The 288,358-nt window shown below is 35.5% G+C and overlaps 8 protein-coding genes and 1 long non-coding RNA gene across 19 annotated transcripts in view; 5 read left to right on the top strand and 4 right to left on the bottom strand.

Annotated features, from left to right (window-relative positions):
- Positions 1-1,847, top strand: part of LOC141487549 (uncharacterized) — a 4,093-nt gene extending 2,246 nt beyond the window's left edge. The window contains exons 1-4 of the mRNA XM_074186655.1: positions 1-311; positions 863-1,026; positions 1,424-1,510; positions 1,603-1,847. The exon at positions 1-311 is cut by the window's left edge and continues 2,246 nt beyond it. Of these exons, the coding sequence (XP_074042756.1) occupies positions 1-311; positions 863-1,026; positions 1,424-1,510; positions 1,603-1,817 (777 nt within the window). The 3' untranslated portion in view covers positions 1,818-1,847. The remainder of the gene's footprint in view (positions 312-862; positions 1,027-1,423; positions 1,511-1,602) is intronic.
- A 14,564-nt stretch (positions 1,848-16,411) lies between these two features.
- Positions 16,412-17,943, top strand: LOC141487548 (uncharacterized). The gene is made up of 3 exons (XM_074186654.1): positions 16,412-16,958; positions 17,018-17,239; positions 17,299-17,943. The coding sequence occupies exons 1-3, from the start codon at positions 16,788-16,790 to the stop codon at positions 17,524-17,526; spliced, it is 621 nt and encodes a 206-aa protein (XP_074042755.1). The 5' UTR covers positions 16,412-16,787; the 3' UTR covers positions 17,527-17,943.
- Positions 17,944-20,484: 2,541 nt separating this feature from the next.
- On the bottom strand, positions 20,485-20,800 carry LOC141487547 (uncharacterized). 2 transcript variants are annotated; one of them, XR_012468433.1, is made up of 2 exons: positions 20,662-20,800; positions 20,485-20,603 (listed from the first exon to the last, which is right to left on the bottom strand). It is a non-coding gene; the product is annotated as an uncharacterized lncRNA (long non-coding RNA). The 2 variants fall into 2 exon arrangements; XR_012468434.1 differs by having other exon boundaries at positions 20,658-20,791.
- A 43,329-nt stretch (positions 20,801-64,129) lies between these two features.
- LOC141487546 (ATP-dependent RNA helicase WM6-like) lies at positions 64,130-65,574 on the bottom strand. The gene has a single exon (XM_074186652.1). The coding sequence runs from the start codon at positions 65,489-65,491 to the stop codon at positions 64,214-64,216; it is 1,278 nt and encodes a 425-aa protein (XP_074042753.1). The 5' UTR covers positions 65,492-65,574; the 3' UTR covers positions 64,130-64,213.
- An 8,735-nt stretch (positions 65,575-74,309) lies between these two features.
- Positions 74,310-75,722, bottom strand: LOC111515798 (ATP-dependent RNA helicase WM6-like). The gene has a single exon (XM_023172000.2). It carries the CDS (start codon positions 75,674-75,676, stop codon positions 74,399-74,401), a length of 1,278 nt encoding a protein of 425 aa, XP_023027768.2. The 5' UTR covers positions 75,677-75,722; the 3' UTR covers positions 74,310-74,398.
- Positions 75,723-77,069: 1,347 nt separating this feature from the next.
- On the top strand, positions 77,070-153,575 carry LOC111515799 (glutamate receptor ionotropic, kainate 2). 5 transcript variants are annotated; one of them, XM_074186648.1, is made up of 15 exons: positions 77,071-77,210; positions 85,389-85,512; positions 85,570-85,731; positions 90,063-90,314; positions 99,110-99,285; positions 100,294-100,512; positions 106,028-106,180; positions 116,547-116,750; positions 125,299-125,502; positions 127,226-127,330; positions 130,985-131,245; positions 137,977-138,001; positions 138,059-138,174; positions 147,316-147,798; positions 153,279-153,575. In XM_074186648.1, the coding sequence occupies exons 2-15, from the start codon at positions 85,434-85,436 to the stop codon at positions 153,468-153,470; spliced, it is 2,631 nt and encodes an 876-aa protein (XP_074042749.1). In that variant the 5' UTR covers positions 77,071-77,210; positions 85,389-85,433; the 3' UTR covers positions 153,471-153,575. The 5 variants fall into 5 exon arrangements, 4 of the variants coding, with proteins under 4 accessions (XP_074042749.1, XP_074042748.1, XP_074042751.1 ...); XM_074186647.1 differs by having other exon boundaries at positions 77,072-77,210; positions 137,977-138,174; XR_012468432.1 differs by lacking the exons at positions 147,316-147,798; positions 153,279-153,575 and adding an exon at positions 134,792-134,925 and having other exon boundaries at positions 77,070-77,210; positions 137,977-138,104.
- LOC141487545 (uncharacterized) lies at positions 114,905-116,413 on the top strand. Its single transcript, XM_074186651.1, has 3 exons — positions 114,905-115,421; positions 115,481-115,702; positions 115,760-116,413. Exons 1-3 carry the CDS (start codon positions 115,251-115,253, stop codon positions 116,405-116,407), a joined length of 1,041 nt encoding a protein of 346 aa, XP_074042752.1. The 5' UTR covers positions 114,905-115,250; the 3' UTR covers positions 116,408-116,413.
- Positions 153,576-162,883: 9,308 nt separating the features above from the next.
- Positions 162,884-205,005, top strand: Hgsnat (Heparan-alpha-glucosaminide N-acetyltransferase). 2 transcript variants are annotated; one of them, XR_012468431.1, is made up of 10 exons: positions 162,884-163,042; positions 165,348-165,522; positions 172,493-172,751; positions 180,172-180,319; positions 180,582-180,786; positions 182,342-182,503; positions 186,785-186,894; positions 186,953-187,119; positions 194,618-194,817; positions 203,822-203,960. XR_012468431.1 is itself a non-coding variant. In XM_074186646.1 (10 exons), the coding sequence occupies exons 2-10, from the start codon at positions 165,370-165,372 to the stop codon at positions 204,138-204,140; spliced, it is 1,710 nt and encodes a 569-aa protein (XP_074042747.1). In that variant the 5' UTR covers positions 162,884-163,042; positions 165,348-165,369; the 3' UTR covers positions 204,141-205,005. The 2 variants fall into 2 exon arrangements, 1 of the variants encoding a protein (XP_074042747.1); XM_074186646.1 differs by having other exon boundaries at positions 194,631-194,817; positions 203,822-205,005.
- Positions 205,006-208,189: 3,184 nt separating this feature from the next.
- Positions 208,190-285,554, bottom strand: LOC111514735 (adenylate cyclase type 2). Of its 5 annotated transcripts, XM_074186641.1 has the most exons (19): positions 285,412-285,553; positions 284,179-284,343; positions 280,036-280,176; positions 271,797-272,150; positions 267,417-267,566; positions 264,539-264,657; positions 259,814-259,958; positions 258,601-258,740; positions 252,159-252,308; positions 251,349-251,475; positions 246,680-247,113; positions 242,333-242,494; positions 238,243-238,489; positions 230,752-230,853; positions 223,344-223,487; positions 220,486-220,705; positions 217,294-217,463; positions 211,458-211,677; positions 208,190-208,479 (listed from the first exon to the last, which is right to left on the bottom strand). In XM_074186641.1, the coding sequence occupies exons 2-19, from the start codon at positions 284,320-284,322 to the stop codon at positions 208,202-208,204; spliced, it is 3,447 nt and encodes a 1,148-aa protein (XP_074042742.1). In that variant the 5' UTR covers positions 284,323-284,343; positions 285,412-285,553; the 3' UTR covers positions 208,190-208,201. The 5 variants fall into 5 exon arrangements, with proteins under 5 accessions (XP_074042742.1, XP_074042743.1, XP_074042744.1 ...); XM_074186642.1 differs by lacking the exon at positions 223,344-223,487 and having other exon boundaries at positions 285,412-285,554; XM_074186643.1 differs by lacking the exon at positions 242,333-242,494 and having other exon boundaries at positions 285,412-285,554.
- Positions 285,555-288,358: the final 2,804 nt, after the last annotated feature.

The raw sequence follows: 288,358 nt of genomic DNA, 5'->3' as shown, positions 1-288,358 counted from the left end.
GTTGCAATTTTATTTCCACCGGACCTTCAAAAATTTATTGAACTTCTTCTAAGTTTCCGAAGTATTTGTGTACCGGAATACAATCCGTATTTATTTGGTAATCCTAACACAGAGCTGTGGTTAAGTGGGTATCATATTGTGAAAAAGATGGCGACGAAAGCTAATGTAACGGACACATCTCTGTTTACATCAACCCGTTTAAGGAAACAAATTGCCACAGTATTGCAAGCAATCAGTATTAAGGATGACGAAATGGAGCAGTTCGCTACTTTCATGGGACACACCAAAAAAACACACGAATCGTATTATAGGTGATTATAAATTTCATTTTTTATCGTTTTTATCAACGACTATGTATTTAAAAATTACGTATACTTGTGTTTCATCAAGTATAATGATGTAGCTTATTTAATCGTGAATAATGAATTACAATTCACAGGACACAAATAAATGACAATTTAAGTTTATTTGTATATAAATACAACAACTTACAACTGAAGAAAAAATTAATTTTTTTTATACCGTAGTGGATCGAATCTATACTTTCAAAATAGTATTTAGGGTTCAGAATCTTAATTTTATTGCGTTTACAGGTTACACCAATATCGAGTAGTATTATATTTTTGATTTAAAAAAATTAATGTGTAATAAAACCGTTTTCATTAGGCCAAAAATATTTATTTATGCCTTTAAAACCGCTCTTATTATCTATTTTTGACATTGTTCGTATTTCGCATACTTTCCCAAAGAGAAAGTTTTGTTTTAAAATCCTCTTTAAAAAAACAGAAACTAAAGGCCAGTCTACTTGACTACATTCTCGAATGTACATACTTCTAATACTTTAACTAGTACTGTCTCGTAGGCTTCCTCAAGACTTGTATCAGACCGCAAAAGTTTCCAAATTACTTATCGCCATTAATAGTGGACAAGTAGGAAAGTATAAAGGAAAGTCTCTCGACGAAATAACTTTGTCAGACAATGAATCATTGCTGGATGAGACTGAAACAGAAAAACCTTTATTGCATGGTAAGAAATTCATAATTATTTATTTTCTTTTGAAGTACTAAAATTATTTTTTTTAACAATGAAGTTTTTTAAAAATCATAAAAGTGAATTCCATTCACTTATTATTGATAATTTCGTTAGAACATCAATAGGTCAATTCATAACTGAAATATTAGTACCACAAGCGATAGTGCAATGAACATTTCAAATTTTAGTTTATTTTCAAAATTCGCCCTGTTAAAAAAAAATTTAGATGTTTCAATTATCAGTAATTACGTAAACTAGTATCTACGAAATATCGAGGAATTTAAAATATGATTTACTCACCATGTAAATTTAGCAGCAAATGAAGTTTATTGGATTAATAGAAAAAAATTAATATGCTGGCATGAAGATTTATATATTATATTGTTTTTAGATCGAAAACAAAATGATAGTGAAAATGAAATAGAAGAGATATGGAAACAGGAGCTCAGAGAACAAGCAATAAAAAATGCAGATTTAGGTAATTATTTATTTTTCCTTACCCAAAACTAAGAATGTTGGAGACCTAATTTACAGAACGTGGAATAAAAAATCAACTGTGTTATGTTTTAGATAAAAGGGAAAATAATATAAGAAAAGGCAAGCGAGGAAAGTGGAATTCAGAGCAAAAAAATGTATTGAAAAATGCTTTCAAAGAACACATAAAAAACAAAAAGGCTCCGAGAAAAGAAGAAGCCGAGTTGGTAATGAAAAAACATAAAGATTTATTCAAGGATAAGACATGGGCCACAGTAAAAGCTTTTGTTTATAACTGTTATAAAGGTTAAACGTTTTCTAATATACTTCAAACATTCTAGACTTTTTTTCAAATTAATAAGTGAAATATGTTTAGTTTATTGCTGTTAAAAAGTAATACAACTTTTTTAATTTTATTTCAATGTTTTATTAATTATAATTAGTCATTTTCAGCTTTAATTATAAATATAATAGAATGTATTGAAAGTATTAACCAAGTATAATATGTAGTATATACTCTTGTACCTTTTCTCATGTAACTGTTTGTATTTTCATTTTTTCATAATTTGAAATATATTTTAGTTATTATCTTGTATTATTTTCTGGTTTTTCAATTTGTTTGGTTTTCAGTCGTTAAACATTTTCTTTCTTTAAATCTGTAATACCTGTTGCAGGAAATGGGATAAAGAAATATCTAACATTATATAGGTACAATGTGTTTTATTATAACACAATTTATTTGTTTTATTTCATAAAAATAAATGATTATACTAAAAACCGCATTGAATTTTGTTTTCGGAATGATATTTCTTCAATACTGTAGTTGTTCTTACTTCTAACAATATATGATTTACGCCCGATGGTATACACATAAGAATAAACTTCACGCACGTTTTCAAGCCCAGCGGCGTTGTCAAATGTCGGGCTTCATAGCGATTTGTTTGAATATAATAATTCAAATGTATAAAAAGTATACACGAAAGCGCCCCCTACCGCATTATTTTGCAAACTTTTTGTATGAGTGTATGTATAAGTAGCACGTTGTGAAGCCTTCCCAAAAATTGGTCCACTTGGGTTGAGAAGTAAGGGGAATCCAATGGTTGTTATATACTCGGGCTTCGTTTCGAAACCCGCAGTCGGGCTCCAAAACGTAGTTGCGGGCTTCTACAAGTTCAAAATGTATCTTTTACGGGTCTGTATAAGAGCGTTTATATATATATGTATATATGTGTGTATGTGTGTGTATATATATGTATATATATGTACATATGTGTATATATGTATTTTAGCTAATGTAAGTGTAAATAAGGATATATCTAGGGTTGAATATGAATGTTGTATTTTTATTATTTCATTAGTTTTCTTTAAGTGATTTTAACTTTGATTGTAATTTTCATAGTCACACACAAACTGGAAACAGTTTATGTGACTTCTTAGTTTATTAACTTAACTTGTTTTTACTATGTCAATATTCTATATGAATTTTGTTGAAAATCAACAGAAGTTTGCCGCAAATGGGTACCCAAGAAATCATTAGTGCGTGTCTTAGAGTGGAAATATTAGTTTGTTGATTAGACATCAACAGGCGAGTTTTAAATTTAAAATTTCTGAAGGCGTCATTTTGGTTGGTAAATCGCGCTTCGTGAAGAGTGTTGCAGTTTGGAGGTAGAAACTGTTTTGGATTAATTCTGGGTTTCAGAGGTTTCTACCGTTCAGTCAAATAACGAGTTGAACAATTTCCAATATCAAGAGGCGTTGGAAAGCAAAGTAAAAGCTGTTTTCAGTGACCTCTATCCTTATCAAACAAAATTTATAACACGTCATCACCACTCAGAGGGTGACTTAGATTTTTGTAATAGTTTTCAAGTCAAGACTGGTGTTTTCCACAAACAGACTTGACGTATGTTCAAATTTGTGCTGAAAGGTTTTTTCCCGGCACACACACGGCAAAACAGCCAATTTACGGCGACAAAAACATTTTTCAATACAGAAACATAAATTGTGTGTATAAAACATTATTTGTGAGATATAATTTCATGTTGGTTGAGTTTTCATAGGAATAAAAGGCAAATATTGTTTAAAAAAAGTTTTTGATTCATATAGATATGTATGACAGGAAAACAAACTAGCTAGAACAGTAAACATTCAAATCTATCAAACTAGAAATTCAAAAATTAACTAACCTATATATAACAATAATAATGATGACAATTGAATGATGTAAACAATAATTTCAATCAGAATCCAATGAATCATCGTCACTCTCATCATCACGGTCACTCTCCGTGTGAATATTTGTTAAAAATTCTGGAATTGTGATCATTGATGACACATCTTCATCAAATACTTTTTTTGTCCTGGTAGACTTATGACGTTTGGCAGTTATTACTGGATCCGAATGCATGATATCTGTGTTTGTATCTATCGGTGACGTTTTCCTGGAATGGGAGAGTCGAATGTTTTTATATTCTTTTTGGGTTGCTTCCAAAACATCTTCTGAAAGTTGTCCCACAGGTAATGGCAAACAGGCTATTATGTCACTACTGCGAATAAGCAGCTTGTGAACAGAAGCACTCATCTTGTACCACCCGTAATTTTGCACGAAAAATTTTGCAGTCTCTAGACAGTAAGATTTGTAAGTGTCTAGTTTTATATAGTGGCAACTGGATATTGTGCTCAATATGTTGGCAAATCTCTTCAATAGATTCTCATCCAGACCTGTTATTTCTGCAACAATAGAGGAATTGTCAAAAAATTTTCTCGCAGTGTTCCCCTCATTTGAGTTTCCTCCACCCTGCTTTGGCTGATCTACAACTAGACCCATCTTTTCATAAAATAGATCAGTGATATGTTTTTTCTTTCCTTCACTGCGTTTTTTGCTGTATCTCCTCTAGCTCGCCACTGTTTTTATTCCGTCTTATAGGCTATGTGCAAAAGATATTCGTAGCAAAATTGAGATTCCAAACTCAAATGCAGAAATGTTGCATGGTCTAGCTATCACTTTCTCAAGGTCATTTATATCTCTTGGTGTGACTTGACATATATTACAAGCCTGTGTTGACGCTGTGTCCGTCAACAAATTACACCTTTTTCCCATCCATCATTGTGCATATGGGTATATGCTTAAACTGAATACTTTTTTCTGCGATCAGCAGGATATCCGTTGGTTTTAGATTTTGAATTTGCTGCATGATGGCTCCATACATTTGCTTTGTGGTTTCATTATTTTCTCTTACCAACTTGAAACATATATGGCGACAGTATTTTGTCGAAGATGGACTGAAGTTCTTTCAGAATTCAAACTTTTGTTCTCTACGCACAACTGACATTTCTAGTGGCACGATTGTACTAATGACAATATTGGAATCTGAGTACTTTGGATCATTTGTGAAATTTTGCTTGTAAATACTGTGACATCCACTCCCATCTAAGCCCCATTTATGATGGACATCAATCTGCGTTACTTCAGTAGGGAGGTGCAGTTGAAGAACTCCACTCTGGACTTCGAATAACTGGCGGATTGTCAAGTCCAAGAGATCTTGAAGAGATATCGCAGCCTCGCTTTCAGAAATTATAATACTATTTGGGTAACATTTTTTTTTCACTTCCGAAATGGTATTGTAAGCAGGATAAATATTGGCCCCTCTTGTTTTGGCACCTCTCTGAATATTAATGTAATGTTCTTTGGTAAGATTCGTATCAGGAATGAGTGCCAAAGCTTCTTCCGGGCTGTATTTTTGTAATGAAGGTATTTCTTTCACATGCTGCATTTTTCTCAAACTCCTTGGTGAAGCTTCGAGAGCAAGCTTTATAACGTTCGCAGTTTTTCTTCTTCCCGTCTTCACTAAGCTGGATTCGGCAGCATAAGAAAGTTGCTCAGGAGATACATTGTCAACAAAAGTTCGAACATTTCGTTGTTTTGTGCGCAGAGAACACTCCTCAAAACTTTTTTTTGGTCTGCCTTGGATTCTTTTCCTCCTAGGTGTAACTGCTTCGATATTCGAAAATTGAGGAACTTGGAATTCTTCGCTCAACCACCTTGCATGTTTGTCAAAGAATCGTTCTTGCATGTTGTGGCATTCTCCCCATTTAGACCTCAACTTCGTGATGAAAACTTTTATTTTAATTCTCAATGCTTTTTCTGTTGTTGATGGACAATCCTCAATATTGTATTTGTCGACAATGTAATCAAACAATCGTTTATTGCACTTAGGTATCGATGACTTGAACAAACTTTCGCTCCTCAGAATCAAGAACAGTTCTTTTCTGGTTATTTTCGGCAACGCCACAGCGCTATCGACTGTCTGACTACCTGTGAAAAATGACGAATTATGTGAAAATGTGGCAAAAAGGGGTGCTAAAAACTATTGCGAACTAAAGTTCAGACACGTGGGTTATGTTTGTTCACTTTTTCTAACCGGAACAATGTGGAACTTTTTTTTGAAAATCTAGTCAAACTAAGGCAAATTACAAAAAAAAAATGTGCATTCAACGGATATGTTCGAATATTTCACTAGGATATTTCTATAACTACATAATTATATTGAAATTACAATGTACTTACCACAAGGTAAAATATCCATATTGAAAATATTCCACTTAATGCACTATAACTTCACAAAAACACAACAAATCGACACTACGGTTGGGACAGAACTGATGAAAGAACTCGAAGTTTGGCTACCTGCCCCATGGATTAGGGCATTTCTAGAAAAAAACCTAATCTTGTATTGGATATAAGGGATATTTGAGACCGGTTTGGCATTAAAATTTTATTCAAAATAAAACTTAATTTTTTTGACTTTTGTCGTCGTAAATAGGCTGTTTTGCAGTGTGTGCGGCAGTTCTACCTTGCGGTTCGTTATAGATGACTCACTCTGTATATCATCCATATAGAAATTTCAAACGTAATGGATTCTGTGATTTTTCCCTTGATGATACGTTCACCTTTCGTTGATTTGATGATTGATTGTTTTCTAAAACTGACTTACCTATTCGAATGACTGGTGGAAGAGCAGACTGAGAAATGGCACAGCAAAGAACTAGGATCCCTATTTCAAGTATCATTTTGATGCTCCTGTATAGACACTCAGCATATCCCTTATTCACATCGTCATTCGTCAATCCACGCTTGATTAATTCAGAGTGATTCAACGCACCGGAAATTAAATAAATACACTGGAGTGTTGATTTAGCTCAGCACTTATTTACACAGTTATACTGGCACGATGTTGACATAAGTTGTCAGGTGTTCATCTGAAAATGAGAAAAAATCGTTAGCAAGCTTGCATTACAGTTGACGGAAAATAAGGTCGTTAATCATTTCATAAATACAAATTTTGTGATTGACTCGGCCGTTAGTGGATGAAGATCCATAGCAATTCCACAAACTATACCAGAAACAAATCGATCTTCACAAACTTCATTTCCAAAAATATCACAACATATTTTCGTAGTATAAACTCATTCTTTGCTTTTATATATCCTACGTAATCTTTAAATTTACATCACACATATGTAACAAAAAAAATTGCAAAGAAACTTTATTTTTTCACAAGAATCTCCACTCACTTGTCTACTGCTGCCAAAATCACTATATATAACACGATTATACAGCCACATTTTGATTATTGCAGTACATTGTTATATGGTTTGGATCAAAACAAAATTATGTCATTACAAAAACTACAAAATCGAGGCATGCTCTCAAAACTGTTTATAATATGCTACCATCATATTTCAGTGAATTTATTACATTTCGAAGTAGCACACATGATTATAAAACAAGACAAATCAATGATTTTCATTTGCCAAAATGCAATCCAACAAGTTCAATGAAAATATTATTTTATAAAGGCTCAAATCAATTTAATAAATTATCTCAAAACATAAGGAGCAACATATGTTTAAAGACAGATTAAATAATTATATAAAAATATAAATTTTATAGAAAGTCTTTTGACTTTCCCTCTAACACATGATAGGTTCACAAAAAAAATACGTACAGTACAGGAAATAGTAGCCACTAACAGTTTCTCGAGGGGTATTGTTTAAAAAAAAATCTGTTTAAAATCTGTTTTTCCCTTCACCAGCTGTCGCACCCCTACGAACGACAACCCTCAGAAGTCGAAACTTGTGCGAGCTGAAGATTAACAAGGTCTTACCTTTTAACGTGTGATTCCTAACACGTTGTAGATGAAATAATGAAGAAAAAGAAGTTTTGGTTGAGAATGAACGAAATCTTGACTTTCAGAAAGGACAAAAACCAAGATAAATACATCTCAGTTCCATACCACCAATATGCGAGGAACTTTGGAAAGATTTTCAAGGAACTAGGTATGAAGGTGGTTTTTAAAACAAGTCATACACTACAGAGCCTTTTGGGAAGTCTTGAAGACAAAGTCGGGAATTCGGAAAAGTCTGGAATTTACGAAATTGAATGCAAGGACTGCGATGCATAATATTTTGCGACAGACAAAAAGATCTATTAAAGTAAGATATAAGAAACACATAGCACACTTAAAATATGGAAGACCTGAAAAATCAACAGTCACCCATCATATTTTGCAACAAAACCATTCCATAGACTTCAGTTCATTAAGATTAGTTAGACAAGTTAACAACAACAGGCAACTAGATGCCTATGAGGGTGTAGAAATAAGTAAATACAATAATTAATAACGATGACGGACCTATATCAAAGAGCATACTATATAGCTTGTTAAAATAATATTGTTGGGTTTACTGATTACTACATAAGGACACATTGCAAAAATAAATTCAGATAAGCAATATTGTGAAATTGATTTCTATATAGCTGAAAATTGTTTTATATACAGCTATAACAGTTGAACATATATTGTAAAATGGTAGATGAGGAAAAATTGTAAAATCAATTTAGGTTGGTATACCTGTATGGGTGGTACGCCTGGATGGTTTACCTGTATGGGATACCTATATAGCATAAATAGGGTTAGCTTCGCGTTAGTTTCCAGTTTTAATCTTCTTCTCTGAAGATGGTCACTAGGTGATCGAAATACGTGTCGAGGTGTTAAAAATAACGATTTGTTGTTGGGAAAAAACTCCAATGATATTCACCTGTTCTGAATGCAATTTTAATATATTGTTCACTCAAAAAAGCAGCCACTTTTTATGATGTTTGTCCAAAACGTGTTAACACTCCATAATTTTGATTCTGATTCTCTAACTTATCAATAGGAATGTCACGAATCGCTTTTGCGTAGACTTTTTTGAAGTATTTGAAGTTTATTAATTCAGCTTTGAAGTCATTGTTACTACGATTTGCTCAATTATATTGGGTTCTTTATTGAAATCATCCTAGTCTTCGTAGACATATTATTTTTGATGTAATGTTGGTGTAACGTATGCTTTAGTTGATCATAATTAAGTTCCTGAGGTATACAGGGTGTAAAATCAGTACGTTAAAATATTCATCGGAACATCGAAGAAGGATTTGAGATATGTTTCTCTTCTATAGATACTCTCACGGGAAGTGTTCAAGTGATTTAGCACATTTGATTCCATCAAGAGCGGCACATACCAGAAATACGCGATGGACTGTTGCTGCTCATGGTTTCGAGATCATGCAAAAAAGTTAATTTCAGACACAAACTGCAAGGAAAAGCCCTTCTGATACAACTACTTCCATATAAACATTGAACTCTCTAGTCAGAGAATAGTGTCTTCTGTATAATTCAGTGTTCATGTAAAAGTATTTGTTTCGACAAAAATGTTCTTTCGTATAATTCTATGTTTATATGAAAGTAGCAGTTTCAGAAATGCTTTTTCTTCCAGTTTGTGTCTTAAAGTTACCTCTTTGCATGATCTACACATCCATGTCGGTGGTCGGCCATGGCGGTCGGTAGCCAGGCGGTTCGACGTGGGTGCTTTGTTTACTCACTCGAATTGACTGCCGTGTTGTTCGGTAGTTCAAGCCCTAGTCTGAACTATCGATTTTCACCTGCTACCCGTGTTAGGAATTACGAGTTAAAAGGTAAGACGTCGTTAATGCTTAGCTCGCACAAGTTTCGATTTCTAAGGGTTGTCGTTCGTAGGGGTGCGACAGTTGCTTAACGGAAAAATAGGTTTTGAACAGACAGATGTATAGAGTTATTCATTTCAAAATTGATTACTTCCTGTCTTTCTTTGGAAAATTCCCACATTTTTTTCAACAAGATGGAGTAGTAGAAAGCCAAACACTTTCTTTCCCAGAAATTAGTCTGTGAATATTCGTTTTTAAGGCACTTAGTTACGGACCTTCAAAGTTCAGGAAAGGGCAACTTTTCAGCCTTCTTTTTCACAAGATAAACTATTTAAAAACACAAGCATTGATTCATTATAGATCACCTTCACACCTTATTTCTCCTTAATTGACACTTTTCACTTCAACAATCAACATTTTTTCAATAAAAAATGTTAAAAAAATGTACGGAGTTGCTTTTTGGTTATATATCTGTATTTTACGTTTTCAAGGTTAATGACATAGTTGATACGACTGATGCAAGCATTCGTTTTTAAATTGAGTTTTTTATGAGATAAATGTTGATTGTTGAATTGAAAAGTGTGAATTATGGAGGAATAAGGTGTGAAAGTGACCTAGTGAATAAACGCTTGTGTTTTTAAATAGTTTATCTTGTGAAAAAGAAGTTTGAAAAGTTGCCTATTTCTGAACTTTGAAGAGCCGTAACTTTGTAAATAAGGGAGAGCGCCACTTTTTTCTTTCGGATTCGAAATCTACGCATCAAAATACTCAAGTAAACTCAAAAACTTTCTCAAAGTCGCTGGGTTCCCTCAAAACGAATACTTACCAATTAGTCACTCCTAAAAATATAACCCTTTCAATTTGAATTAGTAGTTGAATTAGTGAGAAACCGAAATATTTTTTTAATTAATGACGTTTCAAATGAACATTCAAAATAATTCATTTATGCAATGAAATATAATACAGAGCATCCTAGATTCTCATTTCATTTTCAGTAGTGAGAAATATAAGATAATTTTCGCATCCTTCAGCATGTGATAGCAACAGACACAATATCTCATTCAAAAAACTCCAGCAGTTTTTTTTAGAGAAATGTTGAGTTTTTGAAGGATGAAATATCGGATTATTCCCATATAACATTTTCGGAGATGAAAGGTTGTATGAAAATAACAGGCTGAGACTTGGGATAACGTCTTTGCAGGGATTGACTGTATTTTATCCCTTTCCCTCCATTATAGAAGATTGAGCATTTCTCCATTTCGAGCATAAGCTAGTGAATAATGTATTAACGTGATTCGCGGTTCACTGTGCATCTTACATTATGTAAACAGCTCCTGGAATATTTAACGAAGCTTACAACCAACTGTTTGCTATTTGGCCTCCCTTCAACAAACGCAAATTCAATTAGGACAAGGAGTGGTTTATTTCAAATGAACCATTTTTGGGATCAAAATTTTCCTTTTCTGACACGATAGTTCATTATGTTCTATCCATCCAAATGTTGATTGTTTCAAAACATGTTTCAACTATTCAACGAAAGTCATTTTTTGTGGAGGAAAAATCAGTTTTTCATCGACCTTTTTGGGTATTTGTTACCTTACACAATCTGAAAAATATAAAAATTATAATGAAGAACTTTATACAAGTTTAGGAGGGCAAACTTTTCAGTTTACCTCAATAAGTTATTGCGTAAAAATCAAAGTATTTTTCACAAAAAAAAATCTTTTATTTATCAGTAACTTGTCGTATTTAACAATATTGTCTATAAAAAAAATTGTTAAGAAATAATACAATACTCATTTTTCGCGTAAAAGATACTTCAATACTTCCATATTGAAAAAATAATTTATAAAAAAAAATTTGTAATGTCTAAATAGGAATGAATCCCAAAAACAAGATATATTAATATCATTAGCAAGCATGTTACAGTTTTATATCTGCCTTTGAATTTAATTTATTTATATTGAATTTTCTATTAATAAAACAACGATAAAAATAAAATAAAAGCAATAATAAAACTTAACTGGCGCTCCGGGGAGACTTCATTGATTCCAGTGGCGCATTTGCTTTTTCAGCTTCAGGAAAACCCGGAAAAACCTGCAGCACCACATCATCTGAAGAACTTGATCTAACAATGTCCTCTCTCTTATAAAACAAAATGTAGGGTGTCTCCAGAGGCTCCAATAAATTCAATGCATCGCCAGAACACTTCGTGACACGACTATCGTCAAACTTAAACCAGTCCGTTTCTTTTTTGACCAAGGCGTAATAATGACCAAATTCAACGCCAGAACCATAGTGAACAATGACTGCATGAATATTATAATAGTGGTCTGCTAGGTTGAAATGTTCATCTATTTCGAACCTTCTAAAGAGTTTCTTGCTTCCGTTAGAGGTTGAGACTTGTTTGAAAATCATCAGAGTTATTATTTGATTGACTGGTGCCTCAGCTATACTTGTTTCCTTATAACAGTCAGTTAGTTTGGCGCATGTTTGACAATACAGTCGATCATCACCTGTTAAAAATTCCATTTTCAGATGATTTAACAATAAGCTTTGCACGGACTGGTTATTAGTATTATTAGGAAAACCTAGATGAAGTTCCAGAAATTCACATAAGTTTTCGGTACTTATTGAACATTCACCACGAAGTAAACAAATGAGGATTTTTCCAGCAAAAGATTTACAAACACGAGACGAGATGGACTGTACGGAATCATTCAGTCCAGAGCGGTCATGAGTATTGATTTTGCTATTGTTTTGCTCACGAAGAGTATTCAACAAGAACCCCATGAATTCGGAACAAACCTCTTGTTGTCCTAACGAGTATCTAGTGGACTTCAAAGACTCCAGGAAATCGGTTGGAGGGAAAGATGATACTTTCTTACGAAACTGCAGCTGCATGAACAGGTGTTTGAGTTTGATGAATAAATAGGAAACATTCCCGTTCTCGTTCATCATTAAAACTTCGTTCTTGAAATTCTTCGTCATGAACAACACTTGTAAAATGCTATTCATGTAGCAAGTGTTTTCTAAATTATCCAATCCAATTTTCTTCTCTAGATTTTCAAGACAACTATCTACTGATTCGTAAGGAAAAATATATTTCACAGAATCTCCATAAGAACCATTTCTCAAGCTGCGATCGATCCTTCCAAGTGAAGAAGGGTTTCGTAGAGGAATCGATTCGGCTCTTGCTTCATGAAGCTCTTCCACTGAAAGGGAACCAGTTCTACGAGGACTGCAACTCATATTTGGGGAGCAAGAATGACCTGAGGCCACTGACCGCACTGAAAAAGAAGAAGGTGGATCAATCACTTGTGAATCAACCTTGATAGGAGACTGATGAATATCCACATATCTTGGCTTGTTTCGAAGAGGTTTCAGTTCCGTACTGAAATTAGGGCAATGCATGATCTCATCAAAATTATTTGAAGGAGGAATAGTTCCAAGTATTGAAGCAGCATTGCCACGTTGAATAGCAATACTAATTCTTTCTACCAAAAAAGAGGTAGAACGGTGATCTTTCGTTGCTTGGCCTATTCTCCTTCCAAGTTCATGAACGAATAACAGAGACTCCGGGCCATAAATACCAAAAGTTTCAACTGCTACGGGATGAAACAGATAGTTGTTTCCAAGATTTTGGTATTTTTTTCTTTTCAATTTCTCGCTAGACAATGCTGCAGTTCCAGCAGACTTGGAACTTTCGGCTAGATGGGAAGCCGCGACCGTGTCAACGCAAGTTGACATGTATGTATGTATCTATATAGATACATATATATACAGATACATATGAATACAATACTAATTTATCAACTAGAAACATCTGAACAGAGTAAACAGAAAAATAAAATAAAGGAAACATTTTGGAGAGTTGAGCAAAAAATCAAGTGAAAATTTGTGTGCAGCAAGCTAGGAGAGTAATTGAAAAAAAACATAAGTCAGACGTAGAGCAAGTAAAAACATAGTTCAGGTGTATTACAAAAAAACATAATTCAGCTGTATTACAGTAGTAGTAATAAGCTCAGATAGTAGAGTAACTTTCAAGTTAGGCTCGTGTAATTTGACGAGAGTGTTAAAGTTTCTTAACTTGGGTTTTGATTTTACCAATAGCTTCATAATGAATGTCGAGATTTTCACATAGTTTATTGTATGATTTGATAGTATAATTTTTTTTTTCCATTTTTGTCAGTCTCTTGTGATGATCTGACCAATTTCTGTTCTACCATTTTTTTGCAGTATTCTTTCTGTTGAAAATCCATCCTAGAGTATTTCATTGTTTTTTTCTTCTAGGCTTTCTATATTTTTACTGAATCAAATAGCATTTCAACAATTCAATTTTTCGTATTTTCAGTTATGGTATCATCTTAGTAGATTGTTTTTAGCACTCCCACTTGAAATTAGTAGAGATTGGAAAAACGTATTTATAACACGATTATACCAAATCATTAAAAAAAATGGAATTTCCAATTTTGAAGAAGATATGGTGTAATCACAATGATATAATAGTCGAATATTGATAAAAATGTCAACAAAAGGTTAGGAATTCAGAAAATTCAAATGATTCCACTATTTGAATAAAATACTTCGTTTTCACTGAACAATGCTATATGCGTTAACAAGTTTTCTTCGAAACACGTCTTGAGAGGTATTTAACTCGAGGGGTGTTTGTAAGTATGAAATGAAATTACACTCCTCTAATAATCTGGCCAATATCTGTTCTACTATTCTCTTGCTGTACCCTTCCTGTGAACATTTTTTTGTTTCTATGAAAATATTTTCGAAGCACATTTTCACGTAGAATTCGGTATTGTAAAAAACTTATTTTTTCAAATGAGATATCAATTGTAATTGATAGAAAACTTTTTCTTTAACGAAACACATTAGTCGGCAATTCAAAATGAGATCTTTCAACCTTCCCCAGAGGTAGAAGTCCATAGGTGTTAGATCCAGTGACATGTCCGGCCAACGGTTGGGTCCTTGGTTGATTATCCAATTACCACTAAAATTTGCAGCTAAAAAATTGGTGACAATTGCAGTGTTGCTAGGCGAAGCCTCTTATCGTTCGAAATATATTTTTCTGAGCTCATTGGCAGTTCATTAACAAGGGGTTCAACTTATCTACTCCACAATAGAATGAGGATTTATTTTGTTGTGCCCAAGTATAAGAATTGTAACGGTTGAAAATGCCGGCATACAACTTTCCAGGAACCACTGGCAAAAAGCCATGGCGCTCAAAATCTTCTGGTGTGAGTTGATGAACCCTTCTATTCCTGCATGGCTTGAATTTGTATTTTTCGAAATCTTCTAAACGTTAGTTTTTGGTAGGCCTGTTGATATTTTCAAATCTTGCGTTGACGTTTTGGGGTTATTTTCAACAGCTTCCTTTTTTGATTTATATAATTTTGGCCCTTTCTTTTCGAATTGACCATCATCGATTAGGTTGTATCGCAATCTTGCGAAAATGTTTCTAAAAAATTGTCTCCTCTCTGGATACCTCTCATGATACAAGTTGCAGGCTGCTTCTGCATTTTCCCCGGTCGCATAGAACAGACTATCATATCCCAATTTTCATAATTCTCATACTTCATTGCCATAGTGTTTGAAAATTGAATGAAAACCACTAATTGAGGAGAATTTTCACTGTATTTTGAAGATGACCCTAGCAAAACATCAAGTGACCTACATTTTTGGAAAGGTGATTTTGAAAAAAATGTCTTCCATCAACAAACATCAATATATGTCATTTGAAAAAATAAGTTTTTCACTAGGTTTTGATTGAGAAAAGAAATTCCTGACAGAAAAAGTTACAACAAATGTGCATTTTCGAAAAACATGCTGTTACTCAGAAATGATGATAGATATCGATATGCAGTGTTCACCATTAAGTTCTGCATAAAATTTGACCCTCTGAAACAGCTATCAGTTTTTATCTATCTAGTTCAAAAATACGAGTTTTCCTTTAAATGTGTCCAATTTGGCCAACTCTGTTCAAAAAATGATCAAAAGTAAGTTGTGTCATTAGTCTGTCATGTAACAACAAGTTATAAAACAACCACACTTCATTTCAGAACTCGTGGATAGAAGAAGATGTGCTTGCAATAAAATTACCCCATGAATATTTCAAAATGTAGTTGATGAGTTTGTTAACAAGTATTATTATTATCAAGGTGGGGATTTGTAACATTCATTGGAATTAACCTGACATTCATTCAATACATTCATTCACAAAATTATGATATTTTCATTGTTTATTTTCAGATTCTCAAAACGAATATGAAACTGTTAATTATTATTCTTCAAAAATAAAAGAGGTTTATTGAAATATCATTCAAACCAAGTTTCACAAGGTCCTGTTTCTTTTTTGGGAAAGAAAGTTTTTGGCTACTACTCCATCTTGATACAAAAAAAAAGATGAGGGAATCTTTCGAAGAAAGGAAGGAAGTAATCAATTTGAAAATAAGTAACTCTATACATGGATGTGTAGGTCATGCAAAGAAGTGAGTTTCAGACACAAACTGAAAGAAAGTCCTCCTGAAACAGCTACTTTCATATAAACATTGAATTACACGTTTCTATTTGAATGAATATAGTTTAAGAAACTGAAAAACACGCTTTCAAAGAACATCGAACTAAAACGTTAAATATATATTTTTTAATAAGCTTAAAACAAAAAATATAGTATTGTTTGGTTATTGTGGTTATTGTTTTAGGCTCATTTAATAAAAAAGACTTGCAGGAATTCATTGAGCCTATAACTTGCAGAAATTTCCATGGATAATCTAGAGGAGTCGATCTTTAAACATCCTTCGATTAAGTATTTCTTGTATTGGCATAGATATGTGGATGACGTTTTGGTATGTTTTATAGGTACTAAGAGGCAATTAGATACTTTTCATAGGTATATTTACAAAATTCATGAAAACATTATAGTTATTTATGTATCAAGGGAATTAGGAGGGCCTTAATTACCGATGGCAAAGTTTGCGTCCCGAGGGCCTCTGGCCCGAGGGACAGCAATTGCCTGAGGTTATTAAGGCTCAATAATTCCCGTGGTACATAGATAATTTTATTTCTGACCGATTTCAATAAAATTTTGTTCATTTTTGAAACGGAAAAATGTACCAATTCATTACCTTCCCGGTATATTTGAATCAGGTACCGTTGATTATAGTAGAGTTTTCTTGTTGCTAGGTTGTTGCTATGTTACTTGTTTATAAACAGAACTTTGTTATCAAGCTGTGTTTGCGGTGAAAACGTGTTTTCTACCCCAAATATAATGGAGGATATTTTGAAAAAAGCTGAACAAGCAAGAGAATCATTAATTCCATCGAAAAGTGAAGCCGTATACCAAAAAGAATACAAGATATATCTGGACTGGCTGACACGGAAAAATGTTATGCCAAAAGATGTCACTGAAACTGTATTTTTGGCATATTTTCAAGAACTGGTAAGGAATTTTCTATGTTTTTCGGTAGATTTGGTAGTAATTGTGTTTATTCGTTTCAGTCAGAAACGTATAGTCCGAATTCTTTATGGACTAAATGGTCAATGCTAAAATCGATGGTGACTATACATGAGAAACGAGATATCACCAAGTTCAATGAACTACAGGCTTTTTTGAAACGGAAGAGTAAGAGTTATAAGCCGAAAAAGTCTGCTGTTTTATCTCCTAAAGATGTTATCAGATTCCTAAAGGACGCTCCTAATGATATTAATTTATTGCATAAGGTAATTTTTTTCTTATTTTCCTTTTTGTGTGTATTTATTTCCTTTTTTTTTTGTTATAGGTTGTTTTGATTATGGGTTATTTTGGAGGATGCAGAAGTCAGGAACTTTTGAATATGAAGATATCGGATATAGAGGACCGGGATTCCGTTATGGTAGTGAACGTACCGGAAAGTAAAACTGGTGTATCGAAGAAATTTACAATTGTGGATGAAAAAGAGTTCTCCGCTTTGCCTTTATTAAGACTTTATATGTCTTTGCGTCCTAAAGGTATTGAATTGAGAAAATAAATGTACATCTCAGCCAATTGGAAAAAACATGTTTGGGAAAATCCCCAACAAAATCGCAATGTATTTAGGATTGCCAAACTCATCTTCCTATACGGGACATTGCCTTCGTCGCACTTCTGCTACTGCTCTAGCCAATGCAGGAGCAACTATGACTAACTTAAAAAGACACGGAGGTTGGAAAAGTTCCACGGTGGCGGAGGGGTATTTGGAGGATAGCATCGAATTGAGAAATAAAACGGCGCGTATGTTGTCTACTTTGTCATCAGAAGAGGCAGGTACCTCGACTGTAGTGAACAGAAGCTCCAGCCATACAAAAGAAGAAATTGTTTCCAGTGGCGGAAGTAATTTTCAGGGAACATTTCAAAATTGTACATTTATTATTTGTAATGACGTGAATAAATAAAATATGGTTCAGTTTTCATTTCTATTTATTTTTACTTGTGAAAGGTAGAGGGAATTATAAAATCTATAATGTCCCAAGGGAGTTATGACCCTCTTTATTGATAGCGTAACTATGACGATATAAGCTTATAATATCCCGGTCAGAAATAAAATTCATTATTGAAATTGAAGCAGACAACTTAATCAATTTCTTGGATCTAACAATTAGTAGAATGAACAGCAAACATGCTTTTTCAATCTATCACAAACCGTCCTATATGGATACATCAAGATTCTACACATCCTTATCAACACAAAGTAGCAGCTTATAATAGCATGATTCACAGATTAGTCAATATTTCTCTTTCAAAATATAATTTCAATAAAGAACTTACTATTATCAATCAAATTGCGGTTAACAATGGGTTTTTAAGCCGAATCAATAAACAAAATACTTGCCAAGAAAGTCTACACAAAAGCGATTCGAGAAGTTTTTCCTATTGATAAGGTAGATGATCGAAATCATAGAGCTTTAACGTATTTTGGACAATCAAAGAAAAAAATGGCTTAATTTTTAAAGAAACGAGATATTAAAATTCCATATAGAACAAGTAATTCTTTGGGAAAGTTAGTTGAAAATAATAAAGACAAAACATCCAAATTCTAGAAATCAGGAGTATGAAATCAAAGTGTGGAACGTGCCCCAAGGTATATATTGGTCAAACGGCCAGGATATTCAGGAATCGAATCCTGGAACATCATACGAGCTATGTAAATAAGAACACAAATTCAACATATTCAAATCATCTTCTAGAAGAAAATCATATCTCTGCTGAAGAGTTCGAAATTTTGCACAGAGAAAATAAAGGTTTGAAACTGAATCACTTGGAAATAATGGAAATTATTGAACTTAAAAAGTCAAACATTCTAATAAATGACCAACTAGATTTGAATAGATCACCGTTATTGAACTTGTTTTCTTAAAAACCGAGAAAGAATTATTATTGACGTATAGATGTGAGGTAATATTCTTCAGGTAATCATAATTGAACAGGTACCTTAGGTAGAGGTTCAGGTAATTTTTTTGAGGTAGTTTCAATTGTGGTTCCCTGTAGTATATGAATATCAATGTAAGAACAGCTCGAAGTATAAATCACTTGAAACATGTTGTGATATATCTTTCAAAATGGAGTTTGTAAAGATCAAATCGTGAGGTGTAGTTTTTGAAATTGAATCGTATGTTATAAAAGCATGTGTTTTAGTCTTTTAAAACTATTTTTATTTTATCTAAACTTTTTTGGGATCAATCAGCCGTATATTGTTTAGAAGAATGACCCTTGATATTTTCCGATTCCGGAGATTTAATCTGATTTGATATCAAGGAGGTTATGTACAGCGTCATCTGTCCACGAATAGATCAAGCAATGATGTCGATAATTCTGTCAAATACAGATCCCGAGCTTGAGAGTTACAAACAAACAAACATACATACATACAGGTGAAGCCTATAATAAAAAGAAGCGTGATGAAAAAAGACGATGATGGCACGTGAAGTCGGGAGCCTATTCCCGCCTCTTCTTAGAATGGCCGGGAAGTATGCAAAACTTCAGTGTTTGCATATCGCGTATAGATGTATTAGAAAGAACGTATATAAAAAGCAATCCCATCTCTGGTTTGTTTCATAAAATGCTCAACACGGCGAAATAATCGAATAAACAAGATATATGATCAAAACATTCGAGAAAGCAATATCATTTCAGTTGAATGTGGTTTCTTTATACTCGTTCCGATCCAACATGACAGCCTTTGAATCTGTGGCGAAATCGAAATTGTCACCTGTCAGATTAAACAGAGCATGCATTCGGTGAGAAATGAAGCACTTTAATTTTATCCAGTGGCGGAATTCCGCTTATACCGTCTGGAATATTCAGAGGCAATTTTAAGCGAAACATCTTTATCGGGAAAGGAAGTTTTTGGCTTTCTACTACTCCATCTTGATAAAAAAAAATGTGGGAATCTTCCAAAGAAAGGAAGGAAGTAATCAATTTGAAAATAAGTAATTCTATACATGGATGTGTAGATCATGCAAAGAAACAACGTTCAGACACAAACTGGAAAAAACCCCTCCTGAAACAGCTACTTTCATACAAACATTGAATTTTTTTCTTTTCTTTTTTTTTCTTTCGTGTAATTCAATGTTTATATGAAAGTAGCTGTTTCGAGAGGGCTTTTTCCAGTTTGTATCTGAAAGTTGCTTCTTTGCATGATCTACACATCCATGTATAGATTTACTTATTTTCAAATTGATTGCTTCCTTCCTTTCTGTGGAAAATTCCTACACTTCTTTGCATCAAGATGGAGTAGCAGAAAACCAAAAACTTTCTTTCGTAAAAATTAATCGCTCCTAAAAATATAACCCCTTCAAGTCATCTTGAAGTCGAAAGTCTGCCCAATTTTCAAAAGAAGAGATAAAAGTGAGATACAAAATTACAGATCAATCTCTATCATATGCAACTTTTGTTAAGTGTTTGAGATGCTTTTTGAGAAGACTGTTACGGGTTCAATTATACTGATACCTCCTAGTTTACTCATAACTTTAATAGCGCTCTCGTAAGCCAAAACATTATAGAATGTATTAAATCATTCAGGATGAATAACTTGAAGTCACTCAGTGATCTTGCACAGCAGAAAAATATCTGAAATGAAGTCATATTTTTGAAAATGTTCAATCAGCACAAGAAGTACTTTACCTACTTTGAATGCTTTCTCATTCAAGATACTAGTTTAGTTCATTGTGAATTTCCGAAAAGAATAAGAACATTATCTGTTTTATCACCATTCCTTAACTTTCCATTTTCATATAGGTTAGTTTGTTATTGTTTGGATAGAGGTTATCTAAACGATCCAACCCTGCTAAATATTCAAAATTTGACAGAAAGGATGTCATTCATCTTCAGTATTCTCAACTTTGATGAAATGTCACTAATATTCCTAGTTTGACCTCCAGAATCTATCTGTTTCCTTTTTCCTTTTTTATTGTGGACTTATCAAAGTGGAACATGTGGTTCTGATTTTCTCAAGTTATAGAGGATTTTCTGAGTCTGAAAAATAAAAAGTAGTTGTAAAACCATCAAGAAAATTGTCATAGGATTGATATTTCAACCATCCAATGTGGATTTTGGTTTTCAACTAACCTTAAACGTTTCCTGACGAAACTCTCTCCGAGACCACCCTCCATCGAAGGTAGGTATTCTGCTGGGACACATTCTGGGGATTATCCTCTAATAAGTGCATTTCATATGTATTAATGAATCCACAGGTTAGTAACTTTTCTGTCTTTTCAGGTCTCTTTTTGTTTAGTACCTAGTTTTACGTTTTCTCTGTACGAAGGATATTACCAGCTCCCACATCATTATGTCCTATAGCTATACACCAATTTAGCTAGCATGCATGTTTAGAACTTTGCTTTACACCTAACCGCTTGAAGACAGCTTCATCCCTGCTTAGTAGATAGAGCTTGCTTGATTTCCTCTGCTAGTTACAGTACAGAATTCCCCCAATCCTGATAAACTGGACGGACCTTGTATAGAAAGCCGTTGTTGGGGATTGCAAAAGAAAGGACAACCTCCAAAGGAATATACAAGTAGGATCTACTTCATTTATTAATTTTGCCTTGTACAACTTTTGCTTCTTTTTAACATATAAGGAACATTTCATATCACCAAGAATATTCCGTGAAAGAGCAAGTAGTGGTATTTTGTAGTTAGCACCTAGAACATAGTGAATATTAAATATTAATTATCAATTAACCTTATGCATTGAACTGACACCTTTATTATTTTAAATCAAAACTAGCTACTTACCAAGACGTCTGTGAACCAATAGTATATATACTAACGGGGAAAACATTCGTAAATAATATCATTCTTGTATTATTTGAAACATCTATTTATTGATATATATATATTATATTTATAATTGCAATTGCACATGCACCATATTGCAATTATTCAGACATTTGACAGTTTCTATTTCTCTCTCTTCTTTATTGGCCAACAGTTTCTATTTAAGAATATAAAAATCGATCAGCTGATCGACCGTGGATTTATAGAGTAGAAGAATACGTTCCGATATACCGACGGCCCTAACTTTCGGAAATTCTATCCAGGGTTACATTGTTACAGGAAAAGGGTATTTACACAAAGAGGGAAAATAATAAATATTGTTTTTTTTTTGTTATCTTTAGTGTCAAATAATTTATTTTACCCACCAACCCTCTACCGGCTGACTAATTTAGATTTTAGAGTTTTGTTTTTGAGTTATTTCTATTACGCCCCAATAATTTGATTTTCCATCTTAGTCGGCGTAATAGACAATCTACTGTCATGTTAGCAACATTATTAGCCCCAATTAACACGGTTTCATGAAAGGACGTTCAACCACCACAAATCTTGTAATCATCAATCAATGTTCGTTTGAAGGTGATTGACAATGTTTCATGATGAATTTCACTGGTTCGCACTTCCATTGTCTACTATATAAAATGATTTGAAATCCCTGAAACAACTAAAGAAAAGAAAAATTAAAAATGAATAGCTGAAAATAACAATTATATTAAGCAAAATAAACCTAAAATGAAATGATAGTGAAATAAATTACAAGTAAAAATATAACAATTGAATAAATAAAAATAAAAGAATGAAAAAAGAAAATAATAAAAAAGTGTAGAGATTCCAAGTCACGTTAGATCACGACGTTTCGATTGTTAGTATCTACACCCTCATCACCAGAAGACGATTGTAGATACTAACAATCGAAACGTCGTGAACTAACGTGACTTGGAATCTCTACACTTTTTTATTATTTTATTTTTTCAATCTATCATTTTTATTTATTCAATTGTTATATTTTTACTTGTAGTTTATTTCACTATTATTTCATTTCAGGTTTATTTTGCTTAATATAATTGTTATTTTCAGCTATTCATTTTTAATTTTCCTTTTTTAGTTGTTTCAGGGATTTCAAATCATTTTATATAGTAGACAATGGAAGTCCGAACCAGTGAAATGAATCGAACAATGTATTGCAGAAGGTACGTCCAACTCAATGGCCTCAAGTCTATCGAATATATAGCCACATCTGGTGTACCACAAGGATCAAATATAGGACCCCTACTATTCAATATGTTCATTAATGATATCGGAGCTGAGATTGATGTCATTTTCCTTTTATACGCAGATGATTTGAAAGTCTATTACAATATAATATGTTCTAATGATGGCAATCGTCTTGACCTGAATTTAAATCGCGTTGCTACATGGTGTCGAAAGAATAATCTATCTCTCAACACATCCAAATGTAATGTAATGTCTTACTCACTGAAAACCAACCTGAATTTACACAACTATCTCATAAACAATCAAGTTCTGAAGCGTCCTGACACACTCACTGATCTAAGTGTTACTTTTGATTCATCCCTCTCTTTCAATAAACATATTTACACTACTCTAACAGCAGCTCATCGCATGTATGGATTCTTAGTAAGAAATACAAAATACTTCGAAAAAGCTTCAACATTGATATTACTTTATTTCACTTTTGTTCGATCTAGGCTGGAATATGTATCTGTCGTGTGGAGTCCCTACTATCAGGTTCATATAAATCAACTAGAAGCCCTACAGGGGCGCTTCCTAAAATATATGTATTTTAAACTTGTAGGCACGTATCCTACTGTAGGAATACCCTATTTAGAATTGCTTGTAACCCACAATTTTTGTAGTCTCGAGGTAAGGCGTGAATATCATTCATTTCTGCTCTCAACTCTCCGCGTACAAATATAATGAAAAAATCTCCAATTTATACAATGTGCGATACCTCTAATTCTGTTAGTCATGTCCTAGATATATTCAACTGCCAGTTTATACAAATCAAAAGATATTTCTTAGCTAAATGACAGTTCTGTTTTTATTTTATTTTTATATAGATTCACAAATTATATTATGTAAGTACATATTTGTAAATGCCACTGTTACTCCCTATTCTGTAATTGGGTTCATCCTGTAGAATAGTGTATGGAATAAATGAATAAATAAAATAAATCTTTATTGGCTATAAGCTGGTAGACGTGACCTTTGTTAAATAGTAAAACTTCATAACATTGTGGCACATTCGAAATCATAAACCTGGAATTCTTGACATAATTTCATGAACATAGTTTTCCGAAACTGTGATTAATGAAATCAAATCAAAACAGCGGTAGGACCGTGAGATCATGGACATCTGACGAGAAGAGAACAAGTCATTATGACTCGACTCAGAATAGAACATACAAGACTCACCCATGAATACCTGAAATCCCGAGGAGAGGAACCACAGTGTCAAATTTGTGAAATGCCTCTCGCAGTAAAACACATCTTAACGGAATGTCCGATGCTCCGAATAGAAAGAGAGAATTACAATATACCTCAAGATTTGAAAGAAGCTCTAGGACGACATCAAGTGAAAAATATTATTTGCTTTCTAACTGCTCTCAACCTGATTATGAAATTGTTAATACAACCTAATGATTTGTAATAGATACACTCCTCCGTTAATAACCATCAGGTTGATGCGGATGATTTCAAATAAAAAAAAATTAAAAGGTTTCAACATCTTGAGCGATCATCAATATGGCTTTCGGAAACAAAGATCAACAGGCGACCTTCCATCGTATTATGTCACTCATGTTTGGAATAATGCAATCGAGAAACAAGGATAATCAATAGCTGTTGCCTTTGATATTTCTAAGGCCCTTGACCGTGTGTGGCATGAAGGTTTGTTGGCCAAACTTCGATGCTACGGCTGGTCGGATCATTTTTGTGTATGGCTCTTCAGCTTTCTTGAAGAACGTTCCTGCAAGTGTCCGTTGATGGATATCTCTCAAATACTTCCACCATCAACGCTAGTGGATCCATATCTTCTCTAACCCTCTTTTATTGTATATCAACCAATATATTGCTTTGCTGACGACAGCACACTTGTCTCGTCATTCCATTTGGATTCCAGGACATCGGCTAATAAAGCACATCTTCACCGGCAGCAGGTGGTTGCATATCTTAATGAGGATCTGGATGTGATTTCGAATCGGGGTGAGAGACATCCGAGGCATCAGTTTTCTCCAAGAAGATGAATGTCTCAGAACTAAACATATTAATGTCAGGACGCAAAATTCTGCTTTCTAATTCGTTAAGATTGTTTGGGGTTGAAATGGACATCAATATGTCTTGGCACGATCATGTCACGGGAATTGCAAAGACGGCCTCTTGAAAGCTTGGAACACTGTTCCAAGCCAGGAAACTGTATTCACATCAGCAACTTTTGATGCTTTATAACATGTAGAAATTATAGTAAATGTTCAATATGTCTACCTTCAGACATTTCGCATGCGTCTAGTCGTCGGCGCATTAAGCCACGTATTCGCTAAAATATTCCTGGAGTTTCTCTGATTACCCTGCACGCATCGATGATGCGATTTCCTGAGTCCTCTACATCGCGAACAGGAGTACGATAAACCAAATGCTGTAAATGGCCCCAAATAGAGAAATCGAAAGGATTGAGATTGGGATCGGGCGGGCCAGTTCTGTGGTCCTCCTCGACCTATCCACTTATTTGCATATGTTTCAGTTAAATGCTGACGTGCTACTTGAATAAAATGGGCGGGGCCCCATCATGCACAAAAAAAAATTCCTTCTGACGCCCAAAGGAACTTCCTTCAGCAGTACTGGGTGCACTTCTCTTGAAAATTGAACGTATGCCTCACCATTTAATCGAGGAGATAGAAAATGAGGCCCAATTAAATCATCCTCAATAACTCCGAGCCATACGTTAAGAGAAAACTGTTCTTGATGGTCAGTTTCGACAATAATGTGAGGGTTTTCATCAGCCCATATGTGGTGATTATGAAAATTAATAATCATGTCCCGAGAAAAACTACATTCGTCTGTGAATTCTATCGTCTTCAGAAAGTCACAATTTCTTCTAATCATTTCCAGCATCCAATTGCAAAATTCAAGACGGTTCGGAAAGTCTCGCGGTAACAGTGCCTGCACTCGTTGCAGATGGTAAGGGTATAAGAGTTGTTCCTTTAAAATTCGAAATACCGTCATATGATCAACATTTAGCTGGAAAGCAATCTTTCTAGTACTGGTAGTAGGTTGTTCTTCAATCAAATTAAGTACTGCTTCCTCAAGCTGTGGTGTTCGTACTTCTTGATGGCGACCACAATCCTGCGTTCTTTTGTCGAATGAAACATATTCTCGTAATCATTGATGAAGTCGGGCAAATATTCTATGTGAAGGATGCTGCCATTGAGGATACATTTCAGCATATCTTCTAGAAGCTTCTAATCCATTTCCCTACGACAAACCGTAAACGTAATGCATATCAGTCATTTCCTCATTTGTGTATGCCATTTTAATAACAAGGGAATTATTAAAGTGAAAAATTAAGAACAGAACAACAACACACAATTAGTTTGAATTCAATTTCGAAAATTCACAAACTGACAGCGTCATACCAATTTATTTGTCACTATCGCGACCTACTTAATAGATTAGTTTCATATTTTCGCATTTATGACGATGTATCTCTGTAGTTGTTCGTTAAATAATTCTTTGTTGCGAACTGGTTTATTTTGGGCAAAAAACCCAGGAGAAATTCTTTGTTTAGAATGAAACAGGCTATGGGAAATAAATTTTTAAATGGGAAACAAATAATAAGACAAAAAGTTACATTGGTAATAAATTTTAGGGGTTGCGTTTTCCACCCCTTACAACCATAAGGTAAACCAAATAAATTTCTGGCTAAGTGAATTTTTGGTAGTACAAAAGGTCAGGTTAATTTCATTATCGTTACTTTTTAGTGCTTGTGAAAAAAATTGTTATACAAATTTCATGTACCCCTTCAAGGGGCTGTATCTTAGCAAGGGATGCTCCAATGAAATTTCTTTATATTAAAGATCCTATCTTTTTTTCGATAAGGAATCACCTCCTTAAATGTTTCACACTTATTTAGTTACACCCTGTATGAATGTCCTAGTTAAATGGAGTCAACACTTAATGCATTTCAGAACAGGCAAATTCTAATTACATGTGTAAGTTTAGAACGCTATTGTTAGGAAACTGCTCATCAAAAAATGAAACGTCAGGATATCATTGGAAGCAAAATTGAACGCCAATTAAAATGATGTGGGGGGTTCAACTACGAGGGCTACAAATATTCCTTGAAAGAGTCCTTTTCGACTATAAAATTGATCTTTTATTACTTTTTCTCATATTATTTACTGAGAGATATTAAGGGTTGGAAGTTTTTAAATTGACACCCTGTATATGCATCTGATAATATCGATTTTGGAATGTAAATAGCAAACAGAGAAAATCTATATAACCGAAACCGCCCAGACGTACTTAATCTGAGTATTTTTTTTTGTAATTGATAGACTCGTCTCCAAAAGTTATTTCTGTATCTGAATGAAAAATCCAAAAATGGTGTAGTTGCAACTAATTGCAGAGCAATATATGCCGTGCACTATTTTCATTTGTTGGACGATCTTCAAGTAATCTTTTCCATTACAAGACTTACGGAGAAAGGAAATTTAGGGATACTGACGATTCGTGACCCTTTCCTAATTGAACGTTTGAGTAAAAGACAAGGGGTGGGACCTAGTGATGTAGAGAAGACGTTTATGTAGCTGGAAGCGTGTAATAGTTTTAATTGATAATGAATGGGCCTGCGGTGACGGTTACTCATTATGAAGAAGTTGTTCTGGTTAAAATAAACTACACTCTGGAATTAAACTGAAACAATAATGAGTGTACGTTATCTGAAATTGAAACGAAAATCATTCTTCTCATTAATTCAAAACGAAGATAGAATTCAGCCTACGTAAATATGTGATATCGTTTTACATAATTCATTTTTCTTTCCCGTGTTCTTTCACGTAGAAATCAGTTCAGTGGAATCCAGCGATGTTATTACATAAATAATGGATGTGCAAAATTCCATTTCTGTTGTTATTCAAATCGCTGAGAAAACCTGCTTCATTTATTCAGGAATTGAAAAATGATTATATACAACCAAGTAATGTTTGCATGATGGAAAACAATTGAAACGAATCAAAAAATGTAGTCACAGAAAAACGCAGCTATTTACTTTATTTACTTATGATTATTTTGATTGTTCTTTTCATTATGAAAATTCACATATTCTTTTTCATTCATTCAAAAATAACTCTGAAAAATAACTGAAACGTTAGTCGAGAAGATGCTTTTGTTTGACAACGTTTCGTGGTGTATTTTATCAGTTCGGACTTCCATTGTCTAATATAATATAAATTGATTTGAATTTTGTGAAAATTATTAAAAAGATTAACCGAAATTAACAATTTTATTTGAACAAAAAAACTGAAATTAAAAAGAAATATCATAAAACCAAACAACCAAAAAATAAAAATTTTAATATCATTAAAAGCTGAAAATTAAAAATTATTATTAACAAAAAATGAAAAATGAAAATTAAAGATTTCAAACCAAGTTATGTCACGACGTTTCGATTGTTAGTATCCACAATCGTCTTCGGGTGATAACTGGACTTATTCCTCCGAGATCTGCGCTTCATTGGTTCTTAGCGGGAGATAACCGTTTGACGGGAGTTTGTCGTTTTTCTTTTGATTAGAGGTTTCCATATATTACGTATCTCTACGCTAGCTTGACTCAATGCATTTTTGGAAAAAATAGTTGGATCTCGAAGGAATAAGTCCAGTTATCACCAAAGACGATTGTGGATACTAACAATCGAAACGTTGTGACATAACTTGGTTTGAAATCTTTTGATTTTTATTTTCAATTTTTTGTTGATAATAATTTTTAATTTTCAGCTTCAATAATATTTCAATTTTTATTTTTTGGTTGTTGTTTGGTTTTATGTTACTTCTTTGTAATTTCATTCTTTTTTTGTTCAAATAAAATTGTTATTTTCGGTTAAACTTTTCAATATTTTTTCAGAAATTTCAAATCAATTTATATTATATTAGACAATGGAAGTCCGAACTGATGAAATACGCCACGAAACATCGTCAACCACCTTCAAACAAACGTTGAATACCCAGTACGGACCCGGAACCAGCGACTTATTCCGAGGATATGAGAGGACTATGGTCAAGCTTACCAAAGAAGAAACTCACCTCAGCTTCTTGTGCAGAGCTGAAGACAACAACATCATACCCAAAGGTTTTTTGCTGAAATCGCCAATCCCAGGAGAGAGAGTCAATGGCATATTGGAACGCGCCAGCCGAGCACTGATAAAGTCTCAAATTGATTACCACCGTTGGAAGAGGTCAACTCTGATGCAGAATGCCACAGAACGGTTTGAAGAAATAAGAAGAGACCTTGGAAGAGGATCATGGACCAATCTTTGCCAAGATTGAAAGCACGTGCTTGAAGATCCGACAAGACATGGAGAATACCCACAACAGAAAGTGGGAAAAGTTGGTGAGGGAACAATGCCCAAATGCTGAACGAGAACAGGGCAACTATGAAGCCACCAACGTCGTCAACATGAGTTTCCGCCCGCTCATGGATGTAGAGGAATCTTTGTTGAGGAAAGGTCTAAACTTCACCATTGCACCAACATCTATGCCCATTTTGGAAATAATAACTGCAGTAGAATCCACCAGTACCCTTATGTATCAGATCGAGGCAGAAGAATTCAGATGGAAAATCAGAGAACAGCTAGATCGAGAACCAGTTCCAACTTCTAACGTCACCAATGAAGAACAGAGAGCCCTGAACGGGCTACGTAGAGACAACACCATCGAGATCTTACCTGCAGATAAGAGAAACGCTACTGTTGTGATGGATACTGATCTCTACGAATAGAAGATCGAAGAGGTGCTTCAGAAAGGAAAATATACGGAGATCGGAAGTTGTACCAGACTTTGAGAAAATATCAAGTCTATTTTTCGAAAAAAGAGCGATCATCGCTAACACCGCACCACAGTAAGCCATCTCACTTGTATGGACTACCCAAAATCCACAGAAAGGATGTTCTGCTCAGACCGATTATTAGCTCCACAGATTCAGCCACTCAGAATTTGTACAGATTTCTACTACCGATAATTAAACAATTGCAATGTGAAAATTTCAAGGCATTTTGTTGAACTACTAGGGGAAATCGAAGTCAAAGGGCAGAATCAACTGATCAGTTCTGACGTGGAAAGCCTATATACCAACGTTCCTGTCGAAGAAGCACTTCAAATCATACAGAAGAAGCTATTCGAAGATGAGGACCTGAAAGATAAAACAAACTTACCGATACAAGTAATAATGGAATTACTAGAATGCTGTGTACGAAACTGCTACTTCCAACTGAAGGACGAATTCATTACGCAAGATGAGGGACTGTCAATGGGATCGCCACTTCCACCGATTATAGCTAATATATATATATATATATATATATATATATATATATATATATATATATATATATATATATATATATATATATATATATATATATGGAGTGGTTTGAAGTTCTGGCCATTGAAGAAGCCAACAAGAAGCCCCGAGTCTGATTGAGATACGTAGACGACACCTTCATAATATGGAACCATGGGAATGCAGAACTAGACACTTACCTGGAGCACATTAACAACGTAAGTACTTCCATCACTTTCACAATGGAAAAGGAAGTCCACAACGAATTTCCTTTTTTAACGTATCGGTGAAGAGGACCGACACCAAATGGGAAACATCTGTATATCAAAAACCCACTCACGGACGACAGTATCTGAACCAGAAATTCAACCACCATCAATCGATTAAGAGATGAATCATCAAGACTCTACTAGACCGTTTTTTCGGGCCCTGTAATACAAAGAAAGGTCTCAAAAAGGAACTAGGCATCATCAAAAAACGACCTTCAACGGAATGGCTACTCCAGAGTGATGGTAGAACAGGGTTTAGCTAGAAGACAGCAAGAGCTCCACAAGGAAGAGAAGCCGCTACAACCAGTACTTGTACTTGCCTACATCAGAGGATTATCGGAAAGGATAAGAAGGATTGGGTCCAAGTATAATATCAGATATCGTCAGTCCAATGCCAAAGTCACGAATGTGCATAATTGATGTTTTGAGAAAAACGTATTTTGAATATTGACGACATTGCTAAAAATAGAGATTTCATTTTGTGGCACTCAACCACTATTGACAGGTTTACTTTTGCAAAACAAAAAATAATGTCAGTTGCAAATTTTAAATTTTTGTAATATTTTTCAAAAAAATGCACATTCGTTGTTTCGGCTTTGCAAAATTTACGACATATTATGTTTCGTTAAAACAAATAAAACCCATAATATTAGGAAAATCAACAATACTTTTATTAAAAACAACGTTTTGAACATCTAAACAAAAGAAACAAACATAAAATTCCTTTACAGAAAAAACTTAAATAAAACATAATCGTTCGTCGCGAACTGAACAAATACTAACATAAAATTTCTCTATAAAATAAATAAGTGAAACATCAACATTTCGTATTCGTCAGTATCGGAGTAAACAAAATAAAAAACAACAATAAAATCCTAAAAAAATATCGTTTAGTCTTCGTCAGTATCGGACTCCTCACCAATGTCTGGTTCCGGTAAATTGTCCCTTACGGTATTGTTAAATCCTTACACATTTTATCCAGGTCTTTCCATTTTGGCTCGCTGATGGGCAAGTCATTCTGATAGACCTTTTTTAAGTGGGCTTGTTTTTGACGGCCTCTTTTTTTTTGCAGTTCACTTCAATAAAAACATCGGTAAAGTCTATTTTGTAAAGAACTTTTATGCAATTATTCTCTGTAATATACTGAAGGCAGCAAATTTTTCTCCAGGGAATGTTATTGAAATTAAGGAAATTAATATTATTTGAAAATCCTTTGAAATCTAAAAATTCATCAAACGTCAAAAACTTTACAGTAAAAGGACATGGTGTGATACGTGCATCTCTTATAAGTTGCGCCCACCCCTCAGGGGTATAAACGGGTACATATCTTGCCTTCTTCTCTATTTTCGAGTGAATGGAGTCACACTCCATTTCAGTGTGCCCTGTTTCGAAAAACCGATGATCAATTACTTTCAATGATGTTCCGCCAGAAGTTGGATGCACATGGCTGCAAATATTGAATTTTTTACTGGCCTCCACAGCCGTCAGACATCATATGCACTGCTTCGATCTCAGAATGGCTCATAATATAATCATAAACACAGGATGAAATTTCGTTAGCCCCTCTTTTTCCCTTTATTTCGTCCCACAAGTAGCACATAACATTTTGGTTTCCTAAATTATAGATTGTGAAATTATACACCGCTAGTTTCCTTAAATAAAATATTTGTCCAGCGCATCCTTCGGGAGTTGTTAACACTGCCTGCAAATCAAAATTAAAAGCCAAGACCTTGGGATTCACTTTTGCTATTAACTTGTCCACATCGCGAGCTTGTCTAGCTTCATTTTTTCTATTGAGATGTTTTTGATACGTTTAGTCTTCTAGCCTTTTCTCTTCTTCTGACATACTTTTGTATGCCAAACATTTCTTACATTGGTCTTTTTTTGGCTTAAAAAAGCCTAAGTTGTATTCGGAAAATATCTGGCGATATTTCTCAAATGTAACAATTTTCACATTTTCAGTGCTGCACAACTCTTTGTACATCCTGTACATAATTGATACATTAAGAGATGGGTCAAGGTACTTCTTTTTACTAGATTGACGACAATAATGCGATTCTACCGCTTGAAAGGATAGAATCTGGTTTCGTATTAATGTTTCAACATTCTGTGGTAATTTGTTTGATGGTTGATGTTTCCCGCGTTTATCTGGTTCTAAAGCTCCATTGGAAGAGTGCTTGTTTACGGCACTTCGCATAAAGGCGTCTGTCACATTTAATGAGGCCATAAAAAATGCTCTACACACTGTAAGTTTATTTCCATCAACCGTAAGACTATACACACAGGTGTAGTTTTTCCTGGAATTTTCGATACCTCTTGTCGTCCGTTTCTTTGTTTTTTTTTTCAATGTGATTATACAGAAATTGACGTTGATCGTCAATGCAGCTCAAATTGCGAAAATCATTATAAACCCTTATTCGGTTTGGCTTGGTAACTGAAGCTGCACATTTATGTTTTGGTTTATTGAGACAAGGTACCGGCAAAAGAGGACGTGAAGGTTTCTCGATTCCCCTATGACCAATGTAAGACTCACCTCTTTTTAACCTTCCTTACATTTTTCTTCCATAATTTCTCGTTTTTCTTTTTTTAGTAGATACCTTTTCACGGTCAGGAAAATCCTCAACATCACTTTCCCATGAGCTCTCATTTTCTATATCTGACGAACCTGAAGGTTCATAGAGATCCGAAGAAGATCTAGAAACATACGAGTAATCTTCTTCCAGTGTTCCTGGTAAAGCTGGAGGCAGATCATCAGGTTGGACAACCAGGCGAGATGTTGACGGGTACTGATTTAATTCACTGCATTGTTGTTACGCATAGTATCATCTGTAAACAGAAAAAGAAAATACTAAGAAACATTAAAAGCTTGTTACAAAAAGTGAAGATTTTCGACTATAAATCCTATTATTTTCTTTTCATTTAACAATTAATATTTTCTCACCTTGAGCTTGTAATTTTTGGCAATTTCTCATTATTCTTGCTATTCGGGAACTCATTTTTACCTAGATCACTATAATCACGAATATCTTAAAGCACAATTGTTTACACTGCCAAAATAACGAATGTGGTACATTCGTGAATTTGGATCTAAATGGTAAAATATTTTGCAACGGCAAAAGCACAAATGTGGTACATTCGTGTTTTCGTTATGACAGCAAATCTTCAACTGACGCTTTCGTGGAATACGTCCCAACTAGAAGGGAGAGAGGGGATGAGCAAATACTTTCGCGCTTTTGGCATTGCTACTATGAATTAAATTCCGACATTTTGCTGCACATAGGTGAAAATGTGCGATATGAGAACAATATCCGTAGCATTCTCACAAAAACCAGGCCACCAAACGCGGACTGCGATTTCAAGAATTGCATTTACCGGATACCCTGCGAGTGCGGAGAATCATACATCGGTGAAACTAAGAGGCCATTAAAAGTTCGCATTGCTAAGCACAAGAAACACACACAGCGAGGAGAAACCAGCAAATCCGCAGAGCATGTTTGGGCTCATCAACATAATATCAAGTGGGCTCAAGCTGAAATCATCCACAAAGAGGAACACTGGTTCAGGAGAAAAATCAGAGAAGCCGCATATATGTTGTCCAACAATACATTCAGCCAAGCTAGCGTGGAGATACGTAACATGTGGAAACTTGTAACGACCAACTCCCGCCAAACGATCATCTCCCGCTAAAACCAATGAAGCGTAGAGAGGAAAGAGGGGATAGGTGGAAGCACTCGAATCACCTATAAATAGTAAGATCTCGGAGGAATAATAACAATCGAAACGTCGTGAAGTAACTTGGTTTGGAGTATTTCAATTTTTAATTTTCATTTCTTGTTAATAATTTTGATAGTTCATTTTTTTTTTGAATTTTTGGTTGTTGCTTATAATTCATTTCATTATAATTTCGTTTTTTTTTCTTAATATAATTGTGCTTATGGGAAAGAAAGTTTTTGGATTGCTACTACTCCATCTTGATACAAAAAAAAAAGGGATGAGGGAGTCTTTCAAAAAAGGAAGGAAGTAACTCTATATATAGCTGTGTAGATCATACAAAGAAGTAACTTTCAGACACAAACTGAAAGAAAGTCCTCTTGAAACAGCTACTTTCATATAAACATTGAATTATACGAAAGAAAAAATTCTTTCGAAACAAATACTTCTATATGAACACTGAATTATACAGAAAATACTTTTCTCTACTCAGTTTATATTTCAAACATTCGTTGTGGAATAGAAATCAAATATCATTCACATGAGTTCTACTTTAAATGATTGGTAACAAATTGCACTTACATAGAACACATACACCGATGTTTCGCATCAACACACTTGCCCTAAGGCTCTTCAGTACCATGTAGTACTCATGTAGTAGCTGAGTAGAGAAAAGTATCTTCTGTATAATTCAGTGTTCATATAGAAGTATTTGTTTCGAAAGAATTTTTTCTTTGGTATAATTCAATGTGTATGTGAAAGTAGCTGTTTCAGGAGGACTTTCTTTCAGTTTGTGTCTGAAAGTTACTTCTTTACATTATCTACACATCTATGTATAGAGTTATTTCCTCCCTTTCTTTGAAAGACTCCCTCATCCTTATTTTTTTGTATCAAGATGGAGTAGTAGAAAGCCAAAAACTTTTTTTTCCAAAAATTAATCACTCCTAAAAAAAATATAACCCCTTCAATTCAAATTGTGCTTATCTTTTTTATTTAATTTCACAGATACTTTCAGGTATTTCAAATCAATTTCTATCATATTACACAATGGAATTCCGAACTAATGGAATGCACCACGAAACATTGCAGGTACTGAAAGGATATCGACCATATCATTGTATATTTGAGGATTTGTATCTCAATCTGCATCAGTTCACTTGAAAATGGTTCAATGAACAGAAACCAGTCGTAACAAATGAAAATCTTGATAAAAATCAGACGAAAGTTGTTTTTCCCTATCTTTTATTCAAGTCGGTTCAACCCACAAAAAATCCTAACTCTGATAGGCTGTACAAAATCCTTTTACTCATGTCCAAACTCCGTCAAAAGTTTTTTACTGTTCTAGACCCACATGAAATTCTGAAAGTTGATGAATTCATGATAAGATTCAATACATGCCGAACAAATCTATCAAGTAGAGCTATGAAATGTGGGTCACGTCGGATCCGAGTGGATCCATGTGTGATACCGAAATATACCCTGGAAAAGTCGATGAGAATACAAAAAAGGAATGGGGGTTGTAACGAACCTCACACGAACTTTTATTGTAGAACACCACAAAGTGTATTTCGGAAATTATTCCAAATCTTTTGAATTTCAACGGTCGTTGCTTCCGGAGGGGGTGTATGCATGCGGAACGTTGAGGAAAGGCAGAAGAGATTTTCCAGAATTGAAACCTGACGAGGATATAAAATGAGGTGACATTGATTTTTGCGTTTCCAGAGATGGTCTGGCTTCACTGAAGTGGATGGAACCATGGGAGAGTATTGTCAGTAAGAAATTATCTATATGAATTTCACTAGTTCGGACTTCCATTGTCTACTATATAAAATGATTTGAAATCCCTGAAACAACTAAAAAATAAGAATTGAAAATGAATAACTGAAAATAACAATTATATTAAGCAAAAAAATCTGAAATGAAATAATAGTGAAATAGAATACAAGTGAAAATAGAACAATAGAAATGAATAAAAACGAAGAAATGAAAAAAGAAAATGAAAATAAAAAGTTGAGAGATTTCAAGCCACGTTAGTTCACGACGTTTCGATTGTTAGTATCTACAATCGTCTTCGGGTGATGACTGGACTGATTCCTTCGAGAGATGACTATTTATGGGTCGTTCGAGTACTTACACACATCCCCGCTTTCCATTTTTCGCTTCACCGGTTCAGTGGGAGATGACCATTTGGCGTGAGTTGGCCATTTTTCGCTTGATGATGGGTTTCCATATGTTGCGTATTTCTACGCTGGTTTGGCTGAATATGTTGATGGACAACATGTATGCGGCTTCCTTGAATTTTCTCCCAAACCAATTTTCCTCTCTCTGTAAGATCTCAGCTTGGGACCACTCGATGTTGTGTTGATGGGTCCAAACATGCTCTGCTATTCCTGATTTGCTGGTTTCCCCTCGCTGTGTGTGTTTCTTGTGCTCAGCAATGCGAACATTCAATGGCCTCTTAGTTTCACCAATATAGGATTTCCGCACTCACAGAGTATCCGGTAAATGCCATTCTTGGAATTGCAGTCCGCGTTTGGTGGCTTGGTTTTCGTGAGGCTGCTACGGATAGAGTTACTGGATCTGATGCAGGTTCCGATGTTGTACTTGGAACAAATTCTCCTTATCCTCTCCGATAATCCTCTGATGTAGGGAAGTGCAAGCACTGGTTGTGACGGCTTCTTTTACTTGCGAGGCTCCTGCTGTCTTTCAGCCAAAGTCTTTTCTACCATCGCTTTGGAGTCATTCCATTGAAGATCATTTTTGATGATGTCTAGTTCCTTTTCGAAACCTTCCTTCGTATTACAGAGCCCAAAAGCACGACCTGATAGAGTCTTGATGATTCCTCTTTTAGTCGATTGATGGTGGTTGGATTCGTGGTTCAGATACTGTCCCGGATGAGTGGGTTTTCGGTATACAGATGTTTCCCACTTAGTGTCGGTTCTCTTCACCAAAACGTCTGAGAATGGCAATTCGTTGTGGATTTCCTTCTCCATTTTGTTTAAAAATCTGTTTTTCCGTTAATCAGCTGCCGCCCCCATACGAACGACAACTCTCAGAAGTTGAGAAACTTGTGGGAGCTGAGGACTAACGGGGTCTTACCTTTTAACGTGTGATTCCATTGTGAAAGTGATGGAAGGTCTCACGCTGTTGATGTGTTTTAGAAAGGCGTCTAGTTCAGTATTCCCATGGTTCCATATTATGAAGGTGTCGTCAACATATCTCAACCAGACTCGGGGTTTCTTGTGTGCTTCTTCAATGGCCAGAGTTTCAAACCACTCCATATATATGTTGGGTATGACTGGTGAAAGTGGCGATCCCATTGGCAGTCCCTCATCTTGTGTAAAGAATTCGTCCTTCAGTTGGAAATAACAGTTTCGTACACAGCATCCTAGTAATTCCATGATGACTTCTATAGGTAGATTCGTTCTCTCTTTCAGGTTCCCGTCTTCGGATAGCTTTCTCTTCTTCTTCGACCTGAACGTTGGTGTAAAGGCTTTCCACGTCGAAACTAATTAGTTGATCTTCCTGTGTGACTTCAATTGACCCTAGTAGTTCAACAAAATGCCTTGAATTCTTCACAAAAGGCGATTTCTTAATATAATTGTTATCTTCAGCTATTCATTTTTAATTCTCCTTTTTCAGTTGTTTCAGGGATTTCAAATCATTTATATAGTAGACAATGGAAGTCTGAACTATTGAAATTCATCATGAAACATTGTCAATCACCTCCAAACAAATTTCCTTTATCATAAAACGGTATATACAGGGTGAGTTAACAAGATTTTTTCGGTCAATTACTATCAGAGGACACAATGTTTCGAACTGCTTAATTTTTTGAAATGCTCAATTTTTTTTGCAGTCATATCGATGAATACTATCTTTAAAAATTATTTTTTCGCATACTGGGTGATTCAGCTGAGCGTGACCAACCAAAGTTATACTTTTTCAAATAGAGTACCCAGTAAATAAATACGTCATTCAATTCCATATTTTTTATCTCTACAAGAAATTTTAGTTTTCGAATTTCCATTGCGGCATTGCCAATTTATTCCAGAAAAACCTATTTTGCAGACAATATTTTTGTTATTCACCACCCGCATGTCTACAGCAATTGAGTGGATTTTTTTTAGTTATAGTTTGTCAACATTTCACTACATTTTTTACCGGAGGTATACTATATTTCACAAATTATACCTTGTTTTAGTAATTATTGTAACCACAAAAAAATTCATTTTCTTACTAAAAAAATATTGTCTGCAAAATAAGTTTTTACGATATAAAAATAACGAAAAAAAGAAAATTGTCTTTCATGATCATATATATTCATTACAAAACTATTACAGAAATAATATCTTTCCACAAAATCAAATTTAGTTTTCTAGCTTTATTTGCAGCAAACAAATCAATCACCTCCTCGATGTCGATGTCAATTCTACGGTGGATTGACATTAACGCCAAACCGTTTAGTCGTTCCTGGCTTGTGGAGTTTTGAGGCGTTTCAGAGAAAATAAAGTTCTCACAGGGGTGTATGTGGAAACAGGTTGTGTCCCCAAGATCTTTGAAAGTTTGTACCCACATTGACGTAAGGTTTTTCCATTGTGTTTCGGGGAAGTTTTTTCCAATATTATTTTCCAAACACTTGGTTCGTCTTGCCAAGGATTTATAATGACCTTTGATACATTTCGATTCCGGTGAGGGAGCCTGAAAATCAGCTTCCAAGCCAAAGGCAGCAGGCGCGCAAAGAAGGCTTACAAATAAGGCAGCAGGCGCGCGTGTTACTGAAAAAATACTTTTTTCAAATGAAGAAATGCATGTAAAGTGAGTTCGAATTATATCAAGGAGATTACGTATAGGGCCATCTGCCCGCGAGTAGATCAAGCAATAATGTCGAAATATTATTCCGATGATCCTCTGATGTAGGATAAGAAGGATTGGGTGCAAGTATAACATCGGGACCTGCTCCAGATTTGGGAACAATATCCGTAGCAGCCTCACAAAACCCAGGCCACCAAACGCGGACTGCGATTCCAAGAATTGCATTTACCGGATACCTTGCGAGTCCGGAGAATCATACATTGGTGAAACTGAGAAGCCATCGAAAGTTAGCATTGCTGAGCACAAGAAACACACACAGCGAGGAGATACCAGTAAATCCGGAATAGCAGAGCATATTTGGACTCATCAACATAACAGCAACTGGGCTCAAGCTGAAATCCCCCACAAGAAGAAACACTGGTTCAGGAGAAAATTCAAAGAAGCCGCGTATATGTTGTCCAACAACGCATTTAGCCAAGCTAGCGTAGATATACGTAACACGAAATATTGTCAATCACTTTAAACAAACATACTCAATTTTGTTCTTATATTTTTGTATTTGTGTTTCTCGTTTATTTTTATAATATTTTAATCGTTAACAAATTACTTTCATGCTATTTTTTGACTTGCTACAAATATTTAATTATGTGACGTGGTGAAATAAATTATCTTATCTCATCTTGTTGATAACTTTTTGTGGCGGATAGTGTCGTCACACGCTGTTTCGGTCGTAAAGATTGTTCATATTGATTTTCTTCGACCTTGATATCTAGTAGTTTTCGAAAGTAAGGAACAAATTCAAAAGGAACATGACCAACTGGTTTGATACAATTAATCAGTTGTTTGGTGATTTTTTTTGACGATTCCTTATTCCTTTCGAAGTTGAAGTTGGATTGAAGTTTTCCCAACGAGTTTTTGTCGATTTTCAACATCATATTATAAATGAGAATATTTCAATTGACTACATTTATAACTAGCAAAATTAACGTAATATTCAGTGGACTTTCATTATAATGATTTGAATTCGCCCATTGTAACAATTATTTTAGTGGAAAATGAATGAAAGGCAACGTTAATTCAGAACATCCGTTGAAATTAATTATTATTCAGCTACCCAGGGTTTATAACATTTGTGTTTGTCATTTCCAATAGAGCAAAGCTAACCGCAATAATGTACTTAACAAATTTGGATCAATTGTTATAATGAGGTGAAAAGGGCTTTTATTGTTTTCTAAATTGACGCTGTAACACTCTTCTTGAAATGCACTCATGTATTCAAGTTGGACCAATGAAAACGAAACATGTCCGATTCATCATAGTTGAAGTTTCGAAAAAAAAACATTCCAACTCGTCAAATTTCATTTCGGAGCAGAGTCTTTTGCGCATATTCATCGGAGGGATAGTTTTGAACGGGTTATAGGTCAAATGAATCTCATTTGAAAATTCATCCACTTATGTTCCCAAAAATGTTTACTCTCGATATACGTAGAAATTCGAGTAAATAAAAAAGGTGTGGAATGAATCAGTCGAATATTCAAGAAGTAACAAAGGATCCAAATATCCTTGTTGAATGACTTTAGGGATTTCTGGTGACTAAACTCTGCTAGGAGTAGAGGAGTAGTTGTTTTCTGAAAGGTGTTCTTTGACCTACAGTGTATAGGTAAGGAAAGACTGACTTGAACGTATTTTTCTTCAAGATAATTTGATTCACAGCCAGTCTCTAAACATTCCTACTCAACTTTTCACTTTCATAAATTAAAGAATACTTTGTCTGGCTTGTTTTTGGAACAGGAAGATGTATTTTATTTTCAGTTACTTGCCGGGTTATGTAATTTGTAGTTTCCGGAGTTCCAATCATATTATGTTTTTTGTAAATTAGACAAATAGTTCCAAGTATGAAAATACAAGTAAGAGCAAGAATTGTTTCTCTCAAAAATAATGGTCTGCATGAGTCACGCACTCCCACCTTGCATAAGTATCTAACCGCTCGCTTTTGCAAAACAAACACTGAATGAAAAAGTTGTTGACTGCAAAATCCCCAGAAGACAACACCATATCTCAGGTGGGACTCAATCAGGGATAGACTACAGGCCCATGTTGAAAAAGGTACGGGTCATTTGAACCACCAGGTGACCTACCTAGAACGATATAAGAGCATAAAATAATGAGATTCAGCACTATGCCGTCACTTGTAAGCTGTCCAACTGAGTGCAGGTGAGAATTCGAAAGTACAGGTAGAGTGAGTACATTTTGGTCACATATTTTTGTACGGCATTCTTACCACAGATAGATCCATTAAAAATAATAAGAAAACGCGCAGTGCCGTAAAAAAATGGTGCGCCACAAAGTCGGAATTTTTTTCTATTTTCCGACAATTACTGGGGTAAATTTGGTCATTTGATTTTGTACGGCATCTGTAACATACTATTTCAATACTGCTTCTAATCCATTATTCCGCAACGCCGTACAAAAATCATGCGACAAGGGGAAAAAATCGAGGGTTGCAATCCCCTCTATTTCCGTAGTCCAGGGGGTGATGACAGGAGTGATGACAGTACTACCAACTGTCGAAAGCGCTCGCAGATAATTAATAGAAGATATAAAGCTTCAAATCCTTTTGTAGAATTTATTATTGAAATACTCCAAATAAAGGAAAATTAGTTGCATCAATCAAAAATATATATATATATATATATTATATATATATATATATATATATATATATATATATATATATATATATATATATATATATTTTTATATATTTTTAATATATATATATATATATATATATATATATATATATTTATATATATTTATTATATATATTTATATATATATATATATATATTTTTAATATATATATATATATATATTTATATATATATATATATACATATATATATATATATATATATATATATATATAAGAGATAACTTGAGTTCATTTTTATGTACATTATCAAACTTTCAATTTCGTTTCATGGTAACGAGATCCACATGTACAGAAACGAATTTGAATAGCCCTGTAAATCACAAACATATACTTCCCATTCAAAAAATTGGGGGTTGTACCTGTCATTCGAAAGGGGTTGAAGGCAGTGGTATCATTTTCACGCATTTGGCTTTTACACACTGTATGTGCGTTCATCTGAAATGTTGAGCACTGGACATTTCATTCTTTCAACTTCTTTTGAAAAAATCAACTTTTTCTCCATGGAAGCCTTTTCTATAAAAAATTATGGGTTCTGATAAAAGAAAATGTTCACTTTCCAAAACTTCATTAGTTTCTGAGAATGACAAATACAGATTCTCCGATGATTTGGATTCATCAATTTTTCAGATCGTGAAAGTTTCAAAAACACTGAGAATCATTGATCCTTTCACAAATATATATTTCAAAGAAAAACGTTCAAGTGGCTTTCCATCCGGTGAAAATAGTGACATTTTGATAATAAACAACTGTAACTACCTTCATTTCAACAGTTGAGCAATGAATCTGCAAATTTTCACCTATCCTGACTGATCAGTGCAAACCTCAGCAAAATTCACAGATTCTCACTCGAAGCAAAGGAGACCTCCACGAGAGCGAATGAAAACTTGGCAAGCCAACTTGGCACATTAACGAGACGGAAAAGTCACGGGATCACGTGGTGCGGAACGAAACACGCGAAGGAATTCGCAAAACCGGAGCAGCGCGTGATGGCCGTAGCGCCGTCCCGGAACCACTGGCTGCTGCCGACGTCTACGGTTCGGCGTCGCGATGCCGCCAACGCGCACTTTTCATTAGGACCCTTGATCAAGAAAGATGCTCTGCCTAGGGTAGCGGTTGGCAAACATTTTCGAGGATTTGACGGTTTATCAAATTTGGCACGGTCTTGTAATGCTTAATCTATACAACTTTGGTTGGGGAGTTTGTCACACATCATTAATTTTGGTCGGACATGAATTGTATTATGAAAAATATTTGAAAAACTTCGTTGAATATGAGATGGATCAATAACAGTGAATACATCGAATAACAGAAAATTTCGAACATATTTCAAATTAATATTTTCCTAATGCAGAAAGTGATAACTACGATGATAAGTTTGATCGCAACTGTTTATTTATGACATAATATTTGGACTGGTCCAACTGAAGAAACTACTATGTAGTGAAACGCGTATTAGAATCTTTATTATCGCTAATGACTCAAATTGAAAAGGATACATTTTCAGGAGATACTGATTTTTGAGAAATGAGGGGTTATAGCTTTTCACTTGTCCATCGTTGTTGAAAAAAATGTGAGAATCTCCCGAAGGAGGAAAGCTAATGATTTCAAAATGAACTCGGCGCAAAGATATGTGGATCATGCAGAAGATGCAACTTCTAATCATTGAAAAAAAAGCCCTTTCAACTACTTTTATACACACATTGCATTTTTTTAATGTCCCTCCCTTTTATTTTTTGATCGGGTCAACTCAAAAAATTGAAATTTGGGATTACGAAATTAATTCATGAATACCTGATTTTGAAGTCAAATTGACAGATGACACTTTCAAGATGGCGACTGGGTGGCATCTGGGAAAAACATTGAATGGAAAGAGGTGTCTTGTGACAAATCATTTTGAAGCTCCGGACAAATACTTCACAGCCCTAGAATATAATGTCAATATCTTCAACCATTACAAAATACCGGAACTTTTAATAATTGCCTGAATACATTGACATTTAACTACATGATATGAGGTAATAAGGCTTGAGGTCAGTTCAGAAGATGCTCGAAATGGATGCCTTGAACTTCTTGACATATGAAAAGCCTATCCGATATTTCACGCCAACCATTTTCAAACACAGTAACGTCAATATCTCTACAAACTGCGTAATCCAGAAGAAATTGATTACTTTTTTCTTAATGTTATTGGAAATTCTACAATTAACAGTGATATTTTATTATTTTATAGTAATAACAGATTCAATATCAATGCAAGTTTCTTGTTTATGAAAATATCCAATAAGGATATCTTTGAAGCTATCAATAAAATAAAATCAAATGCTTTTGGTATCGATAATATCAATATCAAAATGATTTCATTCATTATTCCACATTGCATAGATCAGTGGTCGCCAACCTCTTCAATGTGATGAGCTACTTTGTTAATTTTGGAATAAACAGCGAGCTACCCACACGGAAGCCACGTAACGCAACGTAAATGAAATAATCCACAGGTAATTTATCATTATATATATTTATTTTACTATTCAACTGGTAATACATAATACATAGGTACTAATAATAAACTAATAACAAAACAACTAATATTACTAGTACGTACTTGTTCATAGCTACATTCCTACCTATCAAACGAAGGTGTTTGAAAAATAAACACAAACTTTTATCCAGCCACAACGGCATGTCACGTATGATTTAAAAATAGTTAATAATAACAACAAAAAAGTAACGCACTATCATGAACATAAACATTGAAAAATAAAAAAGCACGTTCAATGAGAAGGCTGACACTCAGACTCATCGATAATTTTTTTAATGTTTGCAGTATAATTTGATGCAGCCATTCGAATACAATTATCCAAATGTTCATCTGTAAGTCGATTGCGATATTTGTTCCCAATAAACTTCATATTGGAAAAAGAAGATTCACACAAATAGGTTGAACTGAATAATGCTTTCACTTTCAAGGCAACACGGCATAGAACTGAATATTTGTCTTTACTTACAATAGGCCAGATACATTCAGTACTTGAGACTAACGATTTTGAAACTAAATCATTTTGAAACTCGGTGACTTCCATTTCTGTTGCAGCGATGTCTTCGCCAAAGTTCTGCATAACACAAGTTGCAAACAGCATCGCTGTTAATTAGGTTTTGTTCGCAAAACTCCAGCCTTTTGATAAATGCTTTTATATCAGAAATCATTTCCGCTAGTTCTTTGTCTCTCCCCTGAAGCTGCAAATTAAGTTCGTTTATTTTCTCTGTAATGTCCACGAGAAAACGAAAATCTCCAAGCCAGATAGAATTTTCTAGTTCCGGAGTCGGTTCATCGCGTTGTTCGTAAAATTGAACTATGCCAGATAGGACATCATTAAAACGTTTCAGCACCCGTCCTCTACTTAACCATCGGACTTCAGAGTGAAGGAGTATTGACAGTCAACTTCATCGGACAAGGTTCTGAATAATCTTCTTTGTAACGCTTGAGCTCTAATCTTGTTCACATTTTTTACCACCAGTTTCCTAACGTTGTTTAGTTTCAGGAAATTTCCACATAATGCTTGCTGATGGATAATGCAGTGGTAACAGAGAAATTGCGGAATTTTCTCAAAAGAAATAATATTTTTTAGATGAGAAAACAACTCATGTCCAGTAGTGTGTCCTTTCAGTGGAATGAACTTCAAAAGATCTTCTTTAATCGTAAAATCACTAAAAACCATCCTGACGAACACGGCCATCTGGGCAGTGTCAACGACATCTGTTGATTCATCCAGTTGAAGGGAAAAATAAACACAGTTATCTAAGTCAGTTCTTAACTGTAGAAAAATATCATTGCTCATTACTTCTACACGTCTCATCACTGTATTAGCAGAAAGTTGCATAGATTTTATAGCTGAAACTATCTCGTCTTTATTTCTAAAGTTGGCAAATAACGAATCAGCAGCTTCTAAAAACGCCTGTTTTATCATTTTCCCGTCTTCATAAGGTTTCTTTTTTTGTGCAATTATCTGAGACACACGGTACGATGCTTCAGTTGCAGCCTTATTTTTGTCGACTGTTCTTAGCAATATTGATTGTTGTTCAATTAACTGCTTCTTTAACTGTTTCAGTTTCTCCTTTCTGGCGTCAGAATGTAGTGGGAATGATTTTTCAAAATTAAAATGTACTGTTTTATGATGTCTCTCAATATTTTTTTTTAGCAACGGAGACCGAAGTATTACATAACAAACACACATTTTCATCTTTAACTTCTGTAAAAAAGTATTGTTCTTCCCATTCCGAATGAAAGTGGTATGTCTTTACCTTCTTACAACTGCTCGCCATAATATTATTTTTGTTGTTCTCTACTAACCCAACCGCTGGACGTTGGTTACGCGTTCAGTTTTAAACTAAGCGCAATGTCGCCGCGCCGTGCGTATTTATCCCGTTCAAAGCAATCCAGATCGTTCTCGAACACTAACGCGCTGGTCCGGCTGGTCGATTCTAGCCGATTCTAGCTTGATGGCGTCAGCGGCAAATCACTCACCGCAACGTTGCCGCTGTTTATGTTTTATATTATGACAATTAGATTTTTTTGAGGAATTTTTGAAAGCTTCTCTGATTTTTGCAGTTTGTATTTTTTAAATCAAAATCGTTGTGAGGGCCACCAGAATTGTCTCCGCGAGCTACCGGTAGCTCGCCATCGACAGGTTGGCGACCACTGGCATAGATGGAGTAAAACATATTTGTAATGAGTCTCTGAGGTAAGGCATTTTTCCTGATCTTCGGAAAATTGCTAATATTTTACCCACTTCCAAAATACCTATACCCACCTGTTTCAACGAGTTACGTCCAATAAGTATTTTACCAGCATTCTCAAAAATTTTTGAAAAAATAACAACAAATCAATGTATATTTGAATACAGCTAACATACTTCCAGAAGTGCAATCTGGATTCCGACAGAAACACGCTACCAACACTGCTCTGTTGAAGGTTATCAATGATATCACTACTTCTCGGCACAAATCGATGGTCTCATTTTTGGTTATGCTCGATCAAAGCAAAGCATTCGATCTGGTAAACTTCAAACTATTGCTGAGTAAACTAAAATACATTGGGTTTGAATGCAGTTCTTTAGATTGGGTGAGAAGCTATCTCACAGGAAGGGCTCAACGGGTTATACTGGATAATGATCAATTATGCTCATCTCTTCAGAAACTTCTTCTGGTGTACCACAAGGTAGCATTATAGGTCCATTAATGTTCTCTCTTTTCATTTTTGACTTTCCTGCCACGTTATCCCAGTGCGACGTACATTTATATGCTGATGATTTTCAATTATATCTGTCAAGTCAATCTAATAATATTTACCATGCTATCACCAGGATGAACTTAGATTTAGAAAATACACTTCTATTATCCAAAAATCATGGCCTTCGAATAAATCCAAATAAAACAATAGCCCTATGTATGGGATCTGACCTACAAAGAAATGAAGTTGAAACAAATTTCCATCTTTTTCTTGACAATGAACCGATTGACTGGGTGAATTCAGCAAAAAATTTAAATGTATATATCGATAACACTCTCTCGTTCAACGAGCACATTGAACACATTTACAGAACTTGCTTCTTTAAACTGAAATCCTTATACAAGATCAAGTTCCAGCTTTCTCAAGAAACGAAACGAAAATTAGTTCAATCATTGATTTATCACCATATTGAGTATTGCTGCTCAGTGTATTACAACTTCAGTGTATTACAACTATAATAAACACAAACTTCAACGCTTACAAAATGCTTGTATGAGATTTGTGTGTTACATAAACTGCCGTGATCATGTAAATCAATATTTATTGAAATTAGATCACCTGAATATTGACTTTAGAATTCGTTATCTCATATTTGTATTCTTATATAAACTATTGAAAAGCAAAACTTCTAATTACTTGTTCAGATTAATTAGTAAGCGATCTATCAATTTAAAAAAAGATACATTTACCATTCCATATCATGTTACCACCAAATTTGAGGGATGTTTTCCTTTCTTTGGACCGAAGTATCTAAATAATTTATTACCGTATATTCATTTCTTTATATATCAATTCAAAAAAAATTTGAAAATTCATTTCTTGGATGTTCAAAAATTATTGTAATCTTTTATATTATTTCCATAATAGTTTTTTTTATATTACTTTTGTGTCTATTGTAACTGTTACTTATAGTCTTACTGTATGCTTTTTTTTTTCTCTTAATTATGGGACGGGTGGAAGGTAGCCTCTGGCTAACCCTTTTTCCTTTGTGTATAAAACTTGTTTTTGCACAATAAACGTTATTATTATTATTTTTTTTTTTCACCGTAGTGTGCGCTGGTCAGGCCCTATCCCCCGAAGCCCCGACACATTCGGGAGGGCGCGCCAGCATAATCAACCAATGACCACTCCCCACACCGTGGGGTAAGTGATCATTGGGTCCGAGAATCATGTGCCCTGAGCAAACGCAGTGAGCCAAGAATGACAGCCTTCTGCATCTGTGCGGCTAAGATTTCTGCCTTAGTGCGGCAAGCCGGTATGATTTTGAGATTCGAGAGTAGAGAAGACATCATTCCACCAAGGACTACAACAATCAGAACGACCATCTTGACAGAGTGATCTGGATAGAGTCTGCGGAGTTCGAAGAGAAAATCTCGATATTTTATCCGTTTTTCCTCCTCTTTTCTGACGATATTCGTCTCGCCAGGAGCTGAAAACTCCACGACAAATATCGTTTTGGTGTGGTGGTCGAGAAGGACTACATCAGGCTTATTGGCTTGTATGAGCCTGAGGGTGGGGAACGAATAGTTCCAATAAATTCGGCACTTCTCGTTCCCCACAACGGATTCAATATCCCCCGGAGCGTAGGGCAACACCGGTGTCTCGTCAATACCGTAAGATTGCCGTAGATGGTAATATAGCACTCTTAGGGCCGCGTTATGTCGATGGATATAGGCCGAGACCGCATATGCTGGACATGCTGATAGCAAGTGCATTAGGGTCTCGGGCGCCTCGCGGCAGGCCCTGCACCTTGTGTCAGGAACCTCTATACCCATCAAGCGACTGCGGTAGACTAAGGTGTTGAAGACACCATCCTGGCAAGCCATGATGAACCCCTCAGTTTCCGACTTCAGCCCACTCGACCTGAGGAAAGCGAACGTCAGGCGCTTTGATAAGCCAAGGTCTTCAATGTTATTGAAGAAGACCCCATGCATTGGCTTATCCCTGTGTCTCCGCAGAAGTAAGGTGATCTCTGCGGCTTTTATCTGAGCTTTTTGCTGAACGGGTTCCAACTCGGTGACAGAGTTGTAGTCACCTCGTTCAGAGTCGAAAACTATACCGAGTTCATCAGCTGCTCGAGCAGCTGCCCTAAGGAGAAATGCTCCAATTCCTGCTCTCTCATGGTCACGGACCATGCACAGAAGGGGATCCGAACTCCTGACGACTTTACAGGCTGTATCCAGTACCATTCTGTCATGTAGACACTCCAAACTCAAAAGTCCACGACCTCCCTGTTGTCGGGGGAAGTATAACCGTGGAACGGACGATTTGGGATGCAAACTCCTATAGAGATGCATGATTTTTCGGGTCCTTACGTCGAGTTGATACAGCTCCTCCCGAGTCCACTTCACTACTCCAAACGAGTAGAGTAAGATTGGAATGGCAAGCATATTTGTTGAAGCTACTTTGTTCTTCCCCGACAGTTCCGATGACCAGATCTGTCGAAGTTTGTGCTGATACTTGCCGCGGAGAGAGTTTTTCACTGCAGTTACCTCTTGTGAGTGGCGTTGTTCCACCCCGAGGTAAGTATACGTCTCTCCGGCATCCAGATGGTGTAGGATGCTTCCATCTACGAGCTGCACATCCTCACCGTAGTCCCCGCATCGTCCTCTTTTGAGATGAACTATTGCACATTTGTCTATCGCGAATTTCATACCGATAGCATGCGTGTACTCTTCCACCACCCTCAAGGACTGATGGAGATCCTTCTCTCCAGAGGCATAATCTTCAAGATCATCCATATAAAACAAATGGGTGACCTTGTGCCTCCGGTTTCCGGGAGTGCCACAGTTATACCCTCGAGTCTTTCTGAGCGTAACGGATAATGGCAATAGTGAGATGCAGAATAGAAGGGGGCTGAGGGAATCACCCTGAAATACACCCCTTCTGAAAGTGACCCACCTTGTTTGGACTCTTGCTTGACCAGATGTTATGGTGAAGCGAGTTCGCCAAAGTGGTATCAGTTGTTCAATGCATCTCACTATGTTGTCGGGTACCGCAAGGCATCTGAGCAAATGCAAGATGAGCTCATGCGAAATTGTATCAAATGCCTTACGGTAATCGATCCAGGCCATAGAGAGGTTACGCTTATATTGTATCGAGTCCTGCGTTACACATCTATCGATGAGCAGGTTCTCTTTACATCCAGCGACTCCTCTCTTCGACCCTCTCTGCTCATATATCCGTTCGAACACTCGGTCAACTGCGGTGAGTATTCGTGTGTATAAGATGCTTGTAAACAACTTATAACACGAATTCAAACATGTTATCGGTCTGTAATTCTTAGGAATCGACAAATCTCCGCTTTTGGGGATAAGAACGGTCCGCTCCTCGACAAACCAATCCGGAATCGGCTGCTCTCCATCGAGCCATGAGTTGAACCATGAGTTGCCGTATATCCAATATTGAAGCAGGTTCAATTTCGTACACCTTTTGCTTCGAATATCCCCATAAAAAAATCCAGAGGTGTCAAATCTTGCGAGCGGGCTAGCCATTCTGTCAGACTTCGACGGCCAATCCAACGACCGGGAAAAGTAGTATCCAAATAGTTTCTCACTTGCCTGGAGTAAAGTGGTGGTGCTCCATTTGGTTGGACTACAATATCCATATCGAATTCATTAGGATTCGCTTCGACGATTTCAGTGATGAAAGGGTCAACAGTAGTTTTGAGCATATTCAAATACAGTTCCCCTGTTAAATTTTGATCAATAAATAGAGGTCCTACAATATGGTTTCCTAATATTCCTGTCCAAACGTTATTTTTTTCTGGATATCGGGTATGTCTTTCCCTGAAAACGTGAGGGTTGGTGTCACTCCAATAACAGCAATTTAGTCTGTGAACATTGCGGTTTTGAAACAATGTACATTCGTCACTCAAACAAATATTGTGGAGATTGGTAGGATGCCTTGCAATGGTTTCCGTCATGATTTCGCTGAATTCTGTTCTTCGATCAGGGTCATCTTCAGTTAATTGGTGTACCATTTTAATTTTGTATAGATGATGCCTATTTATCTTCAAAAGTCTCCACACAGTAGAAAGGGAGACCTCACAAATATTCGCGACGGAATAAGTAGACTGTTCAGGATTTACTACCATTTCACCAATTATTTCAACTTGCTGTTCTTCCGGAATGGACGGATGACCTAGGGCTTTTTGTTATGTACACTACCGGTATTTGTGAATTTGGATACAAGCTTCCTCAAATATTTTCTGCAGATAGCACGATTAGGAAAACGTTCATTGAAAATTATTTCGGTCTCCTAAAAGTTACGCGTCGCATCGTAAATAAAAATCGCTTCAATTCTTCCTCCCAATGGACGAGAATTGACCATTTTAGAGATTGTTGACGTGGTACTTTCCTACTAGTAAAAAAAATCTGTCTGTTTAAAATCAGTTTTTCAGTTAATCAGCTGTCACCCCCATACGAGCCACAACTCTCAGAAGTTGAGAAACTTGTGCGAGCTAAGGACTGACGAGGTCTTATCTTTTAACGTGTGATTCCTAACACGTTTGCAGAATCATCCCAGCTTCAACCAGATAAATTATCTAAAGAAAACTATCTGATCGAAGCGGGAGTCGAACCCACGGCCTTCCGATCGTGAGTCGGGCGCACTACCACCTCGGCCAATTCCACAAACCAAAAACTAAATGAGAATATTCTAACTGAACAATGATGTTCATTGTCGTACCGACATTTTTTGACGTTTTCATAAACAAGAAATAACTTAACAAACCTCATCGGGTTGTTGGAATTGCCATATGGCAGACATCAAAGAAATGCACTGTATTATATGAACATTAACCCATTAATGGCCAAAGTTGCGTGAACGTAACTTTTTAAAAAACATTGTTTACTTGTCAAACGAGACAGTATCTGGCAAATCTAAATTTATAGTAATGTAAACTGAGAGTTTATAAATGAGTAATAAATTTATGTAAGTTAGAGTATTGATTTACCTGAATATACTGAATTTGTGAATATGTTCAATTTTAGTTATTTATGTACCTCTCTATACAGTGTGTAACTGAATAAGTGGAAAATATTGATTCCTCATCAAGAAAAAGATAGGATCTTTGGAGCATCCCTTGTTGAGATACAGCCCCTTAAAGGGGGTACATAAAATTTGTTCAACAATTTTTTCCACAAGCACTGAAAAAGTTACAATATTGAAATTAACCTGACGTTTTGAACTACCAAAAAGACACTCGGCCAGTAATTTATTTGTTTTTCCAAATAGTTCTGTGGTCCTCCTAGACCTATCCACTGATTTGCATATGTTTCAGTTGAATACTGACGTGCTACTTGACTAAAATGGGCGGGAGCCCCATCATGCATAAAAAACATAACCCTTCTGACGCCCAAAGGAACTTCCTCCATCAGTACTGGATGAACTTCTCTTAAAAATTGAACGTATGCCTCACCATTTAGTCGAGCAGGTAGAAAATGAGGTCTAATTAGGTTCACTTACATGTGATTCGTTCACTTACAGCATAGGGTTATTGACCATGCCTCGAATCACTCACAAGAAGAAAAAAAGATAGAACAATTGGTGTTTTCCACACTAAATGGGCGAAATAGTACTTATTACTTATTCATCCAGAAATGGGCGTCATCCCTGAAGATGCTTTTTTGATGAAAACTAGGGTAGTTGCCAAGTATTTCAGAGCCCATTTAGCGAATGCACGTCGTTTAGTATGGTCAGTAACCTTCAGTTCCTAGGTCAGTTGAATTTGTACAGATGCAGGCCTGAGTCACGATGAAATATTCGCTAGGTGGTGATCTGCAAAAGGCCTAATTTTTGTGAGCGACGCAGAATCGACTGCCTTGGATTCTCCTGCACTTTCTTAAAGACAGCGGCGATGTTTTTGGTAGAACTTGCGTTTCGAACCTACGATTGCAAATTGTCCTCTCAGTAGGACGACTATGGCGACCCTAAATTGGGCGAAGCGCGCGGTACGTTGCCTGAACAGGACACCCATTTTGATAAAACAGTTTCATTATTTGCACGTGCTTTTATGAATTTTCTCCTGACCCAAAGTGTCTCTTTGTGAATGATTTCAGCTTGAGTCCACTTGATGTTATGTTGATAAGTCCAAACATACTCTGCTATTCCGGATTTGCTGGTTTCTTCTCGCTGTGTGTGTTTCTTATACTTCGGCATTGCGAACTTTCAATGATCTCTTAGTTTCACCGATGTATGATTCTCTGCACTCGCAGGGTCAATTCAATTCAATTCAATTCAAATATACTTTATTGTCTGAAGAATAAATTGTTATTGATAAAGCCTTGTGCGAAATACAAATAACATATATATGAAATCACAAAAGTAAAATCACTAAAAGTAAGTGATAACATGAACTGAAAAGAGACATGTAAACAATAACAAACGTTCAGGGTATAAGAACATGGTCAATAAAATTAAATAAATCAGTTCAAACTAAATTGAATCAAATCAATAAAATACCGTAGATATAACAGTTAGTCTTCTCAATTAAAATAATCATCGTAAAATTCTGCTAAGCTATAATAAGGTCTCACAGAAAGCAAGTCTTTCAACTCTTCCTTAAGAGCTCTAAGGTCATTTATGGTTCTTACGGCTTGAGGCTGCGGTAATTTAAAACTGAATATTTGCCTGGTTTGATACAATGGCGTGTCCAAGTTGTTGAACAATACCCTATTTTCGAAGAGAAGGCAGATTGTCTCATATATAAATAAGGAGACCACAGTTAGGATTCTGTTAGAGGTGAAAAGAAGCCGAAAAGAGTCCCTAGGCTTGGCTTTGCATATGCATCGTATTGCACGTTTTTGTATTAGTAATACTGATTGAAGGCATGTTTAAAAAAAATATGTTTTACCGTTAATCAGCTGCCGTCCCCATACGAACGACAACTCTCAGAAGTTGAGAAACTTGTGCGAGCTATGGACTAACGCGGTCTTACCTTTTAACGTGTGATTCCTAACACGGCGGTGGTGAAACACACACCCCAAAAGCAAATATCATAACGAAGATGGGATTCAAAAAGGGAATAATAAACCATTCTAGCTTCTGCAGATCCGAGCTCAAATGCAGTTACTCGTATTGCATAACATCCAGAGAAGAGCTTCGTTTTCAAAGTATCTACATGTTTGTTGAATTTTAAATGACTGTCAATGAACTAGCCAAGGAATTTAGGAGTTGTTACGTTGTCAATCTGAATATTATTCAGATGCACGGCTGGAATCTGGCAAAGATAGGACACTACTTTTGTTTTCGATAAATTCAAGCTCAAGAGATTTGAGTTAAACCAGTCTTTCACTTTCGTGATGTCATTCTCAATAACTTCATACAACGTATGGTTGTTGGGAGCATGCCATAAAATTGTAGTATCATCAGCAAATGAAGTAAATTTTCCTTGGATGTTTATAGACGATAGGTCATTAATGTAAATTGAGAATGAATGTGGGCCCAGTACCGAATCTTGTAGGACGCCGCAAGTAATTTTACCTCCATTTGAGTATGAAGCGGTTTTGACCATCTGGGTGCGATCTGCTGAGTATGACTCAAATCACTTCATTCCAGTTACACCGTATCTACTGAGTTTCCGTAAAAGAATTTTGTGATTCACGCAATCAAATGCTTTGGCTATATCACAGAAGACCGCAGGCACTGTTTCTTTGTCATTTATGTTGGGATAAACATCGTAAAGAAGTGAAAATATGGCATCGGAAGTGTTCATTTACTTTTGGGTATCCGGTAAATGCAATTCTTGGAATCGCAGTCCGCGTTTGGTGGCCTGGTTTTCGTGAGGCTGTCACGGATAGTGTTCTCAGATCTGAAGCAGATCTGATGTTATACTTGAACCCAATCCTTCTTATCCTTTCCGATGATCCTCTGATGTAGGGAAGTACAAGTACTGGTTGTGGCGGCTTCTCTTCCTTGTCGAGCTCTTGCTGTCTTCTAGCTGAAGCCTGTTCTACCATCACTCTGGAGTAACCATTCCGTTGAAGGTCATTCTTAATGACACCTAGTTCTTTTTCGAGACCTTTCTTTGTATTACAGAGCTTGAAAGCACGATATAGTAGAGTCTTGAGGAACACTGGCTTAGGAGAAAATTCAAAAAAGCCGCGTATATGTTGTCCAACAACTCATTTAGTCAAGCTAGGGTAGAGATACCTAACATATGGAAACCTCTAATCAAACGAAAAACGACCAACTCCTATCAAACGGTCATCTCCCGCTGAAACCAATAAAGTGGAGAGAGGAAAGAGGGGATAGGTGAAAGCACTCGAATGACCTATAAATAGTCAGATTTCGAAGGAATAAGTCCAGTTATCACCCGAAAATGATTGTGGATACTAACAATCGAAAAGTCGTGACGTAACTTGGTTTTAGTCTGGTTCACATGTACTCGATTCAGCTCTTTTTGGTGACGTTTTTTAGACTTGACTTGAAGCATATTTGTCATAACTGCAATAGTTTAAAAGTTATTATAATTATAAAAGCGAAGGAGCGAATGAAAATGACAAGTATCAAGGTATCACAATATTAAGAGTTTTATAAAATATAGAGTAAATAAAAAAAACACATAGTTACTTTCATTATTGAACAAAGTATTGAAAAAAAAAATGAATAAAAAAAAATAATTTGTTTATAACAAAACTTTTTTTCAAAACCTCAAAGAACAATGGAATTTATGATTTAAAAAAACGGTTCCTTAATTTTAATATTTAGTTGCAAAAAACGATTGTTAATTAACAAACGTTTTTTTAGCAACACTGAAATTTTTTTAAGAAACCATTTTTTCTTAATTAACATGATACAAAAAAAAATTCGAATTGCTTACAAACAATGTATTTGTTTATTATAAATTTATTAACAATAGCTGTGAAAAATAAAAAAAAAAATATTGATTAGTTTTTAGCCATGAGACATTGAAACAATGAAAAATTTAAAGAAAAATATTTTGTAATGTATTTTTTATAAAATTAAAATTTTCAATTGTCAATAAAAAATAGATAATAACAATTTTTTTTATTTTGGCAACCGTAATCTATTTTTTTGCCTATTAAGGATAACTTCACCAAAGGAAAAATATGCCAGGGTTTCAGATCAATAATTATAGGGATTTTTATATCAACTTTCAATTCAGAAAAAGTTATTAATTAACAAATTTATAATTAACGTTAAAATTGGGATAAAAATTTTTGACTGCGGATTATCATTTACTGATGTATCCCAACATTACATGAATTTTTTCATTCCTTAATATTTACATTTGATATGTTTAAATAATTTTTTTTATGTCAGAGTGACGAAAGGCGCGCGGAAGCCAGACTACCCGCTTTTGGCTCTATTTTCAGGGCTCTGTAAAAATTATAGATAATCGAAATACAGTTTCGTGAGTTGGGGACTTTTTTTACACAAATTCATTGATCTTTTCAAATTTCCAAAATTTTGAAAATTTTCCGAGTTATTAAGAAAAAACTGAAGCCCAATTTTTTCCCTTAATTGTTTATAACTTTTGTAATTTCCATCGGCGCGTTTTCGGACCTTTCCTTAAACTTTCTAGGCAAAAATACGAATCGAATGACACCTTGGTCGTAATTTTTGGACAGGGCTGAAAAATGTTACAAAAAAAGGACATGTGAACTAGACTATTTGGAATCTTTCAAATATTAGTTTTCATTTTTTGCTAATAATATTTTTTAATTTTTTAATTTTCAGCTTTCAATAAAATTTAAATCATTAATTTTTTGGTTATTGCTTGCATGTTATTTCTTTGTAATTTCAGTTTTCGGTTTAATAAAATTGTTATTTTTCGATTATTCTTTTTAATTTTTTTCAGGGATTTCAAATCAATTTATATTATATTAGACAATGGAAATCCGAACTGATGAAATACATCACGAAATATTGTCAACCACCTTCAAACAGACTGAATAAATGACAAATAATTTTACAGATGTAGCTTCAACAAGATGGCTGCAATAAATTGCAAAGTCCCTATTGGAAGATCTATATATAGTTCAAATTTGTTATCATCTTTATGGGGACTCTTTTCTTGCTGCTTTCATCTTGGATATTGAAATCAAAATACTCATTGATGAATAAATTAGGTGTAGAGTGGAACTGAAATCCCGAAAGTGACTCACAAACAAGAATGTAATTTTAGTGATAGTCTGGAGAAACAACCAAGAACAAATTCACTCTGATTTGTGTGGTATGCCCAATTCCAGCTGGGAAACGCAGCGTCAATATTTACTTTCCATTAAATCTGCAATGTTCATTGTTTGAACCTGTTATCATAACACGCATCGGGGCTGATTTACCCATCCATTCAGGGAATCAGAGTAACAAAATAAACAATCTTGTCATCTGAAGTATAAGATGGTTTTGGGTCTTGATACTTTTTCCCTGATTGGAATATTTTTTCAAATACTGAGTGTTTTCCACTAGAAAATAAAACCATACGTAAATAGACATGAAATTTTGGATACATTGACCCGTTACGACTATTGATAAGTAGAGACTACTGCTTGATAGACAGGTACTCATAAGACCAGGTATTCACAAGGTACAAAAGAGTTAAAGATTATTTTAACTATTGATTTGTAACAAATTAAAAAATTAACTGTCTTAAACAAATTTATTTCAAACAATATTTCACTAGTCACAAACTAATTCATTTACAACACTTAAAAACTAACGCCTAATTCATTTCCACTATTTGAATTTCTTGTTTAGCCGCTTGATTCACTTTTTGAACAGCCCTCTTGGGTCGGAAAACCGCGCTTATATAATGTAACGGTCCTTTCTAGAAATATGTAATCGGTTCGGCACTCGACTAGAGTTTTATCGGCGGTTGCATTCTTTCGCGGTGACGTCATGTGTTTGTTCCATGACTCGGCTGGCATACTGGTCAGGGAGGGCTTCAGGCATTATATTGCCCCCTTCTCAGACATTTTGCCCCAAAATATCATACTTGGCGTGTGTCGACACCTGCAGGACTCCCCATATCTGCACTATGATGTTCTATGGAAGTAACGTTCCACAGTCTTCATGCTTGGTCGTGGAAGACGACGAACACTTTCAAGGGTTTACTTTTTCGCCGATTATACCCAAAAGTATCAACTCAAAGTGACATACATTTTTCAAAAGGCATATCCAAGCAGATCTGTATTAGGAATAATGCAAACCTCATACACCAATACACTGGTAAACACAGTTTGCTGCCGGAATTTTTTTTACTGTTTCTAGGTGATTTGGGTCTCAATCATCACACATATCTGCCAAAAAAACTTAACTTTTCATGTAATCTAACCAGCATCGCAGCACAAATCTGTTACTCGGCGTCACCTAAAAACTTCCTTTTATATGATTTTCTTGCGAAGGCTTTAAAAAGACGGTCCTTTTGAAGACTTCGGCAGTAATCCATTATCATGTGATTGTCCCACCTGCCCTGATACCTCTATTCCATCGTTTTGATATCTTGGTGGAAGCGTTCCCCTTGTTTCTCACTAAGGTCACCAAGATTTTCTGCGAAACGGTCTAAGTGCCTAAGGAGGCAATGAATTTTAATACTCATATGACAACCGTGTTGGTTAAAATTGTTGAGCATTTCTTACTCTAAATCCCGGTAATTTTCCGATTTATTGTTTTCAAGAAAAATTTTTACAACTTTCACAAAAGAGTACCATGAATAACACTCAATTTCAGTCATCGATACTGTAAAATGCGAATCTTCTATAAGTTGTCATATCTGAGGCCCATGAAATATTCCGGCTTCCAATTTTGCTTTACTGAGTGTAGGGAATTTGCTAGACAAGTATTCAAAACAAGGACGAATCTGGTCTAGGGCCTTTACAAATTGATTCATCAGCCCGAGTTCAATATGTAAGGGAGGTAATATGATTTCCTCTCGGTCGACCAATGCTTCGTTAACTACGTTAGCTTCTCCTTGAACTAAAGCATCTCTAGAACGCAATTTTCTTCTACTCCTGTCTTGGTCCTTAGCCCTGCTATCCCAAAGACACAGGAAACAAGGATAGTTTTATAGCCACTTTGTTGTCCCAGGAGAAAATTCACCATCTTAAAATCAACACAGATGTTGGTCATACTTGATGTTTATAAGTACCAGCGATATTGTTTTATTCTTCTTTCAGTTTTGTCGAATGCCCAATTGGTATACTTCCATATTTGTTGCCATTATGTAAAAGGACACACTTTAGACTCCGTTTGGAACTGTCGATAAAAAGACGCCAGTGATCTGGTGTATACCTTGATTCACTCATTTTTTATAATAGTCCTTTAATATTGTTACAAAAAACCATATCATCTCGCTGGGAAAAAAAAGCAAATTTCTCTATAACGGTAGTATGTAATTTTGGTGTCTGGGTGAAGAAGTTTATTTTCCTTCAATCTGGAGGCAAGCAACTCGGAAGAATCCTTTGGAAGGTTCAAATCTCATACAAGATCGCTTAGCTCTTCCTGAGTAAAGCGCTCAGGACGTGTTGAATCCCCTTCAAAATCACTGTCGTCTTCCTCAACTCTATTAGTCTGTAGTTCATCAGATAACGTTTCAACATTAACCTCTGGTAACGTAGGTAGGCTGCGAAATATTGGAATGGTATCTGCGCAAGCTGATGTGGAATTGATCTTATTGCTGAATCCAGGTTAGGATATGTCCACGTATGTCGATTGTTACGATTAATGGCCTTTATATTCACAAGACAGAAATAGCAATCGTCAAAATAATTCTTTGATTTCCTTCATACCATTGGAACACCAAACTTCAAACGTTTCGTTTTCCTTTCGTCCAATGTCGCAAGTTTTCAAGATAAGTTTTGCATACTACATGTGGAGCCCAGGATTTATCTCAATCTCCTAAATCAGGGGTCTCTTAACTTTGAAGCCTTCAGGCCATAATGATTTTTTCAGTTTGTTCCAAGGGCCAATTTCTGTCCTTAACTATATTTCTGGACTGGGATAGTCGCAAAGTGCGTGACCTAAGCAAACTTACGCTTTTTTTGGCATTTCAAATTTTGTGTATTGTGACACTTAACGACATCTAGTGGCGAGTAGTGGTACTATGTACTATCTTCTTCAGCTACCCGCTAGGTGGCATTAGGCGTAATTAAATATTTGGAATTACCGCGTCATTGTCTAAATAAATCTATAGACAATGACTGCGTTGGTTCGAGAAAGTTCTGGTTCTAGAGAATGTATTCCAATCACCTCGAGATGGCAGTTATAATTGCATATAAAAAGGCTAGTGGCGCAACTGCGAGTTAGTCTGCGTAGGAAAGGCGAAGAAAGCGAAACTGTCTATTGTGAAATAAATTAACACCCGTCAATAAAAGTATTTTGATTTGACTAATTTTTTATGTGTGATTTGTTAGTATGGAAAAGAAGCGAAAAATCGACAGTGAATGCAGAACGTTCCAAGAAAAATGGAACTTTCAGTATTTTGTGATTGAGTCCAGTAATAAGGCGCTATGTTTAATTTGTAATGAAACCATAGATATTCTCAAAGACTTTAATATTAAACGACACAATGAATCGAAACATCTTCAAAGTTACTCCTAGTATACAGGAAGTTTGCGGAAGGAAAAATTTGAAGCTTTGAAAAGCGGACTCAAATCGCAGCAATCTTTGTTCACCAAAGCGAATACTGAACAAGAGTCTGCAACTCGCGCCAGCTTTCGTGTGGCTCTTGAAATCGGAAAACGTGGCAAACCATTCACCGATGGGGAAATGATAGAAGAATGCTTGATTGGCGTAGCCGAAGAAATATGCCCCGAAAAGGTGAATTTATTTAAAAGTGTCAGTTTGTCAGCAAACACCGTGGCTAGGAGGGTGCAAGACATCGCAGAAAATATACCATCTCAACTGTCTGACAAAAATGGACATCATGAGTGGTTTTCTCTAGCATTGGATGAGTCAACGGATGTGTCAGATACTGCTCAGGTGTTGATTTTTATTCGCGGAGTAAATAAAAGCTATGAAGCGTATAAAGAACTTCTTGATATTGATAGTATTCACGGCACAATAACTGGGGCAGATACTTTTAAGGGAGTTGAAAATGCCATTAATAAAAAGAACCTTCGATGAAGAAATTTCAAATCTATAACAACTGATGGAGGCAAAAATATGTATGGTAAAAATAAAGTAGTGGTTGCACTTGTATCAAAGGCTGCAGAAAATGATAGTGGTTCAAAACCATCAGTCTTACATTGTATCATTCATCAACAGTCCTTGTGCGGAAAATGTTTGGTTATGTCTGAAGTTCTAAAACCAGTCATATCAGTTGTTAACTTCATCAGATCCACTGGGTTGAATCACCGACAATTTCGCGAGTTTATTCAACAGATTGAAGAAAAAAATTTTTTAAATGAGAAGCAGCGCCCTTTTGCCGATTCAGAAAATAGTGAATGGATGTGGAAGTTTGCCTTCTATGTCGATTTGACAAATCATATGAACGAACTGAATTTGAGATTGCAAGGAGAAAATCAGCTTCTCCCTGATTTATACATCAATATCAAATCCTTCAGGCAGAAAATAATACTATTTCAATCGTAATTACGTAAAAAATGTTTCACACATTTTGAAACATGTGAAATATTCAGCCACACTACAGAGACTGAATTTTCCGTCGATTTTGCAATCGAAACTTTGAGTGCTTTGGAGATAAATTTTGATACTCGTTTTTCAGATTTTGATGTCATTGCGAATGAAATTAAGCTTTTTCAAAATCCTTTCGATTCTGACATTGAAACCCTGTCTCCGGAAGTCCAAATGGAAATTATTGATTTACGGGGCAGTGATATGCTTAAGAACAAATATCAAAATCCATTTTTGTTGAAATTTTATAAAGTCTTCCACTGGAACAATTTGATAATTTGCATAAATTTGCTGTTTTTGGTACTACTTACTTGTATGAGTAAACGTTTTCCAAGATGAAGTACACAAAGAATGTTTACAGATCTCAATTAACCGATGAGCATCTTGAATCTCTTTTGATAATTGGTACAAGTAAAATTGATCCACAGCTACGAAGTATGGTCGGTGGAAAATCACAATTACATAAATCTCATTAGTGTTTTTGTTTTACTGTGATTCCTTTCAATTATTCGTTAGTTATTAATATGCTTAAACTTAGATACTTAAGTTAAGTTTTCTTTGTCATCATTTCTGTCGTTAAGTTTTACCTTGCAAGTAAATAAAACCAAGTAATTATCATTCTGTGTCTTCTTCTTCAACTCATCACGACAATAGTGACTACAATTAGGTAATCATTGGCTGTCGCGGGCCAGATTGATGACAGTAAATCATTGGCTGTCACGGGCCGGATTGATGACACTGGCTGGTCGGATTTGGCCCGTGGGCCGTAGTTTGGAGACCCCTGTCCTAAATGAACACCAACATATGCTTGATATGCCTCTTTTATAAAATCACAATATTCTCGCCACATATGTAGCAAAAAACATTCGAGTTATTCGCACAACAACGCCTGCTTGAAGAAACCATGGATTTCAGTTGTCACAAACAAACTCTTGCAACGAAACTCAAGTTCAGACTAAATTTTGCAATGGAATGCGGTCGACTTTATAAGAATTTATCAAGGCCATTTCCGAAGAAATACTATATACTTATCGGACAATAAGTAAGAAGGCAATTAGCGCTAATTTCATGTTATGGGCATTTCCAATAAGTACACTTCAATTAGAAGTCATTAGTATGCATTTGTCTTAGAATTTGTTAAGTTTGTTTATAAACATATTGCAATTATAGTGGTGGAATATACAGAAATGTGAGAATATTTAAGAATCTGATGAGTATGTTATATCTCGAAAACTAGAGCTGATTAAAAAAAAAATTCGTATTTTTGGAATCAGCACAGATGAATTAACCAAAATCAATTGATTTTTTTTCGTCAGCAGGACAAATTTTTTTTTGGTGGGTTGTGTGACTAATGACAGTGCCTATAAAATGAACTCCACATTCAGTACACATTTGTGAATGGATATTCAAAAACGCATACGTTTCGAAAATTTGCATAATGCAGTTAGCCGCCCCCGTTAGAGTACATTTAAAGTTGATTTACAGCACGTCCGTAGCTTTGCCATTGTCGCTTGTTACGTTACTGCGGTATTCATCATTCAGACATGACGCCGTTATTTGACTTCCTATGTGCACTGCGATGTGTCTGTGATGGAGAATGACTTCCTGAATCTATCTGTTTGAACGATGTAAACCATTTCAACTTCGTATGACAGTTAACATACGAACGAAGAGTTTTCGAAATCTATATGTTGACAGGGAGTGATTTGAAAATATATTTTAGGGTACAGAAATCCATGAAATTGACGAAATTATTCTCCATGAGTTGTAGAACAGCTCTTCATTTGTTGTGACACGCTTAAGATGAATACACCCCTGTATTTTATGAATTTCAAATTCAACAGGAAATGATATATATATAGTGATATTAGAAGTCAGTTCTAATTCTGTTATGATTTTCATTTCTTTTATATTACTATTGGCCAGTCTCTTGAGTTCTGGAATACTTATATACACAAAGTTCTTGTCGATATCGTGGCCTGGACTCGTAAATTCCCTTCAGTTCCCAAGAAGTAAAAATTCATAGTAGTCATGTTAGGAGAGCAAGGAGGCCATTGTTGAACGTAATTCACTTCACTACGAACTAAGGACCTTGAATAGCAAAAAAGATTACTGTTCCATCCAAATGAGTCGAATCGAATCCAAATTTGAATTGACGGATGAAGCCGTCACTGCATGCTAGGAGATTATCATAAATAATGACAAATAAAACTTCCTATGTTTTCAAACAATAAACTCAGTTCATTTCATTCCTCCAGAAATGTTCAAATATGATAGAACTGTATGTAATCAATCGAATAAACATTACATATACACACTGAATATTATTAACAAATTATATTGCCTAAAGTGAACCACATTCTAAAATAACATATGAAGTACAAAGTACATAGCAAACACCGGACCAGCTTCCATTCAGTCTTCATTCACAGGATTATCGACCGTCAATGTAGGAGCTGAGATCAATTTCATCAGGTAACTTCGTGACATCAACGGCAAATCTCTCTTGGACTTCGTTCAAAATCTTGACATCCCCCTCTTCGGAAACGAAAGTGATGGCCAAACCTTTTGTACCAAACCGGCCTGCCCTGGCTACTCTGTGCAAGTAGGTATCGGAGTTTTCTGGCATATCATAGTTGAAGACAATGTTGACCCTTTCAATGTCCATGCCACGCCCAAAGAGATCCGTAGCTACCAATATTCTCTTCCGGAAATCTTTGAACTGCTCATATCGAGACAGCCTCTCTTTCTGGCTCATTCCTCTGTGAATTCCGATGGCTGGGAAATTCTCTTCAGTCAGCAACTGTTCTAGAGCCACACACCTTTTAGCTGATTTTACAAAAATGACCACCTGATTGAACTCGAGAACATCGAGCAACTCAAATAATTTTCTATTCTTCTCATTTTCTTTGAGTTTAACGTAATGCTGTTGCAATCCATGCAACGACAGTTTGGCTTCATCGTCTACATACACCTCCAGAGGGTCTTGCATGAATTTCTTGCACACCTGCCTAATGCCTCTGCCGAGCGTGGCACTGAACATCATGACCTGCTTGGTGTGTGGGGTGTTCCTGTATATCTCCTGGACGTCTCGCCTCATATCCATCAGCTCCAACATTTTATCGCACTCGTCAAGGATGAAATGTTTCAGGTTCTTGAGGACTAGCTTTCCTGACCTAACAAGGGCCAAAATTCGTCCAGGCGTTCCTACAACAATGTGCGGACATTTGTTTTTCAATATTCCTTCGTCGTTGGCAATAGGCATACCTCCGAAAAAGATGCCTACCTCTACACCAGGCATGTATTTACTGAACCTCTTGTACTCATTGCCGATTTGGAAGGCCAGTTCGCGAGTGTGGCACATCACCAAAACGTTAACAACATTTTCTGCTGGTTCCAGTTGTTGCAGTGTTGCCAGAATAAACACTGCCGTTTTGCCCATACCCGATTTGGCTTGACATAAAATGTCCATACCGATGACTGCTTGAGGAATACATTCGTGCTGAACTTCTGAAGGGTGTTCAAAACCGCAGTCAACAACAGCTCTTAGAATTTCCGATTTCAATAAAAAATCTCTAAAGCCTGAACTGTGTATAGATACATAAGTGCCTTTGGCCCCTTCCTTCTGTACTTCATTAGCTGTGGGCTCAGCGGTAGTCTGTTCGGTATTCACTTCATCTTCGTAGTCCAAAAGAACATCTGCATCTGCCATTGTTTAAGACCTGAAATGAAAGAAAAATATATGAATACAAAGTGAAAAAACTTGAATATTTCTTGGCTGCCGAAAATGAATAGCTTCAATTTCTTTAAGAAGTTAATTCAAAACTATTTCCACTAAGCTATCAAGATACATTTTTTCAACATCTTGAATATCTTCTGTTTACATCAAACTTACTCAGTACTCAACGTAATGAATTAATTTGAATTAATGACAGTGAAATTATTCATTTAGTAGAAAGCTTTACATGCTTACCTTCTTTTCGAATTCAAAATATACGAAACGGTCAAAACTCCACACCACAAACGAGAAACGATTAGAATAGAGAATGAACGATATTTTATTCCCTGAACACAAATTAGGTATAACGATTTATATATGTTGTTCCACTCAACACCAATGTATGACAATGAATGATTTTCTTGTGTTTGGAATAACCTTTTATAGGTGAGAAATCCTATTTACCTGGGAACAGGTAAGAAGTACCAAGTACCTGCGGAGATGGACATGTTCCAGGTAAGAAATCCTATTTTCCTGTGACAGGTAAGAAATACTGTGTACCTGAGGAGATGGACATGTTCTCTCAAAAGTACCATGTAACTGAAATTTTATATCGTGACCTTTTCACATATTATTTTGTAAATTAACTTCCATTATGGTACTGATATTCGAATATGTATAAATGTGCAGACTTTTTGAGCCAAAACGGACAATGGGCAAGTTCTGGAAAACATTCCACATGAGTTGCTCGACCTACAAACAGCCCAGATGCGAATGCTATAAAATAAAAACTTGCAGATAAAAGAATGGTCATAATGGAGTCATCTCGCATCGTAGCATGGCGGCAGCAGTGCTATGGTTTGATGAATTGAAGATACACAAACAATAACTTGTATGTTTTCATTCAATTTTTATGCTAAACACTAAACCCTAGGGGCAGGCAGATAGGCAGGCAGATATGCTTCTCTAAAACTTTCAATGAAATCAGTCATGGGTTTCTCATTTATTAACTTTCTGGTATGGATTTTGATGAAATCCATATTCATATGTTTAAAAAATCTGTTTAAAATCTGTTTTTCCGTTAACCAGCTGTCGCACCCCTACGAACGACAACCCTCAGAAGTCGAAACTTGTGCGAGCTGAGGATTAACGAGGTCTTACCTTTTAACGTGTGATTCCTAACATGTTGGATTCATGTCTTGCTTGAAGGAAGCAATAGGTCTACTATAATGGTCTACTGATATGTTTTCTTTTCAAATATAAATTTTACCACTAGTAGAGTATCTCCGGGGTTCAATTTTGGGCCATTACTTTTTTATTGCCCATAAATGATTCGTACAACACATCGTACTGCAATAGATCAATGTTTGCAGATGATTAACAGCTATACACCTTTGGTCATATGCGCCTGAAGATAGGAAGCAACGACCATCCAAAATAGAGAGAGAGAGCTATACACCTCTGTTATCGATATAGATTACTGTACCCTTTGAATTACTGGTGTCAAATAAAACTACGTCAATTGAAATATTACAACTGCAATTTATTTTCAACAATATAAATTCAACATATCCGATACACAAAAACATATTTGAATATAAACATCAAATATGTTGGTACAGTAACATAAAGAAGCTTTCCCTCAGTTATCTCAAAGGTGCGATTTTGTTTCATCCTTTTCATGAAAGAGGACGTATGCTTCTCCACTCACAAGCGATATTCGTGAAATTGGTGACACGTGTGAATCGTTGTATTTGTGCCACGTGCCAGTATACGGGTGTCTGCAGTATGTTGTATGATGCCTGTATACCCATAATTCAACTACGATAGACTAAGGTGTTGAAAACACCATCCTGGCCATGATGAACCCCTTAGTTTTCGACTTCAGCCCACTCGACCTGAGGAAAGCGAAATTCAGGCCCTTTAATTATTATTATTATATCATATTACATTATATCATGAATTCGATACAGTTCATTGTATTTGTTTGAAAATGTCTTCCTAGGACGAAACTGCAGTAACGTTAGTTACAAATACAAGTGGTATAAAAACATAACAAATTTGAATTTTTATTTTTCAGGAAATAAAAGTGTTTATCAAAACGTCAACCACTGAAAAAGCTGACTATAAAAATGTTTTCAATACAACACCTCAGGTGGATTCAGGCACAAAAACAACAATTACTTACCCAAATTTGATCTTGAAGATGTTTCTGTGAAGAAATTTGAAAAAGACAGAACTGATTTCAGAAAATGTAGAAAATTAGCAAAAGAAAAAAATTACTTAATTCAAAAAAGTTGTAAACCTACACCGAACTATTCAATGTGAATATCCGAACGCACTCGGTCAAATGTCATTTTATTGTTCAAGGTCATTATAATTCGTTCTTAGATTTTATTTTGATTGTCCTATTATCTCCTTGGACAATTACATTAATATATCCATATATTGTCATGAGAAATTGAATCGGTAAATAACTTGTTTTCCTCCAATGGTGGTGTGTGAGTGTTTTTTCTAACTTCGGAGCTGGAAATTGTGAATATATTTCACTGGAACGGGCTTGACAGGCAGGTAAATACTGAATTTACTTTTAATTCACAGTATATAATACAATTATTTTTGATTTGTTAAGTTTTCATATAATATTTTTCAAATATCTGGACAAAAAAATTTTGTGTGGCTTTCAGCTTCTTCGCCTTCAAAAGAATCCCCCTTGTTAACAAAAAAGTTGAAAATCTATTTCTTCCTCTAGTGACCACCTCTCAGTTTTCATAATTACAGATTTTCAACTTCTATCTTAACGAATTTAACATTGGTTCTTGAATTTATATACATTTTCATTTAATAATTTTGTACAGAATTAGTTAACCTCACTCATATGTAAATATAAATATTTTGCAAAAGCATCACTTGATGTCAGTTTCTAAGGAAATGGTTCACAACAATAATTTTTGACTTATTAGTCAATGGGCTATGCTTGAAGACTGGCAATAAACATATCTAAAGCAAATGGAACTTCAAACGTTCAACCCAGTCTCTATATACCTACACAGTAGGTTTAATGGACTGACGCCTATCAGAAAACAACTACTCCCCTGGCTAATACCACGAAGGGCGTTGGATTATATCAGACAGGCGTCAGTGCAGGAATCTTCACAGAAAATGTCCTGCATATGCAATTGGCAATACAACTGAAAGAGTCGACCTTCAATTATGGAACGGGCACACTTGCAGACCGGTTTCGGGCTTATTAGCCACTCATCAGTGCAAGATAGTGACCATCATCGACCTAAAGTCAATGATATTCCAAAATTGAAAATCGGAATTCTTTCAGAGTATTTCATTCCTCTTCCGAAGTTGGAGCGAACATCAAAAATGTCACTCCATCTAGTGGACGAGGAACTAACCAACTGCACATCCGTAATTTGCCCGATTCCTCTAAATAAGGAATAAAAACTTTCTTATTAGTCAATGGGCTATGCTTGAAGACTGGCAATAAACATATCTAAAGCAAATGGAACTTCAAACGTTCAACCCAGTCTCTATATACCTACACAATAGGTTTAATGGACTGACGCCTATCAGAAAACAACTACTCCCCTGGCTAATACCACGAAGGGCGTTGGATTATATCAGACAGGCGTCAGTGCAGGAATCTTCACAGAAAATGTCCTGCATATGCAATTGGCAATACAACTGAAAGAGTCGACCTTCAATTATGGAACGGGCACACTTGCAGACCGGTTTCGGGCTTATTAGCCACTCATCAGTGCAAGATAGTGACCATCATCGACCTAAAGTCAATGATATTCCACAATTGAAAATCGGAATTCTTTCAGAGTATTTCATTCCTCTTCCGAAGTTGGAGCGAACATCAAAAATGTCACTCCATCTAGTGGACGAGGAACTAACCAACTGCACATCCGTAATTTGCCCGATTCCTCTAAATAAGGAATAAAAACTTTCTTATTAGTCAATGGGCTATGCTTGAAGACTGGCAATAAACATATCTAAAGCAAATGGAACTTCAAACGTTCAACCCAGTCTCTATATACCTACACAGTAGGTTTAATGGACTGACGCCTATCAGAAAACAACTACTCCCCTGGCTAATACCACGAAGGGCGTTGGATTATATCAGACAGGCGTCAGTGCAGGAATCTTCACAGAAAATGTCCTGCATATGCAATTGGCAATACAACTGAAAGAGTCGACCTTCAATTATGGAACGGGCACACTTGCAGACCGGTTTCGGGCTTATTAGCCACTCATCAGTGCAAGATAGTGACCATCATCGACCTAAAGTCAATGATATTCCACAATTGAAAATCGGAATTCTTTCAGAGTATTTCATTCCTCTTCCGAAGTTGGAGCGAACATCAAAAATGTGTGCAAGTGTGCCCGTTCCATAATTGAAGGTCGACTCTTTCAGTTGTATTGCCAATTGCATATGCAGGACATTTTCTGTGAAGATTCCTGCACTGACGCCTGTCTGATATAATCCAACGCCCTTCGTGGTATTAGCCAGGGGAGTAGTTGTTTTCTGATAGGCGTCAGTCCATTAAACCTACTGTGTAGGTATATAGAGACTGGGTTGAACGTTTGAAGTTCCATTTGCTTTAGATATGTTTATTGCCAGTCTTCAAGCATAGCCCATTGACTAATAAGAAAGTTTTTATTCCTTATTTAGAGGAATCGGGCAAATTACGGATGTGCAGTTGGTTAGTTCCTCGTCCACTAGATGGAGTGACATTTTTGATGTTCGCTCCAACTTCGGAAGAGGAATGAAATACTCTGAAAGAATTCCGATTTTCAATTGTGGAATATCATTGACTTTAGGTCGATGATGGTCACTATCTTGCACTGATGAGTGGCTAATAAGCCCGAAACCGGTCTGCAAGTGTGCCCGTTCCATAATTGAAGGTCGACTCTTTCAGTTGTATTGCCAATTGCATATGCAGGACATTTTCTGTGAAGATTCCTGCACTGACGCCTGTCTGATATAATCCAACGCCCTTCGTGGTATTAGCCAGGGGAGTAGTTGTTTTCTGATAGGCGTCAGTCCATTAAACCTACTGTGTAGGTATATAGAGACTGGGTTGAACGTTTGAAGTTCCATTTGCTTTAGAATAATTTTTGAATTTTTCATCATTCTTAAATAATAACAATTAGTTCATCATGCCTTTTTCAATTTTTTATCACAGATATCAATTTTTTTCATCTTACCTTTATTTATAACCTATATCGGTTATCTGTGAAAGCTGCTAATTTATGTGAGGTTGGACTGAAAGAGTCGAATGGGATCGTACAATCTGTGAATGTATTCTTTCGATAAAGTGTTCCATTCTTGGGCTGAGTAAAACATTGCTGTATCATCTGCATACGAGATTATTTCTCCTTTGGTGTTGACTTCAAATGAATCATTTAAATAACTGTTAAACAGCATTGGTCCCAGTACAGCATTTGTGTCAGACATGTATTCAAGAGATTGCAGAATTCGTAAGTTATATACGGGTTAGCATTACATTTATCTTCAGATGATGTGGTGCTGCAAGTTTTTCCGGGTTTTCCTGCAGCTGAAAAAGCAAATGCGCTACTGGAATCAATGAAGTCGCTCCGGAGCGCCAATTAATTTTTATTGTTGTTTTCATTTTTATCGTTGTTTCACAGAATTAAATTCAATTCAGTTCATTTAAGAAATATCATTTTTCTAGTATGTCTTTTACTAGAGGGAGGCATTCATTTGTTGGAACGCTAGGAAACATGTTTTTTACGTCAGAAGATATTAGTTTTATATTATTTTTGATATTCATATTAGACAACTTATTAGCTAGGTCTACTGAATTTAAAACCGTGAACTTTCAGTAAATATTCAAAATTACTTTTCCAAACTCAACATAATAACATCTTTCATAAGAAAGAAACAAATCACAAAATAAGTAAGGAAAACCTCGAAATCTTACATACATGTAGTAAAGGAAAGAAAATGAATTTGTTGAAAGCCATGGAAATCAATAAATCAATTAAAAACTCAAAATATAGAACCCTTAACGAACAAACAGATTTGTGTAGGTCTTCACTTTAGAATTCATTAGGATGACAACGCGATTAATCACAGTTTGAAGTTTATGTAGTTGTTATTAATGAACGTAGGTATATATCTTATTACTTACCCTCGGATATATATATATATATATATATATATATATATATATATATACTCAGATATTTCTCTCAGGTCTCTCAGATCAACAATAATGCCTCAGAACCTGATCGGCAATCACTATTAGCAGAACAAGGCGGATCTGACAATATTATTGTCAATAGTATATTTGCATGTACTGGCTATTCCGCCTACCAATATCAAAGAAAAGAGTACTCACTTATTCCCAAACAAGAAAACGTCCCATTGAAATCGTGTTCAAAATGAGGGCATAGCCAGGAAAATTGTAAGAAATTCCAAATGAGTCGAATCGAATCCAAATTTGAATTGATGGATGAAGCCGTTACTGCATGGTAGGAGATTATCATAAAAGATGGAAAACAAAACTTCCTAGCTTTATATACAATAAACTCAGTTTATTTTATTCCTTTGAAAATGTTCCCATATGACGGAACTGCAGTAATGGTAGTTTCAAATGAAAGTGGTACGAAAAGTTCAGATAGAATAGTCAGTTTGGTATAGGGTGAATACAGGATATGTTATAACTGAGACGCACTGTAGGTATGTAGTTTCTTGCAGTAACAAGTATTTTGAAAAATCAAATTACAATGGTGTGAACGTGAAAAAAAAAGTTGAATAACAACCCCCTAACCCCTTACAAAGTATTTATTCTGAAATGTTTGACGTATAGCAAATAACTAGGGGCACAACATACCGTAAAGTATTCGCTAACAGTGAACAAAGAACACACTGAAATGTATATCTGACTAGTAACCAGTTTTGTAGAACAGAGAGAGGTCCTCCAGTTGATTAACAGGTTCTCACCTGTGAGTTTTTTACAAAACTCCATGTTCAAAATTCAAATTCAAAACTTTATTCATCCATTCCATAATTGTCATTTTTACAATTGGTATTGTTGTTACAGATAATATAATAATATAATATATAATATAATCCTGTACAGAAATTACCTAAGCATAAATGCTTAGTGGATATTTCTGTACGAGGAAAAATACTTTTTTTTTTGTTTTAATGTTTGGAGAGGTGAAAATTGATTGTGCATAGAGGATAGTGTTTTTTTTTTCAAAACATTGTATAAAAAAATTGAGTAGAAATGAGTAAACTTGAGGAGCGCTTTTTCATTTTTTTTCGTTCATTCATTTATATTTCAATATTTTTTTTATTTATTCGTTCATTTTATTTTATTTTCATTTATTAATATTTTTTTAATCATGCATTTTTTTTCATTTTATTTTCATTTATAGGTATATTTTATTTTCATTATTCATTTGTTTTATTTGGTGTTTGAAGCAACTGAGTTTATATATTTTTTTTAATTGAAGTGGTAGTGTGTTATATAGTTTCGGACCTATGTAAAAAAGGCTATTTTGGGAGTGACTTTTTCTAAATAATGGTATATCAATTGATAGTTTCGTAATAAATCGGATTGGAATAGTTTTATTGGGATTTTGTATTTCATATTTGTATTGGGTTTTGTATTTTTATGCATATATAGCAAGCATTGGTGCATATGTAGTTTATCAATATCAAAGATATCTAGATCTCCGTAAAGCTTATTAGTGGAGAAACGTTTGTTTTTACTGAAACCTATTTTTAGTATACACTTCTGAGTAGTTTTCAAATTTTTTAATGCATTATTATATGATCCTCCCCATATTACTGTACAGTATCTAAATAATAGTTCGATTAAATATGTATATATAAGTTTAAGTTTACGATTGTCTAAAATGTACCTAAATATGTAAAGTTTTCGAATTATCTGCCTAGCTTTATTGTTTACATATTTGGTATGCGCGTTCTATTTAAGGTGTTGATCGACAATTACGCCGAGATATTTCATTCCTCTGGTTTTTTCATTAGATGGACAGTTGCAATTTGGTTGAGTGCATGTTTTTTTTATGAAGCATAATATGATTTCTGTGTGGTTGAGTGTCGACATTAGTAGAAAATGTTATAAATTTACTTTTAGACGTATTCAGAGACAATTTGCTATAATTTATTCATTGTGAAGTTTTTATGAGATCCTTTTCAGCTTTATTGAATAGATTTTCCCAGTTATTATCAGTAAACAAAATTACCGTATTATCAGCACATGAAACAAGATGTCAGTGGAAATCCTAGATTTTTGCTATCGAGTTGATATAAACAAGGAAAATAATTGGGCCTAGAACTGTTCCTCGCGGTACACCTGTTGTTATTTCAAGTGGTGTGCTGCAAATGTGATCAATTTTTACTCTCTGATATCTATGTTTCAAATAGTTTTCTGAAATGTTCAATGCTGGGCCGCGAAAGCCTGCCTCATTTAGTATTTCTATTAATATTCGAGAGATAAGGATAAGGATAGATTAATGATGGAAGTCAGCGGTGAAATGATATTCTGAGTACTCTGTATTATTGTCAATTGAAGAATTTTTTATTAATTTTCTTTTTAAACGTTCCCAATATTTTTAATGAGCCCTGTTGTGATCCATGGTTTAGTTTTTTTAGAATATAGGAAACTAGTCCCGTGCTTTGTTACCATTGTATGTTACAGATAAGAATGTTGAATAGTGAATGTTGTACTCAAATGAATATACAATACATATACACATTAAATATACACAATGAATATACATATATTTCCTCTACTGGTCTACATTCAAAAATAACATATAAAATATAAATTAAAAAGTACATAGCAAACACCAGATCAGCTTCAGGAGTCTTCATTCACAGGATTATCGCCCCTCAATGTAGGAGCTGAGATCAATTTCATCAGGTAACTTCGTGACATCAACGGCAAATCTCCCTTGGACTCCGTTCAAAATCTTGACATCCCCCTCTTCGGAAACGAAAGTGATGGCCAAACCCTTTGTACCAAACCTGCCTGCCCTGGCCACTCTGTGTAAGTAGGTATCGGAGTTTTCTGGCATATCGTAGTTGAAGACAATGTTGACCCTTTCAATGTCCATGCCACGCCCAAAGAGATCCGTAGCCACCAATATTCTCTTCCGGAAATCTTTGAACTGCTCATATCGAGACAGCCTCTCTTTCTGGCTCATTCCTCTGTGAATTCCGATGGCTGGGAAATTCTCTTCAGTCAGCAACTGTTCTAGAGCCACACACCTTTTAGCTGATTTCACAAAAATGACCACCTGATTGAACTCGAGAACATCGAGCAACTCAAATAATTTTCTATTCTTCTCATTTTCTTTGAGTTCAACGTAATGCTGTTGCAATCCATGCAACGACAGTTTGGCTTCATCGTCTACATACACCTCCAGTGGGTCTTGCATGAATTTCTTGCACACCTGCCTAATGCCTCTGCCGAGCGTGGCACTGAACATCATGACTTGCTTGGTGTGTGGGGTGTTTCTGTATATCTCCTGGACGTCTCGCCTCATATCCATTAGCTCCAACATTTTATCGCACTCGTCAAGGATGAAATGTTTCAGGTGCTTGAGGACTAGCTTTCCTGACTTAACAAGCGCCAAAATACGTCCAGGCGTTCCTACAACAATGTGCGGACATTTGTTTTTCAATATTCCTTCGTCGTTGGCAACAGGCATACCGCCGAAAAAGACGCCCACCTCGACACCAGGCATGTATTTACTGAACCTCTTGTACTCATTGCCGATTTGGAAGGCCAGTTCGCGAGTGTGGCACATAACCAAAACGTTAACAACATTTTCTGCTGGTTCCAGTTGTTGCAGTGTTGCCAGAATAAACACTGCCGTTTTGCCCATACCCGATTTGGCTTGACATAAAATGTCCATACCGATGACTGCTTGAGGAATACATTCGTGCTGAACTTCTGAAGGGTGTTCAAAACCGCAGTCAACAACAGCTCTTAGAATTTCCGATTTCAATAAAAAATCTCTAAAGCCTGAACTGTGTATGGATACATAAGTGCCTTTGGTCCCTTCCTTCTGTACATAATTAGCTGTGGGCTCGGCGGTAGTCTGTTCGGTATTCACTTCATCTTCGTAGTCCAAAAGAACACCTGCATCTGCCATTGTTTAAGACCTGAAATGAAAGAAAAATATATGAGTACAAAGTGAAAAAAAAACTTGAATATTTCTTGGCTGCCGAAAATGAATGGCTTCGATCTCTTTAAGAATATCTTCTGTTTACATCAAACTTACTCAATACTTAACGTAATGAATCGATTTGAATTGATGATAATGAAATTATTCATTTAGTAGAAAGCTTCACATGCTTACCTTCTTTTCAAGTTCAAAATATACGAAACAGTCAAAACTCGACACCACAAACGAGAAACGATTAGAATAGAGAATGAACGATATTTTATTCCCCGAACACAAATTAGGTAAAATGGTTTCTATATGTTGTCGTTCCACTAAGCACCAATGTATGACAATAAATGACTTTCTTGTGTTTGGAATAACCTTTTATAGGTGAGAAATCCTATTTACCTGTGAACAGGTAAGAAATACCAAGTACCTGAGGAGATAGACATGTTCTAGGTAAGAAATCCTATTCACCTGTGAACAGGTAAGAAATACCGTGTAGCTGAGGAGATGGACATGTTCTCTCAAAAGTACCATGTAACTGAAATTTTATATCGTGACCCTTTCACATATAATTTTGTAAATTAACTTTCATTATGGTACTGATATTCGAATATGTATAAATGTGCAGACTTTTTGAGCCAAAACGGACAATGGGCAAGTTCTGGAAAACATTCCACTCTCAAATTCAGATACATTTTCATTTTGTAGTTCCGTACAAAAATAGTTAACCTCACTTTTATGTAAATATAAATATTTTCCAAAAGCATCACTTGATGTCAGTTTCTAAGGAAGTGATTCACAATAATGAATTTTGAATTTTACATCATTCCTAAATAATAACAATTAGTTTATCATGTCTTTTTCGTTTTTTCATCACAGATGTTAATTTAATTTTATCTGAGATTTCTTTCTAACCTATATCGGTTATCAGTTTTTCGTATTCCGATGCATTTTGATGTGAGAATCTTCATATTTGAATTTTCCACTCTTATTTGCTTGTTTCCGGTCAGAGCTATATATATATATATATATATATATATATATATATATATATATATATATATATATATATATATATATATTTTCTATGTCAGTGTTGGTGGTTTCACTAATTAATCGACAACTGCGGTGGCAGATGTTAGCTTCCCAAATATATATATATATATATATATATATATATATATATATATATATATATATATATATATATATATATAAATACATTCGCTTTTTTTATATTTTCGATTAATTACTGAAGAATTTATCGTTTTGTAGCAGTGCGATTATTATTCCTAATATTTTCAATCCTTCAAGCGATGATGATGTGTTACAATGGTCACCGTTCACCTTAAGCTTATAAAACTACCCTTGTCATGTCCTTTTTTCCGGTGTAGAGAAATATGCGCATCACTCCGTTTCGATAGCGGGTTTCCTCCCTTCGTAGTCACTGGAGTTCATCAGTGGTGCGAGGACGTCGAAATGTTTTTATAGGAGCAGTGTTTCCTACTGCGCCGTGGTGAGTATTAAAATGAGTTATCCTATACATTATGACAACGAAGAAGCAAAGACAATTCATATTTTCAAACGTTGCAGACATCTTGATTTCATTTTTTCAATTTTCACATTATATTTTCGTTACTTTCTGGTTAATGCACAACAAATGTTGTTTGAGAATATGAAAATTATGAAAATTTGAAAGGCTTTTGTGAATGTTAACTCAGCAATTGAATTTTTACTGATAAGCTAGATTATTTCCAATGGAAAATATGGAAAATTGCTAGTTTCATTGCAGAAGTTCGATTGAGTTTTATTTTGGATCTATCAGAACTGCTTCTTTTCATTTTACAAAATTTGCACTCAAAGTTTCATTTCTGTGTGATATCACAACTGAATATTGGTCTTCATAATATTTCATCATCAGAATCAGTCATAGATATTATGTTTCGACAACTAACATTGTAATTAACGAAATGTTGAATTTTTCCGTCGAAAAAGTGTAAATAATCTTCTATTTCATGAAAATTTTCATTGAACTCAAATACATAGTAGTGAAGTTATTGAGTAAACGCTCCAAAAAATAATATGTTTCAATATGTAGGTAAGAACATAATAAGTTATACATGAAGTACTCGAATACCTATAGATACTCTGAAAAACAAAAATTAGAAATCGTATTAGGTTATTTGTCCGTTATGAGTCTACTTTAAACTGTGATATCTCGGTAAATACTCATTTAAAATCATTCAAAATCGAAATATACGTTATTCGAATCAGGGCACTTCTGTCAATGTAACACGAATAGAATGATTCCGTCAGCATGAAAATAGTATGCTCCGAATTTGATGAAGTCGACGAAGGCCGTTTTTGTCTGGTCCTCATTAGCGGATTTTCTACAGTCTCATCAATGAGTTCAAAAACATGAAAAATAGAGATGAAGGTCCTAATAAATATGAGCGATAGCTCATTCGATTTGGAATCACCTCTAGAAAAAAATGGTATTTAGTTTTTCGTTAATAACTGAAAAAATATTATTATTCAAGCAATTTTGAAAAGAGCTCGTTGAAGAGGAGGAAGTTTCTGATTAAAAAGTCCTAACTCCCGAAACTCTATCTCAATTATTTATAATTTTAATTTGACATTGAAAATAGGGTTCCGCGCGGCTGTTACGACATGCGCGCGCTGCCGCTGAAGAGAGTTTATCAAAAGAAATAATTTTTTCATAACATAAAATGTGATTTAAAAAAAAATCTATTGACTTTTCAATACTTGAATGAATTGAGTCCGGTTGAAAAAAAAGTTTTATTACCATTTTTCAAAAAGTTATTCAATTGTTGATTGACACATTTTTTCCTAATCTTCGTTAGCATAAATAATGGGATAAAAGGTATACAGGGTGTCCCTGGACTTCCTCTTTTCCTCTCGAAAATGTATAGATGGGGTCAAAATATCACCAGTACTTCATATAATTTTTTTTCCTAAAATCCTTCGTTACCAAGTAACGGGCCCTCGAAGTTACAAAATGAAAAATGTTTTTCTTTGATAACTTTTCAAGTGAATATTCAAAATCATCCAAATTTTGATAATTGACTGAACAAATGAATTCCTTCGATGAGCTTTCATGCAGGAGTCAGTTGTTTTGCTACAAAGTCAGGAACGGACTACCCCCGATGGTCCACACCCCAAAACTTTAAAATGACAGATATTTTTCAATATTTTTCAACAAATTAAGGTTACTTGGACAATTTTATGAATAAAAGTACTCGTGTGGAAAGTCGATCGGAGCAACGAGTCTTGATAAAAATGTAGTTTCACTCGACGACATCAAACCCGCTCGTCCACCATTATTTGAAATGAATAATTATCAAAGCAGAAATAATAATGATAACGTTAATTCAACAACATTTATCCTGAGATGTCTACCATTATTCGAAAATATTAGTTTTTAAGGAAAATGGAAATGATAGGTAAAATGTTCATAACGAATTTTTATAATGCAAACACGTTTAACTAACGAAACTCAAGAGCCTCAAGAGCAAACAGAAATGAAAAATCCACTACAGAAACTGCTCGATATGACCACCTTCTCTCTCTATACATTTTCTTAGTCTGCGAAGACACCCTCTCTGTACTTGAAATAGCATTCCAGGGTCGTTTCGTATGGCTTCACAATGTAATGTTATTCTATTCAACAATGCATCTCTTGTGTGAATAGGTGTAGCGTAAACAAGGCTTTTCAGATGCCCCCACAGAAAGAAATCCAATGAATTTAAATCCGGAGACCGCGATGGTCATGAATATGGCCCACCTCTACCAATCCATCTATTGTGGAAAATATGGTTCAGATGGTCACGCACAATCAAACTAAAATGAGGAGGAGCGCCATCATGCATAAACCACATATCTCTTCGGGTTTGCAATGGAACATGTTCCAAAAGTTCATTCAAATCGTTCTGAATGAACTCCAAATAACGTTCTCCATTCAATCGGTCCTGTAGAACGAATGGTCCTATAAGATGGTTTCCTACGATACCAGCCCAAACATTCACGTTGAATTTCCGTTGGTGTTTGGTTTGCAATATCCCATGGGGATTTTCTTCGGCCCATATATGGAGATTATGAGAGTTGATAACTCCATCTCTACTGAAACCTGCTTCATCAGTGAATAAAACTCGATTAATAAAAGTCATATCCTCTCTTTGCCTATCCATGAACCAATTGGCATATTCCAGTCGTGCTGGAAAATCTTGAGGTGTCATGGCATGTACCTTCTGGATGTGAAATGGGTGGAGCAGTTGTTCCCTAATTATTCTATGAATAGTGGACTTGGATGTATGGAACTGTCTGATAGATTTCTGATGCTCATTGAAGGATCATCAGCGACGGCTTCCAAAATATTTTCCTCCAATACAACGGTACGTACAGTCCTCACCACCTCGTTTTGGCAAAACTGTACCTACAATAATATCGAAATAAAACAACATGCTCAAATTAATTATTATCAATTATTACATACCTGTCTCCCTCAAGCTGCGATCGACACGCTCGAATGTTTCTCTTGACGGTACCGTTCGATTGGGAAAATGCTCGGAATACAGACGACGAGCTTCTGCAGCATTACAAAATGCTCGTCCATAAAATACATGCATATCTGCATATTCATTGGATGTAAACTGTTCGGCCATATCAAAAAAATTCAAAATGTCCTATAGAATATTGACAATACAATGATAGTCATATGACAACGCACCACTCAACAAAACAAAATCGCATTCCAGTTTCTCATATTTTATCAAAACTTTCTAAAAGGTTTTTTTGTCAACATCTGTGAAAGAAATGGAACATAATTATTCCCTGGATATTTTTCACCTGATCATGTGCAGCCGTTTTTGTAGTTCATTCGTTTGCTTTTTATTAGTATAGTAAATATTTTTTCCGATGTGCGTTTTTTCAGCTAAATTTAGATTCGTGTTAAAGAATTTCTCCCATAAAATTATAATTATCAGTGAAACTCCTCAACAGTTTAGCTGTGAAGAAGAATTTGAAACATTCGAATGTTGAGTTTCATGAGATTCAGATAACTGATCAACACGAAACGTGATTATTCCACACGTATTATGTACATACAAAATATGAAATGAATTCGATATTTCATAGTAGAGTAGCTTGTTAGTTTAAAAACACCACGAATCTACAGAACTTGATATTTCTTTTGAAAAAATATCTGCTATCACAATTGTGACTTAAACTTCCATATAGGTACTGTACTTTTTGTTTACGACTTCATTTTAGCATACTTTGTATTATTCCTGTTATAAATGTTGTTGAATTAACGTTATCATTATTATTTCTGCTTTGATAATTATTCATTTCAAATAATGGTGGACGAGCGGGTTTGATGTCGTCGAGTAGAACTACATTTTTATCAAGACTCGTTGCTCCGATCGACTTTCCACACGAGTACTTTTATTCATAAAATTGTCCAAGTAACCTTATTTTGTTGAAAAATATTGAAAAATATCTGTCATTTCAAAGTTTTGGGGTGTGGACCATCGGGGGTAGTCCGTTCCTGACTTTGTAGCAAAACAACTGACTCCTGCATGAAAGCTCATCGACGGAATTCATTTGTTTAGTCAATTACCAAAATTTGGATGATTTTGAATACTCACTTGAAAAGTTATCAAAGAAAAACATTTTTCATTTTGTAACTTCGAGGGCCCGTAACTTGGTTACGAAGACTTTTAGGAAAAAAAGTTATATGAAGTACTGGTGATATTTTGACCCCATCTATACAATCCCGAGAGGAAAAGAGGAAGTCCAGGGACACCCTGTATATAATTGGCTTATGAATTTTAAACTTCATGGAGCCCTTTTGATGAGCGAGAGATGATGATTTGGCGGGAGTTGGCCATTTTTCGCTTGATTATGGGTTTCCATATGTTGGTATCTATACGCTGGCTTGGCTGAATACGTTGTTGGACAACATGTATGCGGCTTTTTTGAATTTCTTGCGAAATCAATGTTTCTCCCTGTGTATTATATCAGCTTAGGATCACTCGATGTTTTGTTGATGGGTCCACACATGCTCTGCTACTCCGGATTTGCTGGTTTTTCCTCGCTGTTTGTGTTTTTTGTACTCAACAATGCGAACTTTCACCGAAATAGGATTTTCCGTACTCGCAGGGTATCCGATGAATGCAATTCTTGAAATCGCAGTCCGCGACTGGTGGCCTGGTTTTTATGAGGCTGCTACGGATAATGTTTCCGGATGTTTTACTTGGACCCAATTCTTCGTATACTTTCCGATGATCCTCTGATGTAGGTAAGTGCCAAGCAATGGTTGTGGCTTTCCTTTCTTGCTGTCTTTTAGTCAAAGTCTGTTTCACCATCGCTTTGGAGTAGCCATTGCGTTGAAGATCATTTTTGATGATGTCTAGTTCCTTCTCGAGACCTTTCTTCGTATTGCAGAGCCCAAAAGCACGGTCTGATAGAGTCTTGATGTTTCCTTTTTCAGTCGATTGATGGTGGATGGATTCGTGGTTCAGATATTAGCCCATGTAAGTGGGTTTACGGTATACAGATATTTTCAGTGTCGGTCCTCTTCACACCTCATACACCTCTTATACCCAGCAAATTGAATGTCTGCAGCCGTTTGTAGTAATCGGAATGTTGTTGAGAGATACCAACGGAGTTGTTAGATTTTTATATAACTTGGTAGGTCCAGTGTACTACACTATACTTTCATTTCGGCTACGTTGATAATTTCAAATTACCAAAATTGTTACTGTTGAAATTTTTTCAGCCCCGTATCTTCAAAACAAAGCGCTCTGTCAGAAATCATCAAAAGACAAAATATTCTTAGAATAGTCCAAAGAATAGTCACTTAATGTTTTGCAGTATGTTCAATAAACATCCTGTATACATTATTGATGTAGGCTAATGCAATGTCAGTGAACAAATTGGATTATCTACTTCTTATGATTCATCGTGTGATTCAATACATGGATGGTTCATTGAATTACTAATCTACTTAATTATCTTCAATGGTTTCATCGACACCTACGACGTTTCATGAAATAATTACAGTATTATTTATATTTTCCTGAACGAAATGTGTTCAATATCAAACGTGAAAATGTAAAAGGTGTGCCTCAGTTTATGAGGAAATGAGTGAGTCGAGTAAATGAAGGAGGTGAATAACAAAACATTAAATCTAAGAAAAATCAATTTAGGGTTCTTGAAGTCGTTTTCTTTTGTACTTGTTCAATGCATTTTTTTCGTTCAAACTCTGCCAGTTATTGGGCTATGACGAAAAATGTTTTCTAACATTAGTAAAAATGTAATAACATTCACAAGAAAAACATATTTGGAAAAATAGTGCAGTTACTTCTTTTAATATTCAAGTTGTTTTACACGACACAGATCAGCCTCAGTTGGAAAAGGGGGTATTGATACTGGAAGGTTTGTGGATGAGCTTCATTATGAGATTATCAAAATAGTTAGGAACCCTAACTATTCTAACTTGAACTATTGATTCTTCAAAAATATTAGTTCTTCTGCTATGATGGTGTTATAATACCATAGAAATGATTCTTCAACATACTGTATTGGTTTTTTGAATTCGATATTTGTTCAGATGACCAATGACCGGTTTTTTCCCAGTCCTTTCAACATCATCATTATCCTGTGGAGATATTCCTGAGTTTTGAATAGATAGATAAATAGCTACACAGTATTCATCACCGCACGTACAGCACTTTACCCAGCTAGTCGCTAACTAAATTCACTTGTTTTCGTAATATCGTCGAATAACATTACCGGTTGGATGGCGCGCGCGCTTTTATATGAGGCAGCGGGCGGGCCTAGTACTTTCGAGAATGGAGACTGTAAACTTCTTGCTTCGCATTGAAGCTCATCAATGATTCTTAAGTGTATTGAATAACATAATATTTATAAACTTGCTAGAACTGATCAGTTATCATGTCGCCATTGCTGGGAGTGAACATTACGAACCAACTTTTTTTTCTATTTTCAAACGCCTATTGGGTTGAATTTATCGAAAAAAAATCATTTTCCAATTAGATCGTGACATTTGTACAACTTCATTCTCAACTTCGGAAAAGGAGCAATATTCTTAAACCCAACTAGTTGCTTTTCATAATTGTCAATATCGAAACTTTCATCGAGAATAAGATATACTTGTGATATACTGTTTGGAACCTTTGGTGTAGTAATGAATATTACTGGAGTTTTTTCCCAACACCAAATCGTTATTTTTACACCTCGACACGTGTTTCGATCACCAAGTGATCATCTTCAAGAGGAAGATAAAACTAATAACTACTCAAAACTAAAGCTACTTATACTAATCAGGTACATCATACAGGTAGGTAATCAGTAATACCACCCATACAAGTGTACCACCCTAAATTAATTTTACAATTGGCCTTTCTATCATTTACAATATGTCCTTATGTATGTTTAATGTTACAGCTATATACAGAACAATTTTCAGCTATATAAAATTAGTTTCAAATATTGCCTATCTGAATATATTTACAATGTGTCTTTTTGTAGCAATCAGTGAACCCAACAATATCATTTCAACAAGCTATATAGTATGCTATTTGGTTTACTTATTTCCACACTCTCATAGGCATCTAGTTGACTCTTGTTATTAACTTGCCTAACTAATCTTAAAGAACTGAAGTCTATGGAATGGTTTTGTTGCAAAATATGATGGGCGACTGCTGATTTTTCAGGTCTTCCATATTTTAAGTGTGCTATGTGTTCCTTATATCTCACTTTAATAGATCTTTTTGTTTGTCCATAATATTTTGCATCGCAGTCCTTACATTCAATTTCGTAAATTCCAGACTTTTCCGAATTCTCGACTTTGTCTTTTGGACTTCCCAAAAGGTTCTGCAGTATATGACTTGTTTTAAAAACCACCTTCATACCTAGTTCCTTGAAAATTTCTCCAAAGTTCTTCGTATATTGGTGGTATGGAACTGAGATGTATTTATCTTGGTTTTTGTCCTTTCTGAAAGTCAAGATTTCGTTCATTCATAACCTAAACTTCTTTTTCCTAATTATGTCATCTACAATACCCCTCGGGAAACCGTTAGTGGCTGCTATTTCCTGTATTGTACGTTTTTCTTTTGTGAACCTATCATGTGTTAGAGGGAAAGTCAAAAGACGATGCACTAAAAAATTCAACCCAGCACGTTTGTGCTGTCTACAGTGATGTGAACTGTCAGGAATATACCTGTACGTGCTTGTTTCTTTTCTAAATATATCGTATTCTAACCCTCCATCTTTGCTCCTCATTACCAAAACGTCAAGAAATGGTAGTTGTCCCTTATTTTCTACTTCATACGTGAATTTTATTGATGGACATCTATTATTTAAAAAGGAAACAAAGTCCTCGATATTCGATATGAGATATAAGATTATTATATAGAGTGATGACACTTTTCCATCAAAACTAGATGTCACACACAACAAGTCCCACAAAAGGACACATGAGAAATTTTGTAAATTTCTCATGTGTCCTACAGTACATTGTTGCATCGTCCTATTCGAATTAGTTTTCTAGATGAAACTGAAACTACAACTTGGTGAATTATATCTGAGAGAAAAAAAAAATAAACTGAAAAATTCATTCATAACCTTGAAAGAAATATTATTTTTGCAGATGAACGTAATTGGTCGTAGAGAGTAGTAATTTGGTAATGGAATAATGGAGTTGATGATGAAAATTGTTTTTCTACTTGGACTACCCATGAAAGTTCCATCCCTGCCTCCTGTTGTCAAAATAGGTTAGTGAGTAACCTAAATTGTAACGAACTATGATAAATTTTGTGATAACATTTCAGGTGCAATTTTCACGGAAGATCAACGAAATAGCTCCAGTGAGTTAGCATTCAAATTTGCAATTGATGAAATCAACAAAGATAAAACGTTGCTACCACACACTGTTTTAGCTTATGACATTCAGTACGTTTCAATGAATGACAGTTTTCACGCCAATAAAAAAGGTGGGTAAGTAACGCAATCTTACGTTTTGAGCATAACTGAACATTTCCTGTTTATTTTACTGAACTGAACTGTCAACATTCCACTGTTTTCACCAACAGCCAACAAAGCATACTCAATTAAAATGTTTTCGGTGTTTTTGATCGAAAACTTCCCACGCACATCTAATTGAATTTTTGCTCTAATTGAAATTGGAAATTGTTTTTTGAGATGAAAACTTCTAGCAAGTAAAATTCTCAACGTGAAAGCAAATGTTTATAATGGATTTCAGAATAAACATATACTGTGCATTCCATTTGAAACGAGCTACCCTGAATACATTTTGATACAATGATTTTCAGGAAAAATAAAAAAAACACGTCAACAATAGTATACAGGGGGACATATTTTGACATATTCACATTTGATATCACTTTTCCTTTCGCACCCCCACAGCATATCACCAATTTTTTTAAATAGATCATCCTATATTATTTCGCATTGTCAGGTGCTCCATGATGAGCATATTTCAAAAAAGTGTAAAACATATTGTCTGAATTCCTTAAAATGGGGTTCCATATTTGATTGAGGTTCACCGCTTCTTCTTTTCTGTTAAAATTATCCGTGTGTTTGTGGATCTCCATTGCCTCCCGTACTATCTCTACTCTATTCCTCATTCTGTTGAGAGATGAAGAAATATTCAGAAGACGGGATAAAAAAATGTGAATGAATGATTTGATGGAATTGGCCGATATTTGATGAAAATCCGTAACTCATCTGAGTAACACTCCTTTGTCAGATTTTCATTGAACAATTCATCAAACCGCTTCACGTGTTTCGCTATGCAACAGCTCCATCAGACGAATTCATTGTAACTGAAATCAACATCATGAAGGTTCGATATAATATATTAGTTTGTATCATTCAATTTCCATATATTGGGATGTTTTGGGAGTTTTGTCCATTTTTGTGAGTCTAATTTCAACTGTGATATCTCAGTGAAAACCTATTCAATCGATTTAAAATTGGCATCATTTGAATCCGTGCACTTTTGCCAACGTGATACAAGTTAATTGATGTCGTAAGCATGAAAATTATGTGCTCAAGATTCAATGAAGTCGACGATGGCCATTTTGGCCTGGTCCTTATTGGCGATGGTCTTACCAGTGAGAAAGTTATCAAATTATTCGAAAAGATGGTAGTTGATTGGTGAGAGGCCTGTTTAAATCTACTGGCTCGGTTGAGAGTACTTTTAGAAAAGCACATCAGCCTTCTAGACATACTGAAGAAGTGGAATTTGAAATATGTTTGGATGGCGTAGAACATAAAAAAACAAGTATTCAAGATATTGCAGATAGAACAGATGTTAACCGAGAGAGTGTACAACGTATTTTACACAAAAATAAATTTACGCGTTATAAACCGAAATTTATCAATACATAAAAAGAAAGGGACTTCGATATGCGCTTGTATTTTTCTTTTTGATTTCAAGGGGAAAAAGAAGAAAATTATCATTTTCCTTATCAAATTTTATGGACAGATGAAGCGACCTTCTCTTCAAATGGCGTTGTGAGCTCGCAAAACTGCAGGTGGTGGGCAAAAGAAAACCCACATTTCGTAATCGGATGTCGAGATCAATATTCGTTTAAGACGAATGTATGGTGTGGCATATTAAACGATTAAATTATAGGATCATACTTTTTTAGACATAATTGAAATTCTGCGGACTACCTACACTTTGTGAATACCGAACTATCTGAAGTTTTGGATAATATGCCCCTTCAAGTGAAAAATGTTGTGTGGTATCAGTGTGATGGTGCACCTATTCATACTACAAGGGTGGTTAAAGAGCGTCTTTTGGAAATATTTAGGGGCAAAGTAATCAGTCGCAATATGGAACACTTATAGCCGCCTAGATCTCCTGATATAACCCCACTAGATTTCTTCTTGTGGGGTTACTTGAAACAAAAGTTGTATAAGCATAGACCTTTTCGAGATATAAACCATTTAGAGGCAGTTATTGGAGAATGTGTTGTAAGCACAAAACCCCGTAGTATAAAGAATGCAGTTAAAGATGTTTTAAAAAGGACAATTGATTGCATTGAACGTGGTGGAAGGCACACCGAAATGTGACTTTTTATTTTGTATTTCTATTGGTATTTACATGGTTTAGGCATATGTTTCGATTTGATTTAGTGTTCTTAATTCAAATTATAACTTTATTTTAACAGATGTTAGTTAGAATTTTTTACGGTTTAGTTTTCTAGGCAACAAAATCTAAATTGATTTCTGAAGTAATTTTGTTCATTCATACCTCATAAAAGATATTTAGTAAATGTGAAATTACTTTCGTATAATTCCTTCCCTTAGTTTAATTGCGTTGTAATTTTTCGTAATTAGTAAATCAAAGTTCAACTGTTTGAAAAGTGCAGTAAAGAATAAATTATTGACTTTTCATTGATATTGTTTTTTAAGTATGCTTACGTATCAAGCTATTTCGCAAAAAGTAGAAATAAAGTGAAATATTTATCTGTTTTTGAAAACTGTATCAACTTTGCATCATTTTTGGCATAATTTTTTGTGGTGTTTTAAATTTCTGCGAAATAAGTTGTATTTAGAATTGCAATTGGTAATAAAAATGCGTTGGAAAGATGAGTTAGTCATAAAGCACTAACTTTGTTGAGGTTTGGCTGAATTTGAGAAATCGGCAAATGTAAAATTTTCGAAAAACTGTAAAAAAACTAAATTTGAACTAGAGAGCTAAAAATTGGTATATGGGTAAAAAATGAAAAAACAATCATCTTTTCTCTTTACCGATTTCCGAAATTTCGAGCAATAACTGCTTTTCTGAACATTTTTTGAAAAAAATGTCAAATTTGATAGGGAAGAAAAATCACTTGATCGGTCATATACATGTCATTTGACATCATTTTTAAAGCACAACCTAATGGAGATATCAAAAATTGCTTGAAGAGATGAACAAAAAAAAATTCCATTTGATGCGGACTTTATGTGTGACACTGTATATATATATATATATATATATATATATATATATATATATATATATATATATATATATATATATATATATATATATATATATATATTGGATATTGGATATATTGGATTGTCACTCATATTTATTCATTCATATTTCATTTCATGCTATAATACTATGTAAATTATGTACAAAAATATCATCAAAACCATTTTACTACCTGCTTAAATCATTATGTATTATTGAATTAACTCTGTCATTTATTCAATAAATATATTATTATTATTAATAATCGCTTTTCATCACATTTAATCGTTGAATAACTGAATAAATAAATAGATTTGGAAATAACAGTACACAGTACACAAATTTATAGAAAACACCATACCTGGCACAAAAATTTCTTTTAAATCTCTAAACAACTTAAGTAACTTTTTAGTAAATTCCAAATACAAAATCAACAAATTACACAGAAGTGGAGTCTACAAGCTTGACTGTTCTGATTGTTCGGCATCTTACATTGGTAGAACCTATAGACCTCTTTTCACTCGTATTAATGAACATTTAAAAAAAACTCGACAAATCTGCTTTTGGCCACCACATAAAATTTCACAATCACAACTTTAGTCCCAATAGAAATTCCAAAATATTACATAAAATAGATAATAAAAATTTCCTTAGACTTCACTTGTTTGAAGAGTTGGAGATTTCTAAAGAACTTTCCAAAAATGATCATTGTTTGAATACTCAAGTAAACTTAAACATAAATTTCCTTCCCCTTCATAAAAGGATTGTGAATTATTAATTAATCACATTTTACTAATACAATTTATTCAATATTTTTCCTCTACATAATTAATCAAATCCATAATGGATCACTTCTCAAGTTGGTACCATTATTTTAACATGACACTTGACACATCCTGTCTCAAGTTGTTCTTCTTCATATAATACTTCGACTGAACCACATGGCCTGAATACAAAAATGTATTTTTTGGCTATAAGCCTATTTTATTTTATGTAAGTCAAATATTACAAATGTGCCATGTACTTAATTTGATACTTCCTGTTGCCTGACAAGTAAGTAATCTTGAACAATTTTTCCAAATTTCTTAACCTTAAAGATTATAAAAAAAATAAAACTTCAATTTTCACCAAACTTCCTTTTCAATTAGATCACTTACTTTCAGGTGAGCACTGATGATGACGAAAGTCGAAAGTGCTTTGCAAGAATTTTGAAAATTATACACTTCAATACAAAAAAACCTCTTCGATTCATTAACTGAATAAGTGACCAACCGAAATTATTTGAACAATTCCGAAATAACTTTTGTAAATTCATAATTTTTCCAGTGTGTCATCAAGTTCAATTTGGTGTCCATTCCATTTTTGGACCTTCCGATCCACTTCTTGGGACTCACATCCATTCAATATGCGATGCACTCGATATACCGCATTTGGAAATACGTCTCGATTCAGAAAATGATGTCAGAGAGTTTTCCATCAACTTACATCCGGCTCAGAATCTGCTGTCCTCCGCATTCGAAGATGTCATGATATTTTTGAACTGGACTCGCATAGCAGTTGTCTATGAAGATGACTACGGTGAGAATCTTTACTTACTGAATGTGATCTATCTTTTGATATCCTTGATAATCATTTTCAATGAGTTTTATTGGCAGACCATCGCAGACATCACAATACAGGGTGTACCTGAATGAATGTAAAACATTTGAGGAGGTGATTCCTCATCGAAAAATAGATAGGATCTTTCATATACAGAAATTTCATTGGAGCATTCCTTGTTAAGATACAGCCCCTTAAAGGGGGTACATGAAATTTGTACAACAATTTTTTTCAGAAGCACTAAAAAAGTTACAATATTGAAATTGACTTGACGTTTTGTACTACCAAATAGACACTTAGCCAGAAATTTATTTGGTTTAACCCATGGTTGTAAGGGGTGGAAAACGCAACTCTTGAATTCATTTCCAATGTAACTTTTTCTCTTATTATTTGATTACCATTTTAAAATGTATTTTCGATAGCCTGTTTCATTCTAAACAAAAAATGTCTCTTGGGTTTTTTGCCCAAAATAAACCAGTTCGCAGCAAAAAATTATTTTACGAACAACTGCAGAGATACATCGTCATAAACGCGAAAATACGCAAACTAATCTATCTAGTAGGTCGCTATTAGCGATAGTGACAATTAAATTGGTATGACGCTGTCATACTGAATTGATACTAATTGTGTGTTGTTGTTCTGTTTATAATTTGTTACTTTAATAATTCACTTGTTATTAAAATGGCATACACAAATGAGGAAATGGCTGATATGCTTACGTTCACGGTCTGTCGCAGGGGAATGGGTTAGAAGCTTCTAGAAGATATACTGAAATGTATCCTCAACGGCAGCATTCTTCACATAGAATATTTGCTCGACTTCGTCAATGATTACGAGAATATGGTTCATTCGACAAAAGAACGCAGGATTGTGGTCGCCATCGAGAAGTACGAACACCACAGCTTGAGAAAGCAGTACCTAGTTAATTTGATTGAAGAACAACCTACTACCAGTACTAGAAAGATTGCTTTCCAGCTGAATGTTGATCATATGACAGTATTTAGAATTTTAAAGGAACAACACTTATATCCTTACCATCGGCAACGAGTACAGGCACTGTTACCGCGAGACTTTCCGAACCGTCTTGAATTTTGCAATTGGGTGCTGGAAATGATTAGAAGAAATTGTGACTTTCTGAAGACGATAGAATTCACAGACGAATGTAGTTTTTCTTGGGACAAGATTATTCATTTTCATAATTACCACATATGGGCTGATGAAAATCCTCACGCTATTGTCGAAACTAACCATCAAAAACAGTTTTCTCTTAACGTGTGGCTCGGAGTTATTGGGGATGATTTATTTGGGCCTCATTTTCTATCTCCTTGATTAAATGGTGAGATATACGTTCAATTTTTAAGAGAAATGCATCCAGTACTGCTGGAGGAAGTTCCTTTGGGATATGTGATTTTTTGGTACTCTTGTTCGCGATGTAGAGAACTTAAGAAACCGCATCATCGATGCGTGCAGAGTAATCAGAGAGACTCCAGGAATATTTGAGCGAATACGTGGCTCATTTACTATGATTTCTACATGTTGTGTTTTTTGTTGATGATAAATTAGCTTTGTTCATTACCCTTCAGTCGTTCAATGCAGGTACTTACTACAAAATAACAATATATCCAGTCCGCATTTATGACGATGTATCTCTGTAGTTGTTCGTAAAATAATTTTTTACTGCGAACTGGTTTATTTTGGGCAAAAAACCTACGAGATATTTTTTGTTAAGAATGAAACAGGCTATCGGAAATACATTTCCAAATCGTAATAGAATAATAAGACAAAAAGTTACATTGGAAATGAATTTTAGGGGTTGCGTTTTACACCCCTTACAACCATGGGGTAAACCAAATGAATTACTGGCTGAATGTCTTTTTGGTAGTACAAAACGTCAGGTTGATTTCAATATTGTAACTTCCTCAGTGCTTGTGAAAAAAATTGTTATACAAATTTCATGTACCCCTTTTAAGGGACTGTATCTTAAGAAGGGATACTCCAATGAAGTTTCTTTATTTGAAAGATCCTATCTTTTTTTCGATGAGGAATCATCTCTTCAAATGTTTCACACTTATTCAGTTACACCCTGTATAATTCACGACATACAGGGGATATCTACGAACAACTCATCGACATAAAGGGTTTTCCAATATGTACTTGACAACTTTGAATTTAATTTATGAACGCACTATTTCACTGATCATCTGACAGTCACTTTTCTTGCTTCAGTAAACTCAACATTTTCATCATGGTAAATTACACGAACGAACAACGTATGCAAATTATAAAAATGCACTACTGAAATTCGAAGTAAGTGACCGCAACTTTCAGAGCGTTGACTCCAATTTTCGGTCGTTATGCTCGCCCTAGTAGACAAGCAATAACAAGTTTAGTGCGAAAATTTGCATTATTGGTCTAGTGAAAATCCACATGTGCTTCATGAATCACCACTGCATCCACAAAAAATAACTGTTTGGTGCGGTTTGCATGCCGGCGGCGTCATTGGGCCATATTTTTTCGTCGACAATAACGATCGTCACGTTACTGTGAATGACGATCGTTATCGCGCCATGATTACCGATTATTTTTGGCACGACTTGGACTTGGACGACATGTGGTTTCAACAGGACGGTGCCACAAGCCACACAGCATACATTACAATCAATTTATTGTAGAGTAAGTTCGGTGAGAATGCTATCTCCAGAAATGGACCAGTCAATTGGCCACTTCATTCGTGCGATTTAACACCAGTAGACTTTTTTCTTTGGGGCTACGTTAAATCATTGGTCTATGACAACAAGCCGACGACGACGGCCGAAATGTATGACCGAGTCATGGAAAATTGGGTCCAACCAATCGACCGCTGCCGACGTGCCCGCGGTGGCCATATGAACGAAGTCGAGTTTCATTCATAAATGTTTTAATTGTATTTCAAGTCGATCATGAAGTTTTGGAAATATCTCAAATGGTTTGCGTTTTATTTAAAAAAAAAGTTGTCAAGTCCTTATTGGAAAACCCCATATTTTTGCATAGTATACATATGAAAATTTAATCAATTTCACAGTATAGTAACGTGATGTATGAGTCCCAGGAATTTCGGGATCAATTCCGGACCTGAGTACGACGGGAGGTTTTTGCACCTCGACTAGCCCCCAAGCCTCTCTCGGCTTTAGGGTGGCCCCTTGGCCACCACCCCCTAGTTCATCCACTAGGGCGTCAGTTCTTAACTCGTTCTGGACAAACGGCACGCCTGTGCGCTGAATGTTCATGTCCCAGGAAAAGCTGAGGATTTCCTTCTGGGGGCATCGCGAGGCCTGTCGTCGGATGACCTGTCCTTCGTCGGTTAGGATTTCAGCGTTTCTCGCTCGCTGTCCTAATCCGCTGCTGCATCGTCTCTTAGTCGGGTTTGATAATGGCTTTGATGTCATGCTGTTAATTACTGTCACAGGATGACTGTACACCCTGTGAATATTAATATTTGGTGAGTCTACTAAATTAGTAGGCAACATAAGTAGGTAACAAAACATTGTAGCTGGAGAGAATTCTCAAATCCAGAGGCAAACCTCCTAGCGGTTGTCGCCGTCGGAAAATTTCCTCGATTTCTGCAGTGTGCTGCGCATACGATTCAGAACGCGAATTTGTCGATTTCGGAGCCGATCTCGGCATAGGGAATTGTACTCGCATATTCATCATCGCGCGAAGCCCTAATGCTCGGATTTAGAGCAACTGACGGAGATTGACCTGGGTCTCGCTCCTTGTCCTGAACAATACCTCTTCTCGTAGATGTTGTCCAATTTCTCGGAGTAACGTCTCCCGATCCATCCTCATGCTATTCGGAGTGTTTAAAGCCTTAAAACGGTTCAACACAATTAAACTATTTCACGGTGTATTTTCGCGACTTGGGGACTCTGTTCTTTGTGACATATCGAGTTCTCTAGCTACTCGACTTGCTGAAGAACCACCGAAGCCCACGGTTTGTCGCTCTGCGACCAAGGGAGAGGTACTGATGTTCTCGTGCGCAAAATGACTACGCTGAGTAGAATCTAGCCTCAGACTGGCTGACTCTACCGGAGTTCTCGGAATACTGCTCCTCATGAAAACAGATTCCTGGGGGGGATGTGCCAAACCGTGAGGCCACACGGTCTTCGCGCTCGTGCACGTTCTGCCCTAACATGGTTCTGACGAGGAAATAGTTGAAAGGAAGAATTCACGGAAATCTAATATTTTGAGTTCACCCTTTATTCGCGAAACTACTTTGCTATCCAAAACCTACCTGGTGAACTGAGCTAGTTGTTCGGAAACAAGTACCCTAACAGTTGAATTGCACCTTAGGATGAGGGCCGCTCGCAGGATAAGGTGGAAAGTTATCGATGCACAGTCGATGGTTCCAACGGTTAGGTTGAGTAGTTCGCCCAAAGGACGTAAATAATGATGTCTTGACCCCCTCAAATTCAAGCTCTATATACCTCTGATTCGTTGACACCGTTTGGTTTCCACAGAGTACCTGAGCCTGAGCAACTTTAGTAGGGACCTGCTCTTCCTTTGCAGGATTTTCCAAACTTCTCTCCGATGGCGGAGTGACAAAAGGAACCTTGAAGACAGCCAAGTGTTCTGCAACAAAAATTCCACACAGCAAACTGATCTTCGACAATCTCCGATCGATTCTAACAAACAATTGACGATCAACTGTATATTTATCACCTTCAATAAAATCTCAGCAAAAATATTTCCAGTCCAAAAAATTTCGAAATTCTTTCGAGTTTTCAGGAGCGACTAGAACAAGCTCACGTTCAACAACCAACTAACTAACTTTTCTCGGACGTTCGCATATTTATAGAAAATGGGCGATTTTTTTCCGATATCCTCTCGACCAATCAACGGTTGCTAAAATCGTACTATTCATGTACACCAAATTCTGATGTTTGCAAATCGAAAAAATTCATTTCATATGCATTATCTGTTTTTACGCAGGCGCTGGTCTTTGAAGTACTCTAGCCACTCTCAAACTTTTCTTTGATATCCACTTGCCGCTGTTGGCATCTCATTTCGTTCATCCGGGTTTTCGCTTCCTCAGTGTGCGTCGTACGATGAACGAAATCAAACCGTTTTCAGCCTTACTCGGCTATTTTCGGAAAATCGCCTGACGATGTCCTGTGACGAAAAGTCTTATGCCGCGTCTCGATATTTTCAGTCATTCTGGCTGAAAAATGCGTTTGAAAAATGTAATATTTTTCAACACTCAAAGTCTAATAAAAATTGAACCACGAGAACTAGGAGCGTAATTGAGGTGTCAATTGGAAGCTGCTTGAAATCCCTATTGATACTTTTCAGAAGAAAGCTCGATTTCCCTAATTTAAATAACCTTTTCCCTATTTAAACAATTGGCGAAGGCTACTAATCTGGCAAAAGATTTGTCTTAACACTTTGTTTTTTTTTTTGTACCTTGGGAGCTGTCTGACTTGTCCATTTAGTCCATAGCTCCAGAAAATACTGCAGCCTCTTGGGCTTATTGCGTTTATTTTCCCATCTTCTCATGACACCAATTCCATCAGTCTCGTTCCCTGTACTAGTTTGTACAGGTTCCGTGTTGGATGTTCGTCATATTCTTCTGGGCGTAATTTTTTACGTCCATATATTGCCTGCCTCGTGTGATTCAGTGCCTCACATTCGCATAAGATGTGTAGAGCTGTTTCTATCCCTTCGTTGCATAATCTGCAGCTGAGGTCTCCGTTGTACAGCCCCATTTTATTCAGGTGTCCTCTTAACGGAAAATAACAGGTTAGTAACCCTGTAGTTATTCTGAGCCGATCCCTACTATATTGAAGTAGTTCTTCGGTTCTTTTCTCGGACGGTTCCCTAATGAAGGTTCTACTAAGTTTGTTGCCAGGTACTTTTGTCCAGTACTCTGTGTGCTTCTTATTGGTCCATGTCCTAATCTGGTTTCGTACCAATGATGTTGGTCCCCCCAGAGCTGGTTCAGGACTTATATATGAAGTTGATGATCCGCATCTAGCACATTCATCAGCTTTATTATTACCTGTGATTCCTGAATGCCCTGGCACCCAGTATAAAATTAGTTTGTTCCTGTTTGCAAGTTCATTTAGTTCTTCATGGTATTTCCAGACCAGTTTTGATGTCACCTTCGGGTTTGTCAGAGCCCCTAGTGCGCTCTTGCTGTCTGTATCTCATTTCTTTGAGGTGTCAATTCAATAAGCCTTGCACACTGCAAGATAGCATACACTTTCGCCTGAAAGACGGATGTGTATAATCGTAGCGGATAGCTGTAGTTTAGATTTCTATCCGCTCGGTATATTCCAGCTTGCGTTCCATGTTTGGTCTCCGATCCATCTGTGTACCAGGAGTTTTTTCCAAACATGTTTTCGGAATGAATAATGATCTTCCACTCTTCACGGCTTATGATTTTGGCCGTGAAGTTTGTGTTAAAGGTGTACTTTAGTGTCATGTGCTCCTCCACTTGTTCCGAAATTTCTGTTCGATCCGACCTTTTGTAGTTCGGTGAGTTTTCCAGTCTGAACTGGCCCATCCTGGCCTCCCCCATTATCACAAAGTGTAAAGGAGGTAGATTCAGGAGTGTTTCCAATACAGCTGTTGGAGTAGTTCTTATTGCTCCCGTCATTCCCAAACATGCAAGTCTTTGCACCTTGCCTAGTTTGTTGATAGCGGTCGCCCGCTTTATCTTTGGCCACCAGACCAGAGATGCGTATGTTATCATGTGTATTGGCTATACACCATCTTGTATAGCCAATATACCATGTCTTTCCATAGGTGCATCTGGCGAGCATCAGTGCTACCTCTGCTTTCCTCTTTATCCAGTCCAAGTATTGGTTCCAGGTCAGTTTGAAATCTAGGATCACTCCCAGATATTTAACCTCCCCCGACAATTGTATTTCTTCACCTCGAAGTTTCAGAGGTCCGAGACCCTCCATTTTAGTTCTTTTGGTGAATGCTACTATGGTCGATTTGGATGGGCTTATGTTAAGCCCTTCTTCTTCGGTCCATCTTGTTATAATCTTCAGGGCCTGCTTCATGCATCCCTTCACATTTAGGTCCAAGAGACGTAGTAGCTCGTCCGTTACAAGGTTCCATAACAGAGGGGATAGAACCCCCCCCCCCCTGAGGACAGTCCCTTGCTACCCGTGCCAAGACTGTTTTCCCCATAATGTTTGTATATACCAATCTTTCCCTAAGCATGCAGTCTATCCACCTACAGCTTGTCTTGTCGATTCCTCTCCTCCTCGACGCCTGGATGATTGATTCTAACGACGTATTATCAAATGTGCCCTCAATGTCCAAGAAAGCAGCTAAAAGTACTTCCTTGTTTTTGTAAGTATGTTCTACTTTTTCTGTTACCCGACATAGAACCATTTCTGTTGACATATCTGACCTGTATGCATATTGGTCTCGATGTAATGGTCTGATAGCCAGTGATACGTCCCTGATATGCCTGTCAAGTAGTTTTTCTAGCGATTTCAATGCGAATAAAATGAGACTAATTGGTCTCAAAGCCTTCGCCGAGTCCTGTCCGATTTTCCCAGGTTTCGGAATGAAGGTGGTCCTGATCAGTCTCCAAATTTTTGGTATGTGTTCCAGTGCTAAACTTGCCCTGAGAATTATACACAATTTATTGAAATGTACTTTCGGTCCCTTTCGAAGCATTACTGGGTATATGCCATCAGGTCCCTGCGACTTACTGGGTTGAAATGAGTTTACAGCCCATTCAATTTTCTCCATATTTTCCATAAAATCTACCTTTTCCCTATTTAAAAAATTGGCGAAGACTACTACTCTGGCAAAAAATTTGTCTAACACTTAGGAAACCATATTTCAAATCTTAATTTTCAAAATTTCTGTGTTTTCTTGATGTGTACTCGAAGTGGGTGGTCCTTGCACTAGAGCTGCATTTACAAAATAAGGGAGTTTTGATATATTATGTTTTACACTCAAGTCTCAGCATCTTCAGTATTTTCGATTTTTTATGACAAACCTAATGTTTGCAGGCACAAAAATGATTATACGTAGTCATTGCATCTCTTCCTATTTATATAAGGTGGATTCTTCATCGAAGAGAGCTTTCTTTGTGATTATATATTATGTTTGAAGCGAAAGCGTTATATTTTTAGAAGGGATAAGTTTCAGAGAAAGGAAGGGTTTTCTTCTTCTTCATTTCGATACAGGAGATACAGGAGAAGAATTGACAATTTGAAGTTTCGAGACAAATTGTTAGTTTTCTTCAAAAATTTGAGAATGAGAAGAGTGGTAGTTTCCGAAATATGAAGTAGAGAGGTAAAACTTATACAGTCAGCTCTCTATAAATTCATGTTAAGAATTCTCACTGATAAGTTGAATGAATCCCTGTCACTATGAATTCTATTGAAAAGAATTAACATTTTTGGGCTCTTCATATCATATTCCTTTCTAAAACTCACCTGAGTTTTGTGTGACTGAAAGAAAAACAAAAATATCAACTTATGTATCACCCCAAATATGAAATTTCACAGTATTCATTAACACCTATTTTCCTGAAAAATATTTCTTTTTCAATTCGAACCTAGTGCGCAACATTGTGCACGTTCAGTTCAGTAACTGACTTCGAAGAAGCCAATGTAGAATTGAAACCTCTGACGTAGAATAACTCCAAAATAAGCACTGTTCTAAAACACCAGAAAGTAGTGATAACTCTCTAGTGCGAGCAATTGGTTGAAAGTTTTAGGAAAATACCAGTTGTAGAGAAATGTATTGATATGATTCTGTTTCAGGTTTGATGAAATTGAGAGAATTAGTGAGGCCTTCTAGGAATATACAACTCGATATACATTTACGACAAGCCAACCCTGAATCTTACTGGTCAGTACTGATGGATATCAAAAAGAAAGAAATACATAATATCGTCGTCGATACCAGAGCATCAAATATGCATCACTTTTTGAAAGGGGTGAGGTTATTCTGCACTCAAATTCGAATTCATTTCAATTTTCCAGTACAAAATATGTCAAAACCACTACGAATGTGTGAAATACACCTAGGCATCAGAATGCCTGTGCTGTTTCACTCCACTCATAGTTGGAATATCATTTTATGGTACATGTTTACATGATTCACACAAATTATACATAATTGAATAGAACTGGCCGATACTTGTGGAAATCCATATTTAAAAAATCAATCAATAGAGTTTATTCTATGATTTTCAGTATAAGGGTTTTACAAAAACCGCGACACGTGTTTCGCTATACAATAGCTTCTTCAAGCATAACGGTTATGCTTCCCGTCCCGTCGCGTCCCGTCCCGTCCCGTCTCGTCTCATTCCGTCCCGTCCCATCCCGTCCCATCCAGTCCAGTCCCGGCCCGCCCCGATCCTGTCGGTATCGTCTGACCCTGTGCCATTTTGTTCGGTCCCGTCTGTTCACGACCTTTTTCATATCACACTTTTTTGTCTCATTCCACTCCGTCTTGACTCATTCTATTACATATCATACCATCTTGCTCCGTTTCTTTCCGTCCCGCCACGTTATGTTGCGTCCCGTCTCGTCATGTTTCGTCCCATCCTGTCGCGTCTCGTCCTGACTCGCCCCGTTCTAAACCATCTTTCATTTTGGCCTATCTTACCTTATCCTAAAATGATATTTTTTGTGACTTTTGTTCAAAAGATATTATTTTTTCGATGTCGAACACATTGATGAAACTTCACCCCGAGTTTCATCACAGATACTTCTGAAAATCGCAACACATTCTACCTAGTCGTTCTTACTAGAAGAATTTTTTTGTATCTCAAACATATCGAAAACACTTTACAAAGTTTCAAAATATTTACCCTACCTCAAGTACTGCCTTTCGGTAGACCTATAAAATTTTGATACGGTTTCATCCTTCAGAGTAACAACTGATACAACTCTTATACAATATTCGACAACAGTTTCCAATTCAACTGATCTCATTTCAGATTCTCCAGTTACAAATGAATGATTATAAATATCATTACCTCTTCACGTCTTTTGACATGGAAACTTTCGACTTGGAGGATTTCAAATATAACTTTGTGAATATGACAGCTTTCCGCATCGTAGATATCGAGGATTTATCGGTGAAAGAAGTGCTGAGGAATATGGTGAAATTTCAATCAAGTAAAGGAACTCGGACGTTGAACTTCAGCTATATTCAGGTAGATCACTGTGAAGGTATAAGATACATTGATAGTATACTTTGTTTTATGCAATCACATTAAACTCCTTTCGAAATATGTCGCTCATAACGAATCGATTGTGCAAAATATTTATTCAGGCATTTGATGTGTTTCCTGAACCACCTTCCATGACTTTCACAATGAAGCAGGAAATCCACAACGAATTGCCATTCTTAGACGTTTTGGTGAAGAGGACCGATACTAAGTGGGAAACATCTGTATACCGAAAACCCACTCATACGGGACAGTATCTGAACCACGAATCCAACCACCATCAATCGACTAAAAGAGGAATCATCAAGACTCTATTAGACCGTGCTTTTGGACTCTGTAATACGAAGGAAGGTCTCGAGAAGGAACTAGACATCATCAAAAATGATCTTCAACGAAATTGCTACTCCGAAGCGATGGTAGAAAAGCACTTCCCCACATCGGAAGGATTATCGGAGAGGATAAGAAGAATTGGTTCCAAGTACAACATCAGAACCTGCTTCAGATCCGGTAACACTATCCGTAGCAGCCTCACGAAAACCAGGCCACCAAACGCGGACTGCGATTCCAAGAATTGCATTTACCGGATACCCTGTGAGTGCGGAAAAACCTATATTGGTGAAACTAAAAAGCCATTGAATGTTCGCATTACCGAGCATAAGAAACACACACAACGAGGGGAAACCAGCAAATCAGGAATAGCAGATCATGTTTGGACCCATCAACACAACATCGAGTGGTCCCAAGCTGAGATCTTGCACAGAGAGGAACAATAGTTTAGGAAAAAATTCAAGGAAGCCGCATACATGTTGTCCAATAACGTATTCAGCCAGGCAAGCGTAGAAATACGCAACATATGAAAACCCATCATCAAGCGAAAAATGGCCAACTCCCGCCAAAACGGTCATCTCCCACGGAACCAGTGAAGCGGAAAATGGAAAGCATGGATAAGTGAGAGTATTTGAACGACCTATAAATAGTCATCTCTCGGAGGAATCAGTCCAGTCATCACCCGAAGACGATTGTAGATACTAACAATCGAAACGTCGTGAACTAACGTGACTTGGAATCTCTACACTTTTTATTTTTTCTTTTTTCATTCCTTTATTTTTATTTTGTTTTTATTTATTCAATTGTTCTATTTTTACTTGTAGTTTATTTCATTATTATTCAATTTCAGGTTTAATATAATTGTTATTTTCAGCTATTCATTTCGAATCATTTTATATAGTAGACAATGGAAGTCCGAACTAGTGAAATTCATCATGAAACATTGGCAATCACCTTCAAACAAATTATTTTTCTCGTTTTGCTAGTTCACCTCGTTTGCTGTTATTGCGGTATTTCGGACTGCTTTGAAATTCCACAGACGTGGATCATTCGGAACTGAAAGTATTATAGCTTATTGTTTCCCATTTTCAATATTTTCTACGTTTAAAAAAATATCGATGAATATCAAAATGTCGGGGCTGTCGTTTTGTTTATTTGGGATATGAAGACAACAATATAAGGAACGATCAGCCGAAAAAACAACTCTACATCGATGAATGATAGTCCTAACTCTTTGTGTGCAGGTGGTTCCAAATAGAGACCACAAATAAAATAATCTGTTGCAGACGCCTAGTAAGCGCAAGCTGGAACCACACATTCTCAACTATAACGATATACCCCTACCCACACATCTCATTTTCGCTCAGTGTTTATGTTCTGCTGATTTGATGCACTTGTCATTATTCATGTTGGACATAACCCCAACAAAAGTGTTTTTGTGATTATTTGTCAAAACTTATGGTTAGTGTTTTATTATATTATGTTCGTTAGGTGTTTGAATTGATTCGTGAAATATATTTCATCACTAGGATATACAAATAAACATGTATTTGTGCTTATGAAACTGAGTGGTTCCATACGAAACCACAAGGCTGCAAGGGTGCTTAACTATATAACATTTTTTTTCAGATTATTCAAACATGGAACTAAGTAAAGTAATGTCAGATGACTCCTATACTCTGGTTGATGAGATCCCTTCAGAGGTAGACTCTTACACTTCAGGTGCCCCATCTGAGGATGATATAGAGATACTTGATGATGATGATTTTGTTTAGGTCCAACATGATCCTACCGATAGTATCAGTTCAGAATACGATAGTGAGGATGAATCACCACTTTCAAATTTCATCAAAAAACATAAAGAGTGGACGAAAAACTTGAATTTTGCAAACAAACCAATGGCATTTATAGAACATTTTGGTCCTAACATTCCTGAAAATATTGCTGATATATTCCTGTGCTTGTTCACAACAGAACTTATCGGCAAAATAGTTTTCGAAACCAATTTATACGCTACACATCAATTTGGCAATCGCTTTCTGCTAACCGACTCGGACGAAATTAAATGTTTTCTTGGTATAAATCTGACGATGGGGCTCACAAAGAAACCTAGTTACCGTGATTATTGGTCTTCCAAACTGCAGATTCGAGATAATTTTATATCGTCTTACATGTCTCGTAATCGTTTCAGTTGGCTGTTGACTGATATGCACCTAAATGATAATGCTGTCCAACCAAAAGTACGTCAAACAAGATTCGATAAGTTGTATAAGATACGATCAATGCTTGACATACTGTCAGATACTTATGGAAAATGTTACAAGCCCAGAGAAAATCGAAGTGTCGACGAATCAATGGTGAAATTAAAGGGAAGAATAGGATTTTGCCAGTATATGCCACTCAAGCCATTAAAGAGGGTCTATAAAATATGAATGAAGGCAGACCAGTCTGCATTTGTGTCACAATTTCAGATTTATACAGGAAAATCTGATGGAGGTGAAGAAGGCTTAGGTCCTAGAATTGTCAAAGACTTGACACGTCCACTTGTAGAAAAACACCACAAATTTTTTTTCGATAACTTCTTTACTTCCGTCACGCTTCTGAATGATTTGCTGAAGGACAACATTTATGGTTCTGGAACGATAAGGAGAAGACGCAAAAATGAACCAAAAGATATAGTAAATAATACAAAAGTAGATAGAGATACATGCGATTGGGCAGTTAGCAAAGAAGGTTCATTTCATCTGAGCAACTTCCATAGTCCAGCTGATATTCAAACTGTTCCGAGAAAGCAGAAGGATGGTCCGTCTCGGAATATTGATTGCTTGAAACTGGTAAAAGACTATTATTTCCATACGGGATATGTAGATCAATCCAATATGTTCGTTTTCTTATGCAAAGTGGACCAAAAATCGAGAAAATGGGGGCATAGGGGGTTCTGGCATTTCTTGGATCTTACCATAGTGAATGCCTTTATAATATTCAAAGACCGGACACCAGACACAAAAAGCATGAATCTGGAAGATTTCAGACTGGCTGTTGCTATAGGATTGATTGGTGCCGTCCACAGAATGCCTAAGAAAGGCAAAATGGCTACAGAAAATATACCTAATAAATTCAAGGTTTCAGTTTCCGCTGAAATAAGGTTTGGTGAATGTGCACATTTACGAGTTCATGGTACAAAGGTTGGGTGTGCACATTGTAGGACAAGCTCTCAGCCTCACAGGACTAGATGGCACTGCTCTAACTGCAACGTTGGACTCTCTTTAACCAAAGCTTCAAATTGTTTTTTTAAATTTCCCCAAACATGAATTTGTTACTTTTGGTTCCATTCAACTTTTTTTCTCATAGCTTCCTTGTGGTCATGATTTGGAATCACATGATTGTGAAAAAAGCATTATAGAAATATATTTTCTTCTCACAAAATTGTTGTTTACTAATCTACAATATTACTGGAGTTTTTTTTTCCCAACACCAAATCGTTATTTTTACCACCTCGACACGTGTTTCGATCACCAAGTGATCATCTTCAGAGAGGAAGATTAAAACTAGGCACTAGTGCGAGCTAATCCTATTTATGATATAAAGGTAACCCATACAGGTAAACCATCCAGGTGTATCAACCATACAGGTATACCAACCTATTTTTTTTTTTCAATTTTGCCTTATCTATTATTTGACAGTATATGTTCATATAAAACAATTTTCAGCTATATAAAAATTAATTTCACAATATTGCTTATACAAATTTATTTTTGCAATGTGTCCATATGTAGGTAGTAATCAGTAAACCCAACAACATTATTTTATTTTATTTTAACAAGCTATATAGTATGCTCTCTGGTATAGGTACGTCACCGTTATTCATAATATTATTGTGTTTACTTATTTCTACACTCTCATAGGCATCTAGTTGCCTGTTGTTGTTAACTTGTTTAACTAATCTTAATGAACTGAAGTCTATGGAATGGTTTTGTTGCAAAATATGATGGGCGACTGCTGATTTTTCAGGTCTTCCATATTTTAAGTGTACTATGTGTTCCTTATATCTTACTTTAATAGATCATTTTGTCTGTCCATAATGTTTTGCATCGCAGTACTTATATTCAATTTCGTAAATTCCAGACTTTTCCGACTTTGTCTTTTGGACTTCCCAAATGGCTCTGTAGTGTATGACTTGTTTCAAAAACCACCTTCATACCTAGTTCCTTGAAAATCTTTTCAAAGTTCCGCGTATATTGGTGGTATGGAACTGAGATGTATTTATCTTGGTTTTTGTCCTTTCTGAAAGTCGAGATTTCGTTCATTCTTAACATAAACTTCTTTTTCCTTAGTATGTCATCTACAATACCCCTCGAGAAACTGTTAGTGGCTGCTATTTCCTGTATTGTACGTCTTTCTTTTGTGAACCTATCATGTGTTAGAGGGAAAGTCAAAAGACGATGCAGTAAAAAATTCAACCCAGCACGTTCGTGCTGTCCACAGTGATGTGAACTGTCAGGAATATACCTGTACGTGCTTGTTTCTTTTCTGAATATATCGTATTCTAACCCTCCATATTGGCTCCTCATTACGAAAACGTCAAGAAATGGTAGATGTCCCTTATTTTCTAACTCATACGTGAATTTTATTGATGGACATCTATTATTTAAAATGGAAACAAAGTCGTCAATATTCGATTTTTTGGTATCGAATATCGCGAAAATATCATCCACATACCTTAGCCAAATCCTAGGAAAATACTTCGACTTGTCTTTGGTTTCCATTTCGAATTTGCTCATGAACAGGTCTACCAGGTAGGGAGACAAGGGGTTTCCCATGGCCGTTCCTTCCTGTTGTTCATAAAAGCAACCTTCTACCTGGAACCGATTTTGTTTCATACAAAAATTAGAAAGAGAAACGAATTCATCGATTTCGTTATTATTGAAATTATTTTTCTCTAGTAATTCCCTGAGGTATTGCAAGGTCTGTGGAATTGTGACGCTAGGAAATAAGGAACTAACATCAAAATAAACCAAAATCTCTCTAGTATAAAAAACTCTTTAGAGTTCATACAACATACAAAAAACGTGGTTCTGCAAGAAGGTGAGATTGTGTTTGGGTTGATGTAATAATTCACCTTCAGTTCATGACAGTGGTGAATTGATGATGTTTTCAGTATTTCTTCTTACAGGCTGAAGCTGCGTTGATGTATGATTCAGTTTTGGTGTTTGCTGTTGGACTCCAGATGCTCGAACAATCGCATTTCCTCAAGTTTTCTAATGTATCATGCGATAATGCGCATCCCTGGGATGGAGGACTCAGTCTCATAAATTACATCAATGCGGTGAGTTGATTGACTTTGAGTTTTGTACCATAGGTAGTTTCAATTCTCATTGTCATGATGATCTCCTACGACCTAGTAACGGCTTCATTCATCAATCTATTGCTCGAGTTTTTTAATGAACTTTCACAGCATTTGTTCATTTTCATTATGAACTGATGAATCAAAAATAAATTCAAATTTCAAATACATCTGTACCTCAGATTAAAGAACGAAGCACATTCTGAAGTTCTGTCTGCAGAGCATTCTTGAAATACATTTATTTTGTGCCCACTTCAACAACTCTCATTACCATAACTGTGATGTTACTCGACCTAGTGATGTCTTACGTCTTGACTTCAGTATTTTAGATATTATCAATGACTATGAGAAATCACTTCAGTTCATAATAGTGTCATGAAAAGGTCAAAAATAAATCTTGGCGCTAGAACTCCGTCAAATCCTGAACCTTTCAGAGAGATTTACGTCAAATGACTTTGTGATAGTCGTTTACTTGACCTCCAAGTAGAATGCCGGATTTCCAGACTTGAACTTGAGAAACAGTATCTGTGTCCGAATCATATATTGGAACGAAGCACGTTCATATTGGGCTACAAAAGTTGCTGAGGTGTGTACAGTTCTCTGGTTCAGAACAGTGTTCCAAGCTTTTGAGAAGCAGCCTTTGCAATTCCAACGACATGATTTCGTCAAGATATCCATTTCAACCCCCAACAAACTTATCGAAACAGAAAGCGGAATTGTCTGACCTGACATTATGATATCTGGTTCGAAGACATTTATCGTCATGAAGAAAACCGATGACTGCGTTTTTGTGTCACTGAATTGAACCTGATTACTTCCACCCCAATCCTAAATCATACTAGATTCTCATCAATATATGCAACCTCCTGCTGCCGGTGAATATGTGCCTCCGTAACCGTTGTCTTGGGGCCTATAACACAAATCTTACAATTGTAACAAGTCTAGAAGTTACAAGTAATTCGATTATAGCTACAAGTATCCTAATTTTTTTTCATCATCATCAGTGTTATTATTAGATTTACTGGTGCCTCAGCTATACTTGTTTCCTTATAACAGTCAGTTAGTTTGGTGCATGTTTGACAATACAGTCGATCATCACCTGTTGTAAATTCCATTTTCAGGTGATTTAACAATAAGGTTTGCACGGACTGGTTATTAGTCGTATTAGGAAAAGCTAGATGAAGTTCCAGAAATTCACATAAGTTTTCGGTACTTCTTGAACATCTACCACAAAGTAAACAAGTGAGGATTTTTCCAGCAAAAGATTCACAAACACAAGACGAGATGGGCTGTACGGAATCATTCAGTCCAGAGCGGTCAGAAGTATTGATTTTGCTATTGTTTTGCTCACGAAGAGTACTCAACAAGAACCGCAAGAATTCGGAACAATCCTCTTGTTGTCCTAACGAGTATCTAGTAGACTTCAAAGACTCCAGGAAATCGGTTGGAGGGAAAGATGATACCTTCTCACGAAACTGCAGCTTCATGAACAGGTGTTTTGAGTTTGATGAATAAGTAGGAAACATTCCTGTTCTCGTTTATCATTAAAACTTCGTTCTTGAAATTATTCTTCATGAACAACACTTGTAAAATGCTATTCATGTAGCAAGTGTTTCCTAAATCATCCAATCCAATTTTCTTCTCTAGATTTTCAGGACAACTATCTACTGATTCGTAAGGAAGAACATGTTTCACAGAATCTCCATAAGAACTATTTCTCAAGCTGCAATCGATCCTTCCAAGTGAAGAAGGGTTTCGTAGAGGAATCGATTCGGCTCTTGCTTCATGAAGCTCCTCCACTGAAAGGGAACCAGTTCTACGAGGACTGCAACTCATATTTGGGGAGCAAAAATGACCTGAGTTCACTGACTCCAACGAAAGTTGAAATGATGACTGAACAAAAAACTAAATATTTCATCTCAACTTGTGGCGACAAGTGCGACAGATATTAAAAAGAGCGTTGGGTCATTATTGACCCTCTGGGCATAAATAGGTTAAAAACGCCGAATGAAATTTCAGCGAAACCGTCTTCTTAGCCTATCTAGGAGAGAATTCAAAAATATAGAACTCGTCAACAAGTCAAGTGCGCTCGTTGAAAATGGTATTGATACAAGCAAATATTTCAAGGTAATAGCATTTTTAAAGCAAAAAATTTAAGAATATTGGTCCTAAAAATCAAAAACTCTCACGTTTGAACAAGTCCAAAGGTTTATAAATGAGGCGCCAGATGAAAAATATTTGACGATAAAAGTTGCTACTATTTTTGGAATATATAGGGCCTGCCCGCGTGAAGAGCTGTGCCATTTATTAATAGAAGACATTAAATTATTGAGTGAATCAATGATTGTTCAAATTCCAAATAAAAAAACTAAAATAAGTCGTTCTTTGTGCATCGTTGGAAAAAATATTGACTGTTTTAGTAAATACGTTGTATCACGCCCTTTTGTTATCAATCATCAACGTTTTCTTATGAAATACTCAAATTATGAATGCAGTGCTAACCCAGTTGGTATGAACACGTTTGGGAAAATAACCCCTACCATTGCTGAGTTCCTGAACCTTCCGAAATCAAAGGAATATACACGTCACTGCTTCAGAAGGTCTTTTGCTTCTTCACTAACAGAATCAGGAGCAAATATAACGAATATTAAAAAGCACAAAGGACGGAAGTCTACAACCGTAGCTGATGGTTACATCGATCAATCTATTTCTTATATTCCCAACAGCTAGCTCCAGCGTTACAGCATCGTCTTCTTCACTTCAAGAATTAAATTTGAATGCTCATGAAATTGTCAACTCAGATAATTCAGATATATTACAAGGCTCTTCAACATCGCAAGGTATTGATATCAGCAGTTGTTCTATTTGTACTTTTCATAATAATGTTGATATTCATCTGAAAACGAAATTTTTAACGGGTGATGATCAACTGTATTGTCAAAATAACCGACTGTTATAGAGAAACAAGTATACCTGAGGCACCAGTCAATCTAATAATAACACTGATGATCTTCAAATCTTCGAAATAATTGAACATTTAAATCTAGCAGACCACTATTATAATATTCATGCAAATATTGTTCACCGTGGTTCTGGCGTTGAATTTGGTCATTATTACGCCTTGGTCAAATACGAAACGGATTGGTTTAAGTTTGACGATAGTCGTGTCACGAAGTGTTCTGGCGATGTATTGAATCTATTGGAGCCTCTGGAGACACCCTACATTTTGTTTTTTGACAGAAAGGACATTGGCAGATCAAGATCTTCAGACGATGTGGTGCTGCAGGTTTTTCCGGGTTTTCCTGCAGCTGAAAAAGCAAATGCGCCACTGGAATCAATGAAGTCGCCCCGGAGCGCCAATTAATTTTTATTGTTGTTTTCATTTTTATAGTTGTTTCATTACAAAATTGTATCTGGAATATGTTCATAAATAATAATATTAATCTATATAACTAATGTATTAACTAAATGCGTCCAGTAGTTATAGTGAACCAAACCAACGCAGTATCTTATGTTATCATCAGAATGTGAGGGGTCTCAACAGTAAAATTGACGCATTCAACGTAGCTGTCAGTGATTGTAAATTTGATTCGATAGTGTTAACTGAAACCTGGCTACGTGAGGATGTTTCAAATTGTGAACCCTTTACAAGCGCTTACTGTGTACATCGAAAAGATCGCAAACTAGAAATGGTGGATGAGGTAACAGGGGGAGGTGTATTAATTGCTGTAAGGGACTTCATACACTGTGTCCGTAAAGTATGGAACAAATTCATTTTTAGCTGAACAGGTCATTTTAAGAAATAATCCTGAAACACGTCGATTTTTGATGTTAATTTACCGTATTTCAAAATGATAATCTAATATACAGGGGGAATTACGTTCGAGTAATGACGTCACCGTCATTTTTTTTTAATGGAACACCCCCATTTTGTCTCAATTTTCGGATTACTCTAGCTGAGCTGATTCCAAAAATGTATCACATGTTGATTCCAATTGGTACAGGGTGGACAAAAATACAGTAGTTGTGTGTGTGCTAATAAAGTAACGCGTAACATTCTTTATTAGGTAAATTAACAATAATATCAAAAATACTCATTGTCTAGCGACAATTGGTTTAAATGTAACACCCCGTAGTTTGCTACATGTTTAGAGTAATAAAAATGAGCTGTTTCCAAACATGTTTGGTACTTGTGGTCTAGCAGACAGAATATGAAAGAAATTATTTCTTATCTACATTTATAAAAAACATAGTCGCCTAGTTTTTTGTGGAATATCATTATTTGTTTAGTAATTTATTGATGTTCAGTGACAGTTTAGTACTACAATATTTTTGGTATTCGTGAATATTCGAATGATTACTTAGATTTAATTGGAAGTAGAAATGGAGTTAGGTGTAAAACAAAGAATTGAAATACTCATGATGATTGGGTATGGAGACAGATCGCGAACTCAGATGGAAGTGTGCAATTTGTTTAATGATAAATATCCAGAAAGACCTATAACGCGTTCAACAGTCAGTAAGCTGGAAACGAAATTTCGAGAAACTGGTACGGTTGCAAATGTATGCAAATCAGGACGTCCCCCTGCAAATGCTGATACAGCATTAGATGTTTTACTGAGTTTTGAAGAAGATGCGCACACTTCTGTTCGTAAAGTTAGTCGCGAAATCGGTGTTGGCAAAACAACGGTACACAAACTATTGAAGCTTGAAAAATGGCATCCTTATAAAATCAAACTTGTGCAAGAATTAAACGAAGATGATCCCGATAGACGACTACAATTTTGCAAAGAAATGATGGATAAATGTCACCGAGACCCTCTCTTGATACAAAACATTATTTTTTCTGATGAGTCCACTTTCACGTTAAATGGTGAGGTTAACCGTCAGAATTGTAGATACTGGGCAAAAGAAAACACCCACTGGATGCGTGAGCATCATACACAATACCATCAGAAGGTAAATGTATGAGCTGGAATTGTACGAAATCGAATCATTGGACCCTACTTTATCGAAGGTAATTTAAACGGGGCAAAGTACCTTGAGTTTTTAAGGGGGTATCTCGTACCTACTTTACGTAATTTATTTCCCAGCAGACATGATCCTGAAGGTTTTGATGAAAGTTTATGGTTTCAATACGATGGTGCACCTCCACATTATGCTGTAGATGTTAGAAGGTACGTAGATGAAATTTTTCCGAACAGGTGGATTGGTAGACGTGGACCCACTGAATGGCCAGCGAGGTCACCAGATTTAAATCCTTTGGATTATTTTCTGTGGGGTCACCTGAAGAATGTTATTTATAAAACGAAACCAGCAAATATTGAAGATGAACAAGTGAAAATTCGAACAGAAATAAACAATATTACGCAAGAAACCATACACAAGGTTCAACAAGAATTTGTACACCGTTTGGGTTACTGTCAAATACAACAAGGGCTGCAGTTCGAACATTTAATATAAAGTCATGTATTCCAGCATATTCTGTCCGCTAGACAATGAGTGTTTTTGATAATATTGTTAATTTACCTAATAAAGAATGTTACGCGTTACTTTATTAGCACACACACAACTACTGTTTTTTTGTCAACCCTGTACCAACTGGAATCAAGATGTGATACATTTTTGGAATCAGCTTAGCTAGAGTGATCCGAAAATTGAGACAAAATGGGGGTGTTCCATTCAAAAAAAATGACGGTGACGTCATTACTCGAACGAAATTCACCCTGTATATTAGATTATTATTTTGAAATACGGTAAATTAACATAAAAAATCGACGTGTTTCAGGATTATTTCTTGAAATGACCTGTTTAGCTAAAATGAATTTGTTCCATACTTTACGGACACAGTGTATATTCAGAAGTAATGGATATTAATTCATTCAATATACAGTTTCCCTTGATTGATATCTTGATAGGTAAATGTCATTTGGAGCATAAAACATACTCCTTAATAGCTTTGTATATACCTGATACGATTGGATAATTTGAATTTGAATGTTTTTTTGATGCCTTGGATCAGTTAGATTATTTATATGAGGGTAATTCAATTTTTTTTTGGCGATTTCAATGTTCTGTAGTTCATCGAAAGGGATGTTGATGATCCAAAAACGCGTATAAACCTCAACTACTTTGACATGCTTGAGTATAAACAATCAAACTGTATAACTAATTACCTGAACAGAATGTTTAAAAATCTGTTTAAAAAATCTGTTTTTCCGTTAATCAGCTGTCGCTCCCATACGAACGACAACTCTCAAAAGTTGAGAACTTGTGCGATCTAGTTATTTCTCCTTTTTCTTGTTATGTTACCCATGAAAATTTGTCTTTTGTTCCTGAAGATAACCACCATCCTGCATTAAGTATCAAAACAGCTGATATACACATCAAAGAAAATAATTTCAAGTTAAACCTATCAAACATCACATATAACTTTAGGAAAGTGAACTTTCCATCTTTGTATAGACATATAGAGGAACCTGATTGGAGTAATTTAGGCACGTCCAAAGACGTTAATAAATTAGTCGATAACCTATATTCAATTTTACATGGCATTTATGAGGATGATATACCCAAATTCAAAAATTTTAGTCATGTTTATCCTTAATGGTTTCATTCTGATATCATAAAGAGCGTTAAACAGAAGGCTAAATTCAGAAATAAATTCAGGAAATTTAGACGTGATGAGGATAGATTTGAATTCCAACGTTTGCGTGCTTTGATTAAAAGCCAAATAAAAGCCGCACATGATAACTATTTTGCAAACATACAAACAATGTCGTCTAGAGATCCTAACAGATTCTGGTCATATGTTTATTCTAATAGAATAACAGCACGAGAATATCAGGATCAGTAACCTACTTAGGAAACAAACTCGAGAATCCTTAAGATATTGTTGATGCCTTCAGTAATTTTTTCAGTGAGGTGTATTCAAAATCTGGCTCACTTTTGAACAAAGTTGGAACAGTGAATAATAATATTCATATTCATTTTTACCCCATTCAAGGTTTTATCTTAGGTTATGAAGTTATATCTACAACTGAAAAACTGAAGGACAAACTGACTTTAGGCCCAGATATGATCCCATCATTTTTGTTGAAGGATTGTGCAGGAGCATTGGCAAAACCTTTAACGAGAATTTTTAATTCATGTCTGATATCTGGAACATTCCCAGATATTCGAAAATTTGCTAAAGTATGTCCTGAGATCATTTTATATAATCGCATATATGCTTCCGTTCAACGGCAACTATCTCAACATCAACATGCATTTGTTACTAATCGTTCTACTGTTACAAATCTAGTCATTATTACTCAATTTATTTCCGAAGCACTAGATAACAATGGCCAAGTTGATGTTATATACACGGATTTCTCTAAAGCATTTGATAAAATTGATCATGGTGTCTTGCTCAATAAACTGATGAGTGTTGGTTTTTCGAATACTGCCTGTCAGCTGATGCAATCCTAGCTGACATGTAGAAAACAATTCGTCTCGTATAACGGTTACGAATCTAGAACATACATAGCTTCTTCTGGTGTGCCTCAGGGCTTCAACCTAGGTCCTCTTTTGTTTTTATTGTTTATTAATGACTTATGTGAAAGTTTAGCTTGTGAGCGGTTATGCTTCGCGGATGACTTGAAATTATTTTCTATGAGTAAGGAAGTAGGTGATTGTGTAAATCTTCAATCTCAATTAGAATTTCTTGTTGCTTGGTGTAGCAACAATAAATTGAAACTCAATGTGGAGAAATGTAAAGTAATTAGTTATAGTCTAAAAAAAGAGGTTTATACATTCCCGTATGTAATACAGGATTCAGATCTGCTAAGATGTAATGAGATCAAAGACCTAGGGGTAATATTCGATCATAAATTAACATTTGGTAGACATATTTCATAAAAAGTTTCAGAAACTTTCAGAGCTTATGATTTCATCGTTAGAAATTGCAAAACTTTTATAATAATAAAGCCATGAAGCTGTTGCATTTCACCTTATACGTTCGAAGATAGAATATTCAAGTATCGTCTGGAGTCCATTCTATGAGATTCATAACGTAGCCAATGAAAGAGTTCAAAGAAAGTTTCGTAACTTTCTAATTTTCAAAATAGAGGGTTCTTACCCTGAGAGAGGTATCAGTAAGTAATGATGTCATATATGAACGTTTGGAACTTTTTAGTTTAGAGAATCGCAGAAAATGTGCGTCGCAAATATTTTTATTCAAGTTAGTGAATGAGAGAGTTGACTGTCCTAAAATTCTTGAACAAATTAACTTCAATGTACCACGGCCAGCTTCACGATTTCAATCCATTCTTAGACCTCTCAGAGCAAAAACTAACATTATGCTCAATTCCCCGATATATATTATGTGCACAAATTTCACTAACCTTCATAACATTATTAGAATCGCTAACATGCACTTGAAGAGTAGGTAATTAGAATTAGTTTTTCTTTCTTGTTCATTTTATTTTTCGTTTTGAGTATTGTGAATAAAATTTTATATTGTCCTGTAAATGGGTAACCGTTGGACAATAAAGCTATTATTATTATCATTATTATTATTCAATACATATGAAACAGAATTTAATTGTATCTATACTTATCTATTGTTCATAATAAAACTTTCTTGAAAATTGAATAATTATATTTTGTTTATTTCTATTTGGTCGAAAAAATCGTGTTAAAAATACTTTTAACACTAGTGTTATAGTTATTTATGTATCAAGGGAATTAGGAGGGCCTTAATTACCGATGGCAAAGTTTGCGTCCCGAGGGCCTCTGGCCCGAGGGACAGCAATTGCCTGAGGTTATTAAGGCTCATTAATTCCCGTGGTACATAGATAATTTTATTTCTGACTGATTTCAATGAAATTTTGTTCATTTTTGAAACGAAAAATGTACCAATTCATTACCTTCCCGGTATATTTGAATCAGGTACCGTTGATTATAGTAGAGGTTTCTTGTTACTAGGTTGTTGCTATGTTACTTGTTTATAAACAGAACTTTGTTATCAAGCTGTGTTTGCGGTGAAAACGTGTTTTCTACCCCAAATATAATGGAGGATATTTTGAAAAAAGCTGAACAAGCAAGAGAATCATTAATTCCATCGAAAAGTGAAGCCGTATACCAAAAAGAATACAAGATATATCTGGACTGGCTGACACGGAAAAATGTTATGCCAAAAGATGTCACTGGAACTGTATTTCTGGCATATTTTCAAGAACTGGTAAGGAATTTTCTATGTTTTTCGGTAGATTTGGTAGTAATTGTGTTTATTCGTTTCAGTCAGAAACGTATAGTCCGAATTCTTTATGGACTAAATGGTCAATGCTAAAATCGATGGTGACTATACATGAGAAACGAGATATCACCAAGTTCAATGAACTACAGGCTTTTTTGAAACGGAAGAGTAAGAGTTATAAGCCGAAAAAGTCTGCTGTTTTATCTCCTAAAGATGTTATCAGATTCCTAAAGGACGCTCCTAATGATATTCATTTATTGCATAAGGTAATTTTTTTCTTATTTTCCTTTTTGTGTGAATTTATTTTCTTTTTTTTGTTATAGGTTGTTTTGATTATGGGTTATTTTGGAGGATGCAGAAGTCAGGAACTTTTGAATATGAAGATATCGGATATAGAGGACCGGGATTCCGTTATGGTAGTGAACGTTCCGGAAAGTAAAACTGGTGTATCGAAGAAATTTACAGTTGTGGATGAAAAAGAGTTCTCCGCTTTGCCTTTATTAAGACTTCATATGTCTTTGCGTCCTAAAGGAATTGAACGATTTTTTTTGAGCTTCCGACAAAATAAATGTACATCTCAGCCAATTGGAAAAAACATGTTTGGGAAAATCCCCAGCAAAATCGCAATGTATTTAGGATTGCCAAACTCATCTTTCTATACGGGACATTGCCTTCGTCGCACTTCTGCTACTGCTCTAGCCAATGCAGGAGCAACTATGACTAACTTAAAAAGACACGGAGGTTGGAAAAGTTCCACGGTGGCGGAGGGGTATTTGGAGGATAGCATCGAATTGAGAAATAAAACGGCGCGTATGTTGTCTACTTTGTCATCAGAAGAGGCAGGTACCTCGACTGTAGTGAACAGAAGCTCCAGCCATACAAAAGAAGAAATTGTTTCCAGTGGCGGAAGTAATTTTCAGGGAACATTTCAAAATTGTACATTTATTATTTGTAATGACGTGCATAAATAAAATATGGTTCGGTTTTCATTTCTATTTATTTTTCTTCTTAAACATCACTTTTTGATACTCTTGACAACTATTACAAATGTCACTTTCAATGACAGTTGTACAAAAAATCATTTTACAACTTACCATTTTGATTTGATAGGTGGAATGGAAGGGTCTCAGCGGACCAATAGAGTTTAAAGAAGGGCGACGCATTCGGTTCAAATTAGATTTACTGAAATTGAAACAACATGCCCTGGTTAAAGTTGGCGAGTGGCATCCTGGTTCTGGAGTGAATATAACGGACCATGATGCTTTTTTTGATCCAGGAGTCATGAATGCAACCTTAGTGGTAACCACTATCTTGGTAAGTTGTTTATATCCAAAATTTCAAAAAAATTCGTATGCATAAAGTAGGAATTTAGAATATTACTGGAGTTTTTTCTCAACAACAACCCGTTATTTCAACACTTCGACACGTTTTTTGACCACCAAGTGATCATCTTCAAGAGGAAGATCAATCTAAACATACTTACAATGTTATCCTTATTTACATCATAAATACCTCTTTTGGGTACATGCGTCTTAAGTGTCTTGAATTATTTTCACAATATTGCCTTATTTACTAGTCTTGAATTAATTTTACAATGTGTCCCCATGTAATAGTATATACAGGCTGATTCACGGTGGATGGCACATTAGACGTTTCTGGTGAACCAGACAACGGATCACTTTCAAAATTTGATGGAGGGCATATTCGGACATTCTCTAGCCAACTAAAATATTTTCGACAATGCGATGTTGCCGCTTCTATTAGAAAGCAGTAGCAACTTTGATTTTTCAAATGGAAAACTCTGTATATAATATTATTTTTGGAATCTCCAATAATTGCCCGACAAATTTTTTTGATATTTCCCTATACCTATCTGTTACCGTTTTCGAAATAAAAATTAATTTCAATTTTTTTCTTCGAAAATCATGACTTCTAAAAATGCCGATATCTTTTAGTTAAGAAGTACTATGATATCGAAATTTGGTTTGGAGTTAGGTGATACTTGGACACTTCCCACACGTCAGCCTAATCTCCGTTACTTCAATACAGGGTGGTAAGAAAATACAGTTTTTTCGTTTGCTTGAAAAAGTTGCTGAAATTTGATTATTTTGAATGGAACACCCTGTATATTATTAAAAATTCGGAAAGCTGCTGAAATTTACTTTCTTTCTATGTATACCATACCTATACCTAACTAGTCAAGTTTCGGACTTATGAACATTTATTTGTGAAAATGTCCCTTCAGAATGGTATTTCCATTCGGTATTTGGTAAGCAGGCCATGATTACTATTTGACAGTAGCGTTGTGACATTCTCCTAATAATATCGACATTTTCGTCACTTCAGAAGTTGCAAATACCTTCAAAACGATGGAACAAAACTATTCAAACGAAGTTCTTATAAATTTGTTTATTATTTTTGGACAGTGTGACAAAATTATCAGCAGAACATGTAGAAAGTTCAATTAAATGTATCCGAATCTACCGCCAATGAACCTCAAGAAATTCATACGAACTCAGAACAATTTCAATGCATTTGGATCAACTTTAAAAGCACCAAGAAACTTGCCTCGACCCGTAACTTTCGAAGACAACCAGATTAATGTCTTAGCATATTTTCACGCATTTCCCGAGTCATCGATAAGAAGTGCTGAAGAAGATTTGGGTATAAAATATTCATCGGTTCAAAGAATCTTGCGAAGACATAAAGTGCATGATTTTAAATTCACCAAAATTCAAGCAATGAAGCCTGAAGATCCTCAACAGAGAGTAGAATTTTGTGAAATGTTGTTGACACGCATTCAAGAAGATCCACTTTTTTTAAATAAAATTATTTGGACTGATGAATCGAAATTTTCGAGAGAAGGGATTTTCAATAGAAAAAATCGTCATTATTGGTCCAGTGAAAATCCTCACGTCACAAAAGAAGCCGGATTTCAAGAAAAATTTAGTTTTATTGTCTTCTGCATGTTGATGGACAACAAATTGAGGTACGTGATATACGAGGAGTCATTAACATCCAGAAGCTACCTGAATATTTTGGAGAATACTGTAGACAGTTTCGTGGATAATCTGCCACTCGAAGATTATCGAAACTGTTGGTACCAACTAGACGGAGCTCCTGCACATTGCACAAGAGAAGTGAGCGCAGAACTGGATAGACTATTTGACGATCGGTGGATGAGGCGCTTGGGACCATGGAATTGGCCAGCGAGATCACCTGATCTTAATCCATTAGATTTTTATTTGTGGGGAATGTTTAAAGAAAAAGTTCACAAAATACCCGTGCGTTCGAGAGATGAATTGTTAGAAAGGATTGCCCAAACATTTGAAGATTTGGATCCCAATGAAATCAGATCTACTACCACGAAAGCAGTCAACACCCGCATTTTAAAGTGCTTGGAAGTGAACGGCTAGCGATTCGAACATATTTTGAAATATTCCACATGATTGTTTTACTTTTTTATAATTATTCATATCAATATTTCCGATTTCAAGTTCCTTGGTGCTTTTTTAAAGTTTATCCAAACATATTCAATTGTTCTGAATTCGTATAAATTTCTTGAGGTTCATTGGCGGTGGATTCGGATACATTTCATTGAACTTTCTACATGTTCTGCTGATAATTTTGTCACACTGTCCAAAAATAATAAACAAATTCATAAGAACTTCGTTTGAATAGTTTTGTTCCATCGTTTTGAAGGTATTTGCAACTTCTGAAGTGACGAAAATGTCGATATTATTAGGAGAATGTCACAACGCTACTGTCAAATAGTAATCATGGCCTGCTTACCAAATATCGAATGGAAATACCATTCTGAAGGGACATTTTCACAAATAAATGTTCATAAGTCCGAAACTTGACAAGTTAATAGGTATGATATACATCATCAGAAAGCAAATTTCAGCAGCTTTCCGAATTTTCAATAATATACAGGGTGTTCCATTTAAAATAATCAAATTTCAGCAACTTTTTCAAGCAAACGAAAAAACTGTATTTTTTTACCACCCTGTATTGAAGTAACGGAGATTAGGCTGACGTGTGGGAAGTGTCCAAGTATCACCTAACTCCAAACAAAGTTTCGATATCATAGTACTTCTTAACTAAAAGATATCGGCATTTTTAGAAGTCATGATTTTCGAAGAAAAAAATTGAAATTAATTTTTATTTCGAAAACGGTAACAGATAGGTATAGGGAAATATCAAAAAAATTTGTCGGGCAATTGTTGGAGATTCCAAAAATAATATTATATACAGAGTTTTCCATTTGAAAAATCAAAGTTGCTACTGCTTTCTAATAGAAGCGGCAACACCGCATTGTCGAAAATATTTTAGTTGGCTAGAGAATGTCCGAATATGCTCTCCATGAAATTTTCAAAGTGATCCGTTGTCTGGTTCATCAGAAACGTCTAATGTGCCATCCACCGTGAATCAGCCTGTATATTCTTAGGTATTGGAGTAAATTTTCGTTTTGACGGCACCCGGCGATTTTGAGAAAAATTTTGAGTGTACTTACGTATTTTGATGCGTAGATTACGAATCCGAGAGAAAACAGTAGCGCTCTTCCTTATTTACAAAGTTACGGCCCTTCAAAGTTCAATAAACGGCGACTTTTTAGCCTTCTTTTTCACAAAATAAACTATTTAAAAACACAAGCATTTATTCACTAGTTCACCTTTACACCTTATTCCTCCTTCTTTGATACTTTCCACTCCAATAATCAACATGTTTCTTATGAAAAACTCAATTTAATAACGAATGCTTCTCCTGGTGACATTCTTCTATTTCTAGGTTAGTTACTAGTGACATTTCAGAAAGAAGCGGTTGGTATTTGTCGCCGCCTACTATTTCAAATTCGTAGTACACCACCAAAAACCAGTTTACGATCTAAAGAATGAAGCAGCTCCGTACATTTTTTAATATTTTTATTGGAAAAATGTTGATTATTGAAAATGAAAGTATCAAAGAAGAAGGAATAAGGTGTAAAGGTGACCTAGTGAATAAATGCTTGTGTTTTTGTATAGTTCATTTTGTGAAAAAGAAGGCTGAAAATTCGCCCTTCTCTGAACTTTGAAGGGCCGTAACTTTGTAAATAAGGGAGAGCACCGCTTTTTTCTTTCGGATCTACGCATCAAAATACGTAAGTGCACTCAAAAATTTTTTCAAAATCGCCGGGTACCATCAAAACGAAAATTTACCGTGTACGTGTATACGTGGTTTCTTAAAAATCTTTCCAAAGTTCTTCGTGTATTGGTGGTACGGAACTGAGATACATTTATCTTGGTGTTCATCGTTTTTAAAAGTCGAGATTTCGTTCATTCTTAACCCAAACTTTTTATTCCTCAATATGTCATCTAAAATACCTCTCGAGAAACCGTTAGTGGCTGATATTTTCTGTATTGTACGTTTTTCTTTTGTGAACTCCTCATGTATGAGAGGAAAAGTCAAAAGACGATGCACTAGAAAATTCAGCCCAGCAAGTTTGTGTTCTCCACAGTGATGTGAACTGTCAGGAATGTACTTGTACGTGCTTATTTCCTTTCTAGATACATCACCTAGCACTTCATATTGGCTCCTCGTTACAAAAACGTCAAGAAATGAAAGTTGTCCTTCATTTTCTAATTCATACGTGAATTCCATTGATGGAAATCTGTTATTTGAAGAGGAAACAAAGTCCGCAATATTCGATTTTTTGTATCGAATATCGCGAAAACATCATCCACATTCCTTAGCCATTTCCTTTGGCTTCCATTTCCAATCTACTCATGAACAGGTTTGCCAGGTAGGGGGACAAGGGGTTACCCATAGCCGTTCCCTCTTGTTCTTCATGTAAGCAACCTTCCACTTGGAAACGGTTTTGTTTCTTACACAAATTAGCGAGAAAAACGAATTCATCAATTTCGTTTTTATTGAAATTATTTTTCTCTAGTAATTTCGTGAAGTATCGTAAGGTCTTTGAAATTGGGACGCTAGGAAACAAGGAACTAACATCAAAAGAAACCAAAATCTCACCTTCTTGCAGAACGATGTTTTTTGTATGTTAAACGTGCATCGAGAGGAGTACTGCAGTTCTGGGAAAAGTGATAGTTTTGGAATTGAGATTAAATGAATAAATGAATTTCACTTCATTGAGAAATTTACGTAACAGAAATACATGTTTCTCTGTACAATAACTTGTTCAATATTGAACCCCTATCGAGGGACCCGTTACCAAAGATGATTTCCGTAGTAAAAGACGTCCTCAAGAAATGCGACAACATAATAACCCCTCAACTGAAACGAAACTTGCAAGTTTCTGACCCAATGGTATCAAAACCATATTTTCCCCCATTAATTCACACACCAGGAAAATCAATTGGATATCCTACCCGGCAAAGAGCAAAGTGACTCACTGAGGAACAATTGAACCTGAACAATTGAACTGGTCAAGCGTCTCTTAGACAAAAATCATAGGAATTCACTAATGAAACAAGGAAATTTCGGATTTACTCACTATTCGTGTATCTCAAAATAATTTCCAATTCGACAAAAAATTTTATTCGTACAGTGAAGGACTAATAATGAGTAACCCGTTGAGTTCTTTGCTGCTGGCTGAAATCTTCATGGATAAATAAATATAGTTTGAAAATACTAAAAAATACGCTTTTGAAGAACTAGAATTATCGACATTATTGCTTGATCTATTCGCGGGCAGATGGCGCTGTACCCGCTAAAACTGATGGAGATCCTTCTCTCCAGAGGCATAAAGTTTAAGATCATCCATATAAAACAAATGGGTGACCTTGTGCCTCCGGTTTTTGGGGGTGCCACAGTTATATCCTCGAGTCAAATCATCTAAGAGAACAATTCGTTCAGCCCAGTCTCAACACCCAGCATATGCAGTTGTATCGCCAATAGCATATGCAGGAATGACTTCTGTAAAGAATCCTGCACTGACACCTGCCGGATATAATCCAACGCCCTTCGTGGTATTGGCCAGGGGAGTAGTTGTTTTCTGATAGGTGTCAGTCCGTTAAGCTACTGTGTAGGGTGTTGAGACTGGCCTGAACGAATTGTTCTCTTAGATGATTTGATTTATAGCCAGTCTTCAAGTATGCCCAAGTATACCCTCGAGTATTTCTGAGCGCAACGGTTACTCCAATACCGAAAAAGCAGTACTAGATTTTGTACAAAAAATAATTGGTGTTTTGGATAGATCAGAAAAATGTTTAGCTTTATTTGTAGGCCTAGCTAAGGCATTCGGCACCGTTAATCACGACATGCTAATGAAAAAATTATATGGTAATAGTATACGTGGCCCAACATACAATATTTTGGAAGACTATCTATCACATAGGACACAAAAGGTCAAAGTTGATAATAGCCTGAGTGAAGCAATGAAAGTAAAAACAGGAGTACCACAGGGAACAGTTTTAGGTCCCATACTATTTCTTGTTAACATTAATAGTATATGTTCCATCAACGATTTTGGGGGTCATATCATATCATATGCGGACGATACAGCACTCATATTCACAGGTAGTAATTGTAAGGAGGCATTTGAAAAATCAGAAAAGGGACTGAAAGATATCCAGATATGGCTTGATCACAACCTTCTGGGTCTGAATGTGGAAAAAACTAAATTTATTATATTCACCCTATTACAGAACGATCAACCTGGAAATAACAGAATCCATATACATGACAGAGACTGTACTAATACAACAAATTGCAATTGTGCTGGTATAGAAAGAACGGAAAGGATTGAGTATCTGGGAGTTATAGTGGATCGGCATATGAGGTGGGATAACCACATAAACTATGTTGTAAAACGGCTCAGACTTGTAACAAAAAATTCTATGAATTGAGAAATATTCTGGAATACACCTGGATCACCGTATACCAGTCTTTAACAGAATCTGTAATAAGACACTGTATTGCTGCCTGGGATGGTACATCTAACAATTCCCTCAATACCCTCCAAATATATCAAAATACAATCTTGGAAATATTATTCAATAAACCTAAAATATACTCTACCGAATGTCTGTAAAAGGAAACGCAGTTACTGAAAACAAGACAACTCTATATACACCAATGTTTAACTTGGGTGTACACAAACAAACTCACACTTCAATAAATATACCAACATTTAATAAAAGTCACACACAGAGATGTATTTTCTATCACGGTCCAAAATCATTCAATCTTCTGCCAGTTAACATAAGAAACAATTCCAATCTCAATACATTCAAAAAATCAATCAAAACATTCATTATGTTCAATATCGAACTTCTCGATTTATTCGGCTAAACATAAACGATGTTCAGCAAGCTCTTCATCATTCCCAATGTTCATCAATTCTGTAAATTGATTGATCGAAATGTGTGTATATAGATATAGATATAAGACAATTAATTGCATATAATTGAATACCCTGAGTGGTAGATGGAAAGCACAACACAAGTACTTAAGTTACTTAGGTGCATCCATCCTCACACTGAGGGGAATAAAAACTGTATATTGAGTACGAGCGAAGTTTATGGAAGGGATATAGTAAGCGATGGCAGCGCACGATGTGGCAGAATTGTGTAACAAAAGGGGTTAGTGAAACTTGTCAAACGCTGTTTTGAAGATGGGTCATTATTCTTGTTGTGTTATAAACTGCAAAAATACCAGTGGAAATAGTCAGTGTGAATTCTATATTCTTCCAAAAGCAGCCTGGAAAATAGATCAAAGAATTAGATGGATAGCTGCGGTTAAAAAGAAAAAGTAAGTGATGTTGGACATAACCTTAAATACAATTGCCTACAATATCAATTTAAATAATGTTATAGGATACCCGAGAATTATTCATCTGTAATAAATTGATAAAATCGTTAATAGATACCACCGTAGAATACTGAAATGTGCGAATGCTTTTAGGTTAGGAAAGTACTTACGTTTAAACTTGTGTAAAAGGGTGTTAAGGTCAACGTTGTTTGACGAATGATGTTTGCTCGTATTAAATAACTATTGCCATTAGTTCTTAGTTCTTCGACATTCCTTACGTGTTCAGCTAAAACCATTTTTCCCCGTCAGCATAGTTTGAGGCTGGAAACTTATTTCATGTTTTACGCTCTCAAAACCAGTTTTTATAATCACATCCATGTTCCCTTTAATTGTTTTAACAAACATCTATAAAAACACTATTTATTATCTTTCTATATGTTTACTTTATTTATTTTGTAACAAAAAACAGTATGCACTTGTCATTCACTGTTTGACATACTCCCCTTTTGTTGCGTTTACATGGTGGCGCTGGTGTCGTGCACGTTCCGAATACCTATAACTGTAACTGTAATATAACTGTAATAATTTAACTGTAATGATAATGTCAATAGTGAGATGCAGAAGAGAAGGGCACTGAGGGAATCACCCTGAAATACATCCCTTCTGAAAGTGACCCACCCTGTTTAGACTCTGGCTTGACCAGATGTTATAATGAAGCGAGTTCACCAAAGTGGTGTCAGTTATTATATTATTGTAATTTTTGACATTATGTGAATTATTGAATAGTGGCAATTCATTTTCCATTGGGATCTTTTGTATCTGTTCATTGTATAATTGAGTTTTATTTGATTCACGTATTCATTCGAGTTGCCTCAGAAAGTCACGTATATAGATGTTAATTTCATGGCTATCAATTTTATTGCCGTTGAGAAGAAGCGTTTCATCGTTGTTAAACACTGTTTTGGTGGCCTGACCTCAAATTTTTCCTAAATTTAATCGTTTTGAAGAAAACCATCGTTGAAATTTCATACCAAAATTTATACATATTGTCCGATATTATCATTAATTCTGGTGGTAGACTTGAATACCTAACGAATTTCGTAATTTTCAGGAAACACCATACGTTATGATGCACAGTGGAAAAAACTTTACTGGAAATAACCGATTTTATGGTTTTTGTATTGACATTTTGGAACGTGTTTCACAAGAAGTAGGATTCGATTATTTGCTAGATTTGGTACCCGACAGAAAATATGGAGCACATGATCAACAAACTGGTTCATGGAATGGGATGGTTCGGCAACTTATACAACACGTAATCATATAATTCCTTCTGAAATACATTTTTATATATTACAATATATTTCAAATTTTTTTTGTGAATTATTGAAAGTCATCTAATCATTTTCTGATTATTTTCATCAAAAGTGTACGGAGGATACATTTCGGAACTATTTTCAGAATGAAAATGATAATTCACACTTGAAAAACTTAGCTTGAAGATTCAAGTTCTGAAATTCACGTTGAACATTTCAAAAACCAAAAATTTCAATTACTAGTCATGAAAGTCGTTTGAAATCGCTTGTTATGAATGTCGATTCATGTTCATTTCACTATTCAAATTTCTGATCGTTTTCATGCAACGACGGAAATATTCACTGGAAAATGTTTTGAAATCAGTTGACTTCATATCAAGCATTCTTACAAAATCAAAGTTTCAACTTGATGGGGCTGAAATGAAGACCGGTTCATATTATTAGGCAGAATATGTTTCTGATCATGCATACAGGGCGATCCAACGAAACTTGACCCCCCGTGTAAGTCAGAAACGGACGTGTAACCGGAAATTTCAAAGAACACGTCAATGTCAATTTTTTTTCGAAATTGGTTCATTAGTTATTGAGGAATTGAATTAAAAAAACTAATCAATACAGTTCATTGTATGATTTTCACTATAAAAGGGTTTTACAAAAACCGCGACACGTGTTTCGCTATACAATAGCTTTCTCAAGCATACACTTTTTTACCACGGGTGCAGGTCTAAGTCAAGACGCAAAATTCGCCAATTTGAGGTCTGCAAAATGAGTTCTTATGGGCGACGCGAAATTGACTGCCTCGAATTATTCTGCACACTCTCACAGACAGCTGCGATCTTGAGTTTTGTCGACGTATGGGTATTGATGGATCGTAAACTGAACCAGTAGCCGCAGATTCACCCATCACATTGCGAATAGTCCTTTGGGTAAGACTATTATGGCGACCGTGAAATGGGCGAAGCGCGCGGTACGTTGCCCGAACAGAACACACATTTTGATGTAAAAATTTCAAAGTCCCTGTTGGAAGACCCGTTATCAATCAAAGCTCTCGAAAATGGAAACCAACTATATGTTTTTCTGGTTTATATGTCGTAATCATAACTATGTATTCAAGTTCAAGAATGAACAACGCGCAGACTATATGGCTCCTCAGATGATCTTTGGTTTCAATTGATATCTTCATGAGAGCAATTCCAACTGTTCGCGTGACTTCCTTGTCCAGTTCTTTGTTTAATTGTCGAACTGTGACAGATTTGAATTCGAATAGTCCTGGTCAATTTTTTATAGTTTGGGAACTTTATCTGTTGGAATGTTGAAACAATCGTGATGATATATTACATTCCCGTGTTATGAATAACACGTTAAAAGGTAAGACCTCGTTAATTGTTAGCTCGCACAAGTTTCGACTTCTGAGTGTTGTCTTTCGTAGGGGTGCGACAGCTGGTTAACGGAAAAAACAGATTTTAAACAGACAGATTTTAATCTGAATGTAAACATTGAGAGTTTTTTTTTCGGTTATACCAAGATAGGAAAGTGGTGAAGAAACTATAAATTGAGTATCATTTCAGAATTGAATAAACGATCAGAATTGTCTCAATGTTTGTTTCGAAATGTAGGCAATAGGTACATAGGCATTCTTTCAGTTACTATTGTACTGAAATTTCGATTTTTTTCAGTAATCCTATTGATGTCTTTATAATGTCAAATTTCTTTACTTCACAGAAAGCTGATTTGGCAGTGGGGTCGATGACAATCAACTATGCGAGAGAAAGTGTTATAGATTTCACAAAGCCCTTCATGAATCTGGGTATCAGTATTTTGTTCAAGGTAATTAGTGAATTATAAATAAGAGTCAACTCGAAAGATGAAAATCAGTTGATTTCTCCACATTGTGAAGAATTTTCGATTTGATTTGATTTAGTTTAAGCTCAAGGATCTAGTAGAATGAGAAAATTTAATGTGTTATAGTCTATCCATTCCCAATTGGAACGGCAATAAAAAGATGAGTACAGTTATAAACATTTCTTGCCTGTGGCCCTAGTCGCTCAGATAATTAGTAAACGTGCTATCAAATGTAGTTAAGGATTGAAGGCTCGGCTAGCTAGATTGGCTGAATACTAATTTTTTTGTCGTTTCACAATATTTCTTCATCAGTGCCGTGTGTTCGTGGAGATCAATTACCCTAACACCAAACTGATATTTTTGCACTAGACGCGCGTTTCGCTAACAAGGTTAGCATCTTCAGGTGAAGCAAATTGATACTGAATCTAAAGACAAGGGTTAGCTGTTTATATACCTAAATATACAAATTGATTTGTCAACAACAGAAATGGCTTCCTGTGCACCTTTTGAAACGAATGATTACATTACGTGTGAGGAATCTGTGTCAATCGACAGGGATTCTTGAACATGTAAGTCCTTATTTTCATGTTCAAGTTCAGCGAGTAATTTTAAATATTCATGAATGCTTGGAGATGGAAAACTGTCAGACTTCACAGAATGCTATTGTGAATAGAATATGCGAGTTAACGAAACTATCTCGTTCGACAGTTCTTCGAGTCATTAAAACGGGGGATGTCATTGACCATGCAATGAAACGAAAACAAAGGAATAAAAAATTTGCAAACGTTGATGGTGCTACAAAAGATGTGATTCGGCGAACAATTTATGGTATATACCAAAAAAATGAATTACCAACCTTGGAAATGATTTGGTATAAATTACTCGACTATCCCGATTACAATTACAAATCTTCAGAAACTTTACGAGGTGTCTTATTGTCTTGTGGTTTCGAATATAAAAAACTGAAGAATCGGATGGTCATAATAGAATCCACCCGCATTGTTCAACTCCGACAAGAATATTTGAGGCGAATGAAAAGCTACCGAGAATCCAGCAGACATATAATCTACTTTGACGAAACTTGGTTTGTTACCCATGATGTTGTCAAATATGGCTGGGTAGACAAAACTGAGTATTGTGCTTTGAACACACCTTCTTCAAGGGGAAAGCGTGTTATAATTTTGCATGCCGGGAATGAGAGTGGTTTTGTACCTAACGCTTTACTTCTGTCGGCCAAAAATATAAAAGATTCGTCTGCTGATTACCACGAAGGTATGACTGCGGTTTTATTCGAAACCTGGTTCAGTGAGCAGCTCCTCCCAAATATTCCTCCGAACTCGGGGTTATTGTTATGGATAACGCTTCGTATCATTCTCGGTTATTGACTACAATACCAAACAATAACACAAAAAAAGCAGATATTGTTGATTTCATGCGAAATCATGACATGGAAATACCCGAGAAGATTCCAACGAAAAAGGTATTACTGGCGACCATAAATCGACGTAATTTCGAAAAAGAGTATATTATTGATTCGATATGTGAAACACGTGGTCATATTCTCTTACGTTTGCCTCCATACTATTGTGTGTTCAATCCAATTGAAATGGTTTGGGCCACAATGAAAGAAAGCTTGCGGAAATGTAATCAGTCACCGACTTTGAATGCTGTAGTGCTTGACAATATAAGGCGAGTGGTGAATGCAGTAGGTAATAGTGATGTGTAGAAGAACTGTGTGGCCCACGTTATAAAAGAAGAGAATAAATATTATGTGCAAAGTTCTAAAAATCCGATCGTTATTCAACCCGATGATGATTCCACCTCATCCGAATATAGCGGATTTTTCTAGCAATTTTGTTGGCCTCTATTATTTTGTAAATATATATTTGACGAGAATTCGGTGTGATTATTTGTGTTTTCATTGTATTTCAGAGTTTTCGACTCGGAAATGAACTGCCTTGAATTTCGAATTTTTTCATAAATACCTATGGCAAAAAAATTCATTTGAGATAACTCGTTAGAGATTCCACGTTAGTTCACGTGAACTAACTAACGTGACTTGGAATCTCTACACTTTCTATTATTTTCTTTTTTCATTCCTTCATTTTCATTTATTCAATTATCATATTTTTACTTGTAGGTTATTTCACTATTATTTCATTTCAGGTTTACTTTTGCTTAATATTGTTATTTTCAGCTATTCATTTTTAATTATTCTTTTTTACTTGTTTCAGGGATTTCAAATCATTTTATATAGTAGACAATGAAATTCATTCATAATATTATGAATTCAACCCTAACCTACAAATTTCACAGCTATTGGGCTATTAGTTTGTGGGATAGAACATTTTCATTGAAGCAACTCCTGTTAATTTATAGGAAATGGATGAGAAAGAATATTTTATGTTGATCAAGCATTGCTTTTTGGCGAACAAAATACTTTTGAAGTCAAGGGTTGGCTTGATGAACATTATTTGAACTTTGCTTTGTTGGTTTGAAAAAGGTGAAATGAACACCGCTGACGATGCTGCTACCGATGAAAACATCAAAAAAGTCCACAAAATCATTTCGGATAACCGCGAAAAGATCATCAAGATAGCTGAGGCTCTGAAGATAAGAATATTTGGGTATGTGAAAGCTCCGTTTGAAGGGGGTGCCATGCGAGCTCACAATAGACCAGGAACAACAACGGATTGATGATTCTGAGCAGTGTTTTAAACTATTCCACCATAAATGACCTGAATTCATGCATCGAAATATAACAAAGGATGAAACGTGACTCCATCATTTCATACCAGAATCCAAACGATCGTCATCTGAGTAGACTGCAGGTGGTGAACCGACTTCAAAGCATGCAAAGACACAAAAGTCAGCTGGCAAGTTTATAGTATCAATATTTTGGGATGTGCATGGTATCGACTATCTCAAAAAGGAAAAAAAAACATCAACAGTGACTATAACATAACGTTATTAGAGCGTTTGGATAACGGAATCGTGAGAAAACTGTCCCATATGAAGAAAACGGAAGTGCTGTTTCATCAAGATAATGCGTCGTGTCACAAATCGATGGAAACGATGGCAAAATTGCATGAATCAGTCTCCAAATTGCTTCCTCATCCACCGTATTTCCCAGATCTGACCCCAGCAATTTTTTTCCCTTCTTAGACTACGGAGAAATTCTCTCTGGAAAAAATTTCAACGACTATGACGAGGTGACCATCGAAAGTGAGGCCTATTTCGAGGCTAAAGACAAATCATACTATAAAAATGATTTTGAAACATTGTTTAACTGCCATAATCATTGTATCGCATTCGAAGACAACTATATTGGATAATGAAATCAAATTTTATTGAAAATTTTTATTTTCTTTGTTAGCCTACGAACTTCTAGGTCCAACATAGAGCATGTATCTATATCGGGAATAACTTTACTCGAATATTCATTTTTCAAATCAGGAAATACTTGTGTGGCTAACTAGAAATTTTCAAACGAAGAATGAAAATTTCTTCGGGGCATATAGCTGAGTTGAAAACTGATATGTATATGATAACCGGATTTTAGTTGGTCCTGTTGATATTATGTATTTGAAAAAAAATCTCATAAACTGAAAATATAATTTTATAACAAATATTTTACAGGTCTCCAGGAGTGAACAAGCAAAATTATTCTCATTCATGAACCCCCTGGCTACAGATATCTGGCTTTACGTGTTATCGGCCTACGTTTTGGTATCTGTTGTCATGTTTATAGTTGCAAAGCTTTCTCCTCCAGAGTGGGCAAATATAAATAATTCTGATGTGAAGAAAGACCGTAACATGGAAAATCAATTCTCTTTATCAAATTCGTTTTGGTTCACAGTGGGGACGTTGATGCAGCAGGGTTCAGATCTCAATCCAAAGGTAATTTTGCTACTATACAATATCTTAAAAATTACAGAATCAGGGAATTATTCATTCAAAATGGTCGGAACACGTAGACGGTATAGACATATTTGAATAAAAGGTATTTTCGAAATTGAAAGCATTGTTGTTGTACCTTCGTAATAAATTTGTCAAAAATATAGTGGGAGCCAAAGAAAAATTTTTTTCTGAGAAGTTTGACGACAAGAGTAATGAAGTTTTCGTCTCAATTTTATGAGAGAATGAATAGTGGGCTTTCTGGAATGGGTTAGGTTGGGTTAGGTCCAAAGTAAGTGGGTCTATTCGATCCTCCACCGCAACTCGCAAGGGTTTATTGTGGCTCACACCTATTCCCACTCGACCAACTAAACCCAGCATCTTAACAAAGCCGATTAGTTTGTATGGTGAGTGGACTTACAGGTCCGATGGTAAGAATACGGCTCTTCCGACCTCTAAAAACCTGATTCGGTCACCAGCGGGGCAGGCACAAAGTATATGCCCTGCTGTTTCATCGTTGATAAGGTAGTCGGATAGTCAAGGTGCAAGATTCCCACCATGATACCCGCAACAACCTTACAATATGAGGGTTTTTGCACGTCAGGTACACCTGACGATGCCTTAGATTCAACCGTGCAGGGCTTTTTCGCCTCTAGTTTTGGTGAATCATCACTTGAGGGCAAACGTTTGGTAACCTCCTCGTGGGGGATTTGTTTCTCCAGCTGAGACAGATTCTGCGTACGCCGCTCAAGAATTTGGTGCAAGGTGGTTTCATGAGATACCTCGCTCTTGAGGAGACGACTCAGTCATTTCCTGGCTGCACCACCAAACCTATCCAGGTTCAGTTATTGGATCAGAAGTTGTAGAGTTGAGAAGCTCTCTCCTGAACTAAATTTACAGGGAGGTCAGTTGGAGTCATAAACTCGACATCCATCTTCTCTGTAGACTCGCTCCTGAACTAAATTTACAGAAAGGTCAGTTGGAGTCGTAAACTCAGCATTCATCTCCTCTGTAGACTCCCTCCTGAACTTAATTTACAGGGAGGTCAGTTGGAGTCGTAAACTCGGCATCCATCTCCTCTGTAGACTCTCTCCTGAACTTAATTTACAGTTGGAGTCGAAAACTCGACATCCATGTCCTCTGCAGACTCGCTCCTGGAATAAATTTTACAAGAAGATCAGATGGAGCTGTAAACTCGACATCCATCTGATCTGTAGACTCGCTTCTGAACTAAATTTACAGGGAGGTCAGTTTGAGTCATGAACTCGATATCCATGTCCTCTGTAGACTAAGCAACAGAAATAATTTTTAAGGTTACTGTGCCCATAAAAGTCTCACGAGTAGCTAGAGAAAGATGGTAAGTCACGGCAGAGCTCCGCATTACCGTGACAAGGCGATGCTACGGCGAGAGGGCATCCGTTATCTGGAAGGTGATGTAGAGACATTTGATAGGCTCAGTGTCATTCATCATCTCGGCACGGCAGGATTAAGCCATCGTTGAAATGCAGGTCAGTTAAGGAAACACAGAACCATAAGTGATTCTGTCATTTCCGTGTTCAGCGGGGCTACGTGGAAGCAAGCATCCGATGGCCGGTTTTTTCAACCCCCACATACCAAGCCAATGCACTCGCCAAAAACAGCATGCACAGTGGTTCAGGCAGTGAAAGATGAACAAGGACAGCCAACCCGTCTTCTGGAAAGGGACCTTTGCATGCTGTTTCTGATGTTACTTCGACAACAAAGTGTTTTTTTCATGTTCGAAACTATCAGGTCAGTTGGAGTGGTAAGCTCGACATTCATCTCCTCTGTAGACTCGCTGCTGATCTAAATTTAGAGGGGGTCAGTTGGAGTCGTGAGTTCGACATCAATCTCCTCTATACACTCAGCGTCACAAAGAATGTTTAAGTTTACTGTATCCATAAAAGTCCCACGAGTAGCTGGGGAAAGGAGGTTAATCACGGCAGAGCCCCGCATTACCGTGACAAGGCGATGCTACAAGGAAAGGGCATCCGGTATCTTGAAGATTCCGTAGAGACAGCTGATAGGCTCAGACACGGATACACACACCTTAGGATTAAATCATCGTTGGGATGGCTTAATGAGCACCTAATTAGCACTTTATTCTCATACCCTCAATTATGAGGAACGTACTGTAGGAACTCAGTCCATCAGTCATAGTGGTTTTCTTCAATGCCCCATAGGTATTATGGAATCTAGGTTTACTATTACCTGATTAGCACTTTAATTTTTTGCCCTGATTCAATTAATAACATACTATAGATACTCAGTACATCAGTGGTTTTCAGGTCCATGAGCCCCATAGGCATTGAAGAATCTAGTTTTACTATGAATATCTAGTGAGCACCTAATTAGTTTATACCTGATAGAGCATTCGTCCTCGTATTCGAGAGACCTGATTCTTAGATCTGTTGTTTAGCGAAATTGGAAGCTTTTGTTTATTAAATAGAACATTTTATGATCCTCACCGTTCAGCACTTAATTAGCACCTAATAGTGTTTCCCTTAACGTTTATTATTTTATTAATATTTTCATTGCGTTGCTAGAATCACATACTGCTAGAAACGAAACTTTGAGTATTGAGTTGCGGTGTAAGTTACAGAGCACCTAATTTTTGACTTCGGTAGCTAAAAAGCACCTAAAAAGTACCTAATTTTGGTATTTTCCAAATGTTTAATTTGTTGGTGAGAGACCTTAGACCATTTTCTGCCATCCAAAAAATGGATCAAAGAATTTGGATCAAATTTTGTGTAGAAAATGGAATGAAGTGGTCAAAAATACTTGAAATATTGACAGTTGCATACGGTGATTTTACTCTGAGTAAAAAAAATTTTAAAAGTGGTACACGCTTCCAACAGAAAATCGAGAAGTTGTGAATGGTGATGTTCGCCCTGGACGCTCCAGCACATCAATAACCGGTGAAAATGTTGAGAAAGTGAAGAAAATTGTTATGGAAAATTATTGAATCGTTATTAGAGGAGATATTGAGTATATGGGCATACTTTGCAATTTTATTTGAAATTTCGCACATGAAGCCTGTGACAGCAGGCAAGGCCGTTCCAAAATTATTGAATTTTGACCAAAAAAATCGCAGCATGAGCATTGCTTAGGAATGACGTTAACGGCGATTCAGATTTGTTTCCAAGGGCCGTAACTGGTGACGAGTCATAAGTATATGATTATGACATCAAGACCACAGTTCAATCGTCCCAATGAAAGAGCCCTGTAGAGCCGAAACCAATAAAGCACGCCACGTTTCATTGAATGTAAAGGTTTGTTCATTGTTTTTTTCGATTGCCGTAGCGTAGTGCATCAGGAGTTTTTGTTACACGGTCGTGCGATCAATAAGGAGTTTTTTTTTAATCATGCGCCGCTTGTGAAGAGCAATACGAATAAAACTTCCAGTAATGTGTAAAAACAAGTTATGATTTTGTATTACGATAATGTTTCTGCAAAGAAAAACATCGTAATCATGCCTCAGTCACCGTATTCACTAGATTTGGCCCCCTGCGACTTTTTTCTGTTCTCAAGGTTGGAGAGACCCATGAAAGGACGGCGTTTTGCGATGATTGAGGAGATGAAAACCGAATCGGTGAAAGCTCAAGAACATACAAAAAATGCATATCAGAACTGCTTGGAGGACTTGAGAAAACTCTGGAAAAAAGGTATTATATCTGCGTGGGACTACTTCGGATGGGACATAATAGAAATTGATAAACCAATAAAAAAAATGAGAAAAATGAAAATTCGCAAAATGTTTCGAACGAACAGCATATTTCTCACATGATTGTCTGATTTTCTTGACACAATTTGATATGACATCTTTGGAAAATAGGAGAGTTATCCTTGGTATAAAATTCCTGCATAAATTACTAAACAACAATATTGACAGTACAGTTTTTTACCAGAGATCAATTTCTTAGTATTATACCAAGAAGTGAAGGTCGACACAATCTGGAATTCTATTGCGAAGCATCACGCACAAATGTTATGCTACGATCACCATTTAATTTCATTTTTGGAAAAGCTGAATACACTTAAATGAATTAATGAATCGAAGAGGTTTTTTTGTAATAAAGTGTATAATTTTTAAAATTCTTGCATGACTTTCATCATCATCAGTGCTCACCTGAAAGTAAGTGATCTAATTGAAAAGGAAGTTTAGTGAAAATTGAAGTTGTAATTTTTTTTCTATTTTTAAGGTTAAGAAATTTGGAAAAATTGTTCAAGATTACTTACTTGTCAAGCAACAGGAAGTATCAAAATAAGTACATGGCACATTTGTAATATTTGACTTATATAAAACAAAATAGGCTTATAGTCAAAAAATACATTTTTCTATTCAGGCCATGTGGTTCAGTCGAAGTATTATATGAAGAAGGACAACTTGAGACAGGATGTGTCAAGTGTCATGTTGAAATAATGGTACCAACTTGAGAAGTGATCCATTATGGATTTAAAATTAATTATGTTGAGGAAAAGTCAATATTGAATTAACTGTATTAGTAATAAATTTGATTAATTAATAATTCATGATCATTTTATGAAGGGGTAGGAGATCTCTGTTTAAGTTTACTTGGGTATTCGAACAATGATCATTATTGGAAAGTTCTTTAGAAATATCCAACTCTTCAAACAAGTCAAGTCTAAGGAGATTTTCATCATCTATTTTATGCAATATTTTGGAATTTCTATTGGGACTAAAGTTGTGATTATGAAATTCTATGTGGTGGTCAAAAGCAGATTTGTCAGGTTTTTTCAAATGTTCATTAATACGAGTAAAAAGAGGTCTACAGGTTCTACCAATGTGAGATGCTGAACAATCGGCATTGAGATGAATCTCAAAATAACTTCCAGTAATGTGTAAAAACAAGTTATTATTTTGTATCGCGATAACATTTCTGCAAAAACAACATCGTAATCATGTCTCAGTCACCGTATTCACTAGATTTGGCCCCCTGCGACTTTTTTCTGTTCTCAAGGTTGGAGAGACCCATGAAAGGACGGCGATTTGCGATGATTGAGGAGATGAAAACCGAATCGGTGAAAGCTCAAGAACATACAAAAAATGCATATCAGAACTGTCAAGTGTCAAGTGTCAGGATGTGTCAAGTGTCATGTTGAAATAATGGTACCAACTTGAGAAGTGATCCATTATGGATTTAAAATTAATTATGTTGAGGAAAAGTCAATATTGAATTAACTGTATTAGTAATAAATTTGATTAATTAATAATTCATGATCCTTTTATGAAGGGGTAGGAGATCTCTGTTTAAGTTTACTTGGGTATTCGAACAATGATCATTATTGGAAAGTTCTTTAGAAATATCCAACTCTTCAAACAAGTCAAGTCTAAGGAAATTTTTATCATCTATTTTATGCAATATTTTGGAATTTCTATTGGGACTAAAGTTGTGATTATGAAATTCTATGTGGTGCCCAATGGCAGATTTGTCAGGTTTTTTCAAATGTTCATTAATACGAGTAAAAAGAGGTCTACAGGTTCTACCAATATGTTGGTATCGGCATTGAGATGAATCTCAAAATAACTCAAGTAACTTTTTAGTAGATTCCAAAGACAAAATCAACAAATTACACATAAGTGGAGTCTACCAGCTTGACTGCTCTGATTGTTCGGCATCTTACATTGGTAGAAACTGTATATCTCTTTTTACACGAATTAATGAACATTCAAAAAACCTGACAAATCTGGCCACCACATAAAATTTCACAATCACAACTTCAGTCTCAATAGAAATTCCAAAATATTACATAAAATAGATAATAAAAATTTCCTTAGACTTGACTTGTTTGAAGAGTTGGAGATTTCTGAAGAACTTTCCAATAATGATAATTGTTTGAATACTCAAGTGAACTTGAACAGAGATTTCCTTCCCCTTCATAAAAGGATCATGAATTATTAATTAATCAAATGTATTACTAATACACTTTATTCAATATTGACTTTTCCTCAACATAATTAATTTTAAATCCATAATGGATCACTTCTCAAGTTGGTACCATTATTTTAACATGACACTTGACACATCCTGTTTCAAGTTGTCCTTCTTCATATAATACTTCGACTGAACCACATGGCCTGAATACAAAAATGTATTTTTTTGGCTATAAGCCTATTTTGTTTCATATAAGTCAAATATAACAAATGAGCCATGTAATCTTAAACAATTGTTCCAAATTTCTTAACCTTAAAAATAAACAAAAAATGCAACTTCAATTTTCACTAATTTTCCTTTTCAATTAGATCATTCACTTTCAGGTGAGCACTGATGATGACGAAAGTCGAAAGCGCTTTGCAAGAATTTTAAAAATTATACACTTTAGTACAAAAAACCTCTTCGATTCATTAATTGCTATATTCATTTTGACCCTCTGAACGCTTTGGTTACATGTATCCACAATCACTTTTAATAATAACATAAACAACATTTTTGTCAGTACTGCTACATTGCATGATTTGTATCTTTTTGTGATATATATTCAATTTTTAGTTCCTCTTTTGAAATTTCACATATACGAACATTTTATATTTACTGTGTTTCAGCATTTACTTTCATAAATTTTTATATTCCATTATTTTTAATATGTATTTCATATATACTCTGTAGTAATATCATTTCCTGTAAGTGGGTACTGTTGGCAATAAATCGCTTTTTTTTTGGTTGATTGATCTCTCACTTATCTTACTTCCACAGGCAGCTTCGACAAGGATCGTAGGAGGTGTCTGGTGGTTCTTTACATTGATTATAATATCATCTTATACTGCAAATTTGGCAGCATTCCTCACAGTAGAACGAATGATCACTCCGATAGAAAATGCAGAGGATCTTGCTGGCCAGACAGAAATTCCATACGGCACACTGGAAAGTGGTTCAACAATGACTTTTTTTAGGGTAAGTGAAAATAATGAATACTAACAGTCAATTTCATCTGAGTTTAATGAACAGTGTGAGTTTTTAAAATCGATCAGAACAGACAGCACGAGAGTTAGTGTTTTTTTTCAGTAAATTTATGTAGATGTCAGACAAACTATAACCATATTCAGTTGAAAATGAGTTATAATGAATATAAACAACAACACATTTTTATTTTTTGACAGACAATACAGAAATTGTATAAGATTCGTCATAATACTACACCAATAATTGAAATAAGAGTACCGCATTGGAAAAATAACACATTACGATTCATACACATACAGTAATAGTTTGTTTTTGTAAATATTCTTCAACGCCTTAACGATTTTCTTGTAGTGCTTGTGTTTTGTCCCCGGAAACGAAAAGTGGAAGCCTTCATTCAACAAATAGTTTTTTCAGAGCTTTCTTCAAAATTTTATATTGTTTTGCATCTTGAGATATAGATAATATAAACTTTTTTATCGTAAATTAATATTTTCATTTTATAAATCATGGAATTATAAAACAACAATAAAAATTAATTGACGCTCCAGGGCGACTTCATTGATTCCAGTGGCGCATTTGCTTTTTCAGCTGCAGGAAAACCCGGAAAAACCTGCAACACCACATCATCTGAAGATCTTGATCTACCAATATTCGCTCTTTCATGAAACAAAATGTATGGTGTCTCCAAAGGCTCCAATAAATTTAAAACATCGCCAGAACACTTCGTGACACGACTATCGTCAAACTTAAACCAGTCCGTTTCGTCTTTGACCAAGGCGTAATAATGACCAAATTCAACGCCAGAACCACAGTAAACAATGACTGCATGAATATTATAATAGTGGTCTCCTAGATTGAATTGTTCATCTTTTTCGAACCTTCGTAAGAGTTTGGTGCTTACGTCAGATGTTGGGTCATGTTTGAAGATCATCGGTGTTATTATTAGATTGACTGGTGCCTCAGCTATACTTGTTTCCTCATAACAGTCAGTTAGGTTGGCACATGTTTGGTAATACAGTCGATCATCACCTGTTGAAAGTTCCATTTTCAGTTGATTTCACAATAAGCTTTGCACATACTGGTTATTGGTCATATTAGGAAACACTTGTTGAAGATCCAGAAATCCACATTCGATTTTGCTACCTCTTGTACATTTACTATAAAGTAAACAAGTGAGAATTTCTCCAGCAAAAAAATTACTAACACAAGACGAGATAGACTGTACAGAATCATTCTATCCAGAGCGGTCGGGAGTATTGATTCTGCTATTTTTTTGCTCACGAAGAGTATTCAACAAGAACCCCAAGGAATCGGAATATTCCTTTTGTTAAAAACGATGAGATTGGAACCTTTGGTGTGAAAGTTGAATAACTTTTTTCGAAATCAATTGCCCTAACACCAAACTGATAAACTCCTAACTTTGGTGGCGAAACGCGCGTCGAGTGTTTGTCCTAACGAGTATCTGGTGTAATTCAAAGGCTCCAGGAAATCGGTTCTAGGGAAAGATGATACTTCCTTACGAAACTGCAGCTGCATGAACAGGTGTTTGAGTTTGGTGAATAAGTAGGATTCATTTCCGTTCTCGTTCATCATTAAAACCTCGTTCTTGAAATTCTTCGTCATGAACAACACATGCTATTCATATAGCATGTTTCGTAGAGGGATCGATTCAGCTCTTGCTTCATGAAGCTCTTCCCCTGAAAGGGAACCAGAACTACGAGGACTGCAACTCTACATATGGAATATGTAGATTTTCTTAGTGAAGATATGCCCGAAGAAGCTATTGTATGGCGAAACACGTGTTGCAATTTTGTAAAACCTTTTAGTGGAAATTTCACAATGAAGTGTTTGTTCAATACGTTAATTATGGATGTTCATCAAGTATCAGCCAATTCCATCATATGTATATGTAATAAACTATGATAGGCATTTTTGCAAAATGCAAATGCAAAATGTTCATTCATCAGCTTTTTGACAAAAGACAACCCTTAGAATTCAAGGATTGATTTTTGTGAGCTAACTATTCAAAAGGTCTTATCTCTCATTATGCTATTGCTAGCCTAAATCACCCTGTATCAAAGCCACCAACATGACATACTCGCTTGAACCAAGCTCCACAAGTCACCCTTCGAGTCGAAGTTGAAAATTTTTGGACTAGAAAACTAAAATCAATTTGTGAATGAAAGCTATGACCTCAGATTGAACGAAATTAAGTAATGATATGTGAAAAATATACAGAAGTGAAAGAATAAGGAACATTTATTTGAAAAAATGATTGTTATTAATCTTGAGGCAGAATATTTACACAACAATTTTCAAATAGAACTATTACTGCATCACATTTGTCAATGTCTGTCGTAGTTACAGATCAAACACCAGGCCTAAAAACCTAAAAGCCCAAAAATCATCACAAAACCAGAAACAGCAAATGACCTGAAATACAAATATGATGGAACTGCAGCATTGTCTGGCGAGAAATTGAAAAGGAAAAAATACCAAAATCTTGGAAACAACTATCTGTTTTATCCAGTAGCTGTTGAAACTTTTGGTGTTTATGGCCCGGAGTCTCTGGCCAAGCAACGAAAGATCACCGTTCTACCTCTTTTTTGATAGAAAGAATCAGTATTGCTATTCAACGTGGCAATGCTGCTTCAGTACATGGAACTATTCCTCCTTCACATAATTTTGATGAGATTATGCATTGCCCTCAATTTATTACGGAACTGAAACCTCTTCGAAACAAGCCGAGATATGTGGATATTCATCAGTCTCCTATCAAGGTTAATTCACGAGTGATTGATCCACCTTCTTCTTTTTCAGTGCGGTCAGTGGACTCAGGTCATTCTTGCTCCCAAAAAATGAGTTGCAGTCCTCGTAGAACTGGTCCCTTTCAGTGGAAGAGCTTCTTGAAGCAAGAGCCGAATCGATCCCTCTACGAAATCCTTCTTCACTTGGAAGGATCGATCGCAGCTTGAGAAATGGTTCTTATGGAGATTCTGTGAAACATGTTCTTCCTTACGAATCAGTAGATAGTTGTACTGAAAATCTAGAGAAGAAAATTGGATTGGATGATTTAGGAAACACTTGCTACATGAATAGCATTTCACAAGTGTTGTTCATGACGAAGAATTCCAAAAACAAAGTTTTTATGATGAACGAGAACGGGAATGTTTCTTACTTATTCATGAAACTCAAAAAACTGTTCATACAGCTGCAGTTTCGTAAGAAGGTATCATCTTTCCCTCCAACCGATTTTCTGGAGTATTTGAAGTACACTAGATACCCGTTAGAACAACAAGAGGATTGTTCCGAATTCTTGGGGTTCTTGTTGAATACTCTTCGTGAGCAAAACAATAGCAAAATCAATACTCCTGACCGCTCTGGACTGAATGATTCCGTACAACCCATCTCGTCCTGTGTTTGTAAATCTTTTGCTGGAAAAATCCTCACTTGTTTACTTCGTGGTAAATGTTCAAGAAGTACTGAAAACTTATGTGAATTTCTGGAACTTCATCTAGCTTTTCCTAATATGACTAATAACCAGTCCGTGCAAAGCTAAGGTTGAATCATCTGAAAATGGAATTTTTAACAGGTAATGATCGACTGTATTCTCAAACATGCGCCAAACTAACTGACTGTCATGAGAAAACAAGTATAGTTGAGGCTCCAGTCAATCTAATAATAACACTGATGATTTTCAAACAAGACTCAACCTCTAACGGAAGCAAGAAACTCTTTGGAAATTTCGAAATAGATGAACATTTCAACCTAGCAGACCACTATTATAATATTCATGCAGTCATTGTTCACTGTGGTTCTGGCGTTGAATTTGGTCATTATTACGCCTTGGTCAAAGAAGAAACGGACTGGTTTAAGTTTGACGATAGTCATGTCACGAAGTGTTCTGGCAATGCATTGAATTTATTGGAGCCTCTAGAGATACCCTACATTTTGTTTTATAAGAGAGAGAACATTGTTAGATCAAGATCTTCAGATGATGTGGTGCTGCAGGTTTTTTCGGGTTTTCCTGTAGCTGAAAAAGCAAATGCGCCACTGGAATCAATGAAGTCGCCCCGGAGCGCCTATTAATTTTTATTGTTGTTTTTATTTTATTTTTATCGTTGTTTTAATACAGATGAATACTAAAAAAACGTATGCAAGTATAGTGAGAGTTCTTGCAGTTCATAAAAAAAATCATCTTATCGCATATACAGGGTGTTCCAAATTGTGTCGGCAGTATTGCCGCAGGTCATAAAAATTCATCTCATCGCATGTACAATCAACACAATTCATAAATCTTTGTCAGTTGAACTCTCAACTTCTTAGCGGAATCGTGGGGTGATAGTTATTGAAAAAATGATTCTGAAGCCTATTAAATAGTTCGTTGTGATTAAGTGATTTTATAGGGTAAAGTGTACAGTCATTGGCCACTCAAAACCTGTCTCGTAGTTTATCTGTTTCAATAGAATAAATATGGACATTATGAAGGATACTGTTGTCAAACAATCATTCTGAAAAATATAAAAAGGAGAAGAGTGAACCAAATAGTGCCCTACTTCCATTTAAACCCAGAATTTTATATAATTTTCCAAGAATGCAAAATCCACAGTCATTGGCCGTTTCATTACTGTTATAGTCTATTTCAAAAGAGTGTAGAGTAATAAAATCTCATTAAGTATTCAAAAGCGCTACAGGGTGATCCGTCAATAAATTCTGTCACTTCCCTAGTCCGCATTGCAAAATTATGTCGTTTCATAAAGAGCAGGTAGGTATCACCCTGTTTTAAGGGATTTGTCCATTGTTATCGACGGATAAATACTGAGCCAGAGGCGCGCTAGTGGGATAATTGCCAAAAGAATATGCATTCATAAAAATTATATTAAAGGAAATAAAAATTTAATACAGCAGAACAGTGTTATTAAAAAAATATAAAATGTAACAATAAAATATATACGAACCGAAATCGGGAAATACTCACAAACACACACGAACGAACTTTACGTATTGAAACACTTGTGGGGACTTTAAATCAATTTATTCACAAAAACGACAAGAACTTTACTGGATACGTTATTACAATTTGACACTTGAACAATACTAAAACTGTGAACCTCGGAACTAAGTGTTAACCCTTTTTTGAGAAATCATGCTCAAGTATATGAACCCAAATTGCATATTAAATAAGTTTACAAGAACCACTAAAATTAATCTTAATCTTTTTTTAAGAAATTTTACTTACCTAAATACATGTAGGTACTTAGTTTTAGACCAAATTACTTCCCAAAAATGGCCTTTTATTATTATCTATGTCTGTAATTTTTAATTTACTTTAATTATTAAGTTTAATAATCCTAAGATTTGCCTACGCCCATGGACGACAACGAAATTCAGGCAAATTTTATGACACTTCATGATTTATTACTCTACACTCTTTTGAAATAGACTATATTTGCCATAAGACATACAGTGATTGGCATACTCAAAGGAAATGAAACTTCAGGTTTTCAAATCCTACCAGGACTTCAATTTATTCAACTGATATATTATAATAATGATTTAAAGAAATATTTGGTTTGGCTGAGCAGGTTTTACAATAATAAACTTGTGAACATGATGTATCAGTTGATGGTGTCAGTCTAATAATGCACCTATTATGGTAGGTTCTTTCACATCCATAGCATTTGATTCATTTTGATATTAGGCTAATCTTGTTCGTACAGATGAAGCAGATTTTGCCAAGAGCAATCTAATTAATGGGAAAAGGTAATTTTTCCTGATTGTTTTCTGCATAAATATTGCTTTCATCGACACCGAATATTTTCCTCACGTGTGTTTCTCGTGCAATTGTGACACATGATAAAATATTTACTCGGCTGTTGCTTGAGGCAGGTTGAGGAGTAGCACTTTTCAGCTCCAATGAATCATCTGAAGAAATTTTAGTTTGGATTTCTGCCGGTTGCAAATCACTTTTCATTTTCTTTTTGTCATCACGTGTACCTTTTGCTGTATTTGGCTCATTTGATTTTTTCCTCTTGATTGCCTTCTCTTTCTCTAACTTCTTTTCGTTTTCAGCTTTTTTCAAACATCTCTCTCTTTTTCTATTTTCCTTTTCTTCCTCTTCCTTTTTGTTAGCTTCCAGTTTTTTCGTTTGAATGTTTTTCCATTGAGTGCTCGTTAGAACAAATGGTAATCTTTCACTATTTTCCTTACCCTTTCTCACCGGGGTTTTAGGCCATATCACATGATCGTCCAGACTGGAATTCACTGGATTGATTCCTCTTTCGTAATGATTCTCTTGCAATGTTCTTGCAATGACGAAAGCGTCGGATTCTTATTTTTATTCGGCCCATCTAATTTCATGGTATTTTTCATTGATTGCTTATCAAATTCACAATTCATTTCATTTGTGGCACTAACTGTTTCTTCTGATATTTTTATCATTTCTTCATTTATACCATCTCCAAACTCATTTCTTTCATCAAGATTCGTGCCAGTATGATTTTTTCCTCTGGACGAGTCTATGACCTCATATGTCACGGTAGATACATGATCCTCGGTATTCACAGATGGTGAAATATCATTTGCAAAAATTATTTCGAGATTTGTTATATCTATATCTTCGCTGATCTTTGTCTCTGCAGGTATTTCACTTGTGATATATGAAGCATCATCAGTCTCAGCATCTGCAACCAAAGTTTCATTTTTTTTGAATTCGCTGTACAGTTTGTACAATATAATTAACTCATCATCATTATTATTGACTCTGTCGATTTGTTCAAAAATTTTAATTTTTTCATCTCCTACTATATTTTTGAAGTGGTTATATGAAATGAAAGCATCTTTGGTTCCTTGTGGTTCCTCTTTATCGTGGATTATTTCAATTTTATTTTTGTTCAAACCAAGGCAGTTCTCGTAATCAATAGTAGAGGCATTCCATGGGAATAAACCACTGGCTCGAAACCCATGTGTTGTTGTTTCCACCTTGGCACACTGATCAATTACGATTTTCAATACTGGAGCAAATTTTTCCTTGGTTAGTATTTGTTGAGGATTTTTCCTTCTGAACTTTAATACAGCTTTTTTCCATCCGGTTTTGAGTGGCTTGAAACTGCCACATCAGCAGGTTGCATAATTCTGGTAGATTTGGATGAAGTGCTATCAAAATAATCTCTAGTTTCGAGCTGACTCAACTTCAAAGTTTGATGAGTATAATGTCCATCCACGAAAAGAATGGCCGGAAAGTTAGTTCCACTATTTTTCAAACACGGATATAATATATTGCCGATATATTTGTAAAACAATTCCACCTTCATCCAACCATTGTCACTATGACCAACTCCCCAAGAACTTGGTACCGAATTTATGATGGAAGCTGGTAGGCTCTTATACGGAACTATTAGCATAGGTTCTGTCACCTGAGCAGCAGCAGAGAAAGTGAACATGGCGGTTATGTTCATTTTCGCTTGGGCAGAGTCTACCTCATAAACGTTTCTTGCACCTCTAGGAGCAATAACCTTGGTATTTTTAGGACAAAGGAAAAAACACGTCTCGTCCCCATTGAACACTCTGGTTGGATCTCTCAATATTTCAAAATAACCCTTTCCCTTGAGATATTCCTACACCAAAGTAAACCAATGTCGTATGTCTGACTCTGAAATAACAGAACTAGATGCTGTTACAGCCTCTGGGGTGCGGTGAGTTAGAGCTGGATGTCGTTTGAGAAAAGCCCTGTATCATCCGTCGCCAGGTAAATTATCAGAAAATGGATTATTCCGGGGATTTGTATCCAATAATTCTTTCACAGATACTTGAATAATATCAAAATTTCAGACTGGGAAACCTTTCTTGTAACTATTTAGGATCCAGTTTTCTAAAATAGTTTTCTCTTCATGTGTTAGAATGGGATTTGGTCCCAAGTTAGTTTTACTGTGGAACTTTTCACTTTTTCTGAATTGCAGCGTTTGACGAGGCACACCAAATAATTTAGAGGCTTGTCTTTGAGATATACCATTTTTTATGGCTGCTAAAGCTGAGGTGATAGTTTCTTCTGTGTACTTCTTCCCATATTTTCCCCCTTCTTGTACTTTCGGCTTCTAGAAAATATTTCAATTCATTTCGAATGGCCATACAGTTATTGGCATACGGTCGATTATAGTGATTGGCATATGGACAAGCACTATATACGATGGTATTTTCAACATTATCGATAGGTTACTGTCAATTAGGTTCTGAAATGGATTTGAATGAACTAAGAAATGTAAAATAGTGAAAATTTTCAACTATACAGTCATTGGCCATATGGCCAATGACTGTATATGATGTTTTAGACATCAAATTCGAAGCTCGTGATTGGCATACGGTAAAACATGAATTTTGACCATGAAAATCATTTTCCCGCCATTGAATAATTTGCCTTCAATGTTCTTCAAACTGATAAATCATAAAAAATGTGAAAATCAACTTACATTGAGAACAGGGTTTCTGTGACACCAGCCAATGAGAGCGTAGCAATTTATCACATGACCAGTTTGTTCAGTTGGTTATGCTATCGACGTAAACGCCACATACTTGACCAACTGTGCTCTGCGCAGTATGGCTTGGTTCAGCGTAGTGTGAATCAGTTTCGCAAAGCGCAGTTGGTCAAGTATATGGCGGTTATGCCGATAGCGTAACCAACCGAACAAACTGGTCATGTGGCACATTGCTATGCTCTCATTGGCTGGTGTCACAGAAACCCTGTTGTTTATCTACTTATTTGACCTCGTACAACACTCGATATGAATAGTTCTTGATATATCTGACCACAGACTGAAGAACAGAGAGCACGAACTCATTCACAACGACGTAGTTATTTGAGGTTATGCGATATGATTTGGAAAACATATTCTGAAAGGTTGCCGATGCCAACTGATGAAATTAAATTCCGTTTCTTTCTTACCAGATCATTATTAATTATGAAAAACTGAGGCTATGCCAATCACTACCCGGTGGCCGATGAGTGTCTGCTTTACCCTAACTCTTTCCTAAAGTTCAATTGTTTGCTTTCAAATAATGAAAGAACTGATATTTCATATGGAAATCACATCGAATATCAGCACTAACTGTGTTATTTCTTTATCCATTCCAATGTAGGATTCCATGATTGAAACATACAAGAAAATGTGGAGATTCATGGAAAACCGACAGCCTACAGTATTCATGCCAACTTATGAAGATGGTATCCGGAGAGTTCTGGAAGGAAATTATGCATTCCTTATGGAATCCACGATGCTTGATTTCGTCGTTCAGCGGGATTGCAACCTCACACAAATAGGAGGGCTATTAGATTCAAAGGGATATGGAATAGCAACGCCAAAGGGAAGCCCTTGGAAAGATAAAATCTCCCTTGTCATTTTGGAGTTACAGGAGAAAGGTGAAATGCAAATGCTGTATAACAAATGGTGGAGAAACTCAGGAGAAACTTGTCAAAGAAATGAGAAGAAAAAGGGATCCAAAGCTAACTCTTTAGGTGTGGACAACATTGGCGGTGTTTTTGTAGTTCTTCTCGGAGGGCTATGTTTAGCAGTTTTTGTTTGTATTCTGGAATTCTGGTACAGTTCTACAAAATACAAAAAGGTAAATTCAATATAAATATTGAGATGAGTTCGATTTGTGAATGAACTTATGTTGAACAATATTTGTTATTATATTTAGAACTTGTCATGCACGGTTTGGAACCTTTGATGTAGTAATGAATATTATTGGTGTTTTTTCCAACCACTAAACCGTTATTTTAATACCTCAACACGTGTTTCGATCACCAAGGAATCATCTTCAAGAGGAAGATCAAACTGAACATACTAACAATGTTATAGTCATTTATACAATAGATACCTCTTCTAGGTACCTGCGTCTTGAGTGTCTTAAATTAATTTCACAAAATTGCCTTATCTACTACTCAAGAATTGATTTTACAATGTGTACTTATGTAATAGTCAGGTAAATCTTCGTGTATTGTTGGTATGGAACTGAGATATATTTATCTTGGTTTTCTAAAAGTCGAGATTTCGTTCATTCTCAACCTGAACTTTTTTCCCTTGATATATCATATACAATACCCCTCGAGAAACCGTTAGTGGCTGCTATTTCCTGTATCATACATTTTTCTCTTGTGAACCTCTCAAGTGTGAGAGGTACCGTCAAAAGACAATGCACATGCTGGGCTGAATTTTCTAGTGTATACTCGATAAAGATTTGAAAGTCATATAAATAAAGTTGAAGAGTCGATTGTACCACTGGAGCAATCAGAAGAATAAGTTTTCCAGATAATCAAATACAAATTTCAATTTATAATTCTCATATTCGCTCTTTTATCAGATTTTTCATAACAATTTGGTCATTCTGCACTGAAAGACAAAAAAAATGTATCGTCCCATAAATTAAGCTATGAAGGTATAAACCATAAGATAATCCATTTTTGGATTTAAACAAAATGACTAATGATATGACTTTGAATTATTATACAGCGTCACTCACGGTCGATGGTAGGTCAGACGTTTCTGGAAAACTCAAAGCATGATTTTTCTGAAAAGGAAAGGAAATGTGAGAAGTGAAATTTTCAGAAAAATCATGCTTTGCGCTTTCCAGAAACTTCTAACCTACCATCGACCGTGAGTCACGCTGTATACTCTTTGAAAAAACTGAATTCGTATATACATTGTTTCGAAATATTCCAAAAAGTAATACTCGATTTTTGAAAAATTCTGAATTGCATTATCGTAATTCAAAAAGTTTCAATAAATTTCATCTTGATGTACATACAATCGAAGGAAATAATAATCCGAATTCAAATTGTTGAGTGGAATTAACTGTTCAGAAGGATTGAGTGAAAAAATTGGAAAATCCAAAATAGTTGATATACTTTCCAAAAACATCAGAGGAAAATTTTTAGTTCAATGATGATCAACACATTATAATCATTTCAATGTTCCTTATTATCAAGGTTATAGAATTTTGAACGGTTTTATTCAGCTTGCCGGGTTTGTTTGGGTCAAATTTTGTAATGGAAGTTTGACCCCCTCAAGATGACCGCAGCTATAGCATAGCGGATTTAACTAACTAGTACATAAGGACACATTGTAAAATCAATCAAAGACTAGTTAATAAGGCAACATTGTGAAATCAATTCAAGGCACGCAGGTACCTAGAGGTATATATAGTATAAATGAGGACACTATTGTACGTATCTGACAGTTTAATCTTCCTCTTGAAGATGATCACTTGGTAATCAAAACACGTGGCGGGATGTTAAGATAACGTTTTGTTGTTGGGATAAAGCTCCAGTAATATTTACAACAATATGAGTATAAGAATAAGCAAAAAATGGCATGGTCACTCATAAAACCTACTATGATCACTTCTCCTAACCCCCAAATATCGCTGGATGACTTCAATAATTACTTTTGTAACATTGCCAAGGAAATTGTCCAAAAATTAGAGTCTAATGGCGATACATACATCGAATCAATACAGAATAACAGTGTAGCCTTTTCATTTCACTTAACTCCGGTAACAGAATTAGAGATAATTACCCTGATTGACAGATTAAGCACATCAAAGTCAAGAGATATATGTGGGCTAAATAGCGACTCACTGAAATTTGCAAAAGACGAATTAATCAGCCCCATAACGTTTTTCATCAATACCTGTTTTGCAGAAGGTGTTTTTCCAGAGATTCTTAAACTCTCCAAAGTTATACCGATTTTTAAAAAGGGTAACAAAAATAATATCAGTAATTACCGACCCATCTCCCTAGTTCCTATTCTATCAAAATTGCTTGAATTGGCTTATAAAATTAGACTGATCAACTATTTAGAGAGAAAAAATGTACTGAACCCTAAACAACATGGATTGTAGATATGATTATTCACATCACAGATGAATTTGAGAAAGGAAATGTGACACTAGCATCTTTTTTGGACCTTTCCAAAGCTTTTGATTGTGTGTCACATGAAATTCTTTTAATGAAATTGGAAAGTTATGGTGTCAGAGGAAATGCTTTTTCATTCATTCAGAGTTACCTTACAGGAAGATATCAGTGTACCTCCTCAAACGGAAAGGTATCATCCAAACCCTGGGGGTTCCCCAGGGTTCAATCTCAGGTCCCATACTATTTATTATTTATGTTAATGACATGACTCATTTCTTATCGTCAAAACATGTTGAATATGCTGATGATACCACATTACTAGTTTCAATGAGAAACTATGATCAGAATATTGAATCATACACCCTCAAAAGTGCTCAGGAATATTTCACGAATGTAAGATTGTGTCTAAATAATGATAAAACAAAAACGTTACTCTTTACTCTCAATTACAACTCAACCCTGGAGGACAATTTGCCGGTAAAATGCCTGGGACTAACATTAGATTGTAAGCTGACATGGGAGGCTCACATAACCAATCTGAGAAATAAATTAGCTACCTCCATCTATCTCTTAAGAAATATCAAAGATATTGTAAATGAAAGTGTTGTTCTCACAGCCTACCACGGTCTCTTTCACAGTACCATGTCCTACGGAATTCTCTTATGGGGTGGATCGGCACATGTTGATAAAATTCTCATAATGCAAAAAAGGGCAATAAGAGTAATAACAAATTCAAAACTTGATGAAAGTTGTCGTCCACTATTCAAAAAACTAGGTATATTGACTGTGACTAATCAATTCATTTATGAATGCTTACTTTTTGCCATACCAGATATAAATCCGTTATAGTGCCGTATTTTCGCTTATCCAAGAATCTCAACTCTTTCAGATTTCTGTCTATTAAATATTACAATATGATACCAAACGAGTGGAAGGAACTAGTCCTAGTTAAATTTGCTAAAAGGGTAAAAAGTTTCCTTAAAGAAAATGTGTTTTATAAAAGTGAAGAGTTCATACACTTCTTTAATGAAACATGACTAAGTAACAGTAATCTATTATAACTAAGTTCTCCTATTATTTTACATAGGTTATTTTTGTATATATATATATATATATATATATATATATATATATATATATATATATATATATATATATATATATATATATATATATATATATAACTTTATTTTACATTTTAAATAGCTTAAAATTTGTTTCTGCAAGTCCAACATTTTCCTTTTACTATTTTTTTGACGACTGTATACAAATTTTTTTAATTGTCACACAAGAGAATAAACTCTACTCTACTCTACTCTACTCTAACATGATTTGACTTGTTGAATAGTAGAACACTTTGAAAAAGATTCAAATTCAAGATGGCCGCAGCTGAAAAATGGCGAATTACAGTAATACTGAGGCACTAGAAATTGAGTAAAAAGAATGAGAAGATTTGAGTAACAAAATCAGAAACTGAAAACTTGAAAATGAAATACTCAGGTAGAAAAAAGGTTTAATAATTTTATTGAAATAAAAAAGATAATAATGATGTAGATAATGCACCAGAAACTGAAGAATAATCTGGAAGGTCCTAGGTAGCAGTTATCACACCACTCTCCCCAGCAATACACGATATTGATCAGATAGAAAAGTAATGAAATCGTTGGTCCTAGCTTAGCCTGGGTGAATATCTGATCAATACCGTGGATTGCTGAGGAGTATGGTGTCGTAGCTGCTACTTAGAACCTTCCGAATAATTCTTCAGTTTTCAGTACATTACCTACATCATTATTATTTTTTGCAGCAAAACCATTTAACCCTAACAGTGAAACATATTTCAATCGAGTGCGAAGCTTACAATCGACATCGAAAACTACATGGATTTCCTTCAACTCTTGCCGAACTTCTGAAGGAAGGTTGCAATCCCTCCCAGCTTATAGATTACCTAACTGATATTGGTTTAGTCAATGAAATTTAGATTATATTAGATTAACTGTATCTATTATTCACATTTTTATTTTTACTATGACATGTAATATGCCGTCTCTAATAACCTGAATGGTGGAAGGGACAATAAACAACTTGCATAAAAAAATATTCACTTATTTCATCACTTGAACATTTTCATCAACTTCTTTTCACAGGGTAATCCTACCTGTACCGAATACATTGAATAAATAAAAAAAGATAATCAATTAAAAGTATCTGGTGACTAGTAAAAATCACTTTTTTTCTTTAAACATTCGTTTATTATCAGAAGAATCATACATATCAATTGAGACAATTCAGCTTATTAGAAGAGAAAAAAAAATCCAAAAGTGCTTGCTGCTTTGTTCCCTCCTGTTCATAAAAGAGGAGATATGCCTCCTCACTTAGAAGCAATTTTGGTGAAATTGAGGGCACATGTAAATTATTGTATTCATTTCACGTGCCATTATAAGAGTGTCTCCAATATGCTGTGTAATGCCAGTTGTGAGTATTCCCACTGTGATTCGAAAGTGCATATAGATTGTAACGACAAGGAGCTACATTGTTTGCTGCATAATTGCTCGTATCTAATCCTTTTAAAGAAAACTCAATGGGAACATTCAATTTGCCTCTGAATCTTTCTGTTGGAGAGAATATTTTTAAACGAATAACTAAAATACGGGAAAACTCATGGATTGGTAAGGACTTTGTGCATTTTCTTCTTTCCTTGCACCTAGAACAGGTTGGTTTTTCATCTCCATCTAGGGTTTCCTCTTTTGTGAAGAAGTCCAAGCATTGTGACAAACTGAATTGACCAGTAATTGGCCAGTTCTTTGTGGTATGGAGAGAGAAAAAACCCCGAAAAGGGTTTAAGGTTAGTGATGAGTGTCCATAGTGTGTGTACTTCATAGTGGATTTGAATAGACCAACGAAACTGTCTACAGTCTTAGAGTTGTTCATGTTCAAATATCTCAGCCACGACTCTTGTGCTTTTCCACTATCGCTCAATTTTTCGTCAATCTCCGTTAAGATCGGTTTAGGTTTCTCAGTAATTCTATCGAGGTCCTCATATTAACCTTCTGAGAGATATCGAATGAATTCCTGGGCGTCTTGATGGGCAGATCCCAGAAATTAAATTATACGATATAAACTTATCTCAGCTATAGTACTAGTTCTATCTAAAATCATTCATAACTAATCACTTTCACCCCCTTTGCAGGAATTCTCCAGAGCTCCACGTCAGTCAGTTTGTTCAGAGATGGGAAGTGAACTTTGCTTTGCTTTGAAATGCCGCGGTTCACGGCAAAGACCCGCCCTGCGTCGACAATGTTCAAAGTGCCTGCCTGATGTTACTTACGTACCTACTGAATTCAAGAACCTTTCACATCGATCTCAATCAAGAGCAAACTGAATCACGGAGGAAAACTACTTGCGACAGGAATTCACAGAGAATCGAATTTATGAATTATATCAGTTGTTTCACATTCACAAAATATACATAAAACCTTCACTTTCATTTTCAATCTTTTACTTTCGGCTCTGCCGAACTCAAAAACCTTATTCGGTCCCCAGCGGGGCAGACACAAAGTATATGCTCTGCTGTTTCATCGTTATTGAGGTAGTTAGATAGTCAGAGTGCAAGATTACCACCTTGATATCCGCGACAACCTTTCCATGTGAATGTTTTTGCACGTCAGCTATAACTGACGATGCCTTAGATTAAACCATGCAGAGCTTTTTCGCCTCTGCTTTTGGTGAATCATCACTTGAGCGCAAACGTTTGCTAACCTGCTCATGGGAAGTTTGTTCCTCCACCTGAGACAGATTTGGCGTACGCCGCTCAAGAATTTGATGCAAGGCGATTTTATAAGGTACCCCGCTCTCGAGGAGACGACTCAGTCGTTTTCTGGCTGCATCACCAAACCTTTTTTCAGGATCAGTTATTGGATCAGGAGTTGGAGGGTTGACAAGCTCTCGCTCCTGATCTAAATTTACAGGGAGGTCAGTTGGAGTCGTACGCTCGACGCTGTAGACTCAGCGTCAGAAAGAATTTTTAAGTTTTCTCTGTCCATAAAATTCCCACGAGTAGCTAGGGAAAGAAGGTCAATCAACGGCAGAGCCCCGCATTACCGTGACTAGGCGATGCTACGACGAAACGGCGCCCAGTATCTCGAAGGTTCCGTAGACACAGCTGAAAGGCTGTGTCATTCATCCTTTCGGCACGGATACACACTCCTTAGGATTAAGCCATCGTTGGGCTGCCATTCAGTTAGGGAATAACAGAACCACAAGTAATTCTGTCATTCCCGTATCCAGCGGAACTGCGGTTTACTCAACCCCCACATCTTAAGCCAATGCACTCGTGAAAAACAGCATGCATAGTGATTCAGACAGTGAAAGATGAATAAGGACAGCCAACCCTCCGATATGAATAATTATTTACTCATTTATTATTGATTTATTTATTCATTTATTCAACCTAATTACATGAGAAAATCGTTATACAAGTAACATGAATTCAGCCAATGAAAGGAACTAAAGAGATATCTATGTGTATTTCATCAGTTCGGACTTCCATTGTCTGATATAATATAAATTGTTTTGAAAACCCTGAAAAAAACAATTAAAAATCAATAAGATTAACCGAAAATAACAATATTATTAAACAAAAAACTGAAATTACAAAGAATTAACATATCACTCGAAGACGAAGATGAAGTTATCACCCGCAGACGATTGTGGGTACTAACAATCGAAACGTCGTGACGTAACTTGGTTTGAAATCTTTTCATTTTTTGTTAATAATAATTTTTATTTTTTTCAGCTTTTATTAATATTTCAATTTTTATTTGTTTGATTGTTGCTTGTATGTTATTTCTTTGTAATTTCAGTTTTTTGTTTAATAAAATTGTTATTTTCGGTTAATCTTATTGATTTTCAATTATTTTTCATAGGGTTTTCGAATCAATTTATATTATATTAGACAATGGAAGTCCGAACATGAAATACACCACGAAACATTGTCAACCACCTTCAAACGAAGATATCTATGTTATAAGAAAGAATAAATAACTAATCCAAAAATATAACAGATACGCTAAGGATTGATACTCAATAAGTATGTAATTTTTCGAACCAATGAGAAATTCTTACGGGGTTTGGACCAAGCTAAGTTAGGACATTAATGATATATCATTTGTGACTTTCAACATCGTTACGATTGGGGTACCTTGAGTCGTGGTGACTAATGGAATTTCGAAAAGAGGAGTTGATCTTGTGATTTCAATAGGGTTTCTTCTTTTCAGTGAACCACGTAACTGAGGACAGAGATAATTATTATAAATTTTCCAAAAAATTGTGATTATTATGTATAACCTTCTATTCTGTAGGCCCAAAATTTCAAATTCTTTCCTGAGATCATTACTTCTCACACAATAAAAATCTGTGTAGATTCCATATTTCCTAGAATATGAATGCCGTAGTAGTCTATTTTGAATGTTTTCCAAATTACTTTCATACAGTGTGTGAAAGCCAAATGGAATAAATTCCACTAGTTCGGACTTCCATTTTCTACTATATAAAATGATTTGAAATCCCTGAAACAACTAAAAAAGAATAATTGAAAATGGATAGCTGAAAATAACAATTATATTAAGCAAAATAAACCTGAAATGAAATAATAGTGAAATGAACTACAAGTAAAAATAGAATAATTGAATAAATAAAAATGAAGGAATGAAAAAATAAAATGAAAATAAAAAGTGTAGAGATTCCAAGTCACGTTAGTTCACGAAGTTTCGATTGTTAGTATCTACAATCGTCTTCGGGTGATGACTGGACTGATTCCTCCGAGAGATGACTATTTATAGGTCGTTCAAATACTTTCACTTATCCCTGCTTTCCATTTTCCGCTTCACTGGTTTCGCGGGGGATGACCGTTATGGCGGGAGTTGGCCATTTTTCGCTTGATGATGGGTTTCCATATGTTGCGTATTTCTACGCTGACCTGGCTGAATAAGTTGTTAGACAACATGTATGCGGCTTCCTTGAATTTTCTCCTAAACCAATGTTCCTTTCTGTGTAAGATCTCAGCTTGGGACCATTCGATGTTGTGTTGATGGGTCCAAACATGGTCTGATATTCCTGATTTGCTATTCCTAATTTGCTGGGGGAAACTAGCTAATCAGGAATAGCAGACCATGTTTGGATCCATCAACACAACATCGAGTGGTCCCAAGCTGAGATCTCGCACAGAGAGAAACATTGGTTAAGGAGAAAATTCAAGGAAGCCACATACATGTTGTCCAACAACGTATTCAGCCAGGCCAGCGTAGAAATACACAACCTATGGAAACCCATCATCAAGCGAAAAATGGCCAACTCCCGCCAAAACGGTCATCTCCCACGGAACCAGTGAAGCGGAAAATGGAAAGCAGGGATAAGTGAAAGTATTCGAACGACCTATAAACAGTCATCTCTCGGAGGGATCAGTCCAGTCATCACTAGAAGACGATTGTAGATACTAACAATCGAAACGTCGTGAACTAACGTGACTTGGAATCTCTACAATTTTTATTTTTATTTTCTTTTTCATTCCTTTATTTTTATTTTGTTTTTATTTATTCAAATGTTCTATTTTTACTTGTAGTTTATTTCACTATTATTTTATTTTAGGTTTATTTTGCTTAATATAATTGTTATTTTCAGCTATTCATTTTTAATTATTCTTTTTTAGTTGTTTGAGGGATTTCAAATCATTTTATATAGCAGACAATGGAAGTCCAAACTAGTGAAGTTCATCATGAAACTTTGTCAATCACCTTCAAACAAACGTGGAATAAATTCATTATTTCGGTTAAGATTAATATTTCAACAAAATCCTAATACACGTCAAATTTAAATTATAATTTGACATACTTCCAGAAAAAAATGCTACCCCTACATTCAACCCCCGTCGAAAGACAGTTACAACCCACAATATTTTAAACGGAAAGTATAGGCTTGTGATATATCGCCTCTTCATTTTCTATACAAAAATGTTATCGCTATCGAATTTATTGTAACAATTAAGATAAAATAAATTAAAATCATGTGGTTACCAAAATTCGATAAAATACACTCAAAACTTATTGCAATATACTAAAAACTTTTTTCATGTTGAGGTATTCATAATAAGAAAGTAAGCAAAAACCATAGCAATGTTATTTTTAGATGGTATTCTTCAAAGTAATGGCAACGTTAGTTTAACCCACATAGCAATAGATATTCCAGGTATATTTCATGAATATACATTTAAGGATATTGTATTATGCTATGAATATGCCATGGATATATATCTTCTAGAGAATATTCCCTGGAAGTGCTCCTGGCGAACCTTTGATATATTTTAAGAATATTCCTTGGGAATATTCTTGGAATATCTTATAATATTCTTAGAATATCTAAGGTATATTCTATTAAGAATATTCCAGGAATAGAACCCAAGGAATATTCATGAAATATTCAGGATATTCTTAGTTTATTGTAGGAATATACAATAGAGAAACACCATAGAATATTCTTTAAATATATTTTATGAATATTCTAGGAATATTTGGAATATTCCAAGAATGTGACGAGTAACCGCTATTAGGCATGTATATATTGCATTTTGATACAAGATTCACACAAGTAATAAAACACATAATATTCATAAACAAATATATTTCAAAAACAATATACACTGAAATATTTGACGTTTCAACCAATATTAAAAATAAAAAATCTAATTCAAAATATTTATTCACTGAATAAAATATTCCTGAATACTGTCATATTACAAATATTAGAAATGTATTCAAATTAGGCTGTTCCTACTCTCAAACAAATGTATACTAAAAAATATACTAAAATAACAACTCTGTGAATTCATCAGCACTAATTAAAAAATAATGAATATATTATTTCATCGAAAAAGAAAAAGTGTATTACATCAAGGAATAGGTTAGGTTAGGTTTCTCACTTTGAAAAATAAACCCACAAATGAAGTATTTAAAATGAGTGGTATGATAGGTTCTTCAATGAATTTCACTTACTTAAAGTTATTCAAACTTTGCTCACCAGAATAGTTTTCCTTATATTTGTCCAACAATGTATCAGCCAGTGTTTCAATAGTAATACCTGGAACAAAATGTACATTAACGTTCATTATCACTATTTGAAAGTGGCACAATAAAACTGGAATAAAAATCAAATAGATATTTTTCGCATAGGTTACTCATGAACATTTACAACATTTTATGACTTGGAGAGCAACTTGCATTGTCTTGTTGAAAAGTAATCATTACGTTTTCAGTTCCTTGGCGCACCTGCCTATACCAGGTACCACTCTGTTTCCTTTTGGGCAAATTGATACTATCTTGAAAACGAGTGATAAAAATTATGAAAACAAATGATACAAAAGAATATGTCATTCACTTACTTTTCTATATTGAAGATACACAGCTGAAATCACTCTAGTTCAAACATGTACTTAGTCAAACCAACAAATCCCACACACCAACTCTCCTCGAACCTAAAATGAGGTATAGTAGGTTAATCACCATGACTTTACTATCGATACTATTGCATTTTACTTACTTTTCTTGAAGACTGAATAGATGCAACTCTCCTGTTTGAAGATCCAAAATCAAACTATTCGCTGTACTGCAAATTGGACAACCCTAAATTATAAATGGTACACTGAACGTGACAGAATTATACTTTGATAATAACACCAACACATCATGCATTACACACGCGAACCTGCCACGTCAACCGCCATGTTGAATCAAATGTCGAATTTAACGCAAACGCAAATGTACCGTGCATTAAGGGACAGCCGCTTTCACAGAGCTTATTCGACTGTCGCGCGCTACACTTCAATTGACCAATGAGAAACGTTTACTCCAATTATTCACTTCCCCATTTCTCTGTTTCCAGGATTTTTCGCTTTGTAATTAAATAATTTCAAATACAAAAAGACAAATAGGATGAGAATTAACCAATTTATTGATGCAATTGGTTCATTTATTGGCCCATTCAAATTTTTTTGTCGTTTCCAACAGTTGCTGTTGGAGCAATTCATCCAGAATCTTTGCGTTGAGTTCAAAAACTGGTTAACACTATCAGGGTTATATACATTAGGTTATGCATTCGATTAAGATCTTCAAATATTTTTGTTTTTAATAATATTGAATTATTTGAATACGTTATTATAAGATAATTCAAAATTCCATTGTATAGAATTTTCCAAAATATACCGTGGGGATATATTCTAAGAATATACCATATGGTATATTCGATCGACAATATTCTTAGAATATTCAAGGGAGAATAATCCATTTATAGACATTCTATGCACATTCTTTCGGGAATAATCCTGCCATATTCATTCAAGCATATTCTATGAATATTCTAAAGGCATGTATATATTCCAAGAATATTCTATGAATATTTGGAATATATACGTTCGTTTTATGATATACAGGGAATATTCCATGAATATCTAGTGCTGTGTGGGAAACCGCCTTGTCTACTTGTCTTGTATGTTACAACATTAGTTGTCAGTATTTTAATATAAGTTTGAAGTTCGTTAACTTCAAGTCTGACAAATGGTAAGATTAACGGAAATGCATAAAATAACAGTTTTACAAATGATTGGTTACGGAGATAAAACCCGAACACAATAGGAAGTAGCTCGCCTATTTCATGAGAAATTTTCTAATTTACCGCCCATATCTCAAGGAACAATAAGCAGAATAGGGAATTAGTTTCGCGAGCTTGGTCATGTGGCGCAGATAAAAAAGCAGCTGCCAATGCAATGAGTGATGAAATCAAATTAGATGTGATGCTTGAGTTTGAGGAAAATCCACATACATCGAGTAGACAGGCATATTAAATTCAATGTTAGCCATTCATCGATAGTAAACATATTAAAAGAAAATAAAATGTATCCTCATGAAATGATTCCTACTCAGGAGCTCATGTAAGACGATTTTTATAGAAGAACTTACTTTTATGAGCAGATGATGATAACAATATCATCCGATCAGAATGTTTTCTGATGAGTGTACTTTATCTCTTAAAGGTCATGCTAGTCGCCAAAATTGCCGCTACTGGTCAACGGAATATCCTCACTGGATGAGAGTCATGCCTGAATAATGTTAAAAGACGGTTTTATTTGAGATTAGGATATGGACAAGACGTTCGCGGTAACCATTTTGAACATCTACTTCGTTAACATCTATAGTTCTTTTTTGTATTCTACATTTCATTACGTTGTGAATTACATTTTAGTTTTTGAGTGTATTTTATCAAATTTTGGTAACCACATGATTTTAAATTCTTTTATCTCAATTGTTGCAATAAACTTTTGAATTGAGAATGAAGATACCTTTCAAACAAAATATCACAAATCTATAATTCCTATTCAAAAAATAGGTTTTTTAATACGTACAGTAACCGAAATAATGAATTCATTCCATTTGGCTTTTACACACTGAATAGTAAGTTGAATAACATTATTCAATACATTGATTAAGTCTTTCGAGGCCAAGATTTTCATTGTTACGATCTTCGTTCGAGTTTGAAGGCCGTCGTGGTTTGGAATTGTATCGTAACGTTTCGCCAGCACGAGTGACTGACTTCTTCAGAGGTCCATTCATCCTGATGGTTCAGCGAGGACTCGTGATTTCTAGTTCGTAAGGCGGGCTACCTGTGTCATCATAAATACAGCGTATGAACTAGAAATCCCGAGTCATCGGTGAACCATCAGGATGAATGGACCTCTGAAGAAGTCTGCCACTCGTGCTGACGAAACGTTAGGTTATATTTCCAAACCACAAGGGCCTTCAAAACCGAACGAAGATCGTACTTAACACTGATCATTCAATAACCTACAAAAATTGCATTTTGAAATAAACACATAAACCACTGGCTAAGAAGCCAGCGCGTGGTATGGTAGGTTTTATTTTTTAACACAATTTAGTATAATTTTTTGAAAAATAATATCTTTACTTAAACAAACCAACAGAATTATAATTTTGTTGGTTTCTTTAAGTGTAGATATCGTGCTTAGATAAGTATATCCTCTCTGACCAATAGTTTTTGATGAGTACTTAAGCGACTTTTTGTTTTGTGTTGATCTACCACTACACGTAAAAAGTATATTTGCCTGAGATCCAGTACTCCACTTTCAGAATATAGTAGAATCGATGAATACGTTTGATATTTATTGAAACAAATCTTTAGGAACTTTTTCTGTAAAATATCTAGATGATTTGAGTTACTACTGGCGACACCACCCCAACCTAGGATTCCATACGACAATCTAGACTCGACTCTATCAATGCATGATACAGGATTTCATTTGGTGAGTATTCAATATATCTTTGAAGTATGAAAATTTAGAAATGATACTCCTCAAAGTACCTACAGTTTTTTCATGTGAACATTTCATCTACTTCATAATGAAATAAATACTTACTTATGTTTTGTATATATTGTGTATATAAGCACTACACATACACTACCGAATTTTAACAATAATACCACAATAAGTGGTTATACCCCAATCGAAATGATTCAAATTATCCAATCTCATTTGAACCCCAATTTTAAATTTTCTCTTTTATCGTCTTTCTATAAAAAATGTAAGAAAGCTTCACTTACATAAGACATATAATTATACAAATGCCACGCTGATTTAGACATCACAAAACAGGTTAGATTTGCCTAGCGTGAGTCTACTTCAGTGAGTCATTTAAAAAAAAAAACTCAAACAACCAATTATTATCCATTATTTTATTTATATTATTTATTTTCACATTACTGATTTTGTGGATATTAATGATTGTATGTAAAATGGTCCTGAAAATAAAATTGAATTGGAAGTCCAAATGGAAATTATTGATTTACGGTGCAGTGATATGCTTAAAAACAAATATCAAAGTTCATCTTCATCGGAATTTTATAAGAGTTCCACTGGAACAATTTGATAATTTGCATAAATTTGCTCGTGGATTGTTTTCTGTTTTTGGTACTACTTACTTGGGGGAGAAAACGTTTTCCAAGATAAAGTACACAAATGATGTTTACAGATCTCAATTAGCCGATGAGCATCTTGAATCTCTTTTGATAATTGGTACAAGTAAAATTGATCCATTACTACAAAGTATTATCGGTGGAAAATCACAATTACATAAATCTCATTAGTGTTTTTGTTTTACTGTGATTCATTTCAATTAATTGTTAGTTATTAATATGCTTAAACTTAGATACTTGAGTTAAGTTTTCGTTGTCATCATTTCTGTCGTTAAGTTTTACCTTGCAAGTAGATAAAACCGAGTAATTATCATTTTGTGTTTTCTTCTTCAACTTATCACAGTAATAGTAACAACAATTAGGTAATCATTGGCTATCGCGGACCAGATTGATGACAGTAAATCATTGGCTGTCGCGGGCCGGATTGATGACACTGGCGGGCAGGATTTGGTCCTCGGGCCGTAGCTTGGAGACCCCTGATGTAGATAATGAAGAATACCGGTCCCAATACTGTACCTTGCGGCACTCTATATCGTACTATTGAATAATCAAATATATTGAATAAATACAATCATTGTAAGTTGAATAAAAAAATTGTAACATGACGTATTTTCAAGAATGTATTATAAGGATGATTTCAGTTCGTCTGTGAAAAAATATATTGTTATCAATACCCATGGTTAAAAAATATATCGCCAGCCATGAAATGCGCAAAACTCGTATATTAGGTTCACATTCAAAGAGCTACTTTCACTTGCCTGACCCCAAACCACAGTGCATTTTTGAAACAATATCGTACAACTTGTTGAAGATAGCGTTCGGAGACACTTTCGATTATCTAATCTATGATTTTTTAAAGGACGTGGAAAAATATTATTGAGAGATCTCCACTGGGTTTCGACCCAACATTGATGGTTTCTGGTGAGTACGTTCATAAATCCTTACTTTGTTATCTGCAATATTGAAGAATTTTTAAAACTCTTTAGATAACTTTGTTTGATGATAGAACTGTTATTATTTCGCCACTGGACTACCCAAAATACAAATAATCAGTTTTACTTATTTCGTGAATGATCGATGATTATCAACTATTTGCTTGAGTTTCGTGAAGCAGCTAACTGGTGGAAAAAATTATTTTGATAATTTTTATATTACGTTGCAGTAAGGTCATTAAAAAATACATCAATAATTTTATCGAATGTGTTGTGTGTTGGAATCCATCTATTTTGTAGTAAAAAACATTTTTAATGATACTCTAACAACTCAATTCATTTCATAGCTACAACAAATGGAAAATTTTGCGGTTAAGTCTTTTATAACACAGAATTTAGCAGTGTTTTCTAAATTATGTCAGTGAAGGGTTTCAACTGTTGAAAAACATCCATTTACCAGATGTCCTCCTACGGAAGACAACCCTCTAATAATAATATGATAATGATAATATACTCAAGAATGAATCTTGTGGACAAATTTATATTATATTGTGGGTGAATTTATATTCAGTATCAGCATTGCACCCATGCAGAGCCGGGGCTAATCGCTAGTATAGATATAAACCTTTCTCTTGAATCAGTCTATCTAATAGAATAACCAGCATAAAAATTCATTGGGTTTCTTTAAAAATCTGAGCATACATAAGGACAGACAACAGAAAATGAATTTGTTTTATACTATGTAGTGATACTTTCAAATGACATATTCATATTGAAAGCAATTCTGGTGAGTTGTTGACAAATGTTTCAAAAACAACCACTGAAAATCTTTACCTAAAAAAATGCATCAGTTAATTGAAGCCTTGCATAAAATAATTGCTATCTACATCATATACTCCTAATTCATCTTGGGAGTTCTGTGAGTGTAAGCCTACAGCATTTATACCACATGAGATCCATTGTACATTCTCCCGAGAAGTTGTCCTCCTAGGTCATCGTCCATCCTGTCCTTTCCAGGAAGGTGGACAGGTCGCTGGGAGACATCTCCTTTATATCGGCAGGTGTAGGCTAAGACTCGCCGAACACACACTCTCTTATTGACCGACAGTCTCATCTTCCTGTTCACACGTCCTGCATAGAGGTGTGTCTACTATCCCCATATTGTGGAGGTGTTTTCTCAGTTGACAGTGGCCAGTCAGAAATCCTACTGTTGATCGTAGATTTTTCTTGGTCATCGCCAGATATTTCTTCGGCTCCAGCTTCCCAGGGTCGCCCAGGGTGATCCTGGTAAGACTTGCACCCTTTGATTTCATCCTATCTCTTTGGAGATTGAGCATAGGTGTAACATTTTGCTAGTTCAGCAATTCTCTTCAACCCACCTCAGGATAATGTCATTATCTACCGAGGCTTTGGCTAAATCTTGGTGGCACTCAAGTACTAGCCCTAAGGTAACACGTTGTCTGTTTGAGGCTAATAGGGCTTGTCTGCTGTCAGTGAAGATTGTTGTTTTTCCAGAAATTCCTTTCCTGTTCAGTTTGTATTCCAAATATTCGTTATAGAATTGAATCAAATATCGTTTACATAATTCTTACACAGTATACTGAATGGAAGAGGTGAAATTTCACCTACATAGAACACTCTCATCCTCACTGGTAGACGTCGATGTTTCGCCAGAAGAAACTGGCCTTTCGAACTCTTCAATACCAAATCTGGATAACATTTTGAGAAGAAACACTCATTTCATTCATAAAATTAGAACTTTATGTCACGGAATGAGTTCATTCTAATCGTGTCATCGATGACAGTCTGTAATGGACAATTAGGATGACAGTGTTCCGTGTCAGTGAAATTTCACCTCTTCCATTTGGTATGTTGTGTAGAAATCCTGTGGATAATATCTGAATTGAAGTCCACAACGTATGTTTGGAATACAAACTGAATGGAGGAAAGTGTTTTTGTATAATTCAGTGTTCATATCAAAGTATTTGTCTCGAAATCATTTTTCTTTTGTATAATTCAAAGTTTTTATGAAAGTAACTGTTTCAAGAGAGATATTTCAAATCAACCACTGATATTTTAGATCTGAGAAGATATTTTTCAAATTTTCCAAAATAAAAAACTTTTGTTGAATTCAACCAACTTTGTAGGTCTTATCGTTTTCGAGATTGCAAGTGTGAGTTCACTTAAAAACGGCCTCTATATTTGAAGATCATAAGACTGTATGTTCTCCAGTTTAAAATTTCAACATTTCTGATATTTTATATCTTCGCTTCAGTTAACAAATTTCATTTCAGGTTTTTGATGTAACTAATTGAAATGAAGTGGGATTTTATTGACGATTACGATGAGAATCAACTGGGTTATGATCTGTCTGACTTGACAATGGACCAGTTTTTCTTGGATATTAACCTAAATTCCTCCCACCTTGAAGAGATATATTTATATACACTGAATGAAGACTGTTACAAGGTCAGTAAAATATCACTCAATTTCGGTATAAATGCAACAATAAGAAACATTAGAAGTTAAATTTTTTATATTCATGTTAACTCACATTCTGTATTATCAATAAATTGATGGATGTAGTCGTTACTACGTGGTAGGAAATCATTATGAAGAAAAGAGAATTTGAACTTTCTATGTTTTTTACCACTTTTATTTGTAACTGACGTTACTACAGTTTCGTCCTATACAGATATTCTCAAACTCATACAATAATATAACAACACAGGGAAAACTTGTGGTTGCATGCCAAGGAATGGTTTGAAAACGTCGAATCATCAATTAAGTCAAGTACCTCTATTTCTACTAGTACCTACAGGGATGATATACAGCGTGACTCACGATCGATGGTAGGTTAGACGTTTCTGGAAAACGCAAAGCATTATTTTTATAAAAATTTCACCTCTCACGTTTCCTTTCCTGTTCTATCGATCTGAAATATTTTCAGCATTGCGGCGTTGCCACTTCCATCAAAAAGTCCTAGCAACTTTATTTTTTTTAATGGAACACCCCATATATTAATACATTTTTGGAATTGCTCTGGTATTTTAATACTTTTTTGTCAATAATGTCCTATACATATCAATATCTGTTTTCGAGATAAAAAATAAATTGTGCTAAATATGGTCCAAAACATAACCTTAATTGAAATTGAGTACATCAGTACTCTCAATTCATGAAAAGTTCATATTTTGATGATAGTTTGGACAAACTCGAAATATTCAAATAACACCAAGAAATCGACTCCATATCATACAGGGCGTGCTGAAATTACTATTATTTCCATTGTGCATAAATGTAGTCGAAAGTTAATTTTTTCAAACGAAACTCCCTGTATATTACTCGGTAAATTGAAAGATGGTAAAAAATGCTTCGAGATGATGTATCATGTCTCTATACCTAAATCGTCAAGTTTTCTCAATAAAGTCGTTTCTTCTAGAAACATTATTTTTTTTTAGAATTTTGATTTAGGTAGCAGTGGAATTATCAAGCTTATAGCAGTTCGGTTACTTTTATAAGTAATGTACAGAGAGTTATCGATGGTGTTTCGAATCATCTTCCAAAATGAATGCAAATATAGATTATTCAAACGAAGTTCTTATGAAATTATTTATTATACACATGAACAAAGTGATCAAATCATTGTGAGAACGTGTAAAAAATTCAACCAAATGTATCCTGAATTAACACCAATGAACGAGAGGAAGTTTGTGAGGTTACAAAATAATTTCCTTAACTATGGCTCAAAGTTTCCAGGGAACAACTGTACCAAAAATCAGTCATTTCTAGGTTAAGAGTAGGATTTTGTGGGCTAAAACATGTGAAAGTACAGACAATAACAGAATAGGATGATTCACAATAACAAAATTATAAACAAAATATCACATTTCCACAATAAATGCTGAAAATGTTGTTCATTACATTCTAAACACTTTAAAATGTTTTTTCGTCCTGGTGATCCTGATCTTCAATACTCCGCACTATTCGCCGTCGCAATTCTTCTTTGGTAGGCATTGGAGTAGTATATACTCTTTCTTCCAAAACACCCATAAAAAACAATCAAGTGGCGTGAGATCGGGTGATCTCGGTGGCCAAACCCACGGCCCCAAAACGCCTGAACCAACGATCATCGAAGATTTCGTCAATTTTCCTGGAAACTTCCTGGGTGGAATGAGCTGGCGCTCCGTCCAGTTGAAACCACGAATTCCTATATTCCTCTAAAGGCAAATTTTCAAGAAAATCGGTTACAGTCGTCCTTAATATTTGGAGATATCTCTCTTCATGAATGAAAAAGCTAATTTCATTGTTCTTCAGAATACAGAAAACATTCAGGTCAAATTTTTCTTGAAAACCCATTTCTTTTGTAACATGAGGATTATGATCAGCCCAAAAATGTTTATTTCTTCTATTGAAAATACCATCCCTCGTAAATTTTGATTCGTCGCTCCAAATTATTTTTGACAAAAATTCCCTCTCTTCCTGTGTATGTCTTCTGCTTTTAGAGCTTGAACTTTGGTAAATTTATAGGGATGCATTTCGTGATTTTTCAAAAATCGTTGTACTGAAGCATGTGATACACCTAAATCTTTCTCTGCACTGCGAATGGAAGCTTCTGGATATGCATAAAAATATGCCAAAACAGTATTGTCCTCATTTGAAGTAAAAGGTTTTGGTAATGTTGAAGGCGCTTTCAACATGGAGCCATAGTTAAGGAAATTATTTTGTAATCTTACAAACTTCCTCTCGTTCATTGGTGTTAATTCAGGATACATTTGGTTGAATCTTCTGGCAATGATTTGATCACACTGTCCGTGTATAATAAATAATTTCATGAAAACTTCGTTTGAATAATCAATATTTGCATTAATTTTTATCGATTTTTTGAAACATCGTCAATAACCATTTATCAAACTGTCATAAGCTTGATATTTCCAAGGCTACCTAGAAATCAAATTCTTTAAAAATTATTTTTTCTACAACTGTTATTGAAAATCTCTTTGATAGAAACACTTCAATCAGAACACCTACCAAAAAATCATTTAGAAAAGTTCACACATGCAGTTCGTGCTATTGGTAATATTAAATCCCTGTGAAGTTACTGACGATGACGAAGTAGTATTCAGTCCAACTGTAGAAAGTCCTTCATGACTAACCAATAATCCTCCTTAAAATAATGTGAGTTGGCGTATGTAGTTGTAACATATGCCTTGTAATCCAAAGATCGTGTGTTCAAATCCCATGGACCCTATATTTTTTTTTATTATCAGCAGTAACGTTATACAAAAAAATTTGTATGATACATTTGTTAAAAGTGATTTCATTTTGCTTTTGAGTTTGCTCTACTTGCTGACGCTTGTTTTGCAATAATCTCCACTCACAAAATAAAATGCCACTTTCAACACTTGTAGGTAAAACGTGAATAACTATTTTTCCACAAAAACGGTTTTATTAAGAAAATTCGACGATTTAGGCATAGGGACATTATATCATTTCGGAGCATTTTTCACCATCTTTCAATTTATCGAGTGATATACAGGGGGTTTCATTTGAAAAAATGAACTTTCGACTACTTTTATGCACAGTGGAAATAATAGTGATTTTATCACGCCCTGTTTGATATGAAGTCGATTTCTTGGTGTTATTTGAATATTTCGAGTTTGTCCAAACTATCATCAAAATATCATGAATTGAGAGTACTGATGTTTAATTTCAATTAAGGCTATGTTTTGGACCATATTTAGCATAATTTATTTTTTATCTCGGAAACAGATAGAGATAGGTATAGGACATTATTGAGAAAAAAGTATTGAAATACTTGAGCGATTCCAAAAATGTATTGATATACGGGGTTTTCCATTAAAAAAATATAATTGCTAGGACTTTTTGATAGAAGTGGCAACGCTGCAATGCTGAAAATATTTTAGATCGATAGATCAGGTAAGGAAATGTGAAAGGTGGTATTTTCAGAAAGATCATGCTTTGCGTTTTCCAGAAACGTCTAACCTACCATCGACCGTGAGTCACGATGTATAATGGCGAATGTAATGAATCATTGTCAGTTTATTGAATAAGTTTGAAAATGTCCGTATAGGACAAAACTGCAGTAACGTTAGTTACAAATAAAAGTGGTAAAAAACATAGAAATTTTCATTTATCTTTTCATTCTGTATTATCATCAATGAAACATTGTTATTATATCAAATTGGACGGCAAAACTTCTGGTGATCGACTTTTTATAAAGGTCGATAGGTTGTTGCGGCTATATTTTACTATATTTTTCCGATCAGAAGATCATTTTTCTCTTACATTCAATGATACACATAGCTAGCTTATTCTGGTGTGCTTTCATTACCGACATCGAACATCTGCTTTTAATATCTGAGAGGGAAGCATCTCTAGTCATGCGTGCTAGCAGAACTCTGAAAAAATTCCATATCACGACGGTTCACAAATATATTCATGTGAGTTGACTTGTTTTCACTGATATATTCATATACGAGTCAGCATTGTGACTGCTATTCCTTCTTGTGGATTATTTGCATTTTCTTGCTGCCGTCACTCTTCAGTTTCACTCCAGTTTCCTTTCAATAGTTTCAGTTTCTCGACGAAGATTAAAATCGGTGATTTCTGCAGCTAGATACCTTTTTGCAATACTTTGAAAAATTGGAATATTCCATGGAATTGAGAACGGAGACTGAACTTCAAAATAGGGGAAAATGATAGGATCAACGAGGCGAAAACATATGATTATCGGAAACCAATTCACATGAGAGAGTACCGGGAATTCATATCAAATTACTAACGAGGAAATCGTTGAAACTCTGATTATTGGAAAGTAACATGACAACATTCAGTTCTGGAATCAAGAAACGGATAAAACAAATACTGGTTGAAGACTGAAGAGAACTGACAAATCAAAAATCCTCGCAACCAGCTGTGTATCATCTGAATCTGAATCACATTTTATATGATATCAGGCAATGGAAGTCCGAACTAAAACTAAAACTCGTAAAAAAGTACCCAACCAGCAAAGTTGTTTTATAATTTCATGGTGTTGCAACAGTTTTATTTTATTAGTATTTTATAATTACTTCCAAAATGCTAATTGTTTGTATTAGATGATCCGTGAACACAATACAGTTGCAGGCAAAAAAAGTGTTTTACAAATGTGTCATAGAAACGTTTATGAAATAAAATTAAAAATCCATTATAAAATAGTCAGGAAATTATCACAGAAACGTTTTTGCAACTAACTTATAAAAGTAAATTGTCATGTAGCAGTTTTATAACACTTTTCTGCGAGATTTTTATGATAGTTATAAAACTATTTCAACCTTATTTTATAACTGTTTCCTGAAGCTTTGATGAAATTATTTTATTGGAATGCTTTCAGATACTACTTTATTTTCATTACCATATTGTCACTTCAATGATGATTTCCCAACTATTTTATAGTATGGTATATTAACTACAATTCAAAAACACTAATATAACTGTTATAAAATCAAATTGCCTTTGCTAATATATTTTTGCTGGCACCAAGAATAAAATGCAACATTTAAGAACAACCAGCTGACATTGATTCCTAATCACAGCTTTGGAAAATTTTTCAAAATTTTAGTTATGTTCAGTAAAAATATTTTTGTTTAGTTATTCAAGTGGGACACCATCGATATCGTTATGGAAATTAGTTCTTCAGCAACTTCTACATATTTGATTTTTATTGAGTACAGGTACCCCATACGTAAATTCAATATTTTTTAGACACTTTGACATGCATATATATGTATATATATATATATATATATATATATATATATATATATATATATATATATATATATATATATATATATATTTATATTTATATGTTATACTTTCAATTTGATAATAATTCCATCGTGTGGATACTGTAGTGGCTTTTTCTGTTTATATCCCGAATATATAAATAAAAATGAATAACTCAATGGCGGCCATTTTGAACATTCATTGGGGGTATATAATAGTTTCAGATCCAGTTCTAGGTGCTTCAAATAGACGAAGAAATGACTTGGTGTTTTATAAAAAAAACTTTCTGGAAGCTTTGAGTCGCCCTGTATATTGAAAATACTAAAGAAAACAGTTAAAACTATCCCACCTAACCTAGTGCTTCAATTTTTTTGCGAAAACAGGAAATGGTTATTATAATGGTTGAAATCCGCACTTCTGTAGAAACCTACAGCTTTAAAAGTAGTCCGACTCTGCCGCAATACCATCACTCCCAGAACTAATTGTTTCTTAACAGTTTTATAGGGGTAATATAGTAGCTGAAATACGTTGAAATGCTTGCTACTGATACCAATTTATTTTATAGAATGACGCCATTTTAAATGATAGCGATCCGGGATACTGAAATTAGATGAGTTGAAAATATGAAATACCGCACATATAGTGATATTTACAGCTGAAAAGTACATAAATATTATAACATTATATTATTTAGAATAAAGTGAGTTAAGTTTGTGACTAGAAAATTAATACTTCGACAGAGTGAATTTTTGTATAATTAATAATTTTACCGAAAACATTTATAAATGAATGGCGCGCTTGAATTTTGCTAATAATAGGCTATATATTTGTCAATAAAATCTCATTTGCAGTAGAAATATCAATCTTCGAAACACAAACGATGTCTTTGACAGTTTTATGAGTGCAAAATTGAAATTTTAAAATGGCTTCAACCTTTCTATTTGTTAGTTTTCAGTTGGTGACATATCAATTATATTTTCCTAGTGTCCAATACAAAATTACTTCTTGCGTCTTGAAGAAAACATTTTTAACACTTTTTTATTTTATTGTTATCGTTTTCGGCTGTATTAAATTTTATAACGCCTACTTGGAACTACTAAAAAACTCTAATAAAACTGTTTTCTGATTATTTTATAGTTATCGCTTGAATATGTTGCAAAAGTGCAGTAAGGGAAGTCTTCACAAAACTACTTTTAAGAGTGTAAGACAAATTTTATAGTTACTGCCAAAATGTTTATAAAACTGTTTTGTAGTGTTTGCAAAAGGCCTAACAAAATATTGATAATAACTATAATGTTTCATAAAACAGTGCCAATTTCCTATTTATAGCAGTTTTATGAACACATTGAAAACATTTCTGGGAGAAATGGAGTTTTATAATTTGTTTCTTCGAAACGTTTCCGCAACTATTATAAAATACGAAATTGCTAGTTGGGTATTTGTTACTTGAAAAAGTTACAATGGTTACAGTGACTAATGACCAAATAATTTTTCCACCCAAGAAGTTCCTGAAACATCTCACGAATATCAATCTATAACACGAAAATATATTTTTTTTATTTTCCATATAAACTTTAATATCCATATAATTTGATATAATTTTATATTCAATGAAAAATAAAAACTTTCACATTTTTTGTGTTCACAGTGCCCCTTTCTTCTTAGTCATCATGGAAATCACACAAATACAGGATTAGTGACAAAAGATCCACCACATAATATTTTCAAAACGAATACAAAATTCAGGATAGCATCTGAATACAAGGAATATTTCCCACAAGAACAAACGGATAATGTGATATGTGATTTTAGCAGCAACTTTGACCAGTTTGGAATATATAAAGTCGACGTTAATGAATCGGGATGCTACATGAATATACTTAAGGAACCAGTTAATATTTATTCACGTAAGTTTGAAGTCGTTCCATTTGAGTTCTATGTAAAAAAATCATTGATGCATTCACTGGAAGTGGGGTTGAAAAATAATAGTTTGAAAAAAACTAAAAAAAAACACGCTTTGATAGCTACACAAATTGAAAAAAAAATCGAACGCTTCAATCTGGCAAACTGCTCCCAAGCAAGTATTCATAGCAATGAATATTTAGCAACCCACGCTTTTCTGTAAATAGATTTATTCTGATTTCTGACTTATTAGAAGTCATTAGTTACATCAATCCATAGGATTTTTTTTTAGTTTTTGTCGCTACAGAAACTTTTTTTTTTTTTGGTTTTTCGAACCATCATTTATTTTCCACTTTTCAATTTGGCTTGTTAATTCAAGCCCATTTGTTTCAGTATGAAATATACAGGGTGTTTCAAATTCGATCCTCACCATTGAAATCTCGGAAACTATGAGGGATACGAAGATGGTTGGATTGGGGAAAAGTTGCGCATTTATCTGACTAACAATTTGCCGTTGAGAAAGTTCTGGAATTCCGGAGATACCCGAAAAAACAGAAATTTCGAAAAATGGTGTTTTATTTTTTTCTGGCTTTATTTTTTGAAGGATTCGAAAATAAATAGCACTTCCACGTAGTCACTTTTTTCCTGCCACACAATGGTGTTTTCAGATTTCCTATCTGAAGTTTCGTATTCCGGCCACGATCATCAACTTTATTTTTTCTCATGGGCGCTTTATTGGATACTTTTTGTTTTGAATAGAACCAGATTTACATTTTCAATTATGTATCATAAGTTATCCTTCTTTTTTCGAAGAATTGGAGATATTGATAAAAAATTATTCTTATCATAATATGCTTTGACTTTGAAGTTTCTTAATTTGACTTTGAATTCGTTACACTCAATGACATTTTGTTATTGAACAAGTCATTGCATTTTTGACAAAAAATGGTTTTCACGAATGGAGGAATTAGAGATGATACAAATCTATCACAAATACGATAGAAACATTGTTAAAAGTTATCACAATTGAATTAACTTAATTTGCGGGGGTAGAGGGGCAGTCCAAGCAATGAAGCGTCATCACCAAGAATTTTTGAACCCCTATTTGTCCCCTTGGGGGTGGAAATTCCTGATTCCCTTTCTTGATGCTCATTTACGCCATACAAAGAGCCTACCTGCATATTCCAAGATTCTACGATCAGTAGCTTCGGCTGTACGTTGACATATGAGTGTCTGTCAATCAATAGTTACCCACTTATACAATACTAGCTGTTCCCAGCTGTTTTACCCGCGAACCTACCCTCTGTATTATTCCAGGTCATGATCTATTTATACTTACTTCTATACTCACATTTGAATCCGTTGAGCTGTTTAAGCGTGAACGAGTAAAAAACGTTAATACATACATTACATTCACTCATCCTCACAGACTTCACGCATTCATAGTATTAGTAGGAGTAGGATTAGTAGGATTAGTAATGTATTTCATTATAATCCTTTCAGTTTTTTTTTGCTGATGCTATTCAATATTGTATAAGTGGGTACTGTCATACCTGGGGTGTTATTCCAGACTATTACTGCACTTAATATCAAAAATAATCAATTGATGTATACAAGGAGTACTTGAAAATTCTCAAAATTTTTTTAGCATCCTTGATAATTCCACCGTTGCCACCTTTTACGTATCGAATCACCTTATTACGGTGCCGAAACTTTGCCAAATTGATTATTTAATTTACACCAACTGTCACCATTAAAAAAATGAAATCATAGAAGGCTTTCGCTGTCACCAATATATCACCATTCCGTGTAGGACTGCTGGGTTCGTGCCAAATGCACGAAGGTTGGTCTTTTGAACCTCAGCTACACTGAGGGTTTCCCTTCAAATATTCCTCCTGTTGAGGTTGAAGTTTAACTTTGTCAGCTGGAGGCTATTAATTATTCAATATGACAGGGAATTACTCAATTTAACGAATCAGTAAAAGATAATTGTTACCAAGAATTAATTTAGTTATAGATTGCAGTAAATTAGGTAATTATGAGCTTCCACAATTTACCATAGTATATAGAGTGAATATATATATATATATATATATATATATATACAAATAAATGTAAAAACCATATAAACCCCTTGAATATAAAACAATACGAGAAACCGTAAGACACAAAATTATTCGTAACACAAATCCCTTCTATATCCCTTCCTCCGTACTAATATTGACTTTCTATCAATTATTTATTAATGAGAGTTCTACTCTAAAACCAAAAGGAAGTGGTATAATTTCTTTGTCTTTCTGTTCAACGTCAATGCCTCAAAATTACCACTAACACCAAAAATGAAATTCAAAATGACCACCTCTCTTAATAAGACAACATGGGTGTTAGTACAATTTAAAATTGACTCACGATACTTCGTTTATCCTGGTGCATTCGATTACCCTAGCTGCGCCCGTGATATGTCCTTCCTGTCTAGTCCTGACTCTGTAATCCTGGCTAATGTCACAAACAAAACACCAAATTTCATTTACCTAACCGGCCTAACGCCACTATACCGCAAGATTCACTCCGCCGCCCCCAGTTTATCTAGAAATCACTATTTCTAACTATTTTTTCCTTATTTATTCCCGTGTTTTTCCTGGAGCGTATACCACTAACTACCGCTTATTTCGTTTACTCCCGTTTCCTCCTGACTACCAATAATCGCCTGAAGTCTCGATAAGTACCCTTTATCGCCCAGAGTCCCACTAATTACCCTTTTCGCTCAGCGTTTTCTGATGCACGTCCCGCTAGCTACTCCCCTATTTAGGCTACCTCCCTCAGCCTCGAAGGCTGAGGAATCAGACCCCCGATCTCGTCTCGACGAGATCCGGTGACCGACTTCTTTTCTGTCTCCAGAAACTCCCGTACCCCCAGTACCGTCTTTAACAAAAATGAGTTCTCCCTCTCAACTTCCCGTGATTGGTCATTCCCTACGGTCTTGCTGGATTATTTCTCATTACCCTTCTCATTTAAAACTTGTATTATTTTTCATCGAACGTTATTGGTCACCCTCTATTTTTGATAAGCTGTGGCGGCTCTTTTCCGAGTCAACAAAATTAACCGCAAAACCTTAGGTCGGCGGTTTCTCAACCGTTCCTAAGAAACGTGATTATGGCACATATAATGTATACGGTTATTTGGGTTACTCTAACTTACATGGAGGCGGCAAAATCGACAAAGTCTTACGATCATATATTATATTCCTCCAGACGCTGGTTCAATGTGACCGTTAAAATGTAATCGCGAAAATGCTTATCTGAATATTGAACTGACCCTGCATAGAGATGCTGTTCAAAAATGAATTCTTATTTTCAAGGAATTAAATTAACCTTTTCCCTTTCCCTTATAATGGCAATTATTACAGTATCTATTGATTCACTAAAACTCTTATATTAACGTACAGTCGAAGGTACTGAACCTAGAATTTTGAAATATGCAGGCAGGTTTTTTGTCTAGCGTACATAGACATCAAGAAAGGGAATCAGAAATTGCCACCTCCAAGTGGGAAAAAAGGGGTTGAATATTGTATTGAATATTTATTTAGCGTATGGCTTATTCGCATCGCAAAAGTTAACATTACGAAGATAATTGTATAAAAGCATGAAATGACACAGGAAAATGAGTTTACAAACAAACGTATATATTCACGTATATATCCAATGGCATCCTTAGTCGCTGTCCGGAAGTCCCAGGGGTCACCGGTGTTGGCTCTCAGTGGCAGTCTTCAACGATGTGGCTGATTGTTTGCATATCACCTCCAAAGTCGCACCTGGGGGAAAGGTTTTTACCCCATTCAAAAAGTTAGTCAGCGTATCTTCCTCATTTGGTACCAATTCTAGGTCTAATCCATGTGGTTTGCTGAATATGCAAGACATCCTGTGGTAGGCTAGTGGACCATTGACCTCCCATTCTTCTCGCCAGCGGGCAGTTATGTCAAAGCCGGCATCAAGTAAAGATTTTCCAGTTCTGAGAGGGGGCCTGTAGCGGAGTCGGTTTCTTTCGAGGGCGAGGGTTTCGAAGTGGATCGGTAGTTGAAGATTATTAATGATCTTCTTGAATTCCCTGACGAAAGTGTGCTCTCTACGGAGGTGAGGAGGGGCTATGTGGCCAAGCGTGGGGAGCCAGAAAGTGGGTTTTGATTTGATCGTACCTTTGATAAGCCGCATTGTGTGGTTAAGCTGGGCTTCAAGTAGTCCAGCGTTAGCGCTATTAAACCACACTGGGGCGCAGCACCGGAGATGTAAAGCTAGTTCACGTCCATAGTAGAACTACACTTGCATCCTGGGTAACGATAAATGAATTAGCACAACTGGCAGCCAGACACTATTGTATTGAATTTCGATAGTTTTGAAGTTGAGAACCTGAATTTTTGGGTTATTGGAAAAATATTGTAACTAGTTGTTCAAAATGGTCTGTCACGAAATTCAATGTGACAAACCATATTCAACCCGGGCGAAGTCACGGGCAACAACTAGTACACATATAAACGCGTGCAATCGCTGCCAATCATGAAGTGCTGTAGGGCAAAGCTCGGCCTTTGACGCGCTACTTGTAGGCACGCGCCAACGGCTCTTTGGCCGGTACCACCGCAACTGTAATGTCTCTGAATTTCAAATATTCATTCAAATTACATGCTGTTAAAAGTCATATCAATTGCATAGTGTATTCACGATACTGAATTGGATAAGGATTAATGCTGTATTGCTTGTAATCGCTTCGTAAATAAACCATTATTTCTCGAGAATAAAAATGGTTATTGTGGGTTATTCCTTAGAGATAGACATATACCATCGCTGACTTTTTGTAGACCTTTTCAAGGTGTACAATACTGTAGTACATTATTTTGATCTATCTCGTAGGATTCAGCCAGCAATTGAAATATAGGCGCAAAAAATGTATTTATTTACGACGTCACATCAGGAACCTCTGAAATTGTCTGTGTTTCTCTACTATTTTATCTATATCATATGTACAGGGTGTAACATAAGTACGTTCAAATATTCAAGTGGCTTATTCCTGAGACAATTTTAAGAAAAAAAGTCTATGTGAACTATGTATCCGAAAATGCTCCGTTTCGGAGATACGGGGTGTTGAAATTGAATTTTTTTGTTCGCTTTTTGGAAATAACTCTTGCAAAAAATAAGTTATTTGCTTATAATTCGGTACCCGGGGTTTTTTAGAAGTGGGAAATCAAAATTTCCTATTAATTTTCATGTAACATCTAGAGGACGCTGCGTACGCTGTCATTATTTATTTCAAGTTGCCCTAACTTTTTTAACAGTAAACTGTTGGTACTTTCCATGGAAAAACCTAATTCCCACAACTTTTCCAATTAAAAAAGGTACACCTCCTCAACAACGCTGGAGGTGATCGTTTTCGAGATATTCACAATTTTCTATATTGATGCATATTACTCAGCTCCTGGGCGCTAAGTGAATTGCTGAGAACATTACAAGAACTGAGTATGTGGTGGATCTCGTCAAAATAAACAACTTCTTCCTATAAAATGTTTAACGAAGAATGATTCTTTTTCGAAATGAAGATGGTTGAAATTTTTCAAAACATGGTAGGATTTTGTCATGAGTTTTTTGCAATTTCAGTTATTTTCATCAAACTTTATACGCAGTATACCCGTACAGACTTTTTCTAAACAGAGCATTATCGAATTGTTTATTCAATCCAAATTTAAAAAATTTGTCAGGTTCAATTATTCAATTAGAAAGTGCTACATTTAGGGGTTTGTAAAACAACAATTCGGAGAAGTACTATGTATTTATCAGGAAAATAAACATATAAAAATTTAACGAAACAACGATCACAACAACTGTTCAAAGTGACGACCCCCAACAGTAATACAAGCTTCTGCTCTCCTCATCACAGAATTCCGCACCCGTTGAAAAATGCCCGGAGTGTTTCTTATCGTTTCGCAGAAAGCTATGATTCGATCCCTCAACATTGCCTCGTTTTCAATGGGGCTGGCATGAACTAGTGATTTTGGGTGCCCCCAAATGAAAAAATCTACGGGATTGAAGTCCGATGACCTCGGGGGCCAATGCTCAGTGCCTCTTCTTCCTATCCATCGTTGGGGATATGCTACGTGTGAAAAATTTCTTGCTATCATGAGCAGGAGTTCCATCGTGCATAAACCAAGAGTGATTTCGGAGACCAATGGGTACATCTTCCACAAGTCGGGAAAGCTCGTGTTCCGTAAAATTTGGGTAAGCATCTTCATTAAAACGTAAGGAGAGAAAATAGGGCCCAATTAAATAATCCCCAATCATGCCTACCCATACATTAGAAGAGAATCTGTCTTGAAAATAAGTTTGCGTTATCGCATGTGGGTTATCTTTCGCCCAGATGTGGTTGTTATGGAAGTTCATGATACCATTTTTTAAAAAATTAGCCTAATCTATAAAATTTGCGGATATTGTTCGACTTTTCTTTGAAGCTATTGAGCAAATTCGATACGTGGTTGGAAATCACGTAGCGTAAGTGCCTGGGCACACTGAATATGATAAGGATATAATTGCTGTTCCTTTAAAATTCTGTAAACTGTCATGTGACTCACATTTAATGTTTGACAAATTTGTCTTGTACTTGTATCTGGATGTTCACTAATTTCTTCCAAAACCGCCTCCTCCAATTCTACAGTTCTTGTAGTCCGTGGCCGTCCTACTGCAGAATTTGTTTTAAAGCTTCCAGATTCGGAAAGTCGCCGGAAAAGATTCGCAAATGTCGCTGCACAAGGAGTCACGCGTTGGAGATACCTTTCCTTATAGATGCGTTTGGCCTCGCTTGAATTTCCGTCAGCCAAGTCGTATTCTGAAACCATATCAACCATTTCAGCATCCGTCGGACATGGTACCGAAAAATCACTTTATAAACTTCGAACTGTGAATTTTGTCAATTAATAGTTAAAAATGTGACAGCGAACTCCTATTTTTATAAACATGAAAAGTACCAAAAGTTTACTGTCAAAAAAGTTAGGGCAATTTGAAATAAATAATGACAGCGACCGCAGCGCCCTCTAGATGTTACATGGAAATTATTACGAAATTTTGATTTCTCACGTCAAAAAAACTCCGGGTACCGAATTTCGTGCAAATAATTTCAATTCAATTTCAACACCCCGTATCTTCGAAACGAAGCATTTTCGGACACAAGTTCATATATACTTTATTTTTGAATTTCCTTAGGAATACGTCACTTGAATATTTCAACATACTTATGTGACCCCCTGTATAGAGAGCTTTCTCTTGAATCACTCGCATCAAAATCTGTTGAATTTCTGAGCATACATAGGGCAGACAGCGTGAAGCGACTTTGTTTTATACTATGTAGTAATTTTGAATCATGAATGAATTATTCATATTTCTGTTTCAGCTATATTGACCGTTATTCTGTTATACGTAGCACTATATCTACTCGTCTATTGCATTTTTCGACTGTGGAGGAAATGTATACCAAAAGTCGTGGAACCCGACAAAAAGGCTCCGAAGAAAAGAGTACAGTCTCTTGACACTTTTAGAGGGTGAATATTTTTCTTCTATTGATTTCGTAACGAAAAATTACTTTCTTATGATTTTCAAATGAATTGGAAATTAAGTTAAGAAACGAAAGTGAATCTTCACTTCATTTATGAATAATTCACATGAAAAAGACAAAAAAATGTTTATTTTCATCAAATATTGGAGTACGAGTACTCTTATACGAGTACTCTTGTCCAATAATAAAAAATACCTCTCTCCCAGTATGGAATTGTCAACAGAAACTTTAACAGGTTTTGATTTCAGATTGACTATTGTTACTATGATATTTGCAAATTTTGGATGTGGTGGATACGGAATTATTGAACATGCTAAGTGGAATGGTCTTCATCTAGCTGACTTGGTTTTCCCTTCGTTTGTATGGATAATGGGAGTGTGTATACCGATCAGTTTGTCCTCTAGTTTCAAAAGAAATGTTCCTAATAAAACCTTGATATTCAATATCACAAAGGTAAATACATCATTCAATTTATGTTATTAGTGATGATTGAATCAAATAGTGGCACCGCTGAAAAATCATTTCGGTAGTTCATAAAATTATTTCTGTTCCATTTCATTCCACAGAGGGATAGTCGTCAAGACGCAACTTACAGAGGTGCCACACCGATTTAAATAATTTTTTCAACTTGTAACGCCTAATTCCATCTACGATTGTAATCTATCACATTTTCTCTCTGTGAATATTTTATTTGCAAAATTTTTCGAAAGAAATGTAGTATAAATATCATTATTTACAAAATGTTGTAACAAGAATAATTTATGAAACTAGAAATAATTCAGAACTCTTGGGTTTTATGGGTTTAAAAATATTGAAGACACCTGTTTCATGAACAGTGTAATCCAATGTTTATCAAACACGAGACGGTTGCTGGAATACTCGAAAAAGGATACATACATGTAAGATATCAATACTAGTATTTCTAGTATAACTCACGCTTTAATCAAATCATTCGTAGAAGTTATCAAGGAATTGTGGTCATAAGTTTCATCTGATAGAGTAATAAACACTGCAACAACGATTTGCCCATCAAGACGTACAGGATTTCCTTCGATATATTTTTGAAGGTTTACATGAGGACCTCAATGATAGAATTACTGAGAAACCTGAACCGATCATATCGGAGATTGACGAAAAATTGAGCGACAGCGGAAAAGCCCAGAAGTTCTGGCTAAGATATTCAAACATGAACAACTTTAAGATTGTAGACAATTTTGTTAGTCAATTAAAATCCACTATGAAGTGCACACACTGTGGTGACTCATCAGTAACCTTCGATGCTTTCTGGGATTTGTCTCTACCCATACCACAAAGAACTGGCCAATTGACTCTGTCACAATGCTTGGATTTCTTTACAAGGGAGGAAACTCTGGATGGAGATGAAAAACCAAAGTATTAGGAGTGCAAGGAAAAAAAGAAAATGCACAAAGTCCCTATCAATCCATAAGTTTACCCGTATTTTAGTAATTCATTTAAGAAGATTCTCTCCAACGGAGAGATTCAGAGGCAAATTGAATGTTGCTATTGACTTTTCTTTAGAAGGATTAGATATGAGCAACTATACAGCAGACAATATGGTTCCTTGTTATAATTTATTTGCACTTTCGAATCACTGTGTGACTACTTACAACGGGCATTACACAGCATATTGCAGACACCCTCAAAGTGGCACATGCAATGAATACAAACAATCACACGTGTCCCCAATTTCAACAAAATCGCTTGTAAGTGATGAGGCATATGTCCTCTTTTATGTAAAGAAGGTAACGAAGCAGCACTTTTGAGGTGTTTTTTTCTTTTTCTTTTATCATTAACTATATTCTGTTAACTGATTTGTATTTCATTATTCCTATTTCTAGAAAATACAGTTTCTATAACGTAAATGATGCAAAAAGTAGCACTGTTTTATCTATCCATCAGACTTCTGGAATTCATAGTAAAACAGTTTTCAAGATTCCTCTTCATTTCTCCTATTATTGTTTTTCAATATTTGATTTATTTCTTCCAGAGATCCATCAAATTATTTTGTTTAGGAATATTCCTCAACAGTGGAGCCGATCTCAATTATCTTCGATTATTTGGAGTTCTGCAACGTTTCAGCATTGCCTATTTTGTAGTTTCGATAGTGTGTATATATAGTATGGACAGATCGCAAGAGCAGCCCGAGCAGGTGAATTTATTTTTGAAATATTGTTTCATGTTGTACCTCTACTTTTCGAAACACTGACATTTGATATGAATACTCACTAGATTTTCCGTGAATTAAAATTCAATCGATAACCATCCGTTGGAAAATTGAGGGGGGAAAGTTTGTCGAAACTTCTTGATATTGTATCCTACTACAAAATACACATATCGGAAAAGTCTAGGAATATTTTTATAACATACTGAATATCATAGAAATAAATGCATGAGGTCGTTTAATTTCGATTAAATTGGTACACTCGACCACCCTGTAGATTTCTATGGGTTGAACAAAGCCTGCAAAAACGGTAACTAATCTTTTATCAAGTTTTTAACAAACTGTAGGTTTTCGGCTAAAATGAATAATCTGAAAGTGTTGAGTTTGTACATTCTATGCAGTTCTTGCTCAGCAATTAAACTGGAAATATTGTGTTTTAACATGGAACGCCATCACTTACCATTGGCTGAGATGAATAGAGCTGTAGGGCTTCTTCAAGGTGGCATGCGACAAAATGATGTAGCTCTTCGTTTGGGGGTCTCCCAAAGTGTTATCAGTCGATTGTGGCGGCGTTTCCGTGAAACTGGCAGTCCAGCCGAACAACATCCAGGGCGAGGACGCGCTACAACTGCAGTTCAAGACCGATTTTTGGTCTTAACCGCAAGAAGACAACCGACAATCACAGCACCTGAGTTGGTTAACGTGTTGCAGCAGACGCACCAGGTAACCATTGGTCGTGATACTGTCAGAAATTGACTGCATGAAGCAGATCTCCACAACAGAAGGCCACTTAGGTGTCCACCTATGTCGAGAGGCAATCGCGGTAGAAGATTAGAGTGGTGTCAAGAACATCAAAACTGGGATGCAAATGATTGGGCCACAGTTTTGTTCACAGACGAATCCAGATTTGGATTTCATCCAGATTCTCGTCGATTAAGACTGTGGAGACGACCTGGAAATAATGAACGTTTGAGACATGTCCAGGAAGTCCACACATACAGAGGTGGTACAGTAATGCTATGGGGCGGAATCATGATCGGCGGCAGAACCGATCTCGTTTTTCCAAATTGCTCCTTCACAGCTCGACAGTACCTCGACACCATTCTTCTACCTATCGTCCGTCCGTTTGCTGGTGCTGTTGGTGAAAACTTCCACCTAATGCACGATAATGCTCGTCCACATGTCGCGCGTCTAGTGACTGACTGGCTCACCAACGAAGGAGTTGATGTATTGCCATGGCCAGCACAATCACCGGACCTGAATCCCATCGAGCATGTGTGGGACATACTTCAACGAAGAATTACTCCGCATATGGGGAACATTCACATAACATTTCAATTGAGAGAGCTTTTAATCGCTGAATGGGCAAATGTACCTCAACAAGACATTGACAATCTTATTTTGTCGATGCACGATAGATGTAGGGCCGTAATAAACCAGCGTGGACGCCATACTTTGTACTGATTCCAATTTGATTTTTTTTCGGGGTGCCAAAGAAGAGCCATATTTTTTTTTAGTTTTGCTTATTTGCGCACTTTGTATTTTTTACCATTTAATAAATTCTGTTGTAAGTTACATTCGTTTAATAATCACCTGTCAACTTTTTTTTCCTAAAGCGATCTAAAAAAAATTATTGCCATTTTTAAAAATATCCCTAGACTTTTCCGATGTGTGTATTTAAGAATATATTCTGTTCAACAAAAATATGTTCAACATCCTAGAGTAATACTTTCAATTGGATACATATTTTGACTTGCGTTAAACATTTGCAATATTACCTACGTCGTGTCGGAGGAACATATGTATATCAATAGGTTGTTTCGAAGGTTTTGTCCGTTTCAATGCCATGTGTTTTTATAGCTCCATATCTCAATAAACATTTATTTTACTGTGTTGTGGTATACAGCAGTGCATTTCTTCAATGTCCCTCTCCTTTAATTTGCTAACGGGTCAACTCAAAAAGTGTAAATTTGGGATAATGAAATTAATAAATGAATACTTTGTTTTGAAGTAAAACTGACAGATGAAACTTTCAAGATGGCGAATGGGCGCCATCTAGGAAAAAAAATTGAATGGAAAGGGGGGTCTTCTGACACATCATTTTGAAGCTCCTGAGGAATACTTCACAACCCTAGAATATGAAATCAATATCTTCACCAACTACAAAATGAGAAAACATTCAATAATTTCCTGGAGACAAACACATTAATATCGATATTTCTAGAAATAATCCTTTTTATCTACCATATAGCAATTCCAACAACTGAAATCGTACAAGCGAATCCTAATGAATTCGATTTGGATATTGTATATCAACAAGATGAAACACCACCACGTCACTCCAGATAAGTAAGACACTAGTTGGATACTAGTTTTCCCGATCGTTGGATTGGCCGTCGAGGTCCTACAGAATGGCCAGCCCGCTCGTCAGATTTGACACCTTTAGAAATTTGTATGGGGCATTTGAAGTAAAAGGTGTACGGAACTGAACCTGCTTCAATATTGGATATACGGCAGAGAATAATAAATATTTGTATGTCTCACAAGACCCCCCTTTCTATTTAATTTTTTCCCGATGGCGCCCATTCGCCATGTCAATTTCACTTCAGAATAAAGTATTCATTTATTAATTTCATTATCCCAAATTGCAATTATTGAGTTGACCCGTTCAAGTACTAAAAAGGGGGGAACATTAAAGAAATGCAATGTATACTGTATTCACTGATAGATAGAAAACTTTGTACTCTTTACATTGATGTTGTTTATTTTTTCTATATTTCAAGTTTTTACTTTTTTTCCTTCTTGCCTCTTCATTACCATATGATGTTGTTGAGCGATTTTGGACCAATTTTTTTCAAAGAATTGAACCAGAGCGCTGCCGAAACAGCCAGAAAAATTAACTAGGCATTTGGCAATGATAGTGTTAATGCACGCATTATTCGACGTTGGTTTGCTGAAATTGGTTCCGGAGAATCAAATTTTGAAGTTGAGCTACGAAGTGGTCAATCTGCAGTAATCCAGAAAAAGACTTTGAGGACTCTGGTGGATACTGACCCATCACAAATGGTGCATGGGATGACAAAAAAACGGCGTCAGCTTCCATGTGGTTTTTGATGGTTTAAAATTCAATGCCACAAAAACCCAGGCATCGGTTTTCTCCAAAAAAATAAATGTTTCCGAACCGAATTCAATAATGTCAGATCAGCTCAGATCAGACCGTCTTTGGAGTATTTTTCTCGTGTGTAGGGCTCTGCCCCCAAACATACCCTGAAGTTGCTGGATTCTATCCAGAAAAAGCGCGAACAGCACGTGCAACATTAATAGCCTGGAACATCGAAGAAACGTTGGAAATTTGTCTCTTTTTTATAGATACTTTCATGGGAAATGTTCAAGTGACTTGGCACATTTGATTCCACCAAGAGCGGTATATATCAGAAATACGCGACGGACTGTGGCTGCATATCGTTTTTAGGTTCAACTCAGTACACCTACAACTTCTTTTTTTTAGAACTCTTCCATTTGAAGAACTGTCTTCATATGAGTTTTCCAAATGTACTCAATCTCTAGCGATTCAAATCCAATGTAAATCACCACCTTCGCACAGGCACCAATCTGAGAGTGCCATAAGAATTTTTCTGTAGTGCTTGTGTAAAAAAAATTGGAAAGGTCAAAAAGTTGAAAAAGTGGTTATGTCCTTCTTTGTTTTTGCGCAACCAGAACTAGTGGTTGGACAACGATAAGCTACACACCAAACGGTTTGATCTTCCTCTTGAAGATGCTCTCTCACAGAGTTGAGAGTTGAAATTAAATTACAATAAAATAAAATACAAGCAACAATTGAAAATTGAACATTAGGAAAAAAATAGAAATTAAAAGATTTTGAGCCGTTACTTCACCAACGACGTTTCGATTGTTAGTAACCACAATCGTCTTCGGGTGATGAGTGAGTCAGTGTGCAGTATTTTTCAGACACATTTGATGAAAATTATCACCGTTTCACCGAAAAGCGTTGCAATATTGAAAATTGTTTGCCATTATTATACATTTTTTCTATAAAAAAGGGTGAGTGAATTATTACACAAATCCTAAATATAATGTATGCAGAATGAAAAATGTTAAATTGTCTTATTTTTCCCGAAAAACTTTTTTCAGTAGAGAAATTTGTTGATTTTTCGGTTTTTCCATTCATCAAAATCTGAATAATAAAAAAAAGTCAATCCAACGGAGAATCTAATGAATTTTCGGAAATTCAATCACAGTTTTTTTCAGGGCATTTTTGCAGATATTATGCGAATATGGAAAGGATGGGTGGTAGTTATTTCACTTTTGCTGACTCATACTGCTGTGATATTCACAGTAGCTGCACCAAAATGCCCGAGGTACTATGTCTTGAATGTCTATACTCTCTTGTACTCTATATCAGATTACATATTGCAGGGGATACATGGGACCAGGAGGACTACACGAAAATCTTTCTCACAAAAACTGTATTGGGGGAGCAACAGGTTACATAGATGGGCTGATATTGGGTAACCATAGATACCAGAATCCCACTATATATTCTGTATACGAAGCTAAACCGTTCGATCCTGAAGGAATAGTGGGTATGTATTCCTGGTGTTTGTATTATCTACATTAATATCTATGTGAAAAAAACTTTATGATAATATGACGAATTGAAATGAGAGAAACTTGGCTTTCATTATGAGTTTATGATATGCAACATTCCATTCTTCCACTTTTTATTCAATACTGTTGTTGAGACAATCTGAACAGAAAGAACGTTTTTTTGTCAATTTCAACTTGTAGATTGTAACATACAAATTATTTAAGTTTCTATTCTCACAGATCTGGGATTCTTCTGATCAGTCTGTAGTAGTACTCCAAATAAATCAAAGACCTAGTTCTTCATTTTGATCATTTCAATTCATCTCACAGTTACGTGTACAAATTGACGTGAGTCACATACTTTTTTTTTAATTACATTTATTTAATGTCGCATCAACCTCGAGGGTTATTAGCGACAATTCAAATTTCATAGTACATTGATTTCTTACAATAAATTTTCATATACGTTGCAGCAGCTTTATACGTCTTAGAAAGGCAATTAGTTTTTCATAGTTACAATTTTGTCCTAACGCTGCTTCAATTGAAGGGGGGATGTCGTACTCGACTCTCTCGTTGGAGTAAGATGCGCACTCGAATAAAATATGTTTAACACTTATGGCACAGTCACAAACTTCACATGTAGGAGGGTTATTACCGTTGAGGATGTATTCATGAGTGAAGCGAGTATGCCCTAGTCGAAGACGTGATAGGATAACTTGCAATTTTCTCTTTATTGGAAGTGATTTCCAGGGTAAGACCAATGGTTTGATTGTTGATAACTTAGAGTTGGATCCATTCCATTGCTGTTGCCACACGTTAGTAAGGATTTGTTTGTAAAACGGTTTCAGGTCTGGGTGGGCAATTCTTTTTTCAATATCTGTGAGTGGGTTAGTAATAGCATCCTTTGCTAGCTGGTCGGCCCTTTCGTTGCCTGCTATACCAACATGTGATGGAACCCACATAAAGTGGATATGTTTACGTTTCTCAATGATTGAGTGGAGCTTATGTTTGATGTGAAGTATGGGTGTTCTCGGTTTAGCTTCGTTATTGCCTCCAGTGTACTCAGTGAGTCGGTAATTACCAAGAATTTTGAGTGATCGCTTTTCTCTGCATATTCAAGTGCATTACATATGGCATATAGTTCTCCTGAGAATACAGTGCTTTCTGCTGGTAGTTTGAAGGAGTGATTGAAGGCAGTACTGGTGAATGCTGCCCCCACTCCTTCTTCTGATTTGGATGCGTCGGTGTATATTTGGATACAGTCTTCGGATTGTTGCAATAGTTGTTGAAAAGTTGCATGAATTAAACTATGGTGGGTGTTATTTCTCTCAAATTGTCATATACTTGTTTTTATTGTGATCAAAGTAGAATAAGAACTGAGTTACGGACAGGTAATCCCACCTATCTTTAGTAATGTCATACTTGGAATCGATGGGCGTCCTGTATATGAAGAGAAGGATGTAACAGGTGGTAGCGTTGCCCGAACTTTGAACCGATATCGATTCTATGTGTGAAGAAAACACATTTGAGAGAACCTTTGTGGACCTGGCTCCGCCTAGAGACACACAGTGGAGATTTCAGTTAACATTTTTCGAGAACCGTCCATCAGGATGAATTCCAACATCTGACTTCCGCCAGGTAGAAGCATACAAGCATAAAAAGCATGGAAGCATCAATGCCGAAAAAAGCCAAGTTCAAAATCAGCTGAAAACATAAAAACAAGAATAAATAGAAAAATCGAACCTGGAATACGTTGATTTTATGTGGTGAAGAGATTGTCTTTGATGTATCTTGTTGAACTGTAGCATATAAATTTGAGTTTACTACTGCTGAAGACTGTCGGAGTTCCAGATCTCAAGAATTTGAAGACCCTCACAACAGAAGTTGTGACACTCTGATTTTTCTTCATAGGTAGAGACAGTGGAAATCCGATAGAAATTATTTACCATTCTCATTCATTGATTCATTTCAAGGTTGAGGATGCTAACCTCTGTTGAAACTCTCTAGTAACTGTATTTCTTGTTTCATTTGTATGGTTGAAGTGTTTTCTATCCCGGTGTACCTGAGTTGGTTTACAGTTAAAAAAGGGTACAATATTTTATAAACTTCTGAAGATGGCGTCCAATTAACAGTTTTTGATCAGGTAACTCTCTTCTAAAAAAATTTTGAGCCATGAAATACTCATAAAAACATTTGATATGGCTCTGATATAGTATCAAACTCACAAATCTCAGCTAGTTATTGCTAAATATTACTGAAAATCTTACATATCAATAATGAATGTTTAAATATTACCTTCATTAAGAAATCAATTTTGCATTTCATTATTTTGGACTTCCATTTTCTAATATACGTCTAAGAATGGCAATTTTTTTTGTGGAATTCCTTCTCCATTGTGAAATTGATGGAAGGACTACCGTTGTGGATGTGCTTCAGGAAGGTGTCTAGTTCTGCATTCCCATGGTTTCATATTGTGAAGGTGTCGTCCCTGTATCTCAACCAGACTAGGGGCTTCTTGTGGGCTTCTGCAATGGCCAGAGTTTCGAACCACACCATATACAGGCTGATTCACGGTGGATGGCACATTAGACGTTTCTGGTGAACCAGACAACGGATAACTTTGAAAAGTTGATGGAGGGCATATTCGGACATTCTCTAGCCAACTAAAATATTTTCGACAATGCGGTGTTGCCGCTTCTATTAGAAAGCAGTAGCAACTTTGATTTTTCAAATGGAATACTCTGTATATAATATTATTTTTGGAATCTCCAACAATTACCCGACAACTTTTCTTGATATTTCCCTATACCTATCTGTTACCGTTTTCGAAATAAAAATTAATTTCAATTTTATTCTTCGAAAATCATGACTTCTAAAAATGCCGATATCTTTTAGTTAAGAAGTACTATGATATCGAAATTTGGTTTGGATTTAGGTGATACTAGGACACTCCCCACACGTCAGCCAAATCTCCGTTACTTCAATACAGGGTGGTAAAAAAATACAGTTTTTTCGTTTGCTTGAAAAAGTTGCTGAAATTTGATTATTTTAAATGGAACACCCTGTATATTATTGGAAATTCGGAAATCTGCTGAAATTTGCTTTCTTTCTATGTATATCATACCTATACCTAACTAGTCAAGTTTCGGACTTATGAACATTTATTTGTGAAAATGTCCCTTCAGAATGGTATTTCCATTCGGTATTTGGTAAGCAGGCCATGATTACTATTTGACAGTAGCGTTGTGACATTCTTCTAATAATATCGACATTTTCGTCACTTCAGAAGTTGCAAATACCTTCAAAACGATGGAACAAAACTATTCAAACGAAGTTCTTATAAATTTGTTTATTATTTTTGGACAGTGTGACAAAATTATCAGCAGAACATGTAGAAAGTTCAATGAAATGTATCCGAATCTACCGCCAATGAACCTCAAGAAATTTATACGAATTCAGAACAATTTCAATGGATTTGGATCAACTTCAAAAGCACCAAGAAACTTGCCTCGACCCGTAACTTTCGAAGACAACCAGATTAATGTCTTAGCATATTTTCACGCATTTCCCGAGTCATCGATAAGAAGTGCTGAAGAAGATTTGGGTATAAAATATTCATCGGTTTAAAGAATCTTGCGAAGACATAAAATGCATGATTATAAATTCACCAAAATTCAAGCAATGAAGCCTCCCGCCAAACGGTCAGCTCCCGCTAAAACCGATGAAGCGGAGAGAGGGAAGAGGAGATAAGTGAAAGCACTAGAATGACCTATAAATAGTCAGATCGCTGAGGAATATGTCCAGTTTTCACCCGAAGATCATTGTGGATACTAACAATCGAACCGTCGTGAAGTACCTTGGTTTGGAATCTTTTAATTTTCATTTCTTGGTAATAATTTTTTAGTTTTCATCTTTTCATGTTATTAGTTCACTATTTTTGATTTTTTGGTTGTTGGTATTTCATTCCATTATAATTTCAGTTTTTTTGCTCAATATCATAGTTATTTTTCAGCTGACTTTTTTGATTCTTTAAAGGTTCTTTCAGGAATTTCAAGTTAATTTATATCATATTAGACAATGGAAGTCTGAACTAATTAAATGCATCATGGAACATTGTCAACCATTTCCAAACAAACGAAGAAATCAATTATTCGAATATTTTTTTATGTTCCTGTAAATAACACATAAGAGGAACATCAATGCGCTATTCGCTATCAGCTGACTTTCAAACATAATTTTGTCAGTCTTTATGAAATTCATTTTTCAATCAAGTGTTCTGATGCATTATTTTTCATAAAAATCTAATTACAATAATTAAATTAAAAATTGAATTGAAAAATATTATATGCTAAAAAAATTGTTTGAATTTCAATCTGACAAGAGAGTAGATTTTACATTTACTGAGCTAAATATAGGCGGGCTCAATACATAGATAAATGCACACTTTGATTATGAAATATAATCAATTTACTGATGATCTGATAGTGTGGCCTAGTATGATTTTGATTTATCTGCAGGAAGCTGCTCATTTTCACTTTTTAAATCATCAAAGCCATACATATTTCATTTTCAGTTATTTCTGAAATTCATTTAATCAGTAAACTACAGGTTATGTATACTGAAGTAAACCAAATTGTATACACTATATAGGTATCTAAGCTCAATGTTGCTAGAGAGATAGCGTAACACCATACCATTGGGAACAGAATCGCACAGTCGCCTGCGCATGGCGACTCGTCACCATGGTAGGCGTCGTCACCCAAGCAATCGATTGAATATGAGGCTATAGATGTTTCGCTTCAAAAATTGAAGAACGGACGTACACATTTGCTTCCGCAAATACGGAGCTAGTAATTCCGACTGGACACAGGTACCGCTTCCTTAGTTCAGAAGAAGCAACGAGTAAAGAAACGGTATAAACGAATCGAGGAGACATATCAATTGCTTGACGTGATCTTTGACGTGTTCGTCTCAATTTGATAAGTTTTTGTGGATGATAATTTTTTCGAAATGATTATTCGCTGATTCGGATGCGCAATTGATGCGCATGAGTACATGAAATCTCTCATATTCACATTCATATTCCACTTTCGAAACTCCAATAATTCCATTCTAAAGCGAAGAAACACCATCGAGTAGGTATCAGAGACAAACGGAAATATACCAGTCAAAATAACTACACGTTTCGCTTCAGATATTCAGACAGACATTCAGGTAAACAATACCAGAGTTACAGTTCACTGAAATTCAATGGAATCTTATTTCATCAGCAAGGTTATTGTATAAAATCGTACAATTCATGATAATAATTAAGCAATTATCGCAAATAGTTTTTCATCCTATACAATTGGATGAAAACTGTAAAATCACGATGAAACTGTTGGCACTGTTGCCAACTGTTGTCAACTTTATATTCAGTACGTTCACATTTGATTGGATATAATACACACTTGCTGTAAATTTAATTACATGATAATTTATGTGAATATATTAAATGAATTCGTAATACTTGTAGAATTACCTGAGTTTTCATGGAATAATCGTATTGAAATTTCAATGATGTGTGAATTTCACACACAAAATGTGAATTCACTAATGAAATTTCATTATAGACGGTCTAATTTTGTAAAAGTACTTGGTAAATGTTTGAATTTCGGAAGCGAATGACCAGAAATGAACATGAGTTGATTAAAAGGTTCAACAATGATTGCTCTGATTTCTATATCTAAAGAATAAAATATATTTATCGTTTCTTCTGGTATAATGACAGTAAAAATAGCAAATAATACATATGATAACTGTGGAAATGAAACTAGGGTACTTACAATTATAACATACTATCACGACACCTGTCGATTCCAGTGTGACATGTAAATTTACCCAAGAGAGCATAAAATTCCACAGATATCATGAAAAAGTACAATGTTGAATAAAAATTTACATGATTGAACTGATATTCAACACTATTCTTTTTTTTCTCCTAGATATCAGAATAAAACCAGAAATTTCTGTGTGTGGGAAAGAATTTTATTCCAAACATTCAATGTGTTATCTCAGAATACATGCCAATTTCATTTTGATCGTGGCCATAAAGTTTCATTGTCACTCAAATAATGACCAAATAATTTCATTTTCACTTTAAAATTTTCATCATCATCTGAAGATTTGCCAATGTCCTGTTTTTCGTAAAACAAAGTGCAGGGTGTTTCCAGAGGCTCCAATAAATTCAAGACATCGCCAGAACACTCAGTGACACGACTATCGTCAAACTTCATCCATTCCGTTTCGTCTTTGACCAATGCGTGATAATGACCAGATTCAACACCAGAACCACAGTGAACAATGACTGCATGAAGATTATGATAGTGGTCTGCTAGATTGAAATGTTTATCTATTTTGAACCTTCCGTCAGAGGTTGAGTCATGTTTGAAGATCATCAGTGTTATTATTAGGTTGGCTGGTGTCTCAGATATATTTGTTTTCTTATAATAGTCAATAAGTTTGGAGCAATTTGGCAATACAGTTGATCATCAGCCGTTAAAAGTTCCATTTTCAGTTCCAGTCATATTTGGAAACGCTAGTTGAAGTTCAAAAAAATCATATAGGTTTTTGCTACCCATTGAATACCTATTTACTATAAAGTAAACAAGTGAGGCTTTTCCAGCAGAAGAACTACAAACACAAGACGAGATAGACTGTATGAAATCATTCAATCCAGAGGAGTCAGGAGTATTGATTCTGCAATTTTTTGCTCACGAAGAGTATTCAACAAGAACCCCAAGAATTCGGAACAACCCTCCTGTCCTATTGAATATCTAGTGGACTTCGAAGACTTCAGGAAATCGCTTGGTGGAAGAGATGATACATTTTCACGAAACTGCAACTGCATGAACAATTGTTTGAGTTTGGTGAATGAGTAGAAAACATTTCTATTCTCGTTCATCGTTAAAACCTCGCTCTTGAAATTCTTCGTCATGAACAACACTTATAAAATGCTATTTATGTAGCAACTGTTTCCTAAATAATATAATCCAATTTTTTCGCAAGCACAACACAGCACAACTGTATGCTGATTCGAAAGGAAGAACATATTACACAGAATCTGTATCAGAACCATTTCTCAAGCTGCAGTCGTTTCTTCCAAGTGATGAAGGGTTTTGTAAAGGGATCGATACGGCACTTTCTTCATGAAGATCTTCCACTGAAAGGTAACCAGAACCATGAGGACTTCAGCTCTTATTTGAAAAACGAGAATAACAGAGACATTGACCGTGTCAATGCAAGTGAAATCCCATACTCCAGGTTTACCGTATTTACATGGTATGAGAGACATACCAACTAGTCGTTTACCATTAACATTATAACATATGTAATGATTATTAAATTTCAAACCATTTTTTTCATCGTAGCTTAATCGGTAGTAATAGTACACACAGACACGTACAATATCTCCCAAAATTTTCTCACTCAATCGACTTATTGACATAATCGTAGTTCTTTTCTGCAGGCTGCTTGACGACAATTTTCCATACCTTCATTGGCGTGCAAGCCGGGACAACTCTGTTAGTTTATAAATCCCATTCACAACGCCTGTTGCGATGGTTCATGTGGGCTGTTGTAACTGGAGTAATTGGTGGATGCTTGTGTGGTTTTAGGAAAGAAGATGGTCTGATACCTGTGAATAAAAACTTATGGTGAGTAGCTGTGCTTTTAACTAAAACTCATATTTCTTTCTCTCGAAAAGATTTCAACACCAATTTCTACAGTTTGATTCAAAAACGTGGTAATACAATTATATAATTTTTTAGTTATTTCGAGAATTCAATTTTTCATCACCTTCTCGATCGAAAATCTTTTTCACCACGACCCCTCCTGACAGTTGTTCACATTTTTCTGCATGCCACTTGAGCGAGTTTGAAATTTAACATTGACGCTCCAATATCAATAATTTTTATTATTCATTATTGGAATTCATTTTCTTCAACTCAAACTCATCGTATATAAGAAGTATGTTACAATCATAACAGGAAATTTCGAAGAATTGACAATGAAATTATGTTTTTAATTCATTCTTCATTTACGTAAATATGAAAAACAGTATCCTACAAGCAGTTAACTATTCCATACAGTTCTAGTCTCACAGCAGACTCATAATATTGGAATTATAACAGACGACAAATTTCTCAGTTGATGTTGAAACTGTCAAAATTTCACAAAGAACTCGAATATAAAGTATGGCAATTAATTTCACAAAATATCAATATATCGACTGCCGACTGACCTAAACAGATATCCATTTCGATCGAACTTCCAGTTGGAATGGATCATTCACTGAGCATGAATGATATTCATTTCACATTTCACTGTAATGTAGGTAGTCATGAAAGTTATTATATTTTTATTGTCCCCAAATCAGATCCAATATGACCAATCGAGAGTTAAGTTGACATAACTGCTGTATTTCAAAGAAACATTAGCCAAAAATTATTGCTGTTGAACAATTCCTTACTTTCGCCTTCAATCAAAAATTTGATCACCGTCCCCTCCACTTCATACTCAGTAAATATTTTATAGGAAGTGAATGGAGAAACATAAACTTTTCGAACTTCACGCCTGTCAAAAATATTTTAAATCGGAAAAACACTTCTTGCCGGTCTATTTTTCTATCATTATAACAGAACCAAACTTCCATTCTTCCAAAATTTTTCATATTTTTCAATGATAATGGAAAAATGGGAAGCTTCTTCTCAAAAACTTGTGTCTAAAAAATATTCCCTTCTCGGATAAAAGATTTTAAATATTTTTTGACTACTGAAAATGTCTGAATATATGGGTATTATCCATTTTCTGCAGTAAGAGTGTTGATATGTCATTTATTCTGCTATAAAGTAACTTTTCCCACGAAAAACATATTTCAGTCAACGAACACCGAAATGCATTTCTTAGTTTCGACTTCCATTGTCTAATATCACATAAAATGATTTGAAGTCCCTGAAAGAAACAATGCAAATGGAAAATTTAAGAATAAATGCTGAAAATAGCAATAATATTGGGAAAAAACTGAAATTACAATGAAATAAAATACGAGCCACAATGTAAAAATAAAAAATTAAACTATTGTATAACAATTTCCAATTGAAGGTTACTCATATGCAATTTGAAATGAGAGATAACGGCAACAATGTTAAATGTTAGAACTGAATTCTTATCGGGGTCATATTTATTGTCAATGCATCGCCATTGTAAATAATTGAAAAGTAAGATGATTCCATAAAATTTTCCCCCTGTGACAAGATAGCTTCTGCATATCGATAGGATGTAAGAGCGAAAGGGTGAACCAGTTCGTTTAATACTTTGAAACATCGGTAAACTGATCAACACTTCGCAGGTCTATTATATTTGCGTCCTCAAAATACCATAACTAGTCATTCGGTTTCTTCATTATCAAGCGTCCTTATCTGCATGAGCGTAGTGTGTTCTATTTCTTGTGAAGGTGATTTTGTTTTGTATTTATTTGTTATGTATGTTCGATATTAATTTGAACATCAAACAAACATACATTTAAATAGGAAATAATAATACACAGCCTCAATTCGAACTTACTATATTCACGGCCAAATACATACTACTGATATATATATATATATATATATATATATATATATATATATATATATATATATATATATATATATATATATATATATATATATATATAAAAACATCTGGGACTTTTTACAAAGAACCGTTAAGGGTATCTTACATTTCCCCCTTTAAAAGTCGTAACCACCCGATACTATTGGCTTAATAACCAAGTCTGTCAGGTTGACTTATTTTACTACGGCGTCGTAACACTCGCGTATTATCACTAGTCTCTGATATAACAGTTTCACTATTAGTTTCTAATTCACCTTGTTGCGATTCATCACGAGTTACTACACTAATATCTTTATATACATTATTTACATCTAAATCAGAGCGTGGAATGATAGATACTGTTTCTTTATCAACATAATCTTCATTTTGTTTACTTGTCGAATTTCTTTGTTTAAGTTGATCTATGTGACGCTTCCAGATCATTCCATCTTCTGATTTAACTATATAAGTTCTACCACCACGAATAATTTCAATAACCCCGGTACACCATTCCTGCTTATCTGGTCTGAAATCGCGTACCCAAACCTGGTCACCTTCATTGAAATACGTTTTTCTGTTTCCTCGATAATACTGTTGTTGTTTCAGTTGTTTATTTTGTATTACTAGATTTGTTGAAGGCATCAACAAGTCAAATTTATTTCGCATATTCCTCCCCAATAATATTTTTGACGGAGTTTCGCCGGTAGTAGTATGCGGTGTGTTTCTATAATGAAACAGAAAACGTTGTATTATTAAATTTATATCTGCATTTTTATTTTCATTCTTAGCTTTCAGGATGGCTCTTTTTAAAATTTTAACCGCACTTTCAGCTAACCCGTTTGTTGACGGATGATAGGGAGCACCAGTTAAATGTTTCACACCGCTCAACCTTAAAAAATTTTGAAATTCATCAGACATAAAGGTGGTTGCATTATCTGTGCAAAGGTGAAAAGGTAAACCAAATCTACTGAATATTTCGCGAAATATTTTAATGGTACTAGATGCTGTTATGTCTCGCATTTGAAAACACTCTAACCACTTCGATGTTGCATCTTCTATCACTAAAAATTGTTTATTGAATACTGGTCCGAAAAAATCGGCATGCAACCTAGTCCACGGTTGTTCTGGGCACCTCCAGGTTGACAAATATGATTTAGGCGGATTATTTGAATAAACAGCACAAGAATCACAATGTTTTGCCCGATCTTCAATTTGTTTATCAATTGACGGCCACCAAACATAAGATCTTGCAAGGGACTTCATTTTTACAACACCCATATGCGAGCTATGTAATTCTTGTAAAATTGAAGTTTGAAATTTTTTTGGAATTATCAACCTGGAACCCCACATTAAACAATTTTGTTCGACAGAAATTTCATTTTTTCTGCGAAAAAATGGTTGAAATTCATTAGATGGACAGCTTGCAGGCCAACCCTCCCTAACAAAGAACAAAATTTTACTGAGAATCTGATCAATTGCTGTTGCTTGTTTTATTAACTTTACATCTAAAGGAAAATCCGATTTTTCAATAAAATTTAAATACGATATGTTACTGTTGAACCGAAAAATCGATAACCAATTACTTTCTTCGTCTTTTGAGGAATTTATGGGCAGCCTAGATAAAAAATCTGCAACATTATCACTACTTTTCACGTACACTATGTCGTAGGAAAAAGCTGATAAAATGTATGCCCATCTTTGCAATCTATTCGCAGCAAAAACCGGCAACCCTTTTTTGTCACCAAAAATTGCTAACAGAGGTTTGTGATCCGTGTACAAAACAAACCGTTGGCCGTAAATATATTGAAAAAATTTCTTTACTCCAAAAATAATAGCTAAAGCCTCTTTTTCAATTTGTGAATATTTTATTTCACTAGTAGTCAGTAACCTTGAAGCAAAAGCAATTGGCCTTTCAGAGTTATCTTTATAAATATGGGAGATTGTTGCGCCTAGAGCAAATTGAGAAGCGTCTACGCTTAGTTTAATTTTTTCCTCTGGATTGAAATGTGCCAGAACCGAGGAAGAGACCAATAACTTTTTTGCTTCTTCAAAGCTTTTATTACACTCTTCATTCCATTCCCAACTTGCACCTTTTTTCAATAACCTATAAAGTGGTTTCAAAATTTGAGAAGCATTTTTCATGAATTTACAATAAAAATTCAACATACCTAAAAAAGATTTTAGTTCAGTTACAGTTTCAGGAATTTTTGCCTTTTTAATTGCTACTACACGTTCATCTAAAGTATGTAGTCCGTTTTTATCTATTACATGACCAAGATATTTGACAGAATTTTTGAAGAAAAAGCATTTTTCTTTTTTTACCTTCAAGCCGCATTCTTGAAGTCGTTTAAAAACTTTTTCCAATCTATCGAGATGCTCTCTATCAGTCCTTCCCGTTACTACTATATCGTCGAGGAAACAGACAACTCCTGGAAAAATGAACATCTGCTCCATGATATTTTGGAAAATGAATGGGGCGCTTGAAATTCCGTAGGGTAGTCTTGTATACGAAAAAAGACCTTTGTGAGTTGTAATAGTGACTAATTCTCTAGAATTTTCTGACAATAAAACTTGCTGATAAGCATCAGAAAGATCAATTTTTGAGAATTTGTCACCTCCTTGCAACTGAGAAAAAAGATATTCTACTCTTGGAAGAGGAAAATGTTGAACAACTAAATTAGGATTCAGTGTAATTTTAAAATCTCCACACAAACGAACCGATCCGTTTTGCTTTAAAACTGGTACAACGGGCGTGGCCCATTCTGAGAATTCGGTTGGTATTAAAACTTTATTTTTAACTAATCTCTCAATCTCCGTTTCTACTTTCGGTTTTAATGCAAAAGGAACTGGTCGTGGTTTACAAAATTTTGGGATGGCTCCCTCTTTCAGTTTCAAAGAAATTTTGAATTTATTGAATGTTCCCAAATTATTGTCAAAAATTTCATTGTATTTATTGATCAAAGAATTGACTTCTGTTGAAGAACTAAGGTCAGAAAAATTCAGTATATTATAATCTAATGATGAATTTGTATCAACATGATTTTCCTTAACCTTACATAAACCTACATTCAGCATTTTCAACCCATTTCTACCTATGAGTGGAGGACCACCATTTTTTACCACATAAGTTTTTAATATATGTTTTTCACCTTCATAAAATATTTCTAAGTTCAAAAATCCCATAGGTTGAAATGTGACACCTACATAATCTCTTAGCGATAAATCGCTTTTGAACAGCGTTTTACTACTAAAATGCTTTAAATATAATTTTTCGGAAATGGCAGAATGGGCAAATCCTGAGTCAACTTCAAAACTAATTGGGATATTATCAACTCTTAAATTAATAAAAAATGGTTGTACATTTCCATTACTGTCAATATCAGTATCAAAATTACTTAAATTTAATATTGATTGATCGAAATTACAGTTATTCACAGAATTGGATTTGAAATCTGATAAATTAAAAATTGACTGATCTGAATCTATATCTGTTTGACATTCAGTTACGCTTAAATATTTGTTTGACGTCGATTTGCATTGTGGCGCCAAATGACCTTTTTTACCACATTTATGGCAATTACAATTTTTGAAAGCACAATCACTTGCCTTATGATTACTGCGACCACAAACGAAACAACATACCTTCGTTGAAAAACGTTTATTTTGACTCACCCTTGGATTCTTCAAATTATTCTTACCAGTCGCACCACTGCTTCCTTGGACCGTATCACTACGTTGTTGGTTGACGTTACCTGTCGACCTTCCTTTTGACTGGGGTCTATGAAAGTTTAGGGGATCTGCGGGCTCGTGTTTAATGCATACCTTTTCTCTGAATAAATGCTCCTTCAGCGCTGATTCCTTGGACAGAGCAATTTTCAACACTGACTTCAAAGTGACCTTTACGTCTGAAGCATCCTCTTCAAATAGCCGATCCATAATATCTTTATCAGCGATTCCAATGACAAATATATCACGCAATATAATCTGAAGTTCCGTGCCGAAGTTACATTTGGAAGCTAAACTTTTAACACGTGCTTCCCAATCACCGACACTTTCCTTTTCACTTTTACGGGCAGAAAATAATTTTAATCTTTCTGCGAAATAGGATTTTACAGGTGTCAAATGTTCATTCAGCAGTGTAACCAGATCTTCGAAAGATTTTGCTTCCAGAAGATTCGGTACACATAAATTACGCACTAATTTATAGCAGTCTTCCGATAGTGTGTTCAGAAGTATAGCCTTTTTACGCTTAGCGTCCACTATGTCGTTGGCAATGAAAAATTGTTGGAGTCTCTCTTGAAAAACCGAAAAATCAGAACTGCTCGGATCGAAGGTTTCCAAGGTCCCGAGAAACCCGAAACACTTTTGACTTCCACTATCACCTGGCATTTTTATTTCGTGAATTCCACTAAATAAAAAAAATCACACTATTTTTCCAATGAGTACGTGAATTCCAAATATCCTCGTCGCCAATAATGTTATGTATGTTCGATATTAATTTGAACATCAAACAAACATACATTTAAATAGGAAATAATAATACACAACCTCAATTCGAACTTACTATATTCACGGCCAAATACATACTACTGATATATATATATATATATATATATATATATATATATATATATATATATATATATATATATATATATATATATATATATATATATATATATATATAAAACATCTGGGACTTTTTACAAAGAACCGTTAAGGGTATCTTACATTATTAAATATATTTTATTATATTTATTAAATAGACTGTTATATTGATTAACTTTAAAATATAAGATAGAGTTGGCCGATACTTGTTTTTCAAAATATATTATCATAGATTTTCATTACATTCACACTTTATTGTGAGATAATTAGTTGACCTAGTCATTAGACTCCGGTATACATGTTCGTTGAACTCAGATATAACTGTCATTAATTAGTTCCTAGAATATTATTAGTTTCTAGGTAGATAGTAATATTTCAAAAAGCATATATAAATCAAAATGTATGTAGAATTCAGTTTGTAAGTGAACACGCTTGAAAAATCTACTGTGCAGCGAAACACGTGTTGCGGATTTGTTAATCTGTTCTGGTGAAAATCTCACAATAAAGTATTTTTCAAAATACATCAACTTTAAATTAGTTTTTGAGGTAACTAAACAACTGACAAATAGCTGAATGATATGATTGAATTTTATTATTTTATAGTATTAAGATGGATGATGTAGCAGGTCCAAGACCACTCCGTACAGTGGAAGCTGTATGTAGCCCAGTGTTCATTTTCAACTGGAATATCCGTGTCGATAATTGAAAGCATTGTACGTGAAAAAAAGGTGACTTGTATTGTGCAAGCTCTAAAAGTATATTGTCGTGGTAGAAAAAAAATTGAATTGGACGAGTACCAGAAAAATTTTGTACGCTATACCATTCATTCTTTCTTCTTTGTGAACAAAGCGCGAACCCTTGAATCCATTAGGATAAAGGTAATGGATAATGATCTAATTCTCAAAATAAGCAAGAAGAAGTTAAGGAAAATAATAAAAGAAGATTTGAAATTTATATATGCCAAACGATCCCGGAAATCTGTCTTAATAGAAAGAAAAGATATAGTCTCATGGCGACGGCTGTATTAGAGAAATGCGTTCTGCTCACAAAATGATTTATTATCTGGACGAAACGCTGGTGAATGCTGGTCACAGAGTATGTAAGATCTGGCAAGATACTACTGTAACTAGTTATCCTCAAGCATTTGTGGACGGCTTATTAACAGGGTTACGCGGACCAACGGGCAAATGGCAACGACTAATTGACGCCCATATAGGTAGCAAGAGTGGCCTTTAGACGATAGTGCACTAATTTTTTTATCCAAAAAAACGGGGGATTATCACAAAGACATGGACGGCCAATGCTTTGAAGGATGGTTTGAATCCCTTCTTCCACGAGTCGAGCCAAATTCGGTAATAGTAATGGATAACGCTTCTTATCACAGCAGATTAGTAGAACAGCTGCCAACTCTGACCACCAGAAAAGCAGACATGCACAGTTGGTTAGGACAAAAAGGAATTCCGTTTTCCGAGGACAGAGTTAAGGCCGAGCTTATGAGTGTCATTAAACAGCATCGTGACAGATATCGCCAGCATGTGGTGGATACATTAGCTCGTGCTGAAGGCATCACCATTTTGAGACTTCCTCCTTACCATTGCGAGTTAAACCCGATAGAATTAATCTGGGCTCAAATTAAGGGTTACGTAGCTCGTGAAAACGTGACATACCTATAAAGTTTATGATGTCCAACGTTTATTAGAACTCGCAATGGAATGGAACGGAAAGGAGATTGGGCTAATGCTGTAGCCCATGTGATCAAGGAAGAAGAGAAAATGTGGAGATTCGACGGGATGGTAGACACTGTTTTCGATCAAATAATAATAGATTTAAGTTTGACTGGGAGTTCCTCTTCGGACGAGTCAATGGATTCTGAAACTTCATAAGCATAACATAGGTAATTCTAATAATTATTTCGTAAATTTTTCTGTTTTTTTTTGAAGTAATGTATTAGGCATAATAAGAAAATGTAATGTTTTACCATTGACACCAGGTAGCGCCGCCTATTATAAGAATTTTTACGTAATAACCTAGGTGTTTGAATAAATAAAAATATTATTTTGGTACGCCTCTGCAGAGTTGGTAAGAGGATTATCCATTGGTCACTTCAAGTGCAACGTTGCTGATGAATTACCTTGAATTGAAAATTGTTATAGTATATTAGGACCAGATAAAAATCAAAAATTATCAACAAGAAATGAAAATTAAAAATTGAAAGATTCCAAGCCAAGTTACTTCACGACGTTTCGATTGTTAGTATCCTCAATCGTCTTCAGGTGATTCACGAGTATGGATCGTTCGTAGGCTAACACTGTGTGTTAGCCCATCTAATATCTGGAGACAATGCAAAATATTGTAGCATATTTCACATTATGCTCTATGAGTCGGTTCATTTGATTGGGATGTTTATTTAAATGATGCTTCATATTTTTACATCTTTCTGAATTTCTATTTCAGGTCTTCGTCTTTTGTTATGGTCACTTCATGTTTTGCCTTTTTTTTATTGAGCATATGCTACGTGCTGATTGACGTCAAGAACTGGTGGTCTGGAAAACCCTTCCTTTTTGCAGGAATGAATGCAATACTCATGTATATTGGGCATGAAATGACTGACGGACATTTTCCAGTAAGATGGTATCTTCATAACAATAGCGCCATTACAACGGACCCAAGAAGGACACATTTCATAGCACTCCTTTCTGACTTATGGGGAGTGGGAATTTGGGTTTTCATTTCTTTCTATCTTCATGAGAAAGGTGTATTTTTCACTATATGAAAACATTTTATGCGTTACCATGAGTACCACTCCACCAACAGAATGCCATATATTAACATGTGTTAACATGTGTGAGAAAATAACATTTCAAATAACATTTGAATGTTCGGTTTGTTGGTGAGCTGCATGAAAATCAGAAGTGTTGTATGCACTCAACAGTGCATACAACAGTTTTTCATTATTATTTGTCAAATAATTCGAAGAGATAGAAACTTCTGTTATGTGAAAAGTGGAAACGTGTCGCATAGTGAATATTCCTATCATCTATTGTTGATTTTGCTGAATGTAAAATTTTGTAGGCATCAAAACATTTTAACAGCCTCTGTATAATGGAGTTATTTTAAATACGATGTACACTTGGTCTCAAACAGGCTGTGCTACTTATTTGATCTTCTTTTAATTATATCTTCAAGTAACCAACGTGACAAATTGAATTGTTACAATATACACTACCTTGCACTGACGAGTGGCCAAACAGCCCGGAACCGGTCTGTTCCAATAATTGAAAATATATTACGGCAGTTCAATCGCCAACAGCATATGCAGGAATAACTTCTGTGGAAAATCCTGCACTGACACCTGTCGGATATAATACCACGCCCTTCGTGGTATAAGCCAGGGGAGTAGTTGTTTTCTGATAGGTGTTAGTCCATTAACCTACGGTGTAGGAAGTTGAGACTGGCCTGAACGAATTGTTCTTTTAGATAATTTGATTTATAGCCAGTCTTCAAGTATGCCCACTGACTATATATCAGTGGGCATACTTGGACATACATATGTAAATATAACTTTCCATCATGGATAGTTATATTTACATTGTTTCCATGCTTCAGACATCGCAAGCTCCTGTTAATTGTAACCAAAATCAATGAATTTGTATCAACAGCAATAAGCATAGACCACGGGGTTCCGCAGGGAAGTATTTTGGAGCCATTACTATTCTCAGTTTATATTAATGATATCAGCAAATGTAATGAATGTGAATATGAACATTATTTCGCTGACGATGCCCTAGTATCGGTTAGTGATAAAGATATATAAATAAAGCTATTAAAAAATTGAATGAAGCATTGCATAATATTGCTATATATTCAAAAACTAATAAATTGAAGCTGAATGTAAACAAAACAAAGGCTATGATACTTACTACACTATTTAAATACAGAGAATCAAATTTAAATCAAATTGAAATAAAGAAAGAAATAAAGAGGAAATAGAAAATGATAAAATTGAGCTCATTACTGAATTTAAATATCTAGGATTCATGTTAGACAATTATCTATCAATGAATAACCATTTCACCTACATACAGAAAAAAATGTCTCAACACTTAACTATGCAATCACGGATAACTGTATATAAGACAATTATACAATCACATTTTGAATATTGTCCCACTCTTCTATACACAAGTGATTTGAATAAAATGAGAACACTACAAAAACTACAGAATCGCGCAATAGGGATTATTTTGAGATGTGACAGGAGTACTCATATATATTTAATGTTAAATACTCTAGAATGGTTATCTATAGAAAGTAGGCTCACATATTTAACGATGATTTATATTTACAAAATGTTACATAACCTTCTACCCTCATATTTTGACAAATTTGTAATTTTTAATAATCAAATCCACCAGTATAATACTAGAATTAAAAATAATTTGTATGTAAATAATCAAACAGAAACATTCAACACTAAAACATTATTGTTCGAAGGATTTATTTAGTATAACAGTCTACCTGAAAATGTAAAGTCTTCTGAAAGTCTTATTTTGTTCAAAAGAAATTTATTAGACCATTTAAGAAACCATAAAGGTATTATGTGATATTTTTATTCATTTATTTATTTTTTTCAATTATCTTAGGTAAGATTACTTATTAACAAATATAACTAGATCTTTCTTGTATTATTGTATTCATATGTATATTAATGTCAACATTACTATCATTGTTGTATATTTTAGGATGTATCCTATTTGAATAAATAATTTCATATAAAAATATGTATTTTCTGAATAAGGGACATTTCTTTTGAATAATAATAACAAATTGTGATTCTTGTTTGTTTGTTTTTTTATAGGTTATCTCAATTGTTTCTCATTTTTTAAAAAATATTGAAAAATTGTCGAATGGTCATTCTCAGTTTTCTTTTACTCCAGGTATACTAACAAGAAAATGAATCCGTTAGTATATTTCACACCTTTACGAAAAATCTTCCAAAAGTGAACTACTTTTGGAAAATCTATAATCAGAGGCATTTGATCAATAATGATAATAATTTTATTAAAACAACGATAAAAATAAAATAAAAACAACAATAAAAATTAATTGGCGCTCCGGGGCGACTTCATTGATTCCAGTGGCGCATTTGCTTTTTCAGCTGCAGGAAAACCTGGAAAAACCTGCAGCACCACATCATCTGAAGATCTTGATCTAACAATGTCCTCTCTTTCACAAAACAAAATGAAAGATGTCTCCAGAGGCTCCAATAAATTCAATGCATCGCCAGAACACTTCGTGACACGATTATCGTCAAACTTAAACCAGTCCGTTTCGTCTTTGACCAAGGCGTAATAATGACCAATATAATAATATATAATAATGATAATAATAATATACTGTATTGTCATTACAAATAGATATTGTGGACAAAGATTTTGAGAAATAAATACAAATGTAAGTATAGAATTTAAAATGTGAATATAAAAACACATAAAAAAAAGTTGGAACATACACTATACTTCAACGCCGAAATTTTGTATCAACATGGTTGTGTACAGATTTGTTTGAAAATAATATCAACGCTTATATAATACTTATATATAATATTACATAAATAAACACACCTATTACATCAAACAATCAAACATTTATATCCAAACATGAATTGTCACGTAATTGTCACGTAAATTTATCATTATAGAACTCTTGCAAATTATAATAAGGTGTATCAGCCAAAAATGTTTTTACTCTCATTCTAAACATTTTGTTGGTCAAATTTGCCTGAGAGCAAGTAATTAAACTTTATGATCCCATTGTAATGAATAGAATTCCTGACCGAATATGTTAAAGGAATTGGTAATTTTAACGCTCTGACACGGGTGCTATAAGAATGGCATGAAGCCTCAAATAGGGACATATTTTTGTAAATGAGGCAAACCGATTTCGAAATGAACAAAGCAATCACTGTTCAATTCTTTTGCTCAAAGAATTTGTGTCTGCACGAATCACGAGGTTCAATCTTACACATATACGTGATAGCCCGTTTCTGCAGTACTAATACAGACAGAAGTACTGATGAATTCCATACTCTCCAAAACGGTATTCCATAACGTAGGTGGGATTCAACGAGGACGTAATACACGGTTCTGGCAGCTTTGATACCCGAATTTATTGAACTAACTCTTACTGTATAATACCCAGAACAAATTTTACTTTTAAGAATTAATCTATTCCTACATCTTTGATGAATGCAATCCTCAGTTGACAAACCCATATTAACTTATTGAATAACAGATTGAGCTTTATTTGTGGTGTGATACAACACTTGAGGGATCAAGTCCCCGTTTGTGGTCTGAGAAAATATCATTTTTCCCATTTACAATCACTGATTTCATATGGTATTATATTCTGTGAGATTTTTTGTAGACTTTACATTTTAACAGTGCCCCCGTTCTACTTCTTGGGTCTTGTCACCTTTGTGAAAAAATATTTCAACATGTGTTCCATCTATTCATTTAAGTGCTGGCTAAGTTGAAATTTCTCAAGAAAATTTTCAGTAAAAATATATATGTGAATGCTGTTCATCATGTATATATAATTTTCAACTGTAACTTGTTGATGATGAAACATCAATGTAATTCAATTTGAAAATTTTACCATTGGTATAATCTGTACCTTCAACTTCTTGAAAGTTAGATCTTTGTTCTATCCACTGTTGTTCGTATTGCAATAAAAATTATTATAATTACTAGGTGATTGTTTTCTTCCTTTATTTGGATCCTTTTGTTTACTGATATATCATGGTAATTAATGAAAAACAGATGTATTTTACTTTTATTGAAATGGTATCTTCATAATATTATAGTCACTGCTTAGTTTGACAAAATAAGTTTTCACCAACTCTTTTCTGCCTCTCACTTGAATTTCACCACGATAATCACAAGCATATCCAAGATTACTGATGATCTCAGCAGTAGACTCCATGACTTGGATACGATTTGGTTCACCGGTGCTGTCCATTCTAGAGGCCATATTCACAGGATCACCCCAAATATCGTACAAAGGTTTCTTTGCACCTACCACTCCAGCAACTATTGGTCCTTGACAAATTCCTGGAAAAAGGTAGTTCATCAGATTCTTTATAAATGCTACCAATTGAAAAAGTGAATGAATCACTATTATTCACGTCGAATATTCTCAAATGGAGTAGGAGTGGGAAACTATCGCCCCTTTAGTTATTGAAACTTTTCATATACGAGTTGAACGAAATTTTGATACTTGATAAAAATTTTTGATGATGTTTTTAAATCGCACTAGTTTAGGAAGCTTCTTAAGAAGAAAATTAGAAACTGATTTGACATATCATTTATAAAGAAACCCAATTCGTTTCTGAAATTAATACTGTTCACCTCTGCCTATCATTCGCCTATCAATATATTTTATTATTTTAAATTTGAAATACAGCTTTTCCTAGCTCTCCTGCCAACAACTCTCTAAAACCACTTGAATTGTATAGCCCTCCGATTCCACTCATTGTATTTATTAATGATATTCATTTCCTGTATTTGGGGTGTACATGATTTTTTCAGGGTGTATTTCATCAGTTTGGACTTCCATTGTCTAATATAATATGAATTGATTTGAAATCCCTGAAAGTATCTGTGAAAAATAAAAAGATTAACCGAGAAATAATAATTTTATTAAACAAAAAACTGAAGTTACAAAGAAATAACATACAAGCAGCAACCAAAAAAATTGAAATAATAATACGAGATGAAAATAAAAAAAAGTATCATCAACAAGGAATGAAAATAAAAAATTCCAAACCAAGTTACGTCACGACGTTCCAATTGTTAGTATCCACAATCATCTTCGGGTGATAACTGGACTTATTCCTCCGAGATCTGGCTATTTATAGATCATTCAAGTGCTTTCACCTATTCCCTCTTCCCTCTCTTCGCTTCATTGGTTTTAGCGAGAGATGACTGTTTGGCGGGAGTTGGTCATTTTCCGCTTGATCAGAGGTTTCCATATGCTACGTATACCTACGCTAGCTTGGGTAAATGCGTTGTTGAAGAACACATATGCAGCTGCTTTGAATTTTCTCCTAAACCAGTGTTTCTCCTTGTGGATGATATCAGCTTGAGCCCACTTGATGTTATGTTGATGAGTCCAAACATACTCTGCTGTTCCAGATTTGCTGATTTCTCCTCGCTGTGTGTTATTCTTGTGCTCAGCAATGCGAACTCTCAACGGCTTTTTAGTTTCACCGATGTATGATCCTCCGTACTCGCAAGGTATCCGGTAAATGCAATTCTTGGAATCGCAGTCCGCGTTTGGTGGTCTGGTTTTCGTGAGGCTGCTTCGGATAGTGTTTCCGGATATGAAGCCAGATCTGAAACAGGTTCCAATGTTATACTTGGACCCAATCCTTCTCATCCTTTCCGCCAATCCTCTGATGTAGGGGGGTACAGGTACTGGCTGTGGCGGCTTCTCTTCGGCGGCGGCTTTTTTCTAGCTAAAGCCTGTTTTACCATCACTCTGGAGTAACCATTCCGTTGAAGGTCATTTTTGATGATGCCTAGTGCCTTTCAAGACCTTTCTTTGTGTTACAGGGCCCGATTCCTCTCTTAGTCGACCTACCAAGTAATGAAAATCTAATCAGCTAGTTTCTCAAGAAATGCCATAAGGAATATCCACAATAACTGTTTGGGCTGAAGAAAATCCACATGAGGTGCTTGAAGATTGCTTTGAACATCAGTTCTCGTTAAACGTTTGGGTGGGAATTTTAGGTGACACTTCAATTTCTGGAGAATGTACCATTGGTCACAAGAAATGCAATGTGGCTTATACACGATGGTGCACCAGCACATTCCAGCATATTGGTTCTAGAGTTGTCAACAGTAGATGGGGATCGCTGGATTGAAGTATCATAATTTGGAATACGGAACAATTTCTTTCCGCAAGAGGGCGCCAAAATAGAAAGTCCGACAGCGAAAATTGACAAAGCCGAATTCCTCATGAATTCACCTTTTTAATGATTTATCACTTTTCCAATTCAAATTTTTTGGGAGATAGTGACCGAGGGGTGGGGGACAGTTTAGGTTATGATAGGAAGATGTCCCCCTCCGATTACGAATCGACGTGTTTTTGCATTTTTTTCAGAAAATATGTGTTTTGAAGATATTTGATTTGTTTCGTTTTCGCTCTCCCACCCTGTATAAAGTTCTCATTAGATACCATTTCAATTGATATGTCAACGCCTGAGGAAGCTATCGTGTTGTGAAATAGGTATTGCAGTTTTGTAAAGCGGTCAGTGAAAATCTCACAGGAAAATGTTACTTGAACTCATTATGAATTTTCATCAATTATCCGCCAATTACATCATACACAAAATATATGACTCCCAGTATTTCATTATTTTCTCAACCTGGCCCAGCCATAAATTGAAGTAAATCTAAAAAAATGAACTTCAAATGTTCAAGCCAGTCTCGGATATACCTACAAAGTAGGCTGAATGGAGTGACGCCTATCAGAAAACAACTACTCCATTGGCTTATGCCACGAACGGCATTGGATTATATCTGACAGGCGTCAGTGCAGGAATCTTCACAAAAAATTTTCTGCATATGCAATTGGCAATACAACTGAAATAGTCGACTTTCAATTTTGTAACAAGCACACTTGCAGACCGGTTTCGGGCTCCTTAGCCATCATTTTGCCTTTTGTTTCTAACTTATTCATATTTTTATCCATACTGATCATTAACTGTTGAACCTTATTAGTTGTAAACAATAGAAACATTTATTATTATATGCAAGAAATTTTCAGTGAAGATTTCTGCACTGACGCCTGTCGGATATAATCCGATGCCGTTGGTGGTATTAGCCAGTGGAGTAGTTGTTTTCTGATAGGCGTCAGTCCATTCAACCTGAAGTGTAGGTATATCTGAGACTGGCTTAAATATTTGAAGTTTATTTCTTTACATTTGTTAACTGCCTGTCTTAAAGCATAGCCCACTGACTAATAAAAAAAAATAAATTGAAGTATTGTAAAATTTTCTTTCACAAAAAAAACCCATTATACTCACCAATTCTCAATTTGCATTGTTGCTGCTGATTTCTGTTGACCTGCTGGACTTTCCTGAACATTTCTGTTGCGAAACCAAGTAATGTTTCCAAGCTTGAACTAGTGTGATGTCGTTCTAATTCATGACGTTTTCCTCCGGGAAACAAACCACAGGCAACCATATATGTCCACTTCGCAATTTTTATTTTCTCAATTGCTAGGAATTCACGTCTATTGGAAATCTGTCAATGAATTATTCAGATCATAATGTAGCATAAAATACGATATATACTATATTTTATCAAACCGTGATTGAAGACTGTATCGCGAAGAGATACGTAGGTATTAGAACATAAATGTTTCAAAATGAAATCTTGAAATATTGAGTCGGATCTTTCCTGCACTGATGAGACGTAATACCTCGAAACCGGTCTGTAGATGACCCACTCGAATAATTTCTGTATGGTTCTGCTGTTGGATGAACGGGAAAAAACTGCAAGACTAACCTCTGTGAGGTATCTTGCATAAATATCCATCGGATATAATTCAATATCCAGTGTGGTATTAGCCTGGAAGGTAGGCAGGCATTTCAAAGAATCTAGCGTGTACGTAGTTGAGAGAGATGAATTTCTGGCGATTTTTTAGTTTGCATATGAAAAAAGTTCGTTTTTGAAAGCTCTCTCAACTGGTATATCGACATTTCTTCACTACAATTACAGTCCGGAAGAGAGCTTTCTATGACGAGAAGAAAATTTCTTTCACTCCCCACTCTTCCAATTTGTTTGTTATCAAGACGGTGTAATCTCAGTTGTGTTCTAGTCCAGTTGAGGAAAGGTAACATGCGTTTCGGCAAGAGTGACATAATGTGTTTTTGTAACGCTTATCAAGAAAAGGCGAATCATAATATGGCATACCTACTTTTTTCTTCAACAAAGTCATATTTTGGAATGTAGCTTCACTGTAGATTCTGAGAACCAGCCGTGTTATTCTTGAGCATGACATTCTTGCAGCCAACAATCCAGTATTTTCCAGTTTCAATTTGTCTATTTTACAGATAAACCAATCTAAGTTGGCCTTGACGTAAAACAAAACATAACGTCCTTGAAGAAAACAGTACTTGAACTTAAATTCGAATCATTGATGTTTGAGACGTTCTAGTCGATAATTATGAAGCCAGATATAATTTTGTTATTTGATATTATCATTGAATTATGAAACAGTTGTTTATTTTCTGCAGTAATGACCAACCCACCAGTCGAGGGAGGTCATTGGTGTATTTAGTTGAGAAGGAAAAAGGAGTTTTTGTCCTTTAACCTCGTACAAATTTGAGTTTTATTTGTTTTTTTGTGTGTGTGGGCCATTATTCATTTTATTTCTTCAATCAGAGATGGAAATCCGAAACAAGTTCCTAGTCAGATTCTGCCAGATCTCACGCCAACCGCTGAAATTTCTACTCCTGATGATGTACAAATATGACGTGTGTACTTTTGTGATTTCATTTATTCAGATTCATTTATAATCCATACTTTTATATTAGGGGACGCAGAAAACTGGAAGCATATCGGCCCTCAGAGTTTACCACAAGATTTTCCATCCGTCAAAAAACTTTCTACACCTGTAGAAGTTCAACGTAAGTACTGTGACGACAGACTTCATCAATCAGAAAAAAGCGAAGAAAATAATGATAGCAGCTCAGACGAAATTGGAAGTAATGATTCCACTCATAGTACCAGCAAGTCATTAGCTAAGATTGCTGGTTCCTTCAATTTATTATCTTATCATGGCTCTTCTTTGCTCATAAATACATTCCACAAGTGACATAACTATTTTGACAAGTCCTGAATGGAAGAGGATGAAAAGGATACTCAACGTTGGAAAGTGGAAAAAAACTTGAAAAAAGACAAGGAACAGTGGAAAACCCTATAGTTATAAATCGTCGTCAAATAAAAAAAAATTTGAAGTATCGAGAGAGAAGAAATATAAAGCCATGTTATGGGGAGAACTGGAAGCTAGAATGTTCGTCCAAAATTTTAAAATTCAGAATTTTCGGATTAAGACGACGTAGGAAAGCCAAGGCAGTACTTAGCCGATTCTATGGAGATAGTTCAACCTCAATATAGGTACATCCGTGTTGGAGCCGAAAGAAACCCATTTTATTCTCACCAAGGTGACCAACGAATTCGTGTTTGTGTTTTTTAAAAATACCTTAGGAATTACTGAAATCAAGAAAGAAATCAATAGGCCTCCGTTCTTCTACAATAAGATTCAAGAGGAAAACATGGTAATCAAAAGAAACTGGATCGGATCCATAAAGATGGAATTCCCAAGACAGAAAGCCATTACACACGGGCTAATTCTTCAAGGCTATACATTGACGGACGTAGGACAATAGCAGAACTCCACAAAGACTACGAGACAAATTGTTAGGAGAACCAAGTTTCATTTGCCAATTATGTTAACACATCAATGCCTAACACATTATTCTCCAAACATTCGTACAAGTTGTAAACTTTTTATATAGGACAACCATAAGACTGTTTTTTCAGTTCCTACTTGAAACTACCACTTTGACTGGTATTGTAGCAGTAGGTTTTGTATCGTGAATAAAAAATTACAGAATTATTTCGGAAAAAACGTTGACATTTAAATAGGGGAAAAACTGATTTTGTGGAAAATGGCTTTTTCAGTTATTTAGACAGGGATATCCTGCTTTCCTCTAAGAAGCATCGATAGGTCTTTTAATTAGCTTTCGTTTGACACCTTGATCATGTCTCTAACGTGAAAAGATTTGTGTTGAAAAAATATTGAATTTTTCAAACGTATTTCACAGCCAGAATTAATGAGAATATCAAAAATGATGTTAAAATTTTCGATTCAGATCGTTGAATGCTACCCAAAAAAGGAATCAAAATTTATGGCAAAAATTTTTGCAAATTCCGAACATTGCCATTGAACATGACATATGTCATCAAATAAGTGAATGAATGTCATTACGATGTCATCGATGACATAAGCAGATCAAGCTTATTCCGTGACTTTAAAAATCGTAATTCATGATGTGTATTTTCTATTATGTTATCTAATTTGGTAGTGAAGAGCCTTAGGACAAGTGTCTTAAGGTGAAACATCGATGTATACCAGTGAGGATGATAGTGTTCCATGCAAGTGCAATTTGTTACCATTCATTTAAAGTAGAACTCATGTGAATGATATCTGATTTTTATTCCACAACGAATGTTTGAAATACAAACTGAGTAGAGAAAAGTATCTTCTGTATAATTCAGTGTTCATATAGAAGTATTTGTTTCGAAAGGATTTTTTTGTTTCGTGTAATTCAATGTTTATATAAAATTAGCTGTTTCAGGAGGACTTTTTTTCAGTTTGTTTCTGAAAGTTACTTCTTTGCATGATCTACACATCCATGTACAGAGTTACTTATTTTCAAATTGATTACTTCCTTCCTTTTTTTGGAAGATTCCCCCATCCTTTTTTTGTATCAAGATGGAGTAGTAGAAAGCCAAAAACTTTTTTTCCCAAAATTAATCACTCCTAATAATATTGAAAAGCATTCTACAAGCGATTATTGCGATTCCTGGCTGAATATTGAGATTTGTTGGCTGTTATTCACGATTATTTGAAGCAGATGTCTACTGGAGTTTATTTGGATAGCTTCTACTGGAGTTATTTGAAAGAATTCGATTCTCTGGTTCTTTTCAGAACTAATTAAGAGAAAAATTGCGTTTTTGGAATTTTCGAGAATTTTCTATTGGATTCATTGCGGATTTTACGAGGAATTTCTTCGATTGAAAATCTCTGGTTCTTTTTAGGATCCCCTAGAAATTTATAGGAGCATCGTGAGGAGTGGATTCATTTTGGATTGTTTAACCATTCCTTCGTTTGTTCAGGTTCTTGTGTGGCACCAAAATCCTACGCAGGAAAAGTAGGTCTCTACTGAAGTTGCCCAGACGCACGCACCAGGCTAACCTTGCGGTGTTAACTGGCCTAGGTGTATCGAGATTAAACTTGGGGGGGTCAAGCCATCATTAGATCAGTCCTTCGGGCTATCGACTAAACGTTACCGTTGGGAACTTTCGAGGATATCGAAACCTTCTATCCATATCCTGCGAACGGCCCTCATCCTAGGGTGCAGTTCACTAGTAAGGCTCCGTGTTCCTTAATATCTTAGCTCAGATCATCCTGTAGGTCTTGGTTAGGAAATTAATTTCGCGATCTAAGGGTGACCTTAAAGTTGTAGCTTTCTGTGAATTCTCCCCTCTGCCCATCTCCAAGTCAGAGTCATTGTTATCGAATTTTTAAGAAAACCGAAAATGCATATTGGGGCATGACAAGCGCGAGCGCAATTTGCAATAGATACGACAGTGCCAAATGTGGAGAGGCTCTTGGAACCATGGAATTAGACGCAGTGAAGGACGTCCGATACCCGGCATCGAGCTGCCCCCAAGCAGCAACCCTTAGCAGTTCTTGGGAAGAGAGGGATGTGTTGCGCACAGAAGCGACTCGCATCTTGAACGAGTCCGGAACTGACGCCCTAGCGGAAGTTCTAGGGAGTGGTGGTAGGCCAGGGGACTTCCCTGAAGACGGTGGAGTCTTGGGGGTGCCCTCACGGCGGGACCAGTTGCCAAACCAAATCCAAACCTACAACGAGCTAGTACGAGCCACTAGAAAACCTGGCGTCATACTTCGACTGGGAATGGACGTCGAAATCCCTAAGGTTCAGGTCGGGGAGGCCAGGAGGCCACTACGACGAGAAGGGTTTGGAACGGCAGGTGCGATGTGCCGAGACACGCCCCTACCAAGCCAACCGTTTGTTCAGGACAGGGTGATGCTTTAAGTATTCTCTTATCGCTACATCTTCTTTGTTCTGACGTGTAAATCGAGCTTTGTGTGTTCCCGTGTTTATTGATAGTGTTATATGAAACATAGGTACATTTTATATTCCATTGAATGAATGAATTATTCCCCATTTATATTAATATGAAATAACTGATTCCGTTTTTTTGTAGTGTGAATAGACCAATCACTGAAGCTGAAATCTTACACATTGTTGAAGACGAACTGTTTTGTGAGAATTGTAATTTCACAAATAATCCAGATGAAGAAGTAAATATTTTTGAAATGTAAGACAGAGTAGCTGCTACTGAAGCTATTCTGAAACATCGGATATCCTCTAGTGAGGATGACAGTGTTCCTTGTTAGCGGAATTTTTCCTCTTTCATTTACTATATTGTGTAACAATCCTGTGAATAGTATCGGATTCGATTCCATAACGATTGTCTGGTACAATGTATAATTCAGTATTCATATAAAAGTATTGGTTTCAAAAGTATTTTTCTTTCGTGTAACTCAATTGCGTGATCTACAGATCTTTGTAGAAGGTAATTTTTTGAATTGATTGCTCAGTTTCTTTCTTTGGAGAATTCCCACAATTTTTTATATGAAGAGGGAGAAGTAGAAAGCCAAACCTTTTCTTTCCTTATGAAAATATGTTGTGTGAATGTTCACTCCATGTGGTCTCCAGAAGCGATTTTGTATGAAGCTTAACATTACGAATGACCAGATATCTGAATATTCCAAAGAAATATCAATTGTAGCATTTAATTCATTTCATAATTTTTATTTTGGTGATCAGTTGACAGACACTTTTAATCATCAGGAATGCAATATAGAAGATGAAGAAATGTTTTCTTCACCTCCTGATTTGGATTTATTCTACTTCAGACGTTTTAGTGAGAGATAGGAACAGTTTCTGCGATCTTATGTACTCTCTTATGAATAATACAACAGAAGCACAGAAGAACACAATATATGATTCATTAATTGCATTTGTGAATACTCACTGTATCAAATGAAGTTATGTATTTATTCATCAAGAGAATAAATTCTCGATCATCTAGATAGTCTTGAAGATCATCATCGGTAATGAGCGAAGCAAACATGACTGCAACATTATCGTGTTTCTCGAAATACAGGTCCTGCATTTCCCGGTTCACATCCAAATAAACTTTTGCTGGAATGAGAAAATTGAGAATAATTCAATGGACTTTTATAAAGTGATACATTTTTGGCATGTATGAATTCGTAGAAGAAAACTCAAAAAACTTCTGAACTGAAAGGAAAACGGTTCGAATTGTAAAAGTACAAATCACTTCAACTGATTATTGTTCGATCCAGGTGTTTTTATCGTGATATATTACGGCGGATATGCCATGGATGAGAAGTTTTACGAGTATTATAGCGTAGAGATGGAAAACAGGTTAAGTTGACGATACGCGCTTTTGTCATGAAGTCTTCCTCAATTTTTGTAAATACAAGTAGGATATTCTGTATTTTTTGTGACGAATGATGTCGTTGAATAATTTAGAATTCTTGGAAATTCACAAGCATAAACATTGCGGGTGCAACCTGTTAAATGATCAAATCGATTTAATTCACTCTCTGGTTTTTAAATTTGCACATCCGTATTGTGAACTGTAAATTCAGGTACTCAATCAAGTACCTGAATGGTATATATTGGCGAATGTAAGAAATCATTGTTAGTTTATTGTATAAGTTTGAGAATGTCTATACATATAGGAGGAAACTGCAGTAACGTTAGTTAAAAATAAAAGTGGTAAAAACCTAGAAATTTTCCTTTCTCTTCTCATTGATTATTATCATCATTAATATTATTTATCAGTTATGGGAGCAACTAAAGAAGCTTAACTCCTTCGTAATTATTTTATTTGTATAGGATGTCATATTGTAATTAAAAACCAAGCTTCAAAAGCAATACAAACGAAAAAATAAAAAATTATTCGAAAATGATTTAATATTACGTTCCACATCGATAATATGTCGTATGGCTTGATGTAAGTAATGACTTTCAATAAGTCTGATATCAGAATAAATTTATTTACAAAAAAATTAATTTTGTTGTGAAAAGGTGTGGGATGCTTCACATTTTAATTTCATCAAACCTCCAATCTGGCAAACAGCTCCTAACCAAGTATTTATAACAATGTATATTTCACACTCCACGATTTTTTAAAACAAAATTGATTTTATTTTGAATAGATTCATTCTGATTTCAGACTTATCAAAAATTACTAGTTACATCAAGCCATAGGACACGATGTTGAACACAATCTTAAATTAGTTTAGAATTATTTTCAATTTTTTAATCTGTGTTGCTATTGAAGCATGTTTTGTAGTGTTTCAAACTATTATGTATTATCAACTTTTCAATTTGGCTTGCTATTTCAAGTACATTTGTTTCAATCTAAAATATATACGCATGCGCAGACACTTTGATTGTTTTACTTGCTATCACACAGACAGTATATGTGAGGAAATTGTTCAATCCTGGCGATCCAGATCAGAATGAAGGGATAAACATGAGAGTATAGTATTGTCACCGATTCCTGACAACTGTAAAAAGTTAAAAATACATATAGTTCGTTTAAAGTTAGTCAGGATCGAGTCCAAAGGAGTCGATTACAAACAAACATACAAGTGAAGCTTATGAAAGTGTGTTGAAAAGAAAAGCTGAAGTGATATGGACAAACTAATGAAGAAAGAAAAATTGAAAAAGAATAGCTGAAAATAACAATTACATCTAGCAAAAAAATACCTGAAATAAAATAACAGTGAGATACAATATAAGTAAAAATAGAATAACTGAACAAAAATTGAAAATAAAAGTTAAGAGATTTCAAGCCAAGTTACTTCACGACGTTTCGATTGTTAGTATCCACAATCATCTTCGGGTGATGACTTCGAGTACTTTCACTTATCTCCGTTTTCCATTTCTCCGCTTCGCCGGTTTAGTAGAAGATGACCGTTTGGCGGGAGTTGGTAATTTTTCGCTTGATTTTGGGTTTCCCCTCGATTGCGTGTATTGCGTATCTCTACACTAGCTCGGCTGAATACATTGTTGGACAACATGTATGCGGCTTCTTCGAATTTCCTCCTAAACAAATGTTCCTCTCAGTGTATGATCTCAGCTCGAGACCACTCGATGTTATGTTGATGGGTCCAAACATGCTCTGCTATTCCTGATTTGATGGTTTCCCTCGCTGTGTGTGTTCCTTGTGCTCGGTAATGCGAACATTCAACGGCCTCTTAGTTTCACAAATATAGGATTTTCCGCACCGACAGGGTATCCGGTAAATGGAATCATTGGAATCGCAGTCCGCGATTCCAATTGGATCCAATTCTTCTTATTTATCTGATGAACCCATGATGTAGGAAAGTACAAGCACTGGTTGTGTGGGTCCAAGTACAACATCAGAACCTGCTTCAGATCTGATCAGATTAAATTTCATTTACCAGATACCCTTACCTCAAGTATAATTTATCATTAACAACACTGATTGAAATGCAAAGACATCCTCTTCTCTACCGGTAATCCTAACTATGCCTGGTCAGGTAAGTTATGCAGGTGTGTGATATATTGAAAAGTCCTTTCCATAAAGAGTATTGGAAATTTTATTGATATTCAATTCAATATAATTCAATGAATGAAGTATTTTCTGATGAAAATGTTCCGTTTAGGTACCCATCGTATACTACAACTATTGAATCTTCTGGAATTTGTTATACTACATTTTCCACTACTTTTTGTACACCCGAAGAACAGCAACTTCACTGCTCAAGTACTCAAATAATAATTTCACACGAGAATATTTCCATTCAAAATACTAATTTGTCTTTAGTGGATTATGGTTCTCAAACTGGTTGTGGAATTGGCGGTGGTGGTAGTGCGCCCGACGCCCGACTCACGATTGGAAGACCGTGGGTTCGATTCCTGCCTCGACCAGATATTTTTCTCGAGAGAATTTAACTGGTTGAAGCTGGGATGATTCTGCAACCGTGTTAGGAATCACATGTTAAAAGGTAAGAACTTGTTAGTTCTTAGCTCGCACAAGTTTCAAAACTTCTGAGAGTTGTAGTTCGTATAGGGGCGACAGCTGATTAACGGAAAAACAGATTTTGAAACAGATTTTTTTTAAACTTACCTTATGTTGTGACTTGTATAGATAAAAACATACCTACGTGCTTCGGAAGTATGTTGAGGAGCAGACTCTCGTTCACATATTCAAGTTCACGTGCTTCTTCCTGTTCACTTTTCACTTTTTCATTCAGGAGGTAGGCTAGTCTGTTCATGTAATCTGTTTGCCTGTCAAGTAAATGAAGTAATACTGTCGAAAATATAACACTCATGATGTGAGCCAGTTGTGGTTCAACTGAGGGGTTGAATGTTTCACTGTCCTGAAACGGAAGAGATGAAAATATTTTTCTGTTAATTTTTTCTCCTGATCTTCTATTTCAGTATTTCTAGAGAACCATTCGAAATGGGTGGATTCATTGAATAAATTGTCAGTTATTACACAGAATAGTCAGGCCTGAAAATAAACGTCCAGTTCAAAAGCATACTTTTATATTTCTAAACTAGAAAACAACCTCGATCATGACAGTTTCATAATAATGTTCAAAAAAAACTTGGGAAAGATATTTTTTCTTTGATAATCTTCAAAAAATCTTTCGTTTTCGTAAATTTTTAAAACTGCCACATAAATTGCACAGTTACTAATTTGAAACCCCTTTCTCTAAATTCGAACTCTCTACTTCACTTTCTCTTAAATGCCAAAGTTCTGATAGATGAAATTTGTCTTTATTTTGGTAAAGTTCATTGAGTTCTTCCATTTCATTGTGAAACAGATTCGGATGTTGAAGTTTGATGCCTGTGCCTGTGCGAAAGTAGCGACTCACATTGAATTTGAATCGAGGGTGAGTGTAAGCCCACGCACTTAGGCCACATATGACCCATTGTACATCTTCCCGAGGAGTTGTCGTCCTAGGTCATCGTCCATCCTGTCCTTTCCAGCAAGGTGGACAGGTTACTGGGAGACATCCCCTTTATATCAGCTGGTGTAGGCCAAGACTCGCCGAACACACACTTTCTTATTGACGATAACTCCGGACACTCGCACAAGACATGCCTGACAGTCTCATCTTCACACATCCTGCATAAAGGTGTGCCCCATATTATGAAGGTGTTTCCTTAGTTGACAGCGGCCAGTCAGAAATCCTACTATTAGGCGTAAATTTTTCCTGGTCATCGCCAGATATTTCTTCGGCGCAAGCGCTTCCCAGGGTCGCCCAAGGTGATCCTGTCAAGATCACATCCTTTGATTCCATCCCATCTCTTTAAGGATTGAGCATGGGTGTAACATTTGACTAGTTCCGCAATTGTCGAAGTCATCGGGCCGTAGGTGCCACTGGGTCCTAAAAATTCTTAGTCCAGCCGCTTCCTTGGCTAAGGAATCGGCAATGCGATTACCTTTACTCCTGTCGTGCCCTTTAACCCACCTCAGAATAATGTTATTATCAACCGAGGCGTTGGCTAAAACTTGGTGGCACTCTAGTACTAGCCCTGAGGTAACACGTTGTCTGTTCAAGGTTAATAGGGCTTGTCTGCTATCAGTGCAGATTGTTATGTTTTTGCCAGAAACTCATTTCCTGGTTATTTCTTCTGTGGCGATAGAGATACCAGCCAGCTCTATTTGGACCACGCTGGTATTTCTTCCCATTCCCCACTTAATCCTCAGGCTTAGTGATCTGGAGAACACTCCACAACCTGAGCCTTCTTTGGTTTTTGAGCCGTCTGTATAAATCCGTATTGCATTTGTAGCATCTGACTCTGTGTTCTGCTTGATTTGTATTGTGTAGGGTTTATAAAATAGAAACCTGGGTTCAACTACATCACTTGTTGCCTGCAGCAGAGGTTGCGCAGTAAGCGCTTCCTGTCATAGGCCCAGCCTCAATTCCTACTTCGAGGTTTACACCAGCCGTACGCAATCATATCAGATCATACCAATACCAATCAGACATATCAGTATTATACAAATTTGAATTTTGCACATTTATTCATTTGACAAAAAAAATTAAACACTCTAATTTGATTTTCGAAATAATCAGTGATTATTATAATTACTCAAAAATAGGATTTTGAATATTGAATAAATGAGTCAAATTTTTTTTTTAAATATCAGCAGAATGAAAAAATCTGGGAAAATATCTACTTTTATGAACCTTTATATTATTTCCAATATTTGATATATTCCATACATTTCAATTTGGGATAATCAGTTGAATTATCTTCTGTTTTTTTCTATATTGTTTTTTTCCTAGTATGAACATTGTATGTTTCTTGGAAAAAAATTATCATCATTATTTTCAGTTCGCGCTGGTCTGGTACTATCCCACGAACACCTGTTACATTCGAGAGGGCGACCCAGCATAATCAACCAACTATCACTCCCCACACCGTCGGGTAAGTGATCTTTGGGTCCAAGAATCAGGTGTCCTGAGCAAGCGTACTGAGCCGAGAATAACAGCCTTCTGCATTTGTTCGACTCATATTTCTGCCTTAGTGCGGTTAGCCGATATCATCTTGAGATTCGAAAGTAGAAAGGGCATCATTCCACCAAGGACTCCAATAATCAAAGAAATCATCTTGGCATAGTATCCTGGATGAAATATGTAGAGTTCGAAGAGAAATACTGGATATTTCATCCACATCGGGGTGGGGAACGAATGGTTTGAATACATTTGGAATTTTTCGTTTCCCACAACAGATTCAATGTCCCCCGGAGCGTAGAGCAACACCGGTGGCTCGTTAATACCGTAAAAGTGCTGTAGGTGGTAATAAAGCATTCTTAGGGCCGCATTGTGTCGATGGATATAGGCGCCTGGCGGTAGGCCCTGTACCTTTTGTCTGGAACGTCTATCATCATTATTATTATATTTTATTGTAGTACCTACTGGAATTCTGAAATATTTCCGTTAGTTTGAGATTTCAGTTAGAGTAGAGAAAGTGGAGTATGAAAAGAAAAAAAATACTCACCGCATAATAACGTGTTCTGAAATTCAGAACGCAATAACTATAAAAAACTACCACTATGATGGCATAGAAGAGCTTGATCCAGATGAAAATCCTCACGAATAAGAATATGATGATGATAGTCAAGAGGCAGGTTTCAGTCATATTCTGAAAATTAAAAGATATAATTCAGAAAAATGCTTCAAAACTTGATACGCGGTATATCTCCTATTTTTCTCAGTATTTCTGTTGTGTTACATCTATATGTGAGCTAATGAAAACGATAATTGTTATTATACAGAGTGGTCCAACGAAAAGTATGCACCTTATTTTTCTCCTTTTTTTGTAACTCAACGCAAAAATGCTCGGATAGGTCAATTTTGCTTTTGAGGGGGACACATTTTAGATGTATTTTTCTACCTGTGCCTTCAACCCCCTAGCGAGGGTGAGTAACAACCCTAAAATTTTAAATGGAAAGTGGGGTCAAGTGAAATATCATTCGAAAGGGCACAAAATTCTCTTTACAATGATACCTAATTTGTTGTATTTCACCCAAACATGTAGGTATTATGAAAATAAAAAAACAACTACAACCCAGTACTATGAAATGTGCAATTGACTTAGTAGAATCCTACTTCAGAAAGTGCTGAAAATGTGACCCATTCGCTTCCATAGAATAATACAGATTTTGTTCAAGTTTATTCCTAACATTCTGTAGCATATCAGGTGTTATACTTCTGCACCCTGCTGTAATTCGTTGGCGAAGATCTCCTATGGACTCGGGCTGCGTAGCAAAATATTTATTTTTCAAGTTTTACCCAGAAGAAAAAGTCTGAAGGCGATAAATCAGGTGACCTGGCAGGTCATTTGATGGGGCCTCTCCTTCCAATCCACCGTTCAGGAAACCGGTCATCTAAAAACTCTCTTACCGGAGCAACATAGTGAGGAGGTGCTCCATCTTGCTGGAAATGAAGCCGATCATCATTATGATTTTGGTCATTTTCAATTATTTCTGTTATGAGAGGATCAATTGTATCTTCAAGCATGTTCAGGTAGACATCACCAGTTAAATTCCTAGGAATAAAACGTGGCCCTACAATATGACTACGTGATATGCCACACCAGACATTAATTTTTTGAGAGTACTGGGTATGGATCTCTCGGAATAAGTGTGGGTTACTGTCATACCAGTAACGGCAATTATGCCTACTCACAGCTCCATTCAAAAAAAATGTACTCTCATCGGAAAAGCACGTGTTGAATGATAGGTGCGGATCATCAATTAGTAGCTGGCTCAGTTGTTCACAAAATTGCAGCCTTCTATCATGATCATCTTCACTGAGTTCCTGTACTAATTTGACTTTGTACGGATGAAATTTATAGGCTTTTAATATCCGTATTATGGACGAACGGGAGACACCTGAGGCCGCAGCAAGCTGACGGGTACTTTGAGTATGATCCAATTCAACATGTCCCAAAACAGCGACTTCCACTGCTTCATTTCTGATCGGTTTCCGTGGCTGGTGTTTCACATTACAGACAGATCCGGTATCGACAAACTTTTGGACTAACTTTGCAACGTACGAAACATTCACATGTTTCTCGTGATGACTGTTATTAAAGAGGCGAGCAGTAAGTCTAGCACAACTATTATGTTGATAATGAAGTTTAACAATTTCAACAAGTTCAGGAATGGAATAAACCATTTTTACACTAAAGTTGAAATAATTTCAAAAGCAACCGAACTGAATCAATGAACGTTTGCCTAAATTCTTTTTGTACACTTAGCTGCTGTTGTTATTTGAACCAAAAAACGCACGAGAGAAATTGAGGAATGAAGTAGTGATGAAAATGCTGTTTTTTCCGTATTTTCATCAACACCAAAAATATCGAGAAAATGTTCTTGCTTTTTTTATAACTATTCAAGTAAATACAACAAATTAGGTATCATTAGAAAGAGAATTTTGTGTCCTTTCAAATGATATATCACTCGACCCCACTTTCCATTTGAAATTTTAGGGTTGTTACTCACCCTCGCTAGGGGGTTGAAGGCACGGGTAGAAAAATACATCTAAAATGTGTCCCCCTCAAAAGCAAAATTGACCTGTTCGAGCATTTTTGCGTTAAGTTACAAAAAAAGGAGAAAAGCAAGGTGCATACTTTTCGTTGGACCACTCGATATAACTTATACCAAGTATTGCTAAGTGTTTTCTATATTGAACAAATGCTTGCAGCAGACCTGGAGTATATTAAGTAAAATATCTAATTTTTTTGAAATAGTTCACTTGAAAATTCATTCTACCACATGAGAGGTGTTCATTTTGTACCACTCTGAAATATGAGTGAGAATGAGGGATTGTCCCGAAGACAGGATTGAATCAATAGAATAGAATGAGATAGAAAAAAATATGAATTTATTTCCTGGAGACATTTCATGCTGTATGGAAAAAGTCAAACGAAAGGTTCAATACAACATGCATATACCTCTTAAAAACATAAAAACCATTATGAATAACAGATAATTGAAATCAAAAAAGTACTTGAAAAAATCAATTTCAGAATATTACATGAAGAAGTTAAGTTCATTCAAAAGATTAAATCCAATAAGCAAATTAATGTCATTACGTAATATCCTTGTGATGTTTTTTTTTTGATTGATTCGGCCGTTACTTGCTGAAGATCTGTTTAAAATCTGTTTAAAATCTGTTTTTCCGTTAACCAGCTGTCGCACCCCTACGATCGACAACCCTCAGAAGTCGAAACTTGTGCGAGCTAAGGATTAACGAGGTCTTACCTTTTAACGTGTGATTCCTAACACGGGTTGGACGATAGCAAGTGAAGATCGGACGTTCAGACTAGGGCTTGAACCACCGACCAACACGGCAGTCAATTCGAGTGAGTGAACAAATCATCATAGTCATTTCACAAACTACACCTAAACGATTTGATCTCCACAAACTTGCATCCTTGTGATGCACTGTTTGGAACCTTTGATGTAATAATGAATATTAATGAAGTTTTTCCCAACACCATTTTCAAGAGGAAGATCAAACTGTTTGATGTTCCTCTTGAAGATGATCACTTGGTGGTCGAAACACGTGCCAACGTGTTAAAATAACGCTTTGGTGAATTTCACTAGTTCGGACCTCCATTGTCTTATATATAAAATGATTTGAAATCCCCGAAACAACAGAAAAAGAAAAATTAAAAATGAATAGCTGAAAATAACAATTGTATAAAGCAAAAATAACCTGAAATGAAATCAGAGTGAAATAAAATACAAGTAAAAATAGAACGATTGAATAAAAAGTAAAAAAATACAAATGACAATAAAATAAAAAGTTAAGAGATTCCAAGTCACGTTAGTTCACAACGTTTCGATTGTTACTATCTACAATCGTCTTCGGGTGATGACTGGACTGATTCCTCCGTGAGATGACTATATATGGGTCGTTCGAGTACTTTTATGGGTCGAGCACGACCCATAAATAGTCATCTTTCGGATGAATCAGTCGAGTCATCACCATAAGACGATTGTAGATACTAACAATCGAAACGTCGTGAACTAACGTGGCTTGGAATCTCTCAAATCTTTATTTTATTTTCATTTGTATTTCTTCACTTTTTGTTCAATTGTTCTATTTTTACTTGAATTTTATTTCACTATTATTTCATTTCAGGTTATTTTTGCTTGATATAATTGTTATTTTCAGCTATTCATTTTCAATTCCTTTTGTGTTTTCAGTTGTTTCGGGGATTTCAAACCATTTCATATATTAGACAATGGAAGTCCGAACTAGTGAAATTCATCATGAAACATTGTCAATCACTTTCAAACAAACATAACGCTTTGGTGTTGGAAAAAATCTCCAGTGATATTCATCACGTAATATTATCGATGGAATGTGTAGATTGAACTCATTCTTGACACTAAGTCGTGATTTCAACAATGAACTGAGTGCTTCATCTTGTAATGTTATCCATATGGGTGCTGAAGAAGCGATGTGACAAGTGTCTAATTCCATCCTCAATGGCAGATGTCTGCCATTGAGGATGACAATGTTCCATGTAATGAAATTTTACCTCTGTCGTCTATACTTATGAACGCAAAAGTCACTCAATTAACAATCATTTATTTCTGTTTATCCGTACTGGTGAGTCATGAGAAGCTAAATTGTTTGAAAGTAGTTGAAAATATTTCGTTGTGCATTTCATTAAATCGGACTTCCATTGTCTAATATGACATACTGATCACTCCAAAGTAATAGTTAAAGCAAATCATCTAAAAGAACAATTCGTTCAGGCCAGTCTCAACACCCTACACAGTAGGTTAATGGACTGACACCTATCAGAAAACAACTACTCCCCTGGCTAATACCACGAAGGGCGTTGGATTATATCCGACAGGTGTCAGTGCAGGATTCTTCACTGAAGTTATTCCTGCATATGCTGTTGGCGATACAACTGCCGCAATAGATTTTCAATTATTGGAACACACTTGCAGACCGGTTTCGGGCTGTTTGGCCACTCGTCAGTGCAAGGTAGTGTATATCATCAACATGAAGTCGATGATTTCCGATAATTGAAAATCGAATTCCGTCAGAGTATCATTCCTCGAACTAAGCTGAAGACTACAACAAACAACAGGTTTGTCGTTGCTCCATCTGCCTGTGAACGAGGTAACCAACTGCATATCCAAATTTGCCCAATTCCTCGTAAAAGGAAAGAAATCTTTCACGTATAGTCAGTGGGCATACTTGAAGACTGGCTATAAATCAAATCATCTAAAAGAACAATTCGTTCAGGCCAGTCTCAACACCCTACACAGTAGGTTAATGGACTGACACCTATCAGAAAACAACTACTCCCCTGGCTAATACCACGAAGGGCGTTGGATTATATCCGACAGGTGTCAGTGCAGGATTCTTCACTGAAGTTATTCCTGCATATGCTGTTGGCGATACAACTGCCGCAATAGATTTTCAATTATTGGAACACACTTGCAGACCGGTTTCGGGCTGTTTGGCCACTCGTCAGTGCAAGGTAGTGTATATCATCAACATGAAGTCGATGATTTCCGATAATTGAAAATCGAATTCCGTCAGAGTATCATTCCTCGAACTAAGCTGAAGACTACAACAAACAACAGGTTTGTCGTTGCTCCATCTGCCTGTGAACGAGGTAACCAACTGCATATCCAAATTTGCCCAATTCCTCGTAAAAGGAAAGAAATCTTTCACGTATAGTCAGTGGGCATACTTGAAGACTGGCTATAAATCAAATCATCTAAAAGAACAATTCGTTCAGGCCAGTCTCAACACCCTACACAGTAGGTTAATGGACTGACACCTATCAGAAAACAACTACTCCCCTGGCTAATACCACGAAGGGCGTTGGATTATATCCGACAGGTGTCAGTGCAGGATTCTTCACTGAAGTTATTCCTGCATATGCTGTTGGCGATACAACTGCCGCAATAGATTTTCAATTATTGGAACACACTTGCAGACCGGTTTCGGGCTGTTTGGCCACTCGTCAGTGCAAGGTAGTGTATATCATCAACATGAAGTCGATGATTTCCGATAATTGAAAATCGAATTCCGTCAGAGTATCATTCCTCGAACTAAGCTGAAGACTACAACAAACAACAGGTTTGTCGTTGCTCCATCTGCCTGTGAACGAGGTAACCAACTGCATATCCAAATTTGCCCAATTCCTCGTAAAAGGAAAGAAATCTTTCACGTATAGTCAGTGGGCATACTTGAAGACTGGCTATAAATCAAATCATCTAAAAGAACAATTCGTTCAGGCCAGTCTCAACACCCTACACAGTAGGTTAATGGACTGACACCTATCATCGACTTCATGTTGATGATATACACTACCTTGCACTGACGAGTGGCCAAACAGCCCGAAACCGGTCTGCAAGTGTGTTCCAATAATTGAAAATCTATTGCGGCAGTTGTATCGCCAACAGCATATGCAGGAATAACTTCAGTGAAGAATCCTGCACTGACACCTGTCGGATATAATCCAACGCCCTTCGTGGTATTAGCCAGGGGAGTAGTTGTTTTCTGATAGGTGTCAGTCCATTAACCTACTGTGTAGGGTGTTGAGACTGGCCTGAACGAATTGTTCTTTTAGATGATTTGATTTATAGCCAGTCTTCAAGTATGCCCACTGACTATACGTGAAAAATAATAGTTAAAGGACAGCAAAAGCCTCACAAGGAAAAAAGCCGCCACAACCAGTACTTGTACTTCCTCACACCAGAGAATTGAAGGAAAGGATAAGAAGAAATATGTCCAAGTATAGCATCAGAACCTGCTTCAGATCTGGGAACACTATCCGTAGCAGCCTCACAAAAACCAGGCCACCAAACGCGGACCGCCATTTCAAGAATTGCATTTACCGGATACCCTGCGAGGGCGGAGAATCATACATCGCTGAAACTAAGAGGCCATTGAAAGTTCGCATTGCCGAGCACAGAAAACACACACAGCGAGGAGAAACCAGCAAATCTGGAATGACAGAGCATTTTTGGACTCATCAACATAACATCAAGTGGGCACAAGCTGAAATTATCCACAACGAGGAACACTGGTTTAGAAAATTCAAACAAGCCGCGTATATGTTGTCCAACAATGCATTCAGCCAAGCTAGCGTAGAGATACGCAATATATGGAAACCTATAATGAAGCCGAAAATGACCAACTGCTGCCAAACGGCGGGAATTACTCATACCGAAAAAAAGCGTGGGAGCTTTGTGCCATATTTTTTGTTTATCAAGCGCCTGTCGCTTTTTCCACAATAATACTAGTATTTTTTGTTCGTTTTTGGTTTAAGTTTATTTAAAGAAATATTTTTGACTTTTCAGTTCAATGTTCTTTAAAAGCATGTTTTTTAGTTTTTTAAACTGTATTTATCTGCTTTAGGATGAATTGCATAACCTCACATTAGAATTATATCAGGTTCTCAAAAATATGAAAATTTCACATCCGTATTAAGGAAGTTAGTATTAACTTGAAGTTTAACGAAAAGTATTGTAAAAACGCCATTATTTTCATTCGATAAAGTATATCAAAAAACCTTCTTTTGCTAATTTTCAGGAAATGAGTCATTATTTTCCAAAATACTCGAGAGTCATCGCACTGTACACTGTATGTACACTTTTTCGATACCAGAACAGAAATATGCACGTTTCGTTGACTAAGTTTACTTCGTCAGGTAATAACTGAAACTCTTTCAATTATTATCTCCAGATGATGTAAACTTGGTTAGTACAATACATGATGAAGAGATATATTTCTGTTGTGGTATTGGAAAAGTGTTTTCAATGACTCTATTTCACGCCAGAGTTTCCAATTCTATCTATCATGTCCAGGATTCTAGATACCCAACAGACTCCGTCTTTTCAAATTTTTCTACTTACCCAAGGTGATAAACATATGGATTTTTTTTCCAAAGTTGTATTTAACAATGTGAGATTCGTTTTGTTTTCATGTCCTTCATTCATAGTATTTGTACATTTGACCTGCAACAAACAAATCATATGAAATTTTCGGCTAACATTTTCCATAATCGGAAAAAAAATTTTTCAAAATGACATTCAAGCAAATATTAGGATTCGTGATTTTCATTTCATGAACTGAATTCCTACAGCAAGACGTATATGAATTAGAAAAAACACATTTTTGAGATTTATTTTGTGTCAGCCGAGTGTCATGATTATCAATTTGTTCATTAAGTCAACATGAATTCAAATGCTTATTCTCGGAAAATATGAATCTCCAACGGAAATATCAATCACACAGTGACGTTTAGTAAAGATTTGATTGTACTAAAGTATCTTAATCTTGCTATTGAATAAAATATAAAAAAATAAAAAACTTAGAAAATTTTGAATCGTTCAAGAAACACTTTATTATGAGATTTTCACTAAAAACTGTTACAAAAACGTCACGGGTGTTTCTTTATACAATACCGTCTTCAGGCATTTGATTTTCAACTGTTGTGCTTATAACGGATTGAAAAATCAGAGTTAATAACTTATGGTGACAAGGACAAACCTTTTGTGAAAAAAATCGTGAAACTGTTTAGAGACTAATAATGAACTTGCTCTTCCATTAGAACATCATACATCGTTGGGCTGAAAAGTTCGTGGGATAACAATTTTTTTGGTAAATTTCGATTTCATCATTCAAAAATAATACAAATTATGAAATTATGAAATGACAACAACAAAAATTAATTGGCGTTCCGGGGCAGCTTGATTAATTCCAGTGGTGCATCTGCTTTTTCAGCTGCAGGAAAACTCAGTAGATCTTGCCCTAATTTAGGCAGACTGTGACGCAATCACACCAGTCAAGTTGCCTCTCAGCAGACAGACAGACAGACCACCCAGGCAACCAGTGTGCACCAAATTGTCACGTGGTGTCCTGTCACCCAGCTAGTTAGGCGGTGAACAAATCAAAGTGTACCAAGTTGTCACGTAGCGTTCTCAAACTGTTACGCAGCTCACCAGCTAATCAGAATACACGCTTCTGCATCTTAGAACATCGTGGTGGTGAATTAAAATTTTCTGTGGAGATAAATAGTTCAGGCAGACAGACGAACAGGCGTTTTCCTCAACGAGACAAACCACCCAGTCACGTGGCGCGCTTACGTTATCCCATCTTTTTCGCTCAACACATTTTTGTTTCATCATCATAAAAAAGTTTTCGATGAAGAATTGAACGCAGGTCATTGGAGTGATAGACCTGATCGTTAGCCTCGGCACCATCGTTAGATATTGAGAGTAACTGCGAGCTGTTGGTAGTGATGGCTTCGGTCATTGTTTCACGAATTGTTTTCATATTTGAATTAGGATTTCTGTTCAGTTGATGAACCTGCAGCACCACATCATCTGAAGATCTTGATTATATATCTCCAGAGGCTCCAATGAATTCAAGATGTTGTCAGAATATTCAGTGACACGACTTTTATCAAACTTTAACCAGTCCGTTTCATCTTTGACTAATGCGTAATAATGACCAGATTCAACACCAGAACCAGAGTGGAAAATTACCGCATGAAGAATATGAAAGTGATCTGGTAGATTGAAGTGTTCATCTATTTCGAACCTTCGTAAGAGTTTGGTGCTTCAATCAGAGGTTGAGTCATGTTTGAAGATCATCAGTGTTAATATTAGATTGACCGGTGCCTTAGCTATACTTATTGGCTCATAAAAGTCAGTTGGTTTGACACATATTTGGCAATACAGTTGATCAGTTGAAATCTCTATTTTCAGATGATTTAACAATAAGCTTTTCACGGATTAGTTTATCAGTCATATTCCAGAAAATCACCATCGTTTTTGTAACCTCTTAAACATGAACTACAAAGTAAACTAGTGAGGATTTTTCCTGAAAAAGATCTACTAACAGAAGACGAGGTGAATTGAACGGAATCATTCAATCCAGAGCGGTCATGGGTATAGATTCTGCTATTTTCCTGCTCACGAAGAGTATTCAACAAGAACCTCAAGAATTTAGAACAATCCTCTTGTTGTCCTAACGAGTATCTAGTGGACTTCCAAGACTCCAGGAAATTGGTTGGAGGGAAAGATGATACCTTCTTACGAAACTGCAGCTGCATGAAGAGGTGTTTGAGTTTGATGAATAAGTAGGACACATTCCCGTTCTCATTCATCATTAAAACTTCTTTCTTGAAATTCTTCGTCTTGAACAACACTTGTGAAATGCTATTCATGTAACAAGTGTTTGCTAAATTATATAATCCAATTTTTATCTCAAGATTCTCAGGAAAACTGCCTACTGATTCGTAAGGAAGAACATGTTCCACATAATCTGCATCAGAACTATTTCTCAAGCTGCAATCGATCCTTCCGAGTGATGAAGGGTTTCGTAGAGGAATCGATTCAGTTCTTGCTCCATGAAGCTCTTCCACTGAAAGGGAACCAAAAACACGAGGACTGCAGCTCATATTTGTGGGGGCGATAATGACCTATATCCATTGACCGCACTGAAAAAGGAAGAGGTGGATCAATCACTTGTGGATTAACCTTGATAGGAGACTGATGAATGTACACATATTTCGACTTGTTTTGGAGAGATTTCAGTTCCGTACTGAAATAAAGGCAATGCATTATCCCATCAAAATCATGTGAAGAAGGAATAGTTGCCTTTGAACGTGAGATACAATGATTATAGCGGTCGATACCATTTTCATAGTACTATTTGTCTTTAGCCTCGAAATGGGCCTCACTTTCGACGATTATCTCTTCATCGGCGATACATTTCTTTCAATTGAAAGCTCAATTCATGCAATTTTGCCATCGTTTTCATTGATTTGTGACGCGGTGCATTGTCTTGATGAAACAGCACTTCAGGGCTATTATTCCACGATTTCGTACTTCGAACGCCCCAATAAAGCTATGTAATAGTCGCTGTTGATGATTTTTTATTTTCTGAAATAGTTGATGAACGTCATACCCTGCACATCCCAAAATACTGATACCATAACTTTGCCAGCAGGCTGTTGCATCTTTGTACGCTTTGTAGATGGTGGAATACGTGCAGTCTACTCTTTTTGATTCTGGTGTGGAATGATGGATCCATGTTCCATCCCTTGTCTTGAATCAACGCATAAATTCGGGTTTTTCATGGTGGAAGAGCTTCAAATATTGCTCAGAATCATCAATTCGTTGTTGTTTTCGGTCAATTTCTTCAAGGACAACACACAAGCACTACAGCAAAATCCTTAAGGCGCTCTCAGAGCGGTGTCTGTGTGAAAGGAGTGATTCACACTGGATTTGAATCGCTGGAGATTGAATCCATTTGGAAAAACATTCTCAGGAAGTTCATTCTACATAAACGCCGTTCTCCAAATGAAAGAGCTCTCAAACAATGAAGTTCGAAGTGTACTGGGTTGAACCTCAAAACGATGAGCAGCCACAGTTGTTGCAATTCTGCTGTCGTCAGCAAAGCAATATATTGGATTCTTGTTTTTTTCCAATAAATCGTTGATTATGAGCTCGCGTAGCACCCACTTCGGAAATAGCTTTCGCATACCCAAATATTTATGTACATGTTCAACACTTTCTTTTGATACTTCTAGTGCTTCAACTCTCTTGGTTAACCTCACTTTGTGGACTTTTTCTTATGTTTTTATCGCTAACAGACTCTTTGGGGTGTCCACTGCGAGCTTCGTCCTCGGTGTTCATTTTACCTCATTTATATTTATCAAACTATTTTCCAACAAATAGTATCACCTTATGGGATACTAGTATCACCTATGGGATACTATGAGAATCTTTAACAACTGTAACGGCTCCGGCACTCAAAGTATCTCCTACCATTATACTTGCATCCATTTCCACCCCTCCATCAGTGTTCAGGACAGATCCATAACCTATAGCAAAGCATTCCTTGAATAAACTGAGTAAATTTTCAAATATTAAAGGGGAGATGAGGCGTCTTGGCAAAAATTAATATTTTCTCCATTATTGAAAGCGGATTGTCAAAGGGCTTGTTTCATGATTTTTGGTCTATAGTTCACTTGATAGAAATTTCAAATTGAAAACCAGTGCACTTTGTTTCAGCTCTCTAAGTACCGTAGTTTTTCCGTAATTAATTATTAAAAATCAAATGTAGTAGGGCAGTTACGTCACGGCCCTATTGCCCTTTCATTTGTAGTCACTTTTTGAATGATTTCTATAAAGTTTTGGAAGAGTAGTAGGATTGTATTTCTTTCTTTTCAATATTTTCACCAATTTTTTTTCTCATCATTTTATCCTTTGGGAACCTAAACACATTATATGAAATGACTCATCTAAACCAATACGCTTAAGAAGGATGAGGGAGTATTCCAAAGAAGGGAAGTAACTCTATATATGAATGTGTAGATCATGCAAAGAAGTAACTTTCAGACACAAACTGAAAGAAAGTCCTCCTGAAACAGATACTTTCATATAAACATTGAATTATACGAAAGCATTTTTTTTATTTATTTTCCACCAACAAAATACATTAAAGCATGAGTAAAGTACTCTTATTTTGGAAAATTTCGGGAAATGTTTTTGAAAAAGTTGTTCAGCAATAAAAAATATATCTAGATTGGAAGTCATGACCATCTAAGTGATTTATTTTTAGCAATTTTTTTAAATGGGGACTACGAAAAAAAATTGCTAAAACGATATGTAAACAGCATCCTGTATAGGTTCATTTCGAAAGCATGTAATATCAAGAAATACATAACTATGGTGTTAACCACAGTCAATTTTTGTAAGGAGTAAAATAATTTTCAAAGTTTTTGGTGCAAAGTTATTTTTATTTTTTGTTAACAGCGAAAATTACTCAATGTTATACAGTATTAATAATAATAATGATAATGTTTATTTTCGATAAAACACAAATTACAACACGTTTATAAATTAAAACAATTCTTGAAAACAAACATACTAATCACTGAAGCAAAAATGCTTATGCGTGATACATGAATGTATAAGAAAATATATATAAATAGAGAGAAGTAAATTTGTAACATAATCTAGGTGGGAAGTCCATATCGAGTAAAGGGTCACAATAAGGTAAATGCGTCAAATTAGTGTAAATGTATCAATTCCGTGTTTCTAAGTCTATATTGGGTAAGTGTGACAATATCGTAACGATTCAGCAAAAGCAATCATAAGCTATTTCAAAAATTTCAGGTTGATAACATTGTTGAATATTATTCTATCAGTTCTGTTTATCCATGTTTTTACATAACGCTTGGAATAAAAATAATTTTTAATAACTTTTATTTCATCTGGTAGCAAATTGAATATTTTCCGAGCCAAGAATTCTACGGAACGTTGCCCAATACACTTTTCACGGCACGGAACATTTTTAAAATTCATCTTAGTTCTTTTATTATATATATGCTCAATGGATTGGAGAGAAATTCGGTTTTTATTCATAGAAGTTAATATTCTTTGGCAGAATATTTGTCTAATATCAAATATATAGTTTTCGGAATAAAGTAGATCCGATGAATACCTCATGTTTTTTTTTAAATATTATTCTCAATATCCACCTTTGTATTACACTCAAACTACTCAAGTTATTTTCTGCCACTCCACCCCATCCCAGGATGCCGTAGGATAGCTGAGACTGGACCAGTGCAAAATACAATATTTTGGGGTTTTCCATGTTCATATAGCCGACCAGATATCTGAATTTGCTTAGCAATCCTCTCAATTTATTCTTTACGCTGGTAATATGCAAGTCCCATCTCATGTGCCTATCTATAATGATTCCGAGATATTTCGTTTAATTTTTTTCCACTATCACCGTATCTTTGTCTATTTCCAAAGGTCCTAGATTAGGTAAATGGTTAGAGTAAATTGTGAACGGTAAGTAATACGTTTTTTCGCTATTTAATGTTAATCTGTTGTATTTAAATCAATCACATATTTTTTGAAAGTCAATTTGGGCCTCAATAATTTTTAGGTCGGACCAAGATTCTCCCTTGTACATAATGGCTGTATCATCCGCAAAGCTGAAAAGACTTCCCGTTGATCCGATTTTCATCAACGTATTCATATAAACGGTAAATAGAAGTGGTCCTAGAACGGTACCCTGCGGCACTCCATAGGTCACGACCCTCGAGCGGCTAAAAACCCCATCAATACCCACCATTTGTTTTCGATCAGACAGATAATCCTTCAACAAATCGAATGCGGGACATCTTATTCCATAGGACTCGATCTTATGTAGTAATCTTTTGTGACATACGGTGTCAAAAGCTCTCAATAAATCGACGAAAATACATAACAGGGGAATTTTCCTGTCCAGAGAACTATAGATTTCACGAGTTAATAGATAAATCGCATCCTCTGTAGAGCGACCTTCTCTGAAGCCAAATTGATTCTCGGAGAGAATGTTGAATTGTAACAATTACTTAATACTCGATAATATCAAATCACAAAACCTCAAAATAAAATAGGTATTTCGGAACAGACTCATTGATTTTCTGGAGATTTTCTTGTTCAAAATAATTCTTCAAAATAATCTCCAGGAAATCAATAAGTTTGTTTCAAAATACCTATTTTATTTTGATGTTTTGTGATTTGATATTATTGAATATTGAGTTCTTGTTACAATACTGTATAGTTTTAAGTACTTTTGGGGGTGAACAAAAAATAAAAATAACCTTACACCAAAAACCTAGAAAATTATTTTGCTCTTCAAAATATTGACCGTGGTTAATACCATAGTTGTGTAATTTGTAATATCTACTTTGATGGCCATGACTTCAAATCTAGATGTATTTTTTAATGCTGAACAACTTTTCTGAAAAACATTTTCCGAGATTTTTCAAAATAACTACTTTACTCTTGTCTCAAAATTAAATATTTGAAGGCTCCTCGTATATTACGTGTGTTGTACTGTATTTTGTTGGTGCATGTTTAGTTTTAGGGGATACACAAACTTTCATCAAAAATAACTTTTTGTTAAAAACCCTTAATAAATAAGTTTCCCATATGGTGCTTCTTTGGGGATAACACTTTATTTATCACGTCTTGGCTTCAGCAGTATTATTTTTGCCAAAAAGCAATTCTTTATTAACACACGCATCTCCTTTTCATCTATTTTCTTCAAACTAACAAAATTTGCTTCACTCCAAATATTTTATCTCACAAACTAATAGTCTGATACCTGTGAAAGTTGAACACTTATCCTTTGAAGATTAGAGTTAACTGGAAATCATACTGATTCAATACTAGTATCGCCATCTGTGTGTTAGCCTACGAACTTTTCAACCCATATACTTATTTGTCTCGAATGTCAGTGAATTAGAAAAATTATCAACTGAATATAAAACGTTATCGACATAATTGATGATTTGATTCTATGAATCAATGTAATGCATAATGTCTCACCATTTCAAAAAGAAGTGGCATGAAAATGAGGAAGTAAATCATAGAAAACAGAGAGAGCCTGATGTGGAAACTATTCATGATTTTCTTGGAGGTTTGTAATATGATACGTAAGAACTTGTTGTTTGGAATTTCATCCAAGTTTTTTGCGCAAAACTTATTATAGATGAATTGTGACCATGTTACTGCGAGTACAATTGAAACGATCACTAACAATATCCCTCGAAAATGCCATGCTGCAATCTCCCACCTGAAAATAAAAATCAGACGACATTACATTTATTCATTCTTTAAATGACATTTTTTTGTGGAGGGCTCGACATTTTATACTGTTTTTCTGGATTTGAATAAAAACAAAAGACAAATTAATAGAGAATCTGCTGTAATGAACTGAAGGGCAAAGGGAATTGTTAACCACTTAAAAAAGCTAAGTATCAATATTAAATTTTTTCAATTGATTTTTTCAATTTGTAGACAAAATTCATGAATTCAATTCACGGAATAAGTGGACTTTCCAGTAGATTATATTACGCCGTAACTTTTCGGGATGAACTTTTGAGTTTGCCCTTTACTAACTACACTTCAGCAGATCCTCTATCGATTTATCTTTAATTTTTTCAGCTATTAATAATTGAGGCGAAAGTTTTAAAGTGGATTTTGGGTTTTGAAAATGGAAATGGATTGTTTTCCGAAAGATAGATCACTAAGGAAAGCTAAGTATAGACATTTTTTTCAATTGATTCTTCCAATTTGTAGGCAAAATCAATAAATACGACACGTTACTGACTAATTGGACTCTTCAGTGGTTTTTATTACACAGGTGAATGAAGACTTCATTTTTTTTTAATAAATTTTTCAAATCGTGAGGTGTAGCCTCACGATTTGATCTCCACAAACTTCATTTGAAAAATATATAATAATAATAATAATAAATGGTCTTTATTTTACGTGGCGGAGTTTAGCGAAGCGCTATTCTTCCACTCAACCACGTTTGAAAAAAAAAGAAACATTCCAAAAAATCAATGGCAACTTCAGGATAATAGTAAGATTAAATTCAAATGTTATTGTTTGGATCACTGTTGGCTGAGCAATTCAGTTTTAAGTTTACTTTTGAATAGGGGTAGTGATGAATTTTTCAAAGATTCACTGAATGAATTATACATTGTTACAGCATGATACGTGAAAGATCGTTCATAGATAGTGCTGTTATGATTCGGAATGTCAAAATTATTGTTGAATCTAAGGAGGAATCTGGGAAGGAGTTTATTTACCAAATAAGGGGGTTGTTGTGTTTTTATCAGTTTGTAAATGAAACAAGCGAAATGCAATTCTCTTCTGTATATGATCTCTGTAATTCAAGCTGAATATTAGTCAAATGTAGGCGTTCTGTATTTTCTGAATTCTTGCAGAAGTTATGGAATCGATACAAGGGCCATAGACGACATCGCAATAATTAAACATAGATAGAATCAGTACGTCTGAAAGGGTAATTTTGAGAGACCTACTAAGATAGTGTCTGTTTGAATACAGATGTTTCAGAGTACCGTACGACCTTTGAATAAGAGTATTGACTTGAACAAATCTGATGTTGTAGTCTATATCAAGTCCTAAACATTTCATTTCGTCAGTCAATTCCACAGAATGTCCAGCAATATACAAATCGGTATTATCCATGGTCCTTCCCCGATCTTTGGCTTTTCCAAAAATTATTGAAGATGATTTACTAGGAGTAAGGTTTAGACAGTCTTGTTGCGAAATCTGAACAAGATTTTTCATATCATTATTGAGCGATGTTTCGTGATCAATAAGCTGATTTACTTTATCGAAGTAGTGAAAGTTAGTGTCGTCTGCATATGTATGAATGTTGAATAACATAAGGACCGTAGAAGTCAGATGTGTAGATAATAAAGAGTAGCGGGGCGAGAATTGGACCTTGCGGGGCTCCATGACATACACTCGTATCATCAGGCTGACTACCATTTATCACAACACGTTGCTTTCTATTTTAAAAAAATGAACTAATAAAGTCACATGCCTCCATACTGAAACCAAAAAAACCAAGTTTAGCGCACATCAGATCGTGATTCATGGTGCCAAAGCCTTACTGTAATCGCGAGACAAGAAAAGAGTGACATTTTCATTATCGGTGGCTGGAAAAATATCGTTGGTTATTTTCAACAGAGCACTAGATGTACTGTGATGTTTTCGAAAATCAGATTGGTGTTCAGGCAGGATATTATTATCAGAGACATAGGAGTATATCTTACCATAGGCTGCCTTTTCTATAATTTTTGATATTGCCGGTACTATATTTATGGGCCTCAAATCATTTGGTGTCAAGGGTTTAGAAATTTTATTTATAGGAAAAATAATAGATCGTTTTCATAGTTCCGGGAAGATACTGGTTTCAAGGCATTTGTTGACTAAATATGTTAGAACTGGAGTTGAGTAAGGAACACATATTTTAATAATTTTGTAGGGCAATTGCCCTAGTAGAAATAAACCTAAGAGCCAAAAGTCTTAATCGGCGATTCTCAGGCGCTATTGTTCTCCTGCGACGACCGGTGCCTCTAGCTCTATGTTCTTGCTCTTCTTGGGTCTATGCCTGGTAACATCTTATAACAGTACGCAAAGATCGATTGGTGTTTGGGAAAGAAACTTTTTGGCTTTCTACTACTCCATCTTGATACAGGAATCAAGGATGAGGGGATCTTCCAAGGAAAGGAAGGAAGTAATCAATTTTAAAATAAGTAACTCTATACATGGATGTGTAGATCATGCAAAGAAGTAACTTTCAGACATAAACTGAAAGAAAGTCCTCCTGAAACAGCTACTTTCATATAAACATTGAATTACATGAAAGAAAAAAATTCTTTCGAAACAAATACTTCTATATGAACACCACAACAAATATTTGAAATACAAACTGAGTATAGTATATCAAGAGTAGTAGAAAGCCAAAAACTTTCTTTCCCAAAAATTAATCACTCCTAAAAATATAACCCCTTCAATTCAAATCTATTGGTTCTTCTTGAAATTCGTCTAACTGAAAAACCTGCCTCACGTAAACCAATAATTCGTCCTCTCCCAAAATTAATAAATTGAGGAATACGACGAAGTCTTGGCACTCGAGGCACAGTGTTAGCAATACGAAACACTCCACAAGATATCCAATAGTTGAATCACGAATAAGAATTAAAATTGAAGAAATGGTTAATGCTCACACAGAACAAAACAGTTGAAAAACTGGTCAGAATAGCTTTTAATACGGCTGAAATTTTACTGGCTTTTTACTGGTCTCAACATAAATACACGTGCAAAACATCATTGAGATATTTTCAATATAAATAGGTGTTCACCTTCCTTTGTCACTAAGTATATTTTGAACATAATTCTGACATCCGGTTACTCGATAACGAAGCAAGTCGTCTTACATGTTTTACCCTCATGTTCAATATATCAAGAATAGGGAATCCTGCAAGGGCACCACTGGTTTACATTCCCAAATTAGCTAATAATTTCAACACATTGATTGATTTAGACTGGACCTCACCCCCAGCACTTTATCGTAAAAATGTTTCAGACTGCATATTGAATACAAGTATTTGAGACTGTTTGAGACACATTGAATACAAGTATTTAAGACTGATTTTTCACATCTCCACAATTTTGGACATTGACTAATAGGTAGTAAGTATAATATAGACAATATTTTTATGTAAATATTTGTTATTCACTTTATTTATCCAAGTAATTAGGCTGAAATAGCCTGTTTGGGTAATAAATAAATAGATAAAGTTACGACACACGTTCATATAAACTGTGGTATAGTGAAGCACTCAATATCTAGTGAAACATTTGAATGGGAATAACATTTTACGATTTCAAAAACAAACATTGACGAGAACGTAATAAAATTAATAATCAAAATGAAATTATAACTATTCCATTCATATGTATATCTTCCACTACACGGGGACATATTCATCTACATATGAAATCAAACCTGAATGTTGGTTAGATTAACTTGTCTAACCACTTTTATGATGGAAGAGATTTTTGCACAATTCATAGTTTCTAACTAAGAACTCACCTTCCCTGTAAAAAAATTTGAAGATGGATACATAAAATGACCACGAAGGAACCTAGTGAATAATACTTGAAAAGTGGATCGGGCACCTTCATATATTGTACTTCAGTTTCCTTTGTTTTGAAAAGGAGAAAAAAGCTGATATCCACATTTTCTTTGAACTGCCTGAAATTGATAAATTTATATATTATTATTTCAAAATACTGCAAGGTTGCAAGTAATGTTCCCATTTCCAAGTAGGCAGATAGTTTTTTTCTGGATAGAATCCAGCAGCTATAGGGTAAGCTTAGGAGTGGAGCTCCATAAATGAGAACAATACTCCAGAGAGGGTCTGATTTGAGCATTATGAAGCATTAAAAGTTGTGTACAATTTTCTGGTTCGGAACAGTGTTTCAAACTTTTGAGAAGGAGCCTTTGGAATTTTAGCAATATGATTGTGACAAAACATATAAAGTCTATTTTAACCCCCAACAAACTAAGAGAAGCAGAAAGCGGCAAGCAGCATAGCAATATATCCGATTTTCGTTTTTTTCCAATGGTTCGTTGATCTAATCCAGGGGTCTCCAAACTTTGAAGCCTTCGGGCCATAATGATTTTTTCAGTTTGTTCCAAGGGCCAATTTCTGCCCTTAACTATGTTTCTAGACTAGGATAGTCGCAAAGTGCGTGACCTAAGCAAACTTACGCTTTTTTTGCATTTCAATTATTATTGTGTATTTTGACACTCAACGACATCTAGTGGCGAGTAGTGGTACTATGTACTATCTTTTTCACCTACCCGCTAGGTGGCATTAGGCGTAATTAAATATTTGGAATTACCGCGTTGGTTCGAGAAAGTTGTGGTTCTAGCTAGTGTATTCCGATCACCTCGAGATGGCAGTAATAATTGCATATAAAAAGGCTAGCGGCGCAAGTGCGAGTTAGTCTGCGTAGAAAAGGCGAAGGAAGCAAAACTGTCTATTGTGAAATAAAGTAACACCCGTCAATAAAAGTATTTTGATTTGACTTATTGTTTTTATGTGTGATTTGTTAGTATGGAAAAGAAGCGAAAAATCGACAGTGAATGCAGAACGTTCCAAAAAAAAATGTAAATTTCAGTATTTTGTGATTGACTCCAGTAATAAGGCGCTATATTTGATTTGTAATGAAACCATAGCTGTTCTCAAAGACTATAACAATGAACGAGACTATGAATCGAAACTTCTTGAAAGTTACTCCAAGTATACAGGAAGTTTGCGGAAGGAAAAACAAGAGTCGGCAACTTGCGCCAGCTTTCGCGTGGCTCTTGAAATCGGAAAACGTGGCAAACCATTCACTGGTGGAGAATCTATAAAAGAATGCTTGATTTCAGTAGCCGAAGAAATATGCCCCGAAAAGGTAAATTTATTTAAAGGTGTCAGTGTGTCAACTAACACCGTGGCTCGGAGGGTGCAAGACATCGCAAAAAATATATCACCTCAACTGTCTGACAAAAATGGACATCATGAGTGGTTTTCTCTAGCATTGGATGATTCAACGGATGTGTCAGATACTGCTCAGGTGTTGATTTTTATTCGCGGAGTAGATAAAAGCTATGAAGTGTATGAAGAACTTCTTTATATTGATAGTATTCACGGCACGACAACTGGGGCAGATATTTTTAAGGGAGTTGAAAATGCCATTAATGAAAAGAACCTTCGATGGAGAAATTTGAAATCTATAACAACTGATGGAGGCAAAAATATGTATGGTGAAAATGAAGGAGTGATTGCATTTGCGTCAAAGGCTGTAGAAAATGATGGTGGTTCGAAACCATTAGTCTTACATTGTATCATTCATCAACAGTCCTTGTGCGGAGAATGTTTGGATATGTCTGAAGTTCTAAAACCAGTCATATCAGTTGTTAACTTCATCAGATCCACTGGGCTGAATCACCGATAAATCCGCGAGTTTATTCAGCAGATTGGAGAAAATGATTTACCATATCATACTGCCGTACGCTGGCTTAGTTGCGGAAAAGTCCTTAAGCGCTTTATTGAACTTCGAGCAGAGATCGAATTTTTTTTTAAATAGAAACAGCGCTCTTTTGCCGATTCAGAAAATGGTGAATGGATGTGGAAGTTAGCCTTCTATGTCAATTTGACAAATCATATGAATTAACTGAATTTGAGATTGCAAGGAGAAAATCAGCTTCTCCCTGATTTATACACCAATATCAAATCTTTCAGGCAGAAAATGATACTATTTCAATCGCAATTACGTAAAAAATGTTCCACACATTTTGAAACCTGTGAAATATTCAGCCACACTAAAGAGACTGAATTTCCCGTCAATTTTGCAATCGAAACTTTGAGTGCATTGAAGATAAATTTTGATACTTGTTTTTCAGATTTTGATGTCATTGCGATGTATTACTTGACAAGGAATTTGATATATACCGGGTGTTGCTAAAGGTTCTCTGTGGATCTTAGCTGACCTTAGACGTTGTCCTATAGTTTTTGTTAGCCTAAATATTGGTTTCACGTCGTCGTGTTTCTCTAAGGTTCTCCCAATCCGGTCTGTAACATTTTTGACATAGAAAAGGAAAGTTTTTCCTTGGTCGTATGACCCGCTCAAATTTTCCTTCGCCGTGCCCATTTCCTTTGAACGCATTTTTCAAATGATTGAGTCCCTCAGGAAGACTCAGTTTTACAAATACGTCGTGCTAATTCAACCAACATTTTACACACCCCTCTCTTTTATTGTGGCTAGTGGTTGTTCAATAATTTTTGATCAACCTTCTATTTGGTATTTTCATCTTCCACAATCTGAAAAATATGAAAATTATAATGGAGAACTTCATACAAGTGTAGAAAGGGCAAACTTTTCAGTTTACCTCGATAAGTTACTGCCTAAAATTGGAGTACTTAACAATTTTGCCTATCAAAAAAATTGCTAAGAAATAATGCAATACTCATCTTTACGTTTCGGATGCCAAAATCTGCCTCCTTCTTCAGAAATGAACAAAAAATTCAAATACATTTGCAGTTATTCCTGTCGGCTGATGGCAAAGAAGTTTTGAAATGTGAAATTATGTCAATGTTGTTGATTAACAACTGAAACATTCTATGTAATACAAGGTGCTCTCCGATATCAATCTGTTGGCATTCCGCCACTATACAAATTTTTCTTCAAGATGGGTAGCCAAGTACGGTCTATTTCTAAGGAGCTATTCGAGATACAGTTCTCTCCAGACATGAGAATATACGCTGATTCTTTTAGCTTACGTCTCTTAGAATGAGGCTCATTGGTAATCTTTCTTGTCCTATTCCATTCCACCCGATGTTCACCGTCTGATTTTAAAATGTGTTCTGATAATTTTGATCCTGTCAATTGTCTATTTTTTATTTAATCTCGATGTTCATTCTCACGCACTTTCAATGGTCTGGAGGTTTCACCAATGTAACTTTTACCACAAGAACAAGGTATTTTATAAATACAATTTTTTGTTTTTTCTTCAGTGTTGTTGGGTTTTGTATGTGTGAATATTGATCTTAGTGTATTTTTTGTTTTGAAAGCTAACATCATACCCATTTCCAATTCGTCTTATTTTTTCAGATAGTCCTGTGAATATTGTATCATTTCTCAGCAATTTTTTTGATGACGGAGGCGGATTTCTGCATTGTTGAGTAATGTATTATTTCTTAGCAATTTTTTTGAAGAGCAAAATTGTTGAATACGACAAGTTACTAATGAATAGAATATTTTTCTTTGTGAAAAATACTTTTACGCAGTAACTTATCGGGGTAAACTGAAAAGTTTGACCTTTCTATACTTGTATGAAGTTCTCCATTATAATTTCCATATTTTTCAGATTGTGGAAAGTAGAAATACCAAAAAAAGTTCGATAAAAACCTGATTTTTCTCCACAAGAAATGACTTTCGTTGAATGTTCAATAATATTTTGAAAGTCAATCTAAAATTGTTTTCATGTCTGTTTTTATATCATCATAAATTTTGTCGAAATAATCCAAAGAGTATATAATTTTTTGGGAAAGAAAGTTTTTGGCTTTCTACTACTCCATCTGATACAAAAAAATGAGATGTATCAGATGGAGTAGTAGAAAGCCAAAAACTTTCTTTCCCAAAAAATTAATCACTCCTAAAAATATAACCCCTTCAATTCAAGTATATAATTGTTGTATACTCAGCAAAAAATTCAACTGATCCCTTCAGAGGTGAATTCGTTACTGAGCGGATATATATTAAAGAAAGGATAGAGCCCACAATAGATTCAAGAGTTGATCAGGAATCAATGCATTACTTGTTTGATAAAAAAATTAGTAAAACTTAAATTGGGTTTTTATGATAGATCTGTAAAGTATATACTCACTGATATTTTGAGAAAGAAATAGAATTTATTGTTTCTTCCATTTCCTCGTTCACTGCTTCAGTACGTTCTGAATATCTTTTAATGGAGTTGTTCATGAATGCCGTCCTTCTTTTGATTGTATTCGTGCTACGTCTTGCCTCAATTATAGACATGGATGCTGAGTTATTACTGACTCTTTTTTTGAAAATTTTGTCCGTCCCAGAGTCTGTTCTTTCATAAACAGCTCTCATGTTATTGGCCTCCTCTATAATGGTCAACTGTTGATTATCTCTTCTGCCAATAAGCTCTTCATTCGACATGGAAATACTTCTCTGCATTTGGCTGAGCCAAACACCATTTGGCAATGAGGTTTGTTTCGAAAATTTTGACAGTCGTGGTTTCATCCCTCGATTACATGTCATGTCGTTCTCGTAACGACTATTCCTTGGATTTGACTAGAAGATTAAAGTGAAGTATGGGATTAAAATTCAACTAATTCTCAATCAATTCGAAACTTAGTCTTTTGTATTCAAACAAAGGCGATTATTATGTGAATATATATTTGTGAATCTTCTAGAAAATCCAACCTATTGAAAGTTTTTGAATTGACTTCTTTTAGAATGTATGAATTGAATAGATCATGCATATATATTCCTTTACATTCCTGAATTAACCAATTGAAAATCAACATTTCTCAAAATCCCAATTGAATAGTTCATTACTCACCTTGGGGAATTTCAACGTATTGTGGTTAGTTACTACATGTCATTTGTCAAAATGAATATGTTCTATATAGTTCAGTCATTATAGTAAGTTCACCTCGGAACTCGGGATACCCAGCTATAAGTCTGTAAATACTTGTATATTGATACCCTTAAAGTTTTCTCAAAACCTACATATGGTAGGGTGTACGCAACTATTAAATTTCAACGTCAAAAGTCACAAAATTCAGTTTTTTGCGCTTTTTTTGTAAATATCTCATTTCCTATGGTTTTTTGGCTATTTGTATTCATTATCAATATTGTAGAATACAAAATTCTCTACAGATTTTGTTTGAAAAATTTTTCATACGGTGAACCGTTTTCGAGATAGAGGGCAGAGAGCGCGGGGTCACAGGATCACTTCAGGTCAACCGGTGCCTCCGGTCGAAAACGCGCCATATATAGTTGATGAACTATCGATAAATCAATGATTATAAATATTTGTCAATTTTTATTAACTATTATATTATATTTTATCATTTTGTCCTGACCCATCAACTTTTTATTCATTATTAATTTATTTAACAACACTTACCTGCCCATGTAATTGCGAAATTGTTAATGAAAATATAGGAGTTATATTTGAATTTTCACCTAATTGATAACTTTTCACATGATGAAAAAAATCTTTTTATTGAAAAATATCATTCAGTACATTCATTTTTATTGAAAGTAAAAAAATTAAATGAAGGGTACAAAAACTACAATTTATAATTTCAATCATCTTCTTCCGCTTCCTCGTCGTCTTCCGGCTGCTGGTAAATTTCAAACTGGTCTTCAATAACGTCTTCAACGACATTTGTCTCAAGTTCTTCCATGATTTCGGGGTCAAAGGTTCCATCTTCGTTAATGTTGCTCTGATATGGTAGAGCATTGAGACAAGCTTGCCCATTACATTTGCCACAAGCTGAAGAGCATTGCAAGCCCGCTTTGCTGCATCCGCCTCGCGAACCACAACCACTCTTACAGTTGCAGAAAATTGTATTCAGCAAATCTTCCTGGGGTTCCAAATCATGCCCTAACCAAATTTGAACTTGATAATATACACGTTTGAAATGTTGATGAGCAGCTACACTTGTTGGTGGAATATTTTAAAGCTGCACAGGCTTATTAAGTTTTGTAGACTTGACGTAATGCATATAACGAAAAAGGTCAAGGCTTTCCACAGATTTCGGAGTATTATAGACTGCCAATAAGGTTTGAGTTCCACTCTCTAAGATAAGATTTTTTCTTGAGTAACTGGAACAACCATTGTTTCAAAACAGACTTCATACGTTTTTGAAAGTGCAGCAGTTTTTCTCTGCTGCTCCATGGCTTTAACGTTTTTACTGTAGTCTGAATATCCGTCAAATACAACAATTATTTTGGAACTGTAATGCCTTTGTAAATAATTCATGTATACATATCAAAAATAAAAGAAAAAGTATCTTCTCTGCTCCATACAACATGATGAAAAAGAAATCCGTCAACAGTAATGAACGTCAAATTATTCTCATTGAGAACAAAATCAATTGGGCTCATGTTGTCATACAATGACGATTTTGTTGTTTTTCTCATGCCATCATTATCAAATAGAGCTGTTGGATACGGAGTCAATTCATATTGGAGATATTCTTCAAGATTACTTTCAAATTGTTTGCTGACAGTAATTCTTTGAAAGAGTAATAATGGATCCACTGCAACTTTACAATCATATATTTTTACAGATTTGTTAACAATGGAAAGCGGCATTACTTTTTCGGAACATTTTAACTTTATTTCATCACATGATAGGCCGTTGATCTTCTTCATAGACTCTAATCCAATTTCGTAAGCTCTGTGGCAGTTAATTTGCTCATTTCCAACAATTCCAGAAGTTATCGATATTACCTGCGTAGTATTTGGAAAAGGATCATGGAGTTTGAACCAATCAAATAGTATATTTACCTCAGCATTGTCTTTTTTCACTCTTGAGTCTCTGGAATCTACGTGCTGCTCGGTCGACCCCAAGGAGATATTACAGAACTTCTCCATTTTCTCACAAATAGTATTTGTGGCGTACCTAGCATATACCCATTTATACATAACACTTTATTTCGTACTTCGACCACGAGATACTCCTCCTTCGGTTTTCATGGATTTCATGAGACTTTGTTCATCATCTATATATGGCGCGTTTTCGACCGGAGGCACCGTTGACCTGAAGTGATCCTGTGACCGCATGCTCTCCGTTCTCTATCTCGAAAACGGTTCACCGTATGAAAAATTTTTTCAAACAAAATTTGTAGAGAATTTGGTATCCTACAATATTGATGATGAATACAAATAGCAAAAAACCACACAGGAAATGAGATATTTCCAAAAAAAAAAGCGTAAAAAACTGAATTTTGTAACTTTTGACCTTGAAATTTAATAGTTGCCTATACCCCACTATATGTAGATTTTCAGACAACTTTAAGCGTATCAATATACAAGTATTTAAAGACTTACAGCTGGGTATTTCGAATTCCGAGATTCTTACCTAATTCAAGCTTGTAGATCCTAAGGATGTTCTCCTTCCCCCATTACATATTAAGTTGAGACTAATGAAAAACTTTGTGAAGGCCATGGACCAGGAAGGACAAGCTTTCAAGTACTTGAGAGCAAAGTTTCCCAGGTTGAGTGATGCTAAAGTCAAGGAAGGCATCTTTATTGGGCCTCATATCCGTGAAATCGTAAATGATCCTGCTTTTGACATGATTTCAACAGGAAATGAAAAAAGAGCCTGGGAAGCCTTTAAGGGGGTTGTTCATGGGTTTTTAGGTAACAAAAGAGATGATAACTTCACAGCATTGGTTAAAGAGCTTCTTCAAGCTTACCACCAACTTGGATGCAACATGTCCTTAAAAATTCATTTTCTTCACTCTCATCTTAATTTCTTCCCACAAAAATGTGGAGCTGTGAGTGACGAACATGGAGAAAGATTCCATCAAGACATTGCCTTGATGGAACAGAGATATCAGAGCCGTTGGAATGAAGCAATGCTTGCAGACTACTGCTGGTCTGTGTGTAGGGATGCTCCAGAAGTGTTTTATAAAAGACAAGCTAAACGACAGCGATCTTACAATGAATCGGATGGACTTAATTGAAATTTGGTGGATCAAACTTCTTTTATTTGTCAAAACACTAAGAATAATGTTTTTTTTTATTAATTTTGTACTTAAAATATTCTAAAAGAAACATAACAATATTGTTTTATGTACTTTCACTTTTCACGTATAGTATAACTACTCTTTAAGATTGAGTACTGTGTATCTCAAAAACCAGAGCTAATAAAAATTTTTCATTGATATTTTCGTTTTTATCACCCCAAAATTAGTAGAAATTGACTAATTTAGTGTAGGAAACATTCAAAAAATATTTTTTTGTTGTGTTGTGTTATTGGAGTAATAATCCTCCTCGTGCTCGTCATTGAGCACGCTGGAAATAATTTTATATTTTTTTTAACAAAATATTAATATGTTAAACCCAAAAAGGCATTTATTGTAATGTTCATGTTCAAGACTACTCAGAATAGTGTTGTACTGAGGTTTTGTTTGAAGTTCAACTTCAAACAAATTTCAAGACTATTACTTACTTGCAGGTATCGCACTGATGATGGCGTAAAAGCCGAAAGCGAACCGAATCGAAAGCCGAAAACAAATACATTATTTACACGAAATACGACTCCATTCCTGATTTGAGTATTATTTCAACTTTGTATGAAATAATTTGAATCTAATAGTATTGGATGCGTGTTGAAGTACTTTTTCAACTCCTTAACTCACGTTACATTTGTTCAGTATGTTTTCCTATTCTATGAGACGGAAGGTTATACATATTTTAATACATCACCAATCAGGAGTATTATAAACCAAGCAAAACCATCAGACTTATACTACATACCAGAAAACTTTGGGATGAAAACTCACCGGTGATATGAGATAAGTTTGGATGCCTCTTTCTTTGAAAATAGGTACATTCTCTCCTTTATCTGTTGACACAATGTTATATTCCTTCTTTAATAAGTTTTTAGTTGTATCAGTTATATGTACTTTCCTAAAATTAAAAAAACATCATAATTCCAATAGGACATTCTGTTTACTTTTGCTCGGTTGTTTTGAAATTTAAATTATCCTGAAAGGAAGTAAAATGATCTTGAAGAATCATAATTCCAACAATACACTCAATGACTCGAAAATGCACTGACCAATTGAAACTCTATCAGTCCCTTATGTCGATATGCTGTTCCAACATGCATTTTGATATATATGAATGTTTCATTCTGTTGTTTTTGTTACAGAAAGTCTTCAGTTTTCTGAAAAGTCAGATAGTATCTCGTTTGTTATCTGATTGGCGCAGTCGGTATGAATTGTGTACGCAAATTCTTGACAGGGCCAGCTCCTATGCATTTGAGACAACTACTTATTTTTTGTCAGCATGTTTTGTTTTTGAGGTCGCAGCTTGAATCCGACGAATTTCTGATTCACAATGGGTAAATTATCACCTCAGCACCCATATGATAATGAATTAATACCAGGGCTTTCTCACACTGGAATTATGAATTTTCAGTTGATTGGAGTTTTACGAATGTAAAACGTCACTTTCTTCACCACTTGTGAAGAAAAATATTTCGAATCGAAGAGAAATCGTGTTTACCAGTTGGGGGCCATTTTTGTGGAAGTCAGAGGAATTTCAAGATGGTAAATTTTCGAAGAAAATGTTTGAGTATTATTTCTTACCCAGGACAGCCTTCACTTTCCATTTTATTAGCGATATCAACATCTTTCGACCATATGTCGAACTGATATTTCACAGAACCCATTATTCCACTTATGATTCTGCCACTGTGAACACCAATTCTCATGTTAATATCCAGGTTTCTCTGTTTCCTGTGAAAAAATATATGAATGTCAGAAATATTAGGGTTTTATTAGAGATGGAAGCGTAATCGAAACGATACATATTTTGTTTCATTATCAAAACGACGATGAAGAAATGATATAGCTATTTATGATATGAGTGTTGAAAGTAAGGTTTTATATTGTGGGTGAATTTCACGAAAAAATAAAACTTACTTTTGACACAAATATCATACAAAGATTTTTGTATAACTGTCCTGTTTTCATAAAAAAAAAGATACATCTATTATTTCTATTATAAATCATTTTGACATCCCTTGTCAGTTAATTAATTTCATGTCATCGCATTTGCTGTGAAGTAGCCGTGTCAGGTGACGCTGAATCACCTGGTTAACAAAAAACAGTATTGTTCACAGCTTATGCGTTTTATTTGAAGTCACATTCAAAGTTTTTGCTGGTGTTTAATGTCTTGCATGATGAAAAAATGCAAATTGTTTACGGGAAGCCTCCAGGCAGATGAACGAAGAAGTTTAATAACTACTGAGTTTGACCAGGTTTGTCCAACTATCAAAACTTTTTAAAAAATCATCCATTTGAATATTCAAAGTATAACCAACAAACTCGATGTACTTGATGCGTTTTTGGCTGAACATAAACCCGATTTTGTACTTTTATCTGAACACTGGCAAACTCTTGAGAACATTAAAAATATTAGAATTAACGGCTGTGATATAGTAGGTAATTTTTGCCGGAGAAAAAAGTGCCATGGAGGTGTGGCTATATTTTCCCATAGTAAACACTCCAACTTGTGTGAAGAGTTCTTACAATATTTATCATTTTTCACTGACCACTTTTCTTGAAGATACTTTCGTGTTTGATCAAATGGACCCCACATTCAGGTCTAAATACTTTTAGTATTTCTAATAATTTCTACAGGGTGTTCCTTAAACACATGCTAATATTCTAGGAGGTAATTCTTAGACCCATTTTAAGGAAAAAACGTCCTATGGACGTATGTCCTAAACGCCTTAACTTTTGAGATACAGGGTGGCAAAGTTTTCAACAATAATCAGTTTTTTAATAATAACTCAGACAATTTTGTAGACATCTTTGGCATATTTGGTACATATGTTCCATGCCTCAAGGCGCATTTTCTGATGTACAATTTTCTTAATTTTCTCTGTCAGTGGCGTACGTACGAGTTTTAAAATGTATATTTTTGGCGCCGCTGCTTTATCTTGAATTAAAAATTATTTTTAAAATCTCCATACATTTTTGAGCACATTTAATTTGTTGGGTTTTCTTTGTCCGACGCATGGTTTTCGCTCAAAAAATTAAAAATCGCTTTACTTAAGGATAAATTCCTTAAAAATCTGATGCGGTATCGTGCATCGACTGAAAGCAAACTAAGAGATCAGATTTGTTGCAAAATAATTGAGAATCTAAAAGGTATTTGTTTGTTGTCAGATGCACTGTTCTCAATTAAAATTACGTCATAACGCAGCACCGCTTAATAATTTTTGAAAACATAAATTCAGTTATCCTGGAATAAATGACGTGTAGCAGAATTTATTTACTGCACCTCTTGGAAATATGGAGTTTGTCGATATGTGATTTCTTTTAAAGATTAAAAGCAGAAAAAACAGCGTAGCAATAAAAAACGAATTCTCTGTATGTACAAACGTCAGTAGCTAATATTGATGTTGGTTTAAAGTAAGGTGTTGGTGTTAAAAACTGTCACAGCGCGTTTTGATTGATTTTGAAATGTTATTGAAGTTATTTTGGTAGTCCGCTGTTTTTCTGAATATCAGTAAATATGGTAAATTATACGAATGCGGAAATGGCGCAAATGCATTACGTATATGGCCTTGCTGATGGTACTGTAACAGAAGCCAGGCGCATTTATCAGGAAAGATATCCTGATAAATGCGTGAGTACGAGGAAGATCGCTAGAACTCTGGATATTTGTCATCAACTTGTTTGGCGTATTTTGATTGATTTTTTTGTTATACCCATACCATATTTCAAGAGAGCAGGCATTACTCCCCAGAGATTTTCCACAGCGTGTGAACTTCAGTCAGTGGTATCTACAAAGTATTGCACTAAATCCGCAGTTTGAGACACACATTTTGTTCACAGACGAAGCAAATTTTTCTCGGAATGCCATTCTAAATTTCCATAACGATAATGTGTGGACTGAAGAAAATCCCCATGCAATAACCGAAACCCATTTCCAACACCAATTTTCGGTTAATGTATGGGCAGGAATTATAGGAGATCATCTAATAGGCCCATTTTTTCTACCAGGACGCCTTGATAGTCGTTCTTATTTACACTTTCTCGAAGAAGACTTACCTGGGTTATTGGAAGATGTGCCACTTGCGTTAAGGAATCGAATATGGTACATGCACGATGGCGCCCCTGCTCATTTCAGTGTAGTTGTCCGAAACCATTCAAATACAGTTTATCCTAATCGTTGGATAGGTCGCGGAGGACCTCAGCAATGGCCAGCGATATCCCCCGATCTCAACAGTTTAGATTTTTTTTATGGGGTCACCTTAAAACTCTTGTGTATGTATAAAACTCCCGTTAATACTTTAGAAGATTTAAGAGAGCGAATAGTTGCCTCGTGTGAAACTATACGAAATACGCCGGGAATATTTGAACGGGTGCCTAATTCCATGCGTAGAAGGGCAGAAGCATGCGTACTAAGTGCAGGTGGCCTCTTCCAACAATTTTCATAATCAGTTTTGGTATTATTACTAATTAACAAATTTGTGCTATTCGTTTAGACTTACTGTCACAAAATAAAATAAAACTCGTTTTTTGTGAAAAATTTATTTTTTTGCAGATTATGTTTTCAAATATTATTAGGGAATTGGTAATGCGTTATGAAGCAATTTTCAGACTCTCATTCATTTTAGAATTGATCTAATTTCTTAATTTGCTTTCTGTCGATTTTTTTTTAACTAATTACAGATCTATCTCGTAAACAAAGTTCCGAGCGGAAAGGAACATTTCATGTAGCATTACTCTAACAATTGAATACGAATTGTTGTAAACCATCCTCCGAAAACAAATAACTCCGGCCGCCGCTGATCATCGTAAATCAATTGTGACCAAGGTTTCGCTCAACTCGACTGGTTCTATGCGAGTGTTCTAGTTTTCGCGTTGCTTCGAAATACTTCCAGCGACTTTCCATTTGGCTTCGAGAACAAGTATATCGGCATTCCCAGCCTTCAATAGCATATATAAATACCAACCACTAGCATATCGGAAAGTCTAGTAGACAGTGCTTTGCGAAGTGTTTTAATGAGGCGGAATATTAGTTTGAAGTTTCAGTTGAAGTGTTTGGTTGTGTTGTCAGTGTAACAGTGAAATAAAGTTGGGTTTGATTGTTCAGTGTAGTCCATTATTGGCAAACCCACGGGATATACAGTTACTATCTCTCTAAGATACAGTCTTTAGACATATTTTTATCTCTGTTGATAAACAATTATTTTGAAACGCCATCGAGGTGTCAATTGAAAGAGGTATATTTTCAGGAGAGAATAATTTGTAGGAGAAAAAGGGGGGGTTCTATCCCCTCTGTTATGGAACCTTGTAATGGACGAGCTACTATGTCTCCTGGACCGTAATGGGTATAAAGCACTGGGCTATGCAGACGACTTAGTCATATTAGTCCAGGATAAATACAATAATGTAGTGAAGGGATGCATGCAGCAGGCACTGAATATTATAACAAGATGGAACGAAGAAGAAGGGCTCAACATAAGCCCATCCAAATCGATCATAGTAACATTCACCAAGAGGACTGAAACGGAGGGTATCGGACCTCTCAAACTTCGAGGTGAAGAAATACAAGAAATACAATACAATACAAGGTTAAATATCTGGGAGTAATCCTAGATTCCAAACTGACCTGAAACCAACACGTGGACAGGATAAAGAGGTAGCAAGCGGAGGTAGCGGAGGTAGCAGTGATGCTGGTCAGACGCACCTATGAAAAAACATAGGAGTTAAAAGCAGACATGGTACATTGGCTATACACGATGGTGGTTAAACCCATGATAACATACGCATTTGTGTCTGGTGGCCTAAGATGAAGCAGGCGACCGCCATCAACAAATTAGGCACGATGCAAAGACTTGCATGTTTGGGAATGACGGCAGCAATGAGAACTACCCCAACAGCTGCATTGGAGACTCTCCTGAACGTACCTCCTTTACACTTTGTGATAGTGGGGGAGGCCAGGATGGGCCAATTCAGACTGGAAAACTCACTGAACTACGAAAGATCGGACCGAACAGAAATCTCGAGCCAAGTGGAGAAGCACATATTGAATATGTCCACAGACCACATGACATCAAAGTACACCTTCAACACAAACTTCACGGTCAAAATCATAGGCTGGGAAGAGTGGAAAACCATTAGTCATCCCGAAAACATGTTTGGAAAAAACACCTGGTATACAGATGGATCGGAAACCAAACATGGAACGGGAGCGGGAATATAGCGAGCGGATAGAAATTTAAACTACAACTATCCGCTAGGACTATACACATCCGTCTTCCAGGCAGATGTGTATGCTATCTTGCAGTGTGCAAGGCTTATCAAATTGAGACCTCAAAGAAATGAGCGGATCAATATTTTTACAGACAGCAAGAGAGGGGCTCTGACAAACCCGAAGATGACATCAAAACTGGCCTGGGAATGCCATGAAGAACTGAATGAACTTGCAAACAGGAACAAATCAACTCTGTACTGGGTGCCAGAGCATTTAGGAATCACAGGTATTCATAAAGCTAATGAATGCGCTAGAAGCGGATCATTAACTCCATATATAGATCCTGAACCAGCTCTGGGGGTACCAAAAACATTGATACGAAACCAGATTAGAACATGGACCATTAAGAAGCACACAGAGTACTGGACAAAAGTACCTGGCAACAAACACAGTAGAACTTTCATTAGGGAACCGTCCGACAAAAGAACCGACGAACTACTTCAATATAGTAGGTACCGGCTCAGAATAATAATTAAAGGGTTACTAACCGGTCATTGTCCGCTTAGAGGACACCTGAATAAAATGGGGCTGTACAATGGAGGCCTCAGCTGCAGATTATGCAACGAAGAGATAGAAGCAGCTCTAAACATCTTATGCGAATGTGAGGCACTGAATCACAGGAGGCAGGCAATATATGGACGTACAAAATTACGTCCAGAAGAAAATGACGAACATCCAACACGGAACCAGTACAAACTAGTACAGGGAACGAGACTGATGGAATGGGTGTCATGAGAAGATGGGAGAATAAACGCAATAAGCTCAAGGGGCTGCAGTGTTTTCTGGAGACTTGGACAAAATGGACAAGTCAGACAGCTCCCAAGGTACAAAAAAAACTCATTTGCAAAGAAGTCAGCAGCATCATTGCCTTCTGGACCAGTATGGCCAGGAATCCAGACCAGAGACAATCTGTACAGTCTTCCTATCGCGGAGAGTTGTTTTTGGCAATTTGCTATCAAGTTAGACGTTGCTCATTGGAGTCAGAGCATTCAACGCTCCTTGACCGTCCGAAAATATTTTTATTGACTTGTGAGTGTGGTTGGATTTATCCAATCTCTCCGCACACAATTTAATAGCGTAATTTTCCGCTTGAAATACAGTGGCATAGTTTCCTAGGCATGTTGATATCTCTGTCCTGGGTCTGTGACTGAAAACATGGGCACCAGAACTGAAATGTGTTTTTGATCCATCTGTGAACCAACAACTATCTGCTCTTAATATTTCCTTCTCCCGGAGGATCCAGTCCTCTCTACTCAGGAACAGTACTTTATGAGACAGTTCGTAGTTGACAGTTGGAGGCATAAAGTTAGAGGTAATTTCCAGAATGATATGACTTCCAATCTCAACCAATAGTCTCTTGCACTTCTGTTGTTCATTGATTTGATTTGTGCAAATGACAACGTGCACAAGTCTATATATATGCAGTCCATCTAGCCTCTCTCTCCAGAAAAATGGGGAGAGGAGGTAGTTCTAGATGGATTCTACCAATCTCTCCGCAGGTATTTGAATTAATCAGTTATTTCATTTTCACAGAAAATGTGGCAGATATCCAACATCATATGTGAGGTGTATAGAATGTGTAAGTGGTATCATATTTTTTTCATAAAGCCACTTCGATAATACTTAACCGTTACTTGTCAGTGTTTGCTGAGCGGTTACAAAACCTGAGATCATGGCGATCACTCAGTCATCAAGGTAACCAATGAAGTTTTGTCAAAATTCAGTAAAACAGTAACATGTTCCACTTATACTCACCTAATCTTGGCTATAGTTGATATCATCTCCAGTCCCAGATCCACACAAGCCTCTGCTGGATTTGGTGCCGCATCAGGTGGCAAACCAGCTACGCAGTAATAACAGTCTCCAAGAAATTTTATCCTGGTTACTTTCAGTTTCTGTAATAGAAGTATAATGTATCTTTTTCTCATAGCATGAGTAAATGTGTTGACAACATGAAAATCTTGAATGTAAGTAAGGTCTTTTTTTTCAGAATCATGATGATATTTATACTCATGTTTCATCTATTCGTTACATACTGCTTTAGTTAAATCCAACACGAACACTTCTCCCACACACCAGAGCTGCAACACTCTTCAAGATGTGCCTTTCACCAATCAAGTTGGCATCAGTAGGATTGTTGTGTAGATAAAGTATACTTTCAACTTTCATAGGAAGAGAAGTTGCAGTTATTGTGTGTGTTTGTTTCACGCCAAAGATTCAGTTCCACCATACATTCACTGAACTTGAAGTCATAAATGAATAGGTACAATTTTATTTTTATTGCAGTTCCGTATTAACTAGTCATTGTTTTATGAATCTCAATTCAATATTGTGCAATGTCGCCTGTGCGGAAGTGTGTGAATTCAACTGAGAGTTTCATTTATATTTGTGGCGAATATTTAAAGCAACAACATAATATTATGGAAAAACGTGTGCGTTTCGGGACGCAGTGATAACTGAAACTAATCTAAGTTCAATATTGAAGTTGTTTCGCATCGTGTTTGAGTAGAGCCTTGATGATGACAGCACGACCAGCTATCGAAAGCGCTCGTATATAATTAAATAGAAGTTACAAAGTTTCATATCCTTTTTGTAACTAATTTCATTCTGACAATCTGTGGTAATTTTGTTGTTTAAATCAAAATTACCCTTATATATGATTTCGTTTGTGATTATCAACATTGAAGAAGACTTTTCATAATTCAAGACACAAATATCAATTGATCATAATCAGTTGCTCTTGAATGATTCTTGTTCTCTATGAGACTTTTCGACTTTCTACAAAACAATGTGTGAGAATATCCTCAGTCATTTGACGTTAGGGCTTGAGTTTCTAAGAATTTTCAAACCATGGCTGAATTTAGTTATCCTCCAAACAAATAATTTTCCACAAGAAACATGATTTTTTTATATTTTTTTTTGTTTCGTATAAACATTATACAATGGTAACACAAATAAGTCCACTCACCACTGATGCATCGTCAAATGCTCCAAATAAGTCGTTGAGAGTTTCTAATAAACCCGTTATATCCAATTGTGTTGTCATTTCTGTATAATTTACGATGTCAGCAAAAAGTATTGACACATTTTCATGTTCATCTAGTAGCGAATTTCTGAAAATAACAGGAGAATCCAATGAGTGAATGCAGCATTTTTAAAACATTTTGTTAATTATTAACGAAATGAGGATCAGTCTGAAAATGTGTTGAGAAATAGGCTAACCTTCTTGAACAAACTTTTTGTAATATATTTTCTCATTTTTTCAGAATACACATGAAATTATACAGTTCCTCTCTTTGGATGATTCCCATATTTTTATATGAAAATGGAAAAATAGAAAGCCAAAACCACCCTTTTCCAACAATTATTCTATCCTGAAAATATACCCCTTTTCAATGTTGCATCATCATGAAAATATTGGAGACAGTTGAATATTCATTGTGTTGAACATAGTTAATGAATATTGCAAGCTTATTGTTTCATATGGGTTGAGAAATTGTTATCAAAACTAGCTGTAAAAATCGAAAGATATGAACACTCTTCTCGAAGAAAATTATTGAACTAATTGTGCGGAATAAAAAATTAATATCATTGTAACATATGCATAGGTGAAAAATTATAATTATAAAAATGAATATTTTTAAAAAAACCCACTTACAAGCGACAGTATCTGAACCACGAATCCAACCACCATCAATCAACTAAAAGAGGAAACATCAAGACTTTATTAGACCGTGCTTTCGGGTTCTATAATAAAAAGGACGGTCTCGAGAAGGAACCAGACATCATCAAAAATGATCTTCAACGTAATGGCTACTCCAAAGAGATGGTGGAACAGACTTTCGCTAAAAGCCAGCGAGAGCCTCGTGAGAAAGAGAAGCCGTCACAACCATTGCTTGCACTTCCCTACATCAGAGGATTATCGGAGAGGATAAGAAGAATTGGTTCCAATTACACATCAGAACCTGCTTCAGATCCGGTAACACTATCTGTAGCAGCCTCACGAATACAAGGCCACCAAACGCGGACTGCGATTCCAAGAATTGCATTCACCGGATATCCTGTGAGTGCGAAAAATCCTATGTCGGTGAAACTAAGAGGCCTTTGAAAGTCCGCATTGCTGAGCATAAGAAACACACAGTGAAAAGAAAGTACCAAATCAGGAATAGCAGAGCATGTTTGGACCCATCAACATAACATCGAGTGGTCCCAAACTGAGATTATACACAGGGAGGAACACTGGTTTGAGAGGAAATTCAGAGAAGCCGCATACATGTCGTCCAACAATGTATCCAGCCAAGGTAGCGTAGAGATACGCAACATATGGAAACCCATAATCAAGCGAAAAATGGACATTTCCCGCTAAACCGGTGAAGTAGAAAAAGGAAAGAGAGGATAAGTGAAAGTACCCGAATGACCCATGAATATTCATCTCTCGGAGGAATTACTCCAGTCATCACCTGAAGACGATTGTGGATATTAACAATCGAAACGTCGTGGAGTAACTTGGCTTGGAATCTCCTAATTTTTTTAAATTTCATTTCATTCCACTGTAATTTCATTTCAAGGTTTTTTGCCTGATATAATTGTTATTTTCAGCTATTCTTTTTCACTTCGATTTGTATCGGTTCTTTCGGGGTTTTTATATCATTTTATATAATATTAGACAATGCAAGTCCGAACTGAAGAAATGTTCATACTTGTCGATGCATGCAGACATGTTTATGCTTGTCCAATCCTTGATTTTTTCTGTAGCCTCATGGAACATGAAGTTATCTCAAGAAGACAGTAAATAGATGCAATTGCAACATTGAAAGAAATATCTCTGAACTGATTACAAAACTATTCATTGGCTCAGAAGCGAGAAGTAACTCAACCCTCACATGGTTATGAAATTTGAGGAATTGTTGGGATACATAGAGGTGTAACAACGGAAAAAAGAAGATAGTCAATGATAGTTCTGCTTTAACTTTCGGTGGTCTCGAACTCGCATACGGTTTTCTGATTGTGATTGGCAGGAGAGTGTCAGGTTGATGATTTGAACAATCGGGCGGATTGTGATTGGCGGGTGAAGTTACGTAATATGTTGGGTTGACAATTGAGAACAAATTGTGAGGTCCTGGGCAATAGACGTGGTGGATTGGAGCAATACCCATCAGCTGGTGGCTGGGCGCTGAACTTTGGTGAGTTGAGTCAAATTCAATATCTGAAAAAAAAATTTGAAATCTAGGACGATGCGTGGTGGATTGGGGTGAAACCAATCGGTTGGCAATGGCATTCATTTGGTGAACATATTGATAGCTCTTACGAGTCGAAGGTGTTTTTGTGGTCGTGGAAGCGTAGATTGTTGGCTCTTGTGAATTTATTTGTGAGAGATGAAGTGGCGTTTTCATTGAATAGGTTTACCACAGCCTGTCCGCTAAGGTGAATCCTAACATCCAGCACTTCAAATGTGAGGTGAGGGAAAAATGAATTTATTGACAAAGAGAAATTGGAGACTGTGAAATTCCGAAGAAGCACCAAGTTATATCCCCTTTAATAATTGTTCGATCGTAACGGGTGGCACTTCAAATAAAAGAGAGAGAGAGAAAAGATGAATTCATTGAGAGAGAAGAAATACTAAGACTGCAACATGCTATGAAGGCATTATTGGTATCACTGGTGTGAGTATTGAGATAGTCATATAGCGTGCCAGGGACGAGGAAACTTAGAAATATACAGTGTCAACATTAAAGTGCGCACCATATGGGAAACTTTTTTTTGAAAAGTTTCAATGAAGTTCAACTTCGGCACTTATTTGTGCTTTGAATTTAACTTGAAATGATGCGGCCAACTGCGACCCACTGACGTTCAGTGTTTGTCAACTTTATTTTTGAAAAAAAAATAAAAAAGTGCATTTCTAGATCGAATTTAACAAAAAGTTACTCGAAAAAGTTGTGTCTACGGCAATTTCATATCCAAAATATGCAAAATTTTATGCAACTAGGATGAAGTAAAAGTTTTGCTTATTTTTGACAGATATCCCCTTTATTTTAAAAAACAAGTTCGGTTAATTGTCATCAATTCATGTTACATAACAAACTCATCATGGATTTTAACTTTTCTGATACATTTTTACTTATACGGACAAAATTTTAACATGACTGGTGCAAAAGTTTCAATCACTTGGCTATTTTCTTAAATAAACCTTCGATTTCGAAAAAGCAGAGGCAACTAAAAAAATGCAAATAATTTAGATCGAACTAGCATCATTATTATAGAATAATATTATAGAAAATACAAATGGGTACAAAAAATTACTTATTGATCTAAATGAGGTTGTCAAACACTTATAGCCTACATTTCAGTATGTCGTCCTCCACGTTCAATACAAATTATGGTCCTTCTACTGACATCTGTAACTGCATTTTTTAATAAATCGGGGATTTATATTTGCACAGCACTCGCGAATGGTATTTTCCAGATGTTGTATGTCAGTAAATGGTCCACTTCGGTACACTTTTTGTTTCAGGTAACCCCACAAGAAAAAGTCTAAAGGCGTCAAGTCGGGTGATCTAGGTGGCCAATAATGTTCCCAGTTACGTCCAATAACTTTGCCTCTGAACATTTGTTGGAGGGACTGTTTCACAGCAACCGTGTGATGTATTGGTGCGCCAATTTAAAAGGTTGAGATAACCGACGGATGATAAATTTTCCCTAAAGAAAAATGGCCCAATTATTTGGTCGTTAGGTATCCCACACCATACATTAGATTTAAAGGAATACTGATCACCACATTCAACTGTGAAATTGGGATTTTCTTGGGCCCACCATCGGCAATTTTGAGAACTTACCGTTCCATTTGAAGAGAACGTTGCCTCATCTGTCCATAAAATTTCATACGGAAACTCTACATTTTCTTCTCTCTCTCCTTGAAACCAGAATGAAAACCCCAAACGGACATCAAAATCTCGTTCTTTTAATGTGTTAATAAATTTTGGCCTGTAAGGCCAAAATTAATTTTCAATAAAATTCAATTAAAATAAAAACACTTTCTCTCTTGTAATCGGTATTTTTTATAATATCGGTAATGCTCGTTTGCCCGTGTTCAATGATTTCTAAACAAATGTTAAGTTGGGCCTTCTCATCATATTTACTTGGAGTGTGCTTTTTCTTAAATTGATTTGCTACGGATCCTGTTTCTCTGAATTTCGACATTATCCTTGACACAGTAGTATGTTGAACATTTTTTCCTGGATGCCGTTCATTAAAAATGTTAGCTACTTGCCGGTATGGTGTATTCTCGCCACATATTAAAACTATTTCTATTCTTTCCTGAAGAGACAACATTATTTCAACAATAACTGTTAAAAATTTGACAAGTAAATCAACAACTTGACACCACCATAGCATGCATTTTGTTTGTCAAGACCTACTTAAAAATTTTATTCAACGTGATTAAGCATCACGATTATGAAAGAGTTTGTTTTTTTTTGGTTCAGATATTAGTTTTGTTCACGAAGATTTGGGATGAAAATATTTCAAAAATAAGGAAAACCTATGAAATATAAATCATTAGCAAAAAAAGTTAACTAATAACAAATTTTTTTTTATATTTGTGTACGATTGAGACTTCTCTTTTATGTCATTATCTAGGTAAAAATAATATGATTGATCGGTAAATAATAATGAACGAACGATAAATAATACTCACTGAAACGGATTCATCCTGAGTACTTTTCCATTTTTTAAATAATGTGTCGTGGCTTTTATATATTTTTCTTTCACTTTATCGATGATGTAATGTGGGAGGATGTTCTGCATAAGATTCTCCTGAAAACAATTGAGCAGAATTTTACGAGTAGTAATTCCAACAGAATTTTTGGAATAACATATACGTATTACATCAGAAAAAAATAATTAAGATGGGATTCAGAAATTCCAACTTAATTTTGTCTTCATTTCCCCTTTAACTAATTAAATCGAAGAAAACTGGGCCATAGTGAATAGTCTAAGAAATAAATCAAATTCAATTCCAGAACACGTCAATATAGATCCGAAAATACTCAATAATTTTTACTGTACAGTTGCTCAAAAACTAACGTCATCCCTTGTTCCTACTTCAAATCCTATGAAATATTTAAATAATGTAAAAATGCCCAACAACTTTCACTTTGAAGACACAAATTTATTAGAGCTGAAAGAAATCTTGCAAGAAAATAGGAACAAAAATGCAACGGGCATTGATGAAATTCCGGTAAAAATGAATCCTTTTCCCTTGGAAATTTCCTTCCTTGTCTAAAAACAGCTCGTGTAATTCCTATTTTCAAAGGTGGCAATGCAGAAGATCCAAATAACTTCAGACCTTTCTCCATGATCTCAAAAATCATAGAAAGAATGGTCAAAAAAAAGGTATTAGCTATTCTTTTGATTGTGTAAATCATGAACTTCTTTTGCAAAAGTTAAACTACTATGGCTTTATAGAATTGTGCAATGACTAGTTCAGGTCTTACTTAAGTGTTAGAAACAGTTAGTAAGATCACACGAAAAACTATCACACACAAAGGACATCTTATGGGGCGTTCCAGAAGGATCAGTACTGGGCCCGATTATTTTCCTTATTTATATGAATGACCTTGTTACTCTCTCAATTCAAGGAATTTTCACGATCTTCGCGGATGACACCACGCTCCTTTGGCATGGAAAAAATAATTCTAATATGAAAGAAACTATCTCTAGTGATTTATAAGTTGTGAAAAAATGGTGTGACGCAAACTACTTGTGCTTTAATATTGAGAAAACATACCTACATACCTTCAGCTGTAATATTAACAATTTATACTTGAATGGACAAATTCTTGAGAATAAAAAGCAATCCAAATTCTTGGGAATCTTCATGGATAACAAATTAAAATTCGATCAACATATTTCAGCGTTGAATAAAAAATGGGCATCAGGATGTTATGCACTTCGAATAGTTTCAAACGAACTGAGTTCATCCACAACAAAAATGGTATATTATTCTCTGATTGAGTCCCACCTGAGATATGGTGTTGCCTTCTGGGGATTTTGCAGTCAACAACTTTTTCATTCAGTGTTTGTTTTGCAAAAGCGAGCGGTTAAATACTTATGCAAGGTGGGAGTGCGTGAGTCATACAGACCATTATTTTTGGGAGAAAAAACTTTCACTGTTACTTGTATTTTCATATTTGAAACTGTTTGCCTGATTTACAAAAAACATGACATGGTTGGAATTCCGGAACATACAAATTACAAAACCCGGCAAGTAACTGAAAATAAAATACATCTTCCTATTCCAAAAACAAGCCAGACAAAGTATTTTTTTATATATGAAAGTAAAAAGCCGTATAATCACATACCTTACAAAATTAGGAATGAAAAAAACTATGAAAAGTTCAGAAATCTTGTAAAAAATGCCTTTGCAACTAAAGCGTACTACAATGTTGATGAATATTACAATGGAACTTTGCTGTGATTTCATATAGGTGTTTTTTCATTGTTTATTTTGACACCTATACTACAAATTATATTTTATATTGGGATATACTTCATTTTATTGTCATGACATGTGAATTTATGTTCAAATTGTTTATATTTGTTATTTATATCTTTTGAAAGGAAGTATACAAACTATTCTGTCTACAATTTGTTTCCTTTGTTTCCTATTGTTATACTTTATCTATTAGATATGTGAACTTAGTTTTGCTCAAATTGTATTTTCTTGGACAATAGTATATGTTTATCTATCTATCTAAATCATTTCAATAACTAAATAATAAAACAGCGATCTTACCACAGAATTTTGAAGACATTCAAGAATATTTCAAAACACAAACCTCTCAATAAATGATCAGTAAAATCATAATTATATCATATATAATGAAAGTATCTTACAAATGAACCTTTATCAGAGCAGGGCCTCTCACGAAGTCTCTTTTAGATTTTTTTCTAGGAATTCGTGGAATCTGAAGTATAAGTTATAGTTTATATGAAGTCAATTCGAATACCATAAAAATAAATAGTTACCGAACGTCGGCAGTTTCTTTGTATGGCATGGCCGGCGTGATATTGATACAAGGTCTAATTATAATTTTTATATGAGAGGTTTCATATGATATCAACTAGTGAATTCATCAGACCCGGTACATTAGTCTTTTATTCAGCTGTTCGGATTGACTTGGTATGTATATTATTAGGAAATATTGGTTTTTGTGAAAGAAAGGTTCGAGGTGTACTTAGTTGAATCTCGAAACGATGAGCGACTACAGTCCATCGTATATTTCTCTTGGTGAAATCAAATCTGTAGAAGAGAGACAAATTCCCAACCTTTTTTCGATGTTCCAGGCTATCAAGGTTGCAAGGGATGTTCGCGTCTCGAATCAGGCGGATGGCTCGTTTCTGAATGGAATTCAGTAGCTTTTAGGTATGGTTAGGGGCAAAGTTCCATACATGAGAACAATACTCCAAAGAAGGTCTGAGTTGAGCTTCATGAAGCGCAAATGGATATTCAGGTAACTACACACAATGGTTCAAAAACATGATTTCGAAAGCCAACAATGAAATGAACTTACCACTTGTTGTTTTTCATGCTTGAGTTGATGAGTAGACATTATGTAATCTCGCCTATCCAAAAAACTGTGCCTGACCACAATTTCGTTCATGTTCCTGTAATATATCCCCAATACATTCATGAATGATAGGAAAATGATATCTGACATCAACTGAAATAACAATAATAATATTCAAAATTATATCAAAAATATATCGAAATCAATATAAGAGGATCATCTAATGAATTTTTTATTCGATTGTGTTACAGATATGGAAAAGAATTTGAATAAACCACACTTCTTATAAACGGTTCACATATTTCCGATAAAGAAGAAAAAAACATGAATAAACGTGAAGATATCGAAAATGTGAATTCTATCTATACATATATCATCTTCAAGCAAGAACTTCGAAACCACTGTGTGATTTCTGTTAATGAGGTTGCAGTCAATTTTGAGGATGCCAGGAAGTAATATAAAACTTTTGGGTGTTACGTCAAGCTTTCGGAAATGTTTATTTCCTTCTTCAGGTATGAGTCGGTGTGTCCATATATCGAAGTGACCGATATCCCATTTCTGTTGTCAGCTATTTATCTCATTTTCTTTGGCAATTCTTTTGGAAATGCCTGCATATCGCTCTTTCTCTTCGATGATTTGGAGCTCTATTGGTAGAATTACAGTCATAATACATGCGTCTTCTGCAGATATAGTTCTATTTGCACTAAATGTTTCATGATACACTGTTTGGAACGTTTGGTGTAGTAATGAATATTGCTGAGTTTTTTTCCAACACCAAATCGTTATTTTTAACACTTCGACACGTGTTTCAATCACCAAGTGATCATCTTCAAAGAGGAATCCACAAACCGGGAAAATCAATGCGCCTCATCGTGTCAGCTATTGGAGCTCCTACCTACCAAATAGCAAAGTGGCTCACTAAGGAATTTGAAACCTTGTCCATTGCGGAACCAAGTTTTAGTACGAAAAACTCTTTAGAGTTCATACAACATACAAGAAACGTGGTTGTGCAAGAAGGTGAGATTTTGGTTTCTTCTGATGTTAGTTCCATGTTAAATTATGGAAGACCTGAAAAATCAGCAGTCGCCTATCATATTTTGCAACAAAACCATTCCATAGACTTCAGTTCATTAAGATTAGTTAGACAAGTTTACAACAACAGGCAACTAGATGCCTATGAGAGTGTAAAAATAAGTAAACACAATAACATTATGAATAACGATGACGGACCTATACCAAAGAGCATACTATACCGGGTGTCAACGAATCTATTAGACAAGTCATAACTTCTAGACTATTAGGTGTATCAAAACGAGATTTGGTACAGATAAATGGTATATGGAGAGGAGAGTTTTCACATATTTTTCACTTTCCGGTCACTTCCGGTTTCAGCGGAAATGGCTCCGGTTCTGAATTTTTAAATGGAACACCCTGTATATTGTAACATTTTTGGATTTCTGAGACAATTCTGGATCAGAAACTGACATTTCCGGAAGTTTTTCAGCCTACTTGATTTGTTCAGAGTCACTTTTAAAATTGCATCTAGGTGGCCATGATCGGACGTAAACTAATCTATGGACCTCAGGTGATATCAGAAAATTGCAATAGCGGAGTTTTAGTGACTAGTGTGTTGAATATGAATGAGACAAGTTTACAAAATAACATTTTCGTGTCTAACTATTATTTTTCAAATGGCGACCATTTTTTGACAAGCACTTTCCGAAAAAAGGATTTTTTGACAAATCTAACGATACTAATTTATTTGCGATTGGATTACAAATAAGAACATAAATTAAATATTACTGAGGAAAATACTCGATACAAATTCATTTATTTTTGTCAAGGGTGCCATGGATAGGAATGATGCATAATATTTTGCGGTTATTTCCATCAAGTCCACTTTGGAGAACAAAACGCTCACCTAGATTATGACAGTGACATAAGCTTTATGAGTAGAAAGTAGAAGTTTGTCTTGATTTTCGTTAATTTTAGTTTAATTTTTCGTCGAAATAATGTATACTCAAAGTGAAAAAGTGGATATGTTGTTATTGTTTGGAGAATGCCACAGAAATTCAAGGAAAGCTGCTGAGTTGTATGCTCAGAGATATCCCAATCGGCAACACCCATCTCATCAGTATTTTCCCTATGTTGAGAGTCGTTTTAGGCAAGAGGGAAATCGAGACGCAGAACAGAGGTTTGTCATAAATGAGGAGACTGAGATTAACGTTCTTGCTATGGTAGAAGTTGACAAAACGGTTTCTTTAAGATAAATTAGTAGAGAAATGCAGATAAGTCACGAATCAGCAAGAAAAATACTGAAAAAGCACGGATATCGAGCATTTAAATATCAGTTACATCAACATTTGTATGCTGACGACGGCAATAGAAGAGTAGTATTTTGTGATTGGTTGCTTCAAAATCATAGAGTTAACCCAAATTTTATCAACTTCATTCTATTTTCCGACGAATCACGGTTTACAAATAATGGCATGTTTAATAAGCAGAATTGTCGGTACTGGGCCCAACAAAATCACAATGCAATGAGAGAGGGCAATTTTCAAGAAAGGTTTGGCGTCAATGTCTGGGCTGGTATCGTTGGAAACAGAATAATTGGTCCAATATTGTTTCAAGGTCAGTTAACAGGGGTTAGATACTTGGGTTTTCTTCAAAATGAAATCGAGGATCATCTTAATGATATGCCTTTAGAAGTTTTACGGCAAATTTACTTCCAGCAAGATGGAGCACCACCCTATAATAGCAGAGACGTACTTGATTTTTTAATAGAGCATTTTAATAATAGAGTTATTGCAACCAACGGTCCAGTACGGTGGCCTGCCCGCTCACCGGATCTGACTGTGTTAGATTTCTTCATTTGGGGATATGTAAAAGAAAGGGTCTACTATGCAACAGCCCCAGCCACTCTCGAAATCTTAGAAGAAAGGATTCAACAAGCATTTAGAAGTATATCGCCTCAAATGTTACAAAACGTGTTGAGAGAAACAATTGAACGAGCTGAAATGTGTCTTGAACAAGGAGGGATGCACTTTGAAAATTTACTATAGTGGAATTTTCAAGAACTTAGGATATTGCAAAAAATCTAAGTGCATCGCTGAAATTATTAGTTAAATTTGTTAAATTTGTTGATCCAATCGCAAATAAATTAGTAACGTTAGATTCGTCAAAAAATCCTTTTTTCGGAAATTGCTTGTCAAAAAATGGTCGCCATTTGAAAAATAATAGTTAGACACGAAAATGTTATTTTGTAAACTTGTCTCATTCATATTCAACACACTAGTCACTAAAACTCCGCTATTGCAATTTTCTGATATCACCTGAGGTCCATAGATTAGTTTACGTCCGATCATGGCCACCTAGATGCAATTTTAAAAGTGACTCTGAAAAAATCAAGTAGGCTGAAAAACTTCCGGAAATGTCAGTTTCTGATCCAGAATTGTCTCAGAAATCCAAAAATGTTACAATATACAGGGTGTTCCATTTAAAAATTCAGAACCGGAGCCATTTCCGCTGAAACCGGAAGTGACCAGAAAGTGAAAAATATGTGAGAACATTCCTCTCCACATACCATTCAACTATACCAAATCTCATTTCAATTCTCCTAATAGTCTAGGAATTATGACTTGTCTAATAGATTCGTTGACACCCGGTATAGCTTGTTAACGAATGATTGGGGTATAAAATGACTAGAGAAAAGTATCTTCTGTATAATTCAGTGTTCATATAAAAGTATTTGTTTCGAAGAAGATTTCTGTCATGTATTTTAATGTTTATATGAAAGTAGAAGTCTCAGGAAGGTTGTTTTTTTCAATTTGTGTCTCAAAGTTATTCCTTTGTATGATCTACACATCTATGTATAAAGTTACTTCTCTTGATCACTTCCTTTCTTTCTTTGAAAGATTCCCACATTTTTCTGTATCAAAATGGAGTAGTAGAAAGCCAAAAACTTTTTTCACAAAGTTTTTCCCCCGTCTACTTCTTCTAATAGTTTTTTTCATGAAACTTTTTTTTAAAATTTTCATGGCATTTCTTAGTATTCGTTCTCTGGCTCTTAATAAAAGTGATTTTCCATGGGCGACAACCTCCTGAAGTTTCACTTGGCACTGAAGGCAACGTTATCTAAGTAGTGCAGTATCATTGTTCAACCTGTAATTTGTTTTCTCAAAGTAAAACTCTTTTTGTGGAATCACTTCATCACAAAACCGGTTCAATTTTTTATTTGACCACAACCTAGCAGCCCGGATATGTTTATCTCCAATCGTGACTCCGGCCGTGAAAGGCCATGTTTCGAATCAAGACCCTTGTTGAGTAGTTTAGAGATTCGATAATTCGAATATCCCAAAAAATATACATTTTTCTCACACTCACCTTCCTCCATAATACATCATCACTAGTATATGTCACCAGTGTTGAAGTTATGATGTCAACAATAGATACTGAAAATCCCAGTACAGATGCCACTGTCAGATTTTGAATGCCAAAGAACAGATAACAAGATAGTATCAGATGAGCTGAGTACGCTGATTTGTATCGACTGTTTCCACTATAATAGTAAGGTATAAAATAGTTTCCAAAAAATATCACTATGAATGCACAAACTGAGAGATAATGAAGTTTGTGATATTTTTCTTGAATCTTGTCCACCACACATAAACCAATAACGGAGGATAGTAGCGTTATAGAGTACAAAATAATATCTACAAAAACGTTTTGTACCCTTTCCTGAAAAAAAAAAATTAAAAGAATAAAATTCTCTGGATGTAGACTGAACGATTATAGAAATTATTTGAATAAACTTTCCAAAATACCGAATATATAAATTTCACTAGTTCGGACTTCCGTTGTCTACTATATAAAATGATTTGAAATCCCTGAAACAACTAAAAAAGAAGAATTAAAAATGAATAGCTGAAAATAAGAAATATATTAACCAAAATAAACCTGAAATGAAATAATAGTGAAATAAAATACAAGTAAAAATAGAACAATTGAATAAATAAAAATAAAGAAAAGAAAAAAGAAAATAAAAATAAAAAGTGGAGAGATTCCAAGTCACGTTAGTTCACGACGTTTCGATTGTTAGTATCTACAATCGTCTTCGGGTGATGAATGGACTGATTCCTCCGAGAGATGACTATTTATAGGTCGTTCGAGTACTTTGACTTATCCCCGCTTTCCATTTTCCGCTTCACTGGTTCCGTGGGAGATGACCGTTTTGGCGGGAGTTGGCCATTTTTCGCTTGATGATGGGTTCACATATGTTGCGTATTTCTACGCTAGCTTGGCTGAATACGTTGTTGGACAATATGTATGCGGCTTCCTTGAATTTTCTCCTAAACCAATGTTCCTCTCTGTGCAAGATCTCAGCTTGGGACCACTCGATGTTGTTTTGATGGGTCCAAACATGGTCTGCTATTCCTGATTTGCTGGTTTCCCCTCGCTGTGTGTGTTTCTTGTGCTCGGCAATGCGAACATTCAATGGCCTCTTAGTTTCACCAATATAGGATTTTCCGCACTCACAGGGTATCCGGTAAATGCAATTCTTGGAATCGCAGTCCGCGTTTGGTGGCCTGGTTTTCGTGAGGCTGCTACGGATAGTATTACCGGATCTAAAGCAGGTTCTGATGTTGTACTTGGAACCAATTCTTCTTGTCCTCTCCGAAAATCCTCTGATGTAGGGAAGTGCAAGCACTGGTTGTGACGGTTTCTCTTTCTTGCGAGGCTCCTGCTGTCTTCTAGCCAAAGTCTTTTCTACCATCGCTTTGGAGTAGCCATTCCGATGAAGATCATTTTTGATGATCTCTAGTTCCTTCTCGAGACCTTCCTTCGTATTACAAAGTCCAAAAGCACGGTCTAATAGAGACTTGATGATTCCTCTTTTAGTCGGTTGATGGTGGTTGGATTTGTGGTTCCGTATGAGTGGGTTTTCGGTATACAGATGTTTCCCACTTAGTGTCGGTCCTCTTCACCAAAACGTCTAAGAATGGCAATTCGTTGTGGATTTCCTTCTCCATTGTGAAATTGATGGAAGGTCTCACGCTGTTGATGTGTTTCAGGAAGACGTCTAGTTCAGTATTCCTATGATTCCATATTATGAAGGTGTCGTCAACATATCTCAACCAGACTCGAGGTTTCTTGTGGGCTTCTTTAATGGCCAGAGTTTCAAACCACTCCATATATATGTTGGCTGTGACTGGTGGAAGTGGCGATCCCATTGGCAGTCCTTCATCTTGTGTGAAGAATTCGTGAATGTGTGAAAACCAGGCCACCAAACGCGGACTGCGATTCCAAGAATTGCATTTACCGGATACCCTGTGAGTGCGGAAAATCCTATATTGGTGAAACTGAGAGGCCATTGAATGTTCGCATTGCCGAGCACAAGAAACACACACAGCGAGGGGAAACCAGCAAATCAGGAATAGCAGACCATGTTTGGACCCATCAAAACAACATCGAGTGGTCCCAAGCTGAGATCTTGCACAGAGAGGAACATTGGTTTAGGAGAAAATTCAAGGAAGCCGCATACATATTGTCCAACAACGTATTCAGCCAAGCCAGCGCAGAAATACGCAACATATGGAAACCCATCATCAAGCGAAAATTGGCTAACTCCCGCCAAAACGGTCATCTCCACGGAACCAGTGAAGCGGAAAATGAAAAGCGGGGATAAGTGAAAGTACTCGAACGACCTATAAATAGTCATCTCTCGGAGGAATCAGTCCAGTCATCACCCGAAGACGATTGTAGATACTAACAATCGAAACGTCGTGAACTAACGTGACTTGGAATCTCTCAACTTTTTATTTTTATTTTCTATTTTCATTTTTTTATTTTTATTTATTTTTGTTCAATTGTTCTATTTTACTTGTATTTTATTTCACTATCATTTCATTTCAGGTTTATTTTGCTTAATATAATTGTTATTTTCAGCTATTCATTTTTAATTCTTCTTTTTAGTTGTTTCAGGGATTTCAAATAATTTTATATAGTAGACAATGGAAGTCCGAACTAGTGAAATTCATCATGAAACATTCCCAATCACCTTCAAACAAACCGAATATATAATAATAATAATAACAATAATATATGTTTCCATATTGAAGAAAAGAGAATTGAAACTTTCTGTTTTTTACAACTTTTATATAAAACTGGTAAGAAACATAGAAAGTTTCGATTCTCTTTTCTTCATTATGATTTCCTACCACGTAGTACCGGCCACATCCATCAATTTATTCCCGTATTCAATAAACACGATTTTGTGATACAACAAATAAATAAATAAATATATGGTAAATATAACAGTTAACACACTAAAGGATATATCCTTGTGCGTAGGATTACAAGGAAAATAATAATACAACCAACAATTTTTATATATCATAAAGTATATACATATACAGGGTGTAACATAAGTAAGTTGAAATATTCAAGTGACGTAGTCCTGAGACAATTTTAAGAGAAATATGTCTATATGAACTTGTGTCTGAAAATGCTTCGTTTCGGAGATACGGGGTGTTGAAATTGAATTTTTTGTTCGCTTTTTGAAAATAACTCTTGCAAAAAATAAGTTATTTGCACGAAATTCGGTACCCGGGGTTTTTTTGACGTGGGAAATCATAATTTCGTATTCATTTTCATGTCACATCTAGAGGGCGCTGCGTACGCTGTTTGATTTCCACACCTTTTTCAAGTAAAAAAAGTACACCCCCTCAAAAACGCTGAAGGTGATCGTTTTCGAGATATTTACAATTTTCTATATCGATGCATATTATTTAGCTCCTAGGGCGTTAAGTGAAGTTGCTGAGAACATTACAAAAACTAAGTATGTGGTGGATCTCGTCAAAATAAACAACTTTTTTCTTTAAAATGTTTAACGAAAAGTGATTCGTTTAAGAAATACATATTGTTGAAATTTTTCAAATTATGGTAGGTTTTTGTCATAAGTTTTTTACAATTTTAGTTATTTTCATCAAACTTTATACGCAGTATACTCGTACAGACTTCTTCTGAACTGATCATTATCGAACTACTTATTCAATCCAAATTGAAAAAAATTGTCATGTTCAATTATTCAATTAGAAGTGCTACATTTCGAAGTTTGTCAAAGAAAAAACAATTCGTAGAAGTACTATGTTATTTATTAGGAGAATAAACATATAAAAATTAAACGAAACAACTATTACAACAACTGTTCAAAGTGACGACCCCCAACAGTAATACAAGCTTCTGCTCTCCTCATCAAAGAATTTCGCACCCGTTGAAAAACGCCCGGAGTGTTTCTTATCGTTTCGCAGCAAGCTATGATGCGATCCCTCAACATTTCCTCGTTTGCAATGAGGCTAGCATAAACTAGTGATTTCAGGTGTCCCAAAAAGAAAAAATCGACGGGATTGAGATCCGGTGACCTCGGGGGCCAATGCTCAGTGCCACCTCTTCCTATCCATCGTTGGTGATATGCTACGTCTGAAAATTTTCTTGTTATCACAATGAAATGAGCAGGAGCTCCACCGGCACCGTGCATAAACCAAGAGTGATTTCGGAGACCAATGGGAACATCTTCAATAAGTTGGGGAAGCTCGTGTTCCAAAAAATGTAGGTAACCCTCTCCATTCAAACGTAAGGAGAGAAAATAGGGCCCAATTAAATAATCCCCAATTATGCCTACCAATACATTGAAAGAGAATCTGTCTTGGGAATGAGTTTGCGCATGTGGGTTAACTTCCGCCCAAATGTGGTTGTTATGGAAGTTCATGATACCATTTATTGGTATCATGAACTATTTTATAAACAAACTTTCATAGCCTACTCGATTCAATTAACCTAATTTGCAAGCGGAGAGTGACAAAAATTATTGAAATCAAATTTGGCTAAGTATAAGTACATATACTTATAAGATGCATAAGTAATATGCATCGATATAGAAAATTGTAAATATCTCGAAAACGATCACCTCCAGCGTTGTTGAGGAGCAGTACCTTTTTTACTTGGAAAAGGTGTGGGAATTAGGTTTTTTATGAAAAGTATCAAAAGTTTACTGTCAAAAAAGTTAGGGCATTTTGAAATGAATAATGACAGCGTACGCAGCGCCCTCTAGATGTTACATGAAAATTAAAACAAAATTATGATTTCACACGTCAAAAAAACCCCAGGTACCGAATTTCGTGCAAATAACTGATTTTTTTGCAAGAGTTATTTTCAAAAAGCGAACAAAAAAATTCAATATCAACACCCCGTATCTCCGAAACGAAGCATTTTCGGACATCAGTTCATATAGACTTTTTTTCTTAAAATTGTCTCATGAATACGTCACTTGAATGTTTTAACGTACTTATGTTCTACCCTGTATATGTATGGACTCATGCATATACACACATACAGTGCTAGTCAAAAGTCCCCTCCCCCCTCGTATCTTTGGAACGGGTATACTTATAATAATGAAATTTGGAGGGTGGAAATAAACGGATGTAGGCTTCTTAACTGGTCATAACAGGTGACGCAATAGTCATAAATGACGTCACAAGGCCACTGTGACCAAAAATTTTAAATGGGACCCTATGGCAAGTGACAGCTCGTTTGAAAGGTATTGAAAATACCTATTCAGTCATACCAATTTTGTTTGGGTTTCGGCTGATTTTGATTGATAAATTGAAGAAATACGAAAATTATTGTTTTGCATTTAATTAATAAAGATTTCAAAGTACGCCTCTGGTTCATTGTCAAAAAGGTTGACGTGTTTGAATTATCTACTTGTCAAAAGTGTTTATACCTTGAAAATTTACCTAAGCTATTGTTTAACGAGACGTTTGAGTGTTTACATAGGCAAAATGGTACGTACTGTAGCCGACAAAGTAGCAGCTATCTTAATAATTGGTGAATGTAGAAACAATTTCCATGCAGCGGAACGACTGTTTAATGAGAGGTACCCCGATCGCCCTATATAGAGGGTTTATTTGAGGGAGCTTCTTCGGAAGTTTGAAGCATCAGGTAGTGTTCAAGATGCCAAACGATCTGGTCGACCAACAATTAGTGATGACAAAAAAATTGACATACTTGGAGAAATGGTAGTGAACCCTACTTCTTCCACAGCCCAAGTTGCGTCTATCTGTGAAGTCAGTCAAAGGACAGTACATAGGGTGTTGGCTAAAAACAAATTTCATCCATACAAATTAAAAATGGTGCACCAACTTTCAGATGATGACCCCGACCGAAGACTAGAATTTTGTGAAACTATGTCCGATAAAATGAACCAACAACCAGGCTACATACAGACAATTTGTTTTAGTGACGAAAGTACTTTCTTTCTCAATGGAAATGTTAACACTCAAAATGTGAGGTATTGGAGTGACACAAATCCTCACATCTTTCGTGAAAAACATACTCAATTTCCGGAAAAAGTAAATGTTTGGGCAGGTATTTTGGGAAACCACATAGTTGGGCCTCTTTTTCTCAATGCTAACTTAACCGGTGAATTGTATCTGGAGGTGTTACAAACTGATATTGAGGCGTTAATTCTTGAAATTCTAGAAGATAATCCAGATGAATTCGACAACTTGGAAATAACGTTTCAACAAGATGGTGCTCCTGCACACTATTACGGTGCAGTAAGACGTTACCTAGATGAAGAATATCGTGGTAGATGGATTGGACGACGAGGTTCGATCGAATGGCCAGCTCGGTCACCGGACCTTAAACCATTAGATTTTTTTCTATGGGGGTACTTGAAATCTAAGGTTTACGCTACAGCACCTGACAGTATTGCCATTCTGAAACAACGAATTGTTGAAGAATGTAGGGCAATTTCCGCTGACACACTGGGACGAGTACGACAAGAGTTTAGCAATAGGATGCATTACTGCCAGGAAGTAGATGGAGCACATTTTGAACACTTATTATAAGAACTGGTTCTTAAATCTTTATTAATTAAATGCGAAACTATAATTTTCGTATTTCTTCAATTTATCAATCAAAATCAGCCGAAACCCAAACAAAATTGGTATGACTGAATAGGTATTTTCAATACCTTTCAAACGAGCTGTCACTTGCCATAAGGTCCCATTTAAAATTTTTGGTCACAGTGGCCTTGTGACGTCATTTATGACTATTGCGTCACCTGTTATGACCAGTTGAGAAGCCTACATCCGTTTATTTCCACCCTCCAAATTTCATTATTATAAGTATACCCGTTCAAAAAATACGAGGGGGGGGAGGGGACTTTTGACTAGCACTGTATATTACATACATACATACACAAATCAGACATACACGTATACATATATAGACAATAATCGTATGCAGATACATAGTAAATAGTACTACAATAATAATTCAAAATTGAGGAATGTGGTGGTGATAGTAATAGGGTAGTAGATGTGGTAGATGTAGTTATTATTTTTCCTATCTATCAATTTGTGTATTTTCATTCTTGGTGTAGAATGGAGGCATTTTTTTAGAATTTTTTTATTAAACCGAATGAATAGATATGAGTTAGATCCGTTTGTATTTTAAGGTATATTATAGGTCCTAGGTACCAGAAGTGTCTGTGTGATAATGTGTTTTCCACATTTAGTATAACAGATATTACCGCTTCATTTCTCATTTTGTCTACATGATCTATTCACTCAAAATTATTTTTCTAATAATAATTCACCATTATACTTCGGAAGTATAGTTGCCGTAGATCTATTGCTTTTTTTTTGAGGAAGTTGTTCGTTAGTCCGCCCCATGCTAAAATACTACAACGTATACGAGGTCTAACAAGAAAGTTGTATAGGATTTGTCAATTGATTTTGATCAAACACCCATTTCAAGAACTTGATCAAGGGATTCGAAGATTTTATTTTAAAATTTTCGTTCACCGGCAAATTTTTGAAATACTGTGCAAAAGGTACATAGAAAGTCTCATCTGAATTTATCATGGGAATTTCACTGGCAAACCATTCGATAATATTTTGAAAGTCATTCTCGACGATGGTTTTTATTTCAGCCCATGTGTTCGAATGATAATCAATTACTGTATCATCAGCAAAACTTACTATGTCACCAGATATCATGAGATTGAAAAAATTATCTAGGGTATACATTGAAAAGCAGTGGACCAAGGACTATATCATTTCAGGACACAAAAAGGCCGATGCAGCGTATAAGTCAGAGAGATGGCGATACTTGAAGTTAAGGGAAACATACTGGTGAGCACGCGTAATGAAAAATTAAAAAACAGGTATAAACAATAGAATGTTTTTATATATTCTCATGGGTCAACAGATTTCAGATTTTTTTAACTTTTGAAAATTCATATCTTCAAAAATATGAACTTTACCGTGAATTCATCAAACCTTCTCTATTTGTACCTACTTAGATAGAGAATAAAAAAAAATGTTGAGTTGAAAAATAACAATTACTCGCAATTGTTTGAACAATTTCGTTACTCATTGGCTAATTTCTGCTGAACTATCTTTTTCTCGAAATGAAATGTGCTATTTCTTCTTCACAGTGGAAATTATCACCGCCGGCACTGAAGATACAACCGTAATCATCGTGATAATGATTTGAATCATTTCACAGCACATGTGAATAAAATGTAGCGTAAAATACTTCAGTGGATACATACCTTGTTACTGACGATAATTATCACTAAATGCATCAAACTTAGGATGCATTGGAGTATTAGAAATAATGAGAAATATCCATGATTTATTTTTTCTGTATACGTCTTGTACAATGTATCTAGTTTGAAAGATTCAAATTGACTCTGAAACAAAAAAAAACACGTTCAGTTTTTAACGAAAAATTCTATATCACTGCTAAGAATTGCATATTGAAGGATGAGATTTTGGTTATTATCAGTTCGCACAAGTTTCAACTTCTGATAGTTGTTTCTCCAAGGATAGAACACAACCACTACAGAAAAACCTTCAATGCGCTCCAAGTGCGATGCATGTACGAAAGTAATGATTCATGTTGGATTTGAATCGCTGGAGATTGGATTCATTTGGAAAAACATTTTTCAGGTAGCTCATTCCACATGGAAGCAGTTCTCCGAATGGAATAGTTTTCAAACAATGAAATTCAAGGCTCTTTTGTGGATGGAATCCAGCAGATTCAGGGTATGCTTAGAGGCGGAGCTCCATACATGTAAATAATACTCCAGAGAAGGGCTTATCTGAGCTTAATGAAGTATCAAATGTTTCTGACGTGTGTACAGTTCTTTGGTTCGAAGCTTTTGAAATTTCATGTCGCTTGAATTGCAGTCCTTGCGATTCCAGCGACATGATTGTGCCGAGATATATTAGTGTTCATTTCACCCTCAACAAACTTATCGAAACAGAAAGCGAAATTGTCTTTCCTAACATTATTATATCTGATTCGGAGACATTGATCTTTTTGGAGAAAACCGATGCCTAGGTTTTTGTGGCATTGATATGAACCTGGTTATTTCCGCCCGAATTCGAAATCACTTCCAGATCCTCATTTAGATATGCAACCTAATTTATGCCATCACACTTTGAGTCAAGGCATGCTGCTGACCACCAAACAGCACTGCCTTGATGGATTGATAGGATACGAATGCTAGTGGCTGCTAAAAAGTTACTATTGTGGCGAGCGAGAAGTGTCGTGGAAAACCTTAGGTTCCGCGGGAAACCGTCTCGCCTATTCCAAGAGCCTACAGGTGTTGTGGATAATTCGACGACCGCTGATTAGGTGAAATCCTTCTGGAAGGATATCTATGAACACCAGCAACCACTCATCTCAGACACCACAGCCCTAGCGCTGTTCGAAGCTTTCAACAGAGAGCTTCGACAGCCTGAGCTAATGAACTGTGCAACCCGATAACCCCGGATGATGTCCGAAGAGCTTTTTGAGTAGTGAAGTGGACTCGAAAGGAGCTGAATCACCTCGACGTAAAGACCCGAAAAACGATGCATCTCTGTTGGAGTTTGCATACCAAATCGTCACGGTTTCACGGTTGTACTTCCCCCGACAACAGGGAGGTCGTGAACTTTTGAATTTGGAGTGTCTTCATGGCAGAATAGTACTGGATGTTGCCTGTAAAGTCGTCAGGAGCCCGGATCCCGTTGTCTGCATGGTCCGGAAACATGAGAGATCAGGAATTGGAGCATTGGAAATAGTCTGGGAAAAACCTATCAAACAAGGTTGCACAGGGCTTCCTTCTGTTTCGAATAAAGTTGATAGCGCCACCTTCTTGGCCATGCCACACTATTGCTCCTCTCTTCGACATACTAACAACCGAGTGACGAATCCTACGAAACATCAATAACCTCCGATTCCGATACCCCTCCGATGATTCATATAACCTAATAAATATTACCTCAATCAAAGTGAAATTTTAGGAACTACAAGGACGATACGCTGTTGAAGTCATGCACCCTCACCCTCCCCTGGACGCTATGTGGAGGCTCCAGAAGGATACCAAGGAAAAAGTTCCCTTCTACTGCTCCTGGGAGCAGTAGAAGTCCCGACGGAGCAATCCAGGACATCCTAGAGGAGTACCCACTGGCGATCAGATAGAGGACAGCGCACGGCCTGGAACACTCTGAAGTCTCAGACATACCTTCCCCGGCCTAACGAAAACTTGATCCTTCAATGACGACCATCGCTATGGATCCGGACACTCCAATCAATAATGCAACTACTAACTCCGATAATTTTGATTCAAATTATTTGTGAAGTAACCCAACCTTAAAGAGGCATAAGCCTATAATAAGCCCCTCCTCATATCATTTCATCTACAGTGTGTCCTATTTTTAATGGAAACACCCCCCTAAAATTTAAAGTTGTGAATCGATTTTAATGAATTTTTTTTTAAATGTCAAGTACTAAAAAGTCTACCTTGAAACAAAATTTGAAATATTCATTGAAGTTTCAGGACATACTACGATATTTTTTCTTAGTCGAAAATGGGGATTTTTTATTAGCGATTTTTTTATTGAAAAATCACTACGCCACTGGATTCAGAGTGCCTCTGAATAGGTGTGACCAGAATTTCATGAAAAAATATTGATTATTAACAAAGTTATGACAACTCAAAAATTCGAAAACTCACACAGCTAACAATCACAATGTATCATTTTTTTTATGATTTCAACAATAAAGTGCCGCCAGATGAAAAATGTTTCTGATTACGTTCCTTAGTTTTTGAGGGCTAATATCTGCACATACCTGTCGAATTCTTGCACAAAGTTCATTTCTATCTCTTGAGCGGTTTTCGTAAACCTTTTGTGTGAGAGATCCCCAGAGAAAAAAGTCCAAAACTGTGAGGTCTGGAGATCTGGGTGGCCACTCTATTAACGGACTACCACGGCCTATCCATCGGCTTGGAAATGTTCATTAAGCCATTGCCTCACAGCTCTGGCATAATGAACTAAACACCCATCTAACTGGACAATTAAATTTGATCGTTCATTGATTGGCAGCTCGTCAATAGCATCCCAAAACTCTGTGTTTAAAAATTCTAGAAACCTCTGCGCATTAATGTTTTCCTAAAAAAAGAAAGGACCAATAATTCGTTCGTTCAATATCCCACATCAGACGTTGATTTTTTGAGAATACTGGCTTTTACAGTTTATTACCCAGTTAGGATTATCCTCTGCCCAATAGCGACAATTCCGTGATGACACTACTCCATTTGTAGTGAAAGTGGCTTGGTCGGTATATAAAATATTTTTTAGTAAATTTCTATTGTTAAAATATTCCCCTTGGGCCCATAAACAATATTCCAGGCGGCTTGCTTCGTCGCCTTCTTGAAGTGTGTGTAAAAATTTTGGCTTGAAAGGTTCAATATTCTTCGCCTTGAGACATCTCCGAATAGTTTCTCGTGGAATATTCAAATCTGAAGTGGCATTCCTTATACTGGCATTAGGAATATTTCCGAAATAATCTGAAATGATTTGATCATTCCTGTTTCGTCTTTGTACAGGATTACTTTTTAACATCATTTTTTTCTGATACTGCAACAGTTTCATTGAATATTTTATTTATTTTATTCACCGTACCGCAGCAAATACGAGGACGATCTGGATGTCTCTCATTAAATACTCTACAAACCTCTCTAGCACTTCTAACGTCATCTCCCGAAAGGCGTACAATTTCAATTTTCTCTCTTACGCCCAGTCTTGCAGCCATGACAAAAAATAATTCGAAGAACTGTAAGGTGAATATTGTTGACAATAGTACACTTAAATCTTTCACAAGTGTCAAACTGTAATATTATTTCCATGGCAACTAAGATTTGAATTGAAATATTAGGTCTTAGTTTTAGTTAATTTGCGTGAAAACTTCGTTACTAATGAATATTTTTTCATGAAATTTTGGTCACACCTGTTTAGAGGCACTCTGAATCCAGTGGCGTAGTGATTTTTTCAATAAAAAAATCGCTAATAAAAAATCCCGATTTTCGACTAAGAAAAAATATCGTAGTATGCCCTGAAACTTTAATAAACATTTCAAATTCCGTCCTCAGGTAGACCTTTCAGTACTTGACATTTCAAAAGAAAAATTATTGAAATCAGTGTACAACTTCAAATTTTAGGGGAGTGTTTCCATTAAAAATGGGTCACACTGTATATAACATACTGTCAAAACCACTAATGAATAAACATTTCTCTCTCTCTCCCTCTCTCTCTTCGAAAAGTACTGAAGATTATGCTTTTCAAACAATTTCCATCCTACTTTGATATATCGTCAGAGATTACTGCTGTTTATTTTTTGCAACAAGCTGAACGAATTGACTTACTTTCAAATAGGACAGTCTCCACTTCCTTTCATCGTGATACGTGGATGAGACTGAAGTAACCTCTTCGTCAAAGCAGCTCTCACTCAATCCGGAAAGGTCTCTCAAACTTATTCGTGATGTAACTACATCTTCACATCCCTCCATAGTTAATAATGGATGATTATCCTAAAGAAAAAAGAAATGCATTGCTGATGTTTGAAGTCATGATAGCTTGACTATAATTTCATACAACCGGACCTGTAAATGGTATGACTAGTGATATGAACCAAGTAGGCAAGAGTCTTTTGATTCATGGGAGTTCACAGGAAATTATGAGTCATACGTCATCCGATTCGTAATTTCACCCAGAGTGATTTACAGTTGATCCAAGTTGCCGAACTAATAGTTGAAAAGGTGAGTTGGAAAGAAACAGAAAGGGTTCGCTTTCTGGAGATGATATGAAAAATTATTGCAGATATTCAAATTTTAAAATGAGGCCTACTTGAAGACTGGCTATAAATCAAATTATCATAAAGAACAATTCGTTGAAACCAGTCTCAAATTACCTACACTGTAGTCTAATGAACTGTCGCGAATGATAGAAAACGTTGTCAAGAACTATTACACTATTCACATCCAAATTTGGGATGAACGTGTTTTCAAACAATTCTTCGAAAATATTAGCTTCCATGTTATAATGATAGTCAACATTGCAGTCCTCAAGTTTTCTTCCACATAATTTCAAATAATTAACTTCCTCCGCAATGCACAATGCGGAGGAAGTGAATTATTTGTTAAGCGTGTTAGGCATATTAAGCGTACACCCTCTTGAACCATCAGTCCGCCCTTTCGTGACTGAGTTGTGAGTGTCATACCAAGTTTCGTCCAAATAGAAAACTTTCCGTTGTTCTTGTCTCCATTTAGTTATTTATTCTAAATGGAATATATGAAATATATTTCTATGAAGTTTTGTGGTTCATACACAAGCAGTATTTGATTGTTTATTATTCAACATTTGGTTATCGAAGTATCTTCCGATGAGGTGAATATGAAAAATACCTATAAAAAAGTACGAATATCGATATCACAATTTTTTGAATGGAAGATAAAACGTCTAAATTGTTTTACTGTCTTGACAGTTACAAATGTAATAAAAAATAAAAATTTCTGTACTTCGTGATGACATTTCAAAATTTTTTTCTCAACTGGCTAGAATCTGTACCAATAACAATATGAATGAATTGAAAAACTCACCAAAATGTATTCATGTGCCTTGCACAATATATTTTACTTGAATTTCATTAATCAGATGTTACTCATGTCTACAATCGAAATTCACTAAACGATTATCTTATCCATGTATTGAGTGGAGTAATTTATCATATCAGTTTGGCTGTAAGATAACGGTGTGAAAAATTGAATACAATAAATGAACAGATGAATGAGATTTGCCAACAGCTTGTTGCTGAATTTGAAATAATAATTTCGATCTACTGAGTGGTTATTTCAACATTCATTTTTATCTCATCAAAGAAATTCTTTTCACGATTTTTGAAAACCTGAGGTGATCAGCTAAATTATCGTGTAGTAAAATTCCAACATGTACCAAATTCGTTGACAATATTTTATGCATTTTATATTTTGGGTGATAACCCAGTTATTACCCAAAGACGATTGTGAATACTAAAAATCGAAACGTCATGACAGAGCTTGGTTTGAAAATTTTTCAATTTTTATTTTTCCACTTTTTGTTAACAATATTATGATTTTTTTAATTTTCAGCTTTTATTGTTATTTCAATTTTCATTTGTTTGGTTGTTGCTTGTTTGTTATTTCTTTGTAATTTCAGTTATTTGTTTGATAAAATTGTTATTTTCGGTTAATCTTATTAATTTTTTAATTGTTTTTTCAGGGTTTTCAAATCAATTTATATTACATTAGACAATGGAAATCCGAACTGATGGAAGTTTGTGATATTATAACTAATTTTGAATCTCTGGAAAATAAAAGTCGTTATAGTATTATTGATATTTCGATGTTCGGTTCTAAACGAAATTTCAAGCTTCAATTTACTCACAAAAGAAACACCTTATGTAAATAAAATGACAAATGTATGTTTTTTTGAAAGTGGTTGATAATGTTTCATGGTGACTCTTATCATTTCGGACTCCCATTGTCTAATGAGATTCTACTATGCTTCGAAATCTATGAAAGAACAAGTGAAATAAGAATGAATTTAAAAAAATGTTTAAAATATGTTTTTTTCGTTAACCAGCTATCGCACTCCTACGAACGACAACCCTCAGAAGTCGAAACTTGTGCGAGCTAATAACTAACGAGGTTATAGATAGATAGATATGTTTATTCATCACTGAAGTTTTACAAGATACAGCATAAAAACTTGTCTCCCTAAAACTTATCGGACTAGTCAGACATACAACAAATACAATTAGTATAAAAATAAAAGCATAAGCTACCCTATACCAATTTATATATACTATGAACAGAATGCTAAGAACTCGTCCATTGAATAAAAGGCATTTGAACATAAAAGATCAAACAATTTTGATTTGAATTATTTGAAGCTCTCAATTTCACCCATTAGTGTGACTGTGTGATTATAGCAAATAATTCCCTGATACATATATGAATTCTGTCCCAGTGATAAGCGAGAGAATGGGAAACGTATACAATTAGCGTTGCGTGAACTATAATTGTGGATCATAAAACCCCTCTCATGGCTGAAGTGCCGTTTTTTTACCTCAAGAGTTATTAAATATATATAAGCATGAAAGAGTTAGAATTCTCAAACGAACAAAGATTTCTTCACAGCTCTCTCGAGGGTTGGCTCTCACCATACATCTTAAAATTCTTTTCTGTATTATAAACACCTTCTGTATTATAAACATCATTTAACGTGTGATTCCTAACACGAGTTGGACGATGGAGAGTGAAAATCGAGCGTTATGCCTGCGGCTTGAACCATCGATTCACACATCGCCCCACGTCGAACCGCCCGGCTACCGACCGAATTGCTGAAATACTAATTATATCAAGTAATAAAACATGAAATGAAAATACAGTAAAACGAATGTAATAATGAAGGTACAAAATGAAAATGATCACTGAGTGAAAATCGTCTTCGGGTGATGACTGAATTATTAACACGAGAGATTATAGGTCATTCGAGTGCTTTCACCTATACCCTCTTCCCTCTCTGCCATTCATCAATTTTGGCGGGAGCCGGCCACTTGGCGGGAGTTGGTCGTGTTCCGCTTGATTATAGGTTTCCATATGTTGCGTATCTCTACACTAGCTTTGCTAAATACGTTGTTGGACAACATAATAATAATAATCAGTCCTTGAAGGTGGTGGAAGAGTACACGCATGCTATCGGTATTAAATTCAGGATAGACAAATGTGCAATGGTCCATCTCAAAAGAGGACGATGCGGGGACTACGGAGAGGATGTGCAGCTCGTAGATGGGAGTATCCTACACCATCTGGATGCCGGAGAGACGTATACTTACCTCGGGGTGGAACAACGCCACTCACAAGAGGTAACAGCAGTGAAGAACTCTCTCCGCGGCAAGTAACAGCACAAACTTTGATAGATCTGGTCATCAGAACTGTCGGGAAAGAACAAAGTTGATGCAACAAATACGCTTGCCATTCCAATCTCACTCTACTCGTTTGAGTAGTGAAGTGGACTCGAGAGGAGCTGTATCAACTCGACGTGAAAAACCAAAAAATGATGCATCTCTATAGGAGTTTACATCCCAAATCGTCCGTTCCACGGTTGTACTTCCCCGGCAACAGGGAGGCCGTGGACTTTTGAGTTTGGACTATCTACATGACAGAATGGTACTGGATACAGCCTGTAAAGTCGTCAGGAGTTCGGATCCCCTTCTCTGCATGGTCCGTGACCATGAGAGAGTAGGAATTGGAGTATTTCTCCTCAGGGCAGCTGCTCGAGCAGCTGATGAGCTCAGTATAGTTTTCGACTCTGAACGAGGTGACCAAAACTCTATCACCGAGTTGAAACCCGTTCAGCGAAAAGCTCAGATAAAAACCGCAGAGATCACATTACTTCTGCAGAGACACAAGGATAAGCCACTGCATGAGGTCTTCTTCAATACCATTGGAGACCTTGGCTTATCAAAACACCTGACGTTTGCTTTTCTCAGGTCGAGTGGGCTGA

This window comes from Leptinotarsa decemlineata, unplaced genomic scaffold (assembly GCF_025532065.1).
Source record: "Leptinotarsa decemlineata unplaced genomic scaffold, Ldec_3_MD MMD2_P_RNA_scaffold_4, whole genome shotgun sequence".
Taxonomy (NCBI): Eukaryota; Metazoa; Arthropoda; class Insecta; order Coleoptera; family Chrysomelidae; genus Leptinotarsa; species Leptinotarsa decemlineata.
This window is presented reverse-complemented; position numbering and strand designations above follow the sequence as displayed.

Bases quoted from the DNA above. Each gene is read 5' to 3' on its own strand.
- LOC111515799 (XM_074186647.1), top strand. From the start codon at position 85,434: ATGGAGTTGATGATGAAAATTGTTTTTCTACTTGGACTACCCATGAAA. The intron at 85,732-90,062 runs GTGGGTAAGTAA...TAATTTTTCCAG, and splicing joins TTTTCACGCCAATAAAAAAG to TGTGTCATCAAGTTCAATTT. The intron at 99,286-100,293 runs GTGAGGTTATTC...ATCTCATTTCAG, and splicing joins TGCATCACTTTTTGAAAGGG to ATTCTCCAGTTACAAATGAA.
- LOC141487548 (XM_074186654.1), top strand. From the start codon at position 16,788: ATGGAGGATATTTTGAAAAAAGCTGAACAAGCAAGAGAATCATTAATT. The intron at 16,959-17,017 runs GTAAGGAATTTT...TATTCGTTTCAG, and splicing joins TGGCATATTTTCAAGAACTG to TCAGAAACGTATAGTCCGAA. The intron at 17,240-17,298 runs GTAATTTTTTTC...TTTTTGTTATAG, and splicing joins ATATTAATTTATTGCATAAG to GTTGTTTTGATTATGGGTTA.
- LOC141487546 (XM_074186652.1), bottom strand. From the start codon at position 65,491: ATGGCAGATGCAGATGTTCTTTTGGACTACGAAGATGAAGTGAATACC.
- Hgsnat (XM_074186646.1), top strand. From the start codon at position 165,370: ATGAAGTGGGATTTTATTGACGATTACGATGAGAATCAACTGGGTTAT. The intron at 165,523-172,492 runs GTCAGTAAAATA...TTGTGTTCACAG, and splicing joins TGAATGAAGACTGTTACAAG to TGCCCCTTTCTTCTTAGTCA. The intron at 187,120-194,630 runs GTATGTATTCCT...TCTTTTCTGCAG, and splicing joins CGATCCTGAAGGAATAGTGG to GCTGCTTGACGACAATTTTC.
- LOC141487545 (XM_074186651.1), top strand. From the start codon at position 115,251: ATGGAGGATATTTTGAAAAAAGCTGAACAAGCAAGAGAATCATTAATT. The intron at 115,422-115,480 runs GTAAGGAATTTT...TATTCGTTTCAG, and splicing joins TGGCATATTTTCAAGAACTG to TCAGAAACGTATAGTCCGAA. The intron at 115,703-115,759 runs GTAATTTTTTTC...TTTTTGTTATAG, and splicing joins ATATTCATTTATTGCATAAG to GTTGTTTTGATTATGGGTTA.
- LOC111514735 (XM_074186641.1), bottom strand. From the start codon at position 284,322: ATGGAGGGATGTGAAGATGTAGTTACATCACGAATAAGTTTGAGAGAC. The intron at 272,151-280,035 runs GTATGTATCCAC...TTTTTTTTTCAG, and splicing joins TAATTATCGTCAGTAACAAG to GAAAGGGTACAAAACGTTTT. The intron at 223,488-230,751 runs GTAAGTAGAAAA...TTTAATTTTCAG, and splicing joins CCATATGTTTATCACCTTGG to AATATGACTGAAACCTGCCT.
- LOC111515798 (XM_023172000.2), bottom strand. From the start codon at position 75,676: ATGGCAGATGCAGGTGTTCTTTTGGACTACGAAGATGAAGTGAATACC.